General features: G+C 40.5%; 4 protein-coding genes across 8 annotated transcripts; 2 read left to right on the top strand and 2 right to left on the bottom strand.

Annotated features, from left to right (window-relative positions):
* Positions 1-7,651: 7,651 nt before the first annotated feature.
* Positions 7,652-44,909, bottom strand: PTAR1 (protein prenyltransferase alpha subunit repeat containing 1). 3 transcript variants are annotated; one of them, XM_069001064.1, is made up of 7 exons: positions 44,798-44,909; positions 38,988-39,157; positions 32,619-32,685; positions 27,630-27,734; positions 23,782-23,995; positions 18,120-18,436; positions 7,652-17,568 (listed from the first exon to the last, which is right to left on the bottom strand). In XM_069001064.1, exons 1-7 carry the CDS (start codon positions 44,881-44,883, stop codon positions 17,223-17,225), a joined length of 1,305 nt encoding a protein of 434 aa, XP_068857165.1. In that variant the 5' UTR covers positions 44,884-44,909; the 3' UTR covers positions 7,652-17,222. The 3 variants fall into 3 exon arrangements, with proteins under 3 accessions (XP_068857165.1, XP_068857164.1, XP_068857167.1); XM_069001063.1 differs by having other exon boundaries at positions 7,652-17,571; XM_069001066.1 differs by lacking the exon at positions 27,630-27,734 and having other exon boundaries at positions 7,652-17,571.
* A 46,185-nt stretch (positions 44,910-91,094) lies between these two features.
* MAMDC2 (MAM domain containing 2) lies at positions 91,095-147,243 on the top strand. Its single transcript, XM_069001179.1, is given in 16 exon segments — positions 91,095-91,175; positions 91,178-91,250; positions 91,253-91,318; positions 91,449-91,562; positions 120,713-120,978; positions 121,683-121,767; positions 122,724-122,861; positions 125,196-125,452; positions 128,117-128,210; positions 130,802-130,948; positions 131,835-132,100; positions 142,220-142,313; positions 144,000-144,152; positions 145,445-145,704; positions 145,879-145,963; positions 146,289-147,243. Coding segments are annotated over 16 exon segments (2,226 nt in total). The 5' UTR covers positions 91,095-91,109; the 3' UTR covers positions 146,351-147,243.
* A 3,058-nt stretch (positions 147,244-150,301) lies between these two features.
* On the top strand, positions 150,302-193,323 carry SMC5 (structural maintenance of chromosomes 5). Of its 2 annotated transcripts, XM_069001292.1 has the most exons (24): positions 150,302-150,425; positions 151,708-151,849; positions 152,960-153,012; positions 155,133-155,295; positions 156,479-156,613; positions 157,236-157,376; positions 163,668-163,829; positions 168,470-168,541; positions 169,359-169,614; positions 170,797-170,951; positions 173,481-173,594; positions 174,569-174,663; positions 174,853-174,985; positions 176,273-176,446; positions 176,578-176,747; positions 179,814-179,937; positions 181,133-181,255; positions 183,964-184,089; positions 184,730-184,825; positions 185,192-185,296; positions 185,507-185,626; positions 188,408-188,587; positions 188,677-188,772; positions 191,538-193,323. In XM_069001292.1, exons 1-24 carry the CDS (start codon positions 150,313-150,315, stop codon positions 191,673-191,675), a joined length of 3,186 nt encoding a protein of 1,061 aa, XP_068857393.1. In that variant the 5' UTR covers positions 150,302-150,312; the 3' UTR covers positions 191,676-193,323. The 2 variants fall into 2 exon arrangements, with proteins under 2 accessions (XP_068857393.1, XP_068857394.1); XM_069001293.1 differs by lacking the exon at positions 185,507-185,626.
* Positions 193,324-198,552: 5,229 nt separating this feature from the next.
* On the bottom strand, positions 198,553-213,856 carry KLF9 (KLF transcription factor 9). Of its 2 annotated transcripts, none has more exons than XM_069000862.1 (2): positions 213,020-213,852; positions 198,553-202,169 (listed from the first exon to the last, which is right to left on the bottom strand). In XM_069000862.1, exons 1-2 carry the CDS (start codon positions 213,486-213,488, stop codon positions 201,937-201,939), a joined length of 702 nt encoding a protein of 233 aa, XP_068856963.1. In that variant the 5' UTR covers positions 213,489-213,852; the 3' UTR covers positions 198,553-201,936. The 2 variants fall into 2 exon arrangements, with proteins under 2 accessions (XP_068856963.1, XP_068856962.1); XM_069000861.1 differs by lacking the exon at positions 198,553-202,169 and adding an exon at positions 211,798-212,507 and having other exon boundaries at positions 212,895-213,856.
* Between the last annotated feature and the right edge of the window lie 374 nt (positions 213,857-214,230).

Consider the following 214,230-nt stretch of genomic DNA (forward strand, 5'->3'; position numbering starts at 1 on the left):
GCAGCCTTGGCTTGCCCCTGGAGGGAGGAGGCTCCCAGCGGCGAGGAGGTGTGAGGGTGGGTGTGACAAGGCACCGTATACGCATCGCAGCTGCCAGCCGGCCCTGCGCGTCCTCCATACCTGGGAGGAAGATGCAAAGACCGAGGTGCAGTACACCTAACCAGACTGTACACGCAGCCTGCAGGAAGGCTTACTGCCATGCTAGAAAGGGCTTACCAGTCTGTTTCCCAAAAGACTTACTCCCGTGTTCACACACACAAAACACAGCGTTGGACCTTAGCTTGCATCTACAGCTCCTGCTCCCTGTGCTTAACTGTCTCAGTGATTCCACACATGCAAAAAAATTCCTAAATTCCTGAAGATAATGTCTTGTATTTATGGTATGTACATAAAATAAGCTATCAGAAAAAATACACCTTTTTTTTTTTCCCCCCAGCCAGACTGATATTTAATCAGTTTTTCATTTTAAAAGAGACCGGAGGACTTAAAAAAGCCTAACAACTGATGCAAAATTGTAGTATTGGCAACCTAAATTGGTACATTTTGACAGTATTGTTAATTTATCTCTTCAGGAGATGTGATAAACATCTGTGAAGTGCTTAGGCAAACTCCATTGCAAACTATCATAAGTAAACTACATATAAAGGCTTCTAACTAATTACTATGATAACTTGGTGTTAGTTTGGATTTTAAATCTGTTTTTCCCCTTCCGGTGGAAAGAGACTTTTTGGTTCTTGATAACAGGGTAATACCTATTCTCCCGTTACGATATAGTTCAGTCACTCTGTATTGCACAGCCGCACTTTTAAATGCCCAATGCCAAAATGCCACAGTATTCTCCAAATGAAGACTTTGAAAATGAGAGTATGCAAAAAATCTTGAGAACAATGAAGAAGTCAAGAAAACACAAGTAATTCTTTGGACATTACTACCAAAATTCTTTCCTCTGTTTTTAATACATTGCAACACTACATTTCTTTCCCTCCCATGCTAATAGTTTCTATTCATCACTGTTCTTCTGTCCGGTCCTGGAGGAACCTTCCAACCTAACATTTGTAGCAAAATAAATAAATCGGGAGGAGATGTCTGTTCCCTTCTTTTACATCCTGCACATATGGCCCAGGAATAGCCCCGGTTACAACAACATAAGGTGTATAGAACATGCATGACAGCTTTCCAAAACTATTGATTCTTGGAGTTACATTAGATAAAACACTTCACCTGCAATCAAGTTCCTTCCCCCTGTTCTTCCTCTCAAAATAATGAAGCAGTTGGTCCTGAATGTGATCTAAATTTGCCCTTCTCTAAGAGGGAGGTTTGCCCACGTGACATCTAGGGGTCCCTCCCGACCTACGTTTTTCTGTTACATTTTTATCGTTTAAAAAGATTAACTACAGCAGTCTCAATGACTCCTGAATTATATCCTAGAAAAGTTTCATGTCCTAAACGCATTTTTCTCCCAGAGCTCCACCTTAATGCGTTTCACAGCTCATGATGACAGGTGTTCTAGCACATAAGTTGTCTGTGAACCTGAAGAGACAGACGCTGCTAGAATGCAATAGTATTAGTATTACTAATGCTGCATTAGCATTGACCTTCAGGCTCTTGTTTTCGTGAACATCATTATTTAGTCAAATTTCAATATAGAAAATTAAAACCGACTTAAAAACCAGTAGGAAAAGCACCAAGACTAATCTGTAACATTTATAAAATCAAGTAGTGCCGTGGATTAATCAATACTGCCTGCTGGATATTAAATTACAACCTTCTGAGAGTGACAGTTTTCTAAGTTGCTGTGGTAATCAGTGACAAATACGTATCAGCCAGCTTCTGGAATATTCAGACATTCTTGCAAGGTAAGAAATGCTGTTTACACTGAACCAATTTTTTCATTGTATATTGGGGGGGTGGGGGGGTGTTGCTATTTATATACCCATTAGCCTAGATAAAAGCTTTGGCCCTGGCAGTTCAGACACTTTTCCCCCTACATTAGTCTACTAATCTAGTCAGTTTCTATGTGTTTTCAGGAACTGGACATTGCAATGATCTTAGGTGTGTGTCAAAAGCAAAAACAGCTCTCACAGACTGAAAAGACCAGTGCAAGCTTGACAGTTTTAAGGTCAGATAGCTCAAGACCCAGGAGGGACAGAAATGAGTGCTTTCTGCTGTCTGAAGTCTTGGGACTACAGTTTTCATATCTCAAAAAGCATTAATCCCTGACTCTAGCGATGTGTGCATTACATATTGCTAGAAGAGAGTAGGCTGTTTCAGGGGTGCTTGCTGATGCTGAAATAGGTGGGTTTCAAAAATAAATGTTTTCAAATTCTGATACTGGACCAATGAAGTAAAGAAAGGCAGTTTTATGAATAACATCTTCTAGACTCAACCATCTTCTTTACTAGCTTCTTGGTCTGAAATAGCTAAGTCAGGAGCATGGAATCATATCTATGGTTTTCAAGCATAAAAGTCAAAAAGCTTTAGTTAGCGGTGAACTAACATTAGTCACTATATGATAGATGGCAGCAACAAATGAGCTGCAAAGTGAATTTGAAGGAAGATATATTTATTTCTTGCACTAACATCTTTTGCTCTTTTAAACTAAGATTGCTGGGTCAGGTTGAAGAATGACTGTCATTTGGAGAGGTGAAGAGAGTGGGCAGTGCACATGATTGAAAGGTGTCAGTAGATAGCTAGGTGAGAAATGTTCCAGCATTAGTACATGAACCAAGTTATGGTGAAAGGCAGCCTTATGACTTTTGCCAGAGAAATGGGATCTTTAATCATTTTGCCGAGGAAATTTCAGCCTTGCTCAAAGTACATATATGAGTATGTTCACATATAACCATTTTGTCTTCAAAGAAGTAAAACAGAAGAAAGAGAAAATGCTAGATCTACATATTTGTCAGTTTTAGGAGATCTATGGGAGTCCAGGCAAATTTAAATTGTTGACAGCACAGCTCCTTTAAATAGTCTGCTAGTTGTACTGTAAAGATGTAGCAAACTCCTAAGATTACAGGCAATCTCTTAATTTTTCTTCAGTTTAATTTTAGATGAAGGTAGTCTGATCTTTTAAGACATCTCTTGAGGGGTTTTTTTTTGCCATGGTTTTACTACATATCACCATTAGAATAAATTTAACTATGTTAACAGAGTGAAGAAAGTGCTTTTTTTTTTTGTATTAACTTTTATTAAAATGGAGCCTGGATTTATTTATAGTTTTATTTCTTTATATTGACCTGTACTAAAAATCATGCTTCATATATACTTAATGCAAATCAAGATGCCACTAATTGTAGACCGTTTGTGGTTTAATTGTTACTATGTAACTAATGGTGTGAAAAAGGAAATGGTGTTTGAAATCAGAAAATGTAATGTTAAGAGACCTTCCTGAGCAATGGCTGCTGTGAAAATAGTATGTGCAGAAATTAGGTTCAATAGCAGTTTTTAAAATGAATTGTGGGAGGTAGGAGTATAAACAGTTAACCTGTGAATTTTTTTTTCTGTATGAAATATGTTCACACAGAAGTTATCAATAGTAAGACTGAATACGGGGGCTCATATGTGGTATATCACAAAAATGCCATGGATTCTTTGCTGCAGTTACAACATTGCAGTGTTATAAATAGTATGCCTACTACTCATTAAGCAAATACTTTCCAGCTACTGGTTTTGTGGAATTTAGAAACTGCAGTCACAAAATACACATATATACATGCATATATATACTTGTACTGTTGAAGAACATATGAGTACAAAGACCACTCAAAGTGCAATAAAAAATTTCCACGGAAACTGAATTTCTGTCCCTTGAGTGCATGACCAATGTCCTATGAAGGCCAAGAGCCAGACCAGAGAGCCACGTCCTTGATGCCTCATCAGGATCCACGTATGACAATACATTAACCAATCTGCATGTTGCTAAATAGATGCACACTGAGTGTTCCTTGTCTTTTGGGTCCCTAGTAGGACCTGTCCTGCACTGTGCAGTGCAGAAAGGGAAATCGTCTGCTTTAGTAGAATTAATGAGCCCTTTCACAATAATGACAGCAGAACAAAAGTCACAGTAGTCAGGTGCTAAACACAATAGCACTGCTAAATCCTGTCCTACAGATTCATCAAAACAAAACAACAGATCACTCCTGTTTTGTACCACGCCATGCTGCTTAGCTTATTTAACAGTATGTTATTATTAATTAGTGTATCATATTCAAACACAGTCGTCTTCCTGGCCCAAGTGGGGACATAGTCCTTATTCTTCCTGTCAAACCTTAAGTACCACAAAAAAAAAAAAAAAAAAAAAAAACAACAAACAAATATATTCACTGATTCAGAAAATAAAAAATGGAGATTAAAAAAATTATGTTAGTATCTTTCAAACTAGTTACCATACAGACAGATGTAGGAAGGCTCAACTTCACTGACATAGCCAGACTCCCAGAAGCCATAAAGTAGCTTTTATCCTTCACAAAAGGGATGTATCAGCCTTGAGGTTTCCAGACAAGCAGGTCAGCCTGCCTGTTCCTTGCCGTGGTAAAGCAGATGTCTTGTGCTGTGTGGTTACTCTCCTTTGGGGTAGTGCGCCCATATTACTTTCTATGTACGTTCAGTAGGTTTTTCATCCCCTCCTTTGCCCTCCATGTTTAAAGAAAAGATATGCTTTGTATTTCTGCTTCCCTTATGGAAACCCCTAATCAGAGAGGAATGGGGATACGCATCTTCCCTTCTCTCCCCTCAGTGTCCAGAGTCATCAACAGATTGTTCCAGTGCTACTTTCCACTAGGTCCCACAGGCAATCTGACAGTTTAACTCATAAGCTGGTAAGTTTGCAGTGGTTAGTTCTGCTAGCAGAGATAGCAAAGAATTTACATTTTCCCAGTTCATTTTCATGTTCCTAATTATGTCTCAGTGCAGCCAGCTTTGACCTGCTGTGTATCAATAAGCATTTAAGTCTGCATCCCTATTTTTTAGCCAGTGGCACCCACTTCATTAATGAATGCTCTCTTCGTCAACTGAAGACCTACTGCTGACCAAGACAACCTAAAGTCCTTCTAGACAGAAAGGGAATTTATCTTTTTATATTTCATGCTGGTCCCTTTCCATCCTCATTATACTCACTTAGCAACTATTCAGCTCTGCCACCCTCAACCCCAATTACTCAGTTCAAGCAGTAGTTGCAGTTTTCCCTCTGTTTTTGTGGTTGCACTATCTTACAGAGAAAACTGCAACTACTGCTTGAATCTCATGAGCAGCTGGAAGTGAATTTTAATTTCTGTACTAACTCAATTCAAGCACTACCTAACTGAATAGCCTGTGTTTCATGAGACTGTAGGAACCAATAAATCTATTCATTTGAGGACTTTTTGAAAGCTTTTATATTTCCAGTCAAACTGAAAAGGCTTCAGAAAATAATGAATAAAGCTGTCATGGGATAAAAAAACCTACACTGAAGCAAGATTTTCAGCTTTCCTGGAAACAGGCAAACCTGTTTGTGCAAGGGTATGTAAAGGGAGAGAGTCTCTGCTCCCTTATGGGTATCTGATCAAGGACCTTTCCCATACCAAAGGGTGTAACAGGTAAAGGGGGAGCAATAAACAACAGTACAGAGAGACAAACCCAATAGGTGAACTAACAGAGGCAAAGACAAGAAACAAACCTAAACAAAAACCACAGGCAAATTGGAAGAGTTCCAACACATGGGAGTGCAAACCTGAGGGTCTGAGGTGTCCAAGGGGGTTGGTGTAGCTGTGCAGACGCGTGAAGGATGTGCAGGAGTGAGGATGGGGAGGTAGTGGACAGTGGTAGACAGCAAAGGGTACAGAAGGGGCCAATTACTAATAAAAGACAGCACCTTGTAAAGACAAGCAGTTATGCACAGAGAGAAAGGTTCCTCTTCTCCTTTTCCTAAGCAAAAGCCATATTGTCCTTCAGTAGTGAAGATACCCCAATGAGGAAAGAAATTAAGATCAACAAATTATCAGCAGCTACTAGATTTTCATGGCTTCACCAACTTGTTTGAAGTGCTGATAAATCTCCCTGGCTTAAAGCAGTCACATCCTATATAGCTAAAGATACATACACAGCCATGCTAAACTGAAGTGACACGACAGAACTGGGATATCTTTTAGTTTTACTTTGCTTCATGCCTGTTAAGTGTTTAAAGATGTAAGCTTTCAGAGCAGATGATGATAATGCCCAGACTGATCTTTCTCTTCCTATCTTCTGTTTTGACTCCACTTGGTAATGACTAATTGCCATGGAAACCACTATGTGCACCTGCACTTATGTCATTTTTCCCAATCAGACAGACGTGTCAGGGAGATTAATACTTCTGTTTAAACAAGCAACCTTATATGGGGAAAGAAAGCAAGACCTTCAAACTCTACAGGTTCTGCAGCTAAAAATCTTTGTTATCCTCATCTTTTGAGCTATAAGAAACAAGTAAAGGGTACTTCAGCATAAAAAAAATTATACTATGATACTTAGAGGGTATGTCAGAGTTGAGAATATATTTGAGATTAAAAAAAAAACCCCTCACATTACATAGAAAACTTCCCACTTCCCTTCCCACTTCACTTCAGAATCTGAAAAACACTTGCCCTCCAAAAGCTGTCATCTTCCCCTAGGAACTGCTTTTGTAGTTTGTCAACTTCTGCATGTCAGACATAGCTCACGCAGGTAATACCAAGATTCAGACAAAAAAGATGCCTCTGTCGTGCTTTTTTTCCATGCGATGCCCCACAAACTTACCCCCTCTCTACTGCTACTTCTTGACATAACATTTCCACTTACTTTCCTTTTTTACCTCTTTACTAGACACTGCAGAAAATTAGTTTTTAAAGTGCTTCAAATGTTTGGTTACAAAGGAAGGGGTGAATCCATGGTTTGATTTCAGAGGTGTAGAACCCATCACAGACTGCAGAGTTAACAGCCAGATACTCCGCATTTCTGGAAAAACAGACAATGCCACCACCACCTTCTGGTATCCAGCAAAGGAGTTCTAAAGGGGTAGTTCTAAAGGAGTATTAGTAGCTCTGGAAGATTTAGACTTACTGGAACTAGAAAACAGTGGAAGACTTGAAGCCCTGTGTGAGAGAAAAAATAATTATTACAAAGCACAAGCAGAAGAAAATGACCATGCAGACATATTTTTCACTTCTTTGCCTGTATATCTGAACAAAATAGCAAGATGACAAGGCAATCCTAGAAACACTTAAGTAAACTTGAGAAATACTGTACCTACAATTCCAGTCACACCATATAATAGATATGTAACACCAAACTCTCTAACCTTAAAGAGTTTTTACATATGCCATTTCATTGTAATATCCCAGTGCCACTGCTTAATAAAATAAAAACCCAACCCCAACCACACACTCTGACAGTTCAACCTCCTTTTATATTAATATGTATTAATTTAATACATTATTTAAATGAACCTCAGAACTATTTGGATTACAGCCTGGAATGAAAGCTCTTTATAGAGCTACTGATTGCCCTGATATACAAGGACTGGAAGCAAATTTACTGCAGCATTCACTCAAGTCAATGAAAGGATCTAAACATCTAAGTCAGTTTTGACAAAAAATGAACTTTTTCATAAATGAAATCACAGAACAGTACATGAAGTAGAATACTATTTGAAGAGCTTAACTGCAGATTGACACTATGGATCAAGCTGTTAATGCATATGTATTTGCATAATTAGAAAGTTTACAAAAGTAATGAACATACCTCAAGTATCTTGTCATCCAGTTCAGATCAGCGGTCAGATTAGGGAGGATTCTTTTTCAGGTAGTCTCATAAAATTTATACAGCAAAATTTATGTTCTAAAGGCAGTCAACTGGAAACAAAGTACCATGTATAGTAGTACTTCTATATTACATCCATCTTTAATATGAATCAAAGAAGATTTTTTTTAAACGCCAGAGGTCAATTACCTGCTTTTAATATCTGTGAAATCTTTTCCCATCAGTTTTAACAGCACAGAAATTGTATGGAACTTGGAAAGACTGGCACAAGCTCTTCCAGTTGATTCTGGATTTTAAAAAAGGTAAGCACATCACAGAACATCATGCTGTAATTTTAAAAAGTTACAGAAACATAAGCAGCAATCAGCTGTCCAAGTTCTGTGCAACTCTAGACAGTACAGCCAGCTGTCTATTGCCAGAAAGAAATATCTTATAAAGAAGAACTGCTGCTCATCTCCATCCTTTCAGAAACTAAGCTTGAACAAAGACCTAGTAAAGCATTTGAAAAAGGTGTAAGTGTCAGTGTTTAAAAGAACTAAAAGTAAGTCTGCTGTCATCACCTAATTCACAAGAGAAGATTAAGCTCCTGCCAAAGGAAGTGTATCTCTGGAAAGAGAATAGCAATAATTAGGAGTGGTGCCTATTGCACAAACAACAAAAATGGAACTCGGTGTTGTCAGAAAACAAAGGCTTTTTAGGAGATGAAAAGTTTATTTATAAACTGCCAACATTTAACAAAAACAGTATTACACTATTTTCCATTTTCTACAGAAATACAATAACTTACAGCAGTGCTTAGTCTATTTTGTCACTAATACATATAAAAACAAATCTGTTGATAAATAAGTGAGAAAAATCTGTTTATCAACCACCACCACTAAAATTGTACCTGTAAATTTTGGAAGACATCTGCATAGAATAGTTAGAACCTGTAAGGGTGCTCTTTTTTATTTTGTAAGTCATTTTGTACTACTAGGATATGCAAAAATTTAATTAACATGCAATACAAAATATTTGAGATAAACAAGGTAAAACTCAGTGAGCACAACTGGAAAACAGTGCTAAGATGCCTTTCTATGTTTCTAACTAGACATCAGGAAAATGCATCTTTTATATGATGGAATTTCCAATTCCCTTCACAGCAAAACCAGATTTATAACCATGAAAATCTCTAGTTGGCCAGGCTCCACTGAAGAAGGATTTAAAGCATGGTGGAAGTTACCTAGTACTAGATAACAAGAAAAATGTAGAACATCTTAAATCAACATTACATAGATGCATTTTACAAAATAGATTAGCTGTTAGCTAGTGATAAGCATTTGTGAGATGGAAGGCTGACAAACGTGCAGTTCATTGTTGACCATAAATGTAGACAGCAAATCTGGAGAACAGCAACACTCAGTTGAGCAGCACTCACTGTTTGTTAAGACGTTCCTGTTCAATATTCCATCAGTTATCACACGGCACTCAAAACCTCACCAGTCATCCCTAAATATCTTGCATGAACCTTGAGCACTGGTATCTGTTTGCTATTGATAGGCAATACTTCCAAAACTAAAGTGTTATCCTGGTTTGCACAAAGGTACATTGTATGAAACTTACTGCCACTAGAGAAGATGAAAATTGTGGAGGCAGGGGAGAGAATGGGGAGTACTGAGCTGGGGCAGGAGGTGGGGGAAAGAGGAAGACAGAAGGAGAGGGGAGAACAGAGGCAGAAAAAACAGAGGGGAAAAGGAAGCTTTCTTAGCTACTGATACCCTGTAGTACCCTTAGTTTTTCTCTAGCTGCCTTTTTAAACCTGTAACATTACATAACTTCTTAATAGCTCCTTTTCCACAGTGCTAATGAGTATACACTACACTGACTGGGATTTTTTATTGAAGCCATAAATACGACCATCTGTGAAAGACAAACAAGTCCCTTACATTTCATCACACCAAATATGTCATGGCTGTCAGGCAGTGGCTGATACACTCTCCACAGCCTGATCTTATGTCAATGAAGTTGGTGGGAATTTTGAAACTCATTTCAACAGATGTAAAAAATAAAGCATTCAGATCGCAAACAAATAACCAGATCCTGCAAATTACTTCTACACAAGGAGCCTGGCAGGTTTATTACTTGCTCCTTTCTGATTTAATGAACACCCAAAATTAAGTAAAAGAAGATTGCTCATATCGACTACGGGCTTCCTTACGTATTCGTTCTACCTAGCGGCTAGTAAGAAAAAATGAAAATAAAGAAAGCAAAAAGTATATGAGAGAAGCTTTTTTAAGCTTTGCATTTAGGATGATGAGCAATACTTTCAGTAACGCCCTGTGATTTCAGGTGCTCATTTTAGAACACTTGGAATGAATTACATTGTCTATGAGAAAACAGGAAAGGTGCTAGCATTTTCCAATAAAATTGATTCCTTTAAGGAAAGCTCTCAAATCCAGTAACTCGAAATGAGGAGACATTCAAAATTAAGAGGAATTCTGAAAATATTTTTACGTGATTTATTTTTACAAAAAAAAAAAGAGAAAAATACTGAAAATAAAGTACCAAAAAGACTACTTGTTGTTCGTATTTAAATACCAATTTAAGTCACTAGTTCGTGTTTGATATACTTTTCTCAGTCTCCTGTGATGCTAAAGCACTCATCCAAAACATGCCTGTCTAGTTCCTTTCTGGAGGACATGAAAAGTATCCTCTGGGTATTCACTAAGCACCCCCAAATTTTCCCAGCTTGCAAGACCTTACAAACTCTTTCACAGTCTCAAATACTCTCTGCAAGCACTGGGAATAAACACCACCACTAATGATTTGGTTGGTGTGTGCAGGCATTTGCCCAAGTATCATGAAAATCAGGCAGATGAAGACAAAGAGAGGAAGCAATAGATCTCACTGCTTTCAGCAAACAACCTGTCACTGACCCTGCTAGACTCAGACTCAGGACAGGTCATCCATGGAACAGTCTGTTAGCAGATAGCCAAATGTGGGTGATTTTTGCAGCGTTCACAGGACATAAATACAGTTCCACCATCCATCCATTCACACACACATGCATACTTATTGTGGGAGAATAAATACAGATAATTTACTCACAGACAAGCTCTCTACTGATTACAAAAAAGAAAAAAAAAAAAGAAAATAATCCCCATCTGACAGGAATTCATCCTATGACAAAGTAAGACCAGTGAAAAACAAAATTAATGCTTTACATTCACTCTCCTGTAGAACACTGGTCATTTAGCAAACTACATTCCAGTGTCTTACTGTCCTGTCATAATTTTAGTCTTTCTGCTACAAAATTTATGATTTATCTAATTTATCTTGGAAATCTACACAAAATTTACAATGGTCACAACTGTGCATCTGAGAATTTTTCATAGAAAAAATATTGCAAAATATTATGTTTAAAACTAGTTGTATATCCTCCTAATAAGAAAGCTATGAGAATTAAGTATTTTTGCACATATCTTGATAAAATAAACATTTCCTTACATAGAACAGTACTTTGATGAACATGATGGTGTTACAAAATTAGTGTTTAATGGCTCACATGGACACTGTAGTGCTGTCACTACCTTGGATCTTAATGCTACTTAAAAATATTTAAGACATCTATTATTTTGATTAAATAAAGAGAAAGTGTGTTCCCAAGCACACTTTTCAAGACAACTACCCAGTTTTAAATGTAGCCATTTCAAAAAAGAAAAACTGATACAAAAGGGAATGAACACACTAAGTATAAATACATCTTGCCTTCTAAAAACAAATTCTGGTACCTCGTATCATTTATGTGATTTTTTTTTTAACAACAGGTTAAAAAAACCACAATCCTTTTATCTACTCATTACATGCAGCCATTCAGGAAATCTTACCGTATTAATGATGTACCAATTTCATAACTTTATTCACAATGAACATACAGGTGTACCTCATCCAAGAAAAGCTCTTTGTTTCTCCATAATTATATTCCATTCAGAAAATGTCCCGTGAAGAAAATATGCACCTCACTGTGGGTTCTCCCCACCTCTGTCTATACAGTAGGATGTACAGCAGGTTCCAGATGGTGCAGATAAAGATGTTTAATAAACCAGACTTCAGTTAAGAGTTCTGTTTTTCAGAATAACTCTGTTGCATGTAAGAGTTTGACACCTATCAAAAAAGACTTACCATTCAGAATCCTAACAAAAGGATTTTAAATATTGAATCTAAGATCTATGGTGCATCAACACAGATGCTGTAAAAACGCTTCCCCATCGTTACAACATACTTTGAGATACTAACTACTCTACTGAATACTACTAGGAAACTCAGAGAAGAAATCCAACAATTGTCAGGAGCTTCCTACAAGACTGCAACAGTAATTCAAGATACAGAATAACAATATGAAGCAGATGAGATGGTAAGGTCTACCGTAAATCACTGGGTACGGTGTTAACATGTGGGTAGATTATAAAATACTACGCTAGACAAAAAAAAAATAATTAAAAGCCAGTTATTACCATGTTTAGCTTTTTTTTTTTAAATCAATAAACTGTAAAAATGCACCCTAATTCACTACAATAGACTATGCCCTGAGAAGTAACATTACACACTAAGCAAAAGCCACTAGGAAGTGTCAGGTCTGCAGTTCAGAAGCATAATATATGGAATTCCCTGGAAGCACATTTCCTCCATTTTTCAGCAATACAGCTGCTTCTTCAGAGGAAAAGACTAGTGAAAATTTATGCTAACTCTAATTTTTCCAACTTCAATTTTTTTTTTTTTCCTTTCTCCTTCAAACTCTCACTGGAAAACTTGTTGGATTCATAGATACAGCTCTTGCTTTTCACATCTGAAAGAGGATATAGGCCTAGCATGAGGTTCTGAAATAACTGAGCCTGATGAACTCCACTTAAGGACATCAGTCAAAGTACTTTTTGGGAGGTAGTCAGAGTTACTCAAACACAAAATTAGGCCACCTCACCAATGCTTTGCTACATTCTTCTTTGCTGGTTGGAAGAACAGAGAAGAGGCTGAGAAGAAAACATAGCTCTGAGTACACAGGGAAAATTATCTTAAGACAGGGACACTGAACTTCCTTTGAAACTACCTTGAGTGTTAAGTGCATTTGAGAATTGGCGAGTTACACCCTTTTCTTTGTATCTGACACTGATAAAACAGTAAGAACTAATTATAAATACCTGTCATCACCCAACAAGTGCAAAGATGCATTGAGAAGTGGTATCTACATTTCAGTGTCAGTTCACTGCTTTTTCCAAAATTATTCTAGGAGATTCAATTCAGCAGTTGTGGGTTTATCTCCCCACACTGCAAGTGCAATGGTTCACCTCCTACTAGATTAAAAAAAAAACCCAAAGAGCACTCTTCCCTTACACAAGCCAAAACAAAACTAAGCAAACAACAACTTGTCCAAAAATTTAATCATCAATTCTCTGAAGACTCACAAATTATTCTCTGGTACTCACATTTTGCTCAGTGTATATGTTTTTGAAAAAGTACGCTTTTTGAGTCTAATTATGCAGACAAATCTTCCCCGAGCCCTTAGTTTCTGTTCTCCATTATTATACAGTACTGTTTTGAAAATTCATTAACTATCTGCTTAGGAAAAAAATCACTCCCATCCATAAAGTCTAGCTACACATTCTAATTAATCAGCACCAGAACAAAACTGGAAATGCCAGAAATTTTGATTATAAAACAAAAATCTAAGCTTTCTCACTATATTATCACTTTGCTTATTTGCCTTAAAAGCAAATTACATACAAGGTAATTAATCAAATAGTATAAACTGACAAATTACTTTATCCCCTATTTAAATTACACATGGATTTTGTTGTGTAAAGAACATGTAAGCAGGCAATAAAACACAAATACGCAGATATGAGTACATTAACAAATACTAATCAGAGCAGCTATAACAATGCATTCCAATAACTTCATATAGATTTGTTATTGTAGCTATCTTTAATGCTGCATGTTTCTCCAGTGACTGTAACACACAAGACAAACAAAATGCCAGTGAAATAACAGTTACTGTATTTAGCAGCTGAGAATTTACCACTTAAAACATGATTCCTTCTATTCCAAATTCTGTAGTTTAAAATTACATTTGTTCCTTGAAACCCTTTGTTTCTATTACAAATTTCTACAAAGACTAATACAGTGAACAAAAAGAACCAATTCAAATGACACATACTACAGCAGAAGACAAAATTAGTAAATATGCTGAACTTTATAGGAAGATGTTTACAGATGTACAAAGTTTGATTTTATATTTGAAGAAACTTCAGAGAGCGAGAGCCTTGTATTCTGCAGCTTCTGCTGGACACTTTCTCTGGAGGAATGTTCACTGACTACATTTTTAATCTCTGATCTCCAAAACACAAGACAGCTGAAATGCCTTATGTAAAGTAGTCATGCTCAGTATGTCAACCAATGGCCTAGAGTCACTTTCTTTTTTTTCAACCAGTGCCCAAATGGGACTCTGCAGTAATACCAAGTGGTTAGACAGGTATGCTGCAAAGATCATAGTTCCAGAACTTCAAATCAGTTTTGAGCTTAATGCAGTAGGCTAGAAGGATCTCTTCAATAATTTTGCGCATGAGGCTTCAGGACACTGAAAGTCTGAAGCAATTTAGGTATTATTTTCTTCTTTCACATAATTTATATTGTTGCCATTAAAAAACTAAAGCACAAATTTAACAGCTTACTGTTTGCATTTCCGTCAAACAGAAAGATATGACTTGTTTCAATTTCACTGTTTAGTTTTCTGGTCCATAAACATTTCTAAATGTAACTATTCTAACTGGTTAAAAAGTAAAGTGTGGGGGAATATTTCCATCAGGTGCAGATTTTAAAAACCCACACTTATGAGTTATACTACAGCCATCAGTGTTATGCAAAAGTAATTAGCCTATCAGCACCATCTCTGTTCAGAGTTTTCAGAACGTTTTCCAAGTACTAAAATTCAACGCAACTCTTTTAAGTTACATAGGACCAAATCTTGTCTTCCTACAAGAATGCATCACTTGTGCTGACATGAACAGGAACTACACATGTGTATATGAGGGCACCTGCTTAAATGTTCATGATGTCAAGTTCAATAGCACAGAACTTCCACAGTACAGCTCTAAGAATGCTAAGACTCCAGATTAGGTTCTAGAAGAACTAAAGAATGGGTTTCAAGTCAGATTCTAATAGTAGTATTTTCTTCTGAAAGCCTCAATCATTCCAGTGCAAGAAGAGAGCATCTCTTCCCTTCCACAGTTCAAGAAATTTTTCTTATCATGCTCCCACTTCCAAGATTGCTCCTATCACTAATATTTTTCTCATAAACAGGTAATTTTTGCCAAGGTAAATGGAATGCACAAATACATTACTAAGTAATCTAGGACCAAGAATCTGATCTTTATTAACACTGCCCCCTTGACTTCACACTTTCCAGGTTCATATGAGTCATTAATGGGATACTGTTAATCAAGCTGATCCAGGCTACTACACATACTTTAATGTATCATCCACATTCAATAAACACCAGGTCCTCTGAGATCCGTAGAAGTTCTTGCTCAAGTTAAATTCTTAAGTTCAGACTTCTGTTTATACTTGAACCTACCCATTTCTCAGTGATCACTGAGGTGACATCTTATGATAAAACCATTCTCTCAAGCCAATCCCACACTGCCTTCAGACAACAATTACATTCTTCTGCAACTAAAACCACCAACCAAACCAACACAGCATCCCATAGCACCTCAAAACAAACGACCATGTAATACATCCCTACCTATGGAGGGGCAGGTGTGGATGCCTCTGAGACAAAGCTTTGACACAGAGATGCTCAAGCCCAGATCAGTCTTATCTAGGTACGGTAAACAGAACAGTGTACATTTAGAAATGTCAGTGTTAGCAACTTTGTGCCTGAAATGAATCATGAACATACTCTCAAAGAATACAGGTGGTTTGTTCTCACTTTGAGATGCAACAGTAAATCCCATTCATCAAACTACTTAGAAGTGCAGGAAGTTCACATTTTGAGCGCTTTTTGAAAGCTTTTGAGCACATTACCTGTGTTTTTTCTCCCTCATGTTTCTTTGCCTAACAGAAACAGCATCTTGAAAGTTATGGTCAAGAGGCATTTGGGGCAGGAGATATATAAAGCAATTCTGGCAAGGACACCAACTTAAAAATCTAATGCTCCCAGAGAAAAGTTTGTTTTTAAAAGAGGCGATGTTGCCATTGTACAGACTTCTACAATTGTAGAATGTTTCCCCTGGGTCTGTGGACCAGCACAATTCTACTAGTGTAAAAAATCCCTTTTACAGACAAGTTCTAAGGAAATGACAAAATACACCATCCATACTTGATTTCCAATTCCCTTAAAATTTACAGTTATGTAAACAGAGGTGTATGGTTGGAGTAGAGCTCTTAAGGAAGAGTAAAAAAGGAAAAAAAACCCCAAAGACTGAAGCTCTGCAAAACAACAAAAGGGAATAGTTAGTTCCCCCCTGCTGCCACTTTTTTTTTAACTGAATCGTCTCAATGACCAGTTGGAAGAGTTACTTTTTACTCCATCCAATACTGGACTTGTAGGGTCTTGGTTAAGTACAAGTTACCAATGTGTGATTTAGTGAGAATCTGTAGTGTAAATAATACATCCAGAGATGTGTATCAAGTGCGATTAATTCTGGATTGTTGAAATAAAATAAATAAATAAACACCAAGTAAGAAATGAAGGTAAAGTAGTCTGTTTTAAGAAAACTATTTCCAAATACAGCCAAATACAGCTCTGACTGTAAGTGAATGTGTGTTTGAACTATTTTCTGCCACGCTTTCCTGTATCTACTTATCAGGATTTCAACCTCATAGACTTTCCTATCAAGCTAACATGACAATTGATAAGCAAACAAAAACCCAGTTAAAACAGTAAAAGGCATGATGGCTCCAATACTGTTACTGGAGCCTTCAGAACGAAACATTGTATTCCGGTGTTCTACCAAAGACTGCTACACAAAACTAATAGCACTCACCAAATATAATCTGGATCCAGTAAGGTATTAGCATGATGCCATATAGGAACAACCTAGAAACACATTTAGCTGATACTGACAGATTCTCCCATTCTTTTTTCAGACACTCTGTTTCACAAGCATTTCAAACTTTTTTTCTTTTACCTCCATTTTTTTTAAGTTGAATGATTCAAAGTCCACCTTAATGCAGAAGTTAAAAAATAAGAAAATGTCATGGTAGGAAGCTGACAAGAGTGATTTCTTAGAAGATTAAGGAACAAACTGCATTTGCTTAATAAAAATCTATGCCAGTTCTTTAACAAAGTGATAGACTTCTATTCTGAAATTGAACTTTAGGACTGACCATCAAAAGAGAGAGAAACACAGAGTTAGCTAACACTTGCAACCAAGACATGCATTTGAAAAGAGAATATTGCACTAAGAGAAGAACCCTGAAAGCTTTAAACGCTTCCTTCACTGACCTAAAAAAGTAACCAACCATTTTCTATAAGCAGTAGCAAACCTGACTTGGTCCACATCCCTACAAGTTGATAATACTTTATCAACAAACCGGTATTCCATTTCTGGACCAAGAGAGTCCTGCACAGGAGCACGCTTCAGGCGTTTTGTTTCTTGGGTATAACCTTGTTTGCCACTGGATTCATTCAAACCATCAACATCCATAGCTTGTGCCATGTGACTTGTTGCAGGACCATGGTGGGAATTATTCAGAGTTTCATCACTGCTGTCCACAGATGATACCACTGCACTCAGGAGAGGAAGTTTGTTGTTTAAGTGCTGTTGAAGGTAGAATACACACCTTCTTCAAAGGAAAAGAAAAGAAGAAAAAAAAGTCATGCGCTGAAAATAACCTGCTGTTGCTGCTGAACTGTTTCAATTCATTTGCCATCCCACCAGATTTCCCTCAAAGACACAAATCTGCTGTCTCTGCTCATGCTCTACTAGAAAGGTTCTATGTCTCTTTAGCAAACCTACTGTTACCTAGTCAGGAACCTGCACTCAACTAGTAAAGCAGAAATTTTCTGCAGCCAATCTTCTGTCTACATTTTGCTCATTTTTTGTTCTTTAAACATTTAAAGTGCGAGGAGGCTCATTAACAGCATTGTGTGTGTCTTGTACAAATTATAGAGACAAGTGGAGCTTACACCACAAGATATTTAAGCCAAATCAAACTTCCCATGCATTAGTTCTGATTATGCTCTTGAATATTTTCCAAAGGCTTAATACATAGTAGCTTAAAAAATCTTTTATTGAGTGGTACTTTCTGAAAACAGAACAATTTGTTTGGAAATATCACATGAAGAATCATCCACAAATCAGAAGGAAACACTTTTAACCAAATCCTCTTACCTATGACACCACAATGTTTCATGCCCTGGGTAATTATCAATCAGTTCAGTGCAGAGCTCCATCTCTTCATCTAAACAGCAGGGGAGATCCAGACTTTGCTCCTCTGCACAGGCAGCTTCTGTCCCTGCACTCTCTTCCCCCTTCTGAAGGCTAGGGTTTTGTTCATTTACCATTTGATTTTGTACCAGTATGTTATTGTCAGTCACTGTTCTGCGTATCAAGGAATTGAGTAAGAACTGGCGGTAATGAAATCCACTGTGGTCCGAGACATGCATGGATACCCAATATTTAGTGGATGAAAGTTCATCGAGGAGAACCTGAAACAAAATGCAGCGAGAGTTATCATCCAGTATAAAGGAGGAACTTAACCACCACTGCTTCTGTATTAAGGTAACCTCTTCTTTGGGGATTTCAGCCACTGCGGTAATAGTTTAAGAACACACAGAAAAATGAAATATCACTGAGCCTTTTCCACTTTGTGCTGAAAAGCATCTCAGCATCCCAGCAGAAAACAAATTAATACTTCTTCCAAACTCTGAAAAGGCAGGTTTTTCAGAAACCTGCCCACAGGCTGACTGGGAAAAAACCCAAACCACTTATGATATGAAATAAGCAATGGTTTAAGAATCTCAGAATGGTTAGCAATAAATACTACTTAGAGAAGGCAGAAACTACAGTGCTATTAGGTTTAAGAATTTTAGTTTTTACCCAGCAGATTGTGGGTGTCAGAAGGTGGGTGAGTTGCTTAAAAAGAATAAAACCTGAAATTAATTTACACCTTCATTTTCCATGAGAGAATGTCAACCATAGCATCATGTTTAAAGTCCTAGGGCCTGTGAAATACAAAACTATTTGTCCATAATCAAGTTGCTTGATTTTACTACTGAAGAACCCCTAGAAAGGCTTCCAAAACAACTCTAGTAAATAGTTAAATGCCAACTGCAGTTCTGTTTTTAACACTGCTGGCTCCTATGAATTATCTCTTAATTCTGAGTGCTTTTAAACCTTCAAAATTCATTTCCGGAGAGAAATGCAAGTTTAGCTACCAGACAAAGCTTCTTTTACTTGCTTTCTCTGTTAGAGCCAGTGATTTGGTTTCTTTTTACAGGCCTTAACACCTCTTCCCTCACATTGCTTCTCCTCTGGAGCTTAAACTATCCAAAGAGACCAAAACTACCTTTTTCATTCACTTCTAAAGAATTTGAATATAATCTTACTGATATACTCCTGCTTTTAATCTCTTCTCCTAAGCTACCTACATCACTTAACAGGACCAGCTGATGCAAAACAAGTTTCATAGGAAGAAGTCTTTCTTTTTGATACTGCAGCACAAAAGCCACAGCCTCCCACAAAGAAAACCATGGAAACACACAAGGCCAGCTATACAGCTTTTTTGGGGGCATCTGATCTAAAAGAAATTGGAGCAAATACAACGCAAACAGTGTCTTCTACCCAAGACAGCCAACATGTTTTTCTAAATCTTGACAAAAGATACCAGCATTACCTTCCTTTTACACATCAGCAATCTCAACTGAAGTATTAAGTAACTGTCCACACACAGTGTTCTTAAGGAGGCTAAAATTCCATGTCCAGATCTGCACTTTTACCATTAAGACCAGATTTTCCCTTCTCAATAGAATTGAGCTTAGTATTTTAAACTTCTGAACTTTAAAATTTAGGAGTCTTTTAAGAACAACGTAAGGCTTAGAAAAATCAGATCAGCCTTTATTCAGCTGTGATAGATACTACACACATTTATGCTCAACTGAGACCTTGGAAGAATCCAATTCATTTATGTGAAATATTTATAAGCTACAAATTTACAGGGGACCATCTTAATTATGCATTTTAACTCCCTGTACAAAGGGAACAAAATTATTCCCAGCATCACTCCTTATCTGAACCAGAATACCTCTTTCAAGAAAGCAACACAGAAGATTGGCATTAAAACTTCCTGAGATCTACAAAAAACAGAGCCTCCTATCTAGGAACCTCAGAGTACCAGTGGAAGATGCTTCAAACAACTGGAAGTAAAAGAAAAAGCCAGCTAATGTTTGAATTCCAAGAGGTTCTTTCTTAGGACTGTATGCTTTGCTTAGTGCTTTCTTACAAAACCAGCTTTCTCCATTTCCATCTCTATCGGTACCAGCCTTTGTACAAGCCCTTTACCACTGTTCTGTGAATAAAGAGGAAACTGTATGAAATCTCCTTCCTCCCCACTCTTGACAATCTCTTTCCTACCTCTGGTGGTGAGCTGGCTACCATGGAACAGGCAGCCCCCCCCCAGAACAGGACATGTGTGCTCAGTGACCTTTGTCTTGACCTCTGGGTCTGCACTGCCTCTTACACCATCCCTGACTGACTCTTTGCTTGGTTGTTTTAGAGCACTTTTCCAACCATAAACTGCAGACAAAAACCTCCTCCCTGGTCTGGGACACTAGCGAAATGAAAAGGAACTGGGGAAACGAACTTTTAAGGATAACTAGATAAATCCAGCAATGTCCAGTCGCAGAAACTAGTACCTTGGAGACCCAGTCATCTACGAAAAAGCTAAGGCCATACTGGGGATGGCTAGAAGAAAAACTACTTCATGTCTTGTGAACATGTTGTCTTCTGGACACCACACAAGAGAAGTGTTGCCTCATGACAATTACCCCACCACTTGTTTGCTTGCTCTCCGTCCTGTAACTATGAAATTAAGTATTCCAAACTAAAGAAAACAATAAAAAAGTTTGTCAATCCTTGCTGAACTACATCCTATTTTTCTACCTGCATGATTTCACTGAAACAACACAGTGAGTGTTGCAGTGGGGATTACTGCAACATGTGTAAGACAGCAAGGTCCGTGGAAAAGAAATAGATATGGACAGATTCTTGGTAGATGTTTCAGAGATGTTTATTTCTCCAGCCGCATGGCCGGGATCTGCCGAGGAACTCTCACAATCCCGGGACCCGAGGGTCCTTCGCCCGCGCAGGGGAACACAAAACAACCCATGGGGAACGAGGCTGACCAGGGGCAGGAAAACCCCGTGTCTCCCTCAGGGCCCCTCTCCCTGGACCACATGGCAGGGGGGAGGAACCCCAACAATGAATTTTAAGACTACACCCCTACCACTCTCTTACCCGTGTTCTTTAACTAATTATGCACCCACCTCTTAGTAGGTATCTGGAGCCTATGATCTAATGCCACTAAACTGTACAGTCATGTGAGAAAGCTGACATCAGCCTTTCCAAGGAAAGTACTCCAGTAACAGAAAGATTATTCTTGACAAATCCTTGACTGATATTAATGAAGGATATTCAAACCCTACATAAACTTGCTAATGCCATTCAAATTCTGCAGCTAGAACAAATTGAAATTTATGTATTGAAAGAAGATAATGCTTTTGACTGTCTAGCATAAGAAAGAAGAAATATCTATCTCCTTATGAGAAAATCTTCCTACTGGGCCAAAACCTTCTCCTCTAGCATTTTAAATCTTTTTCCCAGAGACTGAGCCGAGATTCAGTCTGCAGTAGCATTAGGATTATCAAACAGCAGGAAAAAAAACAATCAAAATCCTATTAAACAGCCTACCTCTTGAAACCCTCCAAAGCAGGCCAACAGCTTCATTAATGATAAACCTGTTTTTAGAAGTCATATTTAAATGATAATTCAACACACAATTTATGTTTCTGGGCCTCTGCTTCCTTGTACACTTCAAACTGCAGGTCAAGTTTGCATTACAGCAGAAATATGGCCCTAAATAATACCGGTACTCATTAATTTCAGGCACCCTTGCAAGAACCAAATGGCCGTAGAATCAGTGACTGTTTTATCTGCCAGTTTTTCAGTATGGTTCCAGTCTTGCACCTCAGTGAAATTTATCATACTTTTCAGATATTCCAACACAGAAATTGCTGAAGGTGCAACATGAGACACCATGCAAGTAAACAACCCATACAATGTGTAGGGATAGGGTCAGGATAGCCAAGGCAACGCTGGAACAAGACTTGGCAAGAGGTGCAAAGAAGAAGAAGGGATTGTGTAAGTACACACGTCAGAAAAAAAAGACCAAGGAGAGTGTATGCTCACTGATAAGCAAGAAGGGTGAATTGGTGGCAACTGATATGGAGAAAGATGAAGAACTTCTACTGAGTTCTTCATCTCAGTCTTCACTGGCCTGGCAGTCAGGCCTCCCACTTCTCTCAAGTCCCTGATCCTCTAGATTCATGTGGGGAGAAGTGAAGTCCCTCCCACTACAGGCAAAGAGCACATTCAGAGCCACTTGAGGAAGCTGAACAGCCACAAGTATATTGGATCTGAAGATCCACATTACAGAGATCTGAGGCAACTGGTTGATGTTACTAAGCCACTGTCCATCATATCTGAATTCAGGGCAGTTAGGGGAAGTCCCCAGTGACCGGAAAAAAGGGAACTGGAGACCGGTAAGCCTCACCTCTGAGCCTGCCAAGATCATGGTGAAGATTCTTCCACAAGATATGCTAAGGCACATACGAGACAAGGAGGTGACACAAGGCAGCCAGCAATTGTGCCTGACCAATCTGGTGGCCTTCTATGATGGAGTAATAGCAGTGGTTAACAAGAGAAGACCAAGAGATGTCAACTATTGAGATGTGTAAGGCGTATTAGTATGGGTTCCACGTGACAGCCTCATCTCCAAATTTGAGACAGACTTACAGACCCTAACTTCTAACCTCCAATCTATCTCAATCCTACAATTCTTCTGAGTTTTCTGAAAACTACCTTTTCATATAAATTTGCTAGGCAGACGGGTCCAAATTCTGCCCTGCCTCTGCAACGGACATAAAAATAGTGGCTATATTGACTCAACAGTGTCTTGTAAATTCCTCCCTTACCACCCTATGTGGCAAAATGTAGCAGCTGCTGTTAAAATTGAATGATGCGTCACTGTGTCAGCCAAATATTCACAAAGAATTCACATAACAACTTAGAAAACACAGTATTACAAAACTGCCTACATAATTTTAGATCACGTCGCATTAACTAATTCAATTTGCTGCAGGTCTTAATGTAACAGATGCAAAATATTCAACATTGCATAAAATGTCCCTGCTGTCCCTGAAACAGTTTAATCAGCTCCCAGTGTAAATGCTGTCAAAAAATACTGCTGGAGCTGAAGAAATTAGTTACAAGCACTATTATGCTTTCTCCAAAATTCCTGCCGTCTTTACTTGGTCCTTCAATATTCTGAAACCACAGGTAAGGCAAACAAGAGTACGAAAACAATATTACATGATCAAAACCATATCTGTTATGTATTACCTTTTTTCTCTACTAGGAATTTCAAGACTAGTGCTGGAAGAATTACTCATGAGTTGCCCATTCCTTACTTCAGCTCACAGTCCCATCTATACTCTTCCCACACCCATATTAGCACCAATTACTAAGAGAGAAACATAACTTTGTACACAGGCAAGAAAAATGTGTTATTTCTGCTGAGCAGAATCTGCTTACACTGGCAAGAAAAATGCAAAACATATTCATTGCAGTATTTTTCCCACTTTCTTAAAACATTCTTAGCTACCTGCGATAACTTCACCTGATACTCTTCACTCATGTTATACAATCTGCTTAGCAAACCAGTATTTGGGTTTTCTGGATAAGAAAATTCAAGAATTTATTCACTATTGTATTATACCTTGACAGTGAGCTTTGCCAAATGCTGTAAAACCCAGATGCGATGGGACCAGGCATTGTAGTTGCTTGGATACCTCCCAGCAGCTTCGGAGCAGACATTCATTTCCTCCTGCACTAGTCGGTGAATTCTCTCCACGGGTGCTGCTCCCAAGTTTCCTTTAGATGCAAGACTGGGCAAGGAGCTTTCCTGAATTAGTTGTTGCAGCACCCATCGTCTGGTTAAACGATGTAAAGTGTTAATGGTGAGAGAACAATTTTAAGAGAAAAAAATAGTTTTTCATTTGCATAAATCAAATCTTTCCAGTATTTCTATTCTCTGAACTACACGGGAGCTAGGTAATGAGTGAGCAGTAAACAACCACCTGAACACTTGCCATACTAAAAGCTGTGACACAAAGATCACACTCCAACTCAGCTGTACCAGTTTGCTCACCCTAAGTGATCATGGCTACTCACAGCATACTAAAACAAACCAGAAGGAAACAGCAAATTTATGAAAGAGTGCAAGCAGAATGTGTGTGAGATTTCTAATGAGCTCATCTTTCCAAGTCTACCATAGCACTAAAATGAAGTATCCAAAGTGAGATAAAAGAAAGTGATTTAATAAAACATTTAACTCTGCTTAGTATCTTTTACATCTGGCAGTATACTGCACACTGCAATTCAAATTTCTTTCTGTACATCACCAGCAGTAGCTAAGTCCAAAAGGTTTATGGTTTCAAGGGCTATAGGTATAAGCAAAACAAATGTTTTTACTGATGAATTACACATATTTGATTTCATGTGTCTGAGATAAGCACAGATTCCTAGATGTTTTGGGTTTTTATTTTACTCTGGACAGTTTAAGCAGTATTTTTAGAGGCAACCTCAATGCTGCATCTGTAGCCCACACACAAAAGGGTCCTACAAAACTGGGTTACAGATGTGTGAGCTTCCACAGAACAGCCCATGCTAATGGAATTGCAAAGGTCCAACGTGGAATGCTCTAGAGAGATGGACAGCCTCTGGTCTGAGAGACAAAGGTTATCCTGTTTTGTACTGGCTCACATCAGTTCCAAAACCAATGATTACTACTTTCAGAAACGTGTCACTCCTGGTTAAAAGAAATCAGTAAATAAAACAGAACTAATAAATTCATTTTCTTTACAGAGAGAATTCTATTTTACAAGCCATATATAAAATTATATATATATAAAATAGGTAAGTCAACCACTGTATTAAGAAAATGGTTACTTCATCTGCTTTTTCTCTCATTTGAAAACATAATATACTTGTTCACTGGTAGGTTTCATACACATTGTATCTTTTCCTCTCAGTTATCAAAAAAAGACAAAGTATTGGAAGACAATATTAGAGATAATTTATAAGAATGCAATTTTAAACTCTCGGCAGAAAATTACAAGCAGTGCATGAACACTTTTTTCATATACACCATGTGTTTTAAATAAAGATGTACAGCCAAGCAAACCATGCTCTGAATGTTGTATAACAGTATTTTAGGAAATGTGGTAATTTTGAAGACCTAATTTTTGATTTTTAAAAATGTCTTTAACCCAAACATCACCTCTTAGTATTTTTTAACTTCAGTCCAGAGGTATGCAAGAAATGGAAAATTCAAAAATAGTCTAGGCAGAAAATCTCAATGAGCATAGCCACTCTTTTAACAAAAGATATGTATTATTTCATTAACATCAACTTCTGAGTAAAACCATAAAGACAAAGTATTTCAACTCTAATTATTTCAGTTTCTTAAAATGAGCATGTTTTACAAAACAAGGAATTCTGATAAATTATATATGCGGGAGAGAGTGGAAAAAATACAGACTTTATGGGCTCTCTGGCTACAACATCACAAAAAATATAAAATTAAATTAGAGCTACTTTCTAGACAATGAAATCACAACCTCAGAAGACTTAAAATATATTTTTGGAACCTGTTGAATACCATGGCATTAATTGGCTTTTAAGCAAAATTTCCTCCAACTAATTTGAAGTCGCTTTCACCTTTGCTCCTATTGCTCTTACAGTTTCTGGAATTACTACAAACAAACAAAGAATTGTTAAGTGACAACAGCAAAATCAATAGATATACTGACTGTATATGCACAGTATATACCTGAACCCCCCAAAATATATAGCAGGAAGTCATCTGACAAAATGAATGACAGGTATTTTGACATCTGCAGTGAGTGTATCTGCCATGTATAAGAAAAAACAATGTGGATATGTTTTACTGTACTTTATTCATAGCCCTATTACAGGTTTTTGCATCTTCTGCCTGAGATGTAATACCATGAGGGAACAGAAAATCCCAAGTTAGTCATTATGCTGATGCAGAAAAATATTTTTGTGAATCTTATTTTCTAACATGTATCAATCATGGTCAGCATATCCAAATCCAAGCCAAACATTTGTACAATCATCCTCAAATTTACTTTTCTGATATTGGCAAATAAGAGAAAGAACAACAAATTATGACACTATTAAAACACTCTCAATTTAAGTTTGCATGGAAATCATAGACAGAATTTTTTATTATTTCTAAAATACAAATAAATATAAAGAACCTAATGTTCTGACTTATTTGATAAAAAGATATTGGTCATCATAATGATATGGATGGCACCAGGTTCAGAACTATTAAAATGCAAAAAAATCTTATTTTTCCAGTGTTAGCTACCATGCAGAAAAAGTAAACTACGACAAACTGCAAGATTTTTTTCCTATTATAACTATAGTTTTGCTTCAAAGCCACAAGTCAGTAGCATGAGGATGATGAAAAGCAGCTGAACATGAAAATTAAAAACCAGTGCCACAGAAATTCATTATTATTGTTGCTGTATCAATGAAACTCCTTGGAATATTCCACATACTGCTTTCTAGGTTTACTTTGATAATTTTAAGCTCATGCATGCACTGACAAAGAAGAGTTTACCAACAAGTTCCCCTTCTAAAAATTCTCATATAGTAAGTTTTGTTATGTTCTTTATAGAGTATGAACCCCCTAATGCAGTATCAACTTTACAGCTGCCCTAGTGCTGGACATGTTAAACACAAACATTGCAAACTAGTTCCGAATGTGTTATATTTAAATCTCTTTAGAGCTGTCTATAAAAGGATGACCTATCTTTTTATTTCTATCATGAAAAAAGATCACACATGTACAGAGTTTTTTGGTTTTGTTTTTTAAAGTTGAGCAATGGATCTGTACTACACTTGGCTCTGCTACAGGCATTTTAAGGTCAGTCATGACTGAGATGGTGCATTTGAACAATTCTGATTTTCCAAACATGTGATCTGTCATTTTAATGTCCACTAGTGGTGACTGATCAATTTGGCTTAAGTTACAAATTATAAAAATAAATTCACCAAACCAAAAAGACCAGTATTGAAATGGAAAAGAACCAAGCTTTGGTTATAAATATTGGCTTTAACAGAGTCTTTGCTTTCTGAAATGCCTGCAGACAAGCAATATAGTGGTAAGTTGGAAGGAAAGGAAAAACTTACAGTGCTCAAATACTTACTATTGATGGAATCAGAATTTCCAGGCTGAAAATTTTAGGTGCTGCAAGACATGATAAATCTCTAGGGAAATTTATCCTACCTCCAAACTTTATTTAAAAAGTACGCAGCAGAAAAGGTACATATGATTTCAGTTCTAAGTGTAGAATATAGACATGTAGCTTCAAAAGCCAAAGCACAGTATTCTGCAATGACTGGTTCAAAGAATATGATAGATTTCTAGACATCCTCCTGCATCTATGACTCTCCTTAACCCAAGAACAGGAAACAAAAAAAAAACCCTAGGAAAAATGTTTAAGGAGTCAATAGAAGGCAAGGGAAACCAACCTATGAATCCATGTTTCTGGACTCTTTGGAAACTTGGTTAACGCCAGTTTTCCAAGATGCAAATCTTTAAGTGGATTTAAAGTGCCAGACAGTATTAATTCTTTCCTACAAAAGATAAAATAAATCTCTGTGAATGAAAGTAGTAACCTGAAAACAGAACACAAATCCCAGTAACAAATTGCATGGCATTTCCTTTGTATCATAACAGAACTTCAGTGTCAAACTACACAAGTTAAAAAACCCTTTAGTGCATTAATCCATTCTACTGTACTATCCATATGTGCACAAAGAACTTCATGTGAACACATACAACCCATTAGTTCTCAAACCTACCCAGAAATCAGAGTCAACTACCAGTAGGGTTACACACATGAATAAACATCCCTTCTTGAAATTAAGCCCTTAAGTAATTGTGTATAACTGAAAATACTCTTACACATAGCACTCCTCTACACTTACTTTTAAATACTGTTCAAGATACAGTGTCAAGGTTCCCTAAATTTATAAAGAAAAGGGGAATATTCTCTCTGTGTAGACTGTTTTACAAACTTAACAAAAAGGCTGAAATTGCTGAGTTAACTTAAATGTAAAACAATCTCTGGTTAAAAAAAAAAATTACCCTGACAAAACTTAACCTCCTCCAACACAACCCTTCCCAAAGTACTTCCAACAGACACAGCAAAATGAAAATCTGCACTTGGCCTTCTCAACTTCTTTACACAGAATTCCTTGCCCCTCACCCTCTTCTTTCTAGCTTTGTAACTCTTATTGCCTGCCCTGAGCATGTTTGTAGGCATCACCCCATCTCTGGTTACTTCAAGGGCACTATTCTTCGTATCTTATTCTCCAATCTAGTAGGTAGCAGCTTTGAAGTAAAGATACAGTAACTTCCAAAGATACCACATGCAGAAAGAAAACACATATTTCCCAGAACCTGCAGAAGTCACAAGTGAAAACTGAGAGTGCAAGAAGCAGCAGCAATTTTGGTATGAGTTTGGGTTTTGGTTTGGTTTTTGTAATAATTTCTGATTCATCATGATAGGCATGGCTCCAGTAAGTGAGGAGCAGATGATCAACTTTCTGACCAAAAGACCCCAGTGGGATGGGAGACAATATATTCTGGAAAGATCTGCTATCAAATAAGAAGGCAAAACTTCTCTGCAGTCTGTCACAGAACACATAATGCTGTCCTAAAGTTATGGCCTGAGTCTCACAAACAAATCGACATATTTCCTTTCTGTGAGTACGTATTTTCTGTCTGACTTGGTAGTTTTCAGTAGGAAACTGACTCCATCTGGTACTTTGGCTTTGTGTTGCTGTAATTGAATCTTACAACCACAGTCAGAAGCTAATGGTTGCAACACTAACAGAGAGCAAATATTACTTAAAATTGAAGCAGAGTGGGGAAATATATAAATCCTTATCAGAAGTTTTGCTTCTGATAGCTACTGGGACATTTATTTTTATCTCAACAAGGTTCCAGCATGCTTCAGATCAGATGCTTTCAGCCGGTTTTTAACAGGCAGTTCAGATATACCAACCAGAAATGGCAGACTGACCAGACCATTCTGTGCCAGTGCACTCACTTTTGGAAAGCAGACAAAAGAAAGATTCAGGGTCAGCACTGGAGCAGGTGGAACAATTGCCTCATTACTGCAATGCAAAAGGTGATGTTTTGGTAAAAATGACCTACCACACACAGAGAATGAAAATACAGCTGAGATCAGTCTGATACTTAAAACAAATACATGTACATATTTAACAAAGATTTAGATTACCAGGCCATCTACATCCCAAAACCTAAACTTTCAGTGAAGAAATCACTCTTTCCGTATTAAAACATTCACTGTAAGTAAATAGGCTCACACTTAACACACTCTTAAAGTAAACTTCCTCTTTTGCAAAGTTGAGGAGCAGTGCAGACAAGATCCACCTTCACTGCTGTAGTAGAAAAGCTGTTTTCAGCTGTAGTTATTTTCAAATGAGAGATTCTCCCATTCACAAAGGACTGCAAGCACAGCATGACTGAAGTACCATACACACCCACATAAACCTCTAAGCTCTTTCAGCTAACATCCAACCTGGGATACATAACTTCTAGCTCACTTCCTTGCTATGTGGATCACAGATAATGTTTCAGCCTTAAAGATTGTAGCTCCCACAAAAGATAATTTGGAATAATTTAGACTTGCTGCCTTATGCTGACACCTTTGAAGTCATTCATATCTGATAGCAGTATGTTCGACTTTTCAGAGCGTCTTGTTACCTAATGTCTTTTCATCAATTGTACATGCCAGGAAGTATAACAAGAAGAACAAAGGCATTTATGACAATTCCTTTACAATCACTTACTTAAAAGTTTTGGTCATTTTAACTTGCAAGAGTTTTCAACTTCTGAAAACACAGGACAACTGAATTTAGTATCAACAGCTGGAGATATCCCTTATCCTATTCAGTATAACAGGGGGTTCTCTCTCAGTTCCAGGAAGTGACACATTTCCTATTCTTTAGTATGTCTTCCTCTGCTATAGAATTACCTCTTTCTCAGGTCTCAGGGTTTAGGTTATAGTTGCTGCCCTTCTGTAACTTCCCAGTCATTTCTGATTTAAAAAAGTAAAAAAAACCAAATCTATATAGTAGGCACATTACAATTGGTCAGAATAGCTCCAAAGCCAAAGTACACTACGTAGCCTAGATCATATGTTTAAAGTTCTGCATTCTCCTGTGCTTCATTAACCAGACACAACTTTCTGGGATTGTCAGCTGAGCTGAAATGCTCATTTGTCTTCTACAACACCATTTTAGTCTTCTGACTTGGCTCTGCCAAGTCCTGTGTCCTTTCCTAGGACAGGATTTCCTTTTCACTCTCTTCCTCTATCTTCAAGTTTAGTGCTACTGAGTCAACCACTATCTCTGAAGCTCTCAGCAGAATTCAACATACAAAAAAGGGATTATCCCAGACTAAAATGAAAGAGCCAGTAAATTATAAGAAACACACTGTGTGCAGGGCTGCTATTCAGTAAACAACTAGAATACTTTTTATTTTTCAGGCTACTTAGCATCTATGATGATTTTTTTCCCTTAAAATAAAGCAGTGAATTTGTGTACGGAGAATGCAAGATGAACCTGGCATCACAAACATCCTCTGAGCAACAAGAAACTAATCATCCCACAACAGATCCATCATGTTCTGCAAGCAGAGTGCAAATCTCATACAATTAGTTCTCAGCTCGGACTACTTCAGATAATGATTTATCACCAGCATCTGTACAGAACACAGTCTGTTCTTTGTAACTGATTATGCCACACATCTGGCTAGCTTGACCTGTAACTTCACAGAGAAGCTGAAATATATGTCAACATAACTGAAGTGCCTACCCTTCAAAAAAGCAAACTTCCAGCAGGAGCCTAAAACAATGTAGGGCCAGATTCAGCAAAGCTCCTTGGCCAGAGCAGGCTCACTGGTAACCTCCCGAGAAACTGACTGGCTTGTGTAACAAGTACTTCTCTCTGGATGCTAAACAGAGCTTCAAAGACACACTGACTGGTAGATCACTAGTCAGGAATTTGGGGAGTAAGGCTACCTTCTGTAGTAATTGTATATTTTGATAACTCATAAACATCATAAAAGAGAAAACAATCCTCATCCATATTCCTTAACATTTTTAATTCCACTTACAACTTTGAACTACTCTTCTCACGCACATAAAAGCTAACTCAGCTGTCAGGCAGAAAAAAAAGCCAGACTGATAAGGATGAATGCATCTGCAATAAAAGAAAGTCCACAAAACATAAACCAAAAATCAATTGTAAGTATCATAAGATTTAGATTACTGTAACATCTTGTACTTATACAAGTTCCTAATTCCATTTTATCACTTGAAAGCCACTCAAGCTATACATTTTCATGACAGTAAACCCTTTGCTATCACATTCATCCCCCTTTTTTAGACCTGAGGTGCTAGAAAGATACAGATCACAGCAGAATCCTTCAGAACTTCTTCGGCAAAGAAGAAGAAAGAAAAAGCTGGATTTGCCATAACTAGGGCTGACAGCTACACGCAGCCATCATTTTCCTAGGTCATTTTGTTAATGCACCAACTACAACAGTGCACCTTAACTACAGAAGTCCTGTTTTCCATGAATGCACTCCCAGAGACTACCAAAATTTTGTCAGCCCTCCAGCCCTCCTGAAACTACAGCTTTAAGACTGTCTCCAGTCTTACCTAGGCAACAGAAAGAGAATATTCCTCCGAGATTTACAGAAAAGTCATAAGATTACAAAGTTGTAAGGAACTGATGTTTCCGCACCTCCTGAAGAGCAAGAAAGTAAATTCCTGCTCCTCCTCCATCATGTCTCCTGGACAAGTTCAACAGGTACAAGAAAGGAGTGGGGAAGAGGGAAATGTGTTTGAAATAAAGGGCAGACACCTTCCCCCCTTCTCTTGCAGTGTAGCTACAGAGGTCTACTCAGCTATGACAGCCTGCACTGGTAGGGGCAGCAGACTGAGCTGGAACCTGGAAAGAACTACAGAGGGGTAAAAATGAAAACAGTGAATATGCACAGCAGACATCAGTTGAGCACTACCCTCATTAACTGCAGAAGGAAAGAGGAATGGTAGTTCAGTGGGACTTACACACCCTGAAAATGTGGTGCAAACATGTGCCTTCATATGCATTGTAATCTTTAGCCTGCATTAAAAAAAAACAACAAACCAAAACCACCTCCCCCAAAAACCAAACCCAACCAAACAAAAAGACCCCCACAAACAAAAAACCCAAACAAACAAACCCAACCCAACAAAAACCAAAAAAGGGCAGTCTTAAACTATCTGCAATATACAGGAAAGAAGAGATTTTTAACGTTCCTTCAGTACTTCTTAGCTGACAAGTTCTTGCTGTGTCACTACCTACCACTTGAAACAAAGCTTTCAGCTTGCTCATGTAAGGCCCAGGTCTTTCTGATGGCATTTTCTGAGTGCAACATACCTCACGTTCCAAGCAGTGGTGAAGTCGGGGTTCAGCAGTAGCAGGGTGCATGTGATATCTATCAGCTCTACAACAATGGAACAAGAACATTAGGATTAGTAATGATCTGCACACAGCACTGATCTCTCCGCAGTCCCTTACTCATTCCTCAAAGTCTCTCCGCTACTGGCTGCTGTACCTGTGGATGACCACCTCTGTAAAATACTGCTCTGTCTCATTCCAGAAGAAATACTAGCTTAATTTAAGAGGGAGCAAGATCTGCCATATACTCCCTTTCCATTTTTTAAAATAATGAACTGAGTATGCCCTCAGCAAGGAAAGGTAAGTTACACAAAATCCTTGAGTATTCAGTGATTTTAACTGCACACACACTATGTATGAGAAGCAGTGAACTCTTCAAAGAAGATCCAAAGATTTTTAAATACTACAGAGAAGTAAAAATATACCCTACTATTTTAGTATGTAGTATATGGCAGCTAAGCAGTAAGTATATGGCAGCTGCAGATGGCTGCCATATACTCTACTGTTACAAAAAATACACACACTATAAAAAACCTGTAGCTAAAAAATGAAACACCACAGCTATGAATAAGAATTACAAAAGTACTCCCTATTGAACTGCACAGAAAACACTTTAAATACATTGTGAAGTGCTTCAGATTGAAACTTTAAGACTAATTCAGTAAAAATCCTAAGCAAAACTCACATTTGTTTGCATCCCTGCATTTAAGCACTGTATACTGTAGATTTATGTATTACCCTTATTTTTAACTACGTCATACCCTTATTTTTAACTACGTCATAAAAACTGTCTATCCAAAAAACTTGTGACTATCCAAGCTTTTACTGTCAATTAAATTTGGCTACAGTCTCTCCTAATCACCCTGCATTTAACATACTAATTAGATTGTACTTCTGGTGATTTCCAGCAAATAAGAGGTACTTCATTACTTGAAGGAAGAAGATGGTGCTCATGGAAACAGACCTCTGGTTGGTGCAGTTATTATGACTGTAAAATGAACTGTTAAGACGTCGTTGAAAAAATTCAACAGTAACGGGACATAAATTAATTCAAAATGCAAAGGGACACAGCCTCACACATCTTTGAAATGGAAGTCAGTACTTAAGTAGGTGAAAAAGTGAAATACCTTCATATATTACTGGGTTACTGATTGATCATTCATGTCCAGCAAAGAAATTTTGTGTTTTTCATTATGTTCTTCCTTATGAGGAACATGCCAAGCCATCATATAATGCAAGGGGTGATGGGGGGTGTGGTGTGGAATTTTTTAGTGTATTGTTGACTTTGCACTAAGCTGTGATGTTTTGAAAACTGTGTCAAGGAATGAACTTAACTTTCTGTTTTCACAAGTTTTAGGCAAACCCCTCTCTGCTGCCAAGGAATAAATATTTCTCATATGTGCAAAGCTTCTTCCTAATTTACTGCTTGAATGTACCAATATTTTTCCTTGGTATACCCAATTCCTGAACAAGAAGTATTTCAACACCCATTTAATTTTATGCAGCTGACTATCCCAATTCATATAACCAGGACTACCTACATACACAAAATTGAACATACATAAAATTAAACATCTGCTAAGTGTTTTGCGGCTACTGCTTCAATTTTACATTCAAAAGCTAGTTTGGCAACATTTAACAAAACATCTACAGTTAAAATTGTGAGCTGTGATTGTTTCATGTATATTTTCCATTTTACCTACAATAATGGTTTTAGTAACTATTAGGTACTACCACTGTACATGTTACATACACATCAAGCAAAAGTTTATTACAACCTATTTCAGTCTTCTGAATACTTTTTAGGAAAGATTTTCAAAGTCTACTTAGAACCATACAGTTTGTTTAGTCATTATTTCCAATTAATACGACCATTCTGGTAATCTCATAGGTCTGTAACAGCACTCAATCAAGTCCAACTTACACAGAATTTGTTAACATTTTGTCCATTTTCCCATTACAGAGGTTCACTGCATCCTGAACCTTACCAAAGGAAAGATAAAAGGAAAATCTCCAAGTAATATCCAGTTGTTTCATGTCAATGTTCTTTGATGTAAGTAACAGTTGAAGAGTCATGAAGTGTAGATTCTGAGCCAGAGATGTGAAATGACACAGTTTAGTAACCTCTGAGCCACTTTTCAATAGAAAGTCTTATGACAGGTCTGGGACACAATTCTAGTAGTTGCCAGCTATTTCCCCGTGTCAGTAATAAAACCCAACATATCTTATAATTTAAAATTACTTCCTACTAGACACATTTTAGGCAAACTACAGCATTATAGGTGCTCACACTGAACATGCGCTTTTGCACATTAAAGTCTCCCCAACTGCAAAATGACGAATAAAACAATAAGGTTTTAGCTTACTTTTTAAATATGGCTATATCCAATTTTTTAGATATTCTGGGAGCAGTTTATAACAATTTCAGAAAACCATCCTGACATAATATAAATAGCACGCATGCATAAATTTAAAAAATAATGGAGAAAGGATAAGAACATATTGTAAAATTCAGATTTCTAAACTGAAATAATTGCAAGAGGAGCAGTCATTATTCTGGATTCCAAGTATACAAACGAAACTGTAACTAAATTAAACACCTGTGTCACTAACCTACCAATGAATGACAATAAAGTACCTTCTTCTTCCAAGATCCCATCAGAAAAAATATCAGATGCCACATCTAAAAACAGACACTTAAATCTGGTTTTCTCCTCTGTTCTATTTTAAATAGCTTACAACGACTCAAACAAAACAGAAGAGGTAACTAGAGACTACATCTGCAATCATCATTTATAACAAGCTTCAATAGAATATACAACTGAGTTCTGAAGCAGTAATAGACAAATCTACCTCTTTACTAGATGCAAAAGAAAACAACTACCCTGCCAAATTCCAAGCATACACTTTTGTCAAAAGCAATCTGGAGCCAAATCCTTGAGAATACTGAAAAAAAAAAGGAACATCTCGTGACAGGATAGACATACTTATGACACATTAGAGACAAGTCTCTAAGCCAACCTGGGAAAGATTTTTGCCTTCATTCTCTCCACCACTGCAGTTCAGTTTCTGCTAAAACTTTCTATCAAATTTGAAACTTAATTACGGTAAAACATACTAAACTCCTTTTCAAACAGGTCATTAACATTAAGGCCCTGATTGTGTTTTACAGTGGTTACAGAAAACCTCAGCAGACATGAAAATACTGTAGATCACCTCTTCTCACGCATCTGAAACTGACTTTTGTAAGCGAAGAGACAAAGCAGAATGGGAGTTTCATTTTCAAAAGAAAGCCAAACAAGTTGCAGGCACTAAAATTCATCCTACTGCTGTATTCACTGACAGAGTTTTCTGAGCTGCATTTTGAGAGGAAGGGTTCTGCAAGGTTTCACCCGTGAGGGAAGCAGAGGCTCACAGACACCATCCCTGTGGCATCATGGTGCGTCACCACAACAAAGCACCTGCCCTGCTGTGACTGCAGCAGGGTGCTAGCGCACAGGTAATGGCTATCAGTCATCTTCAGACATCCGAAAACATGACACAGATCTCAATTTCAAGTTTGGCTGGAAACAAGAAGTTTCTTTCTGTGTGGAAACTTCAACGGTGAGACTTCAAAGTAACACTTGACACCAAAATCAAGTCTCCCTGCTGGAGATCTGCAGCATAATAACAATACACATCCCAAACTCCTACCTCAGACCTCCAAAAGCACTGCAATGAGAACCACTGGTGTCGCTAAGATTGCCTGTGCTAGCAGGTTCAACTGTTCAAATGTTGAAGTTTGTATCTCGCTATGTGTCAGTCAACATTAGTTTTATTCCCTGTATTAAATCTCTTTTTACTGATTTTGTAGTCGTCTGCATGATAAATGAGTGTCTGGAGTGATGTCACAATCAGTTTCTATCAAAACTGAATAAATCAGCAGCAGCTTGGTGGCAGTTATCAAAAAGATCCTGGTTTCTAACCACAGAACACAAAGGCCAAGAAGAAATGAAGTTAGTTATGTTAGCAATACACATCCCCTAGGAACAGTCTTTTAAAGATGTCTGTAATGACAAAAAATATTAAAGTAAATAAATTCTGTGAAAATAAAAAATAAAGGGCAATGTAAAATTTTTTAAGTCCATAAAATACTTTTCCTAGATAATCACATAATGACATGACATCAACCCTCTGGGAGGAGTGTGGGAAACACAATGACACAAAAACACACAAAAAAATCTGTTAGACAAAAATAAAATACAATCAACAGGTCAGTCATACCCAGCAACACATGAAAACACTCCAACTTCTTTGAGCAACTCTTTTGAAGGGTAATTAATTCTAAGGATCAAGCCAGCGCACTGTTACTCTAACACACTCAAGGTGTACAGCTAGCACTGAAGACTCCATGTTGCCAGGTGAATGCATTCCTCCTTGTCATGATCTGCCTTGACTGCCATTTCACGCCACTTTTTCCAAAACGCTTTCATTATGCATCTCTATGTTTGTAATAAGGAATCAAAGTGTGTTTAACAAATCTAAGTGTGTTTAGCAGATCTAGACTCTGCCACCAAGTAGACAAAAGTAGGCAACATTCACTGCCTTAAGAATGCTCCTACTCCAAGATCCACTAAAGACCTCAACCTTCTTTCTCCATATCACCCCTGAATGCAAAAGAAGCTCAAGTACACATTTACAGACTTGACCAAGTCTACGACGGTGTTGGTCAAGTCTATAAATGTGACTGTGCCGTACACTGCACTTTAATGAGGATCGGTGCACAGCTGGGTTCATCCACTTAAAGTGAAACAGATTACAGCAATAAAATACTAAAGAAGAGAAAAGCAGGTATCAAAAGAGAGATGCTACTGACCAGACACCTCCTCCTGATCTACACTGCTACTTGGAAGATACCACAACAATAAACAAAAAACTTGTTTCATAAACTAGTTACTCTTTCTCATTCTTACTCTGAACAGGACACCTTATAAGCAGTTAAATACCTCCTGTGTCACATCTGTTCATAATTCTTTATTTTGAATTTTTTTAAAGAACATATACCAAAGAATTTTTCATGCAAGTTAAAACTAACTAAAAACCAAACCAAAACAAAGAGATGAGAAAGGAAATAAAACTTTACTATTACCAAGCTGTAGGGAGTAATACTTTGTGATACCTCTTCATCTGAAACACTGCACTCATTTCTTACTTTAGATATATGCATCACCACATTTTCCTTCTGACTCAGGAAAACAGGAGGAAATTCTTTCTGTATCAAGTAACATCACTTCCCTAAATAACTCACTGAAGTAAGCTGTCTCTCTCTAACCTTTCCAGTTTGGGCAAGAGAGAAAGAAATTACATTTTCAACTAAATGATCCTACATTTTGTTTAAGCTGTTAAGATGCACAATCCAAAGCCTGCTCTCCTCAGTAACCATCACTTCTTCCAGAATAGGTTAAGCTGGCATTAAGAAGGGTAAATGATCCAGAGAAGGGCATTAAGTGCACCCTCAGTCAGTTTGCAGATTACACCAAGCTGGGTGGGAGTGCTGATCTGCTGGAGGGTAGTAAGGCTCTGCAGGGGAATCTGGACAGGCTGCATTGATGAGCCAAGGCCACTTGTATGAAGTTCTGATAGGTCCTGCCCCTGGGTCACAACAACTCCATGCAACACTAAGGCTTGGAGGACAGTGGCTGGAAAGATGTTTGGTGGAAAAGGACCCAGAACTGTTGGCCAGAACCAACTGAATGTGAGCCAGCAGCGTCCTCAGGTGGTCAAGAAGGCCAAGGGCATCCTGGCTTGGATCACAACAGTGTGGCCAGCAGGATCACACCAGTGACCGTCTCCATGTACTTATCGAGACATCAATGTGCTGGAGTGAGTCCAGAGAAGGGCAACTGGAGCACAACTGTTGTAAAGAAGAGCTGAGGGAGCTGGAGGTGTTTAGCCTGAAGGAAAGGAGTTTTGGGGGAACCTTACTGTTCTCTATAGCTACCTAAAAGGAGGTTGTAGCCAAGTGTCAGTCTCTTCTCACAGGTAACAAACAACAGGATGAGAGAAAATGGTCTTGGGCTGCATCAGGAGAGCTTTAGGTTGGATATGGGGAAAACTTTCCTCACTGAAAAGTGTTGTCAAAATTGGAACAGACTGCCCAGGAAGTGGTGGAGTCACCCTCCCTACAAGCATTTTAAAAGACAGGTAAACACAGCACTTAGGAACACGGTTTAGTGTTGGACTTGGCAGTGACAGGTTTATGGCTGGACTCTGACCTTAAAGCTCTTTCCCAAACTAAAGGATTCCACGATGAATAAAAAATGTGCACTAAGAATCATGTAATATTCTCTTCTCCAACCCAGAACTTACCGTCTTTGTTCAGCCACTGTTTTCTTTGTCTGTAGAGGAGAAGTTTATTGTGGACATACGGCAAAAGAAACTTCACACACCAGCTCTCCACACCAAGCTTGTTTTCTACCAGGACAATAGGGCTCCGGTTATATCTGGCTTCAGGGCAGGGTATTAATCCGATTTCATCTCTTAAAAAACAGAAAGAAATATAATTAAGATTATTTCATGTAGGTGACAATTTTTTTCTCAATAGCGCATGCTGGCAATGCTTCCCAGCCAAACATTTCATCATCTTTTTTTTACTCATCTTTGCTGAAATCTGTATTCTGAAAAGTTTTATTCGATTTTCACAAAGATCCTAAATGACAAAGGCCCCATTTTTATTGTGTTTATGTTGTCATCCAAGCAGTTTAACTCAGCTGAATCAACACAAGCACCCCTGTTTTTGTAATAAATGTGACAGAGCTGCAACAACTGCTTCAGCAAGAGAAACAGAACATGTTAACCAGTACAGGCACCTGACTGACCAAACGCTACCCAGGTGTGCCCTGCAGTAGTAGCCTGACCAGGTGCGCTGAGACTGAAGATGACACAGAAGAAAACCACATAGAGAGCCATATGCTCCCTTCCACACATACCATTTTTCATTGTCCCATGCAAGGCAGCATGATCAACAGGGGGAAGATTTGAGACACAGAGGGCAGTCTGATGAGATCACAATTCTGTAGGAGAAACTTAAGCCTTTAAAACAACAATGACAAACACAAGCATTCGCACCAGCAAACCAAGCAGAAGAGACTCAGCTGTTTAGTTTCAATGGGCCATTCCATATTTTACTTTTTCATCAGGTTTTTCTAGCATGTTGGAATAGCAGCTTCAGCAGCTTCTTAAAAATAAACACAGCTCATCAAGGATTCACACTTGTTTGGACAGAAACCAACATTATTTTATGCTTTCCATTATGCATAATTTCTCCACCGACTCCCATTCAATGGAAAAATTTGTTGCTAAAGAAGGAAATCCTCAGCTGTCACACAGGACAAAAAACATTTCTTGTGAGCTCAGAAATGAATTCTCCATCTCAAGTTTTCTTAATACAAGATCTACAGATACACTTCAAGTGACAGCCTCTCAACCTCAAATTATCTTAAATAAATTTTATTACTGGGTACACTGAGTGTGCTGATTTAGGTCTGTGTCTTCACTGGATTATTACTGAAGTAACCAAAAGAGGCACAGTGTGCTTTTTTAAGAGTGTATTTGCTTATTCAGAAAACAGACTCAATCTTCCATGTATCACAACATATATCACATGCCACAAAAAGCACAGGTAAGGTGATCTCAAGGTAAAACATTTGCAAATCACGTGGCTCTGTCTCCAAACATACACTCAGGTCCCTTTAGCTTCCCTAGTCAGCTGAGAACAGAGAGAAGAAAAAAAAGCATTCTCCTACCCCACCAAAAGCAAGCAACGGGTATCAAACCAAGATCCTCATGTGTGCTGCTCCATTTAACACAAGCTAAGCCCTTCAAGAAGCTAGTAAGATTAAACCTAAAATGACATTCCAGTCTGCTCCTTTCAATACATTATCTTAAAAGCCTGAATTTTGTACTTATTGCTGGGTCTTTCCTTTGTGAACACTAAACCTGGTCCTTGGCCAAACTTTGCCTGGCCTTGCATACAGGGACGTCAAAGGCCTCAAAAGCAATGAAGATGCAGTCAGGCACAGCTTGGCTAATTAGCTCTGTGAATTACCACAAGAACTTACCAGCTGTAACTTACAAACAGTACACCAAAGGTAAACAGCAAGGAGAGAAAAAAATCCACAAAACACACATCCACACCTTTACTTATTGCCAAATGCAAAAGGTCTGACTTGGGTGAGCTAAGTTTCACAATACTGCTTTGAACATGCCAAAATGATACACGGGTATAGTTTGCACAAAGCTGACAAGTCAGGCTGAAACACTTCAAATCCAGAATGCACTCTGAAAGTCAAAATCACCAGAGGACTAGACCCACTGCACAGTGAAATGCACTAAGACATAGTGCAATACAAAAAATGCTTTATCTGGTGACTACTCAGTTTTTGTGAGGATGCAAACCAAGATTTGTCATCTGGTAACAACCTTGTCTCCAACACTTTGGTATAATTTTTGATGATTCATGCGCTTCAGAAATCATGTTGCATTCAGTTCCTGAGAATCAACAGAATTCACAGTGTGAAATACCAGCGACGCAGATTTTTCTAAGGTGGGGTGCCTATCTCACAAAACAATTTATTCAGGGCACCATCTATCTGTCCTTCTGTAGGTCACTCAGATCTGCAAAAGGACTAAGTAATAGGGCAAGCCTACCAGGAGACACTGCTCAAGAATGACTGCAGTGTCTGCTCCATCATGCACCCAAAGCAAGCTTCTGCAGCAGGACTCAGATACAGACACTGCTGAATTAGTGCTTGTGAAATGAAGTGACTGACCGTGCAAAACATCCCAGCCATATGATGGAAGCTGTGTCTGTTCATATGACAGGACTGCCCAAACTCACTGCAGAATGGTCAGTCCCTGCATTTAGGTCAAGTGACAGGTGCAAAATGCCCTCAGTACTGAAGGAGACATTAACTGAGGGCTGCTGTTCATTGGTATTTGTATCATTAGTCTAAAGTAAGATTCAGTTTCTCTCCCCAGATTTCCCAGTTTTCTGATATTGTCTCTTGAAGTTTAGAAGTTATTTGGTGCCTTTAAATTTATTTTCCTCAAAGCAGGCACCACAGTCACGTTCCAAAAATTTCACAAATTATGTCTATATTTACAGGATACCACATTAGTTCATATTCCTGAAATATGCTGTGGAAACAAGCAGGAAGTAGTGGAAGGTTTTCAGTGTGTTGTCATGAAGTCTTAAGCCATTACAGAGCTTCTTCAGCCTGAGCTGAGAAGATGTGCAAAATGACATCTGAGAGACCCTGGAGCTGTAAAATTCAGACCTGGTCCATAATGCAAACCTTAGCCAGGACAGAACAGTACTGACAAGCCATTGCAGCACCTGCTTCAAGAGTCCCAGTATGTTGACTCAGCCATTCAATGGCCCTCCCCACAACAAACCCTAGCCAATCTGCTTTAAACTTTTAAAGCCATGATAATACGAAAAAGTTCCCTCTGTCACAAATCCATGATACCAGGGTACATCGGGTAGGAAGCATTTTGTGTGACACTACCATGATGGGTCTTCAGCTTTAGGCACTCCATGTGGACAGACCTTCTCTGACTTCTTTTCTGGAAGATCACCTTTAATATAATCCAACCTCTCTTGGCAAAATATAAGCAGTACCTTTATATTTTGTACACAAATGCTGGGCTACCATCTAAGAGTTCATCTTGCCAGTTATTCCCAACAAATTCATGTACTTTTTTGAGAAGTTCATCTGTTTCTGCTTCATTTTACACGTAAAGAAACAGCAAAGTTCAAAGAGAAAGTATATATTGATCTGCTTGCTGTTGGTCATCTGTTTAGTTCCACCGGGATAGTTCACATATGTGACTTTATCAAGATCTGTGCTTGGAATACTGGGTAAAAACACTTAAATGTAAAAGAAGGCTCACAAAATTGAAAACTAGTATGCTGACACAGTTATCTAACTGAAAATAAGTGGTGCTATCAGAGAGAAAAGGCAAAAAGAATTTTGCATTGCATATTTAGTTAGAAGCTCATCTTAAAAAAAAATACACAGTCTTGTTGCAAATTTCATTTACAGTGAAAAAAGGAGAAATATCAATCCTATGTTGTATTTAGTCTAAAACTTTATTTTTATATGCTTTTTAGTGCAGATCCCATTTTAAAACTTAGGAAACTATGAACCTATCAAAACAAAACACTCATTCTGACAGATGCTAAGTGGGTAGGTGTACAAACAGCCAAAGACAAGGGTCAACAGATGCTGGAGAGGAGGTGAGTAGGGGACAAAAGTATAGTAAGTGAATAGGAACATCATGCATGTAGCACATTCCTTATTTTCAGTGAATCTAGGCAGATCCCACATGAAAGAATTCAAACCTGGATCTGTAACATGCTGAATTCAGGAGGATACCACGTGTCAGGAACTGCAGCTGGCCAGCAGCAGGAAGGCAAGACGCAGATACATGGAAACACCCGGCCAGCACGGCTGCAGCCTGGTGCTCCCGAGGCACAGAGGCAGCACAGCAAAGGGCCCACAGCCCACACCGGCCTGCAGAGTCCCATTCCAAGTAGTTTCAACCACGTCAGAAGTCTACCAAACAAAACTGTCACCTTTTCTACTCTGAGGGATAAACTAGCAGCAGGTTGTGCTTTCTGATTTGAAGCATTCCACAGTGCATCAGTCTCAACACACACAACTCTTGCAGCCTACTTTCATCTCTGAGACTGTATCTATGAGAGAAAACTGCAATAACAGCATATTCTTCAAAAACACCATCTCAAAGTTTGCTACCAATAAAGAATTCTGGCAGAGGAGTGGGAACTATGAAAAAATCAGAACATTCATTCATAAATACTGGCTGTTTACAGCACATTATGCTTCACATCCTAAAAATGAAGCTTCAAGGCAAAACGCAGCCTTTTTTTAAACAGCATCCATATGCTGCATTTTAAAATCTGGCCGCCCACCGAGATTGCTTACTACATTTAGAGAAACATGAGGGTATTTATTCTAACCTTCTCTTTTAAGCAAAGGGGTAAATTAGGTGCCATGAAATTTTCCCATGCAATTGTTTAGCTTATCACTTTCTGGAACAGATTAATAGGCCACCACCTCAGAGACTGCAGAGTTTCCAACTGACACAAATACACCTGACTTAAGTTATGAAGTTGTTATTCATTATATGCTACCTTACTTGCCATAACTAACATGGAGCTTGCGTGTAGGTTGAAAGATACTTCCCTAGTTTGTGTCTTAAAGGCTGGGGAAATATGTTCTGGGAAACAGAAATATGGGAGGCACTTAAAACAGGGTCTCAAGGCTGGTCAACAATGGAACTGAAAATAAAACACACCATCTGCCCCCGAAATTGCTGGATATATCCTACTGTCACAAAATAGCAATTACTGTAGTTTGTATTTTCATAGTCATTCTGTCTCCCTCAAAACAACACACAATGAAAAGCACTGGCACCTCTGCCAACAGATACAGATTTGAAGGTGGCATTCACCACACAGCTCTGTTTGTGCAAGGGTGCAAGTCAGGAGGCTTCAATCCTGAGCTTTGCTCCCACCAGCGCCAGAGCTCTGTTCCAGGCACACCGAGAACCCGCTGCTTCCTGCTGGCCCACCCGCCGGGAACGCTCAGCCCCATCCCGACCGTGCGATGCGTTTAACACTGCCAAACATCGAGTTCAGAGAGAGGTCAACCTAGCAACTTTTCTTTGAAAAGATACTCATCGCTTCCAGACTGCGGAGCCCCCGCTGGTTTCCATGACTCGGTAGGTTTTACCGGCGAGGTGGTTCTGGCCGCCGGGCTGCGGACGCACCGCACGGGTCTCCAGCGGCTCAGGCCCCCGGAGCGAGTCCGCGGCATTTTCCAGGAGAAGCCGCGGCAGCAGGAGAGCACCGAGGACAAGGGCACGGCGCCCTGCCCCAGCGAGGCACAGGTGCCACCGCAGCCGCCCGGAGCCGGCCCTCCCGCTCGGAGGACACCCGGCCGGTCCCCGCGGCCGCTCACGGCGTGACCTTGGGCCCGGCCCCGGCCGGCCCCGGCGGGACCCGCACCCCGCCCGCCGGCGGCCGCAGAGCGCGCACGGGCCGCAAGGCGGGCAGCGCTCCCTCCGCGCCGCCCGGCCCCGGCCGCACTCACATGTGTGGGTTCCGCTGGAAGGCGTTGCGAATGTCCTTCACGACCCGCTGCACCAGCACCGCCACCTCCTCCGGCGACTCGGCCATGTTCCCGCAGGCGGCGGCGGGAGCGCTTCCGGGGCAGCGCGGCCGCGGCGGGCGCGGGGCGGTGCCGGGGCGCGGCCGGCGGGGCACGGCGGGAGCGGCCGCCGATCATGCACGCGGGGCTCTGGTCAGTGCGTGCCTTTATGTCAGCAGTCGCGCTGGACCACGTAGCTTTAAAAGATAAGCATGTGTGTATAGCTTCTCTTCACTCCCAAGAGACATGGGAGCGCTTATCTTCGAGGCTGAATGCGAAGAGGCGATTGTGATTCTGAACCGTAACTTCTGTATTTGCTTGTCATTTGGAAATTAATGTATTTACAAAGCATTAACTGTGCGTAGTTGAATTGTCTCTAATTTGAAAGCTTGCAATGTCGTCATCATTATCTGCTTATCATTACCTTCTCCCCCCGCCAAGAGGCCTGGTAGACTCTTCCGTATATTTTCCTTAAAAATATAATAAAATAAAAAATAATTTTAAAAAGATCTGGAGAAGAGTGCTCCGTCAATGAGAGGTATAGAAAAACAAATAGAAAAGTCCCTCAGAGAAACACTGAATGTGTTCTTACGTGCTGAAGTTGCCAGCTTTTTGCTGGATTTATAGGTAAACTAACCTTAAATTTGAAATGTATTTCTTGTTGGCTCTTGCCTTTCTGTTACTTAAATGTTGTCATATTTCATTGATTCCTGAGGTAACATTGCTATCTTTGTCTTTCATGTATTCGTGAAATAATATTTTTAGGTGTTTATGGATGCCTCTTTAAGCTATAAATGGCTGTATTTTTCTACATACATGCTTTATTCTCATTTTCACAATATGCTTTTGTTTTGTTTAGACTCACATTCCTCTGGTTGAAGGTTATATGGAGCATGTACTCCGGATCTAGAAACCAGGATTTCCTGCATTCCCATTTTCCATAATTTTCTTCTTTTCACCATTATAATACTACCTTTCAGACTGTGGGCTGGGTACTTTATTGCAATACTAATGTCAGTAGCTAGCCTGAGCATCTCAGGGTTGGGTTTTTGTTCTTGTAATTCTGTAAAGAGGTTTTGGTGAATTAGACCTATTTCACCAGGGGCATAAACTGTAGAAAATACACCATAATTAAATAGTCAAGAATTACCTCTCTAGCATCTTGGTCCTCACAGATGTCAATCCACCCTAATATCAGGATTCTGAACTGAATGCCTTTGCTAGCCAAAGACAGGCAGCACGTGTTGTGTTAACAGCTCCAGTACAACCTACTTGCCAAAATATTTGAGAAACTTATTTATTACAATAACTACATAAACACTGAAATCAAGTAGACTTTTTATTTCTTTTCTTTCAGTAGTTCTTTTTACTCCAGTGCATGCCCAGGAAAAAGAGGATGTAATAGTGTGAGGCAGATCTAAATTACCATCTTCAGAGTAGTAAACAATTGGTGTGTTCTATTTGCTGTGAAAACAAATGATGCTTTAATTTTGGTTTTAGGCTTCAACTCAGTAATTTTTTAATACAAATAATAGTAAGACAAGAGCCTGAAAAGTCATATGGCCCTTGAAATGTGATATTAAGAGATTGTTGCCTTGGACAAATTTGGGCCTCTGCAAATTTGTTTGAAGGTTCAGTGTGTTGAACTCTAAATTAGAAAACTAATTGCATATGGGAATTTTTGATGGGCCTTCTTAATACCCCATATGTTAAGTGGAAAAATTTAGACCAAACAATGCTGGTTTCAGGTAACTGTGTTACATGTCTGTGCTGCTCCAGGTTTTCATTCACCTTGTAGAATGTATAGACTCTGTTTTTATGATGTGTGGTATCTGAAATTATTGAAGTAAACTGATACATTCTGGATGTCAAATAAGCAAAAATACAAATAGAGGAAAGGTATTGCAACACTTGGTGAGCATTGGGAGATATTTTTAGCTGAAAAATGCAAACTGTTTTTCAAAATAGCTTGGATTGCTGTGTTCAGCATAACCCTGAAATTTTAATTTATGCCTATTTGCCATGCTGGAAAGGATTAAGTCAGCTTTAAGTAAATAACAATATACCTCTTCTGGCTCACTGCCTTCTCACTTTGATCTGTGCAATTTGTTCGTGTATGGGTTTGAGTCACATTTATGAAAAGCAGCAAATTGAAGTTCAGTCAGGGAATACATTGACTGAAATAGTTCTAGCTATGAGGTTGGTTTGGGTTGGGCTTTTGTTGTTGTAATTCTCTAAAGAGGTTTTGGTGAATTAGACCTGTATAAAACACCTTTAAGATGTCATTAATCATGACAAAAATACTCTGTGGATTGAAAGTCTAATTTTTGGGTTTCAGATGGATTGGGGTTTTGGTGTTTTTTTTAGTTTTAGTATGGGCTATAAGTGAAAATCAGTCATAACAATGCAAAGTTATGAAAGTACTGAAAATTCATACAAAACTACTAATGTACTTACAAGCTGAAAAAGGAGTTATTTAGAATAGTGCAATCAACTGACAATATACTGTCTATGACTTCATGCATACCTTTTGAAGAGGACTGAATATTAAATTGCTATTCTTATTCAAATGCCATAATATAAGTTATTTAATTGTACATCTTGGCAATTATATACATTGTCAAAACTAGTGAGGTAGGCATTGGTATTAATATTGCACATGATACTTTATAGTAGCTTTTGGGAGTGATTCTTGAGTTGTCAGCCAAGAATGCTTACTTGCTGTAATTTTGGGGAAATGATAGTAATTTACTTCAGAAAATATTCTTTTGTTAAATTTCACATAGGGCGTAAACTGTAGAAAATACACCATAATTAAATAGTCAAGAATTATCTCTCTTGTTACACACAGAAAAGAAATTTCCCTGAGTAATCCATTCCTATCTGGGGCAGTCTCAAAAGTATTGGAAGCAATTTGCTTGAGGACTTATTCTCTCATGGGTACAGAATAATATATCCTTCTAACTATCAAAAGTGACATAACAAACTCCTATTGCATTAAACTTGCCTTAATAAATGCCTAAAAGGTTAAAATCTTGCAATTTAGATCCAATTCATCGGGTGTGAAATGTAATTAATTTCTTCATGGCCACCTTTGCGAAACAAGTAATAATCTTGGCTGCTTTCTGTGCCCTCCGGCTATTTTAATTTGTTACAGCTTTACTAACAGGTCCGACTGAGTTTAGTGCTGTTGATTTCAGTATCATATTTTTTGTGAAAACCTGTCACCGCTGGTACTAGTTGTCGCCCCCTTTGTGAGGGAACAAGTGCATGGGGAAATGGGCACATCAATCTTAGTGATTTCCCATGGCCTAATATTTTTCTAAGCAGATCACACTGCATGGCCAACACAAGGGAAAGTGCATAGCCACTGTCCTTGCTTTTCTATTTATTACAAAGATTGTTTGAAAATTTAACAGCTATGATACAAATGCAGGAGGTCACAGCACATTTTTTTGTATAATGAAAAGCCTGAGTCTTCAGATCTTTCAGTGATGATTCTTTAACATCAGAGAGTGTGGGGGGTATGTATATAGTTTTATACTTAGTAGTTGTGCAGGTGTTTGGCTTTTCAGGTTGGCAAATATAAAGATTGTTGCTGTTTTAGATGTGCAGCCGTGGTGACTGAGTTAACAGTACTTTGGTTCAGGCCACACTGACAAACAGGCCTGAATGAAATCGACCCTGATGTGCAAACCCTTGCAAACTTGTGTGAAGTCACAACTTACTGGGGACTAATGTCCTGACCCAGAACAGCAGTACCTTGTCTGGTCTGGAATTAGGTGGAAAGAAGCATTGCACACCTGCACACACACCAAAGATGTGTTTGATGACAAGGCTGTCACTTCACACTACAGGTGTCTACAGTGACCAGAGCCCACTGAGTTCTCCTGCACAGAGATCTCTTGGACAGGGATGCTTCTGAGTTACGTCTCAAGACTGACAGACTCCCTTATCCAGCATTTGATGTCTACAATGAGGGATGATATAAAAAGATCTAAAACTATATTGTAGACAAGTGAATTATTTTACATGCAGTAAGTACTAGGTTGTATGACTGCTGTTTAGTCATTGTTTAATACAGTATTTGGTTAGCCCCACAACACTGACTCAGAGTTGGAGAATCATTAAGGTAAGAAAAGATGTTCAAGATCACTGTGTTCAACCTCCGACTGACCATCCACCATGTCAAAGAAACCATAGCACTAAGTGCCATGTCCAGTCGTTTCTTGTACTCCTCCAGGAATGGTGACTCCATCACCTCCCTGGGCAGCCCATTCCAATGTCTCAGCACTACTGCAGTGAAGAAATTCTCCTCATATCCAACCTGAACATCCCCAGGTGCAGCTTAAAGCCATTTCTACTTATCCTGTTGCCTGTGAGAAGAGGGCAACCCGCCTATGCCCTCCTTTCAGGCAGTTGTAGAGAGTGGTAAGTTCTCCCTTGAGTCTCAGTTTCTCAAGGCTAAACACCCCCAGCTCCCTCAGCTACTCCTCACAGGACTTGTGCTCCAGGCCCTTTGCCAGCTCCATTGCCCTTCTCTGGACACGCTCCAGCCCCTCAATGTCCTTCCTGCGTTGAGGAGCCCAAAACCAGGCACAGGACTTGAGGTGTGGCCTCACCAGTACAGGGAGAGCTGACTCCTCCCAGTCCTTGTCCTGCAACCCTGTTACAGCAGTGTTCAGACATTGTCAAGTACTTCCGGCTTTGCTCCAAGGAAGCTCCAAGGTTTATGTGAAGAATTCATGGTATGTTGTTATTGCATCAAAATTTACTATTCTAGTATAACAGTTTTACTGCAATATATTACATTTTATGATAAAGGTTGCTTACCACTGTAAGGAGTTTGGCTTGGTTCATCATGTGGTCAGTAAGCATCAGTGGGTTTGTGGAAACAGCATCATTGACAGACAGTGCAAACATGATCCTCCAATGGATGAAAGATAAAAGGAATGGAAGCAAACCTCACTCTAAAATATTCTGATTTTTTTGGATAAAAAGTTTCTGAGAAACACTCCATATGCTTTACAGTTTGGGTATAATGGATGTCGTTTGTGGATATAAGTTTTTCTGTGTTTCTCCAAATTCTTTACTTCTTATTTAGAAAAAAAATGCAGCTGAGGTGCCAAGAAGAAATAATCTCACATATGCTGAACTCCTCATTCTCTTGAATGGAAAATATGTTAAATTAATAAAAAGTTCTACTTTTTTTTTTAGGAATAGATTTCTAATGTTGTGAACATGTTCCTGACATGTTAACTAATGTCAAACTTTTTCTGGATAGTGTATATTTATTTTCAATAAGACCTGGATGTGACTGGGAGAAGTTCCAGCAGCACTTTTATATGTGTGATATCAAGTGGTTTGAGTACACCTACACAGCCTACAGAGCGAGATGGGTTTTAAGCAGCAATTGTTGGCCATATGCACTCAAATCAGCAAATCATACATAATCAATTATTTTAAGTCTGACACTTATTTTTTCCTCTTTTCCTCCCTTTTAAAATGTAATTTATTTTAATTTTATTAAAATCTCTCTGAAAAGAAAAATAGCTGATTTTAATGCTAGGTGCAGACTGTCAGTCCAATATTAGCTAAGACAATCCTGAGATTTCTTTACAACTTCCATATCAGCAAACACATGTTGAAACTATTCCCCTATATAACTGTAGTTTCAGTGTGATTTGACTTAAAATCATCAAGGAATGATTCAGAGAAGTAATAAAAATTACTATTTCATTTTCCTTCCTATTGTAGCAGAGCGTAGGATGATGGTTTTTGTAAATGAGCTTATTTTGTGTTGTGTTTAGAATATCTTCAGTGTTTGTGCTTACTGCCAAATGCCACCTTTAACTACTTTTGAGAATGCTTACTCATTTTCCAGTGAAGGACAAAGTTCAGTCTCAAGAGTTTTTCCTTATATGTAAGAGAACTGATTTTATATATAATACCATTGATTTTGATTTACAGTAAGAATGGTAGAGAATGAAATTTTGTGACCACCTAATTTCCTTTTGGTGTATATTTGCATATTCTAACTAATTCTTCTTCACAACTGTCTTGTGATATCAACGAGTAATAGAATTTTTTTAAGTCCGCCCTCCCTCCCTCCCTCCTCCTGGGCTGAGATTGAAACTTTTAAAAATATATTGACTTGATAGAAGGGAACAATTTTGTTTAAGGATAATGCATGCAAGCCTCAATTTTAGTCAAGCTAGATAATGTAAAAACACTTCTAAGCAGCAGAAGGCTACTGAGAATAACAGCTCTCAAACCTTCAGCAACACTCAGTCCTGGTACTTGTAACTTAATGTGCTCTATCACATCATGCAGATATTAACATGGATTGCTAGAAACAATCAGGACTTGTATGTTCCTCTGTTCTGTAAGTGGTGAAATCACATTTTTAATTAAGATGATGGCAAAGTACATGTGGAGCCATAGGATGAAGTCTCATCTTTCTTTTGAAGTCTGGGAAGCAAATACAGGGAATCCTGGAGTATGTTTGTGGTTCCAGTATCTGCAGCTGCTCATACAGTTTTCATCTTTCAGTGGAGCTGTTGATGACTCACATTCTGAATATGTCTTATTAGGACAAACTATCTTTGAGGTAGTTAATAGGGCAGGGCAGTTGTTGATCTGGAGAAGTTTTACAGGGCTGCTAGGAAGGAACTCTACTAGGTGCCCACTAATGTAGGTAAAGAAGAATTATGAGAGTGCTGGAAACATGCTACATCTCAGCTAGTTTTGTTGCTATTTAGTTTAGTATTAGTTTAGTGATCAGGAAACAAATTTGACCTTTTTTATTCTTTAATGCACAAAATACTGGGTGTCGGAAGGGTTTTTTGCTGTGAAGTGGAGGCATAGATCTTACTTGCCATCTCTCAAGTGTAATGAGATACAATTGCAAACATTATGTGAATTAAAGGTGGTAGCAGAGAGAGTTGGAAAATAGTATTAAAAATAACATTGTTTTTTAACCTTTTTCCTGAAACTGGAGAATGTCTCACTCTGGCTTTCCAAAAATGTGACTTATGCTTTTTTAAACTTTACTCCTTGCCATGTCTTGGCACCAAAAGGCTGATCTCAAAGGACTAGGATATAAATGAGATTCCTTTGAATGTATTTGATACAAGGAAGTACAGAAGAAGCAAGTAACTGTGCCACATAATTTTTTATAGCTTAGAAATTGAAGTGTGCACATCTGTGAGGTCTGTTTGCAACTTTAACTAACAAAACATGTGTTTTCATGTCCTTTAGGTTTAGTTTATTCAGCAAACATATCATTTCAATATGTACTTTCCATTGAGAAGGTTAAATGCAAATTCATTTCAATTAAAGTGGGTAGCTTTTCCTCTTTGTATGAAAGACTAATGATACATTCACTCCGTGAACAATCTTTTTTTTTGGTGTACAGAAAACAAGGTTTTCAAGTCTAGCAGGCATGGCTGTGTATTTTCTGGGTCAAATCTGATGGCTCATAGGAATGTCATTTAGGCAAAATGAGGAATAGGTTTGTATCACTCCACACTGGCTAAACATACTGCTCTTCTTCTACTGGAGAGAAATATAATGCAGTTATGCTAAACAAAAGTATTCATACATAAATCCTTCTCCAAGAAACTGTCATCGTCTGGCTGCAGTTTCCAAGACAACAACACCCTGAGAATGTCTCTGGATTTTTTTCTTCTGAGTTACTTTGTGGATCTCCCAAGGTGAGTGAATTAAGGTAACACGTGAAAGCTGGTACAGTTCTGTTAGACACCTTTTTAATAATGAAATGAAACCAGTTCAGCAGCCTAAGTCTAAAGTAAAACATACTTTGATTCATTGTCACCTGTGCATTTTACATTTTTTGTTAGAACACTTCAAATAAACTAGCTGTCATTTTTATTCCGTTGACTACAAAGGTGTGTTATGTGATGACGTTCTTATTTTTAGAAGCATTCATATATCTGAAATACAGTAATTCAAAAGTGTCAGGCTTTTACAATTTCTGAAGTGTTTTCTGTGAAAAACCAAGATTGGAGAGCATTTTATTGAATAGAATCAAGAAGAGACTACAGCTTTATATCAGCTATATGTGGGACTTCATAACCCTTCCCCCAACTTGTCATCACAAACGCAGTTCCATTAATACTCACATGGATGCAAATTAAATCCAGATACACATGAGAATATGTCCTGACCCCTCTTTTATTTTGAAGTCATATGAGTTACTGTGCTTTGGTTTGCTTATGTTTATCTGAGTGTTAGAGCTGTCACACAGAATAGTAATATAATAAATATGAAGAATGTTAGTAAACCTGCAGTAGGTGCAAGAGGTTTCCAAAGTGACAGATTCCATGTTGCATTGAACCTGTGTAACAAATATAAACCACAGCCACTGCTACTTAATAAGGAAAGCTTTCACACGTTAGAAGCAATGCTGTAAATGTCTGCTTAAAATACTGAACAATGCTTAAAGCCATTCCTTAGCAACACTGTCATTTATTACTGAAGACAACTGTTTAAACAAAAAAATTAAGGAATTATGTTATTCTTACTTAGACTTACTGATCTGACATACTTACTGTCACTTTATTTAATTAATACAGTGGTTCTGTATTGTATTAATCTGGCAAAACTTATGAAACACCTTCCTGCTCCTGAGTGCTAGGAAAATGTGCTAGGAATGTATGAGTAGTGGTAAAGTGTAATGGGGGAGCCCTTTTATTTTGTTTATCATTAATTGAGATGACATCACAGTTGTTTTGACTTTGCTTCTCACACAGGTCTGACAAAGCCCCATTTCATATTTAATTATCTGACTCATAGAAAGAGCACTTAGCACTCTTTGCAGAAAGGAGAGATTAGAAGTTTCTCAAGTTCAGGACAGAGATAGCTCATGGATTTCTGATGTGTAGTACTTCCTGCATTCCTTTTGTGTTTAATCGCAGCAATAATACACTGCCATTTCTAAAAGTGAAAAAGAGGAAGAACTGATTTATATCAGAATGTAACCTCATTTTTTAAACCTTTTAGGACTGGGGCTTAACCGTGTTACGAGGTCGTGGTTTTGGAGTAACTCCTCTCTGCTTGCTTTGAGCAGCAGTTGCTCAAAGCATCCATCTGAGAGGGAAGGTACTAAACGACATTTTAATGTAGTCTGAAGAAAAAGAGGGGTTAAAAATGAAAAGGCTTTTATGGCAAAAAGCACTTGCACTTCACATATTTTGTCTTAATGTCCTGAGTTCGGCTGTAGCTGCAGGAAAATTATTAGATATGATGACAGGAATGACTGGCAGGATCACTAGCGGAGCGGGTCCCGGAGCCTGCCCGGGGACAGCAGGGGGCGCAGTGACCCCTTAGCCTGGTGCTTTAGGGACGGGATTCATCTGGGATTGCGGCTCCGGCCGCGGGGATCCGTGGGTGGATGGATGGATGGATGGATGGATGGATGGATGGATGGATGGATGGATGGATGGATGGATGGATGGATGGATTCCCTCTCTGTAGGTGTGCCAAGAAAATGCTGCGACTGAAACACACTCCTCTTAATGAGTCACGCTGTCTAGAATACTGCCTGTGGATTTGCAAGACAGAATGATGTTTGCATCCTAGTCCTAAAACTAAAACAGAGAGACATAAAAACATGCAATAGTTTGCATACTGCCTGTCCTGTATTAAAAAAGAAAAAATTATGGCACATTTTTCTGCACCAAATAGCTTTGATTGTAGGCTTGTTCGCTATTGGATGAAGCAGTGATGAAGAGGGTATTTGAAGTTTAGGAACTGTATGTTTGCAAGGGAATACTTAATTGTTGGGGTTTTAGTTTAGTCCTAGTTTTTTTTTTCTGTTAAAGGAATTTTTTCCCATAGCATGTTGCTAGGAGATAAATGGCCATACTTGAGAGGAGATAGCCATACTTAAGAAAAGACAAAAGGGCCCGGCCAGGCTTTTGTTTTCACCTGGCGGGCAGTTTAGTTCGCTCTCAGCGTCTGGAGGGAGAAGCCGCGGAGAGAGGAGCTGCTGGTTCCCGTTTTCGGCGTCTTTCCTTTCTGCTGGGAACAACACCGGGGATCCCAGGGCTGCTTTCCCTGCCCTGCTGGAGGCTGGGGCTGTGGCCGCCCACCCCGCTGCTGCTTCGAGCCTTCGCTACGCTGTAGCCGTGCTTGCCCTGCCTGCCTGGAGCCCCGGGGGGTTCCCCTTTTGGATACATCTCGTCTGCCACCTGGGATTTGTGTTTGTGCCTGCCGCTCCAGCCTACCAGTCCAGCCTGCTGTTTCCGAGACTCCGGGACCAGCTGCCCACCGGTTTGTGAAGCTCCTTTGTTCCACCCTTCCCCGGGATCCCAGGGCGCCAGAGCAGCCGCGTGTTCCCCGAGCTCGCTCCGGAGCGCCCCCTGCAGCCGCGGGGGAACCATCGCACCTGCCCTGCTCACCGGGAGCCGCCAGCGATCCCTGTCGGCTGCAAGCGGAACTGCACCCGAGGGGAAATAGCCTGACAGCCGAGAAGGCTGGGACTGGGTTTGTGTTTGCTGTTACTGCCATAGTTGTTGTTGTTTTGTTTGACTAGTTATATATATATATATATATATATATAGTAAAGAACTGTTATTCCTATTTTCCCACATCTTTGCCTAAAGACCCTTGATTTCAAAATTATAATAACTCAGAGGGAAAGGGGTTACATCTGCCACTCCAAGGGAGGCTTCTGCCTTCCTTAGCAGACACCTGTCTTTCAAACCGAGACAGATCTTGGCGCCCAACGTGGGGCCTGAGGGCATTAAGAGAGAGAGGTGAAAAAGGAATAACAGTTCCTGGATAACTTAATTCGGTGTGTTGGATATAGGAACCTTGGTAGGCAGCACTATGTGGTCTACTTTGCCCTGGTTCGGGTGGCATGTGGCCGTGGCTATATTCTTCCCCTTTGCAGCTCCCTACTTGAATATGGGTCCTCTCACTAAGGCTACCATTGCTGTTATCCGGCTTGTGCTGTGGGTCGAGAAGGTGAGGAATTCATGGGTTTTTAACTTCCTCCGGAATGTGGGCACGTGGATAAATGGCTATCACACACTGAGCGCATGTTTTTGGGGTTATGTTAACAATGGTACCTTCTGTGAGGAAATGACACCAGGGGAAGTTTTCCCCCAACCCCTCAACCAGTTATTTGGACCCACCCCATCAATTTTTGAAGGGTTTAGATTCCTTCTGAATACTAACCACCTGCTGCTGGTAGGCCTACTCTATTTAGCATTCAAGGATAAGTTGAGATTGGCTTGGATAACTACCCAGACACCAGCCCCAGAGACTAGAGATCCTGCCCCAGAGCCTGACCCTGCCCCAGAACCTGACATGGCCCCAGAGAGTAGAGTTCCTACCCCAGAGCCTGATCCTGCCCCGGAACCTGACACGGCCCCAGACACTAGAGATCCTACCCCAGAGCCTGATTCAGCCCCAGAGCCTGACACAGCCCCAGACACTAGAGACCCTGCCCCACAGCCAGATACCGCCCAACAGCCCACCTCAGAAATGGACTACCCGAAATGGGTGGGGGTACTGGCGAAAGGGATGCAGGAGATGCGCCAGGAGATGGGCCAGGTGCACCAGGGGATATGCCAATTGCTAAGGGAATACACCTCCTCAGCTAGTGAAAAAACCTCTCCCTGCCCCAAAAAGGGTGAGTCTGACGGTGCAGCAGTGGAACCCACGGATGTTACAACCGCCCAGGTTTCAGCTGAACCCCAAGGACAAGTACAGCCAGCAGCAGTCGCCCCTGTGCAAAGGAGGAAGTGTAAGACCAAATCAGTACGACCAGTTAATGATGATGGGGAACCAGGGCCCTCACAACCAGCAGGGGAGCCAGAGCCAGAAATCATCATTGAGTCCCTGTCGTACGACAGTCTCCGTGGTATGCGAGACGACATTGTGCGAAGGGGGCGTGAGCCTTATACCACCTGGCTGCTTCGGGTTTGGGACCTCATGGGCACAAGTGTGCAACTGGATAGTGGTGAGGCAAGGTATCTGGGATCGTTGACCCAGGACCCAGGTGTGAACCAGATATTTGTGAGGGAGCCAGGACCCCTTTCTCTCTGGGACCGGCTCTTAATGAGTGTGAGAGAAAGGTTCATTCACAAAGAGAGAATGCAGGAGTACCATCATAGAATGCAGTGGAAGACACTTGAGGAAGGGATCCAACAGCTAAGAGAAGTGGCAGTATTAGAGGTACTCTTTGGGAGGGATGGACAGCACGGTAATGACCCCGATAAGGTCAGGTGCACAGGACAGATGATGTGGAACCTGGCAAGGCTAGGGCCATCGCAATACACCACCTTCATTGCAACCATTGATGCTGACAATAACCGAGAAACAGTGGGCTCTGTTGCCAACAAGCTCAGGAATTATGATAGCATGGTCAATGGTCCACTGAAAACTCATGTCTCTGCTGTGGTCCAGGACCTCAAAGAGGAGATAAAGGAGATAAGGGAGGAGATGAGGAAGGTCAGTGTGGCACCAGTGCGAGTCACAGGCCCCCAGGTCAGAGCCCGTCGTCCCCCTGCTAGAGAGAGAGGGTACACCCCACGAGCTGAGCTCTGGTTTTTCCTGTGTGAGCATGGGGAAGACATGAGAAGGTGGGATGGGAAACCTACCTCTGTCCTGGCAGCGCGGGTGCGTGAACTCAAGGAGGGAGGCACTAACCGAGGGGGTTCCGCTAAGGTGAAAGTAGCCTCAGCCTCCCGTGACCGAGCTGCCAGGTATTACAGACAGGAGGATGATATGTCAGATCCCCTCGAAGGTACCTCTAGTATGTATGCCCAGGGAAAGAATGATAACCAGGGCTAGAGGGGCCCTGCCTCTAGCCAGGAAGAGGCACGGGAGAACCGGGTTTTCTGGACGGTGTGGATCCGATGGCCTGGCACATCAGAGCCACAAAAATATGATGCATTGGTTGATACTGGGGCACAGTGTACTTTAATGCCATCGGGACATGTGGGGGCAGAACCTGTATCCATTGCTGGGGTGACTGGGGGATCACAGCAGTTGACCCTTTTGGAAGCTGAGGTGAGCCTGACTGGGAAGGAGTGGCAAAAGCATCCAATTGTGACCGGTCCAGAGGCCCCATGTATTCTGGGCATAGACTTCCTCCAGAATGGTTATTACAAAGACCCAAAGGGACTCAGGTGGGCGTTTGGGATTGCTGCTGTGGAGGCAGAGGGCATTAGGCAGTTGAACACCCTGTCCGGACTGTCTGAGAATCCTTCTGCAGTTGGGCTCCTGAAAGTGGAAGAGCAACGAGTGCCAATTGCCACCTCGACAGTGCACCGCCGGCAGTATCGGACAAATCGAGATGCTGTGATTCCCATCCACAAGATGATTCGTGAGCTGGAGAGCCAAGGGGTGGTCAGCAAGACCCACTCACCCTTCAACAGCCCCATTTGGCCTGTGCGCAAGTCTGATGGGGAATGGAGATTGACTGTGGACTATCGTGGCTTGAATGAAGTGACTCCACCACTGAGCGCTGCTGTGCCGGACATGTTGGAGCTCCAGTATGAGCTGGAGTCCAAAGCAGCAAAGTGGTATGCCACTATTGACATTGCCAATGCATTTTTCTCCATTCCTCTGGCAGCAGAGTGCAGGCCCCAGTTTGCTTTCACCTGGAGGGGTGTGCAGTACACCTGGAACCGACTGCCCCAGGGGTGGAAGCACAGTCCCACCATCTGCCATGGACTGATCCAGGCTGCACTGGAAAAGGGTGAGGCCCCAGAACATCTGCAGTACATTGATGACATCATTGTGTGGGGGAACACCGCAACAGAAGTGTTTGAGAAAGGAGAGAGAATAATCCAAATTCTCCTAAAAGCTGGTTTCGCCATCAAGAAGAGCAAAGTCAAGGGGCCTGCCCGAGAGATCCAGTTCCTGGGAGTGAAGTGGCAAGATGGACGGCGTCAGATTCCCACTGAGGTCATCAATAAGATCACTGCGATGTCTCCACCAACCAACAAGAAGGAAACACAAGCTTTCCTAGGCGCCATAGGTTTCTGGAGGATGCACATTCCTGAGTACAGCCAGATTGTGAGCCCCCTCTACCTGGTTACCCGCAAGAAGAACGATTTCCACTGGGGCCCAGAACAACAGCAAGCCTTTGCCCAGATCAAGCAGGAAATCGCTCACGCCGTAGCCCTTGGCCCAGTCAGGACAGGACCAGAGGTGAAGAACGTGCTCTACTCTGCAGCCGGGAACAATGGTCTGTCCTGGAGCCTCTGGCAGAAGGTGCCTGGTGAGACTCGGGGCCGACCGCTGGGATTCTGGAGCCGAAGCTACAGAGGGTCCGAAGCCAACTACACTCCCACAGAGAAAGAAATCTTGGCAGCTTATGAAGGAGTCCAAGCTGCCTCAGAGGTAATTGGAACTGAGGCACAACTCCTCCTGGCACCTCGACTACCGGTGCTGGGGTGGATGTTCAAAGGAAAGGTTCCCTCCACGCATCACGCCACCGATGCTACTTGGAGCAAATGGATCGCCCTCATCACGCAGCGCGCCCGAATTGGAAACCCAAGTCGCCCTGGGATCTTGGAAATAATTACGAACTGGCCAGAAGGTGAGACTTTTGGGTTATCTTCTGAAGAAGAAGAGGAGCAGGTGACGCGTGCCGAAGAAGCCCCACCGTATAACGAGCTACCAGAGAGTGAAAGACAATATGCCCTCTTCACTGATGGTTCCTGCCGAATTGTAGGCGCTAGCCGGAAATGGAAAGCCGCTGTATGGAGCCCCACACGACAAGTTGCACAGGCTACGGAAGGAGAAGGTGGATCGAGCCAATTTGCTGAACTCAAAGCCGTTCAATTAGCTCTGGACATTGCTGAAAGAGAGAAGTGGCCAAAGCTCTACCTTTACACTGATTCATGGATGGTAGCCAATGCTCTGTGGGGTTGGCTGGAAAGGTGGAATAAGGCAAAATGGCAGCGCAGAGGAAAACCAATCTGGGCTGCTGAGGAGTGGAAAGACATTGCCGCTCGAGTAGAGAAGCTATCTGTGAAGGTCCGTCATGTAGATGCTCACATTCCCAAGAGCCGGGCTAATGAAGAACATCGTAATAACAAGCAGGTAGATCAGGCTGCGAAAATAGAGGTGTCCCAGATAGACCTGGATTGGCAACATAAAGGAGAGTTGTTCCTAGCTCGATGGGCCCATGATGCCTCAGGCCATCAGGGCAGAGATGCCACCTATAAGTGGGCACGAGACCGAGGGGTGGATCTGACCATGGACAGTATCTCCCAGGTCATCCATGACTGTGAGACATGCGCTGCGATCAAGCAGGCCAAGCGGGTGAAGCCCCTGTGGTATGGTGGGCGGTGGTCCAAATACAAGTATGGGGAGGCCTGGCAGGTTGATTACATCACACTGCCTCAAACCCGCCAAGGCAAGCGCCATGTGCTCACAATGGTAGAAGCCACCACAGGATGGCTGGAGACCTACCCTGTGCCTCACGCTACTGCCCGTAATACCATCCTGGGCCTTGAAAAGCAAGTCCTTTGGAGGCATGGTACCCCTGAGAGGATTGAATCTGACAATGGGACTCACTTCAAGAACAGCCTTATAAACACCTGGGCTAGAGAACATGGCATTGAGTGGGTGTACCACATCCCTTACCATGCACCAGCAGCTGGGAAGGTTGAGCGGTGTAATGGACTGCTTAAAACCACCTTGAAGGCACTGGGTGGGGGGACTTTCAAAAACTGGGAGGTGCATTTAGCAAAAGCCACCTGGTTAGTTAACACCCGAGGCTCCACCAGCCGAGCTGGCCCTGCCCAATCCGAACCCCTACAAACAACAGATGGGGATAAGGTTCCAGTGGTGCACATGAGAGGTATGCTTGGAAAAACTGTTTGGGTAAAGTCTGCCTTGAGCAAAGACAAACCCATCCGTGGGGTTGTTTTTGCTCAGGGACCAGGTTGTACCTGGTGGGTGATGCAAAGGGATGGAGAGACCCGATGCATACCTCAAGGGGACCTTGTTTTAGGGTGAACTACCCATGGCTCTGTACTTGTATCAGTATCAGCATGTACATATGTATATAACTTAGGTGATGCTTGTATTTATATGGTTAAAAAGTTAAGTTTCATGTAACATGTTAGTATGGAAAAAAATTCGGGGTGGATAATGTTGGGGTTTTAGTTTAGTCCTAGTTTTTTTTTTCTGTTAAAGGAATTTTTTCCCATAGCATGTTGCTAGGAGATAAATGGCCATACTTGAGAGGAGATAGCCATACTTAAGAAAAGACAAAAGGGCCCGGCCAGGCTTTTGTTTTCACCTGGCGGGCAGTTTAGTTCGCTCTCAGCGTCTGGAGGGAGAAGCCGCGGAGAGAGGAGCTGCTGGTTCCCGTTTTCGGCGTCTTTCCTTTCTGCTGGGAACAACACCGGGGATCCCAGGGCTGCTTTCCCTGCCCTGCTGGAGGCTGGGGCTGTGGCCGCCCACCCCGCTGCTGCTTCGAGCCTTCGCTACGCTGTAGCCGTGCTTGCCCTGCCTGCCTGGAGCCCCGGGGGGTTCCCCTTTTGGATACATCTCGTCTGCCACCTGGGATTTGTGTTTGTGCCTGCCGCTCCAGCCTACCAGTCCAGCCTGCTGTTTCCGAGACTCCGGGACCAGCTGCCCACCGGTTTGTGAAGCTCCTTTGTTCCACCCTTCCCCGGGATCCCAGGGCGCCAGAGCAGCCGCGTGTTCCCCGAGCTCGCTCCGGAGCGCCCCCTGCAGCCGCGGGGGAACCATCGCACCTGCCCTGCTCACCGGGAGCCGCCAGCGATCCCTGTCGGCTGCAAGCGGAACTGCACCCGAGGGGAAATAGCCTGACAGCCGAGAAGGCTGGGACTGGGTTTGTGTTTGCTGTTACTGCCATAGTTGTTGTTGTTTTGTTTGACTAGTTATATATATATATATATATATATATAGTAAAGAACTGTTATTCCTATTTTCCCACATCTTTGCCTAAAGACCCTTGATTTCAAAATTATAATAACTCAGAGGGAAAGGGGTTACATCTGCCACTCCAAGGGAGGCTTCTGCCTTCCTTAGCAGACACCTGTCTTTCAAACCGAGACATTAATTAACAGTGATTAATCCCATACTGAATGGACCTGAGTCTGCCCCTGTTCCCTCATGGTCTTCACTTGAAGTAACAATGGAATGTGGCGTGTATTATTGCACTGAGTCGTTAGAAGGGATAAGCACAATGTGTAATAAAAAGTCACACATGGTTGTGGAGGGCTGGCCCCGTGAGCTCACAGCAGCCACTCTAGTGTGAGAAGGTGATAAAAGTGCAACAAACGGCAAAGAGGTGGGCAACAGCCTGTATTTTACAGACTGTTGTGGTACTGCTGCATGGTCTAGGAACATTCCAGTGGAAAATTTATTTTGCAGCATTGAGGAAGTAGTGTTACCTTTGTACTACTGCTAAAATAAACTCCCCATGTTTTCTTGAGTACAGAAGCTTTTATTTTTGAACTCACAGACTGACAGTTGGCTGCTCAGTGGTAAAGAATCACAGGCTGGTTGAAGCTGGACGAGACCTCTGTAGGCCATCTGGTCCAACCCCCTGCTCAGTCAGGGCCACCCAGAGTCAGGTGCCCAAGACCATGTCCGGATGACTTCTGTATTGACTCCAGCAACCTGTACCAATGCTCAGTCACCCTCACAGTGGAAAAGTGTTTCCTGCTCTTTTTTTTGCACTTCTGGTTTAACTTAATGAGATTTCTGTCAGCCTATTGCTCTGGCATTCTGTGTAGATGTATAGATTTTTTCAGAAAAGGCGATAAAATTACAAAAATAATTCTAAAATGTTACAGCATTTTCCATAAAAATTACACCAGATTTTATATTACTGTGCCAGAAGATAATCCTGAGAATTTCCTTCTGCTTCCTTGCAGACTTGAATCATCATTTATCAAGCTCATCTTTCTCAGCCCATTATCATTATGTAATATAAGGAAATTGCATTTAAGAGTTCTAGAAGTCCACACTAATGGAACGAGGACTTCATGTGTTATTTCTGGTAGCATAATGAGCATTTATCTCTGTGTGTGATACAGCACTCTGAACTGGATCCCTGAAATAATAATTTGTTGCATGACAAACTGTAACAGCCCCTTCAATCTGATGTTTGAAGGACTTCATTTTTAGGATTTTGCCCTGGTCAATCCAGACCTTTAATTCCTGACCTAAAACCATGCTGATGGAGGGAGCCTGATGTGGAAGAGAATGCATATGGCCTGAAAATACATGTAATACTATATGATACAAGAATGGTTAAAATTTAATCTGTGTCTTTCAAATAAAAAGTTTTCTCTATATATAGCAGTTAGAGGAGATACTGTTGAAAAACAGACATTTAAATAATGAGTGAGATAATGCATGCTGAAGATGGTACTGCTTAATTTTCTTTGCAGATTTTTATACCATTTTTTGGCTGTGGAAAGCAAAAGGAGCAATAGTTGGTGACAGATTTGTATTATTAAGTCTTCAGCAACAACCTTCCCTGACTGCAGGAAATACTGTGAACCTCTAAAAAAACTCCTGTAAAACTGTTCGATTCATGTCAATTTTCTATTATTAATTGTTTACTATCTAAACATTTCTTCATACAAGATGGAATGCAGTAAGTCTGGAATCTCAAACTAATAGTGATTGATTTTCAGGAAACTGAATGTCTTTTACTCTCTGTAGCTGTTTTCTCAGGCTTTCATACAGATTGCTTTAAAATATTTATGATTTTGCTTTTTATTATTTCAGGTAAAGAACATTACAGATCTGCATGGTGTAAGATAGTCATAGCAGAGGAAAAGGTTGGGGAAGATTATAACAAACTTCAACATAGTGTGGTTCAGAACTGCTTTTTATTCTGCTCTTGATTGTCACTATGTCAAGTTTGCCTTCCAGGACTGGAAACAAAGCAGTAAAAGGATGTTGACTTCCAGACTGATTCCCCCAGATAGTGATGCTGGAAAAGCATAGGTGGAATGTAGAAAGGCTGTTTAAATGCAAACTCAGATGCTAGAGGACACACTGTATCTTGCAGAGGGAGGGCCTGTGTATGTGTTTTACTTCTTTGTTTTCTCCTCCTTTGATCTTTAGTTGCAAATATAGCTGAGGATGGCCAAACTCCACAACTGGATGTCAACCATCAGGTGCTCTGGTGCAACTCTTGACAGAGATGACTTAGTACCTCATATTGCATTTTACAATAAAGGTGTGATTTCTTTTTTCTTCTTTGCCTTGAAGCCATTGTTACCTTTTGGTGAAGAGCTGTCAACCTGCTATTTGCAAATCTGCTGGTTGCACAGTATAATACTTAAATATAAGTATATCTATTTATTTTTAATATATTTATTTTTATATTAAAATATATATATATATATTTAAATATGACTATATGTACACATACCAGCAAAAACTTCTGCTGGTATAAATGTATCTAAACATATACTACTGTGACAGTATAAAAATTTAGCTATAATAAAAGTAAATGTTACTGTCTGTAATCTTGCAAGCACTGTAATGACTTTGAAATAAAGAACACTAATGATGAAGACTGTTTAATTTCTGGCAGAAAATCTAGGCTTTCTAGCCTATTTGGGGACATTTTACATGCTGGATCCTTTAAACTTTTGATGGAGGACATGCATGCATCTAAACTCCTGAGAAGTAATTATACTGTAAGATTATTTTTAAACATTTAGTTCTATTCCCCAAATCCAGAAATGTCATTTTAAACATGTTACCATGGTGAGGGATAGCCTGCTCTGGAGAGCAGAGGCACTGTGTGTGTCAGTGCTATTTGCCCACAAGACCATTTCTATGGAGGTCTGTGGCTTTGTGGTATCACTGATGTAGGTAATGTAAGGTTTTACCATTTTAAGGTACCACTGTCCTTTTATTTAACATGTATACATCTCTTACCAAAATGAATAATTTAGGGGGTTGTCAATCTAAAACACATAGGTCAACTTACTTAGTTGTGAAAGGATTTTGTGTTATACCCCTTTTTTTGCATAGATCAGATGCCTACACTGCACAATTTTTAATCCCCCTTTCTCCCATGGCTGAGGCCATATTGCTATCTTACCTGTCATACTTTACTTTCTTCTTACTCCTTCTTTCCTTTCCTGCGTCTCTCATCTCCAAGTAGTACATACTTTAAGAAATCCAGAAAAAAATAACTAGTTAGTATCATTACTTAAATTCATCCTGACATTGCATCCAAATATGATTTCTCTTTCAAGGAACATTCTTTGGTTTCTAAAAATGCAGACTGCCTTCCAAGAGAGTGTCCTACTAATTCGCTTCTGATAAATGAAGTTGTACAGACAACCTTCAAAAATAAATTAATAATTTTTCACCATCCTAATATAAATTAGAAAGAAAAGAGATTTTGTTGTAGTAACAAGAGTGTATGTCCCCAAACGCTGTAGTTAATGAAACAGACTCATCACTAACTGCTCTCCCACAAGCATAGAAATCTTAGTTTAATTTTACTGGATCAGTTTTGTGTAGTGATTGATGTCCAGGTAAATAGAAGTGGATAATAAATCCAATACTGAGCTGTAGAAATGGGGCATTGTAGGACCTGCAGTCCCTTAGGACTTTAATTGGGTGTTTGTGCTAAATCTTGCATGGGCAACCTCTTTCCATACAGTTCATCAACTACACTGTCTATCTGACTGGGAAACAGAAATTAAAATCAGGTTTAGTATGTACAGTTATTGCTTAGAGATATTTTGTGTAGTGAATCACATGCTGTAAAGAGTGTGATAACATCTTCCTGTGTGCATGAAGACATGAGTGACCAGTGCATCCCTGTGCAGTTGAAACATTGAGTGAATTAAGAACTGTGTCCCATTTGTCCTCCTGTTTTGTAATTTTTCTGTAGGTGAATATTAGAGGACAGTTTTCACTCATCTCTGGAAATGCACTTAAAATACAGGACTTGAAAAGATGTTGATAGGCTTGAAAACATGCAGGCTATTGCATACTGTTGGATAAAACAGTTCACTCTGGTAAAACAGGTGGTGGTAAATATGTGTTAGTGCCACTTGAAGCAAAGAATTTTAGTCTAATTAAGAATAAGATCTTGTCCTCAGTAATATTCCCGAGTTACTCTCCCTCTAACTACACCTATTTCTCTGACCCATATAAGCATTGTAGCTGTCCACATTTTTTGATTTTCGGCCTTTCTTGTAAATCTCTTTTCAGAATTTCGAGGGTAGGAGCTGAACTGAGGAGTTGAATAAGTTCATATGACAATTAAACACCAAATCAGTTTAAGATTCCTTTGACAATTATATTTAGGCCACCAAGTTAAATTTGAGGGATGTATATCTGATGCAAGTATTGACAGCTATGTCCTAAAACTATTATGACATATTGACAGAGTGTCTTCAAATGCCTTAAAAGTAATTTCACTGAAGCCAACAGAGGTAAAATGGTTCTTACTAAATGAGAATCTGCAATTGTTAATAACAATTGTTCTTATTTGACTATTGACAAAATTTCATGTTCTTGTTAATTGGAAGGTGGTCAAACTTGAATGTTGTGATTGTTAGAAAGCTTCAGAAAACTGTAGAAAATAACAAAACCTGTCACTGTTACATAAATGGACCATTACCTAAATGGATACCCCTGAGTCTGGTGTATGCATTACCCCATCCAGCTGTAAAGGCCAGCAAGAACATGTCTTGTAATGTTTCTCTAGCTCCAGGCAGCCACAATTCTTGGCTTATTAGGAAAGAATTTTCAAAACGCATTTTTCTGAAATTATGTAGTCTTGCTTTTGTTTCTTTTATTTTTCCAGTGTTTGGTGTGTTGGGTTTTTTTCTTTACAGCTGTAGTCCCTATAACATCATAAAACCAGATGTTTTACCAAAGCCAGATAATTTTTTTCCTTTTTTTCCCCCACTGTCTCAGAATCAAATGGAGAGTGTTGAGTCAAGGTGATAAACAGTGAAATAATTCTCATCTGGTCTCCAGCAAATGGAATCTTCTCAGGACTTTTTAGGAAAGTATTTTTTTAGGCTTTTTAGTGGTTTTAATATGCAGATGGCTTAAGCTCAGTTCTATGGAATTAAAATAACTATACCATCCATCCCTGAAACTGCTCACTCTGAGTTACAATTTGCAGATTTTATTTTGGGACACTGGCCCAAGCACTGACCTCTCTGAGTTACAAATTGTAGGTTTTATTGGGGGATTTTCATATAAAGATTTTATTGTGCTTTGCATTATTTGGTTTCTTTCCCTGTAATTGAAACCTTGAGGAAGATAAGTTATTCTCCCATTAATAGTAAGATAGAACCTAATTTTTGTAATGTATATCTGAAGATGTGAAAGCACTATGAATGTTGTTTTCTTCTTTTTGTTTTCATTGCAGTGCTTTGTATATGAAGCCATCATGTAGCAGTGCTCTCATATGAAACCTTGAGAGCTTAAAATGTGATTGTGTCAAGTCACTGGAGCTGTTCCAAACATGGCTTAAGTTTCCACAAAAATAATGTAACATTTTAAGTAGAAGATTTTTAATCATTCCTCATCCTCGATATTGTCTGTCGAGTTACCATCAAATACTCGCTTCCATTTTGTGTGAACCTAGCAAAACCCAGAGTAACATTTCATTTTAAATATCTTATTAGTGCTAATTTGGGATTCCTTATAGTTGAATTAGTCACAGTGGCAGTCATATTTAGTAAACGCGTGTGTGGCATATGTCTCTCACATGGTATTTTCCGTGTTTTAGATCTAGCCCAGCCATTAAAACAGTTTGTTAGTGGGGAGAAAAACTCAACAATGCACACAGTAATAGATGGAACACCTTTTACTTCATCCTTACTTACTTGCATACTTCTTCTGCAGTTTTTGTGAATGAGGAAAACTGATAGTGTTTGAACTATCCATTAATTTTCCTAGATCAACAAATGGTCACAATAAGTTGTGTAAATAGATTCTGTTGACAAATTCTTGGAGTCTAAACAAAACATTTAGAAGAAGTTTGCAACTACTGCTATATAATACCCAGTTGTAGACAAAAGTAAGTCTAGGTGAGCTAACATGGAGAGATACTGAACTGTTTTATACCTCCAGGTGCTTCTTAACAAGAAATCACTATCTTAGGGAACCACGGAATGTTAACTGTCTCATATTTGCTAAGGCATACATGGAAAATAAACTCTTACCTACAAGTTCTGTTTTCCTTTTTATTTGGAGGTGGATCCAAGAAGGGGACAAAACAGGAGAAAACAAAAAACTTTGTTGGACCTAGAAGCAAATCTACATCTGGACTCAGATTTTGGGTTTTGCAGAGGGTGTTTTGGAGGCTTATGTAATAAACTTTTCCCGCTTTCATAAATGGCTCTTGTTTTGTTACATTTGCCTTAGACTCATCTTGCAATAAAGACTGTATTTTCAGTGCTTTATCCTGCTTTGCTGATAATTTTGTTAAGTTTAAGCTGGTTAAAGTCTGTTTTGCAAACGGCTTAGAAAAAGAGAAAGTGTAAAGGTGAGATTGCATCATACCTATCGTGTATGTCAAGTACGTGATAGGCACCTAGTCCTTTGGGAGCATCCTTGTAACAAAACTACTATTAATAGTGATGAATCAAACACACCAGGAGAGACAGATGATGTTTTTGTTCCTGTAAACTATTCTCTTACAAAAAGATAAATGAGAGCCAAGTCTTACATACTCTTTGCTCAGCAGCAACATAGAGCAGCAGGAAAAAAGAGCATATACTTATCAGGTACACCTGAAAGTTACTATCTGCCTAACTCTCACTTAGCCATTTGTTTTCAGTACAAATTAGGTCAAAACACCAAGGTACCTGAAGGGCTTTAGTTCTGGTATTATATTTTTTCCCTTAAAATCAATGGCTTTCCAATAAATCATTGAATCACAGAATATGCTGGGTTGAAAGGGACCCATCAGGATCATTGAGTCCAACTCCTGGCCCTGCACAGGATACTCCAAGAGTCACACCATGTGCCTGAGAACATTGACCAAATGGTTTTCAAACTCTGTCAGGCTGGTGCTGTGACCACTTCCCTGGGGAGCCTGTTCCAGTGCCCAGACACCCTCTTGGTGAAGAACCTTTTACTAATATCCAACCAAAACCTCCCCTGACACAACTCCAGGCCATTCCCTTGGGCTCTGTCACTGGTCACCAGTGAGAAGAGATCAATGTCTGCCCTTCCTCTTCCCCTCAGAAGTTGTAGACTGCAGTGAGGTCTCCCCTCAGTCTTCTTTTCTCCAGGCTGAACAGACCAAGTGACCTCAGCCACTCCTCACACGGCTTCCCCTCAAGACCCTTCACCATCCTCGTGCCCTCCTTTGGACACTCTCTAACAGCTCCATGGCTTTTTCATATTGGGGCACCCAAAACTGCCCCCAGCACTCGAGGTGAGGCCACCCCAGTGCAGAGCAGAGCAGGACAATCCCCTCCCTTGCCCAGCTGGTGATGCTGTCCCTGATGCCCCCCCGGACACAGGTGGCCCTCCTGGCTGCCAGGGCACTGCTGGCTCATGTTCACCTCACCATCGACCAGGACCCCCAGCGCCCTTTCCACTGTGCAACTTTCCAGCTTCTTGTTTCCTGTCTATACACACAGCCAGGGTTGCCCTGTCCCAGGCTAAACCTTAAGGCTTCAACAAGGATCAGTTGTTAGTCATGACAAGTGCTTTTGAAAATCTTACATGTTAATGTATGCAATTCATAGCTGAAGAGTGCAATAGCTGCAAAATAGCATATTTAAGGAACAGATTGCTCTTTTAATGATAGTATTGTTTTAGCTCTGGTGATCTAAGGACAGATAGGAGACAAAACATAGTAGTTAGACCAGGTAATTCAGCAGAAAAAATACACAAACTGTTAAGCATGTGAGCACTTTCTTGAGATAATTTTACTAACAGAATATTTAGAAGACTGGAAGCTAACTTGCAGAGGATTACATAATATATGATGGTGTCAAAAGAAAGTTTTCAGGCACATGAAATCTAATAAAGAAGTAACAAATTCCTGTCGAAAGTAATTTAGGACAGCACTTCGGATCTGCTGTCAGTATCTGTTTAGGCCCATTGATGACTATACATCTTCTAGGGCAGGTATTCCTTCTGTATGTAACTATGGATTTAGATGGTGAAATTAAGTTACTAACTGTGTTCATCAACTGGTCAGATCTCAGTGAAAAAGTTTAAACAAAAAGAAACAGAGAAGTCAGCAGAGGTTTGTGAAAGACTGTAAAATATAAAATTCAGTCTTCACTGCATCGGTGTATTTGGTTTCAGCAGAAGTGTGAACTTTGTTTACAGGTTCATCTTTTTTGTATGTTGTTGTTGAAAATCAAGATGAGACATAAAAATAGAATGCTACTTTTAAGAGAATATTGCACAGGATTAGGATATAATTTTCTTAGTCTTCTTCTAGGTTGTCAATCAAGTTCCTAAAGGTACTGTAGTGGCAGATTTCCTACCATTGTTACATCACAGGTTTCATTTATCTTTCTTGTAGAGCTTTATCACATCTGAATATTCTTGCAAGAACATCAGTTTATTGCTCTTTAAGTTACTGTTTTATTAACAACAATTAAATCACTCATGGTACAAGCTGGTATGATAAATTAGTGTGTAATAGGTATAACAATCAAGCAATGTTAAAGCTGATAAATTATAGTATATATATAAAGAGATTGATTTTCATTGAACTTCCTGAAATATTTCATGTTTTAATCTAATGCAAACAGTAAATTATTTAGTTTCTTAATCCTGTTCTGGTCAACAAGGCTGCTATAAGGATAGTTTATTATTGCCATGAAAATAAATTTAGTCGTTATCATGGAGTGCATTTATCTAGAGTTTGGCCGTGTACTGATCGCTCCTGTCCTTTGGAATTTGAGCCGTGTACTGATCGCTCCTGTCCTCTGGAATTTGACAAAGCACAAAATTATGATGATTGATAGGTTGATTTAAAAAGGTTTTTTCCAAACTAAATAATTCTATGATTCTAGAATGAAAAGGCAACTGAGGGCTGAAGTAGCTTCCTAAAATCATATGTGTTGGGCTATACCAACCTACTGGTGATGAATGGAGAACGTGAAGCTGGTAACAGGGTACTTACAAGTGTAAGAGAGACCCACGTATGCACTGCTCAGATGCATGTCTTCTACTCTAATCCACCTGTCCAGAACTCAAAGTCTCTCCTGAGACTGAAAAATAATGCAAAATTAGTGGAATGAGGATTGCTAGAGTTCTGTGTCAGACAGCAGATGCCATGTGAATCTGCTGGATAAAACCAAGGGCACAGCAGGACATTCTTGCATTATGCATAAGAGCATAAGAACATTACTTGCTGAAAAGTGTATATACATATTCCTAAGGAACAGACAGTACCATGTTCGTAGTTGTTTGTGGCAGTACAACCCAATTTTAAGGCATTTTAGTGTGGTGCAGCACATGCTATTCTGTTCTACCTTGGGTGTGTAAAAGCCCAAGCATCTGGCGATAACCATGTTAAGCTTCCCACAGTCTAAAAAAACCCCAACTGACCAACCAAAAAACTATATTTCATATTTTGATATTTATCTGGGAGGTCTGCTGTGCCCAATAAATCAGTGTTTGCAGGGGTAATCTCTTATATGCATGGTGTGTGTTAGTGTGGTCCTCACAGACTTTGAGGCATTTTGTGCTAGATACCCATTATTCTAATTATGCTTGCTTCTTTCTCCAGAGCATTGCTTTCTAGTGCACCTCAGAACAGAATGCTGGTGTTGACTGTAGCTGTTGCTGCAAGAGAATAAGAACTGTGACTTGATTTTTTGTTTTAGTGATGGAGAAATTAAAAAAAAAAATTCTAAGTATCATTTGGGCACTTAAAAAAAAGGGTAAAATTTCAGTTTACTCTTGTCAGCATTTAAAATTTTCAGTACTTATGCTGACCTCTCCCACTCCTTTTGCTTTTCTCCTTCTTCCGCTGCCCCAAACTTGCAGAGATTTAAAAGGAAAAACACAAGAGAAAGCTTACATTTGACTGTAAATTTTCAGTGATTCCACAATGAACTCGAAGAATTTTTGTATTTCAGCTCAGAAAAAGTCTAAAGAGAATAGTTATTGAAATCAGAAGTGTTTGTGAAAAGAATTTTTAAATGAGACCAAGAAAGTGCAAAAAGGATGTGGATTGCTAAAATTGTCTTTAAGTAAAATTTAGCTCTGTCTCTTCCTATACACAAGTAATGACAACATTGTTAAGAAATTACTATTTTTATCCAAGCTATTCTCATGTGGACAACAAGCTCTATATTTGACTTAAGAAGCAGGGAAAATTTCTCATTTTAGGCCTATATGTTGTGTATTTTATTTTATTATTTTATTTTATTTTATTTTATTTTATTTTATTTTATTTTATTTTATTTTATTTTATTTTATTTTATTTTATTTTATTTTATTTTATTTTATTTTATTTTATTTTATTTTTATATATATATATATTTTTTTTTTTTTTTTAAGTTAGAACAGTGGAATACAATATTACAAGTAAATATTCATACAATCATAGAAGATCCTGAGTTGGAAGGGACCCACTAGGACTGTCAAAGTCCATCTCCTAGTTCTGCACAGGACAGCCCCAAGAATCCCACCATGTGTCTGGGAGCATTGTCCACGACATCCTAACTGTAGTACTCAGTAAAGAAAATCCACTGTGGAAAGCAAGTGCAGAAACTCTTCCTGTCTCACATTTCATCAATAACTGCAACTAAGATATTTATGGCAATGGCACATAAAACAAAGAGCCCATTAAGTGTAGAAGGTGAGTAGGCAGCAAAACATGTTTTCTATATAAACTGACCTTCAGCAATCTGGGAATCTTGGGGATAGCAAATCCTCATCCTGCTGTTAGTTTTTACTCTAGAAAGTTTGAAAACAAAAGCTTTTCTCTCAAAGGCATATGCTAGAGTTATTAAGCCACATTGCTGTTACACAGTATGAAAAGTCCAGACTAGGTCACATCACTAGTGAAAGACTCCCTGCCTCTTTTGTTTCCTCATTTCTTTTACCCCTAGTTCAAGAGGTGTTGAAGGAAAGTGGTTGTTACTTCAGTAACCTCTTTCTAAAGCAACTGAAGAATAGGTTTTTATTTTTTGGAGAAACTAGAACAAAGTAGGAAGCCTTAAACATATTTTTTCAGTTTAAAATGTGGTATTTCTGTAAAGGCCTTTTCATTGTTCTGATGGTTTACTGGGTCATGCTTGAGCTTTTACAGGTCTTATAGATGTGGTCTGTTAGCTGGAGCTTCAAGTACAGTTATAAACAAATGAACACTTACTAAATGTATGAATTATCTGCTAGTAGGACTCATCTGAAATCCCAGACCACAGGAATGTGAACTCAGACTTTTATATGGGTCACCATAACCTTGCTGCAGGCATCTCAGATACCACTAGCACCTAGGTTAATAATTTCTTTGACATCTGGAAATAATGGCAAATAAATCTTTCAAAATACTGATATCTGATATTCTGAACAGCTGTGTCAGCTGGTATCATAGGGCTGGAATCGCTCATCTGGTGACTACCATGAATGCTGGCTCAGCTGGGTGCTGATGGGTCTCTTGAGATGCTGGCCTAGGAGATACTTTTTTCTGCTGCTCCACGCACAAAGAGGCTCTTGCGTGGGCACAGGCTGGGTTGCAGAGCAGCAGCATGTGCTGCAGGAAGGCACTCTGCAGTTACACTGGCATTGTACCCTGAGTGGCATGTAAAACAGAGCAGAACTAATGAGATCTGCTTCTACGTAGGAGAAAAAGGAGTGGTGTAGTAGCCTGGCTGCCTTTCTTTTGCTGGAGCCATTATTTACAAGGGTGAGGTGCTCTTACAGCCAAGGGCTGTTCAACATGGACCTGCTTTTTGTGCATGCTGATAATCCAGGTTTTGTTGAGGAAACTCAGCAGGAGGAACTTCTCCCTCTGGTGGGTCTTGGGCCCACAGCACGTTCTCCTGCCCAGTGGATGCAGGAGAGCAGTCAGCTCCACACTCTCAGGCACTTGATGTTTCACAGAAGGCTTTGAGACTCCAGCTAAGTGGTGTTTGATGAGGCTGCATCTTTGGGTTTGCTTCACTGGTTCAGGCTGTAGGAGCCTGCTTCCCCATTCACTGCATACACAAAATATAGTGTATGAAAAAGATAGGGTTTGTTTTTCTTCTTTGGTTCATCTATGTACTTCTTTTGTCTAATGCTGAGTGTCACCTTCAGATGTTTCGTAAGATTTTTATAGAGGCTGCCCTAATATTTTCATGACCTAGTAGTAAATTTCTAATGAAATATTTTGCCCATGTTGTGACCTGCTGTATGGAAGAAGAACTATTTCCAATAAATCTTGTCTATTAAATCTTCTCCTATTTATTTTGTAAGAATTCCTCTTCTGTTTGGGAAACAGGAATCAGAATTGTCTTAATCACTGTCTGAAGAGGCAGAGTAAGCCATGAGAAGTAGCTGTTCTTCGTCAGAAATAAATCCATAATTGATCCTGATTATAGTATACAACTGTGGGAGTCACCCAAGAGGAAAGACAGATGGCTCCCAAGCCTGGAGATAATAGTCTAGTGGCCACAAATTCTAGGTTTTGACTGGAAACTTGAGCATCATGAAGAAAAAAGACATTTGGGGACCTAGTTACTGAGTGGACTAGTAGAGGAGAAACAAAAGCACATAGATGAACTTCTTTGACAGGATTTTCTTTGCCACTGGGGAGTACGTGGAAGTAAGTGGACAGTTTATTGTAATGACTGTTTTGCTGAAGGACCCTTTCCTATGGTTCATCACTCAGGTACTTGTACTGGTGTGCTCTGAGGTGGGGCAAGTGAAACTGGGGCAGATCTGTCTGGGTGTTTCAATACATGGATGTTTACAATCAGGCAGCACAAACACACCTTGCACCATGTGGGGCTTCTCTCACCACATGCAGTCCCAGGAGGTTGCTGCATTCATGCCCTGTGCTAGGATTGGCAAGATGTATCAGTAGCACTATGCTTCAGTAATACTGCATGGCAGGTTTTTCAGTATGCCTTTTGGTTTTGTGCACAGTTTGCCACTAAAAAGTCTGCAGAACAAGGTGAGATCACCTATCCCCACTTAACCCTGTCTGTATGGGAGATGAAGCTGATGGTGCTGATGGCCAGCTAAGGAATAGAAAGAAACTAAGTGTTTGAACAGTTAATTTAAGAAATATTATCATCTTTCGTAATTTGTTTGTTGATATTGCTGTTAAGGAAAAAGAAAATCACAAATCTGGATGCCCTTTCAGTTAATACAGACCATCTGTCTGGTTTGGTCTACTTTTCTGGCAGAACTTTCACGTTTGTGGTTCTTTTTCTTCTCTTTGTGATTATGAAACAATCCCCAGTGGCGTGTCAGAAATCACCATTATAAATGCTGACAATTGTTCTGGGGTTAGCATTAAAGGCTTCTAAAACCTGTGATATGTCTGAAGCTGTGTGTGTAGTCGTTGGCTTCAAATGGAGGCTGCCCTCAGTTGTGAACACACTACAGATTCTTTTAACACAGAAATGCTTGTCAAGTGCAAATCAGAACTTGGTTGTTGGGACACCACTCCTAAGGGGAAGTGGAGTTTGGCAAGGAACCAGTTGAATACAGTGGCGTGGCTGGAGACCCACAATCCCAAGTGGTGAAGGTAGAGGAGGGCAGAGATTCTTTGTACCAACAAAACTTTGCCCTGAAATGGCAAAATACCAGTCACAGCTGTGCACAGACTGGTTGAAAAGGAAAAAGTGTGCAAGGCTGTTTTGCAGACAGATTAGTGCTCCTGCCTAAAATACCTGGCTTCTTTTGCACATTATTCTTCCTGCCTTGATTTTGTGGGAGTCTACTGACTTTTATGCCTGATTGGATGAGACTAGGATTTGACCTGTGGCCTCTTGTGTGCACCTCTTGGTTGTGAAGAAAACTTAAAAGGGGTGTAAAGGAACAAGAAAATGGTTTAAGTTTGCATCCAGTGAACTAGCAGCTGTTTTGCCTACAGCTGAACTGGTATTTGAACATGAATCTACATACTGTAGCAAGAGAAAGGAGGAGAATGTTTAATCTAGCATTCTGGGGAGTTTTATAGTGTATTATAGAATTTGAATCTCAAACATATTTAGGAAAAAATGCATACAGAGGCAAAGAAAATACCCTAATAATACACTAATTAATTTTAAAAGGTACTGGTTTGTTTCTGTTTTGAAAGTAGAAATCTTGACCCTCTACTGTGATGTGCTAGACGAACTGAGGTAAGATGCCTTTCATAATCTTTCATAACCAGAGAAAAGAATTAATAACTATCTTTAATGCTGTGTTTGGACGTTAGAGTTTTTTTACTGCTGTTGAGACTATCTTTCTATTTCTAGGGCCAAATAACACTGAACAAAGTAAAATAAAATGTAATGTTGTCTTTGTCTCCAACATAGTGTTCAAGGATACACATCTTTTCAGTTTGCAGCATCTCTAGGCAACTGAAGACCTTTGCCTATTTCCTTTAATATCAAGTGAAAGTCTTTTTCTTCCTTCAGTGGGAGCACAATTGAGTCATTACATACTGCTTCTTGAAAGCAATGTCTGATCCTGTTCTCTTCCCCTTTTTGTAGGAACCCAGAGTGCAGAGAATATTTCTCTGCCTGTTTTGAAGAATTTTACCCCCCTGAACAACACTGTTTTTGACCTCTATCCTTGGAAAAAACTGCCTGCTCTTAGAGAAGAACTAGAAACTGCATTGATGTGAATTAGGTGATAGACGACTATGTAAGATTGTCACAGGGTGAAAAATTTAGAAGTTTTGGGTTTGGTAATCTAGTAAATAGATAAAAGCAAAAAGCATCAAAATGGAGGATTGTTGTTGTTTTCTTCTTCTTCTTCTACTACTCCATATTCTGCAGCAAAAGTAGTTTGGGATGATTGGATAGAGAATTCCGCAGTTCCTGGCTGTGTCACTAAATATTTGGTAGAAAAGTAAAAATAATGTACATTTTTAGTAACCACTGGTTAATTTACCTTTTAAAAGGCTGTGTAAATCTTGGTAATAGGGCTTTCTCCTGCATTCTCTGCTTTGTGCTATGTATGGGTCATGCTAGTGACTCTTTTTCTCTGATAAGACTTAATAAACAACTATCAAGAAGTAGCAAAGGCTGAGAGTCCCATTTGTCTCTCGAACTCCTGGCAAGGACTTTAAAGATCTCTCCCACCAGGAGAGGCATAATTACAGCATGGTCAGTGTCACCTTTTTACTTTTTACTCCTCATGTCTATTACAGAAATTAATAAATATTAATATTTTATTATTCTCTAGCCTTTTACTACACTCTTTTTTTATTTTCAAAATTCAGTGTGTTGTTTTGGCACACAGGAACCATCAATGGAAAGACTTAGTTAATAACATTTGGAGAACGTTACAAACAAAACCAGGGAAATACATCACTGTGAGACAGGTTGAAGTAAGCTGAGTATTCAATTCTGCCTGCACCAGCATTTCAAAAGTATGTTTTTTTCAGCACTGATGTTTTTTGCTTCTATTTTCATCAGGAGATTTTGAATCTTCATTGAAATCTACAAGGGAAACATGAAGGGTTAATTCTATTTTTAAAAATAGGAGATTGTGTAAAGTGTTGGTATTGAATGGAGTGTGACCATAGCAAAGTCAAACATGATTGGACTCTCTCGTGCTTGACATAGTGTAACAGGGTTTCTGTTATTTATGCATGTCAAAATTTAGCTTCCAGTACTAACAAACCAATGTCATTCTAGTTCTGGTTTGAATTAGCAAAAATCAGAGCTTTTCTTTCTACTCTCATTTTGTAATAACAGTGCCAATTAAGAAATAAGACACCAGCCATGAACAAAGAAGCAGTTCCTGCTCTAATGCGTTTGTGATCTGAATTCAACAGGCCTGATGGTCACCAGCTGTTTTACAGCATCAAACTTGTATTTCCATCTTAAATTGGATGTCCTCATGAAATGTAGTTCCACTGGTTCAGGGACCCTTTCTCTTGTTTTCGTGAATAAACTGGAAATTAGAATTATGATCTCTGTAATTATACAAATGTCTGAAGAATCATTTACTACATGTCTGTCTATAAAACCAGATGTTTTCAGTCCTTCTGCTCACAGAAGTCTCCACTGGTGGTTGGGAATTTCTTCATCTGAAGAAAACCAGCACAGCTAGTTCTTAACCACAAATTATTTCAATGAAGACTTTTGTAGTTTTTTCTGAATAATGTCCTTCATATAAAAATGTTATTATTTTCTGATAGGTACCACATTTCCTCACAGGTCTGCAAAAAGGAATAGCTGCTGCTTTCACACTCATGTTTTGTGTGAAGCTGCCTGCAGCAATTATGAAAAGCTCCTGGCAGGACTGAATCAGGGGATTCCAAGTGGGAAGACTTTTTGATCATGGCGTACCTTTTTGGAACAGACTTTCACATGTCTTTTCCATCAAATTTCTGGCTTCTACAAAATGGGACAGCTCATTTCAGTAGAAATACACCCACTTTGCATACACTGTAGATTTTAATTACCATTTTGCTTCATTGCTACCACATCCTTACCAAGTACTAAGTTGGCCATAATCTTTTCAGCTGACCTCAGACTTTTCAGCATCATTGCATGGCATTATACCATTAAACATGGCTCCTTTTAATTTTAGCACAGTCCATAATTTGGGATACTGATATTTTATCTCTATTTCTACAGATTCCATACTTATTACAACCAAAACCTGCGAGTGTTTACAGTGCCTAACAATTGGTGAATAAGTACTGCTGTCTTTCCTTTAATGTGCTTACCCATAGCATAATAGGAAATCACAGTGCACAGTCAGGCCATGAATACAACATCTCATTTTAGGGATGGAAAATGCAGTGATTTCTGAGATCGATATAAAAACAGGCAGTGTGTCGTGTTTCCAATCCCCATGTGCCGTATGATTCCTGTTTGGTTGAACAGGTAACTTTTAGCAGGGAGACAACAGTACATGAAAGTACTCCAACTGTGTTGGGAGCTCTAAGGAGCAGGAATTAACAAAATGTATTTTGTTTCATGGTGGGTTTTGTGGTGTTTAGCCTCATGAAGTTCAACAAGGAAAAGTACAACATCACGCTCAAGGGTACAAACAGCCCCAGGTACCAGTACATTCTGGAGGCTGTGCAGCTGGGAACAGCTTCACAGAAAGCACTTGGGGTCCTAGCAGACACCAAGCTGACCATGGGCCAGCAGTCTGCCTTTGTGGGAAAAAACCCCACCAACAGCATCCTGGGCTGTGTGAGGAGCAGTGTTCCTGGCAGGGGGAGGGAAGGGATCCTGCCTCTCTACTCAGCACTGGTGACACCTGGGTGCTGGTCCAGTTCTGGGCTCCGCAGTACACAAGAGACACGGACACACTGGAGAGAGTCCAGCAAAGGCTCCAGAGATGATGAAGGGGTGGAGCATCTTTCCTTTGAGGAAAGCCTGAGAGAGCTGGAGCTGTTCAGCTTGCAGCGCTGAGAAGGCTCGGGGGGGATCTTATTAAGGTGTGCAAGTACCTGAAGGGAGTGCACAAGAGAAGGGAGCCAGACTCTTTCCAGACATGCCCAGTGACAGGGCCAGAGGAGATGGGCACACACTGAAACACAGACAATTCCCTACAAACAGCAGGAAACACTTTTTCACAGTGAGGGTGAGTCAGCATTGGCAAAGGTTGCCTAAGGAGGCTCTGGAGACTCCATCCTTGAAGATATTCAGAAGTCATCCGGACATGAGCCCAGGCATCTGGCTATGGGTGGGCCTGACTGAGCATGGGGTTGGACCAAATGACCTACAGAAGTCCCTTTCAGCCTCAATCAGTCTATGGTTCTGTCATAATGAATATGCCTTTTCTAGAGTCTGCAATTAAACAGAACTCAAATTACTCATGCTTTGTTTTACAGACTGATTTTTATGTTATAGAGGTATCTGTAACTGCCATTTAAAATTTTGATGCAGAGTCATAATGTATTACAAAATCCATAAGACAATTTTTAAAGTGAAAAACATAGAGATATCAAATTTAAAATTAACAGCAGCAGCAAAAGAACCAATAGCAAATAAATGGAATTGTCAGGTGAGTTGATTGCAAATTTGCATGGATTAAAAAGCTGTGAACAAGAAGTTACTGAATTAAAAAAAAAAACCAAACTAGGATCCATTGATTTTTAAAGTTGGGCATTATTAAATGGTCCCTATGGACATCTAAGATAGTTTAACTTCTGGTGGTTGTATGAAAGACACTTGCCATTCAGCATTATTCTCCATCTGCTTTTGCTCACAGTTGCTACTGTTGTGGAAAAAGTTTCTCTTGCAAGCTTCAAATTTTCCATTACAACAGAAATATCTTAATTTTAGTATTTTTTCAAAAGACAATCTGGGTTTTTTGCAAACATCACAATGTGCCAGTTGATATAAAACCAGATTATATATACTTGTGATTATAAGTCATGAAAAGTAGCTAAAGAATATGCTTGGATTTCTTTGTTCTTGCAGCCAGTCTCATCTTCTTCTGGCTTTGCTGTTTCGTAGAGGTTAGACCTCCCTGCCCATCCTGCTACTTTGTATTCCTCCCTTTTTCTAGCAGTTTCCCTTCACTCTGCCTGTTCCTTGCAATCTTAGGAAATCGCTTACCTGTATATGGTAACACCACAGAGGTGTTCAAAATGCACAGTGAACAAAGTTGCGTGCTGTTTCTTCCACCTCCCGAAAGCAACACAGCTCATCCCTTTGCCTTAGGTGACAAACTCTCTAGTCCACGTGGGAAAGGGTTTGTGACATGATCCAGCAGCGATGCATGGAGCACTACCTTGGGATGGCAGGCGCACGAGTGGTGTTGAGAAAGGTGTCTTCTACAGACGACATGCTTAGGAAAAAGAAGATCTGCTTCAGAGAAGATCTTAAGATCTTCAGATAAGATCTTCAGACACCTGGAATAAACTTCACTTTCACCTGTCCTGGCTCTCATGGGGGTCTTCAGCCATCCTGGTATCCACTGTAGCGTTAATGCAGTAGAGCACAAGTAATTGAGGAATTTTCTGGACTCCACTTACGACGATTTCCTGACACAGGTGACTGAAAAGCCAAAGAAGTTCTGTTGTTTCTGTTAATTTCACAGAAAAAATGGCTGAGAATGTGAATGTTGGGAGGAGCCATGACTGCAGTTACCACAAGACAGTGTAGTTCAATGTGTACAAACACCTGATGGGGGTTATAAGGCAGATAAAACCAGACTCTTCTAGTGGTGCCCAGTGACAGGATAAGAGGCAGCAAGCACAAAGAGAAAAATATGGGAAATTCTACTTAAAGAGAGGAAAAAAAATTTTAGTGTTTTGTCAATTAAACAATGCATCAAGTATCTTAGGCAGGTGGCGGAGCCTCCATCCTTAGAGGTATTAGAAACCCAACTGAACAACAGTCCTGGTAAACTTGCTGTAGCTGATACTACTTGAGCAGGGGTTTGGACTAAGTTACTTCCAGAGATACCTGCCAACCTCTGAGATTCTGTGACATGAATCTGTGATAAAAATACATTCCAAAGCACATTTCATGGTAAATTTTAGAAAAGCTTATTCATAAAGAAATTACAGGGAGGAATCCTAGCTGACAAACCAGTTTGAAAGAGTGCTTTATTTAAAATTACAGGAGAATCAGCTTTCTTTATCCTGTTATGCACAATGCCATAGAAATAGCAGCAGAACATGCTCCTGTTTAATCTCCCATGCACCTCTACGGCCCTTTCAGCCCATGGCTTCACTGCTGTGCAGAAGGTGAGCTAAGTGATGCAGTAAGCTGTCATGTAACTGGGACTAATGTGCACCATCAAGTAATACTATTATTCACAAGCTGTCAGTTGGGGTGATGATTTCCAGATTGTCAGACAAGTATAAAGGAGATCAACAGGAAGTTAATTAGGAGATGATGTGTTGACAATACCTAGATTTCCCTTTTCATAATGCTAGATCTGGACAAAGAAGTGAGTACCCCAGTGCTTAGGTGAGGTGGAACAGTGATGACCAGTGGCTCAGTCAGTCTGAGGAAGCTGATGAAGTTGTTGCTATGTTATGGTGACTGTTGTAAGATGTGTGGGAGCCCTGCTCTGGAGCTCTGCAGCAGACCAATTGTTGTTGGCCCACCTGTAACTGAGCAACTCAACCCTTGTTCTGGTTTGTTCCCTAGGTGGCTATAGGTATTGGCCACATAAACCTCTCTGTGAGACTTCACCTTGGAAAAAAAGAGTTTAGGCACTCCTGCATGTCCCAGAACCAGCAACAATCAATGTGTAGAAACCAATGGAAATAGGGGATCTGGCAGCTTGCTAGTTATTGGGTCCATCTTGTCGTGATGCTGGAACTAAAAATGGGGTATTCCTAACCAGAAGAGAACACAACTCAAAGACATATACATATATTGTGTAAGTCAGTCATAGGACTCAGTCCATGACAGCACATTGTTGTGGAAACCTCATACTCAGTGTCATTAATTATTAGTCACTTCTCGCCTTGGACCTTGCCATATACTGAAATCCTCACTCACTGCTTTTGTCTCTACATGGTTGCAAGAAAGCCACAGAACTGTAACTTTGTCGACAACTGAAATTTGCTTGTTTACCATGACGTGCAGCTTTTGGTGCAAAGAACACTACTTTCTCATCCAACAGTTTTGCCCTGGTGTGGGGTGGTCAGGGTGCACACACAGATTGTTGGAGACATTGATCAGGTCAGCTGACAGGGCAAAACCACAGCCACAAGAAGGGGTGTAATTTTGGCTTTTCTTTTTTTGTCTAAGTAAAAAAACTTTAGAAGGAGTAACGTCATCTGTTAGCTTTAAAAACAGGAAGAAGAACTCCTAAAGTTTCTAGATTTACTTTTTTTGTTTAGAGATGATCAGTGTGAGTCAGTCATTCCTTCTGCCAAGCTGGAAACACTCATAATATCCAACAGTCTCTAATAATTCCTAGGGAACAAATATTTTAACCTGTGGAAGATATTTTTATCCTTGCAGATTTTGTAATTGGCAAAGCATTTTGGTTGGAAAGCAAATCAGGAATGACAAAGTGATGCTGTCTCGTTCATGAAAATTGGCTTCTAAGGAACAGAATATACAGGGATTTTTCTGTACCTCCCTGGTTTGTGTTCTTTATGTCCATTATTTGGGTCCTATACTCCCTTAACTTGGGCTACATAATATTTCAGTTTGAGAAGCCTTACTCTTCTCACACCAACTGCAGGGCAAACCAGGAAAAAGTAGACTGAAGTATAAAACTAGGGTATGAAATGCCAATCGGGCCTTAACTGTTCAAACAACAATAAATATATAAACATCTGAGCTTATTAGCATGCTGCCTTCTTGCTGGGGAATGAAATGGGTGATTTCAAACAATAAACAACCACCGTCTTCATCTCTCTCCTTCTTTTAACAATTTCTTTTCTCATAGCATTGTAATAAATGCTACACTAAAGATTTTGAACAACTGCTTGAGCGTCACAACATTCACAGATAAGAAAAAATTGGTGTAGCAGGGAAACAAAAGGCAAGTTTTGCCCATGAAACAAGGTGAAAGTCAGATCAATTGGCTATGCAGGAGCACTGTGAAGCTGCTGTTCAGGTTTTTCATCAGGCAGTTAACAAGTTATGACCTGTAATCAAAGTAAGCAGTACATTACAGAGATTCTTCTTTGTTGCATGTAATCTGTTGAAATGCTGGCATTTCACATGAGCGGGCTGGGGGGAGCCCTGTGGCAATACCTGCCTGTACAGCTTTAACTATGTATTTATCTCATGGCCCATGTATTTATGCTGTATATCAAATTGAAAAACAACGAGCAGCTGGAGCTGCCTCTTTAGGGGGTTGTAAAAGTGAAGCTGTACTTTTTGTGATACTCAGCAATCTCTAGTGTTGAGTAAGTGTCCTGATTTCCTTTGCAGTTGTTGTAAAATAGTTTTCTTCCCTTTGCTATGAATTTGTAAAACTGCAGCCATAGTTCCTTCAGGCAAAAATGCTATATGTATATCAGCTCTCCTGTTTCTGTGGTGATGGGTTGGCTATCTTTTGGTTGTTTTATTTAAATCTCATACGCTTCCTATTTGATGTTGCAACTAGGACTGCTATTGCTGTGAGTATGTCTTTCATTTATGCACATATGTACATGTCCTTGCTCTATTCAGCATGTTTTGACAGAAGAGATGGTTCCAAAGAGAAAGATCTGAGACAGGCAGGAGGAGATACCCGGCTAAGAGGTGGATTACCGTGTGACTTCAAGCCACACAAAATCCCAGCCCAGCAGCCAGGTGAGTGCAGTGACTTCCAGCTGTAGGACTGTAGGACTGTATCCAAACCCCAAGGATACAATGCAGACATGATGTCTGCTGGTTCTTTGCTGACTTAGGAGACAGAAAAGGTCCTGACACAGCTGAACTAGTCCTGTGACAGGAGGTCTCTCTTAAAGAGGGCAACCCTTCTCTGCAGGATTTTGCTACTTTTTTGGGCAGAAATTTTGCCCCTTCCAGGGATGTTCATTACCCTATTTCAGTCTGAAGAAGCCCCTGGAAAACTACTTTACAGCAAGATAAGGCACATGCAGGTCCACTGCACTCAATTCTAAAAAACAGGCACTAATGATTTTCAACAGAACTGAATAAATTTTCCTTTTCTTGTCTCACTTCCTTTTTTCCCCCCCCCTTTTCCATCTCTGCACATATCGTCATATTTGGCTTTGTCGTCTGTTTTCTACAAAGTTCTGCAAAAGTAATGTCATCTGAGGGAGAAACTGTCTGCAGGGCATTTATTTGTACACAAATAATATTTTACCATGGCAACCCTAATTTTTTTCATTACGCAGTCCTCTGGATCATGAAATAGCTTTTGAACAGCTGGGCATTCCCCTGCTTCTTCTGCAGCTGATATCTTAAATCTTAAAAATAGATTGTTACAGGCACAGAACCAATAAAAAAAAGGGACACCATCCATAGAAAAGGTTTTCTTCAATAGTCAGTGGCTTTTTTTCATAACAATAAGTAAGAATTACTTATTTTAAAGCAATTAGTGATGTTATTTTGCCTCTTACTAGGCCTAATTATATTTACTTTTACACCTATACTGTTGCATCTGGTACAAATTACTGTCCATGGTGTTTTGTTATTTCTGGATTATTAAAAATTTTTGTTTACAATTTTTTCTTGTACCTGATTTTTTCCATAATGTCCAAAGAGGAAAATGTCACTTGAACATTTTTTTGAACAACAAAATGCTCTTCTATTTTCAGAACTAAAATTTGCAGCAGAATACAGACAGCCTATATTGGAAAGAACAGTTTACTTTGGCCAATTGGACATTGCTCCAATGGGGTCCTCAGATAACTAACACAGACCCTAACTTTACAGCTAGCTGTCCTTGCAGGAGATAACACCTATTCACGATGTACACTGACCTACAGTTTTGTCCTGAGCCCCACTGCCATCCCAGGTCTTTGGGCTGAACAAGATGTTGCTCGCATTTCAACTTTGAGGTCTTTGATTTCCCTGGCCCTAAACCAAATCCTAACACTAGCTTTCTGCAGAGTAGAGGATAAACCTCTCCAGTTCAAAATATATTATGTCCTTCTACTCCATCCTGAGCCCAACTGGATTTTCCTGAAATTTTGTCTTCATGGGAAAACTTTGCAATTTACAAGCTAGAGTTACACTGGCAATCATTGTATAACTACCTGCTCACATCTTGTTTCAGTGTACTGTGAATCCCTTCTTAAATGAAAATATACTTGCATTGGAATTAATATTTAAACTATACTTTTGCAAGCAGTCCCTATTCCATATTTCACAGAATCACAGAATATACTGAGTTGGAAGGGACCCACAAGGATCATGGAGTCCAGGTCCTGACCGTGTACAGGAGGTCACATCTCAAGAGTCACACCAGGTGCCTGTACTTGTTTAAACTCCTGTCTTCATGTAGAACAGCAAAGGCTGTTTTTTCATCTAGATATGACTAACCTTCAGTAACTAGACACTCACAGTACAGCTTTAATTGAAGAATTAATTTTTGTTCTCACCTGAGTAGTTGAAATATTCAGCAAAATGCCTAAATCTTGCAGTAATTCTGTGGGTTTGTCCAGGAACAAAAACCTCCTTGAATATCGATCCCCAAAAACCAACATATGGAATATTAATATTTCTTTCCTCTTCTCCCTGAGTCCATTTCATAACTGCTCATCTCTAGCAGAGCATCTGGGGAGCACAGAAGGGCTCAGCTTTGTCATGTGAGGTCTTTTCTTGCGGCGGCTCCTGTCTCTTGCTAGCGAAGCATGGTGCTGTAGCTTGGATTTATGCCAAGAAACTTCCTTACACACATGCACGTGGAAAGGCTACTTTTGAGTGCTACTTTTTAATCTGCAGTTTTCATCACTGTGAGATTGCTCATCTCACTCTGGCTCTCCTACTTTGCCAAGGATAGTGCCACTCCAGCTTCTACCTACTGGCTTTCTTTACTCGGCAAGGCTGAGCGACCTGTGTTGTGAGGATGTAGAAGGGAGTCTGGTAGAACTGCATTCCCTAGGACGGATCAAGCATGGGTACCCTCTTGACACTTCTGATCACTTAAACCAACTGCAAAATCACAGTGACTTGTGCGCTCTCTGTTGACTGAAAAGGACAGAATTTGCAGTTAAAGCAATATCCAGTGGCCTTCAGGGGCCATTGTCTGGCCAGCAGGTCCATACTCAGCCTTGTAGCTAATGTTTAGATTGCATACAGTCCAGTCACATAATCACAGAATAATAGAATGGTTTAAGTTGGAAAACACCTTTAAGATCATCCAACCATGCCAGCTCCTTGACTAGACCATGTTCCTAAGAGCCACATCAATATGTCTTTTAAATTCCTCCAGGGATGGTGAATTAACCATTTCCAATAATCTGCATACTGTCTGGGTTTTTTTAAAAAAATCATAGAACTCAGATGTGAGAGCAGCTGTAAAACATTCATTAGCTGTTAAACTGAGCATTTTGTGCTAGCTATTTCTCTGATACCTGAATGGTGGGGGTTTTTTTGAAAGAGGAAGTTGCAGTTTGCTGGTGCCAGCAGAGTTTTTACAAAGCGACAGTCACTGGGATTTAACTTGTTTAGTAATTCCACGTGCAGGTGTCATTCTTGACTGTTCCTTTCACTGTTCTTCATGAAACTGTGATGATGTACAGCAAGAATCGACTTCATTTGAGCAGAACTTTCCTTTACAGGGAATATAAACAACATCTGAAAAATATAATCATAAAACAATACAATCATTATAAAAAGTAGCCTGATACTTTTAATGTAAGAGAGTACTTTTAATATAAGAGAGGGGTCCTGTAATCTATTTGTTGCCCCTCACAAACAGTCAGCTTTACTGAGCAGTGACTTCACGCCCAGCTTTAACTTTTCTGAGATTGTCTTCCTGGTCTTTTCCCTACTATGACTAGCCTGCATATTGCCGAATGATTAAATTTTTTTTAAGGATTACTCAGTTCATCCACTTTTCTGGAAGTGCTGCAGTACTTACAGATACACATGTATCTCATATATATATATATAGCAAATGCTGACTAGACATATAAAACAGATCAACCTGTTCCTGTCTGTGGTTGTGGGTCTGTATTACAACCCTCAGCAACAGCCACCCTTGCCAAGCTCAGCCACAGCAGGATTCCCTTCACTGAGCTCAGCAGATGAACCAGCACTGGACTGATTGCAATTTCCATTAACAAAGCCAGGTGCCCCTCAAGATCAGTCACCAACCCTCAGCAATCCAGAAGTAGGGGAGAGCTCCATGGATCTCCACATGTAGTTTTCAGAGTATCAATTAGTAGATGCAACTTCAGTGCAAGAGTAAATACACCAAATCAAGATGCAGTATGTGGGGACAGCATGACAAACACATGCACTTTGTTAGGACTAAACCATGTCGGCTGTGCAGAGCAGGGCCTTCCAAAGCATTATACAGAACCAGTTCAACAGAATGCCAACGAATTTCCTCTCTGAGCCATCCCCAAAAGCACACAGGAGTACCTGCTATGCTGATGTACACATGTGGCTCATTCCATAGACAGCAGGACAACAGCTTTCCTCTGCTTCAGCTGGCAGTTGCAGTTTGCTGCTAACAGTACAATGTGATAGCAACCAGCAACATTAAATAATACTGCCAGGACTTTTTCCTGCTCACACCATGGGTGAATTTCTTCTCTTACCCCACCCTCAAATGGTAAACCATATGGTAGCAGAAATGTCTAGCACAGCCACTGGCTGCTAGTACCTTCTACCTTACCAGTGGAAGTATTCCTACGGCACAATATACTTCCAGAGAATGGAGAAGACAACAGCTGCAGAAACTGGCTCACAGGCAAGATAAGAATTGTCTGGAATTCTGAAGCACAGGAGATAATGGGCAAAGGACAGAAGAAATATGAATATACCAAAGCAAAGTTAGATTAGATGACCTCAGCTCAAATTATTTGTATTTTTCTTATTGAAGATAAATATAAAAAGATGCCAGGACTTCTGCCTAAGTAGACTTGTTAAAGTGTCATGCATGATTATAGTACCATTAAAGCATGTAAGGCATAAAATAATAACATTAACACATGTATATGAGAAGACTGAAGTTTGAACACTGAAAGGCACTACTAGACCTCATTTCCTTTTCCAGTCCTGGTGTCCTTTTCCAACTGAGAACAGTACCGGTGCCCAAGGTCTGAGAACAAGTGGAAAGTTTGGATGTTCCTGGGCATGCAAAGAGGTCTTTTTACGAAGTGTATTTTCCAGGATTTCAAAGCAAACACTGGAGAGGACAGTATCTGTAGCTGTGCAGAGAATTTAGAAAAGCTCAGACTTTAACTATTGCTCGTCCGCTTCTCTGGTGTTGCAGTTAATCTGCAAAAATGAAAGTAGTCAAATTAATAAAGGTTAAATAGCAGCCCATGGATTAACTTTGTGCTTAAAGCAAGCTCACTCACTGAGTAATAGGAACTGACAGGAGATGTAACTGGCCTTCTGCCTTATCCTAGATCTCTGCATTCCCCATCCCAAAAGGCAGTAAGGACTAATGTGGCTTACACATCTCCTGTCTGGTCAGGAACAAACTGGGCAAATGCTTATGGAATTAAACTCTGCCATCTGTAGAAGGCTCTTGTACCTCTCAAATACTCCTATATAATGATTAATGGCACTTCTGACATTGGTTTTCCCTTGTGAGATAGCCTGGTTAGCATGGCCTTGATTATGTAACTCCCTGATATGAAGAACACAACCTAATTGAATGAGCAGCAGGAAAGGACAGGGTGAGATTTCAGGAAACAGGAGTTAATAAGGCACAAAATGCTTTTACAAATTCATTATTAAGGAAAATGTCTTCTATACATTTCTTGGAAAAGAGTGTAGTGGGCCACTCTGAGGTTTTACAGTAGTTTCAGGAATTTTAATGTCATCTCATTCACACATATCTGTTACTTTCTTGGCTCCTGAGAGGATGCAGCAAGGTGCCAGTTTCAAAACCAGTTAAACGCATGGTGCTGTAAACTTTGGTGGCTGACATACGCAGCTAAGCCACCTCTGTTAAGAGGTGGAACATCTTGAATATCATCAATGAAAAAGCTGAGGGCATTAGCCACTTCAACTGCTCTTAGTGAGTGCTTACGTTAGTGAGTCATCAGCATCCATTGGCTATTTGGGCCATCAGCTCTTCAAAAGTGGTGTATACTGGATAATGCACTATACTGAATTCTGTGTAAAAATAGGCATTTGTCAAAGCTGCTGGAGAAATTTGGCTAATCAACTGCCTTAGTACTGAAATTAATTCATGGAGATACTGAAATTGGCCAGAATAAACTTTTTAGCACAATTTGAAGCATTAGAAAGCAGGGGTTCTTTATCTGCACAGGACACACAGAGGATCTCTCCTCATTCTGTGTGTGAGGTGAGAGTTTACAACAGGGTTTTTATCCATCATAAACATATATATTCATTAAAATGTGTCTCTTATCTAATACATAAACATCACTTCCCTAGAACTAATTTGCATGCATCCACCGCCTGCTGGAAGTCCTTTTATGGTCCTGGAGAGTAATAAAAGGGGTCTCTGGTGGTCCTATTCACTGAATGCTTTGATATTAAAGCATGGTATTAAAATTAAAGCTTGTATTTGAAATACTACTATGTGCCACCAGTCAGACCTGGCAAGTATGCTATGTGGGCAGCCCTGATAGACAAATAGTTCAGAATTTCAGTCCTTGCAATGTAACAAATTAAGTGAACTTAATCTCTTTGTTAGACGCAAGGTGAGGGAAGAACACTGAGACAGTGGGGTTGGAGACCCTGTCCCACAAGGAGGGGCTCAAGGACCAGGTCTGGTACATCTGGGAAGGGAGATGACTTCAGCAACATCTAACAGCAGTTCTGGTATGGACAGGAGAAGGACAGAGGAAATGCAGCATCACAACTCCTCAGAGTGGTGCACAATTGGTGAGTGAGAGGGAGTAGCACAGCTGTAACAGTGGAAATACAGAGCTTTGATAAGGAAGAAACATTTTCCCCAGAAAAACAGTCCAGGAGTCAGGGCCCAGGCAGGCTGTGCTGTCACCAGCCTTGGAGGTTACCAAACCCCAGCTGAGCAACCTGATCTAAGCTCAAAGCTGGCTCTGCCTTGGGCAGGGTTTGCACTGGACCACCCTTGTGGTCCATTCCAAACTGAGTTATTCTGTAACCCTATGAACTACTACAAGCTCCTGGAGCATCTCAGCAACTGCTGGACCATTCTTAGCTAAAAGTGCAAGGGTACCCTGCCATGGCCCTCTGGAAGGGCAGGTTTAGTGGCTGGGAAGGACAGAAGGGCAGCTTGTGGTAACACAGGAACTCAGGTAGGAGCCTCTTTGTCCTCGGCAGATGGGTTTGAGTGGACATTTCACCATTGTGAACAAACACCTGACAGGGAGTACATCAGACAGAGCCAAGCTCTTCGAGTGGTACCCACTGACGGTAGAAAAGCACAAGCTGAAAAGCGGGAAAATCCACTTAAACATAAGAAAATACATTTTCGCCGTGCGGGAGGTGATCCTCTTCGACAGGTTGCCCGGAGAGGAGGCGGCACGCCCCACTCTGGAGGGCAGTCCAGCCTCAGCCACTCCGGCCTCGGGCCACCGTCCGGGGCCGACCCCACTCCGCGACGGAGTGGGATGGGCCGCCCACCCGCGGTGTCCGCGGGCCCTCCCCGTCCCTCCCCTGCCTGCCCGGCCGCGCTGCCCTCCCCGCGCCCCGCCGGGGTGCCGAGCGGCCGCGCTCAGCCCCGCCGCACACCGCGCCCCGGGGCGGCCGCGCTCAGCCCCGCCGCCAGCCCGGCTCCCGGCGCGGAAGATGCTGCGGCTCTGCCTGCTCGCCGCGCACGGTAAGCGCCGGCGGAGACCTTCCTGCCCGCCCGGGACGCGCCCGGGCGCTGCTCCGGGGGCGGCGGCGGCCCCCAGCCCGCGGCCCCCGGGCCGGGCGCGCCGTGACCGGGGCTCGCTTTGTCCTTGCAGCTCTACGGCTCGCCGGGGCGGCCTTGCTCTCCCCCGGGTCGTGCACCTTCGAGGACAGCGCCTGCGGCTACCAGTGGGACTACGCGCATCTGCCCTGGACGCTGCACGGGGAAGGTGAGAGCGCTGCCGCCCCCGGGCGCAGCTCCCCCTGGGCTCACCTTTCTCCCCGGCGCTGCCGGACCCCGCTCCGGGGCGGCGGCATCTCGGGGTGCCGCTGCTGCCGGCGGGGCGGCGCCGCTCGGCTTCCCCGGGGAACAGCCGCCGTGGCGTTCCTCCCGTGTGGGTGGCAGTCCCCTAACAGCTGGTGATGGGCAGACCCTGCAGGGAGGCGTCTGCACAACCCCGGCACAGGTATCTCCGCAGGTTTCCGCAGGATGCCTCGGAAATCTCCTTTCTTTCTCTTTCTGTTGGGAAAAGGTGTCTTTTATCAAACCATCTTTCTAAAAAACCCCTCACATCTGCCGCATACCTATTAAGCCGCATTATTTTTTTTCGAAATATATTTTGGGTTCTACTCCAAAAGTGGATGCATTTCCAGGGCAAGAGGCAATCTTTGGCAAGAGTATCTTTACAACATGTTCAATTAAGACTTTTCTCCATTTTATGGTACCTTCAGTTCAACAGAAAAAGTCAAGTCTTTCAGTAAGTTGTATTAGACTTATAAGACTTAATGCTATTGAAAAGAGGACAAAATCCAGTCACTGCACAGAGTTTCCCTGCAACTGTAACTACTTCTTGGTAAGTTTTCAGTGTGGGCTCCAATTTTTGAGGGAAACTACATGAACATACCAAAAGACTAAACAAAAGTATACACAGCATGGTTGTAACTGGGTAATGAAATAGTTTAATTTTGATTATGTGCTCACCAAATTGTCATTCATGAAGTGAAAGTTGTACTCACACAGAAAAAGGGACTATGTGGTTTTAGTTTTTAAGCCCTAAAACAGGTGCCAAGAATAATGAAGAGGTGAGTACAGATATGAAGAGATAGATACCCCCTCAGAATCCCTTAATCAGTGCTCCATTCAAAACTGGCTGGTCCAATTTTGTATTCCGCTTGTCACTCAGTTGAGGAAAAAGATTTTTTTTTTCTCCTGATTCATGCCCAGTTATCATCTATGCAAAAGAAATCACCTTCATTGTTACTTTTTAGATTAGTTAGTAGGCTTTGAGAATGTACAAAAAACGCTAACTCAGAAAAGCCTGCAAGGATGTCATAATTAAAAGACTTGATTTTCCTCTTATTTATTTGATATATATTTCTTAATTTATTTACTTATTTAAATATACAAAGATTTTACTGTATTTTTGAAGATGCTAGTGGAAATTTAGTAACCATCTTTTCTAACCCAACTATGCCTCCTGACATCATGCCCTCTTAGTCCATCTGTCTGCAAAGCAGCACTTACTTCCTCCTTGTGATTTACAGGGAGCCACATGGTAGCATATTGATTCAGCTCCAACGGACTGTGAGATGCTGGGAGCAATATCTGCAGAAATGGGTGTGCATCATGTTGTGCACATCCACACTACAGTGCTTCAAGACACAAGGATGTTTAACCAGCGGTTTGGATCAGCAGCAGCCTGCTTTTTTCAGTGCACAGAATGCAATTTTTGTTACTGTAGTTTGATCTTTCTGTACAAACATAAACATACCAGTGGCTGCACAGCTTCTGTTCTTGCACATCTTATTTTCAGAGATACATAACGGAACTGTAATACTCTGGTAGAATATGTGGTATGCCAGCTCTTGTAATCGGGATAGTTCTGTCAGCATTTCCATTATGAACAGTTTTTCTGCAGTCTGTAATTTGATCATAGCAAGACATTCTGTGCAAACATTTGGCACACAAGGTATTATATTAGTCTCTTCAGAAACACATTCATAGAATCACAACTAAATCTAGCTGAAAATAATTCATTCAAATCTACACAGCAGGTGTGCAAAACTAGTCTTCCTTAGATGCTCTTTCATTCTTTTGCCTCCTAAAACCATGCTCCTTTTGGCAGCACTGTGTCCTGGTGTTTGCTGGTCAGTGTATGTATATGTGGTAATTTAGTGGGACAACAGGGGAAGTCAAAAATGGGAGAGACAACTTAGCTCTGAATTGTTCCACTTCTCCTTGCATTGCTTCAAAGTTGCTTTATTATTTTAAAATGTTATTTGTAGTATAGAATTACATTCAGCAGGTCTTTTATAGGAATTATCTGACTTGCAGTGCAAGTTCTTTCATCTTATAAATCTCTCAGTAGTGTAGTCTTGTGCCAAACTGTCAAGGTGATGTAAATATAACTAAAACCGTGCCCAGGAATTTCCACTCCATACTTGAAAGTGTTTTGCCCACTTGCCAAGGAAGCCAGTATCTTCTGGTGGGCCAGGCACGCCGAAAGGAAGTGTGAGAATAAGTTTTGCTTTTGTTTACAGCTATGCAGTCACACTAAAATGAATATGTTTCTAAGGTTCAGCTGCTGTTTTAAATGTTTCTGGATTCTCATTAGTGTTCTGGTAGTTCCAGCATACAAGATTTTTTTTTGTTTAATTTTAGAATTTTCATAATTGAAAATATTTTTATTCTTTTAGCTAAAGTTTTGATACCTGTAACTGGTATTTTAGGACCCATTTTAATCAAGTGCAAATCAAAAGAAAATACTCAATACTACAATGGATAGCTGTTTCACTCCTAAATGCTTTACTCAAGACTGGCAAATCAGGCCCTAGTGAAGTGGCAGTTTGTAAGAGCAGCCACACAAGAAACAATTCAGGTGTCTGTCCAGTAGACCTGTGCTCCCATAAAACCTCTGCTTCAGTGAAACCCTCTGTAAGCTTCAGGCTCTGTCACATGACTCTGAATTCTGGAATAGGACCATCGAGTATATCAAGGTGCTTTTTTCAACTGTTGGCTTTTTCAGTCACTGGCTAGCTCAGTGTTTGCCTTTTAGAACTATAATGATTTTAGCAGACAAACACCATGCAAGGAAAAATGTAAAATACAGAAAAAGCTGCAGATATAAATTTCTAGCCTGGTTATGGCTGAGAAGCACACCCAACTGAGGTCATGGCCCAGGCTGCCTAAGTACAGCATCAGGCTTGAGGCAGCATGTTCCTTAATGAGCCAGTTCTCTTTTCAGTGTAAGCTGGGAAATTCCATGCAATATGTTGTGCTTCATGTGTTCATAGGATACCAGCTACACAAGAAACAGTAAAGTTGTTGCTCAGGAAAAGATCGTTGTAATGTGATCCTGGTTTCTGAAATGAGCAACAGATGAATTTGTATGTTACCAGTGATAAGATCTGAAAGCTTTATATGAGTTGCTCCTAGACATAAACAAAGGGGACAGCGGTCCATTTTCATTTCAGAGGTGTAGGCATGCCCCGAAAAATGTTCTTGCATTCATGATGCCTCTGAACAGATAATTTATTTTTACATTCAGAATATAAGACAAAGATCAAACTCTTGGACCCAGCAATGGATAGGGAATTTAGAAATCACATCTGTACACATTGCTACTGTAGTAATTAGAGATAGTTGAGAAGTTTGAATACCATGTGGGTTCTACTAACACCTGCAGGTGTATAGAGCATGAGTTCATGTCCAGTTATTTTGGGGCATAAAGCTTTGCAGATGTATAGTGGCTGATTTCCATAGGAATTTACTTCTTTGTTGGCAGCGTATGTGTGGCAAGGGAGATACCAGTTAATTCTAATACATGCTGTCAAACGGTGCAGTGTAAGATTCATCAAATAATCTTGAGATTTTCTTTAACCAAATTGCACAATTATTTTAGAGGACAGACATACTTTGTAAATGCAAAATGGTCCTTGAAACAAAGGAAGATGCTGTATGTAATAGGCAATAATCCTGAGTAGAGTAATAAATAAAACCATGCAGACCCACTTAAAACAGCAGTAGGAAACACAGCCTTGGGTGAATTGCAGCCATTCTGAAGTGTTAGGTTTGGGCACTTTTTGCATTCCGCTTAGCCATGTCCGGCACAGAGATGGCCATAACCTGATTGTAAGAACATCCTGCTCACAGCATTATTACAGATAAATTTCATGAGACACAATAATTATGGCATGTCTTTTCTGTGACTCTGGGCAACATTTACATTTTTGCTTAGAATATCTGTACAGGACTTGTGTGAACTGTGTGTATGTTTTGTTTTCCATTGCCCTTCACTCTAACATAGACCAGTTTAATAGTGCTAAAAATAATGTGCGTTTTGGCGGTCAGCTTACATCTGCCCTAATGGAGTTTGCGATGCTGCATCTGCTTGCCTGGATTTAGGCACTAGATAAGAAACTGTGTCCATTACCCCAGCAGCCTATAGGGAAGAGAGATTGTTTATATTAGCAATGCGCTCCAAAAAGCAAGTGATCATTGTTAAATGTGCCTATGCATTGCCTAATGAGTTTTGTGGCACTGAAACACTAAAGGTATAACTGGTAGTTGATACAGCTGTATGCACTTCGCTCTCGTAGGGTAATAGACAGCTTCAAATGCATATTTTTGTGTTTGTTGCCTTCCTTCTAACATTCTGGAAATGTGTATTACTTCGTATCTCTTGTTGCCAAGGGTATATTTTAATAGCACACATTTCAGGGGTTTTAATAATGTTTTCTGTTTCTGCAGTATTTTGAATGGAAAGAGAGATTTCACTCAGAAGAGTGATTACATTACATACAAATATGGCCTTATTTTCTTATCCTTGAAGCATATGCCTATTCTTGCCCCATTATTCAAAGACACTTCCTGTGATACACTCCAAACCGGGATCTATCAGATAACAATTTATGGAAAGCTGGTGAGCAAGCAACATCTTCTAATAACAGTTTCAGGAAACTGAAGTGTGTCTTTTGAAACATATTTATCACATAGCTACACTTAAAAGTACATGGAAAACAATTTCAAGAGACAGGACAGCTATTCAGGCCATCAGATAAGTCAGGCGTGAGAGCAGCAGCATAAGGAATCTCAAATCTAAACATTGCCTGCATACCATTTAAATAGCTTGTATTTACAGCTGTGCCATATGACTTAAAACTGACCTCTTTTGATCTGTGCTCTCTGATCTTGAATGTCACATCATATGGTTGTAATATGCAGAGTAATGAAGCAGGTGATAATTGGTGATCCTACGTTTTGTGGCACAGCAAACACGTAGTGCTCTGTCACAAACCTACTGGCAAATAAATTAGCACATTTGAACTTAGTTTTCTTTCCATCTATCTGCAGTACTTTCCTGTACATTGGAAGTACATAATTTGAAAATGTAAAAAAAGTTGTAACATTGCTGGCTTTGTACAATTCTTGAGATGAGACAAGTGGTCTCACATGTTTGTTGTGAGATCACTGTATACTTGGGAATCAAGGAGACTTGCACCAGCTTGTACCTAGCCGCAGCAGAACCAGGCTGGCATATCACAATGCTTGTTTGCTGGCAAGATCTCAGGTGATAAATTCACCCTGCCATGGGAGCATATTGGTTTGGGTCTTCCAAATCTGTAGCTGGGGCATCTCTGCACCAAGAGCTGTCTGATGGAAGGTAGAAGCCCTTAGATTGCCACATGATCTGTTTTGCCTTGCTCTGATAATTAAAATGTTAGTGTTCCTGGCCAAAGTAATTGAATTTGGAGTGACAACTTGCCTTCCTGAGGAGCGGGGGAAGAAAGACTGACTCGCACACTTCTTTTATGCTTAGAATCTCATGTTCTTCTCATTTTCCTTTACTTCTGGTGCCATTTCTCCTGTGCACTTGACTTTGGCTACTTAACCACCACTCTTGTGTTAGCAACTCATTTTTTTGCGCTGTTTTCCTGTTCAGTCTGTCACTGTCAGTTTAATAGTAGTACCATGTGTGAGTGGCATTACATCTTGCTCCAGCCTTCCCCTTGTCTTGCTGATCCCAGTATGAAATCTGACATTTTGCTTGCCCAGGTATAACTTCCATCCTAGGCTTCTGGGTAATAGCATTTTTATTGAACTATGCCCACATTACAGTTATTAGCATTTTTTTTCCCCACCTTCAGAGGCAGATCTTGTGCAAAAATAAGATGCCCAAGAGCACTTTATGTCCATCAAGGGCTTCAGCAGCAGTTGCCTAGGCATGATGACACTTGTGATAAGTCTGGCCTTTCCATTTGCAGCCAGGGAACAAACAAAGCCTAAATTGTTATCAGTGAGTCACTGCACGAGAGATGAGTTTCAAAGCATTCCTCCTCTCCACAGGATAGTAATGTTCTCATAAGATTATTTTCACATACAGCTGTTACTGATTCAGTGCTTACAGAGTCAACAACTGCTGTAGTGTGTTTTACACTGAGCCATGGAATTTGGCCACAAGAGAGGGAGGATGACCCTGAGAAAATTCATGTTTACTGAATATGCCTTGCACTTTTGACAGTAGGCTGGACTTTGTTTTGAATGAAAAACCTGAAAATAGATAATTTGCCACTTTTATTAAAAAAAAAAAAGCAAAAACTGTAGGAGGGCAAAAGAGTATTTGGGAGATGTGATGGAGGTGAAATCACCTCAGTCAAAAAATCACTTGCATTTAACCCCTGACCTTGCAGATGTGGTTGACGTTTGCTAAAATTCCAGTACAGTCATGCAAATCACTTGCTGAAAACTGCTAGAAACATTTTTTAATTGCTTTCTCAAAAAGAATGAAAGATGCAAATGAGCTTAAGTTAGGTTTCTTTCAGGAATTTCAGGATGCAGGCATGGCATGATTTCTTTTTATTAGTAAAACGCTGTCAGGCAGTACTTCATGGTTGTTGCACCTATTACACTATATGTGTAATCATCTTGAAAAATGAAGAGGAAAGCCAGTCATTTGCCAGTTCATTTTTTGGAGGGAAGGGAAGGTATTTTCGCTATAAATTTTGGTCAAGATCCAACGTGAGTCAAGATCTGTGGTGAAGTAAGGTAAGCTTGCACTTATGCTGAAAGGATGATCACAGACACTCTAGAAGCATTTCTACTAGTAAAGAAGACTTGTTCACCTTGCACATGGTACAGACTTCAAAATTTTAATAGAATCAGCCTGAAAATTCCCTAATATTCTTGTTATATAGGATGCTATCAAGTAGAAATATTGGAAGTTTATTGAAAAAGTAAGTCCAGACCAGTTACAACTAGTTGGTTTGTTCCCTTTTTTTGAGTTCTCCCATTACATTACCGTCTGAGACGTTTCATCCCCAGCCACTGTGTGCAAGAGCAGTACAAGCAAAGCTGTAATTACTTGACTAAACTTAAAGCTTATGAAAGAGGGTCAAATCTTCTATGGTTACATCTCAAGAAAATATACTTTAAATAAATAGAGAGATTTTCCTTTAATGTTTGAGTTTTTACTGTCTTAATAATACTTTTTAGCAGTTATGCTACCGAAGGCCAGATAAAAGGCCATAGTCATCCATGTAATTTTATATAATGCTTTGATTGCTTAGAATGCTTTATGTCATTTGAAGAATTTTATTGCTCCCATTGAAACGAGTAAGCATGTTTTGCCCCATCCTTCCCTGTGCACCTCTAGACAGGCAGAGGTTAAAGTGTGATTATTGTAGTCCTTCTTCACATAATAATCAAGCCAAAGATTCCTACAATTTAACATAACAATGTAGTGCTCTTTGCTTAAGAGAGAGTCTTCTACACTATATGGCTGTTCCTCCAACACATTTTCCTTTGCCAAATGTGGCTCAAGATCAGTATTTGAGACTACTCTAAGAGTGTGAGTAATTGTGTTGGTGTACTTTGAATGCTGTTTTAAATAGATATATTCTCTGATAAAGTATGAGCTACATGTTGCTAACATTTTGCTCTGTTCTGAAAACCTTGTGAGTCTAGTATGAAAATAACCATGAATCATGGTAATTAGATCTCCATTGGAAACATTAGTCAAAGTGTTTTAGGAAACAGAGTCTTCACAGTTTTCAATTAGCAAGCTATTAAAAAGTTTAAAGAGGCACTATTGTGACTTGACAATTTTCTTCAAATTTCCTGGCCCACAAACTGTGTTTGGTATTAAAAATACATAAAGAGATACAGAAATGGAAGGTTACAGCTGTTGTATACAAAATCATAGTGAGATACAAATTTATTGAAGGAAGTAATTATCCATCTTTCAGATTCTCTTATTTTTTGGATGTTATATCATTGACAGTTGATCAATACTGTAAGACTGTTGCCGTGTCTATCCCTCATGGTTCAAAAAGGCTGGAGCAGGCTTCTGCATGACAGTGGTGTCTAGGGAAATGCTAATGTATTTGTGGCAAAATGTTATGCCTGGAAGGCAAAGAAGCCAGACAGTCATACCTGATCTATGAGTAAGCAGAAGATTTCCCTGTTCTCTAATAATAACATTAAAGATCATGTTCTAATGCACAAAACAAAATTTAGATTTACTTTGTAAACACTTCTCTTCAATAAAATTCTAAGTGTTACACAAAGCACTTTCTGCTTGCATTAGAAATCCTCAGCTGATATATAGATGGGGAACCTTAATTGTCCCACGTACTTCCTAATTCATGTGTAGATCTGGCAGTGAAAATGTGTCTTCTTTCACAGGCCTCTTTCACATTTGCTCAAAAGTGTTTTTTCCAGCCTGTAACATAGGTTCTTTTCACAAATTATCATGTGCACGACTTGAGAAAGCCCTTGAAGAAGGCTGGAGTCAGCAGGTGGAATGAGTGCTTTCCCTGGGTTAGAGAACTGTGGAATGCAGCAAACACCACTTTAATGTCTGTCTCTTCATTCCAAGGCTAGATGATGAGGTTGGCATCTGGCTGTAGGAGTCCAACCAAACTTACAGGTACCTGTAAGGCAAAGTCACTTCTGAGTTAAAATCTTTATAGATGCTACAAGACTTGTGAGCACCGGAGGGTCTTTCAGGAGAACATTCCATGTTTTTTATATTGTGGCCTAGTTTGAAACAGCTTGGCAGAAAAGGCCCTGGGGGCCTTCGTGGGCACCAGGTTGGACACGAGCCAGCAATGTGCCATTGTGGCAAGGGCAGCTAATGGTGTTCTGGGCTGCATTAGCAGTGTTGCCAGCAGCTCAAGAGTGACCCTTCCCCTCTGTTCAGCACTGTTGAAGCCCTGTCTGGAGTTCTATCCAGTTCTGGCCTTGTCCAGTTCCAGCCTTCCCAGTACAAGAGTGACATGAACATACTGGAGAAGCCCCAATGAAGGACCATGAAGAGGATGGAGTGGAGGATCTCTCCTATGAGAAAAGTCTGCAAGAGCTGGGACTGTTCAGCCTGGAGAAAAGAAGGCTTGAGGGGGAAGTTTATATTATAAATAAATAGAAGTACCTGAAGGAAGAGTGCAAAGGGGGCAGAGCCAGGCTCTTTCCAGTGGTACCCAGTGACAGGAGCAGAGGCAGTGGGCACACACTGAAGCATAGAAGGTTACCTCTGAACATCAGGAAACACTTTCTCACTGTGAGGGTGGCTGGGAGGCTGTGGAGTCTCTGTCCCTGGACATATTAAAAAGTTGTCTGGACATGGTCCTCAGCAACTGGCTGCAGGTGGCCCTGACTGAGCAGGAGGGTCAGAACAGATGACTTCTGAAGGTGTCTTCCAACCCCAACTGTGATATCTTCATATTTTTGACTGAAAGTTCAAAAAGCCCTACTTGAAGTGGTCTTTCAGAGGTATCTTCACGCACAGTAAAAGAATAAAAGAATTTCTGGTTCCTTTTAAAGTTAAGAATTAAACAGAACAGTCACATGTTATGTGTAGATGCCTGATCCATTTATATGTATGTATCTCTGCACCCTCATGCAAGAGAAGAAATGAGTTTGTTGTAGATCCCGTTTGATGATCTCTTAGTTGTAAGCAGGATATAGAGAATTTGCTACTTACTGGTATCTTTGGGGCTTGATTTTCATGTAGCTAATGTTTCTAATGCTCATGGCTGCAGAATTTCATAGGAAGCAGATAGGTTAAAGTGTACAGCACTCTGATGCATTTTGTGACAGGATCCGTTCTTCATAATTTCCTACTTTTTAAGTAATTTCCATTTGAAAGCTTGTCTTTGATGTGTTCTGTTTTAGACACGGTTGTTATCCTGAAGAAGTTTTTTAGCAAAATAGTTGTGCTCCATCTAATCACTCTTGGCACATCATTCTGCACATGAACCTCCTCGACTGAGACCACAGTTTTGCAGCTGTTTGGCCAAAGTGAGTTGAGTTCATTTTAGGCCATATGAGAGAGTTGACAGAAATTGGCATCACTGTTTACTGGAGTCAGCAGGGAGGCAGATGAATGAATGGATATTGACTCTGAGTTGTTCTCAGCTCATCAGACTAGATTCAGGCAAGTGATGAAACAGATGTAGATGTCTGTGCTGTCTCCCTTGCATCTGTTTGGGAAATGGAGTCCTAAATTCTCCCAAGCCATGTATCCTCAAGCTGACCTGCAGTTCATTGTCAGTATTTATTGCTGTTGTCTGCTCCTAGCAAATCCCTTCTTCTCTCCTTCCCCTGAGTGCCAGATGCCTGGTGTACTGCAAAGTGTATTTGCTGCCTTAGACATGTAAACACTTGTGGCAAACAATCACAAACATTTACAGCAAACAACCACAAACATTTACAAGCTCTATGTAGGAGCTGGAGCCAGCAGACCAGGTACATGATGACACATTTCTTCATGCTTCACAATCTTCCTGAGATATTTGTTATCCCAGGAGAATCATATTTGTGTACCCAAGTGTCAGGTGATAGTCAATTTTGTCCTGTATGGTTACAGTAGAACAACAGTGAGAATCTGTAGCAGAACTGGAGTAATGCCATTGTTTTCCTATTTTGCCTCTACTCTATAGTAAATAATTTCCCATTTTAGAGCCTGACAGTTTGGTGTCATACTTAACAGTTCAGTTCCGAAAATATACTCAATACAGACTGCAAGAAAATGAGGAACTTTTATTTCTGCTCTGGCTTTAAGCTACAGCTTAGTTTACTCTCATAGCTGTGAACAAATTTGGATACGGTTTTCCATAATGTAAACTACTTTTTGATTGTGTAGATTCCTGAATTCTTAAGGAAAGTAAAATCTGCCTTGAGTTCTAGAGGACACGGACATACCCAAAAGCAAACTGCAAATGCAACTATCCTGGTATCTGAATTTTAAAAGTGTAGCAAATATAGCAGCAATAATTTTTTAAAAGAAAACTGGATATATTCAATATTTTCTTCCCTTAGAGGTAGGCCTTAAGAGACATGATAATATTCTGGGCAAAAGCAATTATAAATTCTCACACCATACAGAATAAAGTGTGTTTTCTAGTCCATGCCAATATACTGGTTTTCTTAATGTCTGCATCTGCAGCTTAATATTGAGATTCACAGTAGTTATGGTCAGCTATTAACATTTTCATAAACAGCCTTGAAAACTTACATGTAGCTATAGGAATGCTTCATTTTAAGATGTTTTTTATAGCATTTCAAGTAGGGTGACCTTTAACACTTTAAATATGCATGCATATAGCTAGGCAGTGCTAATCTAAGTTGTGCTTTTTAGAAGCTTAATTGAAGTTCACTAACAAGCAGGAGGAATTCAAATGAATGAATCTTTTCTAGTTCCTATATAGTCATTGCTTTACATTTTAATTCTTACTAGACATTTTGCAGAGGGATTTCTTTCCTGGCCAGGGAAAAAAATGTGCTTATGTGCTTGAGTGGCTTTATACCAATACCAGATTGTTCTCTAAATATAGCCACTTCCAGTGGTTATTTTAAACTGAGTGTCAAACTGGAGAGTTATTAGGGCAGTAACTGTAGTTTGTTTGAAAAAGAAGAGGGATCTTTGCACAGTGAAGTTGTCTTATATGGAAATAAGATGAGTGGTATGTGCAGTTGGGACTACCACATGTAGGTAAAAACCAGAAAGCTGTAATTAGTGTTTGTTTTTGTATAAATTTGGAGTAGACTTCACAGCTGATGGTTGTTGAAGCCAAAAATGAGGTTACATGATCAGTCAACCCTTACTAACATAAGAATGAGAATCTTTTCCTGTGCTGGGTCAGCTAGATACTTTTTGTTAGTTAAAAAATTCTCTTTTCATGGTTGATTAGATTTTGCGCTGTTTTTTTTTTTTTTTTTCTTGGAGAGAGACCATTTTGTGTTTTCTGTTAGTTATGCATCTAGAAGAGAGTTTCATTGCTGTGCTTATAGTTAACCTGCAGGTTAGTCCACTATGAGAGAGAGAGAAAGTTGAAGCCCAGAGCAGTAAGAAGTCTCAACAGAAGTCTGCAGTCTGAAAATATTTAAACAATTCTGTGAAAAGAATAAAAAAACCTACTTTATCTTTGAAACTTGCGGGAAAATGGAATTTTGCCTGCTGGACATCTGCACTAGCTGAATCATCCTCATGAAACCTTTTCTAACTCAGTGGTTGTACCATCTGATTTTGTATAGTGTGTTTATGAGCTGTTTTGTATTGCCGTGTACCCCCGGCAGGGAAGGGAGGCAGATGGAACGGGCCTCACAGGAACATGTTGCTCTAGCCTAACAGAAAGCAGCCTGTAAGGTCTTTTGGGGAGAGATATTTTCAGGCTGTACCTGGCCAGGGAATCTGTGCATTTTACTCACGTGTTGCTGGGGAGGTTGCATGATGTGCACAGGGAATCTCTGCAGGGTTTCCATTACTGCTCCTGTGGTCACTGTTGTCCCCTGAGGTACCTCAAGGCAACAGGCAACAGCCCTGCAAAGGCTGGATGAGAGTTTAGGAATGGTAGATTGTCCAAAGCCATGAATGCATCAGATAGTTAGGCCACAGTAAATCTGTTGAAAAGGATGCTGAGGGAGTCCAGGTCAAAGAGGGATTGATATGCAGCATGGAATTTTAAAATTTAGCCAGGAGCCATGGCTCTGCTTTTCAATCACTTTATCTCTTCCAACTTTTTATAGCAGTATATTGCCAAACAATAATTTTTTTTTTTCCAGAAAGCTGAGAGAATTATAAAAATGATGAAATATAGAGCCTCTACCAGGTCTCTATCAACCACTTCTGCTGCCCATCATCTCTAGCTAATACCAGTGGTCTTATGTCAGCAACATGTGTGCAAGCATCCATAACCAAAGAGCCATAAGCTGTGATGGAGAATGGACCAGTGCTGTGACAACTTCAGTGAGCATCAGAAAGGAGCCTGAGATGGTTTGTTCAGCTCCAAACTTTTATTCTTCATTAAATTATTCCCTGGTCAAATTAAAATCTGATTACATAGGTAATCTCCAAATAATTGGTTTTGCTGTTTTCTCCAGTTATGACATCTTTTTAGTTTTCAACTAACATTAAATAAATTTATGGCTTTTAGAACACCAGTGGTAATGAATTACTCTATACTTACTGCTTTATTCTCCTATCTCACCATCTTAATGCATAACTGCATTAATATTTGATAGTAGTAATGTGGAGATAAGCACAACACAGTACAGTGCAAACACAGTACAGTGCAGACACAGAAATGAGGCCAAGAAGAGGGTATGGACTGTAGGGGGAAATCGAGACCACCAAAAACTACCAAAGCCCTCTGTGCCATTTCCATAAAGGTCTGAAAGAATGTACTGTGTGTGGTCACTGATTCACATAGAAGGCAAGAAACTTATTTCCAGGGCAAGGAAAACTTACCTGTGGGAAGGTAAGTCCATGAAGCCTGGGTACATGACACCTCCAGGACCCTGGACACCCCAGCTGCATCAATGGGGTGACATGTTTTTCTTTCTTCCTTTCTCTCTCTCTACCTCTTTAATTAACATCTCTCTCCCTCTTCCCTTTCACCCTACCCCTTTATCCAAAACCCACGGCTGTGTGCTTATATAGGAGGTCAGAGATAAACACATGCATTTCCTTGCCAAGGGTGTAATTTACTAACAAAACTTGGTAAGCTTTTGCAGACTCTCTGACTTTTCTCATTCCTTTTGACCAGGAGAGAATCTTGCGTACTCCCTTCCCCCGAAGGGTGGGATGCCACAGTTACGGAGTAAGTTACAAAGAAGTAACTACAGGTGTATTCTCTTACCAGAGATTGAGCTATCCAGTTAGATGTGTTCTCAGTAAAGCTTTGTGGGTTTAATTTTCTCCTGACTGGGCTTCGTGTGGTGTGGAGATGAAGAGGAGGAAAGCAGGTTTAAAATTTGTTGTGTGCCTCCCCTGCTGAAGTCAGTCTATATTCTACTGAAGCAGCTTGGCTCACAGGTGTCAGAAAAGCTGGGAAGCAGAGACGTTTTCCTCTACAAAGGATTGAAAGGACAACCATGGGCATTTCTTGAGGCCAGTTTCCTAACTGCTAATACTGCTATATTTTGCCTCAAGAGTTGGAAGTATAACAAAGAAGCAATTCCTTTATTTGCAAAAGATAAAAGTTATAGAAGACTTTGATTTCTTTTTTAAAGCAGATTCTTAAAAAGCCAGCATGGAAAAAAAGGAACCCAAATTAAACCGAAAAACCACATTCAGTGAAAAATAAAATAAAATATAGAAGTTTTAAAGACAAGGAAATAACCATATATATGAGTATCTGTCCCTTGTTGCTTTCTTTGTAATGCATGTTGCATCCCTTGCTTAGTAAAGCATTGTGTGCTTTTTTGCTTCTTAAAATTTTTCAGAAAATTTAGATACCTATTTGCATGATGTATTTTATTGACCCTCCCATTATAATTTTTTTTAAATGGAAAAAGTAAAAAATACATAGCAAAATTCTTTGCAGCATTCTTGCGTCATTACAGTTTCCTAAATTCAGAATGTGAAGATTTTTTGCCTTAGATTATTGTTGTATACTAGGTCAGCTTGTATCAGCTTCTTGGTTGCATTAGAGACCAGGCTTTTGAAGACTGGGATGTGAGCCCTTGCGCTTTCTCTCCTTCCTCAGAGCACTGCACTTATTCAGTACTTCAGTTTGTTTCAGTATCATGCACTGAAAAGTTGTCTTTTTATTTTTTCCAAGTTCCCAATGGTTATAAATATTCCCCTTGTTTTCCAAGATAAAACTTGGCAAGCGTCTACTCTTGTGGCCTAGTTTACTCTCAGCTTCTGAGGTGTGGAGAAGCAACAGCTCTGGGAGTTTTCCCCTCTGTTTTCTCTGGGAGTGGGACTTTCTCCTGCTTCACATTAGAGGGAGAGGCTGGGGATCATGGCAGAAAGTTGCACTGATACCACATTTCATGACAAATATCTCTTGTGTGTGTGTGTGTTGTGAAGCAGCTGTTGATGCTATTTGAGTCTTGGAGCAGAGGCTGCAAATACATTCCTACACCTTCACCTTTAAGAGTTAAGCAGCCTGTGTATGAAATTTGAACCCAAAATAACAGTTGTGCAGCTTGTCTAACATTTAATAAGGAATTAACATATAATAAGGAATTAATTGTTTCTGTATTCCCAGAGACGTCCACTGATAACTTCTTGGATGAGCAAAACTGCAGATTTCTTCAGTAAACAATGAGCTTTCTCTGCAAGCAGCAGAAGTTTCTGACTCTGCAGGGTAGCAGGCGAAACTCGTGGTACTAGCTGCAGGGACAGACTTGAAAATCTGTTTCTTGAATTGTTTCACTAGAAACAAAGCAGTGCCAGTGACCAGCCAGCCGTGCCAGCACTCCTGTCAGCGCTGTGAGCAGCGTATGGGAGCACTCACATGCGCCCGGCGCGAGCTCCTGGCTCCCATTTCCCCTCAAGGGATGCCTGTTTGCAGAAAATACTTTTCCAACAGAGAATTCACTCTTCCTGGGGAAGCTGCAAACACAGAGAAAATGCGTTGGGATCGGCCCTGAATGTGTTTGTTGATGCTGTATGAACTTTGGTAACACCTTCAAGCATTCCAGCATTTGTCTTGTCTCAACTTCTGAGTTATACTTTATGGCAAATATGACACTAAAAGGCATTCTCAGAAAACATGGACTAAGGACTGTTTTTAGAAAGACCACACAAAGCTTGGCAGATAGAGCAAAAGTTATTTCTGCAGGGTTTATTTTCTGCAGTTTGTTTTTATTCAGAATACATGTGAGGCACATGCTGCTTAGTTGGGCTCGTGTGTTGATACAGTCAGTACCACAACCAGCACAGGCAGTCCACACTGAAAAATGGCAGCAGGAACTGGGAGGCAACAGGAGCATAGTGTCACAGTGTGCTTATTCTACACTTTATTCATACCTGAGCATCCATCTGTGACCACTCTTGGGTACTAACAGCCAGCTGGGAGGAGGCAAGGTCAGATCTGCTGGCACATTTTGGGGTTCTTTGCATTGTGAGCAATACATTGGGATGCACATTTGCAAGGGAACCACTCCTGCAGGGTAGTGTTTAGCGCCCGGTGAGATTTGGCACTCCGAGCATAAGTTAATTTAAATGGTGTTTTATAGATTTACCTAAACTTCATTGATGTGTGTTTGATCACCCTAGGATCATAGAATCACAGAATATGCTGAGTTGGAGGGCTCCCATCAGGACCATGGAGTCCAACTCCCAGCCCTGCTCAAGACACCCCAAGAGTCACACCATGTACCTGAGAGCATTGTCCAAACTCTTCTGTAACTCTGTCAGGCTTGGTGCTGTGACCACTTCCCTGGGGAGCCTGTTCCAGTGCCTAGGCACCCACAGGATGAAGAACCTTTTCCTGATATCCAATCTAAACCTCCCATGACTCAGCTTCATGCCATTTCCTGGAGTCCTGTCACTGGTCACAAGAGTGCAGAGATCAGTGTTTGCCCCTCTGCTTCCCCTCATGAGGATGTTGAAGAGCACAGTAAGGCCTCCCTCAGTCCCCTCTTCTCTAGGCTGTTTAGGATATAAAGTAAGTAGAATAAGGCCTAATAGCCTTAGTGATCCCTTAGGGGGAATAATAATAATAATAATAATAATAATAATAATAATAATAATAATAATAGGCTATAAACTCTATTACTTTGGAAAGTTTTGACAAGTTTTTACTTACTTTGACCATAAACAGGAGTCAGTGAGGACATCTTGAAGGAAACAGTGTCATGAATTGGCAGGGTCAGACTGATAGGTTTTTTTCAATGACTCATTTGTATCTCAGGTTTTGCTGCAGTCTTGATAAATGTGTCTTACAGCTCAAGAGGGGTATGCTGAATTCCTTTATGAGCAATTGCCCGAGGATAATACTAGATATTCACTGGAATGACGTTACAGAAATTGCTAAAATTCACCAGCATTCTCAGGAGCTTTTCCCTTCAAAAGTAATCTAGAAAAAAAATGGAAGTATTTGAGGCTTGTGTTACAAATAAAGTCTTAGCATCAGTGATGACAAGTGTCCCAGGGCAGCTGGAGAGCATTTGAAGGGGGTGCCTAAAGGAATTAATTTGTTGACTGTTGCCTAGTGAGGGCAAGAAGAGAAGCCACCACAATGTGACAGACATGCGAAGACTGGGACAGACAGATGGCAGAGCCCTGTGCCTATTCTGGGTGACATCCGATGACTTGAGGTGAATTCACATGTGTTAGGTGGTTCACTGAGTTGGACAAAGAAGAATTTGACTAGCTATTTTAATTAAAATAAAACCCAGGGAAGCTAAAATATATCAAAACTCAGTTGCTTACAATCAGCATTTAGATATGCTGTAGAAAGCCAAATACTCCTTCCTAAATCTCCTAAATGACTAAACATTCATACCACTGATTGGCATCTATCTCCTTCTGTTCCTTATACTGGAGTATGTGCAAAGAGTTGTCTTTTGCTTTTGATACTAAGTGATCCTCACTAATTACGGATAGTTCAATTACCTTGCTTGGAGCAGAAGCTTCACATCTGAATCTCCTTCCAGTGGTACTACGGACTGCAACTACTCAGGGACAGGTGAGAGAACCCTAGGGCATCAGCCCCTCCCCAGGGGCCCAGAGGATGTAAAATACTTTGTGAATTTATGGATATTGAGACCATCAGTAAATTCACCACTGTGTGTGTGAGATGTTGGAGAGATTACAGTTATATACCTTGGGGCTATTTTAATAAACCCTTTTCCAGCTTGGCAGATTTTGACTGTCTGAGTGCACACCTCATACACACTCTCAGTTGCTACCAGGCCCTACCAAGCAGGAATGATGTACAGGACTGCAAGCCTAGGAGCATCCCTCATAAACTGAAGCCAGTCTTTGAAATGGCTGATTGGTGAATGCAGTTGTGGAGAACTTCAGGAAATATTAGCGATGGGCCTTCTTGTTGTGATGTTGAACATCAGTAGATGTTCAACCTTGACTGAAGGTTCTGTGGTTGTGCATGTGAAATCCTCACCCCTGCATGTTCCTGGTCCAGGATGAAGCTTGCAGGGATAGAAGATGAGTCACTGCAGCTGCTTTCTTGCTTAGGGTTGGTTACTCGACAGTGGCCATTGAGTGAGCAGAGTCGGAGCGGAGGGGCTGCTCAACAGCAGCCAGTGATAAACGCATTTCAAGACGGTGATCTCCAGCAGTTTTTGGAAACTGATGATGTGGCTTGGCCAGTTCCCTCAGGTGACCTTTGACCAGGTTACTGCCAGCACCCATCAGGATCTGATTAGCTCACCTGTAAGCTCTTTCTGTAGCCAGCTGTTTCAGCTCATGTATACAAATATGTACCTTACCTGTCTGCAGTTCTGTTTGCATTTTATCATGTGAGATCATTGATCAGCCCACCATAAGCCTGCCAGTTATACCAATGATTCTGGTATAAAAAAGAGTATGAAACCACTAAGCTTATGTCAAGCAGCAAACTGAACTCATGGGAGTTCAACTTCTGATGCCAGTGAAACCAATATATATTTCAAGTATTTTTTTTTCATCTGTGTAGGACTTGTGGCCCAGCTGAGTATTAGAATAAATGTAATTTCTACAACCCAAGCTTACAGTTTCCCTTGGAGAGATAACGCTTGTGGACAAAGGTTACATTTTAATTGATCTGATATAGCAGGGAGAGACAGACAAGTTTCAGGCAGATGAGCTGTTTTTCAGGGTAATGCAGTAGGCTGAGTGATTTGGCAGATGCTGAGAGCAGATCCAGGCAGTAGAAAAGTTTAGCTTTTATAATCTCCCATTTGGTGCATCCGCATGGTTTGCAGTTGCACTCCAGAAGGCCATCGGTTGAGGCTTTTTTATTTCCCCAAGGGAAAACTTTGTCCAGGACTCCCAATGCATGCTGTGACCCTACTCTCTCATTCACCAAAGCCAAGTCATGATGGGCAGCTTTTGTTCCCTACTTGTGCCAACTCCAAAACTTGCTTGCCCTCTACCTCCCAGGGCCACTGCTTCCTGTGACCAGAGTCTTCCTGCTTCCCTAAGTCCAGGTTTGCTGCAGAGCTTGGCTTAGATGGTGAGCACCACGGGCTTTTAGTTTAACCCATTTGGAATACACCAAGGACATTACTCAACCAAGAAATCTTTACTTCTGATGTAAGAAAGCCTGATCTTCCAGATAATGGAAATCCAGACATGCAGAAACCAAAACAGGGTTGATTGGGTTGGAGTATCTCTTTCTTCTCTTTCTTAAACTCTCACTTCCTGTGGCTGTTCTTGTCACTCTGATCCAAGGAGAAGTGTGGCCCCATAAATTTCCCCCTTTTAAATCACAACAGGAAGTCCCTTGTTTCACTGTCTGGCTCACCAGATTCCTTATGTTGGGTTCCTGTGGGGTGCTGGCCTACAGTTTGATAGATTTTTCTTCAAAGATGTGCCACCAAAATTGTGTGAACTACAGTGGGCAGGTTTGCCTTGATCAGGCTGAGATGTGCTCATATCACAGAGCACATTATGTGCACATAATACAAAACAGAGCTCATGATATGTTACAGGCATACTCCAGCACATCACACCACATGCACCTGTGTAAGCAAATAAAAGGAGTGATGAGCAAAGTGAATAGACAACATAATGAAAAGGAATACTGTAGGAGTGAAATTTTATATTTTTCTGCTGAAGGAAGGCAGCCTTGTGAGGCACTCCACTAGGGCAAGCAGCTGTGCTGGAAGAGCTGTCACAGTGCATTCCCCTGTGTGCTTGATCCTGGTGAAAACACGATTTAGCAAAGAGATAGAGCTAGTTATGAACGAGATGAGAACTATGAACAAATAGATGCCTGGTGATTTCTACTGTATCTGCTTTTTATCTTTAATATTTCCTGTTCACTGGAGGCAATGGAAACCGATTTAGGATGCCAAAGAATAAAGAGAAAAATTTTCCGTTCAGAAATTCACAGCAGAGAATCTTGTGTCTCCAAATACCTATGTTCTTTTAAAGTATACAGCTAACAGAAGTCATGGAGATGTCTTTTGGAAAGAGCTGTTTCAAGGAAAATCAGAGATACCAAACAAAAACTTGGCAGCCTTTGTGTCAGCACATGAAAAATTGTGAAAATTATGTAATGAACAGCATGAAAATGAGAACTCGGTGTGAACAGCAGATTACTGGGACTGATGGGTTGGTTGGAGCAACAGAAACAAAATTTGAAAGTATACAAAAATTGTTGAGGTTATTGTGAAAGGAAAAAAACCCACATGCTTGTGCTCGGAACAAACAGGAGATCTGGTGCATGATGTAAGGTCCTTGGGACTTGAAGGAGATCAAGGAGAGGGAGCATCCTCAGTACACTGGAGCAACTCCTCTAAATCAGAAGGAGAAAACGGCAGCTCAGGCTGGACCCTTGCCAGGCCTTCAGAGGCAAGCTGATGGATGAAGACTGCAAGACTTTCCAGAGTGGTAGTAGCTGCAAGCAGATGCCGCAGCCACAGAGTGTTTCGGGGCTAATTGTATTAGTTTTGACAGGCTTGCTAACAGCTGTATTTCTGAACTTCCTGGGGGAGCAAAGGCCAGGGCAGGCAGTGGAGGTGGTAGTTGATTCATAAAGCCATCCTTTGGGAAAGGAGCCTTGGAAGGTTTGTGCCCGAGGGCTGGCAAACAGGAGTTCTCTGGCCTGGTCTGGTAAATGTGGCCAGAAAAAGGTCAAACAATTAATCTCAGTCCCTGTAGAGAGACTCAGTTCATAAAGTAAGGTGAACTGGAGAGAAGGCTGTTGGAGGAACTCCTGTTGTCAGGTTTGTCCATTTGGCCACAGGAAGGTTGGTGACTCCTGGGTGAACTGCCTGTGTGTTCATCACCCCAGGCTGTGCTTTTCTAAAAAAAAAAAATCTTTTGTTTTTAATAAATACTACTCAGCTTTGTGAAAGTTACCTGGAAACCCTTTTGACTCCCTGAAGAAGATGACTAGCACGGGGGTAGATCTGGTGGGGTATTCAGGTTCCCTCCCTGCCTGGAAGGGCAGCCAGCAGTGGCCAGGCAGGGCCACAAGCTTTTTCTGCAAAGAGGTGATGCCTTTAGGCTTGAAACTGCTGCTGCCCCTGTAGACACACAAGAGAAGGAAAAACCTTGACAGTAGCAATGCATGTCAGTCACTGCAGACAACAAACACAAACCACCCACCTCCTGCTTTTCCATCCCTCAGCTATTTCCACAGAGCTACTTTTAAGAAATCATGGAGGAGAGAAGGAGGCTTAAAAAAACAGAACATTTTTTTCGGTGATGACAACACTGATCAGTCCCAGGGTATTCACATAGGTTGTCTGGTGTGAATTTAACAGCTTACCAGCAATAAAATAATCTGTGGCTTGATGGATAACACCAGTTATACCCTGCAGCATCAAGTAGCTTTAATCATGGCACCACCCTCAATGTTTTGGGACTGAGTCTCTGCATTCATTAATGTGGGCCAGGCTTTTCCACTCAGCCCTCTGTGTGTTTTGAGTGCATCCATCCATCCAGGGGAGAGATACTGCTGCTGCAGGTCTCCCAGGGGCCAAGGAGAAGGCATTAAACACCAGCTCTGGCAAAAGCAGATCACTGTTTGTCTTAAGACAATTTAGTAAGTGGACACTCTGAAATAAGTTACCTTCCATCATAGTTTTAATCAACCCCTTTCTGCCAATACGGAGAAATAAATACAAGTAGATGTTAGTGAAGAAAATAACAGTTTATTAGCAAAACAAAACAGCAACAGGCAAAAAATAACAGTAATAGTCACTAGTTACAGAGGTGTTGAAATCTCATTGCCTCCCGGGGAACAAGGGGAAACTCAAAATGGAGGAGTGACGCCCCCCCAAGACGGTGCCCTCCTCAGGCGACCACATGGTCTGGGAGACACGAGGAAGATGCCAGACAAATCCAACTCGGTGCAACCTTCTCTCTGGATCAAAAAACAAAACAAAACAAAACAAAACAAAAAAAACCCAACCCAAACAAAAAAACAAACCAAAACCAACAGGAAGGCAGGAGCTTACACAGCAGTTCTGGTGGCAGAATTGCTGGTGTTACCGGGACACCCCGGCCCCACGCTGTCAGCCTCCATTTCCTTGGGTGTTGGTGCTTTTGTCTTGCTGCCTCATCCTGAACTCCACCAGTGTTGGTGCTGCTGCTCCTGAGCCGTGGGTGTGTTGGGGGAAGAAAAGATCCCCCGGAGCACTGCAAACAGCACTCCCCAGCCCCAATGGCTCTAGCTCCACACTGCAAAATTCACTCTGAAACAGGTTTTTATTGGGAAATGAAGCTTCTTGGGTTGCTACTGTTGAGTCCAGAAACCTGCCCGAAACAACCTCCTCGGAAGACAAGAGAGAAACAAAAAACCCATGAAGGGGAGCCTCTGCCTTGAGCCAGAGCTCAGAGGAAAGAGAGTTCTGCTTGGGTGACCCTGGCTTCAAAAAAACCCGGTACCCACTGGCCCTGTGATGCCATTTCCCACTGCACTGCTGGGTCTTGGAGAGTAACTGTTACTGGACAGTAACAGTTCTGGGCAGATAGATGTGGAATAAAATAACATCTTGGGTTATCCACAATACTCTTGCTGTGTTTTCTTACCTACACGATCCAGCCAGGGAGAAGGGCATGGGGCCTCTATGTGCAAACTTAATTTGCAAAATTTTGTCCCTCTGACTCTATTGTTAATATTTTTAACTTTTTCTGGAGGTGTAAGAAGACTTAATAGGTCTTAAAAAGGTACTGCTTTGCTACCGTTTTTTCCCCTCTTTTTTGGCAATAAAATACAAAAAGAAATCCCAAAACTAAAGCCAAGACCCAAATCAAGATTCTGAGATTCCACAGAAGGCATCAATAGATCAACTTTTGTCCTAGCAAACCCTGGTAATATTCTTTCCTGTTTCTATGTGGGAAATAGAAAGTCAAAACAGGACTCATAAATGTTAGATATTTCTTGTAGTTTTTCTGTATAAATGAGTACCTAATCAAATGTAAATTCTTAACTTTTCCTGCTTCGAATTTCCTTATTATGGCTTCTCTTGGAGTTTGGTGCTTATATTCAGTTTTTCTTGTAAAGCTGTACTGTGGCTGAACTAAGTGAACAGCTGTGTCAGACATAAACCCTACATAGAGCCAGAACATGTCTGTGGTTACCCTTCCAAATTTTTACAGAGGAAATATATCATTGAAAAGTGAACTAGTAATTTTATTTATCTCAGTAGTTGTTTGGGGGTTTTCCCCCCATTTTTCTCAATGCAATTTGGTTTAGTTTATTAGCCAGCATCTGGCTTTTTGTCTTGTTTCTGCTATTTACAGAGAAAACAATCAGTGTAGTTTCTGTGCTCTTTTTTGGAAAAAGCACTATTTCTGATCTCAGCAGCCCTTTTTCCTAAGCCATTGATATAACCACTGCTGACTGATCTATTGATGCCCATCTAGTAAGTACATTAAAGTATTTTTTATATATATATTTGGAAAACTTGGGTGAATGACTCATGGAATTAATGCATCACCAACTGTAATTGAGAGAGGCTCTGTACTGAACTGCTTATTAGAGCAGCAAGATGACAGACATTGATACAGGAGGATTTAAAAGATCTCATTTTGTCAGTCTTGCTGCTGCAGTGCATAGTTGCACTGAGGTGGGATAGGTTTGAAACAGTGTCCTCATTCCCCCTGGGCTCAATGTTTTGTTTGGACATGGAGGAATATAAAATGAACACATGCTTAGTCCTTTAAAGTTTGATTCGGCTGTCAAGCAGAAGACAGTCGAGTTACATGGCAGGTAAAAAGTCATCATGGAAATGTAAAAAGTGCATTACTTACTATAGTAGTGAGAGATAGGTGAGGGAAATAATCTGAGTCTCCTTTCTCCCATCTCTTGTCCTGGCTGTAGGTGTTTGCCTTCACCAGGCATCTGCTGGCTGTTAGCAGTCAAAGATAGTTAGCAATCCCTGGCTTTTGTCATCTCTGCAGAAGCTTGTCTTTGCTCAGGAGCTAGCAGGGCTCATTGATGGAGCTTTAAAATAGATGTGCCAGGGAAGGGGACAATGACAGGCTTGCCCTTGAGAAGCTGTGGGATGACATACCAAGGTTAGAGGGACAGGGTGCAGGTGAGGGCCCTCAGGCAGTGGAACTGAGATGAACTGGCCACACTGAGCACATTTGACATCTTATGGAAACAAGCCAGGGGCTCCTGAGGTAGCAGAAGCCAAGAAATACCAGTGAAATATCTCTCTGAAATGAAGGGATGTTCCTCCAAGAAGGCAACATGAGCTGACAGCTCAGCTGAGGTGCCTTTGCACCAGGGTAACAGTGTGGGCAACAAACAGGAGGAGTGGGAAGTCACTGTGCTGCTGTGAAGTTATGATCTCGTTGCGTTACTGAAACTGGGTGGGACAAATCCCATGACTGGATTGCACCTATGGATGGCGACAGGCTGTTCAAGAAAAGAAAGGGGGTTGCCCTCTCTATCAGGAGGGGGATTGAGTGTGAAGGTCTATTTCTGAAGAATAGGCATGAACAGATTGAAAGCCTGTGGGTAAGAATCAGACATCGAGACAACAAAGAGAACCTCATGGCTGACACATACTACAGGCTGCTCAGCCGAGGGGAGCCTGTTGACAAAGCCTTCTTGCTCCAGCTGCAGGAGGCATTGTGCTTACAGGCTCTTGTCCTGCTGGGGGCCTTCAGCCACGCTGACACCTGCTGGGCAAGTAACACGGTGAGCTGTGGGCAGTCCAGGAGACCTCTGTAGTGCATGGGGGATCACTTCTTAAGGTTATAGACAGCCATACCAGAGGGGATGTGATACTGGACCTGTGGGTTGCCAATACAAGTTAATTGGGGCCATCAAGATTGGAGGCAGCCTGGGCTGCAGCGATCATGCACTGGTGGAGTTTGTAGTCCTGAGGGATATGGGTCAGGCAAAGAGTAAAGTCAGAATCATGAATTTTAGGAAAGCAAACTTCCAGGTCATCAAGGATGTAGTCAATAGGACCTTCTGGGAAACTACTCTGAGGGACAAGGGAGGAAAAGATGTCTGGCAGATCTTTAAGGATGCTTTCCACAGAGAACAAGAACTAGCAATCCCCAGGAGGAAAAGTTCAGGCAAGGAACGCAGGAGACTGGCATGGGTTAGTCAGGACCTGCTGGTCAAACTAAAGGGCAAGAAAGAAATCCACAGTCAGTGGAAGCAAGGACAGGTATTCAGGGAAGATTACAGGATCACAGCCCAGTTGTGTAGGAATGGGGTGAGGAAGGCAAAGGCAAAGCTGGAGCTTAACTTCACGAAGGTCACAAACAACAGCATGAAGAACTTTCAAGGGTGTGTCAGCCAGAAAAGGAAGGTCAAAGAAAGCATTTACCCCCTTGATAAGCAAGGCTGGCAAACTGGTAACTAGGATGAGGAGAAGGCTGAGGTGCTCAAAAATTTTTTGCCTCAACCCTCACTGGCAACTTCTCTTCTCACACCTCTCGAGTGGATGGCGTGTAAAATGTGACTGGGGGAGCAAAGTCCCTCAGAGAGAATCAGGTTTGTGACCACCTGAGGAACCTGAAAGTATGTAAGTCTATGGGACCTGATGAGATGCATTCCAGAGTCTTGGTAGAATTGACTATGTAGTTGCCAAGCCACTCTCCATGATACTCAAAAAGTCATGTCAGTCAGCAAATGAAAAAGAAAGTTCAGCTTTCCTGTATTTGCACAGCCCCTTACCCTGCTTAGGGCTGCATCTACCCTCTGAGCAAGTAATTGTTGGAAATTGTATGTTTGTGTTTCTGTGTCATCAGGCTTTTCTTAGAGTTTTGTGACTACTCTCATCTGCCTTCCTGTGATTTCGAAGAGTACTCTGTTGGTAACTCCTGAATGATTGCTATAAATTAGCTGTCATGGGCATTTGCAGGAGGATTGTGGCATGCTGCAAAATGAAGCTGCATTATTACATTTTTGAGAGGCTACACCACTGTGCATTCATGAAATTCTCCACAGACTGGAAAATTACTCCTACAAACAAGTGTGGAAAGTTGTCTGCTTCTTTACTCCAAGGAACCCCCGCTTTGCCTTGCTTTGCTCTCACAATTGCTCTGTGTCAGCCCTTGAGGTCTGCATTGTGAGACCTCCCTTTCTGCATCAATGGCACATCACTGCTGTTACTGAAGTACGGTTTAGGGTAAAGGCCATTTAGTCAATGCTGCCATTCATTTGGAAGAAGTTTAACGTTGGCATTTTCTGTGCTTGGTACTGCCAAGTGCCACGCTCCCTGATCCTGATTAGCAAAGCATTTAAACTTCGACATAAAGCGCTCTATCAGTGCTTCCATTGATTTCGGTGCAGCCAACTACATATTTAAACTTTCAAAAGAAGCTGAAATTATTAGTTTGGGAGTGAGAGCACTCTGTTTCTGGAGAGGTAATGAATATATACAATTAATCTTTTTAGAAAAAGCAACCAACCCCACCCCCAGTTAAAAAGGGAGTTCATGATCTTTGCTCTCATACCTGTGGTGAATCAGACAAAGTGGGAGCAAGTGCACAACACACAGAGAGCAGAGTCAAATTTACAGTGACATAATCATCCCAGTTGGAAATTATAAGAGGTTTTCTTCTAAACCACTATTTTTGTAGAAGAAACCTTAGTCTACTTATAATTAAGTTTTAAAACCTGGCAGCCATTTAAGCTTCCTAGCTGGTAATTTGAGGTCTTCATGTGAATGTATTTTCCTATGTCAATGCTAATTTATTTCTGAAAAAAAAAAAAAAAAAGAAGATTACTATTACAAGAAGGATCTGTTTTCTATGGGGTTTCTCTTGCAGTGCAGACGAAAATAGGGCTGAAATCTAAACTGAAATTGCCAGGTATGGATTCTGAATTGTAGGTTTCTTTGTAAGTAAAATGATCCAAGTTCAGACTAGCCTAAAAATATAGATTCTTCATCTGAATTGGATATTGTCAATTACATCAATTAGAACCAAATTTGCAAGAAGCATTTGACTTCTGATGGAGCCTTGGTGATTTCCCTCTATCTTCCTGTGAAAAAACATGCATACTAGGGGCAGGCATATGCCAATAAATAAATGCCGTGTGTGCTAACTTGTGTGAACTAACTGGACATATGCATGCAAGTGGATGCTATGGACTCCCATTTTATGTAGTGGCAGATTAAGTATTTGGCATGCACATTAGGTGCCTATTTTAAAATATTTATTCCTGTATTTATTTTTCTTTCAAATACCACTGCAGTACCAAGTTACTTGTACTTAACCAGTGATTTTGTATCTTTCCCTAGTAGACTAAAACCAGACAGTAGATATAAAGAGAAATTATGATAAGAGGCAAAAAAAATTCCATTCCCTAAAAAGGGAAAGAAAATGCAGCTTTTCTTTATTTGCACAGCCCCTTACACTGCTTAGGGCTGCAGCTATCTCCTAGCAATCATTTATCTTACATCAGTTAAACAAAATGTCCGGTACAAATGGGTTGCTGTGCACTGTGTCTGCAGCTGAGAGATGGAGCAGATGCAGGGGGATGCTGTAACATGCACTTCCCAAAGAATCAGGTGTTGTCAGAGTGACTGTCTGTTCCTGGCATCTTCCTGAGGGTTGGTGGGAGAGGACTTTGGGAACCTCATAAAGCGGATCTGTACCTGCTCTTTGCCTTGAGGGGGTAGTGACTGTCCATGCAGATGATTTTCTTCCATTGGAGAGAATGCTTTTGAAAAGGCAACAAGAGAGCTTCTAGGAAGGAACCCCAGAGTGTCTTGGTGGGACACAAAGAATGGGAGGGTTCGGGCAGGATTTGGGAGGGGAGGGTGTGCCTCAAAGGCAAGCAGTGTATTTAACATCACTGTGTCTGCTGAGGTTTCTGAGTTATCCAAGTATTTACCTATGCATGGAAACTGACAAGCTCTGTGGTCAAGTGAGATGAGATTAAGAAAGAAGTATATGCTCTGGAGATTCTGAAAAGGCTAAGTGTGATGTGCTGCTGGGTAAAGGGCTAACTTGACACAGGCCCTAGCAGCACTTATGCTTCCAGCTCAGGTGATGTGAATTAGTATCAGAAGTGAAACTTGTCTAATATACATTGGCAATAGGTTAGAAGGATCATTTTCTTGATTGTCTATGGGATAATGTTTCAGACATCAGTCCTAACTTGTCTTATTGTTTTGTTTTGTGGTGTTTTGGGTTTTTAAAACTTACTTTAAAATTTTCATTTTTTGTATCGCTTGTTTCTGGCATTGCTTTTCAGGTTTCTGTGAATCCTGTATTCCATTTAACTCCTCTGATCTTGGTTTTGATGTCTTAGTAGAGCCTCCAGGACCTGTGTTTCACTGAAATTTGTTTACTGTTGCCTCATATTTCTATATGTTGTTTCTTTCACACTTTTTTTGCCTCCTCATGCACTTCTAGCTTGTCATTGCACCCCTTCATTCTCATACAGAAGGCTGTTTTAGACCCTGTTCCAGAGAGTAATTTTAAAATAATCTTGGACTGCTGATATGTTTAAATGTTGCTTTACATTTTGCAATTTTTTTTGAGTCAGCAGATTTGAACATGTTTATTTTACTACTTAAGAGTGTCTTTCTAGTTTTATTCTTTGAAACCAGAAGCGCTTTGGAAGTTTTTAGCTGCAATGCCCCATTTTATGTATTGTTTTTAAAATTAAATGAAAATAAAAAGTTTTGATCTATAAAACAACTAAATATTCCTGCAAAACGTTTCTAGTGTGCAAATTATCTTGTCAAACAAATTGTCTATCTACAGGTATCAGTTCCACAGGGTACTACTTAATAATCTGCTTTACAGTGACAAAATAGCTTGTCTTAAAATTTCCAATAATTTAAAAATTGTGTTTAAAAATGGTGGGAGACACATTTGTATGAGTACAGTAGGATATCGAAAGGTTAAATGACTTAGCAGATGAGTGGTGGTCTCAGTCTCCTGACCTAGTCCTGGAACTACCATTCCTTCCTAAATAAGTATTTTTTCCAGGGATGCAAAAGCAAAGCCTGCCATTTACTATTCTGATGCGTGTCTGTTCCCAGGACATTACATTTCTGTGGATACGTCTTATGAGGGTGAGAAAGCAGTGCTGTCCAGCCCTGATCTGTACTCCGAGGAATGGAGCTGTGTCAGACTGATTTATCAGATAGCCACAACTTCAGACACCTCACCTGATCCTGCCAGGCTCAACCTGTACCTGCGGCAGGAAGGAGAAAGTTTTGATCGTTTGCTGTGGTCGGCCAAGGAGCCATCGGATAGCTGGCTCATAGCTAGCTTAGATTTAATGAATAGCACAAAGAAGTATAAGGTAAGCCCAATTTTAGAAGATATGACAGGCTTTCTGGTGCATACCTTGGGCTGTACAAACTGCTTTTTTAATGTATGCAAACTTATTTCGAGCCCTTCTAAGGCTGGCAGCACGAGTCAGCTGAGCCTTCTGTCCCTAGCACCCGTGAGCAGAGCTGGCACCAGGCAGTGCCCTGAGCAGCAGCTGTGGAGTAGCTCACAGGGACACACAGCCAGCTGAGCCCTGCAGCAAGGATGCCTCACCTCCTGACATCCCTGTGGAGCTGCTGGTGCCACGTGGCAGATATGGGAACTCCCAAGCCCCGGGTCTGCGACTGGACTCACTTATTCCTGCCCTCTGTGCCTTTCTGGAAGGAGTCAAATGCTGACAAAAGAGTATTTCTACCCAGAAACCATCATGTTGTATCACTCACAATAACATCTTGCATAACCACAGCTGAGCAATATGGAATTCCATATACTCTTAAATGAAGTGTGGGAATTTTTCGCCTTTTCTCATTGTCCTTTAGTGTGTCTTCTGTGCTTGAGGAAGAGCACTGGCTCCATCTTTAATGCATTCTGCCAAGCTCCTTCAGCAAAAGCACATCTGACTCTAAGGATGATGGTTCCCCGAGATATATTTAATTTGTTCCCCTGTTTATCCTGTTTAAATATTCAAGGTACTAATGAAACTCTAAAATTGACAGTTTGGTTTATATTGTGCAGCTTGTACTGGAAGGTGAAATGGGACAAGATAAATCCACCAGTATAGCAGTTTTTGAAATCAAAATAACTTCTGGATATTGTATTGGTACGTACTCTCTGCTCAATTCTCATATTCTCTGCACAGAAAAAAATACCTCGTTGGCAGTTTTAAAAGTGGATTGAAGGTCTGGGTTTAAAAAAAAAACAATGGCTTTTTCCTGATTGAAAAGTACACTGCCATATTCAATATAGATAATTTTTAAGTTAAGATTGCACAAACTAGTAAGTGGGGTTTTTTCACCTATCTAGGTTATATATATAGACATATTACATACAGTAATTAATTCCAAATCTATTTATTGTTCAAGCAGGAACAAGTGTTACATTTCAAAAAAACGTTGTACTTCTTCGAATACTAGACATAACAGCTGCAACATTATTTCTGCTCTCTGCCTGCTTATGGCTTCCTTACAGTGGCATCCAGAGACTGCAGACTCAAAACTCTGCTGATATGTATTTATACTTAGTGCTATTTCCTCATGACATTTGCTAAAAACTGCTAATGAAGTTCAAAAATTCCAGTGTCTAGGAGGCTTGAGGATCTTCACATTTCTGGAGAGCTCTGGTGGAGTCCAGCCAAGTTGTCACAATTCTTTGGCTCTGTGAAGGAAACAAAGCAGTTGCATTACTGTTACGAAATACTAATCCTGCTTTGCTTCTGGCCATCCCTGATTTACAAGTGAAAGTTCTGCTTTGACTATTTACTACTAGGAGGTGATATATTTAAATCGGCTTTATTTGGTTCTAAATTACAGCAGTCCTATACTGGCAAACGATGAAAAGACAGATTGGCCCAAAGAAGATGGAAATGAAAATTTTATCAAAAATTGTGGATAGGTTTGCTCCTATTTATTATAAGCTCTTAAATGCTGTGTCCAGTTTTATAAATACAGGCATTATCTGCTCTGCCATATGTGAAGCAAGGCCAGTGCTTAGTAATTTGCTCTTCCTATTTCTGTAATGAAAATGTGTACACTCAGCTGGTGGTGTCTGCAATTGCAGAATGTGACTTTGAAGAAAATCATCTTTGTGGCTATGTGAACCGCTGGAATCCTAACGTCAACTGGTTTGTTGGTGGAGGGAGCATTCGGAATTCTCAGTCTATCCTGCCCAAAGACCACACACTTAACAGTGCACTGGGTAAGCAACAAATGTAGAGCAGAGATATAGTGGAAAAATCTGAATCTGTGATTCATGTATGACTCTCATACTGCGAGTTATTATTATGCGAGTTCTTTCCATTGTGGGGTTGGGGTGGGGAGGGTAAGAGTGATTTATGGGGGGAAAAAGAGATTAGTTACGGGATTTTGGAGAAGTTCACACAAAACTGCCTGTAAGCTTTGTAATAAGGCTGCTACGCTCTTCACTAGGATTCAAAAGTACTCAGAGGTAAGGGTAAAATTTTGGATGGGAGAGGTGGAAAATTCAACTTTCTGTGTATTCTAAAAGTATGGGCCACAATAAGTTTCAGATTCTTGTACCGCTGCTCTGTACATCTGGCAGGGGTTTTCCTTCCAGTGGCTGTTGAGAAAATTGAGTAGGAAAACCAAGGTATTAAAACACGCTTGGAGAATCTTGGGTTAAACTGTACAGTTTAGAAGTTTTCTTTCTTTCAGTCAAATGTGGTGCTGTTAATACAGCCCCTCAGAGGCATAATGCAGGAAAGAATTACTGGAATTTCAGCACTTGCCTTGTATGAAATGCTCGTCCTGGACAGCTTGCTGAGGGAAGAGTTTTTTACACAGCCATGAAGAAGGGTTGGGGGATAACTTCACTTTTGCACAAAGTTCCACAGCAGGTGATGGTCAGTACATCTGGCTGCTGCTGCCCACTGTGTGTCTTGGACAGAATGATGCTTGTGGCAGTGCAAGGAATCACATCATGAAAAGCAGGGTTGATCCTCTTTCCTTAACTCATGCCGCTGTGCCTTTTTATTTATTTCACAATTGTGTGAGTTGAGTACAGAGTGTCACTCTACCCCTGAGTCACCCCCTGGCACTGAAATGCTGGTAAAATTTTGGGGAAAATTTAACTCGCCAAAACTTCAACAGCCGACAGCAGATCAACCTATTAAATAAGTACTGTGACAGGAAATGCTCCCAGCTGGGAGGGATGTGTTTTCTTGTAGCCACAGCATTTCTATTTCACACCAAGCCCTCACTGCTGACCATTTACTGAGAAGGCCTCAAGAAGCCTAAAGCCACAGAAGAGCCTTCTTTTTGCAAGAATTGGGCTGTGGAGTTGCATCATCCAGGGAGATTGTAGCTAAGCTATGAGATGTGCTAAAACTGCAGAACAGAAGTGAAGCTGAGAACCTCGCAGGCAAGTATCGCTGAAGTCACCAGTCTGGTGCTGAAGTGCACAATCTGGAGGAGACCCCCAGCCAAGCAAGTCCTTTCCCCTCCTTCCACCAGAATGAAGCAAGAAGTGACATCTAAAGGTCTGAGTCCTCTGTGTGCTAATTAATGTAGTGATGCCCACACAAACCTAATGGCACAGTTTGCAGTGTTCATGCTGAAGTACCCCACCAGTCTGACGCTTCAGTCTCCTTCAGGCTTTCTACCTGAGAAGAACCATTTTTTTTGTTCATCGTACACTGCTTGATGCTGTGTTTCGGGGAGTGCAGAAGAAGAAAAACTACAGATGCACAGCATGTTCGTGAACATGGATGTGTCCTGTTTAAATTCAGATAACACTCCCAAAATTAAAGTATTAGAAAATTTGAAAATCCTGCAGGTTATATTGGCTCATATTCATGATGGGAAGGTACTCTCCTCATGTGTAATGCATTTTTCTGCTCATTAACATCTCCCAAAAATCTTCTTCAAGGATTTTACATAAAAACTCAAGTCTATGCAGTAAAAATAAGTCATTTATAAACTAAATCCTAGATAGACTGAGCAGAATGTACTGATTAAAAGCTATTTGTTAATAATTTGATATGTTATACTGCTGTGTAAAACATGAGGAAACACATGGCTTTGTTAATTTACTTGGGTTGCTTCAGTATAAGTTGCACTTGAGAAAGACTAAATGCTATACAGAGCTGTGGGGAGGGAGGCAATTTACACAGTTGTTAACACGTTTTTCCATTTATGAATGGCTCCCAAAATATAGAGTTTATTATGTTTCAAATATAAATAAATATATAAATAATAATAATGATAATGATAATAATAATAATAATAATAATAATAATAATAATAATAATGATAATAATAATAATAAACAAGAAAAGAAAGAGCTAAGACTGACATTTTGCCAGTGGTATTTTAGCCAAACAATTTTGGATTGCACATAGGAGGAGAGAAAAAAACCCCAACCTTTTAGAATTGCTAAAAATTTTCTGGGAAGCAACCATTGTTGGCCAGATCATAGATGTGTATGTCTAGTCCCTGTTCCTCTCCTGATACTTCTTGTAAGTGGTGTTCTTTAAAGAGTGTCCTTATACAAAGGTTTTTTTTCTGCTTCTAGGTCACTACATGTATGTGGATTCTGTTTATGTCAAACATTTTCAGGAAGTGGCCCAGCTAATCTCACCAAAGACCATGGCCCCAGTATCTGGCTGCTTATCTTTTTATTATCAACTTAAGCAGGAAAGCAGCATTGTTTTTACTGTTTACTTAAGAGACATGAGTGGCTTTTATGAAGAGATGTGGAAAACAGACAGTGCACTGAATGCAGACTGGACACTAGCAGAAGTCGACTTCAATGCGCCGTATCCCATGGAGGTAAAACAATCCTTCCTGTACAGTCCAGCTGCAACTTCCAGGTTGCCTCAGACATGAGTGCCAGCTCAGGCTAAGCCAGGAACATGGCAGGGACTATCCACTATCTGAAAGATGTCTTTAAAGATGGTGGTGATCTGTGATTTCCTTTGACCTTTGCATAAGGGTCAAGGAGGGATCACTTTCCACACTCATGCTTGATTTTGAAGCCAGCTGGTGCAGTGCTTTATTGGAGTACCTTGGGAGGCTGTAGAGTCTGACTAATGTGAGGTTTTTCAGTTGCTGAATAATATCAATGTTCTCTCAGTTCCCTATTTTTGTGACTCCATGATCCATTTTTGAAGATGCTGAGTATCATAAAATAATGCATAAGAAAAATACTGCAGAAGAAAAATTCAAAACCATATTTGAGGTCTATTCTCCACCCTACTTAGATCCTGTAGTTCATGAGAAAAAGTCCAAACTTGGGTCCTAAGAGTACAATAGTCCTTGGATGTGAAAGACAGCTCTTGATGGTTATTACAATGACTTTTGAGAGTATCAGAAAAAAATTGAATTTTTTACTCCCTAGTGTTTACTAAAAAATACTCAAAACGTAATAGATTGAAATAAACAGTGTATATGCATTATATACATATGTGTATACTTACATGTATATTTTACATATATATGTAATTTTTGTATATATACACACATATACTCTATACATAAATACTTCTAACAGATGGATTGCGAGTAAATTCTATTTGCTTCAATTCTACCTAAGTTATTTGCTAATTCGCCATAAACCTGCAGATTTCCAGAAATTATTAGAGATGTTAATTTTAATTTTAATGAGATGTTGCACAGCTCTTTTATAATAACTCTGTAAAGTCAATGATCATCCATTTAAATCATCAGACTTCAGGGAAAGGAGGGTGGCTCTCATAAGGCTTCATAATACTGAATGGTAAGTGAATCACTGATTCAGTAGATACAAATTAAAAAGTGAAAATCAGTCCTAGCACTATCGATGGAAATTAATTAATGATCACTTAGAGCTTAACAACACGGTGGTTAATTTTGTGAAAATATCCTCTCGTTTCCTGGTAGCATTCAAAAATCCATCCAGAATGTTGGAAACTATCCATACTGGAATAAATAAGATGTTGTACCACTGGATGAATGCACAGGGTACCCTTGTGTTCAGCAGGGTATGCAACTTAGCTCTCTCAGTTAAAAAAAAAAAATTAAAGATTAAAAACAGATTAAAAAAATATTGTCCAAGAAGGAGATGCAGGTAATTAAAAGTATGGAGAAGTTACATTAATGAAATAACAGTTTTCAGCCCTTACAAAAAAAGATCAAAGTAGAGTATGGTAGAGGTTCTTAAGAATCATGGACGAGACAGAAAAGATTAGCTGTTCCCTGTTTCTCAAAATTTATATTGCTGTTCCAAATTCTTAGCTACCATGTAAGTTTTAAAATAAAATAAACAGAAGGTCTTTTAATATATGACACAACCGTAGAACTCACTTCCACTACATACCATAGATACCATTATTAAGATCAGTTTAAAAACTGATTAGAAAAATGAATGGGAAAGAAAGAATCCATGAGGAATATAATGTAAGGGAAGAAGAACTGAAAGCCTGTCATTGTCTTCAGTTCTTTCTGTAGGCTGTCTGCTGGAAAAAAAAGAGGGGCTAAACAGGCCTTTAATCTGCTCAAGGAATTTTTATGTAATCCAACACAGTAATTATTTTAGAGATCATTTTATAGAAGTAATGATGAAATCTTACATATAAATTCTTTGGTTGCTTCAAGAGAGTCTTCCTCTTGTTTCATCTGGCTAAAGGAGATTGCTCAGGATTCTTACACTAGCTCTCCTAGTTTGCCTCCCATCCTTAGGCAAAACATCACAGGCATTGCTTTCACTGAAAAGAATCTCACTCTGAAAGCGTTTGTCCTTATTTCCTTGCTTTGTTCCTGGGGCTGGCTCTCAAAGCTTTCCTGTACCTCAGAGCTTTGATACTTAAGAGAAGTTTTAAGACACTTCCTCAAGAGTTAAAGATTGTCCTCCACTTACTTGAGGAAATTATATCCCCTGGGAATTACTAAATACAAGCATTGTTTGATCTTTGTGGTAAACAAAACACAGCAATAGCTTTTCTGGTTCTTAAATAAATTCTGTACAGGAAACCTTCCCTGACAGCTAATGCCAAGTCACGTGTTTCAGTGTCTGAGGATGTTTACAGAAAACTGTAAAATTCAATATTTTAATAACAGAGTAGTGAACACAGGGGGGGTTTAGCTCGATTCAGACAGATTCTAGATAAAATTGGAGTTCTAGTCAGTACAGACTGACGATTGTAAATAGTGGTTTTGTCTAATACAATGCCAGAAGTCTTACTGCATCTTTAAAACTGGTGTTTCATAAAGCAGAAGACCCTATGTTCCCTTTGGTTTTTCCTTGACCTTGAGTGAGCAAAGATCTACTGCCAAGGTCAGGCTCTGATTTATATCCCTAATAAGTGATATAATTTAATTTGTGCCAACACTTGCAGGACTGTATGACGTGCTGGTGTCTGTCTGGGACATCCAATCAGAATTCTGTATTTCAAAGATGTGCACCAAAATTATTGCTAAGTATATGGCAGATGAATAACAGTTTATTATAATTTCTAGGTAATATTCGAAGTTGCTTTCAATAGCGCTAAGGGAGGTTATGTTGCCCTTGATGACATTTCTTTCTCTCCAGTGTACTGCAGCAATCAGACAGGTATGACGAGCTCCTACTGCTATTCATCTCCCTTGTTTTCCCCCTTTGCCTTGCCCCTCAGAACTCTGTCTGTCAGTATTTGCAGTATTTGGTGCTAACTTCTCAACTGACCAGTGCCATTGGGCTCCTCTTCCTTCAGAAGACATAACAGCAGATAACACCAGTGCCATTCATTTTTCCAAAAACCAGGCCTTAATGATTCTTTTTCCAAAGACCTTGCCTCAGGGTTCTGCAACTGGAGTGCTGGACTGAATGCTGTATTTGCATCACTACGGGTTTTGAGAAATTACCACTTGCAGGCCTGTCACAGAAAGAGAGGGTGGATTTTCCCAGGTGTGATGGTACGAGGAAGTAAATGCCCTGGGCTTTTCATTAATACCAGTGTAGGCGTTTTTTGTGCTACATGCCCTGAGGTATTCTTCAGAGCCAAAACATGAGCCTTGCCTTCCTGTCTTCAGTCTTCCAGGAGGTATTACTCATTTCAGTCAGTGTCGTGTCTGTCAGGTATTTGTTAGGCTTTCACAACAGACACCACCTGAATCCATGTGACCTCTGCTGTAGAGGCACCTGGGACAAAGGACTTTGTCATTTTGAATGCAGCCTCTTAAGTAGCTGTGTACTGGCTGCTGCGTTTTTACTGTGGTACTAAACACAAGTCAAAAGCAGATTAGTAGTTTCCCACTGATACCATCTATTCCTTTGGTCATAAATTTGAATTTTTTGCCTAATCTTTGAAGTGATCAAGGAAAAAGAGGCTGTTTCTTCCCCCTTTTTATCTCAAAGTATCTGCTAGCTCTGCCTCCACTGCTGAAGTATCACTGCTGACGGAAGTAGATTCCAGATACATTAATCATTAATAATCCACATCTCCTGGCTGGGTAAATCCATTGTTTCATTATCTCCTCAATACCTTTTTGGTGTTTACTTTATTTTGCAACAAAAATCCCAAGTTATGTTTGCAATTTTCAAGGGGTTGGAGCTGTGTGCTTATCTGTGTTTTCCATTTTAATTTTCAGACAACTTATATGTATAGAGGATGGGGATAAATTTTATAGCATTTTCTGCCCCAATGGTTAAGTTCAGATCTAGTCTGAATGGTTCCGAATCTATTCTGAATATGATAGGTTCATATAGAGCTTTGCCTACTAACTTTGATTTTGAAGGTTGGTTTTGTGGTTGCTTTGGGGTTTTTTATTTGAGAAATGAAATTAAATAATTTGCTTTGTACTTTGTTGAAATACAACATATACTGTTTGATCCTTCAGACTTACCAAATATTGTCATCTTCAATTCTTCTGAGTAGAGACATTTAAAAGCAAGAGATCTCCATTTTCCTTGTAATTCCGCCATAGCAGTATATAGAACAGCACTAAGTTTTTTCTTTATATTTTTCTGGAAGTTTTGTTCAACAAAAGTCTCAGTATTAGCCAAATGGAGGAAGAGGTACCAGAGTATTAAACTTGCTCAGCAACGATGAATCAGAATATGGGTTTAATGCCATGTGGTAGTGCTTCACCTGCCTTTTCTTTAACTAGGAAAGCAGAGGTGGGAGGCCACAGCTGCAGGAAGAGTAAAACACACAGGCAGGGCATAGATTTGGCCTATCTGAGGCTGAAAAGACCTCAGGCATCACTCTAAAGCCAACTTTTTTCTTCTTCTGAAGTGGATTGTCTGTGTACCTGTCCCTGCTGGAAAATCTCTCTTAGTCTCCATGAAGAAGGGTCATGTGTGCTGCTGTAGAGTGGTGCACACAGTGTCCTGGGTCTGGGCTCCTGACAAAGCCAAAATTTGCTTGATAGCTTTGGGTTGTGCCCCTCCTTCCCCCAGCACCTTGTGTAAGAGACTGGTGAGGCCTTTAAAGAAGTGGAAATGTTTTATTTGTGGGCACTTTTTTTCAGACTAAAGCAAGTCCTGACCCATGAATTCCATAATGCAGATTATGGGAGAGCCATCAGCAAGGGCTGGGGGTTCATAGCTTTGCTTTTAATCAACTTTTCTATAAATGGTTCAGCTTTCCACACTGCAGTGTTAGCACTTTGTGAGGCAAGCTGCAGAGAAAAGTAGCCATGAGGTTGGACATGAACTAAAAGCTATTTTACTTACATACTTACAGCATGCGTATGCACACACGTTACACATAACTATAAAAAGGATTTTTAATAAGTGCTCTTTAAAAAAATACTAAATGTTGATGTTCAGTGCACACATGGGCACACACACACACTCATTTTGTATCTTTTCAATGAAGGAGCAGATGAAAACAAATGGTCAGGATGTCTCTGTGAACATGTCCTGAAGGAAGAATCTGGTCTTAATATCTGTAGCTTATTTGTGTTTTAGAGAGACTATGAAGCAGATTTTCTCCTGGCTCCAGCAAAAATCTAAGAATATAAGACCAACTTGCAATAGAAATTTGATAGTTTGATTTCATTGTGACTATGCACTATGTATGTGTAACATCTTTGCACATGCTCATCGTCTGTAAAGAAAAGCAAGATGAACCAAAGTATGCTTTGGCATCCTTCTGCTTCAAATACCTATGCTTATCACACTGTACTCATCCTAACAGAACATATGTGTCTTTCTTTTAGGAACTCCTTTCAATCCTGCCAATGCAGGCTGCAATTTTGAGGAAGATCTGTGTAATTTTTACCAAGATCACAAAGATGGCCCAGGATGGAGCAGAGTGAAAGTGAAGCGCAATGTGTATAGAGCAGGAGATCACACTACTGGGTTTGGTGAATCAAAACTGCTTTTTCCTAGAAGAGTCAAATGATATATAAATGTTACATAAAAGGTTATATAAAGGTTAACCCACTGTATCACTGTTCACCTGTTAATTAATATCACTGGCATAATGGTTAGCTTGCCTCACTGTAACTCTCTGCCATTAAAACGGGTGTCCACAGCTTGGTCCTGTGTGGAACTCTGGCTGTGCTTCCCCATGTGTAAAGGAGGAAGGTCACCTGTTGAATAGTCAGGCAGGGCCATAAATCAGGGTATCTTCACTATACTACTCTGTAGTTGCTGGAGGGATGAATCCACAAAAACATGCAAGAAAATGTAGTAATAGCTTAATGCATTGTTTTTACTATAGAGGAAAAGTGGCCTTTTAGCCCTTCTGGGCTTAGGATAGTTGTCATTTTTAAGGGAAAACTGATCTATTGTGTAGTGAAACCACCTGGTGAAAGGACTGTGAATAAGTTCTGAAATTCAAACATCTCTTTGTCTATTTATGGTTATTAATTATATGTGCTAAAGTCTCACCTCCTTATAGTTGGTGCAGGGAATAATAGGCCTTGTGCCCTACCCTCCATTTTTTTGTCTCGCAGTTGTAATCTTGAAACAGCCAGTTTTCCAGTGAGGCCAGCAGGCCAGGGAATTTTTCAGGGTAAATTTGATAAGTACTTATTTCTGGTAACTTAGCCATGTGCCAGTTTAGCTAGAAGCAGACAGGATGCTTTTGGAAAAAAATTGTTATTTCCTGTCAGAGTGTGATAATCTATTTCTTGCCAGTTGGAACCATTTTTATAACCCAAGTCTGATGCAATAACAGAATCTGCTTTAATAGCAAATCAGCTGTGCTAATAGAATATGAAATACAATCATTATGCTGTCTTGCAGGTTATTACTTGTTGGCAAACACAAAGTTTACATCACAGCCTGGGTACATTGGACGTCTGTATGGCCCGACCCTGCCAGGAAACTTACAGTTTTGTCTGCGTTTTTATTATGCCCTATATGGGTTTTTCAAGATGAGTGGCACTCTTGCAGTTTACATCTTTGAGGAGAATCATGTAGTTCAAGAGAAAATCTGGTCTGTCTTGGACTCTCCAAAGGGAGTTTGGACTCAAGCTGAAATCTCCTTCAAAAAACCTATGCCTTGCAAGGTAAGAGCCAACTCTTTAAATTTGCTGAATTCTTAGAAGAGATTTTCCTTGCCTTCTCTTCTCAGAATTCTTGGTTACACAGGAATTAAACCTAAATGAGCTATACCTACAAAGTGAATTAGTATTCCCCAGGTAGTACAGTGGTGTGTAGAATGTTTCCTCCCAGCCTGGCTGCCATGGGAGCCCTGATGTAGGGGCTTTTTACCAGGAACAGGTACAAAGTTGCCCTGGTGTCCTCAACTGTAGTCATAGTATTGCTGGAAATCTCACCAGAGGAGCTCTAACAAAAGCCAGTTGTGTGTCGGTTTCTCAGCATGCTCCACATTCACTCATTTTTGTTTGCTTGTTTCCTATGTGAGTCACATCATCATTATATTCAATTAGAGATTTTAATTAATCAAAAAAGCACTGGTAAGTTCTGGTCAAAATGGGGAGTTGATCCTACTTCTCTAAACTTAACTGCTGGGTTACAATATGAAACCAGAAGTCAGTGTAAATGAGAGCAATGGGCTTGAAGAATTTGCAACGCCACGTTTGAGAGGTCATTATATTATCTCAGCAAGTTAATAACACATTGGTATTTAACATCACCTCCTGACTAAGTCCTTAAGCCATTGTAATTCCTCATTTCCACTCTTTTTACAAAGACTGACTTTTACACAGATTTCTGTAAGTGCTACTTCTGTAGTGATCCTGATTTCTGTAACAGACTTTTACTATCAGCAGGTCATCTAAGGAGGACCAGACAGATCACTACATGTTGACCAGTGTGATAATATGATGAACATATGAATGGAAGCTTGTCTTGCAACTAACTCTTTCTAAATTAAAGACAAACATCTTAAGCATTTTGTCCACTACAAATTAGCTTTTGAAATAACAGTAGTTACCGAGCATAAAAGTTCACCAAAACCTAGCTGCCTAACTGTGTTGAGGCAAATTTATATTTAAAAATTTCAGTCCTACTTGTTGGCTAGTGTCTTCTGTCAGATGCCTGATACCTTAAAGTTTCAATGAGATTTTTATTTACTTTATGCATAAAACATAACAGAATTTATAATTCCCTTTCAGCTGTTAGAGAATAAAAAAAGAATTTTATTATGCCCAGCAAGTGCATACTAGAAAGGTTTCTCATATTATCATCCCAAGATATTTGTGGAAAAGTTAAAATGGCAAGCTTATAATTTACTTTTGTCATCTGTTTAGGTATTTCTTACTGCTTCTGGAAAGGTTTAGTAGCTTATGTATCATAATCAACTGTGTGAGTAGTGATGACATCTAAGCATGACTGTTAAAACTAGTTGACAGCCTTGGAAGTGGCAGGTTTTTTAGCATCAGACATTTCCAGCATGAAATTTGTGAAGAACAATTTTTGTTTTCCTAGAAGTCAGTATATCTAAAACAGTTGTGAAGAAGTTTACTTCACTGCTTCTGAGCCTGAAGATGTGTAGGAGGGGGAGAAACACCATGCTCTCCAGCATGGTTTATTGGCCTCTGGCAAGTCTCAAAAACCTTTACTGGGTGCTTCAGGTCTTGTGAAAGTCTTCTTCCTGTGGAAACAAGTTGCAAAATGTTTCTGTTGTGGAGGCATTCCTCAAATATCACAAAATATGAGATTCATTGTGCTTTACAAAAGTCAGCATGTGTTCAGCATACCGTAATTCAGGCACCCCTTAGCTAAGTAACTGTATTTGGCAGGGGATTCCGTTTATAAAGTCTTCCTTAGACAAATAGAAGAAAATCGGTGAAGTTCTGAAACACGTTAATATGGAAAAGTACAATATATGTTTACAGATGGAAAGGTAGCATAAAAAAGACAAATATTGCCAAAGTTTAAGCATGTCTGCTTAAGGCAGAGGGTGAAAACCTGGTGTAGTTACAGGCTGTCTGCTCATAATATTCAGAAGTAGGCTCGAATGAAGTTGCACAGTGAACTTGATTCTGGCTTTTCCTTGCAATCTCATGCCCAGCTCTTCAACCTTAATACTTTTAAAAGTCCTTTTATGCTTTATTTTGTTTCTTCTTTTCTAAGCCAACAGAAGGAAATGAAGTACTACTATGTGGCACTGTGTAAACACTCAGGTTAGTTATCCGTGAAGATGTGTCTGCCTAGCACCTAGTGAAATAGCTGGCAAGAAACTCTCATTTCAATGTGGGGCAGCAGTGGAGGTGCACCAGAGCATGTTTTGGTTGATAGAAAGGAATGGTGGGAACCAGCAAGTCAGGGATTACACTTTAGGCTCCAGAGGGAGACAGGACTGAGAAACCTGACAGAAGCTTGACCTCTCTTGTCCAGTCTCCTGCAACCTGTCCTTGTGTCTCTTGTATCCTCACTGAGGCATCTTTATTTTATTTAACCTGTCCCATAGGCAACAATCCATCCCTCTGCCTCCCACCCCAATCCTCATCTTACTCCCAGCTCTGGATAGTCCCAACTTTTTTTCCCTGTAATACTGTTCATGTCCCACTCTGTTTGCCCTGCTTGTCCCATTTCTTACAAACTTCAGTTTTTCAAAAACTAATGACTTGACAGAAAGTATAGTACTGGTATAAAGACCAGACTCTGACACTTTTCTGCTCCTACTCCAAAGCCTAGGAGTGCTCAAGCTTTTCACAGATTTTTTTTTTTTTTTTTTTTTTCTTAATAGGGGCAAAATAAACCCTTTTTTCCTAGCCTTGTTCTCGGAAATGATGGAACTGTTTTGGATTAAATGTTCCAAAAAAGGCTGTAGCAAGGAAAATCTGAGCTGAAATCATTGTGTCTTGGCAATGTTACAAGCAAGTGAAAAACAGACTTTTAGTGAAGAGAGGTGGTCTCAAAATAAGATAGGGCTGCCACCTTTCCTCTAATACAGATGTAGTGACCAATGTGCCTATTTTATTGTTTTCTGAGATGCATGATATGTAGACTTGGATGGCAAGAAGTTGTAGGCATGCACAGTAGTTTGGCTGAGCAGCTTCTCGGTTACCAGGTGCGACTTTTGGATTGGGTCAGCACCTGTAGAAACAGTAAACAGTCTCCTGGCAGTTCCTTGGCAGCCAGTCAAGTCAGCGACGTAGTCGTGTGTCCTGAAGGTCATAATGATTTTTGAGCCAGAGAATAATTGCTCCAAAGTAACTGATTACCCACATCCTTCATCTTTCTTCTACTACAAATACTACTCCCAAAGCTTTGAAAACAATATAAAATGTAATTTTTTAAAATCCATCTAAGTTTTAATTTTGGTAGCATATTTTTTTGCATCGGGACAATAAAAAGATGCAGATTTTCATCTCTTGGCTTCTGTAATGGTTTTTGCAAGTTCTTTTTGAATTAGCTAACTGCAGTCTGGCACAAGTTGATGGCTTGAGTTCTGTAAGCAGGAAATGTGAAGCTGGCCAGCTGGCTTTAACATGACACTTTGAAAATAAAATGCTGTAAAGGCTAGGTAGGTATGATCCAGTTAAGCAAGTCATAAATGTCTATACATACATACATACATACGTGTGTGTGTGTGTATGTATATGTGTGTGTGTGTGTGTGTGCACATATACTGCAAATACGTATGTTGATGATGCTAGTGAGAAGGCAGGAGATTTAAAGTCCTGATTTCTCAGTTGGTACTTGCAGCACTGTCTCTTCTAGTTGATGTGAGTGCCTATGATCCTATATACATACAGTGTATACTGATTTATACTGTACCCAGTGAATAAGTGTGAGAAGGAAGAAATGAAAAAAAAATTCTAATATTTTTTATAATCACTTAAACCCTTCATGGTTTATTTTATAAGCCTCTGGAAGGGCAGTATGAAAACCTAAATCTGAAATATGTAGATTATTTTCATTTGATTGAATATACTGAAATTGATCTTCCATGCCAATATGTCTCAGGAAAATATAAGGGCTAACTGGAAGAAAATTATACATATCATTTGCATCCTTGAGAAGCTCACATGAACTGTGAGGCAAGAATCTACATTTTAATATTGTGTGTGTGTGTGTGTGTGTGTGTGTGTGGGTAAACACCATGGAAAGACATTTCTTTTGTGCAACTTCACAATGAAGTCCGAATGCCTAGATTAAAATGGAGGTTTGACTTCAGTTGGTTCTGCTTATATCAGTTCTACTCATTTCTGCTGGATTTGGGTTACCATTCTGAAGCTCAGGTTTTTGAAAGTAAACATCTTGCATTCTTTATCCACCATGCAAGCTTTTGCAATGTATAGTGCTTGATACTTTCCAAAGAGTTCATAATCAAATCCTCAGAAAGGTCACCAGTGTAACAGTCAATCCTATTTCATCAGAGTAGCTGTGGCTGCATTTTTGCATTTTCATTCCTTAAGTATTCTTTTCTTCCTCTTTGATGTTTTTTTCCTCACTCTCTTTACTTGAGTTCATCTGCTTGCTTTCACTCATCCTCTGTAACTAATTTTAGTTGCAATTGTAAGAAAGGAAAATCAAGTGACTGAGTGTTGTACTTGAATATTTGCATGTTTTAAAACAAAGAAAAGATTACTTTCTCAGAACAACTAAACACTGAGAAACTGTGCTGCAGGATGCTGTGGAGACCAATAGTATACATACATTTTTAGAAGGATTTAACAAATTCATGGAAAATTGACTTCACAGTGACTGTAAACACAGTGGTTCAGTTGTGACCTCCAGTTCACCAAGTTCTTCAGCTTTTTTTGGGTTGGACATACTATAAAAGCTTTAGGGCTGGTTTGGTTTTTTGTACTGTTTTCCCTAAATATCTATTATCACCCCGCTGCCTTCCTAGCACTTGATCTGAGTGTCTTTGGACCTTTCTTCTCAGATCATCACTGTGGTGATGCGTAATGTTAAATTACTCTAACATTTCTCTTTGGTTCTGAGAAATCTGTGTTTCCTGCTTGTCCACCAAAGTCATAGATAAATGACTAAATTAATCTTGGATAAACGATGAAGTCCTAGATCCCTGTGATCAAGTCACCAGTAAGAAAAACACAGTTCTCCAGTCAGGTGCCAACTGGAGGAGGGTAGACATCCTCATCTTCACCTCCTCCTCCTCCTTTGAAAACCTCACACTTGTGTCCCATAAAAGTGATTTTTGGTACTGTTCCAACAAAACCTTTATTGGTCTTCCCACAATAAGGTATCTACCCTAAAGAGGCTGGAATGAGCTGCAGTTTTATAGAACAGTCCTTCTGTCCTTCCTTCTCTTACTTCTAATATAAGAAACTTCTTGAAGAACAGTCACCAGAAATGCCTGTCTAAAATAAGAATGGTAGGGCTTGGAAACAGTAGAGTAGTGCTTGCAGAGTGTGAACCTTAGTTCCTGTGGTGCTCGATATACGGTTATGGAAACAGCATACTGGAAACTGAATTAGTTACTCAGTTTAGGAAGCAGCACCGAAGTAGCTTGCATCTCCACAGTAGCTAAGCAAGGTAATATGTTGCATGAAATACTACATATCTCCTTTTGGTATCTGTGATACTTAATGGACACTTTCCTTTTTTTGCTCAGTTTCTGTTCTGGGCACTCAGTATTATGATACTACACTGCTACCTCATCTGACAAGATTCTTTGGTCTATAGGCAAGAACCTTTCCCTCTCATAAAAAGAGCCAAGGAAGCTGTTTGACTGGAATGAGGATAGAGCCCTTACAGTAGATTTGTGGAAATCTAGGAGGATGGTGGGGGACAGATGAGAATATCAGTGTCCTGTATACATTTGTGTGCAGGCAGTGTTCTCTACAAGGCTGGGCAATCCAGCAAAAAGAGATATAGGATAAACACCCTGTGGCACTAGGTTATTCTGTTAGCATTATATTTCTCTTTCATTGTTTGTTTCTGCCCTTGGACAGGAAAGGTTTTCAAAAATATTTGTTCAACTGTCACAAGCTTATTACCAATGTTGTTACAGCGGGGATACTGCAACATGTGTATCAGACAATGAGGCCCATGGAAAAGAAATAGATATGGACAGATTCTTGGTAGATGTTTCTGAGATGTTTATTTCCCCAGCCGCATGGCCGGGATCTGCCAAGGAACTGTTACAGTCAGGACCCGAGGATCCTTGCCCACACAGGGGAACACAAACAAACCAATGGGGAACGAGGCTGACCAGGGGCAGGGAAACCCTGTGCCTCCCCTCAGGGCTCCCGGGGCTACATGGCAGGCGGGGAGACCCCAACGCAATGTTATCCTATTATTTATGTAGAAGCTTCCATATTTAGAAGCTTCCATATTGTATTATTTTTCCCACAGAAACTCGTTGTATTTACATGGCAAGAAACTGAACTTGCCTGGTGAGTGCCATTTTAAATCAATTTATTTTAAATGACAGAAGCTTGCAGATATTCTAATTTTGGCTTAGTATCTTACTTGTGTTCTTGATAAATGAGTTTCTGACTGTCTAAGCCAAAGTAGATACAAGCCACTTAAAATCTAGTTTAATTAAGCTGGTTATGAGTAACTTGGTCTACTCTTACAATATCTGTATTGAACAGCTGTGAGACAGTCAGAATGGTTTTCCCATCCCCGATGCTGGTGGTCAGTCCCTGGCTAACATGCTTCTATGGCTGTTTATTTGCATAACTGACTGAAGAGTCAGACTCCCTGTCTTGTGAAAACATCTTGACTGCTTCTTAGTGTCAGGTCACACTTTTGTTTCTAGTGTTCAAATTATTTTTTGATTTTATAATACTGAGTTTTATGTCACTTTCAGGAAGTTACAACAGTAGCTTCTCAGAAGAAAACACCTCAGACTCCATTATAACCATCCTTCTTCTTTAGAAAATTGAGCTTTAAATGTGTCTAATTGACATACTGAGTTTTGTGTCTACAGAGATTTACAGTTTACAGTGTGTCGTTTAAATCTAGGAATATTCATTAGGGTGGAATAAGATAAATTACCTTGCTGCAGAGGCACAGCTTGCTTTTAAGTCACCAGATTGGGCCATTTTAATGTTTTTCTTCTGTTTGGCTGATCTGGCTCTCTAATTGAGCAAGGTGTATACTTTCTGGGATAAACAAGGAAGAAAGAAAATACACAGAATATAAAGGGATTCAAGGGAGTCTTCTCTCCTTTTCTCCTGTTCTCAGTCCAAACCTCCTATAACAAGCTTCCCCATTAGTCCTTCCTTACACTGGGGGTACCTTAATGCATGTCCTCCTACTTCTTCTCCTCTAAAAGCAGATTAACTTCATATGTGCCTGAGTTTTAACCCACATTCTGCTTGTAGAGTTGCAGAGTGCTAAGGATGAAAAGTCCCTTCTACTTCACCCAGTATATGCAGCACAACCCAACATGGTGTCTTGGCAGAAGCTTGCTCGACCAGCCATTCTCATCTGGCACTGCTCATACCTGGTATCATCCAGGAAAGTGCTAAGAAAGGATTATTGGTACTTTGAGACTGAAGGCCAGGGCCATTGATTAAGCACTGCAAAATAAACAAACCAGCTTCCATAAACTGGGGCAATGCTTTGGAAGGAAACTGGTGCCCTAGCTGTGTCCTGTTATTAGAACAAAGAGAGACATGAGAGATATGTTTTAGTTTTCAGTAATACAGGCAACAACCTGGATAAGGTTTTAGCTTAGCTTTCAAAATAGGATGCAAGTCCAGGAATATCTGTTACCTAGCTTGAAACTATCAGTATGTTGTTCATCTGCCATGCTTTATGACAAAAAAAGCTGAGCACAAAGAATCCTCTATTCTCTCCTCCAACGCATGAGATAAAGTAATAAAATTTTATTTTGGAAAAATTGATCTAGCAAATATTTTAATTCAAAACAAGAACAAATGCAAAGCATCATGAAATTAGTTCTATTGAGACTGTAAGAAGGATTCAGAGATCTGACTAAGGGTGAAAATCAGTTGTTGAGTAAATCCAAGTTGATACAATTTTGGTAGGTAAAGTTCAAATACTCAAATACTTCACTTTATGACAGAAAAGGATATCTGAAACAGAAGAAGAGTGAATAAATTTGACCTGTGAACCAAAATGTTCTAGTCTGTTGCCTAAAACTAAATCAAGAATGCAACAACAAAATAAGTTGAGGGGACTGTAACAATTTTAGTACATTCACTATAGCCAAAACTGAAAACTCCGCATTCCCAAGCAGAAGCTCCCACACTCCATCCCTGTGAAATCACAAAGTCTGCTCATGGCAGTGTGTCACTCAACACCACAAAAATCAAGTGGAAAGTTAGTGAAGCTTAAGCTACAGATGGCAAAGCTGAACAAATTTACAAGTGTCACTGAAGCAGATCAATCCTTTGGTTGTACAAAGATTACTGGTTCAATGACCTTTGAGAGACCACAGTTATTGTTGTGATGTTTTTGAAATGGAGGACTTTCTGCAGGATCCAATGGGTAGTTACATACCTTTTATGGAACAAATTACTGCAATCTAAGAATAAAGAACTTAATCCTGCTCCAATGATGTCAATACAAAAGCATTGCTTAAAACATGATTCCACAGTGTGGAAATCTTGTTTCACAAATGAGGACTGACTTCACCCTTACATGTGTGGTTTTCTGAAGATTCATGGATTTAGGGCTATAATATGTCTTTAGTTTATTACATATGTTCACCAGAATGCATTTATTAAAATTCTGGTGAATGATGTTCACTCAATGTTAGTATCTTACTTCACACTTATTTTATGCATTTTTCCAAGAAATGCTACTGTTTTTAAAAGATTGCCCCTGTGTCCTGACAATGAACTTACAAAGTATGAAACAATTTTTGTCCTGTTAAACCTTGAGGCTGAGATACATCCCTACAGTGAGGGGGGAAAAGAAAAAAAAATGTGTGGGGTTTAGGCCACTATACACTGAGCAGCTGTGCATTCTGTGCAGGGGCACTCCTCCAATCCATACCAGTACCAGTTTATAAGACAGATAATCAGTAATAACCAAGACTGGTAGCACTGAATGGAAGAGTTTCAAAAATTGCTGAATGTAGGGCAGCATAATGCATACATGCTTCAAGGTTTTTGGTGTAGTCATGTTCCAGGCTGTTTTATAAGCAGATGGGTTAATAAATACTGTACAGCAAAGCAAACTGGCAAAATACCATGTAGGTACCATATCAAAGGTATTACCAAGCCTACTAGAAGACAACATACTAAATAATGCTCTAACAACTTTTAAAAGCGTTTTTGTATCCACATGAAACTTGTCAGTCACCATTTAACCTCAAATATGTAACTGAGGTGTTGTCCAGAATATTAAACAGTTAGAAGTGACACTAATCCATCTCCAATCACTAGCATAGACCTCAACACAAAGGAATTGTTTTGAAAAGCTCCTCCCAAATTATGGTCATAACCCTAGTGGTCAGACAGATGGTTTGGAGTAGTTAGGCCAAGAAAACCACCAGCAATGTCTTCACAAAATAAACCTTAATGTGTCTTCTATATTTCCAACAGATCGGTGTCAGCCTTGGCAGAAGGGCAGCTGGGACTCTTACAGTTTCTTGACATTTTATTTTGTTATCTCATGAGTGACATGTATTTTTCATGGCAGAATTAATGTTTACTCAAATCAAAGATCTGGGATGTTTTTATTAATCTTCACGAACTCAGATGAATACTGTGAATTATGCTTAGCATTTCCAGCGTCCTGCTCTATGGTATTATGGCATTGAGTAATTTATGAATAATCCCATTTTGTGCAGTAGTTTCAGTTCATCTCTATTATTCTTTGCTTTTTGCCACAGCCATTTCTCTTGCCCATCACTCTGCATTACTCTTTCAAATTTATTTTTCCATGGATAAAACCTCCTGGTTTTCAGGATAAGATAGCTGAGAATATTTGAGCTGTTCATGTTGGGTATTGCACAAGAAAAAACCACAACAACCTCAGCGAGTCATGTTTTCTCATAGACAAAAAAATACTCTAGTAAAATGGGAATTACATACAGACATATGTAATTTGCCTATAAAAGTGAGAAAATATTTTCTGTTGATTGAAAACATACATTTAGTCCCCACTGGAATCGATGTTGGCAGAATGTACCAAGACGAAGCAGATTCATTATTCCTGTTCTGTAGATTTCAAAATTGTTTGTGCATTTAGAAAAAACACCAAAATTTCAGACTCTTAACAGTACCAGGTTTTGTACCTGAAATTTCCTTCCTGTATTGCAGGTTGTCTTTGTCAGCTGGTGTAAAAGCTTCTGGGACTGTGGACTTGTGGCACTGGATGATGTATCATTGAGCCTGGGAAGCTGCCAGGCTGCTGGTAAGGCCACGTGTATTTGTCATCCAACAGCTGTTCTCCTTTTGAGTAAGAGTTCATCATACACCTTCATTTTCCAAGCCTATCCTACAGCTGCCTTCATCCCGTTGTGGTTTCTTGTCTTTTTTCCCAATAAGTATTGCATAAATCTTATTTTTGCAAAGTAGCAAACATCCAGCGAGGACCAGTTTTTGGGTACTAGCTAGCTCCTAATAAATTTCAGTGACTCCAGAGCAGTTGTATATAGGTGAATGGCCCTTTGAGGGCATTAAAATTTAAAATAAACCCACAATCCAACTGAGTGAAAAGTAGTTTTCAAATGATATTTAAGAAGCCAGAAAAGGACCCAAAAGCAATATTTTTTGAAACACAGCATTATTTTTTTTAGTCCTGAAGTACAGTTGTGCAAGGCCAAGACACAGCCTTACCTAAGCTGCAGTTCTTTAATGAAGACAGAGAAGAGCAGTCCAAGACTTCCTCTGTAGTAGGAGGAACTGAGTAGTTTTCAGCAAGACTTTACCCTCTGACATGCACAGGCTAACCTCTCTGAACTCGCCAAACTCCCTCTTCTGTGGCTTTTTGAGGTTTGACAATACAACAATTGTATCCTAATTTAGAAAATATTCTCATGAGGCAGGCACAATCTGCAGTCCCATTCTTCTTTGGAATAAAGCCATGCCTTTCCAATGGTCCTAATAGCTTTTTCATGACCTCTTTAGATGGGATTTCATGCATTCAGGCTCATAAACCAAAGAGAAGTCACATGTACAAAACAAGATGCCATTTTTCTAAAGTATTTCCAACAGTTGTCTGTTTTGCCTTGCTGTAATTTGTAAGTAACTGGAAAAGGAACCAAAGGTGCAGAACTGGTGTCTGGGTGTGTAAGTCATGCCATGGCTTGTCTCTGATGGCAGCAAAACAAATGCCTGAAAAATGCCCCAGAGGTATCAAGGTTTCCTTCTCTTCAAAAGGCAAAGGCAGCTCAGAGTATCTACTTCTGAATGACAAATTCAGATTACAGCAGAAGACCTGACAGAAGCCTCCTGGCATGCACCTGAATTATATCACCTTTTGTATGATCTAATAGAATTGAAATAATGAAAATACTCTAGTAATTGCAGCTCTGTGGTCTGTTGTAGGCTGCAGTAGAATCTGGTGCCAAGGGAACAGTGGAGAGCTAAATGTGGCATTTGATTTCAGATCACAAAAACTCCAGTCTTTGACAAGGTGCATTTATTATGCTGGAATTTATTAATCTGCTTGGGGTGCCAAAGCAGTGAAGAAAATTACACTGGTAATTCTGTAACAGAGCCTGTTACAGAATCATGGAACTTCTAAGGTTCGAAAAGACCTCTAAGATCACTGAGTCCAACCACTAAAACCAAAATACCTCGTGAGATCATCTGGTCCAAACCATTATTGTGAAGAATAATAAACTCTTTTAAATAATCCTAGTACATGTCACTGAGCTAGACCAGGGCACAGATTTTCCCAAAGATGTGAAGAAAATTAAATTAAATTTATATGACAGTTTGAAGGTAGCTTGTATAACCTTGTGGCTATTGTAAGCATTGCTAGGTAGCTATAATTGATGTCAGCAGGTGAGGAAACGCAATACATTACTTGTGTAATCTTACCATATATCAGTCTAATGTATTTGAAGTTTTAAACCATGTCCTGTCCTTACAGATTTATTGCTGCCCAGTCCTGGAAAATGCACTTTTGAAAAAGATGAATGTGTGTTTACCCAGAAGAAGAGAGGTAGTGGGAGCTGGCACAGGAAAAGGGGTCCAACTCCCACTTCTTACACTGGACCAAAAGGAGACCACACTACTGGGGTAGGTGAGTTAAGTTCCACATTGAACTTTCAGAACAGGGATTGACAGTTAATAAAAAATACTAATTAAATATTTTAAATGATAACCCAGAAGATAAAGTTTTTACTCTTCTATTCAGAAAAGTTACTAATCAAATGAAGTAAGCACATTCCACAGGGACTCATGAGTGGTTTTGAGAATGTGACATTTAATCTGAATTATCTGCAGGCCATATAGATAATCTGGTTGTCATGTCCCAAAGTAGCCTTTTCCTTGGGAGATAAAAGAAGAGGATGACTCTCCAGACCCCACAGAAAAAGCTCCTTCGAAACTCCCACCTTGTGTGAATATTCCATGAAACTGATTTTAGACCTATTTTCAGTTTATGTGGATCACTAAGTAGTCTGAGATGTGAGGCTGATGAGCTTTAGAACTGAGAGCCTTTTAAGCCTGGTCTGTGACAATGATTATTCCTTAGTTCATCTCTTAGCAGCAAGCTGTGCAAGTGGTTGGGATCTCTTCTGCATGAGCACCTTTGGTTTCAAACTTAAAAGAAAACATGAAGAATAAAAGAGATCCCACAAGCCCTTTGTCTTGAAAATCTGCTCTACAAGCTCACCAGTGTAAATTCAAGTATTTAGGCAGGTATTATCTATTAGCATGAGAGCACAGAAAACTGCATCACCACCGACCACTGCCTAAAGTGTACCCTCAGATGTACATGCAGCTGTCTCAGAATTCCAGTGAATCAATCTCTATCAGAGTGCAATTCCTGGTGTAAGAGCAACTATGGTTTTGTATTCTTTTCTGTGGCTGCGCATTTCAACAGATATAACCAAGTTTTTAAGGGTTCAAGCCATTAATTGGTAGAAGGCAAATTCATATGCCCCTCATTCCATCATTCAGTTATCACCAGCTGGAGCAAACTGAGGTGTGTCAAAAGACTGAGGAGCATCCTCACATGCCATCTGCATAAGGCAGCTGTTCTGAGATGTATGCTCTGCCAGCACACGGTGAACTCAGATAATGCGGCAACTCTTCATGCAGTCCCAATGCTCCCTTTATGTTGTGTTATCTGCCTGTCTGTCACCACGAGTCCTGGGGGTGAGATTCTCTTCAGAGGGACAGAGAATTCCCAAGGATCAGTGAGAAAGGCAGAATGCCGCCAGTGGATGCTTGAGAGTCTCTTGTGATACTCAGGAGTCCTATGTTCTGAGGCTCACAAAGCAATGTAGATTGTCTACAGCTGCAGGTCCATAATATATCCCAACATAATGTATCCTACTTTGCTAATATTTACTTATGTATCTTTTTAAGGATACTACATGTATATAGAGGCATCTAACATGGTCTATGGACAGAGAGCATACCTGGTTTCAAGATCACTAAGAGGAACATCTGGAAAACAGTGCCTGACATTTTTCTATCATATGTATGGAGCTGGGACCGGATTATTAAGTGTTTATCTAAAAAAGGAAGGGGATGAAGAAGAGATTCCTCTTTGGAGGAGGACAGGGGAACAAAGCATCTCATGGCTAAGGGGACTGATAGAATATGAAAGTGATACAAACTACCAGGTAAGACAAACAAGCAAGAAACAGTCAAACTGGAATACTGAAGTGGACTAGAGGAGGGAAGGAGAGGGAAGGGGAAGGGAGGGGAGGGTATCCCTTGAATAGATTGCATGGCTATTATTTTTTTCAGTCCTTCCACTGGTGGGATTCATGAGAAGTTGTGTCTTACCTTTACAGATAATTTTTGAGGCAATCCGTGGTGTGTCAATAAGAAGTGACACTGCTATTGATGATATTCTGTTCCAGGCAGGACCCTGTTTGGGTAAGTTTCAACATACTTTGTAAGAGACACCTGGCAATTGACAGCACTTGTTTGTAATTAAGTGGGTGATACTTCTTCCCTTGAGTCCCCATTTAATGGATTTGAATTTAGTATCAGGCTGCTGGGTTAATGCAGAACTTTTACTCTCTAATAGGATGTGAGATTATCCTCAGCATCTCAACTAATAACGTGGCTGTAACCCTTTCTAAAAAACACATGACAGTCCCATTTAAATCCAGCATGTTAATTACATTCTGCTGTAAGTATTCTTATGTATGACAAAAATACCAATAATTACAGTATTTCTTCACTCTTTATATTCCAGAAGTGGAAGAAATTCAGTTCTCATCAGGCTATCCTGACAGCTTAAATGAAATTGAATATTAAATACAGTCTGCTGAAAGGAATGAAGCACATAGAAGAATTGTATGTAAGAAACTGCACAAACTGCCTATTTTAAAATATGTTTTAAATAAATACTGGACTGGTTTGAATACACACCAATACATAGGATGAACTCGGAGCACTCATGTTCCTTGGCTTTTCAATGAAATTATTGACTCAGGGCTTCTTAGATCATAATTTTTTGGTATTATTTCCTCTTTGCATGAGGTATCAGTTATTACATAAAGGCTTCCCATTTTGCATAGATCATTCATTTTTAATTTTTTTAACATTTCTGGTATATAACTAAAAAGAGGAAATTCAAGTTGCACAATTGAAGTCCAATATTGTGTTATCTTAAATCTGCATTCAGTGAATGTTTTGTGTTGGGGATAGAATGGATCTTTGTTAAGAAAATTATAAATGTTTTGAAATAACAAAGAAAATAGTGTTAGCGACTAGTATTATCCTACAGGTTAAGTGCAATTATTCACAATGACAAATCTCTCTGGGAAACTTAATACTCTGCTGGCAATTTTTTGTGATAGTGTATTATTTTACTATGACAAATATATTTTTCAATGACAAACTCAATTCTAGTGTTCAGTATCATTCAGCATAAGATGCTGGCCTGTGGATTTATATGAAATGAAACACTTTAAAGCCATATGTTTTCTGGGATTAAAGTCTTGTTGTTTGTTTTTTTTAGTAAATAAGTTTGTTTACTCACAAAGAATGCACTTACACTTGCCCAACCACAGATGTCTTGCATTTGTATCAATAGGAAACTGAATTCACACATCTTGTTATTTTTTAAGATTTTATGTATTTGTGTGTAAGGGGTTTTTTTTTTGAAATTACTATAAATTCCTAATAAAATGTAACTTTGAGAATCATCTTATTGCTCTGCTCTAGATTTCATACTAATCAGTGTAAGGAGAAAGAGCTGACCTAACAAAGAAGCCTCAATTCATTATTTTGAACATGAAGAGAATGAAATGTGTGGGTCTCATCACCTAAGAAAGCTAACAGAAAGCAATCTAAACTGCTGCAAGAAGCTGTGTACCGAGTGGCAGAAATTATTCTTACAGCCACCATACTGGGCTCCTTTCAGAACTGAGCTTATGCTTTTCCTAACAGCTTATAAGGATCAACAGCACCTGGGATGATCTAGGCCCTTGACTCTTTAGTAAATTTTCATTTTGGTGACAGAAACAATTGAAGAGATGGTTCAATGCAATACATTCAATACTTATGTATTTATTTAACAACATAGATTGAAGCCGTTTATGGCTTCCTAGAGACTGAGAAAGAGCCAAAAGGAATTGATACCTTATCTGCCTATCCTTACTTACAGTCTCCCTAGTCTGCTTATGAACACATCACTCTTGCTATTATTCGAAAATGAAAGCAAACAGAAATAATGGACATGTTTCCTATGAATCAAAACGATTTTACAGTTGTTCTATAAAGTGCATGCATTGATACCAATATTCAGCTCAAATTGTCTAAGCAGAAAGCAAGTGAAGATGAGGTGGTTAAAATAATCAGGCTTGGTGGTTCTCCGTATGTAAATTAAATGAAGCATGAAGTACAACTGTTAGGCTCCTATATCTAAAGATTTATGCAAATCTACTTCACTCCATCACAGTAATCAGATTTAGGCTGATAGAATAAAAACATAAGTGAAGGACTCTAACCTGCGTTCCACTGAGTGTTTTCTAGGGACCTCAGTGCTACAATGATTTTATCAATATCATTGAGGGAAGTATTTATCCACAAGATGTGAGGCATTATCCTGACTGGGAGGGGGGGGAGGGAGGGAAGGGAGGGAGAGAAAAGAAAAAAAAACCTGAAACAAGCAACAAACAAAGAAAAAAGGAAGAAAAGAAAAACACACCCACCCACCCACACAAACAAACCAAAAACAAAACACCAAAAACCAAAACCAACAAAAAAACCCCTTAAATTCTGCCTTAAGTAGGGAACATTACTTTTCCAGTCATTTTTGCTGCAGGAATTAAAGAACAGAGGGAGAATTTGAAAGGTGGCTTCATTTACTTCAGTGTCTGCTGAATATCAGTTTATAGAATAGGAAATTCACAGACTAATGAAAGAATGGCTACAAAACATTTGAAAACTGGGTAAGGTGCATTAAGATTTCCCTGCTGGCAAACTTCAGTTTTATGGTGAGATAAAAAAAAAAATATTCTATTAGCTCTGTCCATCTGGGACATGCAGATAATTTCTGTCCTGGATCCATTTTTATTTACTGTTTTTTCTTTTCTTCACTGCTGCAGTAGCTGTACCAGGACCACAGCAGGGCAAAGAAGAGTTCTAATGAGACTTGCCATACCAGGCCTGTTTAATGCCTGAAAATTTCTTCAAAAGCTACTGAAGAACTTACAAGTAATTGCTTTGATCCCAGTTGTGTCACAATCTGTAAAATGGAAATGAAAAAGAAACCCTGAAAAGCAGCTGTAACACCCCAAGCAGTAATGGGCTTGTATTTGATTGCTGTAAATGTAGCTTTGTGGTGGAGTGGAACTCAAGTTGTCCTGAGATCAGTGGAAAGTCCTTTTACTGTTCTGTTTAATATAGTCCTCATGTTTAATATTGTTTTTATTCTTTAAATACTGTCCTATTAGTTTTCATTTTATCATTATCCTTATTAATTTTCAAAAAGAGGGCCAGATTCAGATCTCAGTTACATCAGTAGAAATCCAGAATAACAACATAAAATATCACTGTTATTCTGTCTGTATAAAGTAAATGAAATGGTACTCTGACTATGGTGTCACACCAAAATAAACCTATTTATAAACCTAACTTTACAATCATGAAGATTCACAAAGACAGCCCAAGCCAAGCATTAAAAGACTTGGCATTTTACCCACCCGGGTGTGAACAGAGCTTGCGAGTGTGACTGCCCTTACTCAGGAGACCCACAGCTCTGAAGGAATGGTGGTGTAAGGGCAAAGACTGGAGAGAGCATGCTTCTCCTGCAACGTGACAGACAGACAGAGTCCTGTTCTTCCTCTCACATTTTGAAGAAGAGAAAACCTGCCTCTCATCCCACCTCAAACAAAACAGGAGCTATCTGTTGTGGTACATTCCCCTGCCACACTCCTCAGCCTGGGCCACTCAGGAATTGTTCTTAGGCCCCAGCCTTGATTCATGGCTCCCGTGAGTTAAGTTCACCCTTGAGCTTACCAGAAACACCCGTGAACTTTTGCTGCCAAACCAGCTCCTGTTGTTTGACAGGCAGTCTTGGAATGTTATTTACCCGGACCATTAGCCTGAATCACGTAATTACAGAGTTGTTATGGTTGGAAGGGAGCTTTGGCGATCATCTATTCCAACCAGCCCTGCCAAGGCAGGGTCACCTACAGCAAGTGACACAGGAACGTGCCCAGGTGGGGTTTGAATGTCTCCACAACCTCCGGGGGAAGCCTGTTCCAGTGCTCTGCCACCCTCAATGTAAAAAAGTTATGTTGAGGAGGAACCTCTTGAGCTTTAGTTTATGGCCATTGCTCCTCATCCTCTCTCAGGGCACCACTGAAGAGTCTAGCACCATCTTCTTGGCAACCGCCTTTGAAATAGTCGTATACATGAATCAGATTCCCTCTCAGTCTTCCCCAAACTAAACACGCCCAGCTGCTCATAACGTTGTAAAGTACGCAGGAAACGTAGCGGTGACTGGAACAGACGGCCAGAGGAACGCGGGACTCCGCACCAGCCCAGCCCAGCCCAGCCCCAGGCAGGGCAGAGGCGCCGCACCCCCTCAGCCGCAACGGCCGCAACGCCCCGCCCCGCCCCGCCCCGCCAGCCAATGGGCGCGGCCGCCGCGCGCTTCTCGCCAATGAGAAGCCCCAGGGCGGGTCAGTCCCGCCCCCTCGGCGCGGAGCGCGCGGAGCGGGCCCGGCCCCCAGGGGGAGGGACGGTTGGGTTTGGGAGGGGGGAACATGGCGGCGGCGCGGGAAAAGGGGAAAGCCGTCTGGAAGTCTGTGAAGGGTGGTGAGTCCCACTCCCCCTTCGTCCTGGGCTCCATCGTCAGGATCTTCATGGAGAACTTTCTGTGAGTGAGCGGGTGGCGTTTCTCCTCCCTTGAGCGGCCGCGGCCTGCCCCTTCCGCCCCGCCGTAGAGGGGCCGAAACAGCGGAGCGGGGTCGCCGCGAGTACCGTGGGTTACGGGGGCTGGAGGAGGGAGTGCGGGAACCTGTAGAGTGCTGCTTTTCTCGGAGTGGGGAGCTCGGAGACACTGCTAAGTGGGTTACGAGTCCCAGGGGTTGTCAGCGCAGTGTCGCTACCCTGGGGGCGCGTTCCCCGGTGCCGGCCCGCCTTCCCCAGAGGTGGTGGTTCCTGTTGGCTGTGCAGCCTCTGCGTGCTCTTTGTCTCTCAGATACCTGGTTGCCAAGCAGTGGAGAAGGGGAGATGCAGAAGATGCTCATAGGGCAGTGGGGACAGGCCTTGAGACCCATTAGAATGAAGCGCGTGTGGTCTTTGCACGTGTTTTTGCCAGCTATATACTGCGAATGTCATTCTTTTGGGGCGTATTGTGGTTACCAGCAGCAGTTGTCGGGGCATTTTCTTACGGCTCCATGCCAGCCTTGAAAACCTTCAGTAGTGTAGTGCATGGGTCACGTGTTAGATGTTAATTGAATCTCCAAAGAGAGTAGTTTAAATCCTCATTAAGGGTTCAGATACCTTCTCTTCCACAAGTACATGGTTTATAATATTGTGTTGCCATTAACTGCTTTGTACTCCTGCTTTGGTGGTGGTAGTATTTCAGCTCCTTTCTGTGTTTGGCACAATGCAGGAATAGAACATCAAATGATACAATTCTTTATAAAGGTAGGGTGTTAATTTGATATGAGTTTGCATGGGTGGGTTGGGTTTTTTCCCATAGTTACTCTTGCAGTAGGCATGCTGGATGCACATGATGAAAGATGTCTAATGGAGTTAGGAAAAAACCAAACACTAAGGGCAGGCTAATACTGTAACTCAAGAAAGCTACTGCATGATCAATTTTCAGTCTTCTTTTTGATGCATGAAATAAAATTATACCCTAGTAAGTTCAATAAAAATTGTCATCATGTTGCTGGATTTCATTCCTTATAGTCACTGATTTTAAAGAAAGTTGTAGTGAGTACTCCGGCTGTTAGGTATGTATTTCACAGTGTTGCTCTGAAATGTTAATTTTCACTCTTGTGACTTTCTGACAAAACAGTATTTCAGGATTGAGTCTAGATGAGGTAATTGTATCTGTTTAATAGAATCATGAAGTGTTTCTAAGCAAGTTCCTCTTTTTTTAAAGGTAATACAGTGTTTTAAATTCAAAATCTTGCTGTGTTTTCCAGAACGTACACTGTCTGTGAAGTATATCCAGGGCCCAACCTGAATGTAGTTCTAGGTGCTAATGGCACAGGCAAGTCAAGCATTGTTTGTGCCATCTGCCTGGGACTGGCTGGGAAACCTTCTTTCCTAGGACGAGTTGATAAGGTAACTATGAGCTTTTGTGATTTTCATGATTAATCTGAATTTCATTCAGAGCACTGTCCAGCAGAGGATGGGACAAAGATGGTCTTCCTTGATTTGCTTTACTTTTATAAAAAGTAAGGTGTCTAAATTGAAGAGTAACCTGGTCCAGAGACAAAGGGGGGTTGTCTTAATTAACTGCTTGCTGTCTTGTATAAATTATGAAACAGAAACACCTGAATTGTAGTGCAGCCTGAGTGGACTAGAGGTTTTATCTGAAGATGGCTAAGCATCCACAGTGGGGTAGAAAAATGCTACTTAATGGCCTAAAAACATTTGATAAGAAGTACCAACTAAAGGAGAAATAGACAAAGTCTAAAATAAATTCCCAAATACACAGTACCTGTAGAAAGAATACACTCCTTATGTGTCTTGAGAATTCAGCTAGAAGCATGGAGGCACTGATCTTTGATTTAAATGGAATTTGGATTGCTCTACTCTTTTTTTACCTTTTACTTTCAAGATCTTGTGCGTTGTCACTATAGTAGGAAGTTTATATTTTGAAATTTTCAGAGTTGTGCTATTTGTTTTCTTGGATATTCTCATTGGATGCAGTTTATCTGACTAGGTTTGGAGCAATGAATCTGGGTTCTTAAATGATTGCCCATATTCTCTTGTAGCTGCTCAGTCATAAGCAAATGTGAATATGGGAATTGACTGCATGGCCATTACCGTGTGTTGGTATTTCTCTTTACTTTTCATGGTTTATTTTCATACTGTTATAATTTGCAGTTCTAGTACAGATGTTCAGCAGTGTGTTTTCAGTTGTCTTGCCCTTGTTCCCCAAATTTGTGAGAACTTCTTCCTGTCTGTGGATCTGCTGATTATAATTTGTTCAGTTTTGAAGGCTGACGTTAACCAGAAATTGTTAACTTGTGGAGGAAGTTCTAATGCTGCTGCTGGAGGATAACAGTGTCTTCCTTTCTTTTTAGTGCTTTATTTTTGTTTTGATTGTAAGTTTTCAATAAAATATGCTGTTACAGCAGCTCCATTAGACAAATGTGTTTTCTTGTAAAATAATACATGTAAATATACTGTTATTTTGCAGTAACAACTTGTAAATTAATTTTGTAGATCGGTCTCTTTGTGAAGCAGGGGTGCATGAAAGGCGTAGTGGAAATTGAACTGTAAGTAGTAAAACTATTTCCTCGTGCACTTTTAATTGGATCACTTCCCCACACAGTCATTCACAAAGTTGTGAGAAAAAAATTTGGTGTACAGAGGTCTGTCTTTAAGCTGGTGCTTTAATTACTCCTTTTTTAATTCCTCTGGACTTCAGGATATTAAGTTTAAATATTTATCACACAAGAAATGGTCAGTGATGGCTACTCTTGATCTCGCTTTCTGAAGCATTTCACCTTGTCTTTATGTACAAAAAATGTATGGGTAATGATTGTTGTATATGATGTGTTTAGCTTTTGATTACATTTAAGGTTCTGATGATTTAAATTTAGTCAGTTCTGCCATCACTATGTGGTGGTTGGAATTCTTTTTATTGAAGAAAAAAAAATGCAAAAGTCTTAAGTTTTAAAACAGATTGTTTTGCCTTCACTTTCTTATACTGATAGTGCTGGTGTGAGGGGCTTCTCTGCATCCTCACTGAAAACATTGCAAACTGATACAAAAGAGGTAAAAACAAAGATCTGAGTAGTTCCATGTAATGCAGTCTTAGGTAAGCTGTTGCAAAACAGAGAACTGGAAATCATTTAGACTGTAAAATTCCACTAGTAGCTTCTGGCATAGGGCAGTATTACATGCTTCCTTTTTTGTGGCTGCTATGGCATGGGTAATTTTAGTAAGCCTTAACCTGGTCTGTTTGCCTGAATGAAGCTGAAAATAGAGATAGTCAACTGATTCATAGCCTGTATTAATTTGGATAACAATTGGCCACCCTGATCAGGTTTTCTAAAAAGAAAATTTTGTTGAGGAAAAAAAATACCACAGCAGGCCTTGGAAAAAGTCCTGTCCATTTTCGTTGCTGTGGGGGTGATCAAGTAAGACCTTCTTTAGAGATTGCCTAGGCAATGTGTTCAGGAGATGGGATGTCTTTCAGGTAGATGTTGTGATTGTTTTAACGTAGATGTATCTTGATGTTACTTGAAAATCTGGAAAGAATCTTGCAGTTTGTGAAGATTTAGAATTTCATGGCTCATTAGACCCAGCATGTCATGGTTGCAGTGTAGCTTAGTCCTTTGTCTGACTGGTAAAAAATATTTAAATACAACATCTGGGCTGGGAGACCAATGATGCAGAAGATTGCTTTTTTGACAGGAACTAAAAATTGAAGTTCTGTATGCATGTATTGCCTTTGTTGAATGTGGCCCTTGGAATGTAGCTATACCCTAGTTATGGTAGTAAAAATATGCTAATTTAATGAAAGAAAGGAGCATGGCTTTGTAGGTCTTTTGAAGGAAGTCTGATAAATTAAAATGAGGTGGTGCAGGAAGTAACAATTCAGTAATCAAGAAATAGGATCATATCCCTATAGTGCTTAGTCCAAACACTGGCAACAGCTGTATACTCAGTTTACATTGACCTCTATTCTTGAGTCTCCTGAGGTACATGGCCACTCTACAAGCCTATATTCGCCATCCTTAACAGTGTGCTTAACAGGCAAGAGACAATTTCTAAATCAAAATGGTAAACTAAAATCCCACTTCTTACTTACTTCTTACTGCTGCATTTTAACCAGACTAAATTTTTGAAAGTAGGTATTGAGCTAGAAAACTAAATGGCAACTAATGTGTCTTTACTGGTTTTTAAAAGCAGAAAAGGGAAATAAATTAGTATTTTTTGTGCTGTATGCTATTTTTATTTTCAAATGAAATATATATGCACAGCTTACTGATGTATTTCTGTACACTAGCAATTCAAAGACATACTGCACCTCCTTCACACCAATTTTAAAACTTAGTAAATCTCACACAAATTACACTTTATAGAAACTTCACATTTTCAACTTCTAAGTGTTTCATACATTCAGCATGAGAGTCTCATTTATATAGATAACTTCTGAGTTAAGATTTGCAGATATTTTTGATGTTTCCCGTGTGAGTTTAATTCATCACTGAAGTACTGGATTTTTCTGAATCATGTAAATGAGAATCTGATGGTACTGTCCAGTTAATTTAGATGAAATATTTAGCTATCTATAAAGTCTAATAATACTTTGACACTTGGTAACCTTTGACACTTGTAACACTTCTCACGTATTCTTGAAGTGTAAACACTTATTTCTATTAATCAGGTTTAAGTCACCAGCCAATATTATTATCACACGTGAGATTTATGTGGTGAGCAATGCGTCAGCGTGGTTTATCAATAGAGAGCCAGCAACCCTGAAAACAGTAGAAGAACAGATTGCAGCCTTAAACATCCAGGTGGACAATTTGTGCCAGTTTCTCCCTCAGGTACGAATTAATTTTGAAAGACAGTGGGTGCAAATGGAGTACTGTGCTTTGAGAGGATTTTGTTCCTGGTTAGCTTGAGCAGCACTTCTGCTAGTTCAGTGGGACAGTACAAAGAACAAGAGGGATGATGAGCTGTGCTGGTGTGATGGTGAAAGAAAAGAGGAGCTGTGTGTCCTTTTAAGCTCACTAATTGGGCAGTTTTGTACCTGTTGACTCTGAAAGAAAAAAGATACTGATATTCCCTGTCCTGGTGTTCAAGTAGCAGCAGTTGCTAATAGAACCTTTCCAGTAATGTCAGCAGTTTCTTGAGCATAGGGCTTAAAGATGTATAGAATTGAATTATGTAAGAATAAAATCATCCTAACGAAAAGTAAGTCTTAAAGGAGAGAGAATATTAAGAATACTACTGGCAGTTCCTGCATTTGAATCCATGTTGAAGCAGGTCAGGATTCCTGTGTGGGTAGCTAAGTGGCCTCACATTGCACTTTAAAGTTGTGACAGGTTCCTTCCCAGTTCATGTGGATCATCAGGATTGGTAGTAAAAGGAAACCTTATCAGAGCCTAGCCATGGCATTAATGTTGAATTCAAGAAGGCATGCAGAAAAGCATTAAAGTTTAGAGAGCTAATACTGCAGAAACAAAAATATGCCAGGTGTTTAATGGTTCATTTTCACTTACATACAGTATTTGTTCAGAACTTTCGGCATACTATGGTAACATAACTTTGTGCTTAAAACAACCTTTTCTCTTTAGTACATAAATGTCAGTTCAGTCACTATTACTGTGTTGATAGTTCTGGTTTATTTGTTCTCTCCCAATGTATTAACAGCAAGCACACTTCTTGAGTCAGTCTCGGCTTTGAATGTTCTTCTGCCTTCGACAGCAATACTTCCTAATAGCCTTGGCTGCCAGCTTTGATAATACCTTCTACGTGGCTTAACTTTCAAGTTTGTCACAGTATTTATGCTACAAGGGTTTAGCTTCAGCAGCCTGGGAACAAATGCTCCTGAAAGTTTGGTTGCTACTCGATGAGATGGTCATTAACTATGCCAGAGCTATTTAGCATAGAACTGTAAGTCAGGTGATGCTTGTGAGAAGTATGCCACAGTGTAAAAATCCAGTATTACTGTATTGCACTGTTCCAGCTAATCCTGTATTTTTATAACTTCTTTAAATTTCATAGGACAAAGTTGGAGAATTTACAAAACTGAGTAAGACTGAGTTGCTCGAAGCCACTGAAAAATCCATTGGTTCTCCAGAAATGTACCAGTTTCATTGTGAACTGAAAAATTACAGGGAAAAGGAAAGAGAACTGGAGGTAAAAATGCACTTTAGAGAGCAGTGAATGTAGGAAAAGTGAAATAAATTTTACCCTGACACGTTACAGAATTAGAAGGTGGTATTTATTTACAAAGTCCGTGGTAAGTTGATTTTACCAAACAATGCTTATCTTCTCTCAGAACTCATTCACTCTGACACTCACATGCTTGTAAGTACAAAGACGTGTGCAAATGGTCTGGACTCAAAAGACAAAGAAAATACGGCTGTCATCAAGTACTCCTCTCTTCTCTGGGATTTTTGACTGGTAACAAGTTTCCTAGACAGATCTTTTACGTCTTCTCTATGTCATTGGCTATTACAGCATGCTCCATTGCTTTAGTGTTACTCACTTCCTTGAAAAGAAAGGGACAGACAAAAAGGAAAAGGAACAGTGTTTGGGAACAATGTCTGTCCTTAGCCATACAGGCCATTCTTGTAATCCTTTGTTCTCCTGTTTTTATCTTTTTGGATGGTTCCCCTCTAGTTACTGCTTCACTAAAATGTCTCCACTAGCATTAAATTTCTGCTTTAATGTACAGGTAATGGGTTACATGTAGAGTAGTTTCTGAGAAGAGTTTTCACAAAGTAGATACTGTAAAACATGAAAATATGTATTCCAGAACTTGTGCAGAGAAAAAACCACCTCACTGGAGAAAATGAAACAGAGGGTTGAACGGTACAAGCAAGATGTTGACAGATACCACGAATGCAAGCGCCATGTAGACTTAATAGAGATGCTTGAAAGGAAAAGGCCATGGGTGGTAAGTTTCATTTCCAGTATTTTCTCGCCTAACCCATTTTCTGTAAGATAGTGAAATTAGAAATAGGCCAAAAGTTGCTTTAGAAGAAGTGTGACTGGAGTAATTTGAATATTGTTACAATTGCTCAGTGCAAACAGGCTAGGTCTTGAAATTCTGTTCTTGGCCTGTGATGTTTGCTTACATACCCAGCTGTACTGAATAAATTGCTTCAGAAGTAGTTCAGGTAGTTAGTGCACACCTCAAAAAGCCAGCAGGACAGGCCAAGAGCAGTATTCCTTTTATTCTGTGCAGAAACAATTGGTGTAAGTGCTAGCTGGCTCTACTTGCTTCTTCAGCTGTAACTTTTTTTACATGTTTTTTTGTTAATTTTTTTAGAGGTTAAGTTCCTCTTAATTTATTAGTTGAGGTTTAATGTGCATGACATACATGTCAGTGAATTAAAGTTGCCAATCTCAAAAATATTAGCTTTTGGACAGAAATTTTAAAACAAATTTGAAAGAACGTAGAATAAAGGACAGGTCATGTTGGGATTTCAGGGATTGTCTCCGGATTACTGAGAGATGTCACAGAGATAATGTTGCTGAATCACTCTCATGTTTATTGAAGGTGAGACAGGAGAGATGTTGTGAACAACATTTCTAATATCAAAGGCAGCAGTTACAGTAGCAATAGCAAAAGCAAAAGTAGCAGTGGCAGCTGCAGCAAATACAGAGGTCAGGGTTAGCAGCAGCTGCAGCAGATCCAAAAATGCTGAGGTAGGTAGGTAGGAGCTTTTTTCTACAAGGCCTTTTATGCTTCTTTAAGCCAGTAAGCAAATGCCACAAAGCTTGCTAACACATTTGTACTAATCACCACTGTATGTGATTTTACCGCCATGTGTATTTTCTTATCCAGTCAACATACTGCTATTAAGGCCTTTTGCACAGGCTTATATTGCTACATCTTAACTTTCTAGGAAACTCTATTATAGAATTTATTGTTAAACTCAAAATTCTTTACTCTTAACCTATTTGTGAGAAAAGAGACAACTCTCAGTTAAATAAAAAATTAAAATAATGTATTGAAAACGGAAAAATTGAAAAATTACAGAAATTAGAAAAATATAAAAATTTGGGATCCTGTGGCTCGATAGATGGTATGCCTCAGGAGCTCAGGGATCTGAGATCTTCTGGTTGAGACAGCACTGGACCTCAGGTAAAGAAAAAGGACTTGCAGTGCTGGGCTGGCTTTTGGCTGGTCCAGAAGTCAAAAAAAAAAAGTTACTAAAGGCTCCTTAATAGGAGTAAGGCTTTTAATGCCCAGCACTGATGTCCACCACAGCTAGCCTGCAGAGGACACTCTCCTTCCCCTTTCTCCCCTTTCTCCCCTTTCTCCCCTTTCTCCCCTTTCTCCCCTTTCTCCCCTTTCTCCCCTTTCTCCCCTTTCTCCCCTTTCTCCCCTTTCTCCCCTTTCTCCCCTTTCTCCCCTTTCTCCCCTTTCTCCCCTTTCTCCCCTTTCTCCCCTTTCTCCCCTTTCTCCCCTTTCTCCCCTTTCTCCCCTCTTTGAAGCCTGTCTCGTTGTTTTATAGTGCCTTTGCTCTGCCCCAGCCCGCCCACAGCCCTCCCACAGCCCGCTCCTTCAGTTTAAAGTGATTGGTGCTTTCCCTTTGCTAGATCATCTCCGTCCACCAATGGCTCATCGTTGTCAGAGGGGTGGTATCAGTTGAGATAAGGGTGCTAACATGCCTTCATTAAAATTCAGGTTGCCATGGAGCTTGCCTACAGGGTAATGGCTGTGGGGCTAAAAATAGCTGCTGGCTGTTAGAACTGGGGTTTTTGGAGTTAGCCTTTGGAACCAAAGTGCAAGTAAAAACACCTAAAAAAATATTAAAATACATCCAACACATCTTAAAACACTTGTAAAAGTATACAGTACACACAGGAAAGATAACTCTTATGGTGTACAGGTGGTTTGAAGTTTGAAAAGGGAGCATAAAGTTGGGGATTTTTTAACTGGGGAATTTTTAACTGGGAAGGGTGTAACTCTCTTAATAAACTACTTTGAACAATTGAAAACACTGATAATGGAACTTGATTTTTGTACCTGGGCTGATGGGTTAATTTTAACATTTAAAATATTTAACTCAGAATTAATTAATTAAAGCACTTAATATGCAAAGACCAAGCACAATTAGGGATTTCATGTATGACATATCACTAATATTTCTTGCATAAAACATATTTTTACTTGTTAAAAATACATTTCTACTTTTATAAGGCATACTTATTTCAAAACTACAAAACTACATTTGCTTTAAACTGCAGAAGCTCGTTGTCTTAACTCAGGCAGCTTTTGCTGAGGTCTCAGATTGAAACATGTATCCACTTCTATCTGTTCAAGCACAATGCTGTTTCTCTACCCTGTCAGCACCTGCAGGTTTTCTGTAACGTCATTTCCCACAAGGTCATTTACATAAGTCAAAGTCTTTCTGAGGAGCACTTTGGTACTAGTTTAGTTTAGTGTTGAATGGTCGCTCAGATTAAATTGTTCTAAACAGTTCAAACTGATGGGGATTTCGGTTTACTGAAACAATATGTTGTTTGCCTTGTTTGCAGGCTTTGTAGAGTTCATGAAATACAGATAAAGAACTTTCAGAAAACTTGATTTACTATTTGTGAATGTGGAAAACTTATTTTTTTGCAATTTTGCATATAACAAAGCCTCACCTGGCTATGTAAAGAACTTTGTGGCCTTTGCATCTTGAGCAGCTGGGTTCAAAGGGTCCTCACTGCCTTCAAATCTTGCTAACAGTGGAGGGATTTAGGAGTAGCAATTGAAATAGATGGATGGTGGTATGTGTTAAGGAAGTATGGTATACATTCTGTATACCATTCAGTACTTGCTGAATGATGGGAGTTTTTATTACTACGTGTGTTAGCCTGGTGTTTCATAATTAATGTAGACTAATACTGATTGTTCTCTACTGTAAGATATTTGCTTATAAAGAAAGGCTTGTTGGACACTGGCAGAGGAAAACTAAGCTAAGAATTTTATCTGCTGACAATTAAATTGCCTTCCATAACTTAGAGAACATTCGTGCTAGTTACGTGTTACTTAAGCAAGTTTAGTCACACTTTGTCACACCTTACTCCCACTGCTGTCTTCTGGACAGTTTGTGTTGCTCAGTATGTTAAAGACTTTTCGTGGGTGCATTCAATTAAATGTAACTTTTTGGCCACTGAATCCATAGAAGCAACAGTGTGCTTTGACACCTTGGTGGAGTTCTGATTAACACTACAGAATCCGTAGTGTATATTAGGTTCAGGGAAAAGAGAAGAGAAATGGAGGTAAATATTCACCTTAGAGATGCTGAGAGCAGTGACTGGAGGTAAATTTAAATACATTTTAACATGAGATCTTCCGTGTGCAGAATTTACAGTTGAAATCAAAGGTCATCGACATAATCGTTTTACTATCTGATAGGATATTTGAACTACAAGCTGTAATAAAATTCCACATTTCTGTTGCTGTTTTGTGATTTGTCAAACTGTGACAGAACTTTTGGCATTGTCCTACACTGCAAAACAGCAAGCTCTCTCTAAAAGAAGAAGTGTACTGTTCTACAAGGGTGTGGGTTTTTTTGTTGTTTTGACTTAGCACTGTTTAGTCCTAAGAATAAATGGTTTTTTGGGTCTTAAAATGGGGTTTACCGAAGTTGAGAGTAGTATGGGAGTTTATTCTTCCTTTTGTGGATGGTTCATCAGCTCTGTCCTCCCCAAAACACAGGTTTCAACTTGAAGGCTAAACGCACCTAGCTGTTCAGTTTACCTTTGTAACAAAGCAGAGTAGCTACAGGTGAGCTTCCAAGTCAGCTGGAAGGCAGATGTATAAACACTGCTTTATGTTATGAAATAGAGAAAACAGGCAGCCTGAAAATATTTTGACTCAAATATGACATTACTGTTTCTTAATTGTAATGGAAAAGAGGAAGTCTAGTGATGAGCTTGTTCATGTTCTGACCACTGTTGAAGTGCATTTTTATTCTGAAGACTGTTGCTTTTCACCTGAGGAACTTTTTTCTGGTCATGTGCTTTTTTCTAGGCAGGGACAACTGCTTCTATATGTGGAGAATTATACGCCATTTTCAATATGTCTATGTCTAATAAGTTTTTGAACATATACTGTAAATTCCATAGAAATCTGTAGTTCCTGTAATCACGTAGTGTGGAGCAAGAAAATATGGTACACTTCTTAATAAGAGAACAAAGACTGCTTGATTAAGACAACAAGGACTATTCACTCGAGGCAGGAGAGATGTAACAAAATTTCTAAAATGTAACAGGTAGCAGAAGCACAGTAGTTTGCAGAAAAAATCGTTATACCAGCACTTGTTTTAGGAGAAAAGAACTGATGTGGATATTAGGAATGTGATCACATATACTGTTAGTTAGCAGACAGATGAACAGCTGTACTATTGGCTATCCAGACTCGTGTTATTCTGACCTGATAGTGAAAATATTATAAAAGCTATATATGTTTCTAATAAATATACCACGACTGGAGACAGTGCATCATTCATATGTCACAATGTAGTTTTGAAAATATATTTTGGTCAAGCCATGTCCATTCTTCTTTTCCTCCTCTGACATTTACAATTAAGAAAAGTATTGTTTTAAGGTGCACATATCTCTTTGGAGAGCTGAAATGCTTTGGAAGTTCTGCAGGTCTTTAGTGGAATGTGCAATTACAAGCATCAAAGTTACTTGTGTACAGATTACCAGAATACAGAGATATTGTGTACATCAGATTTTCTTAAAGTATTAAAGGGATCTGCTGTGTAAAAATCACGTCATGACAGTTCTATGGAACTTGCCTGTACTTTGTATCTGAAGAATCTGAAGTGTAATTGTATGCATGTGCATTTGCTTTAGTCTTGAAACAAAATGCCTTATTTAGAGCAGAGCTAAATTTTAAGCTTAGTCTTTCAGCTAAGTGAAAGTATAATCCCTTTACCTCTGTAACTTTGGAAGAGTGGCTGTAACAGTTCTGTGACTGTACGTCACAGAATTAGAGCAGCTTTTTTCAAATACTTTTTGACTCTTTGAAAAAGATACTATGAAGAAAGATCTTGGATTTTATACCCTAAGTTGATATATCTGTGATTAATCAGGTTAGTTAAGTAACTATGAAAAAGTGGTAGCAGATAAAGCCAAGTCACCTGTTACAGATAGCTTCCAGGTGGTCTTTATTTATTATTATTATTATTATTATTATTATTATTATTATTATTATTATTATTATTATTATTATTATTATTATTATTATTTTAATGCTCCAAAGTTTGGAATAAGATAGGTGTATGTTCTGAATTAGGGGCTTTCTTTAGTGCATACAAAGTCAAACAGCCTTCCCTTCTTCTGTTCCCCTGCATACCTGAATCTGCTCCTCTCTCTGGTCCTCTGAACATCTTGGTTTTTTTCTCATGAACCTTTCATGGTCTCATGGAACATAATGTTCTCTTATGTTTCTTTGTTTGGGGGAGCTGGGGAGAGGTTCCCCTTCTTTTTGTGCCTTTCTTTTTAATTTTTTTTTCTCGCCAGAGAGTATAATACACACTAAAAGAATCACTAATAATGACTCCTTCAGCTTAAACTACTTTCTCTACAAAATTCCCACCTTCTTGAAGTGGAGGTTCTTGGTTACCATACTCCTTACCATCTCTTTTCTCTCATGAATGTATCTTCAGCTAAACTTCCCAGATAGCGATGGCTTTGGTGTTTATGGTGTATCGTGGAGTTTTTGCTTGTTTCTTGAAAGTCTTTTCCGCTCTGTCCCCTTGGTTTACTTCAGTAGTGGTTGTGTCTGTTACTTGCTCTGATGATCTGTCCAGCTCCTTTCCTTTTCTTTCTCCCAAAATTGTTTGTGGTTACTTGCTCCTTAGCTTTTAGACTTCTGCCTAAGTAGTCTCAAACTATGAACAGAGATGGGCTAAGGAGTTTTTTCCGCAATGATCCTAGATGGACTTTAGAGACAAGGTAGTTGCAGACACATGGGTTGTTTCTTCTGCCACTTGAATTGCATATTATTTAAGAAGCATTGATTATGTGTCCTCATTCATTGGGGACTGAACGATCCCTACAACTCCTCGTCATTGGAACTAGTAACATTATTACTTAAGTAGTTGCTCTAATACTAGTTTGTGAAAGAGATTTTTCTTCTAAAATTCATGAGCAATTAAATAAAATGTTTGGACAGTATAAAACACTGGAATAGAAGACAGTTTTTTAGTGTTTTACTTTCAATTCTTCCAAGGAATATGAAAATATTCGTGAGCAGCATGAAGAAGCGAAACAAAACCGAAACCAAGTTAAGAAAGAGCTGAAGTCTCTGAAAGAAATGCAGGCCCCATGGACAAAAAAAATCGAAGAAGCTGAAGAAAATTTAAAGAGTCTGGATATGAAAACCAGAGATAATGTAGGTATTGAAGTTCTTGTTTAAGATAGGTAATATTTCAGATGTTCTGTGTTCAGCTTTGTAAAATGTAAAATGATAACCTCTTTCTTTGAAGTGCATCATAATGATGTTTCAGCAGAAATTTGAAGCACCTGTGCCTTCTCCATGTCTGTTCAAGGAGTACATTCCTTAGTAAACCTTTAGTAGCAATTCTTCAGTCTGCTCTTGGTTTCATAAAAGCAAGTCTTAAAATTTCTCTTTGTTGTACCTTAAAAATCTTCAAGGATATAATGTCAATAGTTTCCCCTAGTTAGGTACTTTTGTTGAATTAGATGCCTGTTTTCATCTGTTCTGTAGTTTGGGTTTGTGGATGCTCTTTGTACCTTCTTACCTTTATTTAAGGTAAATTACAACTTTACTGGCCTACAAGCATTCCTCTAATATCTAATATAATTCCACAGCAAGTAGGACTTGATTTTTTAATTAGACAGTAATCTTCCATCAGTTGTGAATATTTTTATGCATAAGGAAATTTAATGATAAACCTGTTACTGTGCGGATACTGCAACACGCGTATCAAACAAGGAGGCCCGTGGGAAAGAAATAGATATGGACGGATTCTTGATGGATGTTTCAGAGATGTTTATTTCCCCAGCTGCATGACCGGGGCTCTGCTGAGGAACTGTTACAGTCCCGGGACCCGAGGGTCCTTGCCCGTGCAGGGGAACACAAAACAACCCATGGGGAACGAGGCTGACCAGGGGCAGGGAAACCCTGTGCCTCCCCTCAGGGCTCCCGGGGCTACATGGCAGGGGGAAGGGACCCCGACATAAACCTACCTATGTGTTACAGTTTATGTAAGTGTTTTGAACAGCTGGGTTTATGGAAAAATACTATTTCCATGTGAAAAATAAGAGTACTGTAATTCACTGCAGGATTTTAACTATTATTTACTATTCAGATTGCAGAAGTCATTGAATGCATAAGCTGCACAAGTTTGCAGTGGACAACCAAAGTTTAATGATCACTTGAGAATGTTTGTTTGCTGCAGTGAGTTCTGTTTGAAGATAAGTGACCCACTTAGAGGAGTTGATGTGCAGACGCATGACACCTGTAGAGGATTGCTGCCTTGAAGCGTTTTGTAGAATGAGAGTCTGAAACTTCAGTGGCACTTAATGCACTGGGAGCTAATAAACTAGTCATGTGCTTCCTTTAAAAAAAAAACCAAACAAATGAAAACACCCTTGCCCCAAACAAAAAACTAACCCAAAACCAAACCAGAAGGACCAGACCAAAAACCCCTACAGATTGTTGTTCAGTGTTTTTGTTGTGATAAACGCTGTACAACAATATGAAGTACTCAAGTACCTCATAATTATAAGAAGGGTCTTTGGTAAAGGTATTTAGGTTTTTTGTCCCACATTATTGCAATAGTTTACTATGCTTTGAGTCAAAATAACTAAATGTTAAAAATGTTGCGGTCTTACTGCAGTTGCCTTTTTTTGGTGTGGTTGGGCTTTTTGTTTTGAAGGTTTTTGTTGTTTAAGGGTAAGTGTACTTTCTTAGGGGAAGTTAACAGCTGGAAGCTTGAAATTAATTTTCATAATGCAACAGTGCCATCATGCTTGCGAATTGCTATGCTTTGTTTTCACTGCTTGATCTTATCCTGTTGGGTTTTACTGAGATGTTTCAAATTACTATATTTTTTTCAAATGGGAAAGAGTTCCACTTAACCATTGGTACCACTGTTCTTGGAAGTATTGGGCTGTATTCAGATAAAAGTACTCTTTTTAGTTAAAGGTTGTACTTTTGTTTCTATGAGAAGCCTAAGACAAGCATTGATCATTTTAGTTTTAACTTATGGGGAGCTTGCTCAGCATAGGCCACTTCCTACAAAACAAGGGAAGAAAATCTGAGAGAATGTACAAGACGGTTGATTTATACTCTTGAATCTGTGTATTTTTCTTCTCAATCTAAACTTGTTGACTAGAGCTTTCATATACTATATATTCACAACGTTAGCCGTATGGTGAAGTGTTGCTTAATTTGAGTCTGGAAAATGGATTAGGTACATTTGTTCTACAGTATTCCAGAAGCCAAAAATACAGGAAGAAGGAAAGAGGATAAATTTGAAATAAGTAATTTATAGAAGACTTACTGAGGTACTCTGATATGGCTTTCCAGTGATTAGTTACATTTTGTATTTTATTTATAACTGATACTATTCTGTATATAGTGTTATAATAAGACACTTCCAAACCTGTTTTGTTCTGATGTTAAATGATATGTCCAAGTCTAATTTGAATGATTATTATTTTGTCTTGAACTCAGAGTCCAGAATTGCGGAAAAAGACAAAAGGGAATATGTTATATATGTGGTTAGGCATGAGCTATTTGTAAGATACCAGGCAAGTTAAGAAGATCTGAGAGTTGCACTGCTGCTTTTTGAACTTTTTTGACAGTAACTTCTTTTCAGGTGCTGAAATTGATTTCCCTCACACATACTTTCATAGTTCGGCTGTTGAAGTATCCTTGGAAAGGCGTATCAGTGCTGGTTGCGCTGTCAGGAGATAGTTTTGACCTAATGTAAAAGTAGCGCAAGACTTTTAAGTAGCTTAAAATAGCTTAGGCTGCTACATCTTCATTAGTTCGTCACCTTTTCATAGACTGCTTGAATTTCTTGTAACTTAGAATTCTGTCTTTGTACAAATGCAGGCATTTGGCGAGAGTTTCACAGGTAATTATTCTTTAATCCAGAAGGAGTTGATTATCATTAGTTTGGCATAAGGGAAAGCAGTTTAGTATTTTAAGTCTGCTCTATTCTGGGCACACAGACCTGTAGAGAATATAGTTCTCTTCAGACCCTTTGCTCCAGGCTTAAATCCATTATCAAAGTACTTTAATTCTGATTGCTTCTTGAGATCTTTCTCTTGACATGAGGATATATATGTGAGACCAGAAATAAACCACCTCTTCATTTTGTCTTTGTTGCACTTTGTTGGCAAAAAACCCTGTATGGAGTTGTAGTTTTGCCTGGAAGGAGCTGAACAGCAAGGAAAGGCAGAGTTAAATCTGGGAAGAAATTATTGTATCCAGACATTGCATGACTTTTTCTCCTGTCTCTTTGTGTTAAAACCCTTTCAATTTCTGGGTGAGATTAAAAATTTTTGGTAACATTTGGTGGTTTGGGCAGTAGGATGTGTAGAATGTGGAATAAAAGAAATTGGCCCATATTGTAGGAAAAGTTTGATAAAATGGTGTATTTTCAGAACAGTTTCATCAGGCTCTTTAAAGACATTTGAACAGAGTTAACTATGCAATGCAATTTTTTTAGCAATATTTAGTAGTATAAAGCAGTCTTTTGTGGTTGTACCATGAAAATCATAAAGACAGTTCTAGTTAATATGTTCTGTAGGTAGGTCTATATATAAACATATAATAACTGAAAATACAATGATAACTGAAAAACTGAATTCCAGTTCCTTACTAGTGTCTGATTTTGAGAGCCTTTAGAATGGCTTTGTGAACATTGTGCATCAGTTTCCTGGGAGAGAGCTTCCTCTTCAAGACTGCCTCCCTGAGCTCTTTGGAAAGAGCATCACAGATCAGTACCTCATAGCAGTCAACTGCAAGACCCAGACGTATTTGTTGTTTGCTGTCTTTATGCAAACACCTGTGTGAGTCTTAAAATTTTTGTGCTTTTTTGTGGTTGTGGTAGGGAAAAAATTCTGCGTAGTTTTATTTTCTCGGTCTTGATGTATCTTAATGTTTTCAGTATGACTGACTGCAGGAAAATGTTTCTTCCAGTGACAGTGCTGTTTTATTTCTGTGTCTACACTGGAATTGGCTTACAGTCCTTCCATCCTTCTGCAGTGTTCCAGTATTGTCTTTGCAGTGCTTCAGCCTTGAGCATTCAGGGAAGGAGGAATTCAGTTTGCAGAGGAAGGATAATGTACTTCCCCTGTGTTTGGAACTCAGCTGTGTAGGTGCCTGAACAACTTGACCTAATAAAACATGCTCTGAGAAGGGAATGGGGCAAGGTGATGCCAAGAAGTTCCTTCTAACCTATATTATTCTTCCACTTTGTAGAAGCTGAGTATAGAGAAGGGGCAGAGACATGGATGCCTACACATGAGCCAACAAGTTGTCAAGCTCAGCTGTGTGGGATCTTGCTCTAGCACAATTATTTCAGATGTAGGATGACATGGACAAAATCTGGTTTGGTCATCCTGTGCCTAGGAGCTTAAGCTTTGCTTGCTCTTTAGTATCTCCTTTCTTTGCAGAGCTGGTTTGGAGAAAGAGGCAAGAACATTTTATAATTGTAGAGATCTCTATGTAAAATTTACATTGAAATTAAGGATGGAGTTATTTTAATTTCAGATTAGGAACTTCCTCTATATGTCATGCCTGAATTTGCAGACATATAGCTGCATGGTTGTGAACAGTACAGTATATGTGGTGTTATACAAGTCTTCACAAATTGCTGAAATTAAACATGCTGCAGATACAGTTAAGAATAAGAAATGGGTGAGTATGACTTTCTAAGTAGTAAAATGCAAAGTAAATAGTTATGCATTTACAAGATGTTGTTCAAAATCTGACTACTTTTTACAAATATAACTGAATTTATGACTGTAGTTTAAATACCTTGCTGTATGCAGGCTGCTGAAATCAGAAGTATCTCCCAGAAATGTAAAGAGAAGCAAGATGCTTTGGAGATGAAAGATAAACAGGTAAGAGTCTCTTTATCTGTAACTTTTCTTGGTGTTTGTTTGGGTTTTTTTGTCTGCTCTTCTGTTAGCAGAGGGGCAAATTTCTATGAAGATGCTGCAAATGCTTGCACTCTTCACTCCCTCTGGTGCACAATGAGTCTTTAGAACTCTATTAGTCCAAAAGGAATTACTGAGGGAGGGGTGTATACTGCATAAAATGAGTTGCCTTATGGAGTAAACAAATGTGTGTGTATGTATAGATAGATACAGATAAATACACACACTGTTTGTGATAGGCTTTCCTTGGAAAGCTACAGCCTCTGTAGTGATTCACTCAGCACTAAGCATGCCCTCTGTGTGAAATTGCTTCTAAGTATATGCATCCTGCATCTTGTAAAAAGAAACATCCTTGCAAGGACCTGTTGTAAACCTGAGTCTCATCTAAGCACTTCGTCAAGAAATGTACAAATGAAATGCACAAGGGTGCAGAGTTAAAACCTCAAAGTTGTGTTTGGGCTATGGATTTTACTTAATCATAGACCTCATATGTGTTAAGCAATTGTTAAGCAGTTTATTAACCTTTAAGCTTCTGCTTTTGTGAAAATGAAGGAACATCATGAATTGACTTACAGGCTTGATTGTATTTTTGCTTATGTTCTTCAACTGCCATAGTGCTACTGAAACTGTGTCATAGTGCTGTTGGAACTGTAACAGACTCTTGGGGTTTTGGTGCATGATTATGTCAGCATTTAATAGCAGTTGCACAGGTATCCTAAGTATTTATTATAGGTTCTGTATACTAAACTATTCTCTTGATGGAAATACTCAAAATTTTTAGATTGAAGAAATTAATCAAGCATTCAGAATGAAAAAAGATGAAGAAACAAACAGGCAGAAGAAAATATACCAAACTCAAAAAATAATACAGGAGTGGCAGAATGAGCTGGACACAATGGCAGTCTGTGAGAATCTTCAGCCACAAATTGATGCTATTAATATTGAGCTGAAAGAATTACAAGAAGAAAGGGTGAATATTGATAATGATGTCAATGATCTAAGAGCAGAAAAAACTAATCAAGAGCGGGAAAAGAAAAGTAAGTTACTTGAGGTTTTTTTGTCATTTTACTATTTTAATGACTGTACAGAATCTACACTACTTATTGTAGTGAAATAATTCAAGGTGTTCACCTCAATCCTCCTAGTTGGCTTACATGTATAGCAGTCCTCTTTCCTGTTACCAGTTGTATTAAAAGTAACATCCACTTTCAAAATTGAACAAGAAGATTCAAAAGTAACAATTGATCTTAAAACTATCCTTCAAAGAATCAATATTTCTGATCTCTGCATAAGGTGACTCCTTTGCTGCTTTGGAGGTCTGGGGGATTTTTTGTTGTAAAGGAAGGTGTTTAGTTAGTAGGTTCTGAAAATCAATCCCAAACCTGATGGAGAAAGCAGTTCGCTTTGAAGATGCAGTGTTTTAGCTACTTCATATGTTATATGCAGTATATTAGCTGCTGATGCTGCATTTGTCCTTTCTAGATGAACTTTAGTTAACGTTAATTCCAGAGTTTCTTTACACTGGTTTGGGATTTGCAGTTAGTCCTTTCTAAGAAATGAAATGAAATTAAAAACCTGAAGCTTGGCAGGTGGAGAGGGTGTTGTATACATATTCCTCGGTGAATGTTGCTCATTTGTGCATACCTGTCTGTCTGCCACATAACTTCCCATAAAATCCAGGAAGAAACTGAGGTAGAGAGTCCAAGTGACCTGGGGAAGGAGACACTGTATTTTATCTTAGTCAAAAATCTTATCAAAAATCTGTGGTTTTGATCGCTGTCTCTTCTGAATAGCAAATGCTTTCATGCATGGTCTGTTGTCACACATTTTGGTTTTTGCCAGCATGAAATAACACAGAAATTTCACATTAGTAGTCCTACTATCTTTTTCCTTTGGGCATGTGTTTATATTTAAGTACAAAGGTAGAACAAGTCTTGATGAAACATACTTCTAAGGCAAAATTCCTCTATTTTTACTGTGCCTACCACATTTTGTTATTCCTTGGGTAAATTTTCAATTCTGTTTTAGATGTTAAGCTGTAATAGTTCTTAACATTTCTTCAGAAGTAGCAGCATCTCAATTCTGGAAAGAGAAACTTAGTTCTTGTCGTTTACTAACAACCTTATTTTTGGAGGAGTGTAGTCAGTAGATACCAGAAAGTGCTGGTTATAATGTGTACTTGCTATGGACTCTGTTTAAGAAACTACCTTAAATTACAGGAATAATTGATCGCCTTGGACAACTTAATAATATAATGCATATGAAGGAAGAGAACCTTAAAATGAGATTCCGGGACACACACTCTGCTATTATGTGGCTAAGAAAGAACAAAGACAAGTTTAAAAAAAGAACCTGTGAACCCATGATGCTTGAAGTAAGATGATTTACTTGCATACCACTCTGTTAATGGTTAGATTATTTATGTCTTGCAACACTTCGAGAATGACTTGAGGACTTCTAAGACACATCTTGGAATGTTCTGCCAAGTACATGCAGGATAATCATAGTTAGAATTCCATAGGCAATGTAGTAGTTGAATAATGTGGGATGGCACCTTTCCTCCTCAAGAACATGCCTTTGCAGGTTTCCTTTAAGGTGCAGCCACTTATTATCAAGTCTTACTACTTAAGACTTAAGTAATTCTTAGTTGCTGCTTAAAAAAAAGCAGTGGTAGTTACCAGTTATCTCCCCTTGCAGCACAACCTGCTCAGCTGTGGTTACTTCTCTCTGTGAGTGATCTCCGAGTGTTTTTTTGGTTTGCTTTACCCAGCCATCTAGAGATGTGGAAATCTGTTGCTGATTTTGTTTTGTGTGTTAGTTTGATTTGATAGCTGCTGTACTAGCTAGTAATAGCAGGGCTAAATTTTCAAAGGGGACATTGGTTTTTTTTGTGCATTCCTCCTCTTGAAATATGTGCTCTATATAATGTGAAGAGGATGAGGATCTCCAGTTGCACTTCTTCTCAGAATTGCAAACTTATTAATAATGTATTGCTACAATTTAAATTAGTATATTAGAATATTTATATACAAATTCTTACACCTTGTACATGTACTAGGACTGCTCAAAATTACTTTTATTTAGAATAGAATCCCAAGGATTTCTTGTTATTAGCAGAACTTTGAATTCTTTCTGAAAGACCACATCAAGATTTTACAAATGCCTTGATAAGGATATCTTTACTTTTAGTTAAGGCCTCATTAACCTCTGTAAATTCAATTGGTGTTTGAATTTGTTTTTTCTGTGTTGAGGTATAACCCCAAGCCAGCAGTCAAGTCCCAGGCAGCTGATCATTCACTGCCCCACCCGCAGAATTGAGTAGAGAATCAGAAGAGTAAAAGCTTAGACAACTCATGGGGTGAGATAGAGACAATCTAATAAGGAAAGCAAAGGCTGTGCACATGAGGAAAGCAAAACAAGGAATCAAGTCACTGTTTCCCATGGGCAGACAGGTGCTCAGCCATCTCCAGGAGAGCAGGGCTCCATCACTCATGAAAGTGACTTGGTGTCCTGGTTTTGGCCATGGGCAGGGTTAAAGTTTTTGCACTGCTCAAGAGGATCTGTGGCTGAGAGGGCATGGCCAGACCTTATTTGTTCCATACCACCTTACCTCATTGCTGAAGGTTGAGGATAAGGGACTGTTGCTTTTGAGAATGCATCCCTTTCAGGTTGGGAGAAGTAGTGGTCAGGGACTTTCGGTGTAAATTGTTAGTCTTACACCTTTTGTTATTAAATATATGCAGTTACTGGTTGCTTTCTTATCTCATTGCTGTTTCCAGTAAATTGTTCTTATCTCAACCCATGATTTTCACCTTTTTTGCCTCCAGTTCTCAACTCCATCCTGCTGGAGCAGGAAGCAGGGAGGGGACATGGGGAGTGAGCAGTGGCATGGTTTTAGTGGGCCTTCTAAATTGAAGAATAGCATTTCTAAACGATGACCTTTGGGAAGCCATCACTCCAAATGTCCCCCATTCCTTCTCCTCCTCTCATGCTATATACTGAGCATGATGATCTGGGATACCCCTTGGTGAATTTGGATCACCTGTTCTGGCTCCGTTTCCTCCCAGTCTCCCATGCACCACCCCTACCTTACTGCTGTGGCAGCATGAAGAGCAGAAAAGGCCTTGGCTCCGTTAGAAATAACAACCATCTTTGTGTTATGAACCCTCTTCAGCACAAATCAAGCCACAGCCCCATACTAGCCACTGTGGAGAAAATTAACTCTGCCTCAGCCAAAGCTGATACTTTGGTATCATGTAAATTAGTCTAATGTACTTAAAAATTCAAAGCTTGCAGATTGCTGTTAACTATACCCAGCCTTTGGCCAACTTGAGATTATTAAATTGTGTAGTTTTGTGTAATTTTGCCTTTGGGTGTCATGTATGGTGACATAATGTCTAATTACTCATGAAAGTTAACTGAAAAACACAAACGTTAGCATTTCTTTCAGATTTGGAAAACTTCATCCATTTTAAGGGTGTGGGATTTTTTTCTTAGGAATTTCAAGACACCAGTTTGAGGAGTGTGGTGTTTTCTGTTGCTAATTGAAAACCTTTACTCTAGTGCTGGAGGAGAGCCATTAGACATGAGGATAGGGGTGGTTGCAATTGTAAGGTCAGGATGGAGCAGAAGAGGGAGAGGTGGTATGGTGAGAGATGGTGATAACTTCGGGAGTACTGAAAAAGGATATGGATGGCTAAAAATTAAGCACAATGACCTGTGACTTACAACAGGTTTCCTCCCATGAGAATTGGTTGCAAAAAAGGCAGGCAATATGTTTTTGAAGACATTGTTCTTTTTTTCATTAAATGTAGATATGGGTATCATCTTGACTGTTGAAAATGTTTTTGGGGTGGTAAGTCCAATTGTATTAAATCACTTGCTCATTACCTTTCTTTATTAGATCAATGTGAAAGACAGTAGACATGCTAAATACATTGAAAATCACATTTCGACCAATGACATGAGGGCTTTCGTTTTTGAGTGTCAAGAAGATATGGAAACATTTCTGGTGGAGGCAAGTTGGCACCAATTTTAAAACTTCCTTAAGTACTCAAGTACGAGCCCTGAACTTGGGAGTCTACCAAGTAAATCTGTATCACAGCAATAGATTTCTGTATCGTAACAAGTAGGTAATGCAAAGTGTTCAAATACTTTCTTCAGAATTAAGGTTTTCTTAAAGCTTAGACTGACTGGAGAGATGCAGGAATAGTAACAAGATGTGGTTTTTTAGATTGTTTTCTTTGGCCAGGCAATCATCACTTAAGCAGAAAATACTGTGTACAAGAAAATGGCTAGAGCAGAAATCTACAAATTTAGTACCAAAATTTTCCAGTGCTCCTTGACTAAAGAGGCAAGAGAGCATCTTTTGTGACATGCAGTGGTACAAGCAGCAAATCAAGCTTGTATTTTCTTAATACTGCTGTCTCCTGAATCAGTGAGGAGATTGTTCGTTTTGAAAGTCAACCAGATGATGCAAGAGGAGAAAGCCAGAAGATACAGTATTAAACTATCACAATGCTTCCCAACCACAGTCCACACAACTCTGTATTTAGTGACAAGCTGTCCTGCAATTTTTGAAGACTCATCTGCCCTTCGCAGAAGCTAATCACTTTTGTATTCCTGGATGATAGGGGTGGTATCTCAGGTTCTAGGGGCTTATCTTGCTTGTGTGGTTGTGGATCTCATTTCAAGGCTGCTTTAACCAGCTCAACTGGTCTTTCATTTGTATGATTAGCTCTTTAGAGTGAGCGCTTGGCTCTGGATCTTTGATTGCTTTTATTTTCTCTAGCATGTAGTGCTTTCAGAGACATTAATAGAGTTTGCTTTTAGAGAATTTGGTTATTCCTGAGCCAGAGTGAATTTGTGAGTTCTTCCAGAGGTCATCAGTTTGAAGTAATTCTGACTCTGTGAATCAATAATTAATATTTTATTTGCATATAGTGAATTTTCCTGGTCTTTACCAACTAATCTAATATAATCTAAATATAGATGCGTGATCATCAGAAACTAAGAGTGAATGCTGTATGTGCGCCTGCCGAATCATGTGCTGAAAATTTACCATCAAGACCTATTGAAGAATTACAGTATGTATCTGATTGTATTGGGGAAATGGTTTTAAATGCAGTCGGTTTGTTTTGTTGCTATATATTAGAATTTTCTATGCAAATCACATTTTCACCAGTTCAGTTCTGGGTTAATGAGACTTTTTTCTGACCCTTCAGTAACTGCTGAATATGATTTGTGATGCTTGCTTTTTTTAATTTCTTCTTCAGCCAGTATGGATTTTACTCATATTTACGGGAGTTATTTGATGCTCCTCATCCCGTGATGAGTTACCTTTGTTCCCAGTACCGTGTTCATGATGTTCCTGTGGGAACTGAGAAGACCAGAGACATGATTGAAAGGGTAAGGTATCTGAAGAAGCATAAACGCATCTGTGGTGTGGAGTTTTATTTTGGAAATTATTTGGCAAGTAAATGTTGAGAATGCAAGAAATTGCTTTAGCAATTTTATTTATCCTTTTTATTTGCCCTGTAGAAGTGGGAACATTTCATGATGGGCTAACGTATTGCAAGACATTTTTAAAAATTCAGTCACCTTATAACAATACTTTACAATACCATACAGAAAGATACATTTATCTTTCACCTTTACCAGTTCCAAGTCAGTGGCCTGGTTTTGGCCAAGGACAGGGTTGATTATTTGCAGTAGCCCATAGGGGGAGTGGCTGAATAATCAGTGTGCCAGGTCTCCACATATATTGACCATAGCCCCCATACCATAGAGGCTTTACCCTGCTTGGTTGCAGTGCATGTTCCACAGTTATGGATAACCTGGGAAATACTGTCCGTGGTTAAGTACACCCCTTGATCACCAGCCCATCTGTATGTTGCATCTCCTCCCTGATGACCTGAGGCATCATGGGCCATGCCCCCTCTCAGCTGCTGCAAAAAATTAACCCTGCCTTGGCTGAAACCGGGACAGTTGTGTACCGGAGTCTGAGCTGTCAAGTAAAGTGAACACTTTTTACTAAACCTAATTGACAGAATATAACTGATGCTGCATGTATAAACTGAAAAATGTTTTTAGTCAAATAGACCTTATCCTATGGAAGCTTTTTGCTCTAGTTTACTGGACATTTTTTTTCTTTATGTATCTTGAGTTATAGTAAATCTTTGGTTATTTATAATATCATTTTTGACATGAATAATTTAGAACTAACAACTCTGGTATTATTGTACCTTCTTTTTTCCTACAGATGCATTTGCTTGACTAATACATTACAGCTCACTTTATGGTTTCATCTATTAATTCTTGAGTACTTTGATTCTTTGTTACACAGGATGTGTGTGTAACATGTTACATATATGAAGCAAATACAATCCTTGTTCACGATGCAGTACAAATACTAATGGTGTTTTATTGGTGTCTGTAATATCTTGACAATCAGACCTGTTTAATTAGTTATGGTAACATACTCTGACAGGATCTCGATAGTTCTTTGCTGACCAGTCTGAATTACAGGCATAATGCTGCATTAAACTTAGCATCTTTGTGCAAAGGTTGTTAATAAGTAAGTCTTGCATAAGCTGAAGTTTTTTTACTGTGGATTTTATCAATTTATTCCTTGTTCTGAAAAGTATTGCCTTAAGTAATGCTTTTGTCAGATTAATGTTCTTCTGTGTTTCTTAGGTCATACAGGAAACCAATCTGAGGCAAATGTACACAGCAGAAGAAAGATATGTTATTAAAGTATCTTCTTATACAAAACAAAACCTCTCTAGTAACACGTGCTTGAGGGAGGCACAGTTTCTCACTACTTCAGTGGATACAGATGAAAGAGAACAGTTGGAAAACCAACAACAGGTAGAAATGTATTTCTGTAACAATATGTTGTGAACTACTGCCTGTTTTATTATTCATTAAGCAGAGCCTACTTGCATATGTTAGTATGGTATGTAGTAAGAATGCTAGTGGTGTGTGTTCTTTTATTTCAGGACATCAATAATATGTTAAAGTCGTTGGATGCACGTTTGACTGTACTGTTCGACAGACAGAAACTTCTGGAACACAAAGACAATAAGCTCAGGCAAGAGAAGAAGGCGCTTTTAGAGAGAGGAAACCAAAGGAGACAGTTGGAATCAAAAATTGGTGTGAAGTATGATAGGTAGGAAACTATGTTACCTATGAAAAATGAACCATTTTTAAAAGCAAAGATATTTTTGATTTCTCTTACTGCAGTGTGCTTTTACCCTTAAACAGTAACCAGTAGTTGAGCATCAATCAAGACAAGGAAGGTGTTTAGAAATTACAGCCATATCTGATACAACATGTAGCGATGTTCCAGATGCTTCTCTGTAATAAAATCATAGGATTCCAGTTAGGTATCACTGCATGTATTTACTCAACTATTAGGTTATTCTGATTTTGTAGCACATATCTAGATAATACCATAATGTTAATAAATGGTACTAAGTAAGCATGTCAGGGATTGAGTTAGACCCCAGTTGTCCATAGTATTTTTCATTACATGTTTTTTGTTTTAGTAGGCCTCTGCAATTAGTTTTTCTGTTACTCTGTGTCAAAAGGCAGAATCTGGGCATGGTTCAACAGGTATTTCATTTAAGCTCACAATCCCAGAAGGCAGTGTAGACAACATTAACATCCAGTCTGGATCTTTCTTGTTGCAACTTAGGAACACTGTCAGTTCTTCTACTATGCATAAGAGAACTTTTTCCCATCCTGTCAGTGGTTTCCATGGTGGAATGATACTGGGCTGTTGTTATTAGTCTCTTGTCTATGGTGAACAAACCAAGCACCCTCATCCTGTGCTGTAGAGCCTGTGCTGTAGCTCCTGACCATCTTGATTGCTCTCTATGTTTGTTCCAAGTTGTTGAGGTTTGGCAGAGTGGTCCAAACTGTGTGCAGTGCTGAACAGAGAGGAAAAATCACTCATCCTGCCTGTGCTTCTACTCATGCAGCCAAGGACTGTGTTTGCTGCCAGGGTGCACTGCCCGCTTATGCGCAGCTCACTGTCCACCAATACCTCAAGCCCTTCCCTGCAGAGCTTTGCTGCAGCCAATCTGTCCTGAGCTTGTATCACTGCCAGACCCACTGTCTTCCCAGGACAGGACTCTGCGTTTGTCCTTACTGAATCTCATGAACCTTCTGTCAACTCCTTTTCCAGCTTTAGTAGACCCCTCTGAACTGCAGGCTCCCCCCAGATCAGCATCTAAAAACTTGACAGCAGGGCCTTCTCTCTCCTCTTCCATGTCACTGGCAGGAGTGTTACAAGGACAGGCCCCAGAATATAATCCTTGGTACTGACTTGTGGGCAAGATACAACAAGCCAAGAGTGACCATGGAAGCACATTGTTTTACCTATTTAGTCTTCAATTAATCCAGACAGTGGGATTGCAAGAATAATGTGGGACATGGAACTGAAAAAATGAGGGAAATGAGTCTGGATCCAGCGGACTGAGAGGAAGGTGGAGCTGATGCAAGCTGATGCTCCCACATGTATCCAGTAGTGAGGCTAATCCTTACTTGCCGCCAGACACACACAGAACACATCTAAACAGCATATGTATGTGTAGTTACACATAGCACAGTGGGCACACAGAGCAAATGCAGCACCGGTGGCTGCCTCATGATTGTACTCTGTCTGGGCAGGATGGGGTTACCCTGGTACAGTGTCTGTGCATATCTGTGGGCAGTGTGGATCCCATTGGCAGCTGGTTCCAGACACTCTGAATCTGCACAGTAGCTAACCCTGGACCTCTGTTTCCTGAGTTGCTGGTACCTGGAAATGCAAACCCCTGAGGCGGTAGCCCTGCTTCTGTTGGCCTGTACAGACTGCCTCCCTCATCCCTGTGTGCCTGCATGCTGAACTGGCTGTGACTCCCTAGTTTCCCAGTAGCTCATTCTGTGGTCCTTGTCTCAGAGATACATAGGTAATATATATGTACAGAGGTAGCCATGACTCCCCCAGTCTGCACCCCATAGCCAGTACCCCTGTCATCTTACCCAAAAATACATACACATGGCAGCAGTCTGTGTCAGCTAGGCTGGTCCCTCCAATGACCTTCTTGTGGTGTCACCCTGAGTGACCCACATACCCTCTTGGCTCCCAGGCCACTTGCTATCTAGTGTGCCTTGGTCTTTATTAGGGATCAAACACTCTCTTGCATGCTTGTACTGTGGTGCTGGCACCATTGCATCGTCCCATTCCTGTGGCTGTCACTTAGGTACACACTCACTCTGGTCTCTCCAGCCAGGTGCAGCCATTACAGACAAGTAGGCTTCCCCTCTGACTTGTGTTTTGACTACAGTTGCTTGTACTTAGACTTCCATACACATGAGTGCTGTGGTGGGTCTGGGTGTAGCCAAGATGTGGGATACTATTTGGGCTTCTGCCAGCTGCTGTTGTCTCTCTTCTCTGTGTGTGCAGGTGAGCTTTTATCATGTACCCTAACAGAAAGCTAAAATTGACATAAGTGGCAACCCCTTGATCTCCTGTCACCTCATGGTTTTACAGTTGGGTTCATGAGGTATGGCATGCCCTTTGTAAATGTTGCTGAGTCTCTGATCACCTTCTCCGTCATGCCCCTGAATTGCTTCCTTAGGGGACTGGCTCCACAGTTTTCCCAGGGATCAAAGTGAGAATGATCAGTTTGTAGTTTCCTGTATCATCCTCTTAGCCTGTTCAGCAGTTTTGGAAGATCTCCAAATGCTTTGCAGCTCACTAAACATCATGGTTCCTTTTACGTGTTCTGAAGGTCTAAAACAAGTGAAAATTCTGTTTTTCTGTACTAAGATGAGGATACAGTAGTTTTTTTGGCTAGAATACGTAACAAGAATTAAGTAAACTTCCTGAACTCTCCTGTGTTGTATTGTTGCAAAGAACTATCAGAAGAAGAAAAATGTCATTCCTTACACTGATTTTTTAAAAAATTTCTGTAATTTGAAATTTACAGAAGTAAAGGACTATGCTTGCTGAGTGATGCTGTTAGTAGCCAAAAGTGGAATTTCCTGAACTGTTATTTTTTTGTCTTTTGTATTTGTTTGGCTTAAAGTGCATAGGTTGGGAATTCCTCTAATATATTTGGAATGTTTAGGACTACAAATTCATATTCTTGGTAACTGTTGGTTCATCATCAAATTTAAGAATTTTTGTATTTTTAGTACAATTTATTTTTAATCACTATTAATCAAATATTGATTCCTCCCATAGTTTAAGACAGCTGGAACAAGATGCTATCGACCTACAGAAGGAGTTTCAACTGGCAAATGTAAAGATCAAAGAAATAAACAAACAGAAAGCAGGACTTGTTAGTGAATTGATGCATCTCATAAAGGTATGTATTTGTAACTTGGTATGTGTTCCACTTTTATGAGAAGTCCAATTCTTGTAATTTAAGTAGGAGGCATGCAACATTTGGATGTGTTACTGTCAATGTTTTCAAGCTAGCTTTCTTGAATTACTGAATTATCTTTTTCCATTTTTTATCTCCTTTTAATTTTTTTTTTCAGTTTGCATTCTGATAATTATTTTTAAATCACTTAAGAGAACTGAAAACAAATAAACTTTTTCCTGTGTCCAAGTTCACACTGTAGAAACTTTGTGTTGAAATGACACATAGTAAAAATCTCAAGACCTTGGCTCACCATTGTGGTCAGATGCTAGCACTCAAAATTTTATCTTGTAGGTCCCCTAAGTCTACAATTGAAACCTTATCCTCCCTTTCATTATGGGAGAGGGTTGGTTTGTATTTATATGCTGATCATAAAAAACATAGTGTAAACAGCTGCTTTCAATGCCCCATGTTTGTAGCTACCCTTTAGACAGTAAAGAATCTGTTGCTGGTTTTGAAGCCTCTAGACTGTTCCTGAGGCTGACTTGTTTGAAAAAAACCCAAACATTTTAAGGTCAGTGCTGCCAAATCAGGTTCTAGTGACCACTAAAGCCTGTTACATAACTTCCCAACCACAGCCTCATTTTGTTGTCATGTGCTGTTCCAGTTAAGACTTTAATAAGAGTTGCTGTACATCTTGTCAATCAACTGCATTGTCATTACAAGATGCATATGTATTTTGTGTTTATTTTTTGACCTTTTTCCATCTCTGTGACATATGACATCCACCAAAATCCACCTGTTGGATCCTTCTCTCTGAGAAGCAGTTGAGATGGCCTTGGCTTTTCTCATATTTCACACATTGGTATATAGTGAAGGGAAGGAGAATGGGGGGAAGGAGGGTTGATGTAAAATTGTGGGTTGGAAGTGTGTGTGTATATATCTACGTATATGTATTTATATACATTTGGTTGAAATTATATATATGTATGGATACATACATGAGTGTGTACATAAGGACTATACATCTTGGGGAGCTTGGGTCACCACTTTTTCATTGAATTTGACAGCAGTATTGATGGGCTGAACACAGTGTGAGATTGTTATGACTAGAAGGACTGGTAGTTTCCAAAGCCCAGTAGTGATTATATCAGTTTTGAGTCTGGTGAAAAAACCCATGCTGTTTTCCTGTGTGTAGAGGATCATACCACTGAACATCGTCAAAGTAGCTTTGGCTCTTCAGATAACAAGAATGACTGCTGAGAAGAACAGACTACAATCAGAGTACAAAGCAGGAACTGTACAGCTAAGAGCTGCACAGGTAACAATATTTATGAATACCAGGGTATCTGTTATGAAAACATCTCACTGGGAAGCCTTTATGGTGTTGAAAAGGATGCTTCTGTGTCTTTGTTTAGAAGTGGGTGTTAGAACTGCTAAATATTTAGCCTTGATCTCTGTAGTTTGACTTCAGCCTCTTGATTTAAAGGAGAGTAGTAGCTCTGCCATCCTCAATTAAGACAGCTAAGGTGCTGTGAAAATGTGCCACACAGTCATCTTATCCTGGATCTTTTTTTATAATGAGAAGTGTGTAAAAAGGCCAGCTGTTACTCAATTGCTTTTCTCCTGAGTCTGTCCATAAACAAGTAGCTCCAACCCACATGCGAAGTACAAGCTCAAGATGAACCAGAAAGTGCAGCAGCACAACAGAGCTATTTTACCTTTCTTTATAGCTCATTTCTTCGTACTGTAATTAAATGCCTAGAAAGCTATGCTGTATTCAGGTAAAAAGTCTGAGGAGTTAGTTCCACAGCAAGTACTCATTTCTAAGAGCAGAGGATGCTGTCATTGCTCATGGATTGCTACAAAGGTAATTTTTTTGTATTTGTGTAGTAGTACAACCTTTCAATGCGCTGGGGAATAAACTGTTAAAGAAAAGGGCAGTAAGTTGGGGTTTCTTTCCTTGTCTTACAAGAGTCCAGTCAGCTATAACCTACTAAATCAATTTGATCATAAAGATAAAAGTAAAATCAGAAAGCAGCTTGAAAGGTAGGAGACAGTTACTTTGCATGGACACGTACTTCCAAAAAGAATGGCCTTAGCATGCAGTTAGAAAGCCACTTGCGTTAATAGTTGCAGGACTTTCCTGCGCTTGCAGGAAAATTAGGCAGAGGAGAACTTTCTAAGAGGAGCAGAAAGTAACTTGAAGACAGAGGCAAATCCAGCATGTTCCTTAGAAAACCACTGTTGCGTAAGTTCTCACACATGATGCATCTTTTACTCAGTTTGTTAAAGTTCTGTCAAAATCACTCAATTGCTGAAGCTCAGTAAGGAGTAAGAATGTGTTACAAAGCCATGAGCCTCATGTCAGTAATGTCCATTGTCACTGGGAAATTCATTTAATGTTTTTAGTTGTCTCCACACTCATCTTCATCGTTTAGGGAGTAGCTTGGTCTGGTACATAGTTAGATGTCTGGTCAGATCAGTAGACAGGATTTGTGATTTGTAACATTGTGATAATTCTTAAAAATAGCCTCCCTCCTAATAAAAGGTGTGTATGAGTCAAGTGGAGTCCCAGTGAGGCCCTCTCAGGAAATCAACAGAAACATTAGCATTGCCATGTACTTTTAAATATATAGAAGGAATAAGGAATCAAAACTTGTGTATTTTTATTTATATTTATCTAAATTTTATTTTGCATATGGCCATTGGCAAAAATCTGGCAAAGTTGAGTGAAAATTGAAACCTAGCTTGTTGAACTGTCAATGTATTTATTCTAGTACATGCTTCATAGTAACATCAAATATCTATTGCTTTCTAGTCCTCCTGTGGCATACTGAAGTTTCTCCTGCCAAACATGTATTTTCCTCTTCACTGAAGAATTTTACTTACCTTAGCTTGGATCATGCATATTCAGTATTGAATCTGTTTCAGATTTTATGTGCCTGCAGATCAACTTGAAATCTTGTTTCATGCAGCTCTGCAGAGCTCCCTTCAAGTGGGAGCTTTATATACAATTGAGAATTGAGATTCCCTTCTTCAGATGATTCAGAATTTATTTGGGCTCTTTTAAATTTGTGGGATCCAAAATACTATTACAGGGCATGTGCAGATATCCAGGGGAATGTAACCATTGTGCTCTACAGTTGTATTTATGCTAATTCAGTATAATGTGAGATCTTGGCTGTAAAGAAAAGGAGGGACATTCTTCCTTTACTGTTTTGTCTGTACAGCAACCCATGTAACATTTCCCTCCTCTACAGTAGACTTTGTGAAGCGGAGGGGGTGATCTAAAAAAAGCCGCTTCTAAAATTTTTCCAACTTTTCTGAAAACACCAGTGCAGTATAGAAAAATATTTTTACAGTGTGTTTGTGGAGATCGTGAAATGCTTATCTGTAATGAACATATCTATTTCATAGTGCTTGGTGGCGAGAGAAGGAAGAACAGGTTTTTTTGAGTTGATACATGCTGAGAACAGCAACCCTAACTCTTGTGAGTGTGAGATGATCACTAATGATCATACCGGTTATAACTGCTTCTGTTGTATTTAGCAAGTAAAGATCAATTACATTTCCAGAAAGTAATGAGAGTGACTATCAGTGTCTGTGTCCTGTTTTAAAACTGTTGAACAAGCATTTCTCTAACTGTATGATTTCCAAATGAAAACTGATTTTTTTTCACCACTGGAGGGCTCCTATATTTAGCTAACGTACACAACAATAAAACTTGGGAAGATAGCTCTTTAATCTACATGCACACTTGTAAGTTGAGAGAAAAGAAATTTAGCTATTTGAGAAGAACTTGCTTTTGATCACTTTACCTTGGCATCTGATGAGCAGAGAGGTATAATGAGTTCTGCTAGTTGAAGCAAATTTTTTTGATATTTTAATAGTCTGGTTCCACCTACTTTTTCTGCTTCAGATGTGGTTTGTTGCTAGTGTGCTAGTGTTAACTCTGGAAATTCACAATAATACTTTTTTTAAGAAGGGTTTTTTTTTTTTTTAATATCTTTTTAATATTTCTAACAGCAACGTTTTCATGAACTGGATAATAAGAAGCAACTTCTTTATGAGAAGTGCGTGGAATTGATGAAACAAGCTCGACAGGTCTGCAGATTGGGTCCAGGTCAAGATTTTCCAGAAGAATTTCAAGTTGTATGTACAAAAAGAAATTTTCACATATCTGTTGAATTTCTAACTTCTCCTGCAAAAAACAATTGTATATTTTTTATTAGAAGGCTCCCAGTAAAGGATCTTGTGTACTTCTGTTATTGTCATTAGCCTTTTAAAGCACCTTTAAAATAGTGCTGAGATGCCCTTTGACTACTACTTTGTTTTGTGCACAGGAGAGAGAAAATTTGATCTGTGATTTCAGTTGAAATCCACAGTGTCGTGTTCACAGAAATAAAAAGAGGCCATATTTTTCTAGCTTCCTGCTCTAGTGGAGCAACGCAAAAGAACCGAAGTCTCTGCCCAGCCTCTTAGAAGTATTCATTTGCATGGCTTATCTAGCCATGTCTTGTACCAAATCTCTGAGTATCTCTGCCTGCACAAGTTGGGCAACTAAGGAGCAACTAATTGTGTATCTTAGTTATGTAATAGCACTTCCAACCTTATTTCTCTGTCCAGAGCAGTTAGTGAGGGAATCTCGCTATGTTAAATTTTGACTATGTGACACCCTGATTAGAAGTAACAGAATTAGTTTATGGTTTATCCAATTTATTTATTTATTTTTAGAAAACTTGAATCCTTTGTTAGTATTGCTTTGTAACACATGCAATCCTTTGTCTTGTAGGCTTTTCAGACTCTTCCAAGCACATTGGAGGAAATTGATGCTTTTCTGAATGAAGAGAAAACCAGGGCTTCCTGTTTCACAGGCCTCAGTGCTTCAGTATGTTCACTGCTTTCCCTCCACCCTCTCTCTCTGCCCCTCTACCCACATTGTACTTCCTTCCCACTCTGCTAGATCTCTTGGTATAATAAGCTAGACAGCAGGAACAACGTGCTGTAAATGCATCTATTCAGATTTCAAGTAGGTTCTTTAAAAAAGGTGCCTTTAAAAAAAAAAGTTGTAGTAATCTGAGAGAAACAAAGCTTTACAGTTTCTTTGCTTAAAAGATAGAAATCTATCTTGTTCAGTGTGCAGTGCAGTAGTCTGTGTAATTGTGTTTGAACAGTATTGGTGCAGTGTGGTATTTTTAAAGTCAAGGTTAGAATTGCCAATATTTTGCTGACTGATTGCTTTTTATTCTGGCAGGTTGTTGAGGAATACAATAAGCAAACACAAGAAATACAGCAGTTGACAGAATATCTAGAGGGAAAGAAAAATGAGTTGAATAACTATAAGCAGAACATTTCACAGGTAATAGCTCAAGGTGTCACTTCTGTGTCATTATAGTCCTACATCGTTGTAGGAATGTATGTACAGAAATAAAGGGTATCACTTCAGATTGTCTTGAGTGCAAACTGAGATGTTACCTGCCCTAATTATGATGTTTTTGCAATTTAAATGCTATCTCCAGGGGAAAATTCAGTTCTTAAATTGATTTTACATGGATATGTGTACTTCTAGGTCAAAGAAAAGTGGCTAAGCCTCTTGAAAGTGATGATTGAACAAATTAATGGAAAGTTCAGTAAGTTTTTTAGTTCTATGCAGTGTGTTGGTGAAGTTGATCTTCATATGGAAAATGAGGTATGATTGATTTTTTTAGTTTAACATTCATATTTTCTTGTATGTTTTGCTCATATATTGCTAGAGAAAAATAACAAGTCATGTGGAGATGTTCTTTTTAAAAAAACACTGAACTTTTACTCAGTGCTTTGGTATACTAGAACTGACTTACCAGCCTGATTGAAGGCAAGTGAGTCTCTATCTAGATGCATAGGGCTTCACCTCCTGACTTTTGGAATAGGCCTGCAACTTATAGATCTTGGTTAGAAACATTGTATTTACTTAACTGTTACTCAGATTTTTGAAGTTTGTGATCTAAATCCACATTTTTAGCTAATTTTTGTCCTCTGTAATCTTCTAAATCTTCCATTACTAGCCATTGAAGTGATTTGATTCTACATGTAGTTTCTACTGGAGTCTGGGGACATTTTGTCTATTCTGAAAGCAGTTGTCATTTGGCCCTATTACCTTCTCAGTAACCCTTATAGATAGAGTTTACCTCTGGTGAATAGTTTAAAATGTTAGTAGAACTTGGGGAGAAATACTCAGTGCCATAAACGGGAGAGAGAAATCTCGTATTTTGTTTTAAGTTGATTGCTGAAATGATGATTTCAAGACTTTCATATGTTAACACATAGACTACATTATAGTGAAAGTTTACACATAATAATTTTTTTCTCTTTTTTTTTGCTGTTGTAAATTACTCCAGCAGCTTTTCTTAAAATAGCAGTGGCAGTTATTACTCAGGGCAGAAGAGTGACTAATAAGGCTCTTTATGTGAACTGCATGAAAAATGTTTATCTGGAGACTAGTAATATGAAACAGTAGAACACTAAAACACAGACTTTTCAGGTCTTTTGATAATTACCTAGACAGATCTATATTATATAAAAACTATCTTTCAGATAAAAGTATCTGAAAAGTTGGGAGAGAGAACACAAAAGAGCAGTAAAGCAGTTTAAAAGCAAAAGGAGTCTGGAGTGCCTTCCAGAATCTCTTCTTTGGAAGGTCTTGCTTTTCTATAGCAAGGATGTCACGAATAGTTTCAAGAGATTAGCTAGTGGTACTGTGCTAGTGACTAAAACTTCTTTCCTCAAGGGATGAAAATGGCTGCAATCCAGAAGGGTGGATAATCTGTTCTCGAGTTTGTATTCCTTACCCTTCTCTTCAGGGAAATCTTTTGCCTCACCTGTAGATATGAAGAGGGAGACTCTTGAGGTAGAATTACTTTTTATTAGAAGTATTTCTGTGACACTGAACTTCAAGCCTCTGTTAGTCTGCCTTGTAGGAATTTTGAGATATGTGGATGTTCTTGGTGACACTACCTACTGTCCCCATTGGATAATAGGAGGAATTGGACACTAGTAGGAATTTCTTCACAGGAAGGGTGATTAAACATGGAATGGACTGAGGAGGGAAGTGTTGGAGTCACCATCCCTGGAAGTGCTTAAGGAATGACTGGATAGGGCACTCAGTGTCATGGTCTATTTGATAGGTTGGTGTTCAGTCAAAGGTTGGGCTCTGATCTCAGAAACCTTTTCCAACCTAATTGATTCTGTGATTCTGTGTGAAATGCTTCACTGAGTTCTTCCTTAACATCCTAGTAGAAGCCTCTGTAAACATTCTGACTTTACTTGGTAACACTTAGCCAGAATTCGGACTGCTAGCCATGATAACCGTCACATTCCTTGATTAACCACAAGGAGTTTTGGGCATCATTTTTGTCAGGTTTTGGAATGTCTGGCAGTTATACAAACTGTCATTCCAAATAGTCTGGCAGTAGTCAAGGTCTGACTGATGCCATCATGGCTGTGTTGGACATGAATCTTTTTTTCACTTGGTTTTGCTAGACTGTATCTTGTTCACTTTTTCAAACCTTGTTTCAGTCTGTGCCCAATGCATCTGAAATTACAGTGGGCCTAGAGAACCTTAGGTTCTGGGGTTTATTTCTCCTTACATGAGGTTGTAGTCAGAAAAACTCAAAGAATCACAGGTATTCTAAGCTGGAAGGACCCAGAAGGATCATCAACTCCAGCTCTTAAGTAAATGGCCTTAAGTCCAGCTCTTAGGTAAATACAGGGATTAAACCCACAACTTTGGTGTTGTTAGCATCGTGGTCTGACCAATCAAGCTAACTCAGTGGCCACAACTTCAGGAATAATAGAGAGTACTCTGAAGACTTCTTTTTCGTCTTCTGCATGAATACATTTCTTTGCATGGTCTTTCTTTTGAACCGCATCTATTATCCTGATACCTTGCGTCATTGGCTGAGGCTAGTGACAAGTTTCACTCTCCTGTTAAAGAAAAGCCAGGGTTGGAATCCTTGTGTGTGGTTTTCCTGTTGAGGTATGAAAAGGAAATGGCTGTCCTGGTGGATTTTGGGCTGCTTGTACTTGAAGTTCAGATTGGTATTCAACCTACACACACCCCCATTACTCCACTGTTCAAACTAATAGTATCCTAAGGCATTGTTTTTCTGATGAATAGGATTTATAGGGGCATTGCTTTCTCCTAGCCAAGATTTTTATTTTCCTGTTGATGTTCTTACTGTGTGTGAAGCCTTTCTTAACAGCAATTAACAAATCGTAGTCATGGAGAAGGAATGGTATTGGAAATTCTGTAACGAAAGTAGACAAGAATTAAGGAAAATAGATGAAACAGAGTTAATATATTGATCTTAAGTTGAACCTGAGTAGTTGGTAGACCCATGTACATTTGTATAAATGTCCTTAAGTTTGCATGTCATCATAAAATAAGGTGTAATACAAAGAAAATGAGTTTAACAGGTGGTGGCTTCTACAGGAGGAGTATGAAAAGTATGGGATTCGCATTAGAGTAAAATTCCACAGTAGCACTGAACTTCATGAATTGACTCCGTATCATCAGAGTGGAGGTGAGAAAACTGTTTCTACTATGTTGTACCTGATGGCTCTGCAAGAACTCAACAGATGTCCTTTCAGGGTTGTTGATGAAATAAATCAGGTGAGAATCAATAGTGCAGTATTGCTCTTTCTATGTACAGGTGCTTATGACATAGTGGAGAGAACAGACTTTTTTTTTTTTCTTTTCAGGGAATGGATCCAATGAATGAGAGAAGAGTTTTTGAAATGGTTGTGGAAACTGCTTGTAAAAAAAGGACATCTCAGTACTTCTTCATTACACCAAAGGTGTGTGGCAGAAAATTAAATAGGAAGTTTAAAATGTAGGAGAGTTGGATTTTGTGTGATAATACACCAGTAAACACTGTATAACTTACCTCTGTTTTACCTAAGAACCTTGGATTGAAGGATAACTGAGAGGATTTGTCCACTTTGAGGACAGTCAGGCAAGAATTCAGACAACTTAGACCAAGGTTTATCTCCTCAAAAACCCACTCTGGACTTGTGGCCTCACTAGAAGTATCATGTGTTAATCACCAGTGGACAGGGTTACCATGGAAAAGGTTGTAAAGGTAATGCCTCTAGCTAACAGAATTCAGACTGTAGCAGAGACCAGCTTCCAGATGAGTTAGATGATGATACTGGAGGGGGAGCAGGCTTGTGCTGCTGATGTCTGAAGAACTAGAAGAGTCCCACATCATTACTGGAATAGTTTTCTTGTATTAATCTGAGACTTAGAGCTCAGAAAAGGTGAGATCTGTGCTCTGAGAGGGACCAGTTTGATTGTACTCCTTGGTCAAAATTTTAAAAAAAGTAGTTGACTTACTAGGCATGCAGTGATGCAATGCCAAGGCTTGAATGGGGTAAATAGGGTAGTTGTTCACCTGCACCTATAACAGAGACTAATGTTATATTCAGCTTGATCCAAGACAGATGGAAACAGTAAAAGTTACTTGTACACCGGGGAGACAAGCAGTCAGTAGTGTGCTGGTTTTTATTAAGATATCAGTTCTGTATCCTGTTACACGCTGTATTTTAGAAAATCTGGTTGGTATGTCCTGTTTTTTCAGTAAATAGCAATTGAAGGGTCTGATTAAGGCCACCTTGTAGCATTTACCTTACTGGAAGAAGATAGAAGGTAATGCTTCTTGTTCCTTCTGATCTTGCAGTATGCTTACCTCTGCACAGTTTGGTCGTTTCCTGACCACATTTCTTCTTTATTGTTCTGTGTTATTTATTCCCTTTTGTCTTCTTGTGATTCCTCTCCTCATTGGATCAGCTTTTCTGTGCACTCTCCTACTTAGAGAAAGAACAGAGTGATTTGGATGTTGAATGATAGATAGCTCAACTAACTATAATGCTTCCCAAATGTAAGGAGTTGTAGAAAATTACTGTCTGGGGTCCAGAGTCTGTTTTAAAAGTTGAGTCTGTTGTCAAATTACTAAGAATAGAGACAGGGGAAAATTGAGTGTTCAGAGCTAACCAGAAAGATCAAAATAAAAAAGAAAAAGCAGAAGTAAAAAAATCTCAGCATTGTGGTAAGAGGAAACTTAAGGACAGTGTTGCACCATTATTCAGCAACAAGAAATGGTGTTATGAAGAGGTGGCTGAAGATACTCTTTGTGCCTCCTTCCTTCTTCCTGCCCCCCGCAAGCGGGTGATCACCACAGTTAACATGGCAAGTTATGATGGCCTGTCACAAGAAAAATTAGTGAGAGAGCATGTCATGTAAAGGTTTAGCTGATGAGAGTGTTTGTGTGGGTGGCATTAGAGGATAATTAAAAGGCTGCACAGGGCAGGCAGAGAAGGCCAGACTCTGCTGTTCCATGGCTTACCTGCAGTTCCTGACTCCACGCTGTATGTCACCACTTACTAGAAAGCAAGTATGTAATCACCTACTAGAAAATGTGACAACTTGTCATGTTAAGCTGAGTTCTGTGTGTGTACCCAGTGGATACAGGAAAAAGTGTGATTCTTTTTTTCAGTATGTTGACACCTCCCCTGCTTACATTTTTAAGCAAGTTGCAGAGGGGAGGGGTATAAATTAATATACAGCAAAGTTGATTAGGAATATTTTATTCTGAATAGTTGTGAATCACTGTCATAATGAGTAGATGAACTGAATATGTTCTTAGAAGTAGGTTTGAAAATTAGTATTTTTAATACAAATCTGTGGTGAAACAGATTACGTTTATTAAACAGACGGATAATCACCATGTTGGGTGTTAATAATTTTTTCACTGTAAAGCAAGATTAGAATTCTAAATAATCTTAGGTAACTTTATTTGAAAATAGGATTCATCTCAGTACAGACAAACATAAAATTTGGTATTTAAGTGGGAAAAATAAACAACAGCATCTGGTGTAAGGCATAAATTCCTAAATGGCTGGGGAGAGGAAAGTGGCAAGTTGAGCATCAGTTGCAAGTAAATTGTTCAATGTCATCCTGAGCACTGCTTTTAATCTACAGTTTGCATGATACCTTTGTCTGCTGGGCTTGTGCTTGGCAAGGTTTGGATTATCATAAGTATCCAGCTTTGGCTGTTAAACTTCAGAAAATTAGTACATGGGCTGGAATTACTCCAGAAGATAGCAGTGCAACTTCTAGTAATTTTGATTGTTCTGAGTTCCCACCAATGGAGATTGCTTAGCTCAGAGAAGCACAAGGCTAAAGAGAGACTTAGATGTACTTAGGTACAACTACTGTCTCCTGCCCTGCCCTGGGGAAAAAAGGGAAAAACATGATTCTGTGCCCATAGTGGAGTGGAGGTATTCTCTGTATACAGCAAAAAAGCAAAGAGATTGTTTGCAACAAGAAGGTACAGATTAGATATGGAGATTTTCTTCTAAGAAGAATAGTGATGCTGGAAATTGGGTGAAGAATGAGTCCCTGTGAGGGGTTTTCTAGGAACAAATACGCCTCATTTGTCAGGCTGTAATCCTAGGATATTGATCTTTTTGAGATCTGAGGTTTTACACAGATCTTACTCACTTTTTTGAGATAATGGGGAACATCTAGCTGTTTTGACTTTGGTTTCTGTGTTTTTCACCAGCTCCTGCAGAATCTCACATACAATGAAAAGATGACCGTGCTGTTTGTCTACAATGGGCCTTTTATGCTGGAGACACACAAATGGAAGATAAAAGACATGAGGAGACGGCAACGGCGGCTTACAAAGATGACTGAATAGTGGCATATAGCTATAGATACATAGTTCTACAGAAGTATTTTATGTATCTTTCTTGAAACATCTGGCTTTCAAGAATTCAGAAATTGTCAGAGGAAAATATGCAAAGAATTGATAATTGAGAACTTTAGCGCAAGTTTTAAGAGCCAATGTTTGACAGATTTGAAATGCGTAATTTTCTTTTTAGGTCTTTCATAGTGGTCACTTCCTTCAAAGAACCTACTTTTCTCAATAGTAGGTTTAAATAAAAATGAAGTTTCTTTTTTTTTTTTCTATTCTATCAGTTAATGCAGCATCAGAAGTGCAGGTAATTTTTCTAGGTTATCCTGGACTTACTCTGTGACTGTTGTTTTTTAAAGGTTTTTTTTCCCAAAAATTGGAATTTGCTTTTGGTAAATAACTTTACCATAGATGTGGATAGTATTCCATTTCCCTATTGAAATGCAATTTTTTAAAATAAATTCAGGTGATTTGTAGGAACAGAATGGTTTGTAATGGTTTGTTTTGTAAAAATAAACCTGAAATTAATATAAACAATATGATTCTATGGATGTATTATTGTTGAATAAATACTTTATCTCAAAATTAATAAATAAATATAATAATATTTCATTTTGTAGTGCTTGAAGGATAAGGTCTTTCTAGCAAATCTCTTAGCAAGGAGACTGACAGCATTATAGGTCTTTGTGAAACAGTGAGCTAGTAAGCTTGCAGAAGTAAAACTAAGCAATATGTAACTTCTTGTGTGTTTGTTTTTCTAAGTAAAATTTGATACATTTTTGGTGATAGAGAAAATAGTGCTGCAGATTTCACATGTAAGTGAAACCCAGGAGGCTTTTTACAAGGGGTCAGCTGCATTGGAGTGATTGTACAGTCAGTTGCTTTTCAACAGAAAGCCATAACAATTTTTAATAGAATGTTGGCCATAACTGTTAAGCATTTGGAAATGCAGATTATCAACAGAATGTTGAATACCTAAAACAAGGTCCTGGTTATTAAGTTAACTATTAAAAAAGTAAAATTCAACAATTCGATGTCTGGTTTGAATGGGTGTTTTTCTTAACAGTATCCTGGCAATGAACTTTGCTAATGAAACTGGTATGTCAGTCTTTGATATTCTCATATTTGAAATAAAATAACCCGCTACAAAATATGAGCTGGAATCTAGAAGGTTTTAGGTATTAAAGAGTAAGTATTGTAATTGTTCTTTTGAAGAGATAGATGAGCCTTCAGTGCAGTAGAGAACCACTCATTCTTGTTACTGTAGGCCACTGTTGGTCAATGGAATTGTCTGACTGTGAAATGAGTTCCTGGAGTAATTTCTGTGACAATTAGTGTCCCAACACAAGTATTGAAGAGAAGATCTGAAAGTATGGAAACTCAGGCTGTGGTCCAGAGGTAACTCGTTCAGCAGAGTATCTTCGACATAATTGAGGCTACAGGCCTATCTGCCTGTCCGCTGTATTGAAAGGTCTTAGTTTTAAAAGTATTCTTCAAAATTGTCTATTATCAGGGAGTTTCTCCATGTGAATGATTTCTTTTCCTCTACCCTCTGTCGTTGTTGCTGTTATTGTTTGTTGTTATTGTTGCTGTTGACTGTTCGTTTTTGTATCTCATTGCTGTTTGCAGTAAAAAGTTCTTACCTCTCTCAGCCTATGATCTTTGGCTTTTGTGCCTCCAGTTCTCCTCTGCAGCACACTGCAGGGGAGGGGAAAACAGAGCAAGAGAGCAGTGTCTGGTTTGGAGAGTCTTGGTGGCAGCACTGAATTGAGGAGTACCATTCCTAAACCAGGCAGACTGGCATAGTGTCTGATGGGAGGTGTCTGACAGGAGAGCTTACATCGTGGGAAGCAGGGCAGGGGGAACCTTGGCACTCTAGCTTCTCTGTAAATAACTGAGCCAGAATTACTTTCTTTACTTCTGACTCACTAAAACATGGTATCCAAAATTACTTTTCCTAGAACTTTTTGTTCCGGAAGCATTTTTTTCCCCCATACCTTGCTAATTGAGAATAAAACCACAATTCAGTACACTATAATTCGGGAGAGAAAGGAGACACAGAAGGAAGTTAAATCCTCCTCTGTTCCAAGAAAAATTCTTCACCTGTCCCTGCCTGAACATCTAAAAATCACATGACTGTTCCTGTGCTATTGCACCCAGACCAGGCTTGCCAAAAGCCATGCTTCTATGAGGCTGATTGATCCAGTGTCCTTTGCATATTCCAATAGCCTGGGTGAAGTTTTTTGTAGCAGGGGCTGATCTAGTAGTCGCTATGCCTCATTTTACTTTGGTGCTACCTTCAGCCATTGACAAGGCTGAACTAGTAGGGAGAGGGGAGGTAAATGCAGAAAGTAGATATTTTTAGCCACTGAAAGCTTTTCAGGCTTGACTAGCAGTGTTGAAAGCCAACAGGGAAAGCATGGAAAAATAAGGGCCAGTAGCAACAGCAGAGGCAAAAGTAACAGAGGTGATACACAGTACTACAAGAGCTTACCTTTGCCAACCTCTCCTGTGACTCAGCTCTTTCCCAGTGGTGCAATCCTCTGACTCCCAATTCCCACGCATATGCTTTCCACCAAATTCCACCAGCTTTTCTTCACTAATCTGCTCCCCAGTTGCTCTTGGAAGTAATTCCCCAGTTGTCCAGTCTTTTTTTTTTGTTGATCTATTACCTCCGCTAGGCCAGTGGGGTTTTTTTGACAGTAGTACTAGTTTTGGCTGGGATAATTTTCTTCACAGAAGCTTGTATTAGTGTTATGTTGGGTTTGTGAACACTGTTGGTTACATAGGGATGTGTTAGCTACTTCTGTGTGGTACTTGCACTGCATTGAGGCCTTTTCTGTTTCTTACACCGCCCCAAGAAGTTAGCACAAGAAGTTTACAAAAGGCTGGGAGGGGACACAAGCAGGACAGCTGACCCCAACTGACCAAAGGGCTATGACGTGCTGTATGACACTGTCCTCAGCAGTAAAAGCTAGGGGAAGAAGGAGGGGTGTTTGGAGTTGTGTCTTCTGAAGTAACTGCTGTGTGCAGTGGAGCCTTGCTTTTCTGGAGGAATAGCTGAACACCTGGCCTGGTAATGGGAAATAATGGATGAATTCCTTGTTTTGCCTTGCTTGTGGACACAGCTTTTGCTTTCCCAATTAAACTGTTTTTATCTCAACCCACAAGTTTTTTCACTTTTACCATTTTGATTCTCTGACCCATCCCACAGGGGTAGGCTCACTGTGTGGCCCTGAGCTGCTGCCCAGGATTAACCCGCAACAGCAGAGTATGTTGGTCTCAAAACATGACATTACACCTGTCATTATTGCACCTGGAGCTGCATGGGATCTTGGTAAATATCTTGGCTTGCTGTATATTCATAGAAGAGCAAGTCATGTGCTCACAGAGTGACCTCTTGGGGAAGCACGGTGATGAGAACGTGGCAAGTTAGCTGGAAACGAATGACAGACTTCACTTAGCTGGGGATAAGGAAGCCATGCATGGTAGTGGACAAAGCTGATCTTGCAGGAAGCAAGGAGGGGAGAGATGGTAACTCAGAACATGGTGGCAGAAGGTACCAAGGAGCCTTGGAAAAGAACAGAGAGCAGAAGAGTGCCCAGGTAACATGTAACATGGATGGTTCAAAGTGTATCTGCATCATGTAATTTAAAGCAGAAAGATGTCCAATTCCCCCTTCCCAATTTGTAACCAAAACTGTGGACTCTGAACATTATGCAGCTTGACCTTATCCACAGTCCATTAACAATCCAAAGCAGATGATCAGTACAAGAAGTGTGAAGGGACTTCTCAGACACCACCAAAGAGTATCAGCCCCACTTTGTGCTCTTGTAGTGATGCTTAAAGGACTGTTCAGGTCAAAAGACACTCATTTTGGAGTTTTCTATGGGCCTCATCAGCTGAGGAATCTGATTCTGCTCTGTGTCTGCTTCTGAGCTGAACTGTACTGCCCATGAAGGACTTTTCTTGTCAGAATTTTTGTAGTATTTAAAATACACTTTGCTGTATAAAATATACTGGATTTTTGTAGTATTTAAAATACACTTTGCTGTATAAAATATACTGGCTTTGTGCCAATAAATTTAGAGCGGTACAGTTGCCAGTGTGCATGCAATTCCATAAGCATCAGTATGTCAGAAATCAGTATGTTCATGAAATCATTTCAGTAGCTTATATTGGGAGAGCTCTTTATTTTAGTTTGAATAAATTTACAGGCTGTCCCCCTTGAAATGTTTGTTTAAAAATGATACCCCTAAGAAATAATGGTTCATTAGATGTAAGAGTTGAATGTAGTTCAAGGCCTTCTAGATAAGGCCTGGATTATTTTATACAATCCAGGAAAGCAGAGGCAGTGATTTGCCACCAGCATTGCACAGGCTAATAATACAGTTGTGGTTTTCCCTTGTATTTTTTGACAAAGCAGTTATGCATGGCTTTTCATAGACCCTAAAAAGGTGCTTTCTGCTTGGAAACAGTTCAAGGCCACAAAAGCAGCCATTAACAGCAGAAGAGCCCAAACCACTGTACTTGGTGCTCTAATATACCTTACATCTGTGTCTTCTGAAACTCTTGCTGCTGGCTTTCTGGCCCTGCCCATTAGCCAGAAGAGAAAAAAAAAGCCATTGAGAAAGTCCAAGATTTCTCTGTGCACCTTTTTAGCACAGTGTTGGAATGGCTCTGATATTGTCTGTACTCTTTGGTATCTTTCTCCATGTGTTCTGAATTCCAAGAGAGCATTTTTGGATCTTGAAATGGTGAACTGCCCTTATGTACTCAGTGATTCTCCTCGTGTTGTGGTTTACACACTCCATTTCATTTGTACCTTGTGTTTTGCTGTGCAGACACACAGGCATTATATGGCCTAAGAGGCAAAAGACAGTATTGTCTAGACTGATGGGGTTTGATATGAAAAGTGATAGGATGTTTATCAATTATCAATTGAAAGTCACAAGCCAGTAAAAATACAGCAACAGTTGTAGCAATTCAAAAAATACAAGCTCAAATCAATAGGGACTCTAGCTCACTCCAAAAGCCATAGATGAGCCAGAAAAAAATACTGTGTGTAATCATACAGAAATAAATGTCTGTTCAGGATTAGAACTGATGGCAGTCAAGATCTTCTCTTTTGAAATGGGAAGATTTCCACAATACCTGTGGAAGTGTTTGAGGAGGTGTTTTAGGGCTCAGAGAGTTTCTCAGCTGAGGAGAGCATGGCAGAGAAAGCATGGTAGCTGAAAAATTCTTGCCACTGGGAAAGCTTCTCCTTCTTTAAGGGAGTCCCTTAAAGAGTACTTGAGTAAGTACAGTATTCTGACTATTGTGCATTTGCATTAAGTTACTGCTGATGAAACTTTTCCAGTGTGGCTGAGCAGTGTGAGCAGCTCAACTTGAAAGAGGTTTGGTTTCCAAAGTAAAAGTCATTGAGAAAGTAGTGGTTGTTACAGAGCTCTGATGCATAAATGAAACCTCACAGACTCTTTAGCCCTTCAAGAGTGAGTGCTGAGTAACATTGTTATAGACTCCTCTGGAGATCAAAATTATCCACGTCACCCAGCAGGCAGATTCAAAAAGCCAGCCTTCCTTGTATGTGGCTTTCTGAGCCACTCTGCAGGCATTTAACTGGACTTTTAAGACATTTTGTGGCATGTTCCCTTTCTTTTTTCTTTGGTAGAGAGGAGAAATGAAAATACAGGAGACCCTCACAACCTTGTAGAAATTGTGCTCTCAGAATCAGCAGGTCTGTGTTCAGGGTCACACTTCCCCATGCCACTGCTGCCAGCACTGCTGTGGTGCACCCAAGTCTTTGCATGATGTACCCGTTGCTAGTCCAAATTTATACCACTCCTGGTGTGACCCCTCTGTACAGTGTACTACATCTCAGTGGTTGGAAACATTCTTCTAAGGCCTTCTCTACACTAGGCAGAATTTGGTGGCTGTTCAAATTACAGCACTAAAACCAAATATTAAAAGGTTTAAGATGAAGAATGCTAAATTTGTGGAAAGTCTTCTATGATGGGATTGCAAGGGAATGAGGTCAATGCCATAGCCCTGTGTCCCTTATTCCTAAATCAATGACAAGCTGAAAAAAGAAAACATTATGCTGAGTTTTTTAATCTGTCATTTAGTCATCCAGCCTAAGAAGAGAAAATTCCAACTCAGCATTGAGTCAAATCTGGAAGCTACTTACAAGTTTTGTTCCAGCTGCAGATGGCAATCTTCCAACCCTTTGTCCCTGCCTGCAATGCTGGAAGGTTACATGTTCCCGCGGGTCCAGGGCTCATCTTGCAGTCACACCCACGTACCAGATTAAGTTAATTCCTGTAAGTGGTTGCTTTCAATAACTGTGATGTCAGTGACTGTACTGACTGTTGGGGGTTTTTTGGCACAGGGTACCTTGCCTTTCCCTCCTTCAGAGGCCAAGCAGATGCTTTTTATCTCCATACATCAGCGACTGCTCCAAAGCCATGGAAAGCTCACGGCAGCAGTGTGGCTGCACAGGCTGAAGCATCATTAGCTCACTGAGCAGCTGGCACAGTGTTAGCCAGAGCACCACTCTGAGGCCAAAAGCCATGGAGCAGTGGGAGATAGACTTCTTGGGAGCTGGAGCATGCAGGTGTTGGGACACTTTTTCCTGAGTACAAATTGTGTCTCTGTCTCCCTGCTGTATTGGTAGAAGGAATGCCTGGGAAAAACCTCTGGAAAAGTAGAGAAACATGACCCAACCTAAATGATGACTAGCAACACTAAGACCTTTGAAGCTGGTTCACATACCACTCAAACTATAGATTTCATAATGTGCAGTATTTTTTTGTACTCATTCAGGCTGGTTTACATGACCACTGCTTGACTCCAGTCATTCAAGACAACATTTGGGGTTTTTATTCTTTTTTCTTTATTTGGACAATATATATATATACATATGTACAAAAAACATCTATGCCTACTTTTTTTTTCTTTTCCTTTTTTTACAATTTCATGTGATTTACAAAACAGGACAGCAAAATAACTTATAAAGAATACGAATACTGTACAAAAATAAAACTGATTAAACTGTTGGGAGTTGGTATTTTACAGTGTTACAGATCACTTGTTTGTAAAACAGCATTTCGAAGTATGTGTCCAGTCTGCTGTCTGCTGGGCTGAGTCCATCTGCAAGCTGAAAACAGATCTGTAATGTCGGTCATGAAAAAAGTTCAAAAAGAAATATGTAATATAGCTATACCTTTAAATCCATGACTTCTCTACACTAATGGACTTTCTTAATCAAGAAGAGGAGCTGTCCTAATTTCAGCACTATTAAGTACTTCCAAAATAGTACAACAAGTACATACAGTATTAGAGAACCTGATTTTCCTTTTCTTTTCCAACACTTGCAACACTATTTAAAACTTAACTTCAAGATGCAAGGAACTAACCTGCAGTTTGTTTTAGGTGTTAAAGCCACTGTTTGCTTTTACTGAAAGAAAAAAAAAACAAACCAAATTAACAAAACAGTAAAACGAAATCCCCAAACCTGATTATTCCTAATGCATTCTGTTAGTGGTTAATTAATCACATTAATGCTTTCTGTCCAATGCTGAAATACAGCATGCATTACCATTTAGGAAAGTTTTTTTCCAGAAACAGGATCTTGTCACTGGCAGTGGTGACACATGCCTTGCATCCCATTGTCCCATGGACTAAAGTACCTCCCACCTATTTCAGACTTATCAGAAACAACGTTTCTTTAGGTGTGCATTCTACCCCAAATACACAACATGGAAACCATAAAGCTGGCCATTACATCAGTTAATCCTGGTAGCTACGTGACCAAAATGTTTACATACTGATTTAGGAGCTACTTATCAGCTGTAGCTTCCAGTTGTGGTAGATTGGATATGAGGATCTCTTGTATTTCACAGGATCAGGCTTTAATTTTCCAAATGCTGCATTTGTCCCACAAAATGGTGACAATCCAGACTGCAGGACGGAGGCTTGAAATCTAGCTTGATCTTCAGAGAGAAGAACAAAGATGAACATAGATGCAGCTTTGAATCTCATCGGGCTGCTCGTGGCCCTGACCCTACTCCACAAGGCAGCATTAACAGTACTGGTAAGCAGAACACTTTCTGTATTTCTAGATCAATAGAAACACCAACACTACCAGTTTTTATTACAAAGAACCTATGTCCCTACGACTCAATCTGAATACAAGAAATTAAAGTTTGGTTTCTAAAATAAATGTTTCAAAAAGCTGAAACGGAGGTAGAAAGTGTGCTTGGTTTCCTGATGTCTTCACTGAAGAAAACACATCCCTTTTTATTCCACAGACTGTTCAATATCCCCAATGCTTTAAAAGCAGTTCTCTTCACATAGACAAAATCTATCATGAACTACACAGGTAAAAACACAGTATGCAAACTGATTTCTAATGCTGAAAGCCATATACAACTGTAGAGGAAAACACTCTACTCTCCAAGTTAATTTTTTATGTTTGTTTCTAGGAAGCAAGCTTTTTATCAGATAAAACAATCAGATACTGTAATTGCAGGTGTGCTAACGATCTTTTATGTACAGAATTTTACAACATGATCTAAATTCATCTGCAGTGGAGACACTTTGGGTTTCAGTGTAAATATGCACAAAATTAATTTGGCCCTATGTCTCTGCAGTAGGGCTGCACCTCCCCTTCCTCTTCTGGAGGAAGGAGTAAAAACTAACAGAAGAATGTTTCTTGAAAAAATTAATGTGTAAACAGAATTCTCCCCCCCTTACACAGCTGAGGAAGGGAAAAAAATATATCACTGATAACCTCTTAAATTTCATGCTTTTAACATAAAAAATTTTGAAATATTCACTAATGACCACAGCTGAAAGTTTTCATTCAGTGATCTTTCTGCTCCTTCTAAAGATCAAAAAATAGCTTTAAAATAAAAGTAACATTGCCTTTATCAGCATTTGATGTGCCATGCATGACACAGGTACAAACTACCAAGAGAAGCTTATATCATACAGGAGTATTTGCGAGACACCTTCTGTATTTCAAATTAGCTTGTGGCATTCCCCCATACTCCAGAGAAAGAGCAATCAAGAGATACAGGAGCCCTTCCAAAGTGCTCCTTACAGTAATTTTAGGTGTTTCCATTAGCAGAGTGCTCTTAAGGAAAGGTCTACTCTCTCCATAAACACACACAACTCCCATAGGACTCCAAGGGAGTTAGGCCATGGTATGAAGAGAATAAATCTTTAAGGCAAGTGTAGGAAGAGAAAAAGCCTTTAAAAAAGCAGCAGTTTGTAAAGATGGTAGCTGCTTTGTGCACCCATTCAAACAAACCACAGCAGAATAAAGCACTGTCAGTGGCATTTCTATAATACAGTACTGTATTATTGACAAGTAAAGTATAGGATCATATGAGAGACATATGCTTCAGCTCCCACATGCCCACCACATTATCTAGGCTGACTTGTATTTTTCCACATAAGTGAATAACAGAGCTAAATACACACACAGTCAGAAAATTACTGAGCTCTTTATGGGGATTTTTTTTTTGCTTTAAGTATCTTCTTGAGTCATACATGTTTTCACTGGAAAAGTCCAGCTTATATTCAAAAGTATAGTATATTTAATAAAAAGAAAAATTAAAAAGACCTATTTACTTTAATGGGCCTTATTGAGTATAAATTCACCTTATCTCAGTATATCAATCAGATACTATTGGTAACATATGTAATGTTTCTCATAATAGTCTCTTTAAGTGCAGGATCGCAGAAGATACACAGAAGTAAATCCACTTCTACAATGTGCTATGGAGTTTTTATCTGAGAATTATTTATGTGACTCGGAAAGTGTTTTTACTCGACAGACTCTAAATACAAGCAGCATTACACTGTTCAACAAAACATGTTCATGACACAGCAATCACAAAGACTCTGGGGTCATGCTACTGTGGTGGCACAGGCCAGACCGCCCAGTCATATGTATGTACACCAGTATCAACGCATTACATTAGAAGAGGTGGTCACCTCCTTGCTGGCTGCCCCTTCCCTCCTCTCACCCCACAGCCCACTTGTTCCAGACTATTGTTCTCAGTGCAGGGCCAGGAGGTGGAAGACGGGGAGGGAGATACTGAGTACGTTTGTTTTTTTCAAATGCCGGCTACATGTGCTTTTGGACAGCGAGGGTGACCGGCACCGCAGCGGATGCTCATGTTCTGGCACCACTGCCTGCATCTTCACCACAGCCTGCCTCTTCCCCACTCCTCCCCCAGGGCCAGCCCTGCCTTCACGAGGAGCTGCTGGAGCTGGACTTTTTGGATCGCTTGATCATGCTGGGGTGGAACTCGGTGTGGCGGCGGGCGTGCTTGGTCAGGTGGTCGCTCCGCATGAACCGCTTCTCGCAGAGGGGGCACCGGAACTGTTTCTCGCCAGTGTGGGTTCGGTAGTGCCGTGTGAGCTCGTCAGAGCGGGAGAACTTTTTAAGGCAGTCGGGCCACGTGCAGGGAAATGGTCGCTCACCTGTGTGGAGGAAAGGATGACAGATTTAGGGGAGCAGGGGAAATGCAGATCGGCACATGCCAGCTTTGCTGAGGAACCAGAGAACATGCTGCTGAGGGGAAAAAGCTGCTTTTGTTTCCTGCCATGGTGCCAACGTCTGTGGAGTTGTTGATAACTCACTTCATCAGGTTTCAGTCTCACCTCCAGTAGAAGCCAAAACCCCCTCCAAACACATGAAACTCACATTCTAGTGCAGAACCTTACATGACCTGAAGACTGTCAAAACAACAGATGAGCTCTGCCTGTGCCTGTATGTTTTTCATGTTGGTCTCGCTACAGTAGCTTGGGAAAAGAGTGCCAGAATTATTCCTCTGACACTTCCATTCTACTGAATTATTTGTAACAGGTAGAAAATTATGCAAAAAAAAAAAAAAATCCTTCACCTAGGACAAGTCATTCCAGCCCAGGAAGAACTGAGTGGGGTGGCACTGAGGAGAACAGGGAAGCCTCAGGGCTGCTAACATGTAGGGCAAAACTGCTGCACCTGCAGAGAGAAGTTCCATGCTCCCCTGTCAGTCCTTCCCCTGGAAATACAAGGTGTTCCAGCAAGTATCAATCTCTTAGACAGCTGATTTGAAGACAGGAAAAACACCTCATTATTCACGCTCTATCAGAATAAATGTTTGCTATGATGATGAAGAACAAACCCGAACACCTTAACCTAAACCATACTACAACTTTGCTTTTACAGAACAAGGGTGCAAGGATTGAAGAGCACTCTGTGTCATCTTCCTGGCACTCCACATCCCTACCGTTCACCTCTGTGGGTTGCACAGGCTTTGTCTTCAGGCACACACACAATGCCTTTGGAGCAGCAAGGCTGACCCTAGTACACAGCACAGATGGAAACTGAAGGTGTTTAAGTTCACACAAAAACTTTTCCACCACAGACACCATGCACTGCTGCTGTTCTGATGCCTTAATTTACTTTCTTCAGTCTCCTGAAGGGAATATAAATGGCAGCTCTGTAACAGCTATTTATAGTCAACCATGAAATATAAGAACTATCCCAGGAGTTTTCCAGCTTGGAAGAATTGGAAAGAAACTCAGGAACTCTAGTATTTCTTGGTACTGGGGTGTTTGGCACAACAGGTGAGCTCATTTTACATTCAAAGATGAACAAAAAAGGAGTAATTTACAAAGTGAGTCCTGGAGTTCTCCACAGATGCAACAGCAGAGACAAAAAGCTACAGACTTGAATGAACAGTCCTGAAGCCAGGAAGACAATCAGCAGTAGGCAGTGTGGCAGAGTTGCAGGGAGGAGAAAGGAGGTGGGGAGGGTCTCACTGATGGCATCCAAAAGACAGATAAGACACATCAGGTAAGCTGAGGTGTAGCTACACCATGGGCCCTGAAAGCCCTAGTGAGCCTCCCTGAATGATGCAGCTGCTTTCACCATTTGGGCTCCTGATTATTTGTGCTCCTCAACAGGCAGCTGCCCTATTCCAGACCAAGCAGTGTGCCATGGAGCTGAGCTGGATGAGTGGGACTTCACAGGTCACAACAGCCCTGTGGCTGCTCCCCCTGCTCTTGCCTCTTGCACCTCATGGCCTTGCTGGTCCTCAGTCAGGGGAGAAGAATGGAGCAGATGAAGTCAAAGCCTGAGGCCGATGGAGGTAGAGCCAGCCATCCTGAGTCAGGGCTATTTTCTTTGTTATAAATGCATTTCTTGGCTCCCTGATGTATGCTCTTAGACATGGTTGGAAGACCTTCTGAACAACCACCGCCTGCATAAAACAAATTAATTAATTAAAACAGTATGTACGGTCACGCGTACGTGAAGACCACGACCACAGCTACACAGTGGAGCAGCACTGGGAGCTGTATAGAAGCCTCACAACACCACCCTTGCCCAGTGCCTGCCCTCAGCATCTGAGGCAAGTGTTTCACTTGTGCTGCTCTTTTGCAATCTATCTCATGGTTTCTGTCACAGCTCCTAGAAGCAGGTGGCAGTGGGAGGTGCAGAACAGCTTTCTTGCTCCCCCTGGGGAGTGTGGGAGGAGTGCTATATATCTTGCACGTGTGGAGCCATCTAGGATATGCCTCTGTGTCAGGCACTTGCACCCCACAGCAGTGGGAGCAACTGAGACACCCTGCCTCATCCCCAGAAACCACATTGCCAACCACCTACCTCAGGACAGCTCTTCAGCCTGCAGAAGTGCCCAAGTGTAAACAGGGAGATAGGTGCCTAGGCTGGATAACAAACACCACAGTCTTTGGGGTGCAGCAGCTCCATTTTAGGCATGGTAGTATCCAACCTGAGTCCCTAAAAGTAGTATTTAAAATCTGGCCTCAAGCAGCCCTCAAGAAACTGAACTCCTCCCCATGCCCTCTTTAAATTGTACATGGGAAGAAAAAATGAAGCCCTGCTTCTGTAATTTCCTCTGACACATGACAGCAGCAGCATGACCTACCCCACACCTTCACATGCAAGGGAAAGCACTCTGAGGTTATGCAGCATAACCACAAAGCTTTAGGGAAAAACAGGGCTTGCTCAGGATCCCTTGAGGATCACCTCACCTGCTGTGCCTTTGGCACTGTACTCTGCAGGGAATCAGCCCTGGCTCGGCTGGGGGAGGACAAAAATGCTGCGGGAGCCTGGCGTGGTGCAAAGATGCTTGCTACCAACAGGAGAGCCGCTGCGCACCAGGACGGACACAGCAGGGATCGCGGGCAGAGACGGGGGCCACGCTCCTTTGGACGCACCTGGATGCCACCAGCACTGTCCCCCACCCACCGCCGAGCTCCCAAGTACAGTAGCGGAGAATGGCGTCACCACCTCGGCAATACAAACCTGCAGAAGCTGTCACAGCCACTTCGGAAGTGCCTATATGAAAGTAGGCACAACCCCTGACACCTGGATACATTAAACTCCAAGCTTCTCAGAGCAGAGACAAGGGGGAGGGAGGCTTTTGCAGGCCCTCAGGGGTCGTCTCCGAGCCTGAGGAGTCATTGCTCCCCTTGGTCACAAAGCTGTAAGGGATGACACCAGCCCCAGTGACAGTCTCAATAGGTGCAAGGCAGGCATGGAATTTGTCTCCAGGAAGCACTTAACGCAAGGCAGAGAGGGCTGATGGCATGTGATACCTGTCCACTCAATAAAGCTGGCAGGGCTACCTGCTGTATTTGAGGTGCTTTCTTTCTAAAGCAGCAGAGGCGTCTGTGGAAGAGCCCCTCTGAGGAAACATGTCTTGCAGCTCATGCGCTTGCTGGGCAGGCAGTGGCCTAGAGAGCTGCAATGCAAGCTAGTGCTGCCTCCACCTGGAGATACGGATTTCTGTGTCAGCTCAGGCAAGGCGTATCTTTTCCCAATGATTCTTCTCCCTTAGTTTTGCGGGTAGTAATGCTAAAGCTTGAAACAGCAGAATGAACCATCAAAACGCAGTTCTATTGTACACTGATTCCCTTAGTGGCTGTATGCTACTGACATTTTAAGATATACCTCCAATGGTATTTTCCATCAAGACATGAAGGAAAGGTCAATGGTACATCATGGTAATTAAAACTATGTCTGATTTGATCCTAACACAACAGACACAAGATGTAAATAATTTTCTTTTAAAAAAAGTATATACACATATATCCAGGGCAGCTTACAGAAGTAGGAAGTGAATGAGAAACTGATTTATAGGTTATAGGAATAGGTGCATCTGCAGACTCCCATTCTTAGTGCCCTGTGGCACCAGGAATACAGTAAGAGACATAGTTTATTCTGAGTATAAGCTAATAGTGGTGCTTCACAGGTCTTCTCTACAGTCTAAAGAGCTCTTGCTCCCGCAACCCTGGTTTACTTTAAATCCCATATGGATATAAAGGCCTTTGCAGAACCTATTCATCTTACCCTCTTGCTTCACCTGCCATTTTCTACTTATTCCTTCTCTCCACTCTCTACCACAAATCTTTAGTTTCTTCTTTCTGTGCAAGTTTAAACTCTATATCCAAGCTATTTTGTATGACCTGAGGCAGGTCCACTTTATTTTATCCCATTTCCATTTTAATCTGAATAGACAAAAAATAATTTAACTTTTTTTCCTACCCTGGGACATTTCATATTTCCCCACACTGCAGTCTTATGCAAAAAAGGTTTCTGAAAAAAGAATACAGAGTGGGCATTAGCTGACTCATTAACATAAATACAGGTAGTAGTGGTATCCTGATTAGTCATCTACCTTCTCACCAAAAAATGCTGCTTTATGTGTGGATGACTGAGGTTAGGAGCTGCAGTTCATGGTGGCTTTAATACACAGAATAGCTGCTGTCTCAGGTATCTCTCACTTTTCTCCCCAGTCATTTGCCCCACACACCCTGAACGAGCAATTTCCTGTGGGACACTGGACTTTGACTGAGTGTCCACACGCAAGATATTCTGGTGAAGATAGATCTTCAGGGCAGACAGATTGGAGGCCTTGCAAGCAGGCTTCTTCCTCTTCTGAGATATTCCAAAATCAGATCATTAGAACACATGGCAACAAGGTACAGATACTAATGAAGAGAGAGATCAGCAGTGAGGATGTTAGGGATCACATGCCTAAACAAAGGCTTCCTGGAACACCTAGACCATGGTCATGCAACCAGACAACAGATCAAACAGATGGGATAGACGACAGATGGATGGGTTCCAGCAAGGGGTTTATTCTGCCAGGATTTAGAATTAAACACAACAGGCTGATTCAAGTATTAAAATGCTGCTTTCAGGATGTTCTGACATTCTTAAAACTACCACTCAGCAGCTGCTTGGACATACAGGTGCTTTGGGTCTCTTACAAAAAGTCCAGATGCAAAACCACCTGCTACAATCTGCTGCTGCTGAGTCTAAATTCCAGGAAAACTCGGTCTTGCTCTTATGCCACTGACACAGTATCAGACACAAGGGATGCCCTTTCAGCTTCCCTGCCAGAGCACAAACCTCTTTGGCTGGGTTACAAAAGGCTTTCTCTGGGAGACTGTGCCTCCATACACATACACATAGAGAGAGATCAGTCAGGGAAGCAACTCGGGAGAGGAAAGATCTTTCCAAACCTCACCAGAGAGTTAGATCTATGCTTTCTTAGCTGAGTGCCCTCAGCAGTACGTTCTTGGATATGTGAGACAAGTCCTTACCTCTTCTGCTTTCCTGACTTATCGTCATGTGAACTTCCTCCATTTTGCAGGAATACTTGAATATTAACTGAACAATGGAGAGAGACCAACTCCTAGCCTGGTGCTTAGGGCACTTACCTCGGATCAAAGGACATTGGGTTTATGCTCCTGTCCTGTATGAATAATCAAATTTCCTTGCTAAGAGGAAACAGCTTTGACAGGGAAAGGAGGAATCCAATTTTACATGCATTCAGAAAGATAACATAACTTTTGATATTTCACTCTGAATTTATTAGCCACTGTTTCAACAGACCTTTCCCTCAAGTTTAAGGTATTTATAGAGTGCTCTCAGGCTATGCACATTCATCATTACCTGAATACAGATGGTGAACTGCGCTACCACAAGTGAACAGTGTCTGAAGTACTCTTTACCATCACTCCCTCAGACTCTGTTTAATTTTCAATTGGCCCTTCCCTGCTCTTCCAGCTGCAGGCTCGGAAGCTGTGCAAGACCAGAAGCACAGAAGCAGCAGCCTGGTGCACAACAACACAGCAGCCAACAAAGAGGAACAAAGGAGTTCCTGCAGGGATCCTAACAGCTGGGGCTTCAAGAAACACAGGCTAACAACAGCAGCACCACATGGTCTTCAGTGCCACTGCACGAACGCTGTGCAGGAACTCTGTAAAGCTGCAATTTCAGTACATCATTCTGGAAGCAGGAATTGTGCTCTTATGGATAATGCCTGCTCACTGCTTCTGTCCTACATGTGAACTTTGTCATGCTGACTCAATTGACAAACTTTTCTGGAGCACCTTCCCACAAGTGACACATACACCTGCTTAAAATTTTAATTTTTTATCATAAAACAAGACATCTGGGAATCGGGCAACTTTGAACTTAATCTTGAGGATTTTTGTCTACCTAACTCAGCTGGCAAGGCTCCCAGTCAGGATGATCATGTTTCTCCAAGACCTGGAAAAATGCCCATTAGAACTCCAGCAATTTGCACACTTTCATTAACCATGGTATTTCACATGGCAATCTGAATTTAGCAAAAAATGTCGGTTCCGCTCTTTGGTCTTATTCTAAAGGATCTGGCTAAGTGGCATTGCATGAGCTGGATAGGAGGAGCATAAAATGCTAAATTTCAGATTATGCTCAAACAAAATTACTGAAAAAGCTCTCAGTGAGCAGACGACTGTCAACCTACCAGCATCTGTACAGTCTGTTGAGTGAAATAATCTAGAACACAAATAACAAAGCAGCACAGTCAAACCAAACCGATACAGGGGCCAGTCCAACACCACAGTATCTGGATAGTGGCAACAGGCAGCTGCAGCGTTTGTTCTTAACTCTCTACTGGAAATGCTCCTCAGCTTCCCTGTGCAGACTGCCAACCTGTGGGTTCACACCTCTGCCTAAGTCCTGCTACTGAGCACTGCTGAGAGCACTCAAGAGTGCATCAGCTGCCTGGTATAACAAAACTCTTGGCTGTGTTTGGATCCAGTTTACATGATGATGCAGTTGTCTGAAAAGCCTAGTTGAAGAGGGAGAACTTTTCCCACATTTGGGTTTTGTGCATCTAAGCTCTTAATTAAGGGCACCTGATGTACATGTGAAATTCCCACCAATTCTCAGGCTCTTCAGGCAAGCAAACTCCTACAAGTCCTGTAGGAGGAAGCATCTCACAAACTACTTTTATGGTACCTTCCTGTTCACGAAGGAAGGACAGGGAAGATCTGATCTCAGTGGTCATGTGCCCTTTAGCTGGATTATATTCACACCATCAAATGCAAACATGAATTTCATAAAGCTTGTTTCTCTTCCCAGTTTCTCTCCCTGCCCTTTGCTCTGCACTTCCTGTCCAGGCCTCCTGACTAAGATTGCTTGTTTGCTCTTGTATGCCTTCACTTTTCCTGGAAATCCTCTGGCCTGCATATCCCTCTCCATTAAGTTGTTCCCCCTGCTCCGTCTCTGAGGCTAACAATAACCTTGTCATAACCACACCTCTACATCCACCTATTTAGAGAATTCTGTGCATTTTGAAGGTAACTCTCTGCTTATCTGCTGTTGCTTGTCATTTTCTTGGTCAGATGAGTTATTCACCTTTTCCTGACCTCTGTACCACTTCCAGGGCTTGGGTCTACCTAGGCATTTTTCTATGCTCTGAAGGTCAAGTCTGCAATCTCAATGCTCAAGACTCCTAAGCAGATAGGCCATTTATAATCCCTCCTGCCACCACCAAACTTCAGCCAAGTTTACATGTCCTATACTCCTGTAACGCCATTCTGTAAGTGACAGGGAAACTTAAGGTATGGTCATGTTGTACACTCATCCCTCCACCTGCCTTCCTGACAAGTAGCTTTTGGTTTGGGAGCCATGAGGCATAATGCCACCTTTCCTCTCCTACACTAGCACCGTGCGCCTCAGAGATGCTACCGGGCACAGCTCATGCTGAAGAACAACCTTACCTGTAGTGCTCTTCTTTCTCAAGACACCAAACTTAAATCACAAATTCCAAGTCACTTTTGGATGGTAGTCAAGAGAGAGGAGAGGCAATAGCTCAGTTTCAGTGATGCCTGTGTTTGTATCCCTGCACCTTTGCAAACTAATGTATTTTGAATGTAGGCCTAGTGAGGAATGAAAAGACTACTCTCCCAAGAACGGGCAGGGTTCAGACTTCCTTGGCTTCCCCATACAAATCCTGCTCTACTAAATCAAGCTGAGTTCAGTGGGACTAGCAGCACAAGCAAGGGGGTGTTTGCACAACAGGATATGCAGTGCCATCTGCTGATCTTTTTCTGTAAAGATCAACTCAAAAGACAGTTTCTGATGGATGGCTAATTTGAGCCTTCTGGAAACTGAACTAGCATTATCATCAAAGGCCCAAACTTCAAGCAGTTATATAGATACTTTTAGTATCTGAAATATGGAACCCTTGAACCAACAAGTTTAAAAAATGGTTAATAAGATACAGACTTCTAACCTCTGAGCATCAAGTTTTTGCCTTCTATTCTTCTACCTTGATTTGGTATTTTGCTTTGCACTCGGATACCAAAGATGGTCTGGTGAGTTTTTAGATTCCCAACTGCTACAAAGAAAGGGAAGGATCCAGAGCTTCCCAACTTGCTTGGTTAGGATTCATGAATAAAGAGAACTGTGAGTACAAAAAAGTTCATGGGTGTGAGCAGAAATCCTTAAGCCATTTTCCAAGATAGAAAGACTGGGATTAAATATTACAAATTTAAGACCAGGAAGCTTCTACCGGTGGCTGTGCACCTACTTCCACTAAAGACTACACTGCAGCAAGAAACCTAGTTGGTGGCCTGATGAAAAAAGGCAGATAAGAGAGAGATTCTTTTAAAAAAAAAAGGAAATAAAATGGTACTAAGGAGGGCGCATTAATGCTTTGCAATACACAGTTATGAATAACTCCAGAGGTCCCATTGAATCCCACTGTTGCTAAGGAATTGTTGTCATCTATAAAAATAATTAACGTTATCAGTATCATTTAGCATTTCAGTTAGCTACAATTAACTTCACATTAGGAAGCTCTGAAAGTTCATTACTCCTGGATGTCTGCAGTGATTTTAATCACACGGAACTACCATGACAGTACATCAGTGTGTCTGAGTCAAATGCCTCATACTTGGAGCGAAGGCCACCCACTTGCGAGCAGCACATGCTAAACCTCATACCACTTCAGCAGTACTTATTATAACACTACTGCTTACAGCAAGCTGTGTGGGTTGTACAGTACATTAATTTACATGTCATCACACAGAATGTTATCTCAGCCAACATCTATTCTGGTTCCCTTATTGGGGGGATATTTGAGCATGGGGTAGTAAATGGAAATGATACTAACAATGTTTTCTTTGTCACTTATGAGACATCATTTTGGAGAGCATCAGTTACACTCAACCTCCAAAAGAGCATCTGAGCTGCAGTCTCTAAGTCGGTAACACAGCTATCCTTGGCTGCACGAGGTCAGCATAGGGTCACCACTGACCATCCTCTTTCCCGGCTCTCAGAGAAAGTCTAACTGCAGAGCTCATCGCTGAGCCATATCCAGTAATCCTACCCCTTCTCTCCAGCCTCTTGAGCTAAGCACCAAGCAGATCTGCCAGCAGGGCGCCAGTAGGCAACCAGCACGGAGCCTCTTCCTCTGCAGTGCATGCACACCTAGGCACACAGGTGAACTGGAGCAATGGAAGCTGAGCTAGAGATCAGATGTGGTCATATCCTACCCAACCTGTCTCAAATTCTACAGCAATGCCTCACAGTACATTCCTTGGGTGATAAACTCGTTTTATGTTACATCACTAAACATCACCACCAACAGACAAAACCCGAAAGACACCATCAGTGACAGAACCGATGTGAAGCATGTGAAATGTGTTGGCAGCGTTTGTATCTTTTGATTCACTCTTTTCCATTCTTTTACACAATCCTTTAATGCAGAGCATTTTTAAAGCAGCCTTTTGTACTCCACTATGATCCCAAGAGTAAATCAGACCCATAAAGGTTTTTATTCAATCACTTGCACTGAGAGTCTAAAAACAAACAAATAAACATAAAACCCACCAAAATGAAAACCAACAAACGAACAGAGAAGTCTGCAGCTGCTGTCCCCTTGGGGTCAAGCTGCCGCAGATATGTTTTATCTCCAGGTTTCCATGTTGCCACACCCTCCGAGGCGCCCGGGCGAGGGCCGGGAATGGGAGCACACGGCCTGATGAATGAAGCCCTTGTGGAACGCGCCAAAGCTGGATCGCGATAACCGATAGTACGAGGCGCTGCCGCCGGGAAGAACGGGGTCGGTCCTCCCCTCACGGCGCCTCTACCCCTTCGTCCGGAGGCGCGGGGCAGCGCGGGGGCGGTTCGGGGAGCAGCCCGGCGGTGGTCTGCTCCACCGCTAGCCCCGAGCGCCTGACACCGGCTTTAGGTGATGCGCTTCCCGAGTTCCCCCATCCAGCCCGCCGGAGGGGGGTGTGTCCGCAAGCCCCAGAGGTGCCGCTCACCGACGTTCAGGGAGACGCCGCCGCCGCCCCCTCCCGCGCCGAGCCGCCAGCCCCGCTCCGGCGCCACGGCCCTGGGGCGTCCAGTCCCTGCGGCCGAGCAGAGTTCACCCGTAACTCTGCGGGCGCGGGCCGCGGGCTCCGACGGCGGGAACAGCGAGAGGGGCGCGGGCGGGGACTGCGCTGCCCTCGCCTCCCCTGCGGAATAGGTGCCGAGTTCTGACCCGGTTCAGGCGCTCGTCCGCCTAGAGCACCAGGAAACCCGAATCCCACCGCCCCCTATGCTTCCCTCGCCGACGCCCCGAGCCGACTCGGCAGCCACCGCCGCCATCCTCCCAGCCGCGCCGGACACGCGAAGTTCGCTCCGATCCCCGGCATCTGCCGCCCGCCCCGCACCGCCCGTGGGGGCCGGGCCGGTTCCCAGCCGGCGCAGGTGGGCGGCGGGCAGGGCGCGGCGGGAGGCTGTGCCGCAGCCCCGCCCGGGGCAGTCGCCAGCTCCCGTCGGACGAGGGGCGCCGGGGAGAGACGGGGCGGGGGGAGAGCGGGGAAAAGGAAGGGGGGCGTGAAGGAGGAATAGACACGAACCAGCCCCGAAGCCAGAGCGGCGCGGCAGGGCGGCGGGGGCGCGCGGGGATGCCGGGCGCGCCGCTGGCCGGGTTCATCCGAGGACAAGCGCTCGCTCCCGCCCCCCTTCCTCCGCCACCGCTGACCTGTGTGCACCCGGTAGTGCGCCTTGAGGTGGGAGGACTTGCCGTAGACCTTGCCGCAGCCGCTGTAGGGGCACTTGTGCCGCTTCTCGGCCGCCAGCTTCCCCTTAGGGGCGGCCCCGGCGGCGCGCAGGCGGGGGGACGGCCCCGGCGGGGGGCTGCGGGGCGGGCTGGAACCCTGCTCGGTGGCCGCGTCGCTGTCGGAGCCCGCGTCCTCGTCGGGGCTCTCCACGCTGTCACTGCAGATGGAGGGGGCGGGCAGCGGCCGGTACTTGTTCAGCTCCAGCAGGCTCTTGGCGATGGCCAGCAGGGCGCAGTAGTCCTTCCAGGCATCGCGGGGGTCGCGCAGGTCCCGGGCCGCCTCCCCCTCGCCCGGCACCTTCAGCCGCGCCGCCTCGGGCACGGCAGAGCGGTTGGAGATGGAGACCAGGCACTGCGCCGCTACGAAGTCCACGTACGCGACGGCCGACATGGTGCGGCCGCGCCCCGACGACAAGGGGGGCTTCCGTGTGCCCTCAGTGCTCGTCCGCCGGGCCGACCGCGCCGCCGCCAGCCATGGCCCGCCCGCGGCGCGGGAAAGAGCGGGGCGGAGGAGGAAGGGGGCGTGGGGGGCGAATAAATAGCGGGGCGCCGGGCAGGTCCTTCACCGCCGCCCCCCGGGGGCGGCGCGCAGCCGGCGAGGGGGGAGCGCCGCCCGCGCGGCCGGCCCGGGTCCGGCGCAGGGGCCGGGGGAGAGGATACCGCCCGCCCCGCGCCCCGCGTGCTCCTGCCCGGGGGCGGCCGCGCCGGGGCCCATCACGTCAGGCGCGGAGCCCCTCCCGCCCCGGCCGGTCCGCGGGCAGGGCCGGCCGGCTGTGTTTACTTTCTCCCCCCGCCACTCACGGCGCCCCTTTTCTATGGGGGGCGTGTCCGCCGGGCGGCCTCCCCGCCAATCCCCGCGCTCCCTCCCCAGGCCGCGTGCTACTCCGGGCGCCCCGCCGCGACCGCTTAAAGCAGCGATGCCGGGGCGCTGCCGGGGCCGGGACGGCGGAGGCGCCGCGGCTCCGCTTCCCGCTTCGAGGGTCGCGCCGCCGGCCCTGCCGCGGCACGGGGAAGCCGGCGGCGGTCTCGGGCGCGGGCCCGCGTTGGGGGCGGCGCGGGGCGGCGGCGCCGAGCGGGTTAAGTGGCTCCCTGGAAGTCCTACGGTCCCAGCAACGGGCCGGCCAATGGGAAGT

Source organism: Aphelocoma coerulescens (assembly GCF_041296385.1).
Source record: "Aphelocoma coerulescens isolate FSJ_1873_10779 chromosome Z unlocalized genomic scaffold, UR_Acoe_1.0 ChrZ, whole genome shotgun sequence".
Lineage (NCBI taxonomy): Eukaryota > Metazoa > Chordata > Aves > Passeriformes > Corvidae > Aphelocoma > Aphelocoma coerulescens.

Coding starts and splice junctions, on each gene's coding strand:
- KLF9 (XM_069000861.1), bottom strand. CDS start 213,488: ATGTCGGCCGTCGCGTACGTGGACTTCGTAGCGGCGCAGTGCCTGGTC. Junction 212,508..212,894: donor CCGCTCTGGCTTCGGGGCTG/GTTCGTGTCTAT, acceptor CCTATTCCGCAG/GGGAGGCGAGGGCAGCGCAG.
- SMC5 (XM_069001292.1), top strand. CDS start 150,313: ATGGCGGCGGCGCGGGAAAAGGGGAAAGCCGTCTGGAAGTCTGTGAAG. Junction 176,447..176,577: donor AGTTGGAAAACCAACAACAG/GTAGAAATGTAT, acceptor CTTTTATTTCAG/GACATCAATAATATGTTAAA. Junction 184,826..185,191: donor TCACAGGCCTCAGTGCTTCA/GTATGTTCACTG, acceptor TTATTCTGGCAG/GTTGTTGAGGAATACAATAA.
- PTAR1 (XM_069001063.1), bottom strand. CDS start 44,883: ATGGCCGAGTCGCCGGAGGAGGTGGCGGTGCTGGTGCAGCGGGTCGTG. Junction 23,996..27,629: donor CCAGAAACATGGATTCATAG/GTTGGTTTCCCT, acceptor TCGTTTAACCAG/ACGATGGGTGCTGCAACAAC. Junction 18,437..23,781: donor TGGCAAAGCTCACTGTCAAG/GTATAATACAAT, acceptor ATTTTGTTTCAG/GTTCTCCTCGATGAACTTTC.